The following is a 288,358-nucleotide window of genomic DNA, read 5'->3' as shown; positions in this document are numbered from 1 at the left end:
GAAATATAGTATAACTATTGAACCTCAACATCCATTATCAAAATGGTTACATTTTATTAATGGATGCATTATTTATTATTATGCAGTTGATAACTTTAGGTGCTAACACTTTAATAACGCCTTTGTTTTGAATAAAGCTGATTTTTCATGTTTTGTTTTGCATCAACGTCCACACGATGAACATGGCAGCAGTATCAGAGTTGATAGTAGATGTGTTAAAATCCATCAATATTAAAAATATATATATATATGTTTGTTGGTATTCATCAGAAAACGAAAATTACGAAACATTTCACAAATTTTTAGTTATTTCTATAATGCTAAATTTAAATCTCAAATAGCCTTTCTTTTGAAGAATAGTTTTCATTTAAAAAAAAATCCAAAATATCCATAGTTAAATGTTAATATTGCTCCTAGACTTTATCTTTCGCGTCTTTATAATCTGACTTAATAATCTTTATAAACTTCGCTTCTGAATAATATTCCAGAACGTTTTATTGTAAAATAAGATCCCAAGTCCAATCATGTATATCATATAATAATATCCAACAATGTATATTAAAAGTTTTTATTGAATATTAACTTTAAAAATAATTTATATTACAAATCTTGCAAAGCAAAGCATAAATAATAATCTTTAATACTAGTATTGATGAAAGTGTATGTATGTTTTTGCTATAGTAATATTGTGTGAAAGTGTGTGTCCATTTGACACAGAATTACCAAATTTGGCCCATATTTACTTTAAAGATATAAATTTGCACTTCAAAGATATTTTTTAAAAAAATTATTACAAACTTAATTAATTAAAAATTAAGCCAAATTTTAGCGTTTTTGAGAGATAATCTCTAAAAGTATTATAGCATTAAAATAAATTTTACGTTTCAAGCTTTAAAAATGATCTTTTTAATGATACCAAATTAATAGTCGTCGCGAATTTTCACAGAATTTTGGAATTATTTTAAAAATAGTTTTTGTTTAGTTTCTAGCAATAAATTATATTATTGCCCTAAAATTGAGAGTTTCCATTATTTTATCAGATATTAAATCCAGTTATTTTTTCCAATCTTAAAAGCTAAAAGAAAATGTCTATATTTACTACCTGTGTAGATTATCAGATGAATTAAATTGGAATTTAAAATATCGTGAAATTACGAAGATAGCTGTACCAGGTATTTATATTTGCAATACTGTTCTGATGTCATTTTAATTAGAAAGGTTAATATGCGTAACAAAAAGAACATATTTAAGAGACAGTTAAAACTGACACGGTTTTTATACCTGATAATTTAGTGGAATAATGGAGATGAAATTATATCTACACGGTTTAAAGAAAATTAAATGTAACCGAAATTCCCGGCGGGTCAGAAAATCGCCAAAAGCGACTTGTAATAATAATAATAATAACTCATAACATTTACTGTCTAATCTTTTCAAATGTAGGATTTTGCAAATATAAATACAATTAATTCAGCTAATCCAATTTGACATATTTGAATGATACATGTTTTATGTTCAAATTGTTTGTAATTTTTTCGATATTATGGCTCAGAATAGTAGTAAACTATTTGATTTGGAAACGAAATTTTTTCCTCGCCATCGGTTGATGAATTTGTAGATCTCGGTTACTGCTTCGAATTATTTTGTAGAATCATTAAATTTATCGTAGATTTTTAATGCATGATTTTTAGATTCTTTAGAGATTGTTATAATTACAATGCGTATTTTTAAATAAAAAATCATTAAAATTCATGAGAAATAGAAAAAAAACTTATAACTGCGGTTTACCGATTGTTATGCAATGATCTGATAATTTCTTTTTCATATCAGAAAAAATATGATGTAGAGAAATTATAAAATATGTCTTACAAAGATATCAAATCTTTTTTAACTCCTCTGACTTCAGTATAAAACTAAATTATTCATGTATAAATTTTTTTAAATATCTACATTTAAATGAAAATATTGCGTTAAGCTTTAAATATTCGTATCTTCTTGAATATTATTCAAAAAATGTATTTTTTTGAAATTATAGATACAATAAATTTTGCATCTTAAAATTGGATATTTTCTAATGTGTTTGCTCTATATCCAGTTGTAATTTGCTCTGAATTTGTGCACTAGTAATTTAACCGATTTTGAAACGAAATAGTTTTTGTGCCATTGGTTGAGAAATTTGTTACAGACAATTGTTGCTTCGAGTCATTATCTAAAACTTCTGAATGCATTTCAAATTCCTTTTTTGAAACATAGCTTATTTATACTCTTTAAAGATTGTGATCATTATAAAACCTCGAATTTAATCTTTTTAGGTTTTCAAAATTAATTGATAAACGATATCTGCCGTTTATCAAACATTATGCATTGCTCGGATAATTTCTTTTTATATATATATATTTGAAAAAAAGTGATGTAGAGAGATTATGAAATTTCTCTTACGAAAGATATCAAATCATTTTAACGCTGATTTCAGTTTAAACTTTATAAATTCATGCACAGTTTTTTTAGAAAAAGTAGTAACTTCGAAAACCCAGTGTCAAAAATATTCTTATCTTATCGTTTTCCAACCACAGAAGATGATTTAACGGAGTGCAAAATCCTGGAAAGTCGTTAAAATATTTTCCGAGTCATTAGATTTTGAGATTCGTATTTCGCGTTTGGCAACAGCAACTGCGGAAAACGATTTCTCAGTGAGCTGTTCCATCAGACCCCTAGGCAATTCATGTGTGTTCGAGCTAAGGGAGCAATAATTTAATCTTCGGTTCGTCCACAACCCAAATATTAAATACTGACTGCATTTTGCATTAAGTGATCCTTCGATTTGGTCTCTGATTACGTCAAATATAGAAGAGGAAAATATTTTATAAGGTTTCAGAGGTGAAAGTGGTTAAATTAAAATGGTTACGATGGCACAATGCATATCAATTATCGAATAAAGTGAATATGTTTAAATGATGAAGTTTGGGAATTTGTGCCTCCATGCATTTCTCTTACTCTATCACGGATTGTTATACGAGTATTTTAATAAATAAGTTTTTGAATATTATTATTGCACGTTAGCTTTATAGAAAAAATGAGTGAAGGACTTCCCGTTAAAATAGGAATTATATACATGGTGGGTAAAACTGATTCAATGAAATGCGTACAAAGTTACTATATAAATTAATTAACTTACGTTTAATATTTCAATAAAAGCCTATGGTTCAAAATTCATTTAGGAAATTAAAAATATTCCAGAATATTTCGAGAAAACCAATTGAGCCTTAGAGCAAAATTCCCAAGATAAAATTCAAATTGTATGAGGGAGGATTGAATATTTTTAGCATGAATAAACTATATAGTTCAAACTCTAAAATTCAAATTATTTTAAATCCAAGCATTTAAGAAATCTTTAAAAAATATCCCACATTTTTTTTGCTGCGCATTCAGACCATATGTTAACTAAAAGGTTTAAGTAGTATTAAATCCATACATATTTTTTTGAAAATATTACTACAATTTTTAAATTGATTACATCTGATGTATGAAGCTTTTACAAATGTTTTAAAATCCAATTACAATATTTTGTCTCACCATCAGACAACAGAAATGCTGAATACTGTATTTCTACCGACGACTTTTATTTTTCAACTCATGATCCATTATGTTAGAGTATCAATTATGAAAAGATACATCTCATATACTGTGATTATGAGCAAATGGTAGCGGCTTATTAGTTTTCTTAGGTATTCCTTATTAGTTTTCAAAGGTATTCCTGTATTAATTATCTAAATAAATAATATGTAACCAAGATTAAATTTATCAATTCTAATTGTTTCTTAAAAACTGGATTTTGCTATGCGTTTTTTTTTAATTTTATTTTCTAACGATTTTTTATATGCCTTATATAACAAATACAAAAATTTCGGAATCAACCCATTGGCTCACTAACTTTTAAAGAATACATACATTTTATGTGACTTATTTTATATATTTCTGAATTTAATGCATCGGAAGTTTTGAGCATTTGAATTACAACTGATGAACGTTTTATAAATGAGATTTATTTTATTTTATTTTTTAAAATTGTATATTTATATAGAGAGTTCGATTAAATAATTATGTGGCTATAGCTGGTATCCTTTAATAATTTATAGCTCGGCAAATTATTTAAATATTAATGATATATATATACTTTCATACTACGATGGCACGCCCTGATAAGTGAATGTTTGAAAAGTAATAAGTTTCAAAGATGATTGATTGGAAATCATTAAATAAGTAATCACTTTTCCTCTGTTGCGATCTATATTCATGATCAAGTATTTAATTACTCATATAAATGTCCTTAAATCCTTGAGAGAGTTAGTTTCCTTTGAGGTCTAATAAGTTAATCGGTGAAGAATCTGTGACGTGCTGTATTGTCTTTCAATTATAATAGAAATTTTTGCCATGTTGGGTTAAATAAATTTATTTAATTTTAAACTTTAAACATATTTCAAGAAGATTGATAAATTTCAATGGCTCTTACAGAGGAAAATATAATAGAAATTGATTGAAAAAAATATGAGAGAGTATCTCACATGTTCAAAATATTTTTCGTGCTTGAGCTATTATTTTTGACAACTAATTTCAAAGCAATTTAGCTGTCCCTGAGAGATTAAAGTACTTTTGAGGCTTAATAATTTAGGCTTTTGAGGCTTAAAAATCTGACATGTTGTATTAATAAATGCATTCAATTACAATGCATATTTTCCATGCATGGCCATATTTGGAAAGAAAATTCAAAATCTTTTTCAATAAAATTGATAAATTTCAATGGCTTTGCAGAGACGAATATAAAGGAAGTTTACTGGAAAATGTCTTTGAAAAGAAAAGAGACATAGAAGCACACATGTTCAAAATACTTTTCGTGTCTGGACTATTGTCTTTGACAGCAGAATGAGGAACAATTCTGTAAGTGAGTGAATTTCTTTCTTCTTTCTCATAAAATGTGTTGGTTTTCATGTCATGTTCTTTCTTCTGAAGGCTTCTCATATGTACCAAAGAAATAATTTTCTCATGCCTCACGTAAAAAGAAATATAAAACCTGTAAATCTAATTGTAGTAATAAAACATGTGTATTAAAAATTAGTTGAATGGAATTAATGAAAGGAGTGGAAGAAATCAAATGATAATAATAGAGTTTAAGTAGTGTGAGATCCTAAGAATTAAAATACTTAATTATAATTAGTAAAAATATAAAAAAATTAGTTTTTTAAAAAATAAAAATGAAAGCAAAAAATGCGAATCGGTAAATTACTCTAATCTGTAAAGAAAACAAAGTATAAAATGTAATTAGAGTTCTCAGTAATATTTTGGATTCTGAACTGGAAAAATAATTAAAATATTTCCATTAAATATCTTTTTATGACAAGTCACAGATTTATTGTGTATGAATTTAGTGCATTTAAGAGCAGCCTTATATTATTTATATGAACTTATTAAATGTATCTATGCATTTTAAATAATAATTTATTTTCTACAAATCCTAATGTAGGAAGATTGAATTAATATTTATTTAGAGTTTTATTCTTCACTAAAAGCTTTATTAAAATTAATATTAAAACCAGAGAAATAACAATAAAAACACGCCTTTTATTCTCAGCTAGATCATTACCCTCCATGTTTAACTTTCGTTTTCTCTTCACGTTTTCATCATTGCTATTTCTGCCATTTTCATTACTTTCTTATAAATATTTAACTTAATTCAATAATGGTTATCAAATATTAAAGGAAACAAAATTTTTTGATTAGTAATGATCATAAAATGTGCTTTATGAAGCAAAGTGTGCAAATGATAAAATATTATAAATAATTATAGTGAAACTTATTGAGTGAGATTCTTATAACTGAAATATGACATTAAACTAGGAATACTGAAAAATTTTCAGCTTAATTTTTTAACACAAAACAAAATTCTTTTTATTAATTAATTTATATAAAATAAGTTATTAATTTCATGAGATGCCTAAATTGATAATCAGTTCATAAAAAGTATTTGCAAAATTATTTTTCATTCTACCTCCATCATTCTTTTTTGTTTTTTCTCAACTCCATAATTAGAAACAGCGCATCTTGATTTTGAAAAAACGATAATTATATACAGAAACGCAGGCCATAGAAACAGACAGAGCAATGCAACCATAAATTAGCAAAACTTTCCAATTCCATTAAAGTATTATCTCTCCTACAATTCCATAATCTTCTGAAGATCAAGAAATGCAAAAGGGAAAAGATATTCTAAAATAAGCATTTTTCAGAAAGAAGTAAAAAATAAAGTCTTTGAAAACTCCTGTCAGAGTCTCTAGCACAATTGATATAACTCTTTAGAAAGACTGGCATTGATTTGTTGTAGGCAACACCCTCTCACAAGTCAACTGTCTTGTATATCTGGGGATAGGGGATAGAAAAGTCCCTCCCCCCAACTGGGTAGGGCAGAAAAGAGGCGCGGGAGAAAGCTAAAAGGGAGGATGAGAGGATAAGAGATTCATTTGAAGGGATAATGCACAAATTGATCTCACTTAGTTTATGACTTACTGGTCGGGCATTTTAGCTTGTTAACTTTAAGTAGGAACGCAGAGATGCGCTTAGGGATTAAATATGAGCATTTATTTTTCCAGAAGGAACTTTAGCCTTCAAATACATAGGATTTAATGTAAATCGAATTTGATCAAAAAGTTGAATTTATTTAAATTGCCTTTAAATAAGTACTTAGATGCTTATTTGATGTCAAGTAATCAAACTGCGTTTGAAATCGAAATTGATTATAGTCTTACAAAATATATCTCTATACTTTAAATAATAAAAGCAGGTGAAATAGTTCACGTTGCATTTTAGCTATTTTCAAATCAAAGATTGAAATAGTCTAGAAAAAATTATTTTCCCAAGTAAATGAAATGTTGTTGACTCGAATTTGACTATAATCTTGTATTTCCATGAATTTTCTGATATATATTATTAAATGAAAGCTGCCATAGTGATTTGTGTTTCAAACAAATATGACATCTGAAAAGGAAATAAATTTGTATATCTTTTTCTTTTTATTATAATTTAAGTAATAAATATATAGTTTGAATTCCGATTTTAAAGGATGATGATATTTTTGTAATTTATACTTCAGAATTCGATAAATGAGAATGCTTATCTTTCATAACATTTTAGAAAGATTTTATGAAACATAAATTTCTGAAATCTTAAATTTATTTATTCTTTAAAATTAATTCTTCGTTTTCAATTTTCTTGTTCATATCTAAATTTGAACTGAAAAAAAAAGAAACAAATTATCATCGAAATCATCTAATTCATTTTTAATATGATTTATTTCATAAATGCGGAAATTAAATTTTGAAATTCAAATGTTTTTAATCTGATTTTTCCAGACATTTCATATTTTATACATTTACATATTCTTAATGCTAATACACTATTTTAATATTTTCAGAATCTAATTATAAGTTCAACATTCAATTTAATTAAATTTTGCTTCTGTTTTTGTGTTTGATATAAAATTGCAAAAATAATTGATTCCAAGATTTTTCATAAAATTAACATAAATAAATTAAAAATTAACAAAGCGGAAAATAATTAAAATAGAAAATTTCTACTAGATTTCCTAACTGTTGCCTCACTATTAGCCTCTTTTGTAGTTTAAAACATTTAAATTTGAGTATAATTTCTATTTTTATCATAATAATGAATTCAATTATTTATTTATTTATTTAGTTTCAGAAAATATGCTTTTGATAGAGTAGAATCCGAAACTGGTCTATCCTGTTTTGACATGAAGGTTAGGTCTGTACGAATCGAGGGTGTGGTATAGAAAAGTCATCTTAATTCGAATGTGTGTAGTATATTTTATATCAATAAAAATATGGAATATATCACTATTTTTAAAAAATTTTGAAAACCCATAGAGACTAGAATATTTCACAAATTATTCTGCCAATATAAAAAGTAGTAACATTTATTACGATTGAATAATGTTCATTTTAATACATTTATCAATTTTATGAAATAAATGAATAAGAAAAGGGAATCATATCAGAATTGAATCAAATTATAAACCTTCACCGGGTAATTAACTGAAGATGAAAATTTGCGAATATGTGATAGATTGAAAAAGCTGGTGGTAATTTGGTAATTAGAAGAATTGGTATCTGTCTAAAATGGCACAATATTTAAACTGTGTTTAGCTCTAGCAGATGCGCGAAATGGTAGAAAAATACTAAATGCATTACTTAGCAGTTCGAAATGACATTAGCTTCTAAATAATAATTGAATTTTTCTAATGAAAAATTATAACCCTATTGTAACAATCTTTGTAACTGCAGTTATAAAAGGTTCATATTTAATATTGCATTATCTTGTAAACTGCATAGGCAAAATGCAGAATCTATTTTACTTGATTTTCAATAATGGAAGAAAATAGGGAAATTTTATAATTTATTAAATATAGAAATCGGCTTAAATTTTAATGCAACTATAAAATTTATTGAAAATTAGATAAAATAATACTAAATCAAAAATTCATGAATTTCAATTAAAAATTACTAGCTGAAAGTTATTACTAAAAGATAATTTTAAAAAAATTAACTGGTATAGAAATTAGTTCTGTGCAAGATTAGTTTATAAAAGTTTTACGGTAAATCAAAAAAATTAACAAATTTTTAACTGATTAAAAATAAAATTTGAATTTGAAAAATTATCCCAAATATATATGTGTCACATTTGATGGCAATAATTCCAAATTCTAGTATTTAGAGCCCAATAAGCAACAAAGATTATCTTTTATTTTCTATTAGTCGCTTTTAGCTACACACCTATTCGTCTGGAATAGGCTCATCACAGCCTACGAAATTATTTTTAAGAAACAAATTCTGAAAGAGATAAAAAAAAAACATTTTATTTTAAATGCCTTAAATCTGATCTGTGTGTGGCATGCACATGGGTCTTCCTAATAGATCTAAGTTCATAAAAAATTGAAATCTTGCACATTGATTTTTGCGAAAATGCAATTTTGCAGACATATTTTTTTCATATAAACTGAGAAGATAATAAGTAGAATCTTTCTTATTTAACATTAACCAATCTACGAAAATCAAGCGTTTAAATATTTCAAGAACCAATGAATTTTTAAATTTAAATTAAACTATAAAAATAGAAAGTATTAAAAATTAAAATTAAAATTTTAATAAAAATTAGTCAAATTACATGAAATCAATTTCCAGACAACTAAATATAGTACATTGAAAAGGAGATTATTTTGAAGATAATGTAAAGATAATTTTGAAGATAATGTGAAAAGGATTTTTGGCAGTTATTTTCAAATGTTATCAACAGCAATTCAAAATTTCCCATAATTTATAATGAATTAAAATTCTTATTTAAGAAAGTTTCGTTAAAATTTTTAGGATGCAGTGCTATATTTACGGAAATGCTTATAAATTTTCTGTATGATAAATAAAATTATTGTCAAAAGTTTTAAATCTTTATCAATTTTCTGTGAAACGGTGTGAACCAAAATCTTTTTCTTCATAAATTTCTGATCGAACCTTAAAATGACCCGTAAAAAATTTTCATTTCAAGTAAAATGTGAATTTAAGTACATTCAAGCAATAGCTCTTTTGTAAATTCAAATAAATATGTAAGGTTTAATTTCTTTAAATGGCCAAACATTTATAATACTAAACTTTGATATTTGCACTAAAACATATCTAAATACAATTTGATAATATTAATGAAAAAAGTCTGGGAAAGGGAGGAACAGAAAGAGAGATAGGAAATTTAAAAACACATAGTAAATGAGATTAGTTAAATGGAGCATATTTGCATGACTATTGTGTAATAGCCTAAAAGAGACGCGATGCAAACAATTCGAATCGAGGTCAAAATAAGGTCAAATAATGATATCTATTAGAGGATTTCGTTCTAAAGAGGAGTGTTTAAAAATGAAATCTATTAAGTAAGAATTAATTCTAATGAACGGGCATTTCAAAGCTAAAAGATAAATTTCTATTTCAATTTAATTATTATAAAATGTCCATGGTAATGGATGACTAGACAACTTATTGAAATCTTTTTTGTAATTTTTCCAAATCATATATATACTCACATTATCTTCTCTATTCCTTTCTATTAGATACATCATTTATCTTATATTTTCTAACATCATTCAAATACATATTCTTCATTGGAAGTATTCTTTAGGAAGGTGTGTGTATGCGTGTGCTTGTGCGCACGGATGTGTGAGTTGGCGTCCAACAAATCAAGCCGTTTGACCTAGAGCTACTAAACTTTGTACATACGTATTTCAGAGTATAGAATTGTATACCTTGGAGGAGTTTCCAAGGTATACAATTCTATGCTCTGCAGTTTTAAATACAATATTAATTAAACTCTGCAGTTTTAAGTACAATATTAATTAAAAATTAAATAATTTTTTGTGATTTACGCAATGATTACCAAAATTACATCAGTGCAAAAATGATTTTATATAATTTTAAAGTTTAAAACATTAATTTTCAATGTTATCTATTATTATATGATTCACAAATCAGTGCCATGTGTTTCGCGATGTCAGATTGGTCTAAATTAATGAAAATGTTGATTGCCTTAAAATAGTGGTATTCCTCCCTAAATTGATCTGATTTGGTCGAAATAGATTAAAGCATTTTTAATTTAAAAATTTATAATGTAAAAATTATTTTATTGAATATGGTACATAGGACCGATGGACTCTATAGAAATTAATCTTCATAACTTTTGTCAGACTTCAAATAATTTGTAACTTTATAAGGATTTATTTATTGGTTTAGACAAAATAAATTATTTTATTTACGTTCATTTAAATCTTCTTCAAAGTAAAACTAAAAATTAAACTGTACATTGAGTCAGATAAATTTATGACTCGTATGAATGAAAATCGTACACATTTGAAAAATTGCATAAATTTTAAATAATATTCTGTAGTATGCATAATATATTAGGGCTGAATGATTCTATCATCTACACTCAAACATGTTTAAAATACATATTTGGTTTCAATGAAAAAAAGACATTGTATTAGTTGTTTCAAGTTTAATTACTTCTGTTTAGATTTGAATTCACATTTTGGGCCATATGAGAGAAAAATAGGAAAATGCATGCTACATTAAACGAAATTGTCTAATGCAGAATGAGTTATATGACTATAAAAGTTTGAAGCTTACAAGCTTACTTTTGCTGAATAAGTCATAAATATCGTTGCATAAAATAATTAATTAAAACTTTTAGCGTCTATTAATCCCGTTGGGCAATCTGGTTACTATAGGGAGCTAGTTAGTAAACAATAAAATAGTTTATAATATTGGGAAAATAGTATTTTTTGAAATCGCTAAAATGGTTTGAGAATGAGTTGCATATCACCCAGATGTGACTAATCACTTGCTTTTATCATTTCCAGTATTTTTGACAAAGTGTAATTTGTATAGTTAGTTTATATATGTATGACTTAATGTCTATTTTCTATTGCTTTATTATTTAGTGAAGTTCCATTAGTAGAGTATATTGGCCAGCTCATTCTTCTATCTAAAGTAATGAGAATCATATCTGCAAAACGATGTTTTGCTTTCTGCAGCAAACGTGACTTGGAGTGGTTCCAATGGACCCGAATGCTTTGCAAATGATCTAAATATGTCAAAATGTTCACTTTGGAAACTAATCTTTAAGAATTAATCTTCCTATATGAGATAAGATAGGATATTCTTTGTTTCTGTATGAAAATGGAACTATTTGTGTAAAACAAACAAATCTGCAATATATTTATTTTATCTAGACAGGAAAAGTGTATTTTTCTTAAAGAATGAATACTTATACGCTGAAGAGATGAAATGTTTCCAGCGTTTAAATAATTTAACTACAGAAATTTGAATTGATAAATTAGTGCAAGAAAAATTAATATGAATTATCAATGTCTTTAATTTCACAAATTAAAAATATTATTAGCAAATTTATTTTTTAAATAAATCTTTTATTTTACACGAAATTCAGTGTAAAGTTCTAGACATCTAATAGAATTCCCTCTTTTATTTAGAGGTAGTCTGTTTTCTCTTAAGTTGAGAAAAATTTACAGATAAATCCAAAGATTTTAAATCATTGATTCGGCACAAACTAAGTGATATGACCATAATAATGCATTAATGCAATTATTTGAAATTTTGTCCATCAAATAACGACTTGATTATGCTTTAACTCGTATCTGATTTTTCAAATTAAGAAACTAATTATATTCTTCAAATCAAGAATCTATTTACAGTATCCAGAAAGTGTATTACAGGTTATAAAACCTGTAATATGTATATATGTATTTACAGGTTAAAGGGTTTTATTATAAAAACATATAAAAAAGAACTGAACACTGTGTGTTAATAATGCAGCATATGTCTTGAAAAATATTTAAATCTATATATCATCCATGTTCAGAAACTTATCACAACAAGGTATTTTTCTCCCTCATATTGAAGAGCGTCTAATTTGCTATGGTAACTAAATTGTTACATCTTTTTTACATCATTATTTTACGAGAAACACATTACAGAAAAAAAAATCTTAAAAAGTCAAAAAGATACCAAACTCAGTATGGAAGTAAGTCAGGCTATAAAGAAAATAGAACAATATCTGCCAGCTAAAGGTTCAGTTATTTCATTGCAGCTGCCATATAAACGTGCTTTATGTTAATAAAGTGAAATTACAAACATATATAAATAAACATTACCATAATGCTCTGAGAAAAATTTGCAATAATGTATTCTATAATACGGATTTGTTTTTCAATTTGTTTAAATTAATCAAAATGCATACGAATTCTTGCAACTACAGAGCATCTTAAGTAAAAATTTCTATTACGTTTTCAGTACAAATTTTTGGATAATCCGTGTGATATTTTTAATCTTTTTTCAGCAGTACTTTACCCTTATCAAAACTTTAAAAATTTGTTATTAGGTCCGAATTAAAAATTGGAAATTTTGAAAATGTATTGCAATTTCATTAATGAAAAGTATTAGTAAAAACTCCGTATGTTTCTGAATGTAGAATTGTTCTGGTCAAAATGTAAACAATATTCACTGATTGTACAGCCAGTTGTAAAATGACGCATGACATGGATTAATTTAATAAACAAACTCATCAACAGCTCAAAAACAAATTCTTCCAGAAACTTTAATTTCTTCTAGGGTTTATTAAAATTAATGTTCACTCTGGAGATAAATAAATTTAATGACATAAATTTATAAAACAAACTTTTATGAATTTATAAGAAATCTTTGATATTCTTTGCATTTAATTTATATTTCATTATTATAAATATTAGGGATTATTTCATTATTATAAATATTAGGGAACTCTCAAAATCACTCTTAGCTAATGCCATTTTTACAGAATAAGAATTTAATTTTACTTAATTATCTTGTCCGAAAACATAATTTAAATATCAAGAATGGATAAAATTTCAAACTTTAGTGGATCATGGGGCGAGTGAAGAATAATCAGGATGTGAATGAAAAAAAACCAGGATGTGAGGGAAATACGTTTTGAGATTATTAATCATAACAATTATGATAAAATCCAAGATAAATAATTAGCTTTGTAACATAATTCATGCCTTTACTTTAATTTTCCTTTCTAGCCTACAAATTTTTCTATTAGTCCACAATAATGGTTAAATCCCAACAATTAAAAATAATAACACGATCTAAATAATTATTTAAAATTTCCTCTTGTGAAACTTAAAATTGTTATTATATAGATAATTGAAACTGCATTAAGTTGTTGTTAATTTGCTCAGAACCTTATTTTAAATGACATGATAGATACTAACTGCTTTGCAGCATTCAAATCGTACTGTAATTTGCCATCTCTATAAATCATGTTATTTTACGTAATAAAAAGAGCTCAATCTTTTCAAGGAAAAAGGAATGCTAGAACCTTCTAGTAGCATGGCAAAAATTTCTATTAGAGCACATAATGATGATTTGGCATGTTTAAATCACTCGGGAAACATTTGTTTTCTCTCTCTGGAAATATTCCAGGTCATGTTTAATACAAGAAAGCAAAGCATAATTGTTCAGATATACTTATTTTCATTTCAGACAAAATGAACTCGTATACTTTACGAACACTAATTATAATTAATCTAGCGGGAATAAATTCCGAAACCATTTCGTATATACTCTTTAAAAAATATATTTGTGCATTATCAACCGCATATCCTAAAAGAATTATAGTTGCTAAAGAGCTTATCCGCATGTGATTTTTGCTTATTTATTTTTTCATAAAATGTTGGATAAGTAAATATGAGTTATTTTCTGAATAATTATCGATTTGTCTGGGGCATTTTTTGTATCAAACGATTTTTTTTAATTCTAAGAGAATCCTAAATATTTTAAAATATTATCATAATGGTTGAATTTAGACAATAATCAATTAATAAATTTTCCCATTGCTATGACAATTATTTTTAATAAAAAAACGTGAATAGTATAAGACATGTTATATAAGTTTATATCCTTGAGTAAGAAAACCTTAATTAAATATTCTTTATGTATTTCAAAACATTTTTAGGCAATTTTTGCATTAGGATTCCGAAAGATGACATTTTTTAAAGCTTTGTTCATTCCTTTTTCGAAATTAATTAAAGCGAATTTCGAAATAAAATATTAAAAGTCGATACTCTCATAATTTATCTAACAATTCTCATAAACAGTGCCTTATATGTTAAATTAAAATGTGAATTTATTTCAAACTCAACCTATTTAAACAAAATCCCCTTCTCCCCAAAATAGAGACTTCGACTATATATCGTTATTTTAGTCTCATTTTGATTGCTGTACGAATTCTTTCCAATGCCATTTACTTAAAATTACTGAATAAGTTTCATGTAAATATTCTATTAGCTCAAATAAACACAATTACTTCTTCGTATAAATATGTGGAAACTTGTTGATAAACCATTAGTCTCCTCTTTCAAGTCTTCGCTATTTCAAATTTTCTAGAACTGATCTTATCATGTCTTCACGCTCTTTGATATAAGCTACAAGCAAAATGATTTATGATAGGTAAAATATTTATGATCCAGCTATATTTAATCAACATATACTATTTTAAATATTTACCAAAAAGGTGAAAATATAATAATTTCTGAAAATAAGTGCAATTTAAATTGAGATTATCTGGGGCATAAAAATCACTTCAAATTAGGAGAAAATCCAATTTGTTATGTAATTAAATAAATTCCAAGGTTAGAGCTATAAAATCCATTTGTAGAAAGGAAATTTTCTGAAAGTATTTGTATATTAATTTATTAATCCTACTTTGCATTTTGATTAATGAAAAAGTATTAATTGATACGTTAAGTTAATTATTATTACTGGGAGAATCTTATTTATAACATTCCTCTACTTTTTAGTGAAATTGTCATTTCAATTCAAATGTCAAATCAAAACTTGATTTGACATTTTTCAAATGAAACTTGATGAAACTTCAATTGTCAAATCAATCTTGATTTGACATTTTTAAAAACCTTAAGCATAAACGTACAAATCAATTTAAGTCAAACTTTCATCTTTGAATTCTCCGAATATTCAACTTTTTTGTACATTTCAAACAACTTATCTTAATCAAATAGATGCTAAAGATAGCTGCTCGCATTCCATTCTTTGTCCACATTCGACGTATTTTATGGCAACCTCGTATTTCAGCAGGACCTTTCCAGTCCGGAGAAGGCCAGTAACAGCCAGCAATAAGGAAAACTGAACAGCTTTCTAGATTGGAACTCATTTATTTATACGCCATGTACAGACATCGTAAAACTGTCAAACCTTCCCGTAACGATCAGAGCTCCATGCCAGAACGATGTCGACCTGTCCGCTGGAAAAGAACTCGATTGTGATGTCCGCCTATAATTTCTTCTAGTGGTGCCCTTCCGGTCTCATCCACTCATTTTGGCAAAGAAAGGGATAAAGAAATATCTGAACACACAATATCTGTATTATATCAGAAAGCGTAAATCTGAGGTAAAATGCTAGAAACTTTTCTTATTGCACCATAAGATTTCTGTTACAAAGAAAAACATTACTTGAAATTAATTTTTACTTTGATTAATTTTTTTTCCTTCGATACTCTAATAATGGAAGATGAAAACTGTATATTTTGGCTATAAAAAAAATGATGATTTCCTAGATTTTGGCGAATCTCCACGTTTTAGACATCACTGAGTTCGAAAAACACATTTCTGGAAAATGTCCGTCAGTCTATCTATCTGTGACAAAGATAACTCAAAAACGCTTTGAGATAGATGGATGGAATTTGAAATACGGTTTTTATCCTAAGCTTGCTGTTTTCTGTCAAATTTTGAATAAAAATCTGTTCAGAGGAATATAAATTAATACAATAATTACAAAATGAAGAGAGCTAAATTCGACGCACGGATTTAATATCTTTAGTCTATACACCTGTCAAATTTTGTGCCAAATCATACTACGGATTGATTGTCTATTGATCTTTACTTTCAGGAATATGCAAACGCGATAATTCAAAAATGTAGTGACCTAAAGATATCAAATTTAGTATGGGATTTTGGGACTACAAGTGCAATTTTCTGTCATTTTTTTTCAATCGATTGGGTAAAACTCGTCCAAAACATAACTTTGATTTCTGGATACTATTAATAGCATGCCAAAGTTCAATCGCCAAATAACTCGCCAAGGATGACATGATAGAATCAATGAAAATGCCAAATTCCTGTCAGAAGTTAATATTTCTTAACTATTATATGCCAAAGTCATGTAAGGTGTTCTCTGGAATGATAAGTTTATTAGAAAGTATACGAGAACGTTTCGAAGAAACCACTCCAGCTGGTTCTTCATACATGTCTGACAAAATTACCAAAAAAGAAAATATATCAATTTTCATTTGCTACCGTTTTTTTCTTAAAGTACTACAAAAATGTTTCATTCTGTTTTACATTTTAATGATAAGAACATGCTAATGATGTTATTATGTCCTCTATTTGTCAAGTGTCATAATAATGTATCCTGTATTTTGTTTTCGAAATGTATGTATAAAAATAAAACAATGTATTGTCATTTGTCATGAATACATTTTCTTTAATTTGTCCCTTCTGACTTTAAGTGCTCTTTGATATCTTTCTAATACGTAATAGTTTTCCTAGTAGCAGGTATATAGAAAAATCCATAAAAAATACGAATATGGCTTCATAAGATTAATTTAAATGCATGTTATCTACAATGCTTTATTCTTTTTATGAAAATAAAAGGAAAGTATTTCAGAGCAAGCATTACTTACACAAATGGACAAAATATATTTTCCATTTACCTTTCAAAATTCTGATCCTGAATAAGCATAAAATGGAAACGATTCCTCGCATTCAACTCGCATAGATTGTTTCCCGAGATTCGACATACCATATACCGATTACATAATTCAGAAAGGAATTTTCGGTCTCAGGAAGATCTACAAATGCTAGCAAGAAGGAGAAGCTGAACTCTTTCTAGATTGGTAATCCTTTTGCTTTTATGCCATGTACAGACGTCGTAAAACTGTCAGCTCTGTCCCTAACGACTAGTACTCAATGCCGGAATTGATGTCGACCTGTCCACTAAGAAAAGGGTTGATTATGATGCCAGTACAGTTGCTTTTCATGCAGGTCTCTCAAATCTTGACCGCTTTTCCGGAAGGAATGGGATGGAAAGAAAAATTGGACAAAAGATATCTGTGATATATCAGAGATGCAATGCTAGCTTACAAGACGAAGGATGCAAAATTCTAGATATCATTCTTATTACGATAAAAGATTTCAGTAATTGTGGGAAAAGAGGATAGTGAATTTGTTCAACCTTTTAGTTCCCCAACAGCTGAAAGTAGAACATAGAATCCACTCATTCGGCTTGCGGAAAAATAATGACTATAAAATATAAGATGTTAATTGTTAGAGATACATTTAATCGAAACAGAAACATGACAGAAAAAACAGTCTTTAATTTTCGTTATATCTTCATTTTAATAGTTATCAGTATCCCATCAACATCAGTTTATTGAAATATTCCTAATATTAAAAATAAGGACTGAACATATGTGGTTAAGTTTCTTAAAAAATGTTAATAACTTTTATTTTCTAGAAATTAAATATTATATATATATATATATATATATATATATATATATATATATATATATATATATATATATATAATACTAATGTATTTATTAATTTTTTTGTTTCATTAACGGCTTTTCTATCTATTTGGGTCATGATTTCCAATTAATACATCCAAAAACCCACAAATTTGACTTTAGGAATAATGGGATATAATGGTGTGTTCATTAAGGCAGAAATCACTGGCATTCTCGATTTATCTCAAAACATTGGCCAACTATGTGCACCTCCATTGCAAGGCGGCCAATCTGTTCACGTCCTATCTTGACACAAAGCATGAAACAGCGGGGTGGTGAAGCGCACCGCCGAACAGAGAATAAATAAAACCAAAATAAGGAATGTTCCGCATCCCACGATCTCTAAACACCTTTGTTCCCTTGTTGAACTTTTCACTTACAAGAATCCTCATTTTATAGACAACAAACAAACAATTTTGTCCTGTGTAAAAACAATAGAATTTCAATTTAAGTAGCGTATTTATTTTTTTTATTTTTGTCCCTATTAATAGTGTAACTATTCCTCACGATATTGCCCTGTATGCAGAATAAATGTGTGTGTGTGTGTGTGTGTGTGTGTGTGTGTGTGTGTGTGTGTGTGTGTGTGTGTGTGTGTGTGTGTGTGTGTGTGTGTGTGTGTGTGTGTGTGTGTGTGTGTGTGTGTGTGTGTGTGTGTGTGTGTGTGTGTGTGTGTGTGTGTGTGTACGCTACATATCAGACCATTTGATCTACAGTTAACAAACTTGACACTTATATACTTGTTTGAGGAGAATGTAAACCTCTGGAGCAAATTAAATAAAAAAAATTAGTCGAAATGCTGGAATTTTCTCACACTAAATCCTTCCAAAAATATTTTTATTCCATCTTAAAATTTAGAAAATTATCTTTTCATTTAATGTTTTTTTTTCTTTTTAATTAATATTTAATCAATTTTTGAAAAAATGTGTGCAATATAGTACATTGTTGGAGTGAAACTGACATCATATTCAATGCTGAAAGAAGTATTCCATGCAGATGTTCTCTCCACTGTTGATCAAAAAGATAATCCCCATCCTACTTAAGCTTTCAAATTCACTGAATGATCACAATCAGACAATTAAATTCTAATTAAACTCTAGTTCCCACATCACCACATTTCTTCTAGTACTGACCACCCTTAAAGCTGGCAAATTCTGAAATGTTCAATTGGAATCAAAATATATTGAAAGTATTCAAAGAATCAGTTGACGAAAACCACAATTACATTTAGCAAGAGCAACTGTCACAGCAAAAATTCAAAACCATCTAATCTCTCTATTTCTTAGCTGACATAAATCTCCGACAATTAAGATATTCAAGATAAAGAAAGTGACCAATCCAAAGCGGATATGCGGACTATCAAGATAAATAAAAAGGCAATTACAAACCAAACAAACACCATATGGGCAAACGATGAACTCCAAAGCTAAAGAGGGAAGTTCAACAGTTTTGAGATCTCCCTCCACCCAAATTTGTCAAACCTAGGTCCTAATGAAACCAACAACATCTACTTGCAAAAGTTTACTTCAGTAATAAAATCTACTTTCACTCACCCTTGCTAAGATATTGCAATCCCACTGACCCTTTATTGGAAACAAGGATTTCAGAGTTCGGCTTAAAGTAATTTAATGAATTAAATTATATATAAAGAACGATCAAAATATGAAGAATATATTTTTTTTTGTAAGTTTCAGTACAATCTATGCAAGTTATAAATATGAATTTTTAATCTACTTACAAGTGAAGTCTAACTTCAGAATCAAGCAATGATGATAAACTTTTAATTTGCCTTCATCTTCAAATTTTGCTTCAATTATCTGTGGCGGAATTGGAGGTATAAAGATATAGATAGCAATTTAGGAAATGCGTAAGACAATGTACAGAAAAGTGTGAGACTTCTAAAATAATATTATATGTTTAATGACATTTGAAGTTTAAAAATATTTTTCTGGGAGGCTATATAGTTACACAAGATATTTAATTATAATTTTTAACTATCATAAATCCCAACGAATTAAAGGATTGCAAAAGGCGTCTAGTAGTCTATAAAAGCCTAACATATTAATATTGTTCCTTTCTTTTACTTTTGATGATGTATTCGTTCTGTATCTCCGGTACAAAATATTCTTTTGTATATGTAGACAGTCATCAATTTAACGAGAAATAAGAAGATAAAAATATAAAAATAATTGTTCATTTAGTAAACGCGATTAAAATTATACTAAATGCTTTATTAGGTTTTCATGAAGCTCGACATTAATATTTTTTCTTTAAATATTTACTAACAAAATAAAAGTAAATCAATGGCCGCATCATAACAGACAGCTGCTGTCTAAATGTATGCACTGCTAAATAATTCATTTATGAAAGGTAAATAATACACATATAATATATGGATGAATTACAACATTTTTATATATATACGTATAAAAATTCTAACCAGCAGGTTATATCTTTGATGCCGGATACTGGAAAAGGACATTTAAAAAAGGTTGAAAGTAATTAGCTCAAATGTACAGCTCAGCCGTATGGTAAAAAATATCTAGAATTAAATCCGGATGATCAAATAAGATGAAGCGATTTTTTCTTTTTGAAAAACGTTTTTGGTTGAATAAAAACAGTTCTTTTTTTATTTATTTATTCACTCTTTTCACGTAACGTCACATTAAATTCCTTTCCACCTTTTTTCCTTTTTTTTTCCACAAGAAAAATATGCTGTGTTTGCATAGTTTTATATGCAAAGTTTATAGTGTTTATTAATTGGTTAGATAAAATAATAAGCGGTTTTATGTTACGGTAGAAAAAACAATTTATATCCGTCATAAGGAATTTCAGAAAATGTTATTTTTATCTGCTAATAATAAAAACGAGTGTGAGTGTTATGTATTATTTTGTTTGTTTGCACTCGACAGATAAATCTTTTCTACCTAGAATTACCAAATTCGACAAAAATGTATTATGTGTTATGAAAACCTGAATTTCAAGCAATTTTTTTGAAATATTAATTAGCATATGAGTAATAAATAATAATCCTTAGACTTATTTACGCCAAGGCTCATTTCAAGAAAATATCGAAGAAAATCATCGTATCTAATCTTGATCTGATTCGTATGTAAATAGTTTCTCCATAAAAATCCGATTTAAAAAAAACTTTTGAGCGAAGCTCGGTCTTTCAGTTACTGATATTTAATTTAGAATTACGCATTACACCAAGTATAAAAATAATTTACATGAAATTTTACATTTCTAAGAACTATTTTCTTGAACATTTTTTAACAAGTTAATTATCTTTAATCATATAATAAGAATAAAATATTCAACATACATTTATTCTGCAATTTCTTTTAGTTTATTTTTTTTCTATTTGTTCTTTAATAGCAAAGTTTCAGATTACCAAATCTTAAATATATCCAATTAACTAATCTAAACTTGGTGGAATTTTCAAAACCGCTGATTAAATACCATGAGTGAATCTTTTATTTGCTAAAGTGTCTAGGTTATAATATACCAATTCCATCAATTCCACTCAAATTTTTATTATGGAAAACATGCTCCTATTAGTTTAAGATACTATGCAATATCTCTATGATGCCGTTCGATATTCTGAATACAGGGCAATATTGTGAGGAACAGTTACACTATTATTGGGTATTTTGCTTTAATAAGGACAAAAATAAGAAAAGTAAATACGCTACTTAAATTGAAATTCTATTATTTTTACACAGAACAAACAATGTTATAAAACTATTAGCGCAAACAGGAAAAACAATTGCGCTACTACTTAAATTGAAAACATGTTATTTTTACATATAGTAAACAATGTTATAAAACTTCTCAGCACAACTCGTATTGACCAGTACTCCATAATATAATTGAATTTTTGGCTGTCCTTTCTCTTCTTGGGAAAAATATTCGACTATGATCTCATGCAATTTTTGTTCCCTTATGGTCCGCACAATCTCGTTCTGTGTTTCTTTTATGTATATGTTTCTCCATAAAGATATTGACTAGATGTTTGCTATGCAATCGAAAGCTGCTTGCAAAACCTACAGAAAAAATTTTAGGATTCTAAAAGATATTGTTCAACTTCAAGAAAGTATGTTATTGGAAACAATATCGATATATTGTTCGAATAGTTTATTTAAAGAATTCGGAATGTTTTAGGCACAGCCAATGGAATGATGATATTTTTTAGACTGAAGCTGTGAAATGTTGTTTCTTCCTATTAAATTCTCCTCTTGAGCGCAATATATAATGCATTTTCCCCGACCGAAAATATAATGATTACAGAATGCGCTGGTAATGGATAATATTTATATTTCCCAAGCATCGAAACTCCTATGATTTATGAAAACAAACTTCTCATTCGAAGATTTAACTTTAAAAATCTGCCTAACAGTTCACCGATCTTACGGAGTTAAAGAAGGTATAAAAAAATAACATCAAAATCGTCTACCAAAGTTTATGAAAAGAAGTAAAAAATAGTTGCAAAGAAAAACACATAAGATCTTTAATTTTAGATATACATGCATTAAGAATATATATATTTGACGAAAATAAAATTTCCTGCTGTTGCCTTACAATAAAAAATATACTTGGCTTGAATTTCACTGATTGTATAAAATCAAATTATTTCATTTTTTGATATTTCTGAGATCCAATTTTTGTGTGTGTGTGCGTGCTTGCGTACATGCGTGCGTGTGTCTTATAATTGGTTCATTGATATAATCACAGACGGAAGCAAAATACCTGAAAACTCAAAAGAATATGGAAGCCACAAAAGTTCGTTGCCATAAGTGAAAAACAAAACAAACAAAACTTTTATATTTATATGAAGCAGATATTTTTGATCAATAAACTGTATCCAGAAAGAACCGGTCTGTGTCTTTGTTAAGTCTTAATTTTATGAAGGATCAGTTTAATTTGAATCAAGGTGTTCCCTTTTTATATTTCTTTAGAAATTATTCATGAAATTTGCTTAGTACTCCATAAACAAATATTTATTTTCTTATATTAAAAAATATTAATTCATTATAATTAATTAAATCCAATTGTATTTTCTATTATCCATAATCCTTTGACCTGAAATTTTTGGAATATTCCACATGTCTACCTTGCCATCGATTGATCCAATCCAAACAGAAGATGAAACCGCATTCCTGACATTCCATTCGCTCCGAAAGCTTTGCACAAACTCAACATATTTTATACCAACCCTGTAATTCAACACGAATTTTCAGCCTTTTGGAGATCGGCAATAAGGAAAGCAAAACTGCTTCCTAGATTGCAGTTCTTTTATTTATACACGATGTATAGATGTCGTAAAACTGTCAACTGGATGCCAGAATTGATGTCGTCCTGTCCGAAGGAAAAGGGGTCGATTGTATCTTCTGCAACTTGTTTTTCTTGCGGGCCCTTGAAATCTTTTCCTCTTATTTCTTCAGCTAAAAGGACGATAAAAACTGGAAGCAAAATATCTGATATATTAGACCTGGCTTAACTGCCCAAGTATCAGGGAAAGTCAAATACTTGAGGCCAATTCTTATTACACCTTATAGGAATTCTGTTCCTGAAAAAAAGAAGGAACTTATTTGAAGCCTGCTTCTTTCCGGAGCACCCCTCGAAATTTAATATGGCTGTCACATATCCAGTTTACGTCTAAAAAAGACGTAATTAATAATTCGAGTAATACGTCTGAAAAAGACGTAAAGACCTGTATTTACTGTAGATATTTTCTGTCCAATAAAAGGGGAACACAGAATAATAACTCTGATCTGATTTGCTTTAAGGAAAAGAATGAAGGTTTTGCTGCATCTGATTTAAAATTAATACATTTCATCAACATAATCTTAATTTTTAAATCACACTATATTTAATTCTACAATCTATTATTAAAGATTAAATTACAACGAACTTAAAAACTGAAGTTAAAATTAATCAGATTAATATGTCTTTTTCCTTGCTACAAAGCTTGAGTTTTCGCTCTTATCCTTATATACACAGACGCATTAAATTTCATGCTTATCTGGTGTATCTACCGCCCCGTTCTATGCGGACTATCAAACTTTTGACTAATCCATAATTCAAAGCTTAGTTTAATATCCGACTACTCTGCTCATTAAGCCTGCATTATATATAAAGGTTTTTATTCAATCACAGTTCAGTGGAATATTTTTAAACTACCAGAGATATATATGAAATAGAATAGGAAAAATACTTGAAATAAACTGAGGAATTATTTTTAATGATATTTCAGTGATTTAATCTGCAATTCAAAAATAGTGATAGCTAAAGTTTTTAGAATTCGCAAGTCCTATTAGTTATATTTTGAAAAATATTCTTGACACAATGGCATTTTGGGGCAACTTTACTTTAACCAAAACAGATTGAGTTATGAAATTTTGAACTTCGTTATTTTAGACTGTTTAAGTCTATATCCTCGCCTGCCTTGAGGAGAATCCATTAGTCAACGGATTCTGCTTCTTTCAGCTGGCAGTTGATTTGTATAAAATAAGAAACTTGACAGTTTCAAGACACTATTAGATTTGAAGGCAAAAGAATTATGTCCGCCATTTGCTTCAATATTAACTAAATTAAACTTTTTTCATTATCTTAGAGTATGATGATTATTTTATTTAACATAGATAATGGAACCACGGACATCATAAAGATCAAGATTTCCAACAAAATATAGTTTTATTCAAACAACATAAAATTGAGGTTTCATCTTATTTAAGTTACCTTTTCATCTTAAATTTTATGTTCACCTCTAAAGATTCAGAAATTAGTTATTGATTCTCAGTTGAAGGGCCTCTTTGTTTAAAAGAGGCATTAAAAAACTTCAGAATAAGGGAAAAATTAATTTCATTCAGAAGAGAATTGCAGTTTACATTTTAAAGGAAGGAAGCCCGATTATAAATTATTTCTTATATGCCACTAAGGCGTCAAATTAATATTTGAACTCCATAAACAAATTGCTCATATCACGTTATTTAAAAATTACTTTAACGGCAATTTTTATTTCTGGATTATGATAAGCAATTAGCGTTGTCGCCTATAATATGCATTTTAAGATGAAAACTCTCTGTACTACAACTCAATATATATCATGAATATAGAATCATTCTACAGATAATAAAGTATTAGAAAGATATTAAATTGCTAGCTTTTTAAAGAATCAGAACTTGTATGATAAGGCATATTGTAACCGATGAACATAAAATCAAGTGTATTTCAGAGTCTGGTGTGAATAAGTTAACAAATGACTTCCTCACGTTGTTTACTAAACTTATAATCATTTATAAAAAGAATATCCTAAATATTTGCATACATGTATAAATATACAGGGAATATATATATATTTATATACATGTACAAATATACAGGATGGTATATTTGTACATAATATAATTGTTTCCACGGTTATAAAATTTATTACAGTACAGTCATTGAATATAATACCATAAAATCTTCACAATTGAGAGTCTTTTTCATGATTTTTTTAAGTCACAACGTAATACAACTTAAGAAGAAATAATGATTTTACATTCAGTTGCTACCAAATGGCATGTAAGGGGGAAAATATCAACTTTTTCTTTAGTTTCATGAGTTTAAATCGATCATTCATCGTCAATTTTGGAGTTGCATAAAATATTTGCAACTTCAGTTGAAGATATTGATACTTTCACTCTAGACAAATTTCCAGTGTTTAGTATGAAAATGTTGACAATGCTTGATGAGAACTGAAATACTGTCTGGACATCCACCGAACTCACAGTGAATCCTCACAGTGAAATTTATTGATTTAAGTAGTTTTAACAAAAACTTTTTAAACTTCTTTACAATATGTTGAAAAAGCCATATGCCAAATATAAATATCTGTTTACATATTTTGTTTTCTATCAGGGAAAAACTTCGAGACTACCAACTATTATTTGAAGCATTTTGCAAATAAACATAATCATAACATCGTTTGCGTATTCCATCTTATTTTTACACCCGTTAACATCACATACATTTTTAATATATAATATATTTTATATCTTTCGGTTCATTGTTTGCAGAATCAACTTAAGCCGTTTTCAGTTAGTTGTTATCTATCAATTATAAGGGGATATTCAGCAGTGTTATACTGTATTTTTTATCTATGAACTTCGAAGATAAATATTTATAACACAATTCATGAATGTATCAATACGTGATTAATCTACGTGATCGCGAACATTACATCACTTTACAAGAAATAAAATTTGTTTACTTTTTAAGTATATGGAATGAAATTATATAGTATTTGTTCTAACTTTATTTAAGTAACTGAAAATGTATACTATAATCACACTGTTGTAAAGGGAAATTTGGCAAAAATTTCCAAAATCACAACTTATTGAGTATTTAGCACAAATATATGGTGGGGGTTGGGGGGAATTATGTAACTTGTCAGAAATTTGTATTGCTAGGAATCTGTAAAATTGACTCCCTGCATTAATCTATTATCACTGAAAAGAGATATTTACAGGTGTTTTTAATGAATGTAGGCCAGTGATGATATTGTTGCGAAAAAAAGGACTAAATAAAAAGAGCTAATTATGGATCCATTAGGAATCAAAATTAGAAGATCCATCTAGAAAATTTCATACTTTGTTGAAAGACTATAAAAAGTAAAACGTTCACACCAGGAGTCAATTCTACTTTTGAAATGTTGATCGCAAAGCGAGCTCTCTAATCATTTTTGGCTGAATTCTGTTACTATTTTTAGCTAGTAATTCCTCATATTACAGATCTAAAAACGATGTTCTTTACGTACCTCTTATCTATATATCTGGAACTATTGCTTAGAGTTTTCAGAAATATTCATATAATAAATCATTGTCTTCCAACATTGAGCAGATTGGACTTCTTTCCGGATCGACCGGATTTATAAAAGTATCAAACAAGTGTGGCAATAATTTTAAACATTACTATTAACAAATAATAATTAAATGGATTTATCTCCAAAACTATAAATCCTCAACACGAAATAAATCCCTACCTTAATTTTTTTTTTTTTTTACCTGTAGATAAAGGAAATTCCTACTGTATTCCATTCAATCTGAATCATTTTAAACTTTTCATTCGAAAGTGATAATTTAATTTTCGGTTTCAGAAAAGAAAAAAAAAGATCAAAAAGAAAGATCAGAAAAAGGAAAATCAGAAAGAATTACAATCTATTTATATAATTTTCAAATAATATAGAAAATACAATCAGTACATTTAAACTTATACTCAATATCCTTAAAACAGACGATAATATTTGTATAGGTTATAAAAAATAGCTAAATGAAAGTTTTTAAAAGAAAAGACAATTTACTTCAAAGATAAAAAGGAAGAAAGAAAGAAAACATTATGATACGAATCCTATTTCCAAACTTAGTATTTGCTTTTGAAAGCTGAGAACAACCGATAATGTTTCATTGATCGGCTGCATTTCCAGAAATAAGAAAGTTTTCGAACATTACTTCAAACAAGCAATATATAGGGAAGTCTAGTTAAGTACAGAATTGGCTGTTGATTCCGTTGAGTAGAAAAGAGAAAAATATCTCTATTTCCCTTCCTTAAACATCTTTTTAATCTATATTTATATAAAGCGATTGTTAATATCTTGTTTAAAATGTGTAGTACTTGCTGATTTTGTTTAAGCACACGCGTAATTTAATTTTTATTTTATTCATTTAAATGTTCTCTCGTTGAAATCAATAAAAATTTGTTATTTTTACTTTCTCGTAAATAATGTATGCAAAAAGAATGTTGTAAAATTTAAAAAAAAAAAATTAAAATTCTAGATTTAAACGTTTTATCTAATTTTTTTCTATTGAAATCCTTGTTTTAATAATCCCTAGATCAAAAGACACATTTTTTTAAAATTATATCTGTCTTCTGTGAATAATATAACGAATAAACATTTTCAGCTATACAGATAAAATTTGAACATTTTATTTATACATTTGTGAAAATGTCCATCAAGTGTTTATTCAAATGCATTCAGAAAAAGTTTGTCTGTCCATCTTTTCAATATAAATTAACGCGTTAGCTACGAAACGAAGAAAACTAGATAGATAAAAAATTTTACACAAATTTAGCATCGGGAGTGAACATTTACCCGAAATTTGGAACCGAATCTGTCACGGCATTTTTGTCTATCTATGCTAACACGAAAATTTAAACGCGAAAACACAAAAAGGAAAAAAAAAATTAAGTATAGGAAATTCGGTATATCGTTTCATGATTACATCTGTAGTCCCATGTGAAATTTAAGTTTTAATCTGTAGCAAAAATGTCTTCCAAAATACATATTCCGGTTTTTTTTTGGTATTTATGCATTTGCAGCATCCCAACGATTAATAGCCAAAAAATCGCACTCTTTGACTCTTTTGTAACATGCATATGGCATACATGCGGTTAATAATATATAACTACATTTATAGGAGATTATGTCAGAAATCACAGGGAGATCTATTCCGTTTATTCAGAATACATTATAATATTAAAACGCATTAAATGATAAAGAAATCCTTTGCTGTCTCAAAAAAAAATTAGTTAAAAAATTGAAAACTGGTCATATTTGTAAACAGATAAGGAATGCACAGAATAAACACTTCATTTGATTTTTTTTTCATTAAAAAGTAACTACAAAAAGAAACGAGTACATGCCATGAAAAAGAATGACCACACTTTGAATGCGCCAACTAGACTGTCATTTCAGTGTTTATGCACAATTAAATTGTTTAATTCAGTTTTCCCACTGGAAATATTATCTGGAGTTTCTGATAAATGTTAATGTCCTGTCTTTGAGAGAAAATGATATGTTCTCCAGGATAGCAACTCCCATTGCAAATTCAGTTAAATTTCTCTGATTGAGTCCTTTGCAAAAGACAGCATCATTAGAAATTCATTATAAAGTCTATAATGGTTTTCCAAATGGAACCATATTCCTATTGCCAAATATTTCAGAATTAGTTATGGAACACGATTAAAATGTAAACATTATGAAATATTTATAATAATGAATTTTGAATTAAATCTACAAAAATAAAGTATTTAAAACAAAAATAAAATTACTATTTATTCCATTAGTAAAAGTTTGATTTTGACAACTGAGTTTATCCATTTTATTTTGTAACACAAAAAATGAAAATGACTTAATGATTCACACAGTAATTTTGTTGGACATTCAAAGAAGCTAAAATTATTATTGGCGGGAAATATTAGCAATTCTTGTTCAAAACACTCATATCTTTTTTTAGATATATTTTATGATATGATTTCGTAAACAATAAAAATGATGCAAGTAATTACCCGAATTCACATAGAGAGCATGTGAGAGGAATTCATAAATAAGTCCATCCTATTTTTCGAGCACTGCAGCCAAATATTAGTCTTACAATAATAATCACAAATATCAAGTGTTATAAAATAATGTGTGTCACCTTTGGAATTACAAAGATTTTAATCATAAAAATGTTTATAAATTTAACGTACTGTATTTGAATTGCACGTGCTTGATTAAAAATTGTTTAAAAATATTTTACAAAGCAGAACGCTAAACCTAGAGTTGTTAGATCGTACGGATATTTATTTCATGATTGGTATATGTCTAATTGTTTTCTAAATTTTCATTAAAATTAATCGAAACTTCAAAGTTTTCCTGAATACTTTCAGAGAAATTAGTGAAAATAAATCATTATGAACGTCATTATAAAAATTCAAACTATTAAATTTTCAGTTTTAGAACTTTTTGTTTGCTAATTTTTCTAGAATTTCAATAAAATTCAAAAATTAGTTTTCAGATTATAGTTTAACAATAATTTAATTATTATAGCAATTTTATAATATTTTTACGTAATATATTTAGTTAAATGTACTTTTATTATTTAGTTTTATTCACGTGATTTTGCTAAAATATTAGTAATTGAACAACGAAATGGCATTTCTTACCATTAACCAATAAGCCTCATATCGTCCGAAACCTCTCGATTCGCCATTATATTGTTACGTATATTTCTTGGCGCATACTGTAGTTGCGATAATAAAGAGTAAGTTCTTAAAAATTATATAAAGTTAGAAAAAAAAATTATAAGTAATGTAACTGGTCTTAGAATTTCATTATGCTGCAATGTTTCCGACAGAAAATTCGAATCCCTTTTAAAAGGTTTCAATATCACTTTGAAATTGCTTTTCTTCTACATTCTACAATTTGTAAATTCTTGTACAAATATATATTCACTTTTTTATGATGTCTTGTCCCTTCAATTAATCATTATCAAATTCTAAAATATATTTTTTTTACAGTAAAACATAAAAGATTCGATTATGCTTCCGCTACCGGTATTCCATTTCCATAATTCAAAAAGAAAGAAGTCTTAAACATCGATAATGTATGTACTTCCTTAATGGAAAAAAAGAAGGCACCATACCTGATACTGGCCTTTTCTTGGCTTAGTTCCAATCTGACAGTAACAAGTATTTTTTTTCCATTTATATCTTCTCAGAAGCAAGTGAACGGATAGTGCGGGTACTGCAGAAATACTATTATAGAGCAGAAATATGATAGTTAAAAGAATTTTTTCATTTTCTTGGTATGAGTTTTTAATCTAAAATTTATTTTTTTTCTTGCAACATTACGAAGACGTAAAACGCGTTTTCTAATTTTACTTCCTTATATGCAAAGCATACAAAGAAAAATTATTGTAATTTTCAAAAAATTTGAACCAAGATATCAATTAAACTCTAAATTTCAGACTTCCTCCGAACTCAAAAACATTTTGATTTAGACGAATGAAATTTGGTATATGAGCTTCACAAAAATTTATTTTTGTAATTTAATAACACTGATTATCTTCAGTTACACCTGTTTTATACGTGACATAAAATTTTCGCTGCATATTATTTCTGAAGCAAAGAACAGAATCTGTATTAAAACAATGCTTCAGTTTTAAGAGGGTAGGTACGATTTTCATATCAGTTGTGTGTGTACGCGTTCTTTTTTAAAAAAGTAATTACCGCAAATGATAATTTCTTTTGAAGCTGTTTTACCCTGAAATCCTTTTACTGCAATTACTTATTCTTGAAAAATGAATATTCGGTGTATGGAACTCTGGCGGACGGTCCAAACAGCTGGTTAATTAAAAGCGTAACTCTAATGAAACATTTTTTTAAATTTTTTTTTCTAACATAATCGACGTTATTACCTGGGATCCTATTTCGGATAAAATGTAATTTCTACCACTTCCATAATGTTATTTTTTTTCGCATTATACAAAACAGTCTTTCTTGAAAATTAATTTTGTTTACTTTTTTCCAATATGTTATAAAATTAATTATATTTACTATACATAGGTAGTTTTTCCACAAATAGATTAAATATTGCGTAAAATGCTCAAAAGATATTACATAACACGTATAAATATATTTCCTTTCTATAAAATAGAAAAAAATACAATTTTCGAATTTTTTAAAATTTATTTCTATAGACGATAATAGCAAAAAAACAGCATTTTAATTTTATCAATAGCATTTTTGATTAATTTTAACTGCAATAATAAGTTCCTAAATTTCATGGTGACATTAGAGCAAAATTGTATTAACTATTTATTTTTAAAAACAGCAAGAAGCAAAAAGCTAATTTTTTAACCATAAGTTATAATAAAATTTGTGACAGTTATTTAAAATACATGTTTTTAAAAATCCGCATTTTTGAATATATTTGAAAATATTTGCATTTTAATTATTTTCCTCATTTTCTAATATTTATTTTTTCATTTATAAATCATCATTTCTAATAATAAGAGAAAGTGCATGTATGTGTTGTCATTCTATATTGTCTATTAGATCTAGTTAGACAGTAATACAAAAGAAATATCCTTTATGTAACTCTTTAAAAATTCAAAGAATTATCTGTTCAACAATATAAAATCAACAACTTTTTGTCAAATTAAAATAAATTTGTAAAAATATATTTTAACAAACATTGCAATAATATATTTCATTTCTTTAACGTTTATTGAAACTTAAGTCATTTTTCTTGTTATTAAAAATATTCATAGTAGATTTTTTTTTCTTCTATCATTGTTAACGGCGACATGAAGAAAATATTATTTCCCAAAGTTAGGCATGTTTAAATTTAGGTTTGCTTTAGTTAATTTTGTTAAATCTTCAAATAAAGTTCGATTACAGATGTAGATGTTCTGCTGTAAATTAAAATTAAAATTTTGAAACAGATGATAAAAATATCGTTACGAATCTGTGATGCTGCTTCCCAGCATAGCTGGTTCCATAGGAGGTCCCAAATCTTGGCGACCATTTGACGACTTGGCGACGAATTTGGCGACTTTGGCGCCAAAATATATTATACCCGAAAAATCAAGAATTTTCCCGATCCGTCTAGTAGGAACGGAGATACGCCTCGAACGTTCCTGATTGGTTGAGAGGCTTCTAGCCCCGCCTCCTGAGACATAGAAAAGGAAGCACCCGCAGCTGCCGGGCAGTGGTGAATCGAGTCGTGGACCAGTGGAGTCGAAGAGTAGTCCGAACCGACCTTCCAGAGATAAGCGGAGCAGCGACGGAGTGAAGCTAGTGCTGAACTAAGCTGTGTGCTACTGGCTGTAGTAGAGTCTGTTGTGTGCTGCACGTCTCGGCTGAGGATAATCGTCTTCTGTGCTGTATATAGTTGTCGTCTTTGTGCTGTCCTATGTGTCTTCGTGTAAATAAACGTCGTAGTTTTAGTTTCTACTGCCGCCTGGTGATTGAGCGTTCGTCACACCATATAACCCCCACTATCCAAACGAACCGCGGAAATTTCGTAGCAATATCTATATACATATATCAAATGCTGTGGAAAAGGACAATATTCACTATTGAATGATGTGAAATGAAAACAAACTATCGAAAGAATTTCTGATTGCATTAACATTTTTAAAGCGGCATTGAATTCAACCCTTCGAATAGAGCCTTAAAATATTATTAGGAACACTTTGTTGAAGATTCAATATAGCACAAAAAATTTATATTCAGTCAGAAGAAAGAGGGTATAAAAGAAGTCAAGAAACAGATTTCAAACAGAAAGCTTAATTGAAAACAAATATAGGTTTAGTCTTCACCAGATGGGTAATCGCTGCAACTTGCCTATGAATTTCTTCACAACTTTCAAAGCAAATATAAGTTTGGATTTTTTTTATTATTATTTTAAGACCCAAAAATTATCCTTACAATGACATCAATTCCATCTCCTAATGTTAGCAAGCTAACTGAAACAATTTTTTTAAATGTTATGATGGAATTCAAAATATTCCTTCCAGCGCTTTTGCTAATCATCGATATGCTAGTAGGAATGCCGGCATCCTGGCATAGGGATAGCGCGTCTTTGTTGTGATCTGGTCGTCCAAGGTTCCAACCCCGGTTCGGGCACTGTTGATTTTCATCTATGTTCTATTTATGAGGTGGGCGAATGTGCCGTCCTGTAAAAAGAGGCTGTGCAAGCGAATGTGTGAGTTTCAGCTTCATATGAGCTAGAAGTCAGACTTCTGTCCTCAGGTGCTTAGAAAACCATACCCTTAGAAGCTACTGCCTCCCTCCCCCCTTTCCGTGATAACGCGGACACGACGTCATCATCAACGTAGTAGGATTTTTATTTCATAATACATAATTTTTATTAAAAAAATTGTTTTAAACTTATTCTTTCGAACTCATATTTTTCAGTCGTATCAAATTAAAAGGTGATATTTTTTAATTGCATTCCACATTGGTGAGCAAACTGATTGCCAAAAGTGGCTACTCAAAAAATAGTCTTTTTCCCCTGATCAACCACAAGGAATAGAATAGCATAATGCTTCCTAAAATTGTGCGATTTCTATGTCTATCGAACTTAGGAATTTAAAAATATCTCGCTGAGGTAAGTGTTAGATCCAGGGTGCAAAAAATGTTTAAATAAATTTTTTCAACAAGTATTAGTATGGCGAGTAAGTGAGTCGACAAAGACGGCTATTTGTAGGCACGAAAGAATCTGGAATTCATTTTGTTTTAAAAGTCGTAAAAATTAAAATGGATTAACAATTTAATTAAATCGATCAGTTAAATTTCAGTTGTATTCTATAACATAAAAATAATGTACAAAACCTTAAAAATTCTGTGGAAATAACCCTAAAACGAACAAATGTACACAATTTTAACACGTCGGGAGGTAAAAATATATCGCTAGAAAACTTTCCTCTTTGGAAACACAAAGCTGTGAAGTAAAAAAATAATTAAGAAGTCGTATTAATTTTATAACATTGATATGGCTCTTTATTTCATTCTTGGAATGGAAATATTATTCTATAATATTCATTATTCTTGAATAAACATAATATAAAAGATAAAATTTAACCAGACGCTGCAGCCAGACGTCATGCTGGAATTAGTGGGTGGGAATGGTTTCCTCAAATCGTTCTCGAGTATTTTCTGATAAGATGTAATCCTTCTCTCTCCGTATCAAATTGAGGACCTGTGGTAAGGCCACCGCTAATAACTTGCATGGAATTGCCGAACAAAAGTTAATAAATATAGACCTTTGGCGAAAATCTAGCATTTTTACTTAATATAGCTTGTGGTGTTACGATTAATCTCCAGTATGTAGTTAATATACAAACACCCGAAAATCGAATATTATTTTGGATGCTACTTTTCAGTCCGAATGAAATCACAATTTCAAGTAGAATTATAGTTGTAGTCACAAGATCACATATGCAATTTCATTATTAAAATCATTGCATTTTGAGATATTGAATTCACATAATGATAAATTACAGACTCACAGATAGCCAACCCTTTGGGTTCAAAATTTGCTAAGAATCTACATTTTACACGGTAAACTCATTTGTCCAATTTTATCTTATATATATATATATATATATATATATATATATATATATATATATATATATATAATAAAAAAACACTTGGTAGATGAACTTAGATTTATGCTACTAATAAATTCTGGTTTTATAATAAAAAGATAAAAAGAATTACATTTCTAATTCTTGTCTGTAAAAGAAATATTTTTCTATACATTCGTTATTCATTTCAAGCCGGCGTCCTGGCATAGGGGTAGAGCATCTTCCCCGTGATCTGGGCGTCCCGGGTTCGAGTCCCGGTTTGGGCATGGTTGTTCTTCTGTTGTAAGTTGCCCTCCTGTAAAAAGGGGTTGTGCAAGGGAATGAATGATGCGTGAGTGGCAAAGTCGTACTCTTGGCCCTAGTTGGCGCTGCTATAAAAAAAAATAAGAGACGTTCCCCCTCAGGCTTAAATCGCTGTCTTCGTAACAGCGGGCTTGTCAGTGGCAAGTGCCATAAGAAACAAACAAACAAACAACATTCATTTCAAAGTGCTGAGATTTATATATATTTATATATATTGAAATCAATAACGAATGGAAATAATAATAATAATAAGTTATTGATTTCAAAAACTTTCAATGTATATATAAATCTCAGCACTTTGAAATCAATAACAAATGTATATAAAAAATATTTCTTTTACGGACAAGAATTAGGAATGGAATTCTTTTTATTATAAAACCAGAATTTATTAGTAGCATAAATCTAAGTTCATCTACTAAGTGTTTTTTTTCACTGCAAGTGGTATAATAATAGTCAGAATAATCACTTATAATTTTTCAGTGTATCATTTACTTTTCTTGAAACATAAAATTTGTACATTTTAAATATTATATATTCTACTATTACATTCACGTTCAAATGTAAGCTCCAGAAATATGCGGTATTTATTTATTTTCATTTATATTTCCAAAGATATTCTAAGCATCTTCAGACAGAGTTCCAATATCATGATGATAAAAATATTCCAAATAAATTTCTAGCAACAAAATTGTTAATCCAATTCTAACTTTTCCGATCACGCGGAAATGTCGATTTTTTTGAAATGATATTTCTGTCGAACTTTACTTGTTTACAAAAGATTAGATCCAAGAGTGTGATCTTTTGCCCTTTCCCATGTGTGTAACTGAAACTTGGAAGAAAAGAAATTCTCACGAAAAAGTCATCAAATTGACAACTACAAATCGATTTTCTTTTTACTTCAGGATGATGGAAAACTGGAATGATGGAATACCGTCAAGTAAAACTTAAAGAAAGACAGTTTCTTGATAATATCGATTGCAGACACAGTTTAATAATAACTTTGATCAATAGTTTGGATCATTTCTTTCACGCGCCATGCAGTTACTTAAAATGATTCAATACGAGAAAAATAAAAGTTGAGAAACGTTATATTATGAGTTTTTGATTATTTAAATCGTTATTAAATGCATACGACGCATTTAAGGTAATAAAATATGTAAGCTTTAGTTATTTTCTGCATGTAAATTCTACTTATCTACATAAGTAATATTTTTTTATAATGGCTACTGTAATAATTTTTGTAATGTCTTTTATAAAAATTTGAAACGAAAATAATCTTGATAAACTTTGGCTCACCTGCTAAATAAAACAAAGTGAAAGTCATCAACAATTTTTTAAAATCTGAAAGTTAATTAAAATGTATATTTTTTAAAAATAAAAAAATTTTGGTCTTTTCAACTAAATATTCGAAAAATATGATCTCAAAAAATATTTTTTTAATTATCTTAAAACTAACAAAAATGCTCTTTTTAGTGATTTTTATAGACATTTTCTGTAATGTTTATAAATTTTAAAATTTAATTTCATGCAAACTCAGATAGAATATTTTTATCGTTATGATGAAATTCATACTAATTTCATTGCTCCATCAAATTATTCAGTGATGTGCATTGATCAATTTTAACCCTTTACAGGGCCATTTTTTTCTAGTCATATTATGTTAAAATATTTTTAGGAATAAAATTAGAAATAAGAAAAGGGATTCATTTAGCTTATTAGATAAATTTAATTTAATTAATTTGTCTAATTAATAATTAAGTAACAAATCAAGACACATCATTTTGTGTGAGATAAAGAATTGAAGCATCTAAGCTTCTGTCTTTCTAAAAAAATTTGTCAGTACTTATGCCAACCTACATGATTTCATACAGAGATTGATAAATTTGGTGGGAAGCATACTACCCACGGCCACGGCCCTAGAAAGAGTTAAAATTAATATCAGGAAAGCATATTCGTAGAACATTAAAACCGAATTTTTTACTTCCTTTTTTATTTCGTAATGTATCCAATTTAATTAGTACCATCTGTTATAGTAATTCATAATTTTTAATGATGATAAATAATAATGTGAATTTTGATTAAATATATCTTCTATTAAGAATTTAACCAAGTGAGCCAACTTTCTGGATGCTTATGGAAAACTCAATTAGTAACACTATAAAATGAAAATTATTAAATGCATTATGTGAGACCTCAATTTTCTTCACAATTATTATGTATCTTGGACAGGCAAATTAAATTTAATTTTCTTTTTCCCATTACTAAAATTTGAAAATGCTGTTTAAATAATAGTATTATTTAACATTGAATAAAAAATTATCTGTCATCGTGATTTCGGATATTCATATTGTTTCGTCACAGCCAAAAATTATTGAGAAATTTATTCTGTGCGCATAAAATCAAATTACAAAGTTTCAATACAAAAATACTTAAAGATTAATCTCTGAAGACCTAGGTTTCTTCATAAATGTAATCGATAATAAAATGACATTTAAAATTGAATTTCCTTTCAGATATGTATTTGTTATATTATATCACTTCAAAAAATTTCATTCACTATTGATTTAGCGAACATTGAACTAATGTTAAGACACAAAGTCATTCATTTGATTTTATGACATATACGTTGCAATTTATTTCCACTAGTGATAAATCGAAGTAAATCAGGTTAAAATTCATTCTGTGTTTTTGAGTCTCATAATGAATGGAGCTTATATACATCCATATTTTAATAATTACTAATATTACATTACTCGCATATGCCAATCTGCAGTTCGAATTCGAACGATAAACATGTTTCGGGTTTCAGTTGAGTCATTTATACATATGAAAAATGTCTTTATCATCATGCTTTATTATTTCTGTTTATGAGAATATTTGTTTTTTCCTATTCTGGAAATTATACTTCATATTCTTTTATTTGTCTACTGCGGGCAGTTCAAAAAATTGCGCAAAAGTGTATACTTACTTGTAATTGTATATACATGGAATTTAAAAATAAACCAAAATATTTTTTATTACATGTAATTTTATTAGACGAAAATTATCAAATATTTTTCATTGATTTTTTCCCTCCTGTTGACTCATTAATATGATTTCAGTAGGTTGAAAAATGATTTGAGTAGGTAGATATCTATTTTTAGTAAAACATTTATTACCTCATAATATGAATTAAAATGAATAATCCTTGGCATTCAGCATAAAATAACAATTTTAAGGCAATTGATAAAACATAGCATTTTATAGACTAAAATGAATACGTTTCCATCATGAATTAAAGATTCCACTTTCAAGATTTTTTTTTAAATTCCATCATGAAAATACATATAATTTTTTCTTACGGACATTAATATGAAGACTGAATATTGCAGAGTTATAAGATTGAAGGAAAAAATCTATTTTTTCTTTCGAAAATATAACATATGAAAACAAGATTATTATTACTAATAAATTCGGGAAGATATTCCTTTTTTAGCTATAGTGAAAAGTACTAAAGAAATTCAGAGGTTTTCTAAAACAAAATAAAAATATATTAAATATCTCTTGAATGAAAAAAAAACTCATGTAGTTCCTTCTAAAGAAGTTCACGGTATACTTACTTATTATTTGTATGAGAGGTACAATACACTCCCGACTATCCGGTTCGCGATTATTCGGCCTAGTTTTCTTTTATCGTAATTAAATTAAGGAGGCAAGGCATTGCATTTCCAACATTGTCAAAGCATTGGAAGTGGTTGTCTGCTGCGATTTTCCTACCTGTCGTGTGCAAAGTTGTGATAGGAAAAGAGCAGCGTTCTGCTCGCTGTTCATTATACCGTCAGTGTGTAATGGACCTCAATTGTTGCCGAATTTCCTAATTATAACTACACAATATTCGTAAATTAACGTTGTATATGGCTTCAGATAAATGAAGGGTTTAGTACTCAATAAGAAGTGAGAAAATATGAATTATAACAGTGATTTTTGGTATAAAAAATTTGTCTTCAGGTATTGGTGAGCAAAGAAATGAATTTATAGAACTCCGGCTTACTCGGTTTTATTGTCATCCGACCTGCCCTTCCGCCACATTAAGCCGGATACTCGGGAGTGTGTTGTACATGAAATATGCTAGAATTTTATCTTTTCTTATATGCTAGTTATATAACTTACTTAAAAATCCTATTAAACAGCTTCCGTTCTTTCTCTTCCGGAGAGTATATATATTTCTGCTCTAATCATTTTAATTTTGTATGTATTAATCTAGCCATATAAGGGCTAGATTAATTATTAGTAATGAAAAATTTCATATGATTAAAGTAAACCACAGATATAAACTTCCATTATTTAAAAAAAAACAAAGTTCATTCCATTTTCTTTGAGAAAATCTCAGTTATAAAAAAAAATATTTGACTTTTATTCTTTTTCAAATTTGAATTCTAAAACATAAAAAAATATATTTTAAACTAAATTATCAAATCTATTAGTTTTTAAGTCATAAAAAATATCAAGATAAATATTCAATTCCCTGTTTCATTCAGAAATAAAACCACAATCTGCAGGAAAAAATGTGAGAAGTCAAAAGTATCAACTTATTTCCATAAAGGGAAAAAAATCATTTTTTCGTTTTTGTGCAAATTTGGCTACGAATTTAATGCTGAAAATATAGAATAAATTCACCTAAGTAAATTTGATCGATAAGTTAAGACAAAAGCAGATCCTTTTAAAAGAAGTAGAAGTATAAAATCAATTTATTTGAATTTCTCAAAAGAAATAGAAAATCTGAAGAAGATCATGGAAAATGAAAGAATATAAAACAGGAAAGTGGATTCTCTTATATCTTTATGTAGCAGCTCTGATACTGACAGAAATACGGTTTTTCTCTTATATTATTTTGAAATTTCCACTTTTTATTTCATTCATTTCTAGCCGAGCCCAACACAAAATTAAAACTAGAAGATGAAGAATCAATAAATTCTTCAAGTGATTCACATTTCTTCAGAAAAAAATATTTCTTCTTAGAAACTGGAGTACGCTAAAAAGGAATGCGATATTAAATATTTCTGTTTGTGATTTTTTTTTCCTCAATGAAACATTTCAGGAATATAATTCTAATGCAGTTCCTTCAACATATTCTTTTGTTAGTTTCATCAGTATCAGTTAAGATGATAGTAATAAAGTTTGGAAAAGAAATTCTTTATTTTTTTTCCTCTTTTTATTTTCTTCTGTTTCCAGTAATTACAAGGAAAAAAGATATTATTTCTGTAAGAAAAGACAGCGAAATTAAATTTCGTGCATTGGTACAATTTATAAGCATTGGACGTGAAAGAAAATGCACATTCCTATAGCATTTTTTTAGTTCATACTTTTATCAGTGCAATAAAAAATGAATTCCTTACTTCTAATTTTTCTAATTTAACCCATAACGGAAGACATAAATTTCCTCACGTAGTCAGAGACATGAAGACAAAATGACACCATTGCTAATTTTTATTTAATTCTTTTGTAAGCAGCCTTTGAATTTATTTTGGAAACACAGCACATTCTGGAAATCATGTAATTATCAAAAATATTAAAAATATTAATATTAAAAATGTTAAATATTGAAATATTAAATATTGGAAAGATTTTATAAGAAAAACCTAAACAATCTTTTAATCAGTATTTACTTTGTTTAGATATTACAGAATTACACTAATATTAATAACTATTGGAAATGAACAAACAAAAGGTAGAATATAATATTTTGAAATATCATTCTAAGAATATTTCTTTATTTTTAAATCATTTCAAATATTCGAAATAATTGCTTTATTTATAATATTATTTTAAAATATTTTTGTTCACCTATTTTGTTCACCTATTTGCATTATTCAAATGAAAAGCAGTTTCAGAGACATGGAATCAATGACTCCTTAAATAACAACAAAAATTTTGAAAAAGATTTACTCGGTTATACGCACGTGTTCATATTTACACTTCTGCCAACACACTGCTGAAAGAACAACTTAAGGTACTGAGGAGATAATTGTTTTCAAGGACAAAACACCATGTGATAATCAGAGCTAATGAAAAACGCAGAGTCATTTTGACTCCCGTCTACAGCTACGGGTTAAAATTCGTTAGTGCATTAAGAAGATGAATTCCTTACTTTTAATTTTTTCAAATTTAAAATACTTTAATATAAATATCATAGAATCTTGAAATAATTGTTTTACTAATTTACTAACGATTTTATCTCTCATATGGAATGAAATTTTGATTAAATCTAGCGATTCACTTTAATTATATTTCAAAAGTATTGAAATAGTGTGTTATCATTGAGGTCAAAATTTCAAATTCCTTGCACACCAGAATTCTAGAGAAAATCCCACTTCAAACATTTATCTTTACATTCATCAAAAAAAAAAGTGAAATGAAATTGTATTAAAAAATAAGAGTGATAATGTTTTAGAAGCTGTGATCTTACTTCTAATCATTGACTTTAAGATGCTTTCTCTAAGAAAACTTGAACCCTAAACTGCGAACATTTAGTTTTTCCTTTAAATAATTACTCACACAAATATTTAAGTTACAAAAGTATTCTTATCTTTTTGCTTTTTAATCAAATTTCAGAGAAAATAAAGTTCTTTAAACTTAAAATTAATGATAATTATTATGCGCATTCAAAATGTATTGATTGTAATCAATTAATCTTCGACAAATTTTAATATCTTATTTTCCTTTATTAATTCGAGCAGAATTAATTTAGAGTAATTAACCGCCTTTGACAACCAGTTTGTTCTCCCAGATTATTAACCACATTAAAAGCAGAAAGGAAAATCCAATTACGGTTTTAATTATTGGTAATAATACATGCTTGAATGTTTTATGGAGAATTTGAATACCGTAAAAACATTGTTTCTGATAGCATATAAAATTGAATTAAAAATATTATTAATGTTAAATGAGAAATTGTACAAAAATGAAATTTATGTCATTAAAAAAGGTAATTTTTAGGCTTAAAATAAAACAAAAAGCGTTATTTATAAGATAATTGTTTTAGAAAATATGGGTATCAATTTCCGAAGGCAAGTCATAGCGATCATGGCTAGACTTAAGTTTAATATACTGGCACCAAAATTGAAAAGTGTTTGAACTATTTCTAGCCAAATATAACCATGACAATTTTTGATTGCAGCTTTATAAGTTGTTTGTTAGCATTTCTAGTATAACCCAGGATTTCAGACTTTTAAAAAGTTTTTGAACGATTGGCACGATTTTGATGTTCTTGGCTATAAACCGTACATAAATCTTAAGTTTTACCACGATTACTTATGATAACGGTTAAACTAATATGCTTAAACGGTTAAACTACTAATATAAAACCTACTAATATGCTTTATTGAAGCCTATTTCTTAATTTCTTTTATATATTACTTCCTCTGATTGAATGCCCACTTTGGTGACATAGTAAACTATCTTCAGAACACGTCTAATAATTTTTTGCCGTTCCGATAATGAGTTAAGCGAAGCGTTCGATTCATTACAGCGGTAAAAATGTTCAATTAATAAAGCAGTCTGATATTCGTTTGATGTTTTGTTTATATTTAACTGTTGTGTTCGACAATTAATAAAAAGCTTGATTTCTGTGAACCGTATGTTAGCGTTTTATATAGAGAGAGATACTAGTTAAACTAACTTTTAAAATTTTTAAAACACGTCTGTTTATATTTACTAGATATTTATTTCTATACTGATGAAAGAAATTTCGCTGCGAATATGATATTATATTTGAAATACAGGGGATAAAATTTTCTGAAATTTTAAATAATTACTCATGTATCATAAAATCCGTTTAAATATTATTCAATATGTTCATAGCCTTAATACTGGCTATATGCAAATAGAATTTTATTCCATTACTTTAAAACATTGCCCAATTTCAAATATATCCTTATGAAACAAAGCCCATTTTTCAAATCCTACCAGAATTGATGCTTGAAACTAGACACCGTTACTTAAGCCTTAATTTGACTGGTATATTAATTCTTTTTACCGCCATCCACTTCAGGCAATTGAATAACTGTCATGTAAATATTCTCCTGGAACCATTTAGCTGATATACTGCGGCTGGTAAATATGCGAAGCCTCTTTAAAAGTCCCATCTGTCTCCCCTTTCAAGTCTCTATAGTCTCAAATTTCCTTTTTCTGAAAATTAATCAGATCGACTGCAGATATGTTTTGATGTGAATTATAATCAATAAACTTTATTTATTCAAAATGCTTGTATACTAGACGAAATTAAGTTCTTAAATACTCTCTTAAATTCATATGGAAGCTTATCTGCTACAAACGAATGTTATTTAATGTCTGAAAATAAATTAATTCGACTTAATTATTGATACTTAATTTTTTTAATACTAAGGAATGAAAATTTTGACCTGATTCAATATAGCATTAAGCCTTTAAATTCGATAAAGGCATCTTATATTGGCAGGGAAGTAATATTAAAGTGATTATGATGAACTTATTGGGCCACGTTACAGTGCCTCTAACGGCGACATAAGGAAGTTGCAATAACTAAAAGAATAACTAAAAGAATAAAGGATATCGGCCAAAAAATCCAAATAGGAAAATAAACATACAAAATAAAAATACCATAATAAAAACATAGAAAAATTATCATGAAGTTATCTGTAAAATTGGTAGAGATTTGCTATTAAAATAATGAGCTTTTCATAATTTCATAAAAGGACATTATAAGATATAAAAAATATATTCTCAGATTCCCCCTCTCTTCCCTTGAGTACATTTTTAATTTTTTTTAATATTATTAAGATGACTTACTTTCTTCGTTGCTTAAATTAAATTTAGTCCTTGCTCAAAATTATGCTATTCGGGAAAATTATATGAAAATATCAAAGAATGCCCTTTCTCAATTTTAGGATGAACCTTTTTTTCAAATCACAGAAAGTTGTTTATTTATTTCTGCCAGTTATACAGATAACTCTATGAAACTTTTTACTGTGTTTTATCATGGTATAATGTGCATTTTTCCCATTGAACTTTTGCAGAAAATCTTTATTTTTCATATATTTTATGCAACTCTCTTATTTCACCGTTAAGGATGTTATAAACCTGCCTCAATAAATCGTCAGTTTGCTAGAGGTATATGTTAGTTCCATGGCTATACGATATGCTGTTTCAAATTTAAAGAGTTTGATATTGTATTTTATAAATCACTGTATATTGTGCTTATTTTAATTCGACCACTTCACTGTTTTATTATCTTTACTGATATGGATTAATCGTTGTTCCAAGAATGTGTCTTCATTTTGATTTATCTATGAAGCCATAGTATTCTTGAAATGATTATGCATTTGTTTAAATCTTACATCGATTTATAAGATCTATGAATAATCTAACTTTTAATTATTAGTTTAAAAGTAAATTAACTTGATGCATTAAAAACATACACATAATTCATTTTTTTTTCCTTAAGGAGACGTCTATTTAGAAATCTATTTCAATTTTAATCCTCATAATGAGCCTATCTGCAATTTCCTTGCAATGTTTTAAATTTTATATGATGTATTTGTAGCAAATAAATTGTATTTTCCTGAAATGAAATGTGGATAACATAACTGTTGAGCATAAATATTCTTTTGAACAAATATTTATAGTAAATAATCTAATAATTTATTATGCCGAGGAAAAATTAATGCATAAATTACATAAGACTGCAAAAAAATCATTCTTGGAAATCATTTGAATTTTCATAATTTTCTTAACTGTAATTTTCAATGCTCATTCCAAAAATAATATCTGTTTTTTTCTATCTTGAAATATGATCTCACAAAATTATTTCATATTTCGTAGCATATAACTCATATTAATATAAATCGACATTTTTAATTCTTTTACTCTCTCATAAATGCATATTTTGCGCTCAAACAAAGGCATTTTTACAACTAGTGCCTTCACGATATAAAAACGTAAACTGTTATAATTCCTTCAAGTAGCAATCTTGCTTTTCCTGAAAATTATTTTTAATCTTTCGTCTAATGAACTTATTCGGAGTCATTCCGTTACTGCTTTCAGAAGCAATCAGCAATCATTAAATAATATTCTACCTTTCATGATATACTTTTACTTGGTGACATGACAAAAACTTTTGCCTTGCTGCTCACTCAGATGCATCTAAATTTTTAGAATATTTTTTCAGATCCCAATGTGAAAATAATACTTTTAAGCTCATATTACATCGTATTATTTTGACTCTTGCCAACATCATTCTTACATTGTATTTGTAGTTAAAGTATCGTTGATTTCGAAAAAGGCTGGATATTAAGTTAAAATAATTCTCAGTCATCTTTCTAGTTTCTTTTTGCTTAGAGTACAAAATTTTCATTCTTTATTTTTTTTTCTAACATCATATTTCACGGATACTCATTCCTTCAATCTTGATTTTGAAAACATTAGAAACAATTACAAAAGAATCTGAAACATGTTTATAATGTCTTAGCAATATTTTTATTAGGTCTAATTTTATTAAAAGTTGTGAAAGTAAATGTGATTAATCAAAATTCCCAAACTCGAAGAGCGTAATTTATGTATGGGCAGATATTTCTCTTGATCTCATACCAAAAATTACGAAGTGTGCTTTTTTTCCTTAGGATAATGAAAAATTCGATATTTTAATAGTCAGACATGTTTAATGGGAATATTTTAATAGTATGATAATGAAGGGATGAATTATTTTCCTAATATTCGTTTTTTAAAGAAATACAATTTATGAAATATTAGTAGTAATTTGCAGCGAAATTGATGTGATATTGCCTTATTTCCTATCCAATTAATGTTCAGTCACGAAAATGCGTATATTTTCCAACATATGGAGTTTATTTAGCTTTTAAAAATTAATAAATAGCGGGAAAAGTGAAGTTTCATATTCTGCATTTCCTTTGCAAATCCTTTATTCACTATCATTTCACCAACATTCTTCGAATATTCGGCATGTCTTACTTTCTACCAACAGAACTAAATCAAACAGAAAAACGAAAATGCATTCCTGGCATTCCACTTACTTCAACCTTTTCCATAAACTCAACAAATTTTACACAACCTCATAATTCAGCAAGAATTTTCCAGTTCGGAGACAACCAGAAAAGACAAGTAATGAGAAAAGAATATTTGCGTCCTAGATTGGAATTCTTTTATTTATAACTCGGGTACAGGAATCGTAAAAATGTCAATCCTTCCCGCAATGACCGGTACTAGATGCCAGAATTGATGTCTCCTTGTCCACTGGAAAAGAGGTTGATTGTGAAATTCGGAGACTAAATTTTCTTTTTCGGCCATTCAGATCTCCTCTATTTATTTCCATAAGGAAAGAAACAAAAAAGTATGGAAGTCGAATATCAATGACATTTCAAGCCAGGTATAGTTGTCCTAACCACTGACGGACTAGAATTACTGGAGGCCAACTCTTATTATGGCTAGTTCTCTTGCGAAAGCGTCCTGTTCGGAAAAAAAAACGAAACTATGAGTTCTGTTAGAACCTTTTATATTTCCTGAGCAAGGATAAAAATAGAAATGTGACATACTTTCTGATTACGTAAGCGAAAGAAAAGGAGTTGTCCCTTTGCACTTACCAAGATATTTATTTCCTGGCGCGATATGTACAAAGAAAATGGTTATGTTTTATATTAAGAAGATGAATAAACCCTTCTTCAGTTCTAATTATTAATTATAAATTTTTACCTTTATGAAATTTGATTTAATTTCATAATATAATATTAATATTTTAAAAAGAAATTTGTAAATGTAAATTATATTTTCTTATATATGCTGGCGTCCTGGCATGGGGGTAGCGCATCTTTCCCGTGATCTTGGCGTCTCGGGTTCGAGTCCCGGTTTGGGCATGGTTGTTATTCCTGTTCTATTTGTGAGATATGTGAATGTGCCCTCCTGTAAAAAGGGGTTGTGCAAGCGAATGAGTGATGCGTGAGTAGACAAGTCGTACTCTTGGCTCAAGTTGGCTCTACGAACGAAACGCTCTCCCTTAGGCTTAAATCGGCTGTCTTTGAACGGTGAGCTTCTCCGTAGCAAGTGCTATAAGAAACAACGATAATATTTTCTTATTCAGCCAATAAAAATGCTGAGACAGTTATAAAATTTTCTTGAATCAGACATCCACCTAGTGTTTATTGCCACTACTATATAGATATAAAATTTAAATTCATAATAATATTATGTTCAGATGTAATTTGGGGATAGCAATAAAGATAATAAACTTAATGAAGGTAATGAAAATGGCATTCTATCGTCATCGATATCTTTTTAAAACATTTTTGAAAAAAATATATAAAAATATATTTATATTACAATATGTTAATAAATTGTCATGAAATTTTATAACTATTGATATTATATATAATAATTACAACTTTTATTTCATAATTATTATATCCAATTATCAATCTATAATTGCGGTAATAAATTTTTATATTAAAGCAATTTTTTAAAAATTGTTTGTTAAATTAAAAACGACATTTTTTTTTCATTTATTAAAAATAATAAGTAAACGAATCACTATACCTCATTTCCTTTATATACATCTAAGCAATATTTAATTTAATTTTTTTTTGTAGAAGAAAAACCGATGCCTAAAAATGGAAATAAGTTCATAATACATTGAAAGAAAATAGAATAAAAATTTTATCACTTTTGCGCAAAATGATAATGAAATGTTAATTTGGAACAGCTGTAGTCACTTCCATATTGCAAAATTACCTTTTGTTCAAAACTGACGCCGACTATATTGAAAATAAAGAAACTTCCTACTTTACTTCATTATGAAAGCTACATTTTTAATTAAGTAGGTAGTTTTAACCGTGTGGCAGAGGTCCATAAACTGAATATTCATTATTCTAGAATGAGTAATTACAATAAAGGAATTTATATTAAAAGAGTAATCTATATTCCTTTTGCACGGCAGAAGCAACCATCTATGCAGCAATTAACTTTTTTTTGAGAAAAAAGTTTTAGTTACACCCACTTTTAAAACTCCAGGCAAACTCCCCTTACGTGAGAAGAAAATCATCTTTTATAATTTTCCTATATCAGGTATAACGTACTTGATGAATAATAGCTTCTGTTCTCCTAGGTAATAAATAACTTACAAATCACGATATTAAAAGAAACCTCTAATGATACCGTAATCCTAAAATTGTTCTGCACTTACATGTGTTAAGAATAAGAAAAAAAAAGGAATAAAAGATAAAACATTTTATTTTTTAAATAATCCTTGACCTTTGATTTGCAGATGATAAAGATAGAAAATTATCTTTTAACTTCCAAGTTGAGAAAAAGGATTTTGTTTATTGATTATTGCATTAATTCTCTAAAATATCTTTTTTTTTATAATGGAAAATTACTTTTCTACTATGACAAGATATTGAATAACATTGCCATGATTTTGTTTGATATTCTAAATGCCGCACAGTATCGTGAAGGTTTTGTTTCAATATATTAGAGCATTTGCTGTAATTAGATTTTTAATGTTATAGTCGAGATACAATCTATATCCTAGTAGCTGTGTTTCTAAAAAACAATCTCGTGTATCACACAACAGCACTGTTGTATTTCCAAATTGGCATTTAAGTAGATATTCTCAATTTCAAATGCTATGAGGCATTTATAACATTTAATGGATTAATAAAAAAATTTCTAATCATTTTCTGGAATGGAGGATTTTATTTCAGCCTCTTTTCTTTGACTACCAAGTACTGTCAAAACTGATAATAGCTCAATAGATTTTAAAGGAAATTGTAAAAATAAGAATATCCTGCAAAGGTATCATATTCACATTTCTTGGCAACAAAGAAACATCGTTAAAAAATCTTTTAAAATCTTTCTGTGTCCTTACATAATTTATTCTACTTGTTTGTCATTCTATTTGCATTCTTCTACTTGTTTGCCATTCTATATTTATTCTTCTATTTGTTTGACATTCTACCTGTTTTTCTTCAATTTGTTTGACATTCTACCAGTGTTTCTTCAATTTTTTTGATGTTTTATCTGTATTCTTCTATTTGTTTGGCTATTTCATTCATATGTGAAATCATTGTTAAAAACTTTTGATGTAATTTTATCATAACTTGTAACAGGTTGTATTTTTTACATTCTAGCATATTACAATTTTATTACATAAATTCTGGCTCTATATGACAATTCTTTGCAAAACAACTCACGGAGATCAACACACTTTCTCTTGAAGGAGGCTGCAAAGCATTTGCATCCTTACCCAAGATCCATAAGTGGGAATTGCAGCAGAACAATTTATTAAATTGACTTTCATTCTCTCTCTCTCTATATATATATAAGTGGAATAAGTTCTGCGGAAGAAGGGGAATAATCTATTTCTTAGAGTATATAAGAGAAAGTCTTAAGAAGACCACTCCAGTTGATCATTTTATAGCTAATAAAATGAAGCACATTCCACTAATTATAGAAATTTATGCTCTGAACAAGTTTCATAAAAGCTCATACACTAACTTCTATGAATATAATTAACCTGAAAAAAAGTATTGAAAAGATAGCAATTTTGCCTTTTTCTTAAAATAAGGATATTTAAAATAATTTATATGAATATATAAAAAAAATTAAGGGATTTTAACGATCTTGTTGCTGTATTTCCTACAGGATTCATGAATCTTATAGCAATAATATGTTTTTAAGAAACTATATTTTAAAGACGAATATCTTATATTTTTCGGAATTTCAAGTTGGATGGAATACAAATTAAAAATTATTTGAAATATATTGATATAAAAGCAAATACATGACCTATATTTAGATGTAATATTAATTTTAGGCCTATTTTACCTAAATATTAAATTAGCTGCTAAATCTGATTATTTGTGTCTTTATTTAATGTTTTTTGCATTACAATACATTTTTGATTTGTTATTTAAAAACAATTCTTTTTATATTATTTTGTAATGAAAAAAATCATTATTTTTATGTATGCCCTATTTTATGTAAAATATCATATTTGCTAATACCAAATATTAATCTATACTTATAATAAAGCTCAATGTGTGTGTGTGTGTGTTGGGGCTCTACAGGCCAGGTCATTTGACATACAGCTATCAAATTTGGTACATGTATACCTTAGAGGTCGGAAATGTGCACCTGGGGTCCCTTTTTTTAAAATGTTAATTATTAATTAAAAACTAACTTTCCCGTCAAAAAAATCTTCCATTCTCCCCACCGCCAAATTTTCCGCCAAAATAATCTTCCATTTTCCCCACCGCCAAATGAGTAAGGCTTCAGTTTTTGTTTTTTTTTTTTCTCCCAACAGTAATGAGGCTAGGGTTAATATTTTTCGGTGGATTATTTCAAACGATTATGTTTATTTTCTTAATGTTTTATGCATTTAAAATTAAACATTATTAATGAATCCATGTTTCAGATTCATTCTGAAGTACTTTTGAATTAAAATAACACAGAATAAAGGAAATTAAAAATGTATAATCTGCATAGCGTTACCCCAACTGGCGTAGAAAAATTCACGCATTTGCGTTACCTAACTGGCGAAGAAAGTTCACGCATGCGCATTGTTCTGATTGTTGACATGACAACGGATGATTTAAATTATTTTTAGGTTAGTCGCATGCTTTTGTAAGTAAATTGTATTTATGTTAGTTATATATTTTTGTATATGCTTATAGTTTTAAGTACACCGTTTTTTAAGTAGTTTTTTTTAACCTGTTATCAATGAATTAAATTATTTTTAGGTTAGTTGCATGCTTTTGTAATTAAATTGTATTTATGTTAGTTACATATTTTTTGTATATGCTTATAGTTTTAAGTACATCGTTTTTTAAGTAGTTTTTTTAAACCTGATTTACACCGATTATTTTAAACGATTCATTTTATTTTCTTAGTGTTTGATGCATTTAAAATTAAACATTATTAATTAATCGATCTGTTCATGATGAATCTGAGAAATTTATTTACAAATTCTTGAGATATTACATAAATTAAGAAAGATATTCTTTAGTGCCCATAAAGTTTAAACGCTCAGTGACTCTATTATCAGTAATCATATTATTAAAAAAATGCTTTGTTTCAGTAAAAAATATTATTATATTAATTGCAGATTAATCATTTACACTTTAATTTAAAGCATAAATTCTACGAGGGGTAACAGAAAATTAGAGAGATACATATCACGTTATGACTGAAGGCCTTTATAATATTATGAGTGAATTATATGACTATCAAAATTTGAAGTTTTAAAATATTGTGCTGAAGAATCTATTAAAGTTGGAATTGCATAAAATATTTAATTATTAAAATTTTAACGAACATTAAGATTGGTGAACCGGCTGGTCGCCAAAGGCGGCTAGTTATTAATAAAATTTGTACGATTTTCATTGGCTCTAGCTTCCTAAAAACCTTGTGAAAAGGTATTTGAAACTTTAATATCAAAATTGTCTATTATTGCGAGAATTTCCTATTTTTATAGAAGTAAATATTTGAAATTTTGGAAATAATATTCATAAAAAACTATCAATCGAATTCTATGCCCTATTTTAGAAGTTATAATACTGCAGACTGAAACTTTCAAAGGCACTGTCTGAGTAAAATGTTGAAATGAATCATTGAATTTGTGATAATTGCATTAAAATGAAAGAAACATGCAATAAGTATAATAGATCACTAATGCGTTTGATGTATCAATGAAATATTTATTAATCATTTATTTCAAGAGTAAGTTGTTTATCTGTTAATGATATACGACTGATTTTTCTTTTAATATATGTAAAAGAAATCATTTACTTTTCTAGTATGATGCTACCTTTTATAATTGTTGCAGGAATAATGCCCTTTTTGTTTTTTATTCCACCTAAAAGAATAAAGATTTAATAACATGGAAGATAAATTAAATTTGTAAAAATAATCTGACCTTATAGACATTGTCTTAAGATATCTAAATTAATTTCATCGTAGTTTAGTTAGGCAGAGACTTCTTTTAATTTCACTATAGAAACATCATAACTTCTTTACAATAAATTTTAGAAAAGTACTGCAAATATCTAGAATTCATTTTGTAACTGCAAAATGTGTTGCAATCAAGTAAAAATTGCATACCGAATTGCACTAGAAAACAATGTGAAAATTATTAGCAGTGAACGTGTGCTTTCCATTATCTATTTGCTTTAAGAAAGGAGAAAGAATGTTTGCATTCTTGCAATAGAAGACTTGACGCTGGGTAAACAGTTTTACAACGAAGTAACCGCCGCGTCCTGTCGAGTATGACAATTAAAAAATGAATTCCTTTATTTGAAAGTTTATTAATGATCTAGCAGCTGACACGTGTAAAAATCTCCCTTATCTTAATTATTTAAAGAACTTTTCCATAACTTATATTTGAAAGAGCAATATTTACAGTGTCACTCAAACAAAATTAGCTTACCAAATAAACAACTTTATATATAAATGAATATTTTCAGAAAACCTTAAAGGATATTTATAAAATAATATTCAGAAAATATTTTCTTTGAAGGTTATTGATCTATAAATTGTTACGATAACAATATTTAGTGATTAGCTAAGGTATATAATTTGATAAAATTCCACATTTTTTATAACTATCTTTTTTTTTTTTTTTTGTCAGAAAATCAAAATGTTTTATTGAATATAGGTTAGTATGAAATTATTACATTGTAAGAGAAAATGCTATGAATACGAACTATAAACATTATATTATTCTTTGTATTAAAAGTTAAACAAGTAAATTATCCAGATTATTGAGTAACAGAATTTTCTGGTTGTAGAAAACAAAACATATTTCTTTTTTTTTTAAAGAAACTCACAGAAAAGTGGAGATATAGAAGATAGCGTTATCTAATATATATCTAAATCCAGAAAAGTTGTTTGTTTCTTATGGCACTTGCCACTGACAAGCCCGCTGTTACGAAGACATCGATTTAAGCCTGAGGGGGACGTCTCTTATTTTTTATAGCAGCGCCAACTAGGGCCAAGAGTACGACTTTGCTACTCACGCATCACTCATTCGCTTGCACAACCCCTTTTTACAGGAGGGCACATTCACACATCTCACAGATAGAACAACAGAAGAACAACCATGCCCAAACCGGGACTCGAACCCGGGACGCCCAGATCACGGGGAAGACGCGCTACCCCTATGCCAGGACGCCGGCCCAGAAAAAGGATTTCATAGTGCTATCATACTTTGTGAACAGCCAAATATATATACATATATATATAGAATGAAAGTCAATTTAATAAATTGTTCTGCTGCAATTCTTCTACTTCAAAGAAAAATAAAGTAGATAAACTTTGATATTTAAGGGATTTATTTTTATAGAAAATAATGCGTTGGATTTTTAATAAATTTTTGGAGCTTTCAAAATGATAAAAGAATTTACAATTTTTCTTATTGAATTTAAGTATTTGATGTATTTTGAAAAACTTCAGGAATAATTTCAGTATAATAATATAATGTTTTAATTTAGTCGCATATTGTTAATTAAAGTGAATTTCTGAATTAAATGAAACTGGAAATTTAAAGCACTTTTTTTATTTGATAATACACAGAAAAGGGGACTGCTTTATGAAAAAGAATATTTGAAGAATGCTTTTGTATAATTATTTTCGAATAAAAGAATGAAGACGATAAGGGCATATCATGTCCCTTAATTCTTTAGACCATTGTAATCAAATACCACAACATCAAACTTTTTCTGGATCATCACATGTTGATACAATTTTGCTACCAATTGTTATTTTACTTTTTCTTTTCTAATATGGTTGGCAATAGTTGTCCACTTCTGCAGATGATTTTCAAAATTCTTTGAGATTTTCGCATAACAGACAAATATACTTATCTCTGAATAAATCGGTATATTTTACTTACATTAGTAGTTACATAAATTGACAAAAGATACGTACATTTGATTTATTAATTTAATTACAATAATAGATATGTTATTTTGCGAAAAATAATCTGGTATTAAAACTATACGATAGAACATTTATTTCAGTATGTATATTCGAGCAGGCAAATTTCAAAAAGACATTAATATTTAAATAGATAAACAGACAAATTAATATAAATAATTTATTAATATGTACTGTAAAACCTCAGAAGTTTTCTACATTTGTATGTTTCTGTTTACATATGCAAATTTGTAATGTCTGTTTATCGATTCTATATTTTTAGTGAAACTTTTGAAAACAATTTCTCATCCTTTACTCATTTTCATGCATGCCGTCCATTTTATTTTCCTTAAATTTCAATGCTATATCAGTAATATGTTCTCTATTTTATATTTATAGCTTGATATTCCTTAAAATACTTTAAAATGAGTGTTTACTGGATTTTAAAAACTACATAGCATTTTTTTTCCAAAAATGTATTATTGTGCATATTATTTTAGATGCTCTACATTGTTGTAAAAAGAGACAATGTCTTTCTAATGATGATAATGCTTGTATTTGGAATGAAATTCCATATGAGTAAAACAGCATGATGGATGATAGCGATGCTGATGATTCTGATTATGTTGAAGAGGTGCATGATATCACGGAGGCTAATGATAACGATGATGCGAATGGCGATAGATTATACATGAGAATCGAAAGCATGGCAGATTGTAACATTTTAAGACAATAAAGGTTCAAATGAGTTAATCCTTTTTTTGATTTCTTTTTATATTAGTTTGGCTAGTTTTGATATGTTTTACTAGAATTTGCTAGACCTGGTATCGATTCTTCTGTTTTACCTGAAAATGATGTGAGCAATGAACAGGAAAGAGATTGGAATGTGTTCGAATCATCTTAGATTATTTCCATTCCACCAAAATGGAATAAAAAGTATTCAAGAATCAATTACGATTAATTTACTAGACTTAAAGATCTAAATGAATGTATTACTAATATAAGGAGCCATTCTTGATATATTTCATCAGATGCGTAGATGGCTTAGTAAATTATATAATATTCCAAACTAATTTGTACACCAAACAAGCAGGGGCAAAATTTACCTCTACAATACCTAATGAAATACGTACCTATTTATGAATCAATTTATTGATGGGCATTGAAAAATCATCATGATACAGAATTATTAATTTAGTGTACCGAACTACACGACAGCTATATCGCATCCATAATGACTGTAAATCGGCTTGGTTGGTTCCCAAACCACATTAACCTAAATGATAATGATTTATTTCCAGAGAAAGGGCCTGATAACTATGATAAATTATATAAGGTGCGTCCAATGTTAAATACCTTATGCGCAATATTTCTATGATGTTTTATTTCTAGAAAGTTCATGGTAATTGATAAGTCTATGATGAAACATAAGGGACTTAGTAAATTAAACAATATATGAAGGATAAAACATATCAAATCCTGATACAAGATTTGAAAGTTTTGAGGGGATATAATTTGAGATTTATACTGGTAAGATAGATAAAATTGTTCAAAAGGATTTTGGAACTAATATAATCTTGAGATTATGTAAATTTAAAAAAAAAAATTAAAAAAAAACAATTGAACTTTTATAACTATTTCAATAATTATAAACTGATAACAATTATATAGCAAAAAAGTATATTTACTTGTGGTACAGTACACTCTAATATCAGGCATTTGCCAAAACCAGAACCTAATAAAGAATAAAAAAGAGACGAATTTGATTGGCAAGTTAGTGATTCTGTTGTAACCTGTATGGAAGGAAAGACAGTGGAGCTGAATTACTTATAAACTTCCATAATCCACTTGTAAAAGTTACAAAAAAAGGAAAAAGAAATTATCTATAAAGTGGAGAAATCCATGTTTCAAATGCACAAACTATAAGAGATTGCAACAATCGCATGAATAGTGTTGCTAATTTAACCAATTAAAACAGTTTTATGAAATTGACAGAAGAAGTAGAAAGTGGTGGCCAATTAATATTTTTCATTTTCTTGAATATTGAGTAGTAAATCATTCCATAATTTTAAATTCTTTTGAAAATATGGACAGGATGGATTCTGAAGATTTCCGAAGATATATATTGGAATCTTTTGCGTCACAAACTTTAGTTTCCTTGTCTACAGTTCGATTCCTTAAAACACAAATCCATATAAAAAAAAACACAAACACTTTGTTGCCAAAAAATGTGTACATTCAAACTTCAAAGCATCAGCAACAACAATCTTCAATTTGATGATAAACAAGTTTGATTAATGTGTATTTTGACTGTTTGCAGAATATCTCTGTGCTGAAGTAAATCTTAAACCTGCTTCCAAGAATTCAAAAGTAAAATTAACTTTATATCTGCAGAGTTAAAGACTAAAAAAAGTCAACCAATGTGAAAAATATGGAAATGATTATTTAAAACTATATATGCAATAATCGCACGGTTATAAAATATGTATAGCACCTCATCATTATAACAATCAATACAAAAAAAAAATTGTATTTTAAACAAAAATTTTATATTTGTAAATTTTTTTTTTAGTTTTAATGCGGTCAATCTTTAAACTCTAGCTGGTAGATAAAAATAATTATGTGTTTATGAGTGTAGCAAAATTTTGTGTATTAAGGACTTAAGGAAAGTGAAATTTAATTGAATAAACTTTTAATTAATTATATATCTAATTAATTATTATATCTAATTATACTAAAATATCAAGATATCAATATAATTAATTACTTTCAAGAATTATTAATTTACAAATTCAATTTACAAAATTAATTTGTAAATTAATAAATAAAATTAAAGATATAAATTTACAAGAATTATTAATTAAATAAATTTTTGCATACCAAAGAATGAAAAATTAATTATAATATTCACTCTACAAGTGAATATCAATGACAATTAAAATAAGTGACAAGTTAATTAAAGATGTGTTAAAGAGATGACAGATACAATAAAAACCACTTTCAAAATTTCAAAACTTCTTCCATTTCGCTTGCTTAATTCTCTACATTCAATTTTCCTAATTAGACAGATAAATGTTGTTGTCAGTGGTGATTCTTTTGGAGTATGTATTATTATAAAACTGAAATAACTTAAGAAGACAATTTTTTGCTTTCCTTTTTAGTAATATCCTGCATCTACTTAAATTTTTAACTAAAAAAATTAATTTTTATTAATTTATATCCACATGTCTTAAAATGCCGCACTTCTCGCTTATTGCAGTGCATAGCAATGACAAGGATTCATATCATAACTGTGCAAGTAAGAAAGAATTATATGATATTAAACAACTGATGCTCTTCATTACTTTCTCGTATATGAAATATGAAAGAAATATTCCAATCGTTAAAAATTCAAAATATAGAATTTTGTTGAATTTTTGTGTTTTTACTATCCTGAGTCCGAAAAATACATTTTTGGCATTACATTTGTCTATCTATGAACACTATAATTCAAAACTGTTTTGAACTAGAGGACTGAAATTTGGTACATGGAATTAGGAATAAATTTCTAAATTTTTAAGGAAATCCATTCAGAGGAGAATGTCTGTCTAGCTGCTCGAATACAAGTGAACTCGAAACACAAAGGAAAACACAACACTGCACGAACTACAAAACACAAAGTACAGGGTTAGTAAGAAATAAATTACCCACTTCAGAGGACTCTAAAATGCCCTCTGAATTAAAAACGCCTCTAAATTTATTAAACAAAAAGAATTAATACAAAAATTCACCGTTAGGTGGCGTTGTAATATACATAAAACCATTTAATATGGTTTATATTTGTTAAATAAAGTAAAATTAAAATTGCTCAATATGTCCTCCTTCATTTTGAGCAATATGCTCTAATCGGAAAACCATACTTTCTAGGACCGAAGTAAGTCTGCCGGAATATTAAGAATATGGCGCAGAATGTTGTCCTTCAAATCTGGTAGAGATGATGGCCTTTGACGGTAGATATTGTCCTTCAAATAACCCCACAACCAAAAGTTGCAGGGGGGGTGTCCGGCGAGCGAGGAGGCCATGCTATTTCGAAATGACGACTTATAGCTCGTGTTTCTTTGAAATGTTGTATTAACAATCGTTTTACACGACGATCAATATGAGGTGGTGCACCATCTTGCACGAAAATGATGTCTTGAATGCATCCACGCTGAAGAAGAGTTATTTCACTTAAATACTATCTCTTTTCCAGGATGCAAGGGTTGTTCCTGGATAACGTGAGGGTTTTCCTCTGCCCAAATTCGACAGTTATGGGGGTTAACTTGCCCATTCAGATAAAAGTGGACCACATCACTCCACAGAATATTCCATGGCCAAGTTGTATCAACCACCATTCGAGCAAGGAACTGAAGTGCGAAAGTTGTACAGACCTCTAAGTCCCCGTCCTGCAACAGGTGCACAGACCTGATTTTGTATGGATAAAAATGAAAAATCTGCCGTACGATTTTTCGTACAGTTCCGGCATATCCAGAATACGGGAAACAATTGATAAACTCACACTATTATGCGGCGACTGACTGCTGGCTTCCACGAGCGCGGTCGCTAGCTGGAAGAAGGACTTTTTTTCGTTCTCTACATGGAAGAATGCCAAGTTGCCCAGTTTTTTTTCAAATTTCTGCATCATCTTGCATAAAGCACCTGTAGACATTGGACCTCTTCGTATCTGCTTCATCGAAGAAATTCATTTAGAGCTGCAACGGAGTTTTGTTGGTTCTGGTAGAACAATTTCACCAATAGCGCTTTTCCTTGCAACGTAGGCATGACGAACAGAGAAGAAACTAATGCTCGTGAAGAATCCGCCTTCTTTTTATTAAAAAAAATGGTAATAGACATGCGCTGTAAGGCAAATTATGTTTCACATTTTCAATATATGCCAATAAATGCCATTTGTGTCACAGCGCCATCTATTGATGAATTTTTATACTAAATGTTTTTAATTAATAAATGTAAAGCGTATCATCTGAATAATCTGTACTTCAAATTTTATCTTATTTGGACCAATAGAACGGAGTTTAGAGCCCTCTAAAGTGGGTAAATTATTTCCTGCTAACCCTGTATATAAAATTTAATATACAATTTTAGCAGCTAAAATACTGATATTTGTAATCTAGATACAGAATAAAGAACAAATTTTGGACCCAATCCATGGAATGATTGACAGTGCTGATCAGCATACAAACGCAATGACTTTAACCTATGAAATTCGGTATTTTATCTTATGACAAAAATTGTTGGTTTGTATCAAATTTTGGTGTCAATCAGTTGGTCGAAAGGCGTCCAAAATACATATTCTCGTGACATATTCAAAACAAATACTAGATTCACACAAAAAATCTATATATCATAGCTATCGTTCACCAATGCTTTGCAAGTAGGGGCGGCCTCAGTCAAGGTTATAATTTTTTATGTGGTTAGGGAATGGGAGGGGACAAAAAATTTATTAGATAGTATGCGATGAAGTTTCGGGTAGGGGTATTACAAACTCTGATTTAGTATTTGATCGTTTATATCCTTCATATCTCCATTATTTCAACATTTACTGTTTAATTTTATGCTATAAAATTATTTTCTGTAAATTTAATTCATTGCTTACATTTGTAATATTGAATTATATCCTAACAATAAAATTTAAGCTTGCTGAATGTTATAAAATTCAAACATTTATGCGATCTATTTGTATCTAACAAAAGTTTTCAAATACAGTACACTCTCAAATATACGGTTTAATGTGGCGGAAGGGCAAGCGCATAACAAAAGAAAAAGCCAGATAAGACAAAGTTCTATGAACTCATTTCTTTGCCCACCAATACCAGAAGAAAAAGTTTTTATTCTAAAACTCACAGTTACGATATGCATTTTCTTACTTCTTGTTGAGTACTAAGCCCTCCAGCCATGCAGAATGTGAACGCATCCGCAGTCTGGGGAAACATAGAAGCAGTTGTCGGTAGCATGTCGAATTAAAATAGAAGGCTCTGTATTAGTAGTTTATATATGTTTATATACTGCGTTGCAAGAATTTATTATAGAAAAAGTAAGTTAAAGAATATTAACTTACTTATTTTATGTGAACAGATAAAGTAACTTAAACTGTTCACATTTTAACATGAATTCTGTACACTTCACTGTAGTAAACTTAAAAAAACATTAAGCATATACCAAGAACAATTTACGAATGTTGTACATACTGTGCAGTTATTATCAAGAACAGCGGCAGCAATTAATGTCCGTTATGCACTGATGAAACAATAGACAACGAGCAGAATGTTGCTCTTTTCCTGTCACAATTTGCATTTTGGATACCACACGTAGGAAGGTCGTAGCAGGCTCCCGATTTCACTGCCTTGCCTACCTCAATTAATTAAGATAAAGAAAACTAGGCTGGATAGTCCGGAAGCCTGATAGTCAGAAACCGAATACTCGGGAGCGTGCTGTAATTTCTTTTTCAATTAAATATTGCTCATCCAAAAAAAGCTTCCAAATATTTTTTTAAAACATATAATGCTCATCGAATATTTTTGTTGCGGTCTTAACATTTAGAAGAGTTTTAAAACCATAATTTGCATTTTTTTAAACAAAAAGTTGTTATTTATTAAAATAAAATGTTTAATGCTTTTTATTAACATATTCAGAAAATTCTCTTAAAGATTTCATTCGGATACATGATATGAATAAAATCGCGGAAGAATGAATTGAATTGGATCATATCATTAGAATATAACATCTATTGCCACATGTGAAGAAGTAAACCATTAGAAAATAAAATGGCAGCCATTTCTTATTTTGTGCTTTGACTGTGCATAAAGATTCTATACTAATATCTCAAGCTTTTAGCTAATAAGTAATGAAGCGGCATTTAATATTAGAAAAAATATTAAAGATATTCCACGCTCTCTTCTGCTATTATGTAGAATAATCACAAAAGAATATTTAAGTTTGAAAGAATGTATCTCGGAATGCAAAGGATTTAAAGAAGAATTGTCTAAATTACATTGTCATAAGAATATTCTGAACTTTTAGATTTTTGGTGAAATATGTCACTAGCAATAGGCTTTATAAGACAGAGACAGTTTTTTGCCCCTGTTGCCAAAAGTATATTATATATTCATATAATCTTTGAGACATTTTATAGTACCAATTTAACTGAAATAGTAATTAAGAAGAATAAGTTAAGTAACTGTAGACGTAAATAATCCTATATCATATATAAAAAAAATTTCAAATAATATGGAATCTGAAATATGTTTTGCCTTTTTGAGAACGTAATAAATTCACTAGTAACCCTAAATATTCTACCTTAGTAACTACTTCTCTTCAGTATAAAACTATTGCGATTTAAACCTTCCAGTTTGTAAAGATAAATAGTGTTATTTTATACTAAATATTCTTTGTTTTAAACTTTCTGAACTTGTTTAGTTTTTATAATTACATCCTGTTTTTAAGAAACACAAGAGTATCACTGGCCCCATCGAATACGCTATCACATGGTTTTGAACTTATATGCTTAATAAAGACAAAGATATTACATGCCAAAATTATTTATTTCATACGTTAAATTTTAACCATTAAAAATAAGTTCCGTATTACAAGCAGGAGTCTTTTTTTTTCCAATTTTAAGAGTATGGAAACTGCATAGTTAAAAGATAGATAGATAAAGATAGTTAGAGCTATAGTTAAAGATATTATAGAGCTATTAAAAATTGAAACTGTTGAAACAATTTAACGACTGTTTTCTTGTAAAAATAGAATTTTCTCCATTTACTTGAATATGGAGCTTCATATTCCCCAATTACTAGTTAATTTCCCTAGTTACTTCAGAATTTTTCCTAGCTACTAGTTAATGGAATACTAGAGTTTCATATTCTTTCTTCTTTTTTATTAATTTATTCAAACATTCTTTTAACATTTTAGTAACAGATTCTAGAATTAAATTCGATTATTCTTGTCTGAAAATAATGTACAATGAATTCAGCCTGTATTTTTTTTTCAGTTCACATCTGCTGAAACCGCAGATTTTGAAACTAATAATGTCTAAAAAAACCAACTTTACTGCTTATAAATGTTTAAAGATAAAATTTAACTAACTTAATATAAATCTCAAAAAAAGAAGATAAAGACTAAGTTTCTCGTGGAAATATAATAGAATAAATAATGTTTTATATATTTATAACTTAATCAAGTTATTTTTTAAATTATTATAAATAATAAATCTTTGAAAGTTACAGTTTTCTTATATAAATACATTTTTTTTAAATTTATATATGGTTCAAACAATTATGATCATTAAAGCTATGTTCATTAACATATGTATTCAAATGACTATATATGTTACTGAGTACAACTTTTTTTGTAGCAAGCAAAGCAAACATGATAAATTTTTTCTTGTTTAATTTCAATATTCAACTAAGTTGCTTGTAATGCATCAGAATATTTTAAACTTCTACTTTTTATTGAAAAATTAATAATCTTCAAAAATAGTAAATAGTTTTTAAAATATTTAGTACCTCTGAAATCGTATTCAGAAATTTAACAAACACTAGTCAATCTATGTAATCAAATAATCTAATAATAACATTCGTGCTTTTTCAGAATTGAATGAACTAATGAAAAAAATATTCAAAATCTAAAAAAAGTTATAAATTTCCACATATTTCTTATTGTCTTTAATAATTTTATTCGTTTCACTTTTAATAAATTGTGACATTTTGATACATCTAACATATGTTTAATATGTCTTAATATTTATATAATGCCGAAGTTCAGGATTTTAACACTGAAACTGGTGACATTTAATGTTTACGCTTTTTGTATTTTATATATTTTGTATTCTTAATCTGTTCAAAATGGCCAATTTATTTTTTATTCCTTTAGAAGTAGATAGTAATGATCCAAAACTTGTTTTTTTTTTAAATCTTACAATGTATTAATATTTTTATGCATTAGTCCGTATAGCTGACAGGGAACCCAGGAGTTTCCAAGTTTGTGGCAGTAATATTATATAAACAGCTCATATTATCGAACGAAATTAATAAAAAATGTGCCTCTTAATGTTTCCATGTAGTTCAATAGAATGTATTTTAAATCTTTGCTATATTTTTAGTCAAGGGAGAACGTTCTAAATAGAAAGCATCAGTATTGTTTTGCATTCTATATGGAGTTGTTGTATACCACCTTATAAGCACTTAAGTACTGTTTCAAGTAACGAACCCGAAATTCATAATTTCAAAACTATTTATAATTATTACTTTATATCTATCTTAGAAACCATCTAGGAGATTCGTTATTGCTTCCAAGTTAAGGATTTCTATCTTAAAAAAGAAAGCGTTATGGGAGGGTATTACGAATACATGGATGACAAAAATGTGGCATAAGATAGTAATTTCCTTCTTCCTTGGCGGGTATAATAATATTGTGGAGTCGAGTTACCATCAATTTAATGATTCGATTTACTCTTTCAGAGAAGTTGGGGTGAAACCGATTACAGCAATTAAGATTTAACAGCTATCCGCTTTCGTAACGATGATTTTCAATTAAAACGTATATGCTTAGGCAGAATTTGTATTACTCTTTTGATATTTCATTTATTTTGCTATAGTAGGAGTAATATCAAGATATTTGAAATCATTCAAGTGTAATTCAAATTTTTACTTTTCTTCGACCAATTGCATTTCAAAAGAAAGCTGATAATAGGCTAATTTAATTAATTTCCCCATGTCATAAGAAACAAAATATATCTATGAAAAAAAAGAATCTTCCACATAAATCTAATTTTGAAATGATAATATTTAAATAATCTCCTGTCTTATTATACGCAGGCGGTTACTGAAACAGTTGTTCCATGAAATTACTTCTTTAAAGTCTCCTTTATTTTCGAAGAAAGAAAGAGTTTTAATACTCCATGTTTCAGAATTTATAACTAATAGCTCCAGATCGTCGTAATTAGAATATCTATCTAGATTATATTGAAAATTAAAATGCATTGTCTTCTATGCAGGTCGATTTTTTTCTCATGGATGAAATATTAACAAATTTATCGTAAGAAATAACGCCTGATATATTTTTCTTTCCAGAAGTTATTTATCATTAGACTATTAAACATGAAATGTTCATTTATTAGTAATTTTAAATTGCATTTCGAAATTAAGCATGCAAGCTTTTCAACATTGCATGTTTGCAAATTTTAGGATCAATTTGCTGATGTGGTATTGCTGAATTGCTGATTAATGGACTTCCTGCATTACTGGAGATATTTCTTATGAGCTTTAAAATTAACCGCATTAATCTTTGCAAACGTATATGCAAATGCAAAATGTCCAAATGTCTCTCAAACAAATTTTCTTCCCATTATATAACATTACTACTAAAAATGAGATTAAAAAATAAATGGTACATAATTACTCATTAAAATACTTTAATACAGTTTGATTATATATATATAATTTTGAATTCTATATTTTGAATCTCATTATCCCTTTCACAGGTTCACGGGTTTTCAAATTTGCGGACAATCATTATTAGGTGAATTTGGTCTGAACCTCGATACATATATTTACAGTCAAACCCTAAATTCAGTCAAAACGCAAATTAACTAGGTAAAACGCATTTTACAATAACTACCAGTGCTAGTGAGACCCCGAATAAATTAGGGAAAACCCTAATGCTAACTGACAGCACTAGGGAGAATCGGTTTTCTCCAGTTATTTCTAGTTTTGTTTAGTTAAAACCATGTGAAAAAATAGATTTCTTGAACAATTACCGTTGTTATATAAAATATATTTAATGCTACAACATGTGATGAATACAATATTCTTTTGTCTAAGGATGAAACCGGAGTTTACAAAGGTTTGACATTCTTGAAATCAGTGGAGTAAAAAAGTTGATTTCTTCAAATTAACGAATAAAATATTATTTACCAGTTGAAGAAATTTTTGATGTTTTTGAAAGTGCACATGTGGTCATAGGACATGGATAGATATAAATAACAATAACACACATACGCGCGCGCGCGCGCGTGTGTGTGTGTGTCTGTGTGTGTGTGTGTGTGTGTGTCTGTGTGTGTGTGTGTGTATGTGTATGTGTGTGTGTGTGTGTGTATGTGTATGTGTATGTGTGTGTGTGTGTGTGTATGTGTGTGTGTGTGTGTGTGTGTGTGTGTGTGTGTGTGTGTGTGTGTGTGTGTGTGTGTGTGTGTGTGTGTGTGTGTGTGTGTTATATTTATATACAATTTCTCTCATAGGCAGGCATACTGTGATATTTCCTTCAACAGTTTCCTTTAAAAATTTGGAGGAAATCTGTCGCAGCCAGAAAATTACTAGTATATTATTTTAACTTATTCATAGAAAAAAAACCTAAAAATTCTAATGTATAAAAGTTGTGAAAAAAGGAATAAAGACAAAGCACATAAAGAAAAAATATGAACAGCCTCGAAGTTTTCATGAAGGGTCAGCTTCGGGCAGGGATTCAAGCCAAGCATTTTTTTATGAGGGGTCTGACAATCATCCAAATGTTAACCCCTCATGACTTAAAAGACGGTTTTCAAGCCTTCACAAAAAAAAAAATCATTGCGTTGAATCATTACTCGCAAGTCTTGATAAAATCCTTGTTTCTGGACCATTCTTTCATTAATTTTCTTTCTATTCTTTTTTTTTTTCGTTTTTCTTCCTACTTTTATGCATTACAATCTTCAGGTATTTTATCGTTTTTATTTCTACATTTGTATATTATAATATTCAAGCACTTTCTTCTAGGAATAAGTTCTGTATCACCTTTCGTTTGGCAGATGTTGAAATATTTATACCCACTAATTGCAATATGTTTTTCTAAAACATTTTTCTAATAATTAAGGTAATTTTAATAATTGTGTTCCTCATTAACTATTTCTTTTATTACGTTTTTTTTTCTTTTTTTTCCCCCTTCACATTCTATTATTTTTCCGAAAACGATTTTTCTTCTGAGTCAGGAACATTTAAAGCAACTAAATTCATAAAATTCGGATATTAATTTTTTTTTTAGGATTACATTAATTCTTCTGTCTATATTTTACATTTGAGAAAATAAAAATTTTCATAATTGTATGGAAGAATGTAGGTAAATCTTTCCCTCTTGTTTTAGCATAAAGTTACCAACGAAACACATATAAAGATTTCGTATCCAGTGACAGCTTTGACTTTGTTTCAGGCTCTTTAAGCACTTTGCTTGAGAAAATTTAAACAATATATTACGGAGTCTCATGACACAAAATCGAAAGAATTCTTACACTCAGAAACAGTGCAATACTCGAGTCTTGCGGAAAATAAATGAGTATGTCAAAGACACCTGAGTATTCAGAGGTAAACAATTTTGAATTTCCGTGCGAGCAGGCTGAGGTTCAGAAACCGTAAAATGATAAGTTTTAAATCTTTACTTTGGTAACTTTAAAATCAGATGTGCAGGCAAAACATTTGAATGTTGTGACAATCGAAAGTTTTAATATACATTCTCTATTATCTGCTTTGCTAATTTTTCGAAAACATAAAAGGTAAATATTTTAATTTAAATTTTGTTGCATTTACGTTTGCATTACGTTGATGTTTATAAAAATATGGACGCATTTGAGAAATTTCTGAGAAACTAAGGCATTCTTTTTTTTTTGTTTGTTTCATCAAGTTAAATACCCTACAACAGTTTCTATTTCATTTATTCATTTTTGTTTGAAACGCTTATCTTTTAATCTTACTTTTATATAGAATCTTCATTCTAAAAAGAGATCTCATGTTACAGGATCAATTTCTGATCGAATGGTGGTCTTTAATCGACTCAAGAGTAATAAATATTTTTTATCGTGATCAAGTACAATTCTTTACATTATTTTTTTTCAATAATAAGGTTAAATAATATGTTTCATTTTTAGTGAGATATTCTATTCAAAGATATTCCATTTAGATTTGCTGTATTATTGAAGTAGTCTCATACAGGATTTTAGTGTCATTCTTAACAGATAGGCATTTTTAAGAGTTTTTAAAATATGAATTACGTTTCTCCCTCCATATTGGAAAAAAGTACTTTTTTTACCAAGAAATAAAAAAATGTTTAATAACTTATGACTTATAAAAAAATGTTTAATAACTTATGACTTATAAAAAAAATTTTAATAACTTATGACTTATAAAAAATGTTTAATAACTTATGACTTTTCATGAAAGGGCGAAATATTAGTTCGCTTGTTTTCAAAATGCTTGTTCTTTTGATGTTTAAAAAGACATTCGTCATTTAAAACCAAATAATTGATATATAATTCTTGTTTATATTTTTGTGAATCACATTTTAATTGTATTTGATAAAAATAAATTACTATTGTCTCAAACATTTTTCGAATCTTATATTGAACTATCTGCTTTTGACGATCAACTTGTTCGCTAAGATAGTTAAATTTTTAAATGACTAATCGATTAATATGGAATGCATTTTTTTAAAAAAATTTCAGTTTATTTGATACAACTTAAAAATAGGATAATAGCTAACAAATTATTTAGGATAAAAGCTAACAAATTATTAAGGGCACAAGCTAAAAACTATATATTATGAAATATAAGCGGTAGTGAAAATCCTATTTCGAAATTCATAATAAAATAAAATGAAATATATTATCTCAAATTTCAAGTTACCATGTGAGAACATTATTATTTTTTAAGTCATCGTTTGTCTTAATTAACTTGTCATTTACCAGTTTGAAATAATCACAAAATATTTCTGTCGGCCTCTATCCCTCTCTCTCTGTATATGTATATATATATATATATATATAATGACCGTTGTTGTTTCTGATGGCACTTGTCATAGAAAAGCCCCTCTGATCAGTTAGTGAATTTAAGCAGAAATGTTTGTGTCTCTTGTTTCGCAGTAGCGCCATCTAGAGCCGAGAGTACGACTTAGCCACTCACGCGTCACAATTCTTTTTACGAAGCGGACTTCATTCATGCATTTCACTCATTCAATCACAGATCGCAAATTAGACCTGATCCAGAGAAAGATCACCTCCAATCCAGTATCCCCATAGATACTACTTTCGACATGGAAGACTTTGTGATCACGACAGATTTATACGCGCACCTGTCACCACCACACATGGAGAGTCTTCAGCTGGCGGGTTTGAGCTCACAACCCAAGGGATGCGAATCCAACGCCCTACCAACCAGGCCATCCCGGCCTCACGTATAATGATAATTTTTTTTAACTTCCATTTTTAATTTTTCTAGCTAGCAAACAAAGTTTTGAAACTCGACCGATTTTGAGATGAAATAACAGCTATGGTGTCATAGTTCTACGTCCACCTTTTAAAAAGGCATTCATAATAATAATTCAAAGAAGCATACATAATAATAATGCAATACTGTTAAAAGCAGGTAAAAAATATATGCGATTAAAAGATGATGATGAAATTGCCATTTATTCTTTATTTATTACCTACGCGATTTCGAGCTTCAAACCTCCTAACCAAAACAACATCATGTTCTCACATGATAAAAAAATAATTTTTTATCTTAATCTTAAGAATGGCAAAAACACGCGATTGAATATTTTGATGGATGAATCTGAATTTCATAACATTAAAAAAGCAATTGAAGTGATGATTACTCTTAAAAAGCTTTATTCAAACCAAACATAACATTAAAATCATCATAACACTGTAAATTAAACTTGAAGAATTTATTAAAAGTAAACAAAAAAAATTGTATAGAAATGAATTCGTTAACATTACAGAGATAATATTTTTAAAATTTTAAGATAATGTAAAAACCGTTTATGGAAATTAATAGTTATGGAAATCATCTTTTTCCAGTGAGTCATATCGAGTATCCATAGTAATGATTCAGCCTATTTTCATTGTCGATTATTACACTTTCCGATTAAAGTTTATTTCTTAATTTCTTTTACATCTTTTGACTGAATGAAGTGATTGACACAGCCAACGGCATTTATAATATAATAACTTTATTTAATTAGCAAAGTGCTGAAATAAATGCAGTTGTGAAAACGTTGAATAAAGCAGTCAGCTGAAACTTTCGTACATCAATATGTTATATTCTATTGATAAATAATTATATATATCTTTTCAAATATACAAATAACAATAAAAAATAACTTATATTTGTAGCGATAATAAGAGTGAGGGAAACTCACGGGAAAACCTATTTCAATTGATTACCAACGCATAAATAGAATAAACTGGTACTTCAATCTAAGGCAATCTAAGGTACTTCAATCTTCTTCTGGCAAATAAAAATTTCTACTTTCGCCTACAGACAAATTTCCTTCTCTTTATGCTTAAAACACTAACAGCAACCAGATTCATTCTATAGACACTCACTCTCAGCGTGAACATCAGATCATAATGATTTGACAGAATACTTAAAAATTTCTGATTTAAGGAAATAATTAAATTTTATGATATGCATGGGATGCTATTATTTTTATTAGAGGGGATAAAATAAATGGTTGAATATGCTAGACAAACTTCAATATTCTTCTCACAATTGTTTAAATTAAACATCCCATACAAAAGTGTCCCATGTATCATATACAAATGACCAACGATTTAAAAGCGCATGCATCGAGCATGCCTCATATATGTGAATAAAAAGGAAGTAAGAGAAATGGTCATAACATATTACAAAACTCTGAGATAAGCCTTCGTTAATAAACTTGGAAATGAGCAAATTACATGAGTTACATGAAAAAATTGGAAATTTCACTGTTCTTAAAAGAGAAACTGTATCCAAAGTGCATAAGCAGCGTGTGACTTCTGAAGATACAATGTCAAAAAACTATAGTACTATAGTTTAACTATAGTAATAATACTATAGTACTAAACTACAACACTATCAAAAAACGATAGTATCCTCATGGCCAGTTAATAATCAGTATTTGAAATGCACGAACTATCTCTAATTTTTTTTAAGTGTTAGATAGCTTTCAGCATGGAATTATTCGACCGTTTACTCATTCCCCTGGCATCACCATTCGGTCACTACAGATAAAATGTGGCAAGGCTCCATGCATATGAAATACTCGACTATACCTATATTTTCTAAAGAAGGGAGTATGATTTTACAGCATATTAATCTGGATCTAGCTATTTCATAGTGAATTCTATAACTGTAACCCATACTATGAAATTATTCACCCATGTTCCTTGCTGGTATCACCGACAGCCACATCTGAAAACTCACAAAACTCTGAGACTCCCAATACTTGGAATATAATTAGCAAGTGCGATACGCGACTAAGCCTATATTTTCTAAATAGGAAATAATTGATTTCATAGAATGTTAAAGCAGATCTATCTATTTCATAGTACAATCTATGTCGATAACTGAAAGCCGCCAGGAATTATTCAACTATATACATTACAGGTAACATCGATCACTATAGTCTAAAGGTAATACAAACTTTATAAACTGAACCATATTGATATTGATCTATAGATGAGTATCCTTGTCGGTTGCTTCATCTGAACACTTCCTAAAGTTCAATATTGAGAATGAATGTTCGATGACTCTGATCTGTATCCTGCAAACATACACGAGTCCGATTGTATGCGTGGACACTGAGACAAAATTATAGAGCAGATGGGATCAGGATTGATTCACGGAGTACGAGTTTTACGCTTTATAAGCATTTATGTCTGATTTTAATGCCAATTAGAAAATCTGGTATGATTTTGAAAGGAATCTGTATCCATCATTAGAGTAGTGTAACATATCACTGATGTATTTCAAAACCATATTAATGAAAAATGATGAAAGCCATTGCATATATTATCCAACAATATGCAGAAAAAAATACTGTGCAAGCTATGATCTGGGCAAATGTTATTTGACGGAGATAAGGTAAATTATTTTAATTATTATTTGTAAAATTCGAATCTGTGAAAGTTTAGCTGGAATAACTATATCCGCGTGCAATCTACTCTTTCAACAGAAAACTTTTTGAGCGGGCGATCAGTGACGTTTAAATTTCAAAATAAAAAAGGTGAACAGCAAATGTTATTTGACGGAGATAAGGTAAAATATTTTAATTATTATTTGTAAAATTCGAATCTGTGAAAGTTTAGCTGGAATAACTATATCCGCGTGCAATCTACTCTTTCAACAGAAAACTTTTTGAGCGAACGATCAGTGACGTTTAAATTTCAAAATAAAAAAGGTGAACCGCAAATGTTATTTGACGGAGATAGGGTAAAATATTTTAATTATTATTTGTAAAATTCGAATCTGTGAAAGTTTAGCTGGAATAACTATATCCGCGTGCAATCTACTCTTTCAACAGAAAACTTTTTGAGCGGACGATCAGTGACGTTTAAATTTCAAAATAAAAAAGGTGAACCGCAAATGTTATTTGACGGAGATAAGGTAAAATATTTTAATTATTTTTTGTAAAATTCGAATCTGTGAAAGTTTAGCTGGAATAACTATATCCGCGTGCAATCTACTCTTTCAACAGAAAACTTTTTGAGCGGACGATCAGTGACGTTTAAATTTCAAAATAAAAAAGGTGAACCGCAAATGTTATTTGACGGAGATAAGGTAAAATATTTTAATTATTATTTGTAAAATTCGAATCTGTGAAAGTTTAGCTGGAATAACTATATCCGCGTGCAATCTACTCTTTCAACAGAAAACTTTTTGAGCGGACGATCAGTGACATTTAAATTTCAAAATAAAAAAGATGAACCGCAAATTTTATTTGACGGAGATAAGGTAAAATGTTTTAATTGTTATTTGTAAAATTCGAATCTGTGAAAGTTTAGCTGGAATAACTATATCCGCGTGCAATCTACTCTTTCAACAGAAAACTTTTTGAGCGGACGATCAGTGACGTTTAAATTTCAAAATAAAAAAGGTGAACCGCAAATGTTATTTGACGGAGATAAGGTAAAATATTTTAATTATTATTTGTAAAATTCGAATCTGTGAAAGTTTAGCTGGAATAACTATATCCGCGTGCAATCTACTCTTTCAACAGAAAACTTTTTGAGCGGACGATCAGTGACGTTTAAATTTCAAAATAAAAAAGGTGAACCGCAAATGTTATTTGACGGAGATAAGGTAAAATATTTTAATTATTATTTGTAAAATTCGAATCTGTGAAAGTTTAGCTGGAATAACTATATCCGCGTGCAATCTACTCTTTCAACAGAAAACTTTTTGAGCGGACGATCAGTGACGTTTAAATTTCAAAATAAAAAAGGTGAACTGCAAATGTTATTTGACGGAGATAGGGTAAAATATTTTAATTATTATTTGTAAAATTCGAATCTGTGAAAGTTTAGCTGGAATAACTATATCCGCGTGCAATCTACTCTTTCAACAGAAAACTTTTTGAGCGGACGATCAGTGACGTTTAAATTTCAAAATAAAAAAGGTGAACCGCAAATGTTATTTGACGGAGATAAGGTAAAATATTTTAATTATTATTTGTAAAATTCGAATCTGTGAAAGTTTAGCTGGAATAACTATATCCGCGTGCAATCTACTCTTTCAACAGAAAACTTTTTGAGCGGACGATCAGTGACGTTTAAATTTCAAAATAAAAAAGGTGAACCGCAAATGTTATTTGACGGAGATAAGGTAAAATATTTTAATTATTATTTGTAAAATTCGAATCTGTGAAAGTTTAGCTGGAATAACTATATCCGCGTGCAATCTACTCTTTCAACAGAAAACTTTTTGAGCGGACGATCAGTGACGTTTAAATTTCAAAATAAAAAAGGTGAACCGCAAATGTTATTTGACGGAGATAAGGTAAAATATTTTAATTATTATTTGTAAAATTCGAATCTGTGAAAGTTTAGCTGGAATAACTATATCCGCGTGCAATCTACTCTTTCAACAGAAAACTTTTTGAGCGGACGATCAGTGACGTTTAAATTTCAAAATAAAAAAGGTGAACCGCAAATGTTATTTGACGGAGATAAGGTAAATTATTTTTATTATTATTTGTAATATTCAAATCTGTGATATTTTAGTTGGAATAACTATATCCGCGTGCAATCTACTATTCAAACATATAACGTTTTGAGCGGACGTTCAGTGACGTTTTCATTTCAAAAAAGGAGGTGAACAAGTAATTTGTTTTTCTATGTCTATTTTGTTTTCAAGATGGCGGCACTTAAGAAATATCTTTCAAGTGGAAGTTTGAGGAAAGAAAGTGAGGACATAAGTGTTTATTTTTTTTTCCTCATGCTTAATTTAATTTGTAATTTTATTACAAAAGTAATGCATTTTTCTGTAACTGATTTAATAGAAATTTTGGCTCCGAAAAAGTTATTATAAATTTATTACTTTTGAAAGTTATCCAATATGTTTTTCTAGGAAATTCAGATACACCTTTCAAACAGAAAAATACAGGTTCAAAAAATTTTTATTCTTCGGTCACTTTTTATATTAGTTTATTTTTGAGTAATTATAACAATTAATTTTAATTTATAAGTTACCATTTATTCATTGATATATTTTAGATATGTTTTAAAAGTTATCTATAGAATTTTTAAAACTAGCGTAAACAATACGGTAATTAATTTAATGAATAAATTAAATGGCCACCAAAATTTAAATAACTCCTGAAAGTAAGTAGTTATTTGGTTTATCATATCAATATTTTTGTTTCATGTATTATTAAAAATTGAAAAAATATCTTCTTATTAAATATAGAGTTTAAAAATTGCAATTTCATCTTATAGATGAAAAGTGTTATTGAGAAGCTATCTACGCAGAATGTTTACTGAAATCAAAAAAGAGTTAAAAGTTATAGAATAGGCTTTTATAAATTAAATCTTAACAAATATTCTTTCTACAAGGCGTCATTTAAAAATAATCACTTATACAACGTAATTGTCTTTAAAGGATTTCAGAGATTTATTTTCATCATAAATGAAAAACTTTTACTATGACTGATGGACCATCTGAGTAGTAAAATCCTTATAATGGTGATAATTGAGAATTTAAGATCAGATTTCATTTCAAGCAATTTATGAAATTCTAATATAATTTATACATTCGTATTATTTTTATTCCAATAAATCGAATAAACTAAAACATAAATATTAGGAACTATTTTTTAGCATTCATTTTAATTGTATCTTTAAGAAAAGAAATATGAGAAACTACAAATTATGTATGTATGAAAAAGAAGACAATGAAAAAAATTATAATATCTTAATTCATATTAAATAACCATTTAAACAAAAATGAAGAGTGCTAAACAAAAGCGGTAAGAAAGCGCAATTTCATGTAAAATGATACCTTTTTGAAAAAAATATGAATATTAAATACAAAGAAGCTACAAAAGTTGATTACTTAATTAAAACATCAAAAATTATAATTAAGTTTTAGGAAAAAAAATTTTTGAAAGCAAATCAAAAAAAGATTTTGATGTTAAATTAATTTTTTTTTACTTGTATATGAGATTAAATTTTAATTTTTTACTATAAAACTTATCTTAACTTTCTTTTAAATTAAAGGCTGGCCTTTTTTTGTAGAAATGGAATTTTCATAAGTGTCTTATTTTTTGGAACTTGACCGTTACACAATAGTTTAAGATTATTTATTTAAACATGCAGCAATTTCTACGGAACTATTTTGACTTATTGTAAAGATATTTTCTTTCTTTTTCAGGTTCAATTCATATATTTTCTGCTATTTTAGAACTTATAATGGATAAATATTTCAGATATAATAGCGTATGGTAAAAAGATTCAGTATTAATATAAAGCGAATTAGGCGAATGGTAATAAGAATGAAGCAATGCCATTTGGTAGCGTATAAATTCAAAATTTTAATTTCAAATATTGCATATAGGATTTCAGATATTCTTCATTTTTACCGATTTTATTAACAATCAGAGAGAGGATATTATTCTTTATATAAAATCATTAAGCCGTAATTATTTATTACGAAATAATGATTGATGTAAACTTTGAGTTCGAAGCTATAGTAAAATGCATCTCAAGAAAGATTATGACCATTCCTGAAAAAGCAATAATTACATTACACTTTTGAAGACAATAATTTATAATATAATTACTAAAAAGATATAAAGATAATACAATTAATAATATTTAATACAATTAATTGAATACAATTGCAAGTATATTTACTGGATCGTAGCTAATTATAATTTTAAATAAATGGAAATAGAAAGCTTGATAAAATAATCGTTGTCATTCTATAATAAAATTATATAACAACTTTTTCATTGTTAAAGGTACTCTCCTTTTCTTCTTGAGGAAAATTTCAAGGACAGAAGAAAATAATATATATTTTTATTCCAACTAAGCTATTTAATTAAAATGTTCAGTTTTTAAAACGTTATATTTTCTATTTTAATAAATAATTTTTAAAAAATTATTTTTTATGTCATTAAGTATATGTAATCCTTCTTAAGTTTACCATGTTTTAAAAATGTTATTAAGTAATAAAAGTGGGAACTTAGTTGAAAATCTAAGAAGTAAAATGGGTTTAATGAAGTTTCAGTTACAATACGAATTATAGTAATTTCGTTCTATCACTATGAAAATGTCATTACCATATTTGTGTGAAAAATACCGAAATTCTTAATAAAAATATGTTTCTGATCACATTGTAATATCATTCAAAACCTTTGAAAGGAAATTTATTCTTTGTTCCCAAATCGCTAAATTTTTCATTTAAATTCTTAATAACTTTCTATAACATATTATTATTGCAGAATAAACGAGCAAAGCAAACTTTTAAAGCAGTGAACTTTTAAAACAAAAGTGGTTAGGTGGAACCCTGTTTCGCTTTTATAATATCATAGCTTTGGCAATCACTCCAGCGTGTCACAAACTCGAAGGCGTGATCAGTATTTTTTTCTTTTATTTTATATATTTTTGTTAATTTCAAAACCCATTCACTGAACACAGCATCAAATTTGCACATAATAGCGTAAGTTTATAAGTATTGTATGCCTATTTTGTGCCTAAGTGCCTACTTTTGGAATAATTTTAAATTTCAGTCACTAAACCTATGAAAAGGAATATCATCTTCTGAGAACAGACAAACATTTATTTATATACTAATGATTATTTTTATTTTATTTATTTTTATTTAGAATTTTAGTGCTATTTACTGTTAATCATTTTTTTTTTAAATCTACTTGCATTCAGAAATAATTTATCCTTATATGGCTGGTAGTCCGTATTTTGAAATTTAAGTTTTAGTACTTTCCATTCACATTCGCATTCAGGAATATTTTTTTTTTACTTTCCCAAGAATATTTTCTATCTAATGGCCTTTATGAAAAAACTACAAGAAAATTAAGCCATATTTTCTTAAATTTCTAAGACTAAAATCGTTATCACTTCTGGCTCTCTTTTTTGTTAGATAATTGAATAATCCTGAACTTCAAACAGCCTAATTTAAATGTTAATAAGAGCAGAAGGCTTTTTAATTCTATTTTGTGGCTTTCAAAAGTGTTAATTAAAGTCATAAAAAGCGACTTCCTCTCTTTCTTGCCTGCACTCGTCAATTTAATTTAAATTAATACATCTTTTTTTTCCACATTTCCTTATTTCGGGTCCTTGCAATTTTAATTAAAGTAGGTAATGATGTTCCTTTTTTCATTCGAAACCGAAATGTCACAGGAAATGTCTTCGGTAATGAAAGAACATTTTTTATTGAATCAGCATAAAAAAATCATTTTATGCTTTATTAAATTCAAAAACATACTTCATAACTATTTAGCTTGAGATATGGTATTCACGTTTTTTTGGCAAAAATTATCTAATTTAAAAATGTTTTTTTATTTTTATATATCATTTGGGATATATTTAGTTTAATATATATTTAATAAAATTAATTTCAGGGTGAAGACATGATTGCTTTCAGAATTAGATTTAATATTTAATTTCAAAGCATATATGGACCTCACGTTTATATACAAGCTTAATACGCTAGTAAATATATTTATTGAAATACTTATCTCTTTTCCTTTTTCAGTACTTTAAAATCAATTTTTCAGTGTTAAAAGATTGAAACTAAAATTAATAATTAACCATTGTAATATAAGGAAGCTGAGAAGTTTGTACACCTTTTTTTTAAATTTTAGACTCATAGAATAAACGCCATTTTTACTGGTTAGGAAAATACATAAAAGATATACAAGATTCAGAAATAAAAGACCAGACATTAATTCATACAGAAAGTTAATATTCAACAGTATTCTTTATAAATGTTCTTATTACAAATGTTTCATAAGATGATAGAGTTTTTATTTGCATTTTTTTCGATGTCATTTTTTTTTTGTTATTTTTTTCAAACAATCTAAAATACTTTGTTATGCTGCTCTTTTAATATTTGATGTTAATTTTTTATTTCAAACCCTGAGATTTTTTCCTTTGTTTATTTTAAGTGTGCATATGTGGATGTTCAAATATTTCGAAAAACCAGCAACAAAGACACTTAAGTTTCAACAATACCGTTTTTTCATAAGCAAATATGGTATAAATAGAATTGAAATTTTTTGCTCAAGCCAGAACGAATTGATTGCAGCCTATCAACAAATATTTTGCAGAATTTGCATTTTTTTATACATAGATTGCTTAGTCTTTTTTTTTTATTTCCAAAGATTTTTTTTTTGTTTAGCCTTTGTTTAATTTCGTATTTTTTAATCGTAATCATGTTTTTTAATTGTTTTATTATTAAAAAATGTAGTACTCAAAGATCTTTTTCATTTTAGGATTATCTATTCTTTATTAAAATTATGTCAATCAAGTTCAAAATAATTCAAGATTTCCATTTTTTTTCTAATAATGTTGAAAAGCATAGATTAATTTCTCTTCTTTAGAAAATCAGAATGTAGAAACCGTTCATTTAAAAATCAGTCAATAAATTAATCATTCAATTTTATTTTTATTAAAATAATTTTTACAGTACTATAATTTTATTAAACAAAATCCAATTGTATTTCAAATTCTATCGTATAAAGGAAAAGTTTCAAATTATTTCGATTGCTCATAATTGTTCAATTTTTTTAAATAAAAATAAATTTACAAAATATTTAATCAAATACTATCACAATTTTCTGTACCTTCATCGTATGTACTGGTAGAAAAAAGGAAAACATTATTTATGCGTAAATCGAAAATGTTGTTAAAACTTATTTTCTTACATTTAAAATTTAAAAGCTTATTTTTAAGTATTTCAATTTATTTTTAAAACACTTGTATAAAAGAATGCATTGAAAACAAAGCCATATTTTTATACTACGAGAAGTATGCAAAGATCAGTTCCATTCAACAATCAATTTCCGTTAGACAAAGAAGACGATAATTACAAAAATTGTTTTAATACATAAAGAAGCACAAAGTTTAGGTTATTTTTCATTCAATTAGCTCCCGCTAATGTTGGAATATTTATCATAACATGAAGCCAGCTTCTAAAATAACATCGTCCTGGAAATATGCCGCTGCGATAATGAAAAAATTCATAGTATTTTATTTCTTAAGAAAGCCCAAGACATAAAATAAAAATCTTGATTTAGTTCTTTTAACTAAGAAAAATAAATTTTCTTCGAAACCATCTGAAATTTCTGCCACATTGTTTGTTTGTTTCTTATGGCACTTGCCACCGACAAGCCCGCTGTTACGAAGACAGCGATTTAAGCCTGAGGGGGAACGTCTCTTATTTTTTATAGCAGCGCCAACTAGGGCCAAGAGTACGACTTTGCTACTCACGCATCACTCATTCGCTTGCACAACCCCTTTTTACAGGAGGGCACATTCACACATAGAACAACAGAAGAACAACCATGCCCAAACCGGGACTCGAACCCGGGACGGCCAGATCACGGGGAAGACGCGCTACCCCTATGCCAGGACGCCGGCCTGCCACATTGTAAAATCAGAAACAAAGAAATTAAATTTTTGAAAAATTATGTGAATTTTGCTTTATTTCATCCTGGGAGGCATGATTTATGAACAAGTAGAAGCGACGAGCACAACACAGAACGACACAAAATGAAAATGAGGAAAAGCTACCAAAAAATTTATTCATGTGATTATATATGTGAGATTTTTGATAGGAATTTCCTGCACATGTTGACCACAGGCAAGGGAATCATAGGGATCTTTAAGAAGAATTTGTTTTCTTGGTTTGGATCTTTAATTTCTTCAATTTGTTTCTTTTGTTTGAATCTTTAAGAAAAAATAATATTTAATGTTTCTTCTAAAAATAAGAAGATAATTCTGTAATTATTATCATTCGTTCTTGTAAGTTATATTCATTTACATAAATTAAGTGAATATTATATTAACTCATGTAAAATTCGGTGACTAAATTATAATAAAATATCACGCATATTTTACGAGTCTATTTAAATATGTCACATTACATATTTTTTCGAAAGAATTTATCCAGGCTAAATTTTGAAAAAAAAAATGCATTCAATGACATGAAATAAAATATTCAACATCATATATAAGAGTGTTTCATTTTTTAAATCTTAACAATTTTATGTTGTAGTTTTTGACTTCTGATCAATGCAATCTTTTTTGGGATTTCTTATGCAAATATTTGCTGTTAAAATAAGAAAACCTCAACTGCTTGAAAATAGACTGGATGTGTTTTAATTTGAGAATATCTGTGACAAGCATGTATTTAGTTTTTTTTTTCTCGATATATAATAATATGGTTTTAGATAGCTAATTATGAAGCGTTTTAATTTCTTCTTTCACCCGACTCCTTTATTTAAAGAAAGCCCTACAAATTCACTTATGAAATATTCTATCAGATAATGGAGTGATACTGTTTTTTCAATAAATATGAATTGTCTATTAAGGAATTAAGATAATATATCTTGCCTCTGCAAAGACTTTATTTATAATATAAATATTTCTTATTTTCATATTTTACTTATTCTATTTTATTTAATATTTTTTTATTTATTTGTTTTACTTATTCAGTTTACTTATTTGTTTAAATTATTTATTTAAAAATAATTTGCTTATAATTTTTAACATATATTTCAAAACTTTGAGATATTTTATACTGAGTAAGATTCCCTATATCTGAACGTCAAAATAATTGTATTCAATTTATTTTTATTTTGGAAAGCCTTTAGAGTTATTATTTATTAACTTTGCGATTAATACCATCCTCGTATAAAAATACTTTATACAGGGATGAAATACTTCAATATTTGTATGGCAAAGGCAATTAGGATTTTTTAACTAAAAATTTCATTTAAGAGTTATCATTATAATTAGCGAATAAGTACTTTTTTAATAAAATTATTTTATCTATTTTGAATTAGTTAAAATAAACCGGCCTTTGTATCTTTGAGAAATTTATTAATAGAAAATAGTATCTCAAAAATTCTTGTTCATTTGAAAAATGTTTAGAAACGAGAAGTTTTGATTTTTCTACATTGCTTTATAACATTTATATTAGAGGTCTTCTTTTGACACATTTATTTATTAAAAACGAATTAAAATTATAAGAATCGTTTTCAACTTTACGTTTCCAATCTCCGTTGTATTCTTAAAACTTCACAATCATTAAACATTCTACATGTTCGGAATTTGTGAATTAGTAATATAACAGTGTAAAATAAATTTAAATATCAAGATATAAAATGGATCTGGTATTATTATACCACTGAAAAAGATCGCCATTTATTTATTTGAAAATAATTTTTAAAAACTTCGAGCTGGGATTTTTCATAATTTTCTGCTGTCGATAAAGATTATGTTTTCTTCACGCAAGAGTGCCATATGTTAAGAACTTATCGTGAATTCTAGTTCAATGATCTGGATACCCTGGCGTTAAATGCTCAAAACAGGTTAAAAATGCAAAGTTGTATCGTTATTCGCTGAATTTCTTTTCACATGAAGCGAGGAAAATAGTATTTATTATATTAGTCAGAATTTTGCTTTTTATTAATTATCCAGAAAATAATGTATTGTTATTATTTGAAAAACAAACCACATTCGTTTGTTATAATAAAAAATATATAAAAATAATTGCATTAACTCCTTTAAAAAAGAAACAAATCAATAGCAAATTTGACTATGTTGCTTAAGGAATGATGTTGACTAAAGCTGCCATATACAAATATATTATATATGGCAGCTTTATATCAACAGCAATTCGACATCTGCAAGTAGCATAAAAATGCATGCATCAAGGTATGAATGTGAGTTTCATTATCTAGAAGATTCGCAATAGAGGATATTCAAGAAATTAGTGGTGGGCTAATATAAACTTATGACAAAATGATAAGCAGAAACCCCTTCTGTTGTCTTTACACATTGAAAACAATTTTCAAACACAAATTCAAGATCTATTCTGACCATAAGAGAAGTGCTTCGCGTCCCAAAGTCCATTACTGCGTTCATGCTTACAAATGCATCAACTCTAGTCAAACAGGCCAGGATGTGCTGTGGGTATCGGAAAGATAGCGTCAATATCTATTGTCCACTGAAGGCTTCCTGATGTTGGTTGGAGCACAAAGCTGTCAGCCATGTGACTGCCACTTATCTTGGTTTACATGAAGGAGCACTTGAGATGAGCATGCCATCGTGACCACTGGACAATTGACTAATGGAAGTTCATTCTTTTCACTGATGAGTTAGCAAGCGAAGCAGCTATTGCCTAATTTAGGCTTGAATATATTAATTTAACATTCACTTAAATAATATTTGCTTTTGACATTGAAATGTACTTCTTCTAATAATATCAGATTTGTTATAGTTTTTAAATTTCATTGAAGATGTCAAATTAACACATCCACAGGACAAAACAGAGATGGAACAAGGACGTATTTTATACAGGGACGATTTTCATTGCATAATTAGTAAATAATAATCCAAAATATTGCATAATATTATTTTTAATTTTTGATTTATAATAATAATCCAAAATATTGCATAATATTATTTTTAATTTTTGGATTATAATAATAATCCAAAATGTTGCATACAATTATTTTTATGTACACATTTCAAATATAGCTAATCTTATTCAATGCAAAATATTTCAAAATTCGAAGGGGAAATGGAATAAATTCTCCTTAAATTGTTACAAAATCCTTTTATGATGGAAATGAGTATATAATAAAACAATCCGAATTAAAGCTTTAAAATAATTATTATTAAAAATAGTTTATTCTTGTAATCTTTTTTTTTTAAATTTTGGCAAAGCATGCCTTATTATATAAACATACTCTTTATTCTCTAGAGAGCAACACCAAATAATTCAGTTTCATTTAGCTTATGAAGTTTATAATTTTAGATATATTTACTTTTCGTTTTCAAGCATTACAAGACCTATCTTGGGAAGTGTCTTAAAATTTTGATCCAAAGTTAGATGATAAGAGAGACATCGCTCCAAGGGGGTTCACGTCGTAATTGAGGACGAGAAGATTCCGATATGGGAATGAGTTCTCACCACCCTTGTGGGTACATGAAAAAGTGGAAATCTGGCTCCTCCCATCCATGACAGGACGTATTTCCTTAGGGAAAGGTTGTACCGTGGCCGGTGACGGCCTTTAGGACTCAGCCACAGCTCCCGCTAGTGTTACTGTTGTTGACGGTATGGTTATTCAAATTTTTTCGTGTGCCTTCCACCGGGTCGGAGTACTCAGTTAATGATTGTGATAAAAAAAAAACATTTATCAGAAGCTTTAATAACAAATAATGTTTTATTTTAATTACATTTTTGTTTTCAAAACGAAAAGATCTTCTAACTTCATTCCAACAGTATTTAAATAATGAAAATCGGAAAATTTAGAACATCATTCTTCTTAATAGATTTATTTTTTATAGTGAACAACATAGATATGTTAAATATTGTATCCATTCTAAAATGAAATTTGAAAACTTAGAACATTATAATGCAAAACTATATCCTATCTTATACATTATTAATGTAACTGTATATTATCAATCACTCTATTCGGTGAATGATTTAGCAATAAGATAGTTACAACTTTAGATAAAATGCGTGCTCAAAATGAAATGAGCCATTACATTTAGGAAAGAAAATAATGTTGTTTTGCTTATTTGAAGTATCGATAATTTTCAGTGTTAAAATATAGTTTCCAAAAATAAACCGGTACTACACAGATGTTAGGATCAGTTTCTAGTGGAGGCTCTATTTCCCCTCCAGTGCTTCATCTCCGTTCCCAAAATGGTTTATTCCGCAAATCTACTCCCGAAACAACGCATGGATTCCAATTAATATATCCGAGAAGCGTTTATACACGACTGGATCACGAGGATGCGATAAAGTGCATTTGTAATGAAATATCTGTTCGTGGAAATTAAAATGTGATACTACATGAGTATCTACAGCCGTAACTGTAACAGAATTCAGCAGCTATGAAGCATTATCTTGATGAATTTTGTTGCAGTAGCATACAGGATATTGAAATAGAAATACATTCGTATTTAAGGATCTATCATCTATTTTGTTTTTTTGCAATGGTGATACGAGTTAATCGAGCTGGTTACATAGGCAAAATTATATCTTTTTTAGATAAAAATGAAAAGGGACATTACCTTTTCATGACTGATATTTCGTTTGGTGTATTTTTTCAAAAAATTAGCTTTTAAACTTATATATAAAAATTTGTATTTGAATTGATGATATATAAACAGTCAGAACGAAAACTTTTCTGTTATATAAAAAAACCCTTTGATCCCATATTTAAAAAAAATGAGAGTAAAATAGAAATTTTTTGCTTATTTTCACTATCTTTACTTTCTCCTATAAGAAATGTAAGAAAAGAAAGTTTTGTAAATATTATAAAATTCGAAGTCGAGATTTGACGAATCGCCATGTTTCACATCTTCCTGAAGCCGAAATTTCGGAATTACGTCTGTCTTGATTACAATAATTCAAAATTTATTTGAGATGTACATTTTACATCTAATATATGGACTTCACATAGTATGTGCAGATTTCTGTCAAACTTTGAACGAAATCCAAAGTTTAGTTATTAGGGGAAATTTTTGTTTGTTTGGTTGCCAAATGAACAAAATTGAAGATACACATGTACAAGATAATTATATAACTTAAAGAGCTAGATAGATAAAATTTGCATGTTTTAAGCGAATGATTACAGACATAAATTTAGATAAAAAATTTAGTGTACAGACGTAACTTTAAAAACTTAGAAAGATATCAAATTCGTAATCAAATCTATCAAGAAATTGACTGTCCGTCGATCTACAATTTCTCATGCATGTAACATAAGGTGTATGTACACACTTGAAACTTCGAAAATCGTTCAAAATATCGAATATATTTTTTATTGCTTAATAATGTTCTCTGATCCCTTAGATTTCAAACGATACTAAGATATTGTCAATATTCGAAATATTTCTCGAGTTATAATTATTTTTCTTGGGGTGCTTTCATTAAAAACTCTAGTTACGGTTCTTTTTTTAAACTCATTTTATGATGAATGATATTTTCCACTATGTTGCTTCATTCAAACAATCATAACTCAACAAAAAATTAATCAAATACAATTATTTATATATCAAAATAATCTGTATGAAATAGCGGATGTTTTGTCCCTCAATCAAAGTTATATTTATAAAAATAAATTTTTAATAGCTATTTAAAAGTTAAAATGACAGAAAAAAATCTCGCTTTTTCGATTCCTCGTTAGTGAAAAAATTGTTAAAAAAACTGTATATTTTTATAACTTGATTGAGGCTAATATTATACAAAAATTCCAACTAGAATTGTGTGTCTGTACAAATTAGAATTTACGATATCATGTTTCAAAAAATATGCTAATTAGCTCATTAAATATTATTTAATTTGTTAATAATTAGTGTAATATAGTTTTTTATCACTGAAATGAATTAAAACATATATTAATGACCTACTGTGAAAAAACTGGATTTTTAAAGTTAAAATTTAAAAAAAAATCTTCTAGTGTGTACGTACACCTTAAATATAGAATGATCTAAACAACTGAAATTTTGTATGTTGCATGTTTTGTATGTTAGTATTCTTATGGCTATACTTGCAGTTCTCTGCCAAATTTTGATTTCAATCAATCAGAAGAAAAAGCATCGAAAATAATTATTCGATTTTCTGTTACCTTTATCAGCGATTAATCGCCAATTAATTCAGTCAATCAGAAAAAAAAGCATCGAAAATACTTATTCGATTTTCTGGTACCTTTTATCAGCGATTAATCGCCAATTATCATACATTAGATACCGTGAAAACGCTAGAATCATGCCAAACATCGTTACTTTGTAATTGTTCGTCAATAGTTATACCCAACTGTTCCCGTATGTGCAGTTAATACCCAACTGCCAGTTTTCTTTATTATATTATGAAACACGTGAAAATAAAAATCATTGCATTCGTGACTCTCTCGAGCTTGCTTAAGATTTGCAATTTTATGCGGAAGGGAATAACAATTTTATTAAAGAGTATTCAAGAAAGTTCCGGGGAGATTGCTCCATCTGGTTGAAAAAATGATTTTATTTTCTTGAAGGTTACAAGATACTTCAATATAATTTTTTCTTCGTTTTGAGAACTGCGTTCATGCTTTCTTTGCCAACTATAGTTATGATCAATTATGTTTATTAATAATTACGAAAAGTACGTTTCTTCAAGATCCGTCAATTTAATGGAAAATTTTTACAACAAATACTTAAGACTCTCCGAATCAGAAAAGGTTGATGACTTATAATTCGATGTAAACTTTAGAAACCCTGATTATAGCTTCATCTATACTCTTCCATCCAATGCAGTACTTCAACAAACAAAAAAGAAAAGTCAAAGGATTGAGGAACTTTCCAACATCAATAACTGTAGAAAAGGCGTTGGGATATAAGCTATAGTTATCTCAACGCTTACCCTGCAACAAATTCATTCTGCTTCTGCGGAACATACTGCCAAGCTATTAATAAAGATGAACTCATCCTTTCGAACTGGGGGAGAGACCTCAACCAAGAGATTACTGAGGAGCTTTCACCTCCATCTCCTCTTCCCCATGAAACGTCGAGCGAACAAACGTGCAAAAGGAAAAGGTAGTAGAACGATCGAAACAATTAGACACAAATCCAAATAAAATCGGCAAGTAATCGAAATCGAAAGTACAAGAAAAAAATATTAAAAAATAATCGTAATGGTAATTTAAAAATACGTATATCAGTTTCCTGCAACAATGTATCAGTATTAAGTTATACATTCCATATGGTAGCAATCAACTTTAATTAACTTTTAATCAATCCACAAAGTTAATTATTTCTGTTTTCAAAAATTGCTAACCGATGTAAAAGTTTAATATAAAATGATAATTTCCCTATTAACCATTCTTTGATATAAATTAAAATATTATCTATTTTTTATGAAGTTGACAATCTACCAATCGAAGTTGAAACGATCAGTTTCATTCTTCCTGAAGGAAATGAATCTTGCATCATTATGCGATGCAGCATTTTCATATGCTTTAAAATTTATTTCCAGTTAGATTAGAAAAATTTAAGAATAATCAGCACTGCAGAATAAATAAAAAAAAACTATGAAACATTAACCCCAGAAAAAATATTGCCTCATTTAAGTTTTCAATTTTACAAATTTTTATTCAATTAAAAATTTTCTATCATTTATTGACACAAAGCATTTTTAAAGCTTTTTTTTTTCTCAACTTTTATCTACTTGATCTTATATTTTATTGACTTTTTTTTTTAATTTCTGACTACACAATATTTTTTACTACACATATTGCGATATTAATGTGTACGCTGATTTTGTGTTGCTAATTTGTTTGTGTATGTGTTTTTAATTTTGCCCCACGCTAATTGTCTTCATTTTTATTTATAAATGGTTTAGAACTTTGTAATTCCTTATTCTTTGACGCTCTTTTATTTTTGTATGTGTTTTAATTTGTTTTGTGGGTAGTATTCATGTGCGTTTTTAATTGATGCACTATGTAAAGGGAGGCAATCTCTATAGTGTGCTTATTTAAAAAAAAATTGTTGTTCAATTAACTCAATGAATCTTCTTCAAAATCAATTTTCTCAATTCAGCATTTCAAATCTAGCATTGCTTGAAAATACTAAGAAATCAGGTCATCTAAAATTTTAAAAGAAAAAATAAGATTTTATTCAATTTATGATTAAACATTTTAAAGAAAGTTAAAATTTTATGTTTAAATAAATAAAATATTGAATAAAAAACAATATCTTAATTTGTTATGTTAAAGAATTTCTCTTTTTACTTCAAATATTTCAATTATTGTAAGTGAAAAAAATTTTGTAATTACACTAGCAGTTTGGAGAAAATTGGAAACCAAATTATTTTAATTAATGAAGTAAAATTTGTCTAGAGATAAATCATAAAAAATAATGTCTTTAGATTGAATTTAGAATAAAACTTTTTGAAATAACTAAAAATATAATGTAAAAAATAATTCCAAGAATATCTCATTCGTATAAAATGTTGAAGATTTTACTTGCATTCATATTACACTATATTTCTTTCAAACCTCTTTATTTGCATCAAAACACTAAATTCTGTTAATCTTCATGAATAATTCTAAAAAAATATCAAGTAATTATTTAATAAAGCACCTTGAGTTACAGACTATATCTTAAGGTGTTTAGTTTTAAAAAATTTGAATATTAATGATATAAGATAAAAATATTTAATATTTATGCAAACTGTTTTTAAATGCATTTAAATATAGAAATTAATACATTAATATCTATAAACTGAACATAAAATCTGAGAAAGCATTGAGTTAAATTAACATTCTCGAGATACTTAATATTTAGGATAATAAGATAAGAAAATTACGCCACTCCTTTTTTTATAACAAACGCAGAGTTCATTAAAGTGGGCAATTTTTATGCCTCAGAAAAATTCTTTAAACACTTGTTAAAGAAAAAAAAAACTAATTAAATATGCAATCGTCCTATTAGGAATGTTCCGAAAAAAAATTTGCAAACGTTTTGTATTGTTTGAAAAAAGAATTTGCTTCTTAAAAAATATTACTTCGTGAATTGTTATTTTTTTAATTTTGCTTTATGCAACTAAGATTATTTTATAAAAAGATGCTTCTCTCTTTCCAAGAGAAAACTTTTAATTATTTACTAATTATTTTTTGAATTGGAATATTTTTGTCCAGCATAAAAATTCTTTTTGTACAATGTCCAGAGCAAAAAAACACTTTTTAGTAAATCTGAAACATTCCACCAAATATTCTACCAGAAAAATGAATACAAATAAAGAATTTTTAGGAACCGGAACATTTCATGCACAAATAAAGGAGAGGAATGATTCTTCAATGTCATGTGTTGTTCTGACAGATCATGAGTCGAATGTTACATGAAAAATGAATGTCAAGAAAAATATTCTTTGTAAATGATTTTTCGAATATCAGTTGACTATTGACAAAATCTGTTCCTAAAAATAGAAAGCAGCAATATTTCATGTATTTAAATTACGATCTTTGAAAACACAAATAGATAAAGAAGAGTTTCTGCATCATGTTGAAGAATATTATGAAATTATTCTATTATTTATATAAATAAGCAAATGTTTGAAAATATTTTTATTAACATATTATTCTTTAAATTTTTAAAGAATAATATATTATAATTAAATTTTTAAACATTATTCTTTAAATTTCTTGTTCTTATAAATTAGAAGAGAAATATGAGATACGAATTTTTTCTCAGAAGTGAAATATTTGGGAATTTACATTACTTACATTGATTAAAGATTGTTTTAAAATTGCTTAAAAATTTAAGAAAGTTATATAATTATACTTTGTACTCAAAATTAAATTTTAGTTATATTGATCATTTAATAGATTTATCTTTTAAAGTATCAAGGCTATTATATAAGTTAACTATTTGCATAAATGAAACATGACATAAAAATAATGATGAATATGGACATATTATAAATCCCAAAGAAACAATTCACAATTTTCGTCCATTAACTTTTGTAAAAAGTTCTCCATAGAGCCTTTGAGTTTATATAAATTATCCACGTATTTTTATTAATATATAATATTTACATAATATATAATTCCTTATATTTCGAAATGTTGATATTTAAGAGTTTTGGCTATATATACTTAATCTACCTTTAAAAAAATTAATGCAAATCCTGGATATTAACTTAACAGAAATAAAAGACTAAATTATTACTTTCTAGCCTCCTTTTTTGACCAGCCGTTTTGTCAGGAGTAAAGTTTTCCAAAATTTTCAATTAAATACCAATGTAATTGCTTGCGCTCATAATAACTTCTTCGGCAAAATTTATTAAAATTTCAAATTTCGATAGTCACGTAACTCATATCATTATAGAAGCTTTTATGAAAGTATTTTCATTGCACTATATATCTCTCTAATTTCCAATCAGCAGCTGTGGAATTATGTGGAAAATATCCCATTTTTTACTTATTTCATAATAGTATGCTTCCATTCAAACGCTTGCTGAATATCATCACACTTTCCTCGGTTTAGTTTGCAATAAGAGTTAATTTAATCTTCAGTCTGAGTTTTTGTCAAGGTGATGGCAACGCACTGGTACACACTTGACGTGCTCTTGTAGGTTAAAAATAAATTTTGTGCTGTAATATTTTCGGTAGTTATAGCGGAAAAGCGTCAAAATTTCGCTTAATTTTTAATTAATTAAAATTTTAATTAAAAATAGGGGGGGACGCTCTGAGGTGTACATTTCCGACTTCCAAGGTATATATATGCCGAATTTGGTGGCTCGGGGGAAACGGTCTGACCTGAGCGCCAACAAGCAAACACACACACACATTGAGCTTTCTTATAAACTAGCCGCCTTTGGCGACCAGCCGGTTCGCCAATCTTAATGTTTGTTTAAATTTTAATAATTAAATATTTTATGCAATTCCAACTTTAATAGATTCTTCATCAAAATATTTTAAAACTTCAAATTTTGATAGTCATATAATTCACTCGTAATATTATAAAGGCCTTCAGTCATAACGTAATATGTATCTCTCTAATTTTCTGTTACCTATCGTAGAATTTATGCTTTAAATTAAAGTGGAAAGAATTAATCTGGAATTAATATAGTAATATTTTTTACTGAAACAAAGCATTTTTTTTATAATATGATTACTGATAAAAGAGTCACTGAGCGTTTAAACTTTATGGGCACTAAAGAATATCTTTCTTAATTTATGTAATATCTCAACAATTTGTCAACAAAATTTTCTCAGATTCATCATGAACAGACCGATTAATTAATAATGTTTAATTTTAAATGCATCAAACATTAAGAAAATAAAATGAATCGTTTAAAATAATCGGTCGAAAACAGGTTTAAAAAAACTACTTCAAATACGATGTACTTAAAACTATAAGCATATACAAAAAATATATATAACTAACATAAATACAATTTAATTACAAAAGCATGCAACTAATCTAAAAATAATTTAAATAATTGAAAACAGGTTTAAAAAAACTACTTAAAAAACGATGTACTTAAAGCTATAAGCATATACAAAAAATATATAACTAACATAAATACAATTTAATTACAAAAGCATGCAACTAACCTAAAAATAATTTAAATCATCCTTTGATAATGGTTGTAATGTCAACAATCAGAACACAATGCGCATGCGTGAATATTCAACGCCAGTTAAGGTAACGCAAATGCGTGAATTTTTCTACGCCAGTTGGGGTAACTCTATGCAGATTAAACACTTTTAATTTCATTTATTCTGTGTTATTTTAATTCAAAAGTGCTTCAGAATGAATCTGAGAGATGGATTAATTAACAATGTTTAATTTTAAATGCATAAAACATTAAGAAAATAAGCAGAATCGTTTGAAATAATCCGCCGAAAAATGTTAACCCTAGCCTCGTTACTGTTGGGAGGAAAAAAACTGAAGCCTTACTCATTTGGCGGTGGGGAAAATGGAAGAATTTTTGGCGAGAAAGTTAGTTTTGGATTAATAATTAAAAGTCTAATTAAAAATTCGAAAAAAGGGACCCCAGGTGCACATTCCTCTAAGGTATACATCTACCACATTTGGTAGCTGTAGGTCAAATGACCTGGCCTGTAGAACACCAACACACACACACACACACATCGAGCTTTATTTATAAGTATAGATATAGATGTAGATAGATGAATAAAGCAGTGCATTTTTAGTCTTATATTAGAGCAGATGGAATCACAGAAATGACTGGTATGACGACAAATATAATATCCATCAATGTTCATCTTGCACGCCTTTGAAAAATTAATTTGGTTAGTTAAAATTTTGGGTGTAATAATGTTGTAAGGTCGAAAATAAGTAGTAGATATGATCATAATGAAGAAACAAAATCAGATCATTCTTAGACCGGAGATCCTTCTAATGTGATGTAAAATTCCGGAAGATTCGACGCTATTTTCAAAAAAATATTAATTTAATTAGAATATTTTTACAGAAGCAAGCACTGTAACCGTGAATAATGGTATATTGGTTTCTTTTTCCCTCAAATCAATTATTTTTAACTACTCACATAGAAAGTACACACAAAAAAGTATTGTAATCGTCAAAATATTTCATGATGAGTCACCACTCTTCAGATTTCTCTGAATCTAAAGAACACATTTTTACAATTAAATCTTTGACTACTTAAAACGTCACTGTATCTTGGAAATTTTGATATGTGCGCATCTCTCCCATTTGTAGATTTGTATCAATTGAATGAAATCCATTTTGAAAAAATCTATCTGTCCAATTACACCATTCTAAGTTAATGCGATATCTACAAAAGTAAAAGAGCTAAATGTATAAAATTTGGTACACAGATTTAACATCTAAAAGGGCCGGCGTCCTGGCATAGGGGTAGCGCAAATTCCCCGTGATCTGGACGTCCTGGGTTCGAGTCCCGGTTTGGGCATGGTTGTTCTTCCGTTGTTCTATCTGTGAGATGTGTGAATGCGCCCTCCTGTAAAAAGGGGTTGTGCAAGCGGATAAGTGATGCGTGAGTGGCAAAGTCGTACTCTTGGCCCTAGTTGGCGCTGCTATAAAAAACAAGAGGCGCCCCCCGCCGGCTTAAAATCGCTGTCTTCGTAACAGCGGGCTTGTCCATGGCAAGTGCCATAAGAAACAAACAAACAAACATCTAAAAGGAGGATATATATGAAGTTTTGAGACTTCTTTTAGTTGGTGCTTTTACAAACAGGCTAACGTGATGCTAAATTGACTTCAATGAAAGTAATTTTATGAGAAAAAAATGGATTGGCTTAAATACATAATTTTGTGTGGAATTCTGCGACAATAATTGCATTTCTATGTCAAATTCTTTCAAAAGATAGGCATCCAAATTACACATTCGAATTCTTAGTGCTTTTTTCAGTGATTAATCGCAAAAATCCGATACTAACAGATAATTATTATTAATTAATGGCATTCGGTAAATGATACACTTGAATTTTTATTAAAGAGAGTGCAAGAAAATTTTGGAGAGATTAGTCTTGCTAGTTATTACTGTTATGATTTCAGGTTTAAAAAGAAATTGTGAATTTCAGAGCAACTGGAAGAAAGGTCAGTTACGGAGGCGTCAGAGAGTATTAGACCCAGTAATAGACATAGGTAATAGACCAGGGTTCAGTCGGTTATTTGTTAAATGTATATAAATCCGCCATGAAGCATTCGGTCGATAACTGGGCTCTGTTTTAGTATTTTACTAACCAATGAAAAATGAATCAATGATAAATTTTTAAAAATTATGTTTTCATTATTTCATTCAGAAAGAGTGGAAGAAGTGTCTATGATATCTATGCTACATTGCAATGCTAAATCAACTTATGATGTCTTGCAATTTTTGAGCAGCAGCAATTTATGGTAGGCATCAAAGATACAAGTTTTAAAATCTTACACCTGTATGCCGTTGTGTGCAAGAACCCTTCTTATGAAATCGAGTTCCTTGACAATGTCAATCTGATTTAAATTCTATTTGTACTCCCTCCATATTTCTCGGTATCGCAACTTTTCTTTCTTATCTTCATGTAACTGCTTAAATCGCAAATAAATTATTCTTCCTCGACTTTTAATAAGTGACGAAAATTAAGCTGTTAAATATTTGATTAAACAAAGAAAACGAATTGAATTTTATTGTTACAATCATATATATATATATACATATATATAATATACACTCGGGTTTTTATATAATTCTAACTTACGGAAAAGAATTATTGATTTTTAAAAACCATCGACTAATTATTCCTTTTTTAGAGAAAGAAAATCCCAGCAGCAAATTTATTGAATTTCACTAATACTGTTAATAATTCGATTTTTTTTTCTATTAGACAGAGCTGACGGAAGAAGAAAAAGGAAAAGAATTGCAAAAATAAACAATACTGCATTTTCTTTATTATTCAAATAATAAAGGGAAGTGATTTTTCGAATCTTTCTCGCATACTCCCAAGTAAATGTACTATATCCCGCACAAAATGTGAATGTTTAAAAAGCAGAATTATTTGCCTTCATAGTATGTAAAAGCAAAGCGAATATATATTTCAAATTCCTTTTTTTTCACCCAATTCAAACGAATAAAGCAACGAACTAATATTCTAGTCTCAATATCATACTCCCAATTTAATTTATTTAAGTTACGTGTTTTTGAGTACTCGTGTTTACATACCTATAAAATTACAGACTTAATTAACCCTTTGATAGATTTGATTTATAATTCGGTAAGAATTCATACTTAACATGATAACATTGTGTAAAATGTTTCATAATCTAATTTAATTCTTTTCACTTATCAAAGTTATGGTTTTTTTTGTTTGTTTGTTTATTGAGTTTACACGCGAATGTAGAGTCAGACCCTTTAAGGATTTGTTTCAAAATTTCATACAGTTCTATATGGTATATAATAAATATGTTTATTCAATTTTATTAAACTAGATTTACTGCTTTGTCGCTAGCGTGCGCACTTCTCCTCCGTTAGGCCGGCCTTCAGACAACGTTTCTGTGCATTAATTTCGTTTCGCCTTTGATAGAAATCTAAAAATGTAGTGCACATTAACAAATTTCATCATTCTAATACAGAACTGTAATAGTCATTGTGTTAATAAACAGGCAGATAAATGGACATAGTCCTAAAAAGGATTTTTTTTTCTTTTTCGGATTTAGGAAGTTAAAATTTTAATTTCGAATTTTGTTATAATTAAAAATTCTTTTTTTACATGAGAAAATACGAAGTATTGACACTTTTACTATAGAACAGATTTTAGAGGTCAATACTTCAATGTTCAATATAAAATGGTAATAAAATATTTACCATTTTATACATAGTTAAAAACTTATTAATGAAAGCCTGATGCTTTCCGATTAGATAATTACTATCCATAAATTCATAAACGATTCTAATTAAATTTCATCAGCATCTTACAACTCTTATCCCACTTAATTGTTATCTAATGAGTTTGTCCATTGTGAGTCACTAAAACAAGATAAAAACTAACCGCCTCTCAAACATCTGTCTTGTTTTTATAAAATTATGTAGTTCCATGTTTAACATATTCTAACTTCGGAAAAAGTTGTTTGCGTTCGAAAAACGATCCTTCAAGAACTCTTTTTCTTGAGAAAATCCTGTCTAGCTCTTAATTGTCCTCCAATTTAGCTAATCACTATATATCACCCGAAGTTCCAACTAAGCAGGGGTCGAGAAGGAATGGAAAAGAAAAGTAATGTGTGCGGCGGGGGTATTGACAATCCCACTTGCGGCGGAGAACGCAGGCGCGGGATTATCCAGTCGCTGCCCAAACCGGCAGAGAGGGCCTCGCCGACGTCACAACGCAGCCATCCCTTCTACGACACCGGCGGATGCCCGGGATTCCACGCGCCCCGAACACCCGAAGAGGTACGTTCCTTTTTTTTATCGAACATTACCCCTTTGTTTCCTATCCTTCATCCCTCTCCAATTTATCACCCTTCCTCCCCTCCTTCGTCCGTAGATTAAGTCACGCTTGCTTTCGGTATCGTCTGTCAAAACAGTTTCAGACGTTAATTTCCGCATGTTGCCAGTGGTTGAAATGCTAATTCTTAACGCGGGAGAAAATGACGTTTGTCGAGAAAAGTCGAATGAGTGATTGCTGCTTGCGATGATTGGATAGACTTTTGGTCAGGTCGGAAAAAAAAAAAACGATTCAGAAAGATTTTATGAATTTGAATGAATGGCGACAGATGCATCTCGAATGGCATGTGTTTTTGTGTGATTTTTTTAGCCTTGTATCTTTTGTTTCCGGATGATATAAAACTGTTTGATGGAGTTTATTTTGATAGAAGAAACGGGAAGTTTAAAAGTTCTGATTTCGCAATAAGTAAGTTAAACTGTTCTCTTTTTGAATCAGCGCTTCGATATTGTTTTTAAAGGCATGTGTATTTATAAGAATTAATTGTCTATTTAATAATTGTAATCTTTATTTTGACTATCCATGAGATTTATAGAACTCAATTAATGAATTCTAAACTGAATAGTTTGTTAGTCATATAATTTATTTTCCATGTTTAAGTTTTACTGTGCCATAGAAGAAACCAAAATATAATAATAAATATGGAAAAATTATCATTAAAAAATGCAAAACATTTTGATGGAAAAATAAATATTTTTTCCTAATTCATAAAATGATGATTAATTTGTTTGAAATAAAATCTGATTTTTTAATAATTACATTCAAACCAAATGGACTGTTCTGAACGGAAAGAAAAAAATAGAATTGAAATTCATTATGCATTTGTCATAAAAATAATTTCTATTTATTTTCTTTTAATATTATTAATCTTTTTAATAAAAACTGCTTGTATCTTCTTTTTTTCTGCCCATCTGACTTTAAGGAGTTAGTTAATGGTAGAGTTTTTATTAAAATTAAGGATAAAGAATCGACTTTAGAACATTCTTTTTAGACATTTATTTCTTAGAATTCCGTTATGAGCATAAATAGGTGATTATGCCTTGATGTATTTATATAATGGGATATGCTGATCAACTTTAAAAGGGTACATCAAGAGAATTTCGATTTTTCAGTGTCTATCTGAAAGTAGATAGACGTTATCAAATTTGTAAATTTAATAATTTGTAATAATAATTTGTAAATTTTGAAATACTCTTAATGGCATTTTGGTGATGGAACCCAGAGAAATGAATTGTGATATACAAGTAACAAATGATTGCTTTTTAAAATTAAACTGTGATAAATAACTTGTAATATTTTAATAGTGATGATTCTTTTTTTTTAAATTGTTGAATGTAAGTGCATTTTTTAACCGGTTGGCTATGGCAATTGGTTTTTCTACGAAAAAACATGATTGGTTTATTTAGTATTTCTAAAATAATTATATTTTTCAATCTTTATTACTTTTGTACAAATTTATATCGAAAGCTAGAAGGTTACAAGTAATTTTTAATCAGTATTTTTTGCCGTCATTTATATTTACAAGTGATTAGGACACATATTATATGGTTATTCATATCATTTACAAATTAATTATCACCGGTTAGACCAAAACCCCATATCTAAAATAGTTACAAGAATCTCTTTTTTGTATTTTAATGTGTAAATGACTTATGTTTTTAAGAAGCATATCAACTTAGTAATCCCGGCTCTGATTTTGAAGGTAAATTCTTTCAAGCAAAAAAGTATATAAAATATTTAATATGGTCTACTGCAAAAACATTTCTATATATTTGGATGTATTTACATATATATATATATTTTCTTTTTTGTGTGTTTAGATTATCTTTAATATTCTTAGTCTAACATTTTTTTATACAACTTGAAGAACTGTCATAAAATATTGTTTGTTTGAATAGCATATATTTTTCCAACAAGGACCTCAATCTTGTAAATATCCATAACGTACATATCCATAAATAAATAACTCACACTGTAAAAAAAAGAAAAACGGATAAATAGATGATTCAGTAATTCAACTGAATGAAAACAAAATCATGCTCAGTCCTTTTAGAATTAATCGCAGCTAATATTGGAAAATATTAATTCATTGTTTAGATTTTCCAACTTTAGATATACAAAAAACATGTTTTTTATGAAAAGGTTGGAAATATTTTTCTTAAATTTTCTCTAAAAATGAATCAAAATTAAGTGAAATCTGTATTCACATATCACCATTCACAATTTATCTAAAACATGAAACGCAACATTAGAAGCAATAAAGATCTAAATTATATCATTAAATTGCATTTCATATATTCATATTTCAGTTCCAAACTCATACGGTCTTAGTTGTCTCATAGCTTTGAAAATGATGCCATTACCGAAAATTAAATCTTCATTTGAATATCTCCTTTTAGTCTCATAAATTATGCATTCTTTGAAAATTGTCTCATTCATATAAGGAGTAAGTGAGTTTTAAAACTGAGCGTAACCACTGTTTGATCAGCAAAAGTCTCTTTTTATTACTGCAGTCCTTGAGTTGACTAAACTCGGCCACTTGCATCTGTCAGCTGAGCGGCTGATTGATGATCATTTCATGCTATTTAAAACAATAAACAAAACTTCTCTGTTCCTATTTTTTTAATGAGTTTGCTTTCTAAAATGTAAAAGTAATTGTAAACATATTTATTTCGTTCTTTACTTCCTAACAAGTGGTTTTTATTTCCCACGCTCTTTTTAAAAAATAAAAAAGAATGCTTTAAATGCTTTTAATGTTTTAAAGAATGCTTTTAAAAGTTAAATCTAATTTAAACGGTGAATTAAAGTACTTATCTATAACTAATGATTAAATCTAAATTATTTTAATCAAAATGACTTTTACTAAGAATAACTTTGAAAATTAGTTACTGATTCTGATTGTATTACAAAGTAAAAATTTTTGATTAGTTACGATGTAATTTTACTGAGTTTTTCTGTTGTCTGAGAACACTAAAATAGCCAAATAACATGGCAGAAATTTTAAACATACTTTGCTTCTGGTAATGATACAAAAATAGAATGAGTTTCAATACTTTGCATAATACCAAAAAATAAGTTCAGCAAACAATCTGAATAAATATACATCAGCTCCTGATCTTAGGAAATAAGGTATATGAATAAGTCCGGGATGAATTTTTTGAAAACATTGCAAAATACTTGTATTTTTAAAAAATTATTTGCATAAAATAGATTTAAAAACTATCTTTGAACCCTAAATGTTCGTTAAAAGCCAAAGAAATTTAAACATATGGGAAAAAGGGAAGGGAGGGAAAGAAGAGGTATAAAACAAAAGTTCAAATACTTATCACATGATTTGCGCGAAAAACAAGTGGTATGCCAATCTTCAATTATTGTTCAACTGCTAAAAATATAAAGGGTTTTTTTCGCATTTTGAAGCATTAAGACAGCTAGTTACAGAACAATTTAAAATGAGCACATTGCTTATTTTCCAGTTCGGAAATTGCAGAATATATTGAGAAATTTTTTTAATAAGTTTGAAGAAAAAAAATGTGCATTAGTTTTTAATTTATTATTATTATTATTATTGTAAAAGAAACTTTATCGTAAATTAGCCTTTCTTTATTTGAAAATAATATTTAGCAGTGCATGCGGCGTCCTGGCATAGGGGTAGCGCGTCTTCCCCGTGACCTGGGCGTCCTGCGTTCGACTCCTGGTTCAAGCATGGTTGTTCTCTTCCTTGTGTTCTCTCTATGAGGTGCGTGACTAAGCCCACCTGTAAAAAGGAGTTGTGTAAGCGAGTGCGTCTGCTATCTTCATTTAAGCTAGAAGTCAGACTTCTGCCCTCAGACGCTACTGCTCGAAAATTTGGCTTTAAAAAAATTAAAGGTGCATACTAGTTCAACTATATTATACATCTATAAAAATCAATGTAATTTGCTAAAAATTAGCTATTAAACAAAATTCAAATATCTTTTTGAAGAACATTCCTCATAAATTATGAATATGGAATAAAAATATTTGATAGTTTGACCAAAAATCAAATTTTCAACGTATTTACTTACCTTAAACTAATTTCCATTTGTTATAATGAATAAGGATTGACTATAATGAATTCAATGATTCAGTTTACAAGCCTTTTGGTTGTATGTCAGAGTCTTATATAATTGTATTCGAAACGTTAAATCATCAAAATTCTTCTGTATATGCGGTATTTTTCACCGCATATACGAAATAAAGTTATCACACTAGAGGGTCACAAAAATCTGGTGTTCAGACTCAGATGCCTTCCACGCTATCTGACCAAGAATTGAAATTGCTTGGTCAATTCAAAATAATTATTACTTTGGTTCAAAAGGAGACGCTATCCTTCAAGCTTTAAAAAATTTTAAATCATCGCTTCGTTTCAACATTTGCAATGATCGCAAAACTATTGAAACAAAAGTTGCGATTTATTTGTTAAATAATAATCATGTGTTTTGATTAAATCTGTAATAATAAATAGAAAATATAATAGCTCGCGGCACCGTAACAGTATAGTCCAATTTCAAATCAACATAAATTAAAGGGTACCTGCAATGGAAGGTTTAACATTGGAAAATCCATCATTATCAAGATTTTTATGAACTGGAACAATACGCACATCCTATAAAGCAAAAGAAATTGTAGCCTTTAGTAAATATTAAAGAGTTATTTCAATAATATTAAATTTAATAAATGAATAATTGAAATTCAGATTTATTATTTTTCATGTTTTACCAGTATTTCCTATTCGTGTGTCAAAATTAGGTCAAACTGGTAAGCCGCAGTAGCAAAAACAAGTTACAAATGTTCGCAAGAAAAAATTATTCAAAAACACATAGCTTTTATCCTGAAAAAAAAGACTTTTAACTTCAGAACCATATATCATGTTTATTTCATTATTACAATAATCAAGTTAAGACAGCGAGGAAAAAAGAGAAGAAAAAATGATTTGTTAGTTCTCAATTGTGTTAAAATATTTATCTTCTGAATTCAACTGAAGCCAGATGAAGATAAACATTTCTCTTTTGTGTTCTGAGAAGCATCCCATTAATTGTTTTCGTTGGTAGTTTTTGTCACTAAATAATTGCACAAAGAACAGTAATGATTTGTTTTCAGGAAATGGCTTTTATTTAAGGAGTGGTAAAAATAATAACTGTCAGCAAAGTTACTAATGAAGCATTTATTAACTAAAATGTCCCCTGAAACAAAGATAAAGTTCTATAACAAAATCTCATCCTTAAAATTAATTGAATCTTTTTTTACAGGACCTAGAAACATTCCATAAGTAACTCGGTTGTATTTCTTTTCCAGATTGTTTTGTAAAATGACTGCTTAAATTTTCTTCATTCATAATGCATTTTTATATCATACGGATTTTTATAATTTTGAAAAAATGAAGCATTAATCAATGGTAATAAAAAATATATTAAACCGTTTCGTTTTTTCAATCTCAAAGTTTTTTAAGTCAAAAATTTTCTAAATAAATAAAAAAAGCATTTATTTATTTAGAAAATGAAAAATTCCAAAGAAAGGCATTTTTTCTGATTTTATTCGTTATTAGTACTCTTTAAATGCTCATTTTTATACTATACATATATATGTTAATACAGCAATAATTCGTAAAGTTTAACTGAAAAAAATTAGATTTCATTATTTTGCTAATACTAAATATGTGATAGATTTTAAGGTTCGAATCTGATGAAAGTTCTAATCTCATTTGGTTTAGGCCCTAGCAAGTAGCCTATATTGAAGAAGTCATTAGCTGTATATATTTATATATAGATCTAGATATATAGATATACAAAGTATTATATTATATAGTTTATCACGGAAATAATTTTTAATAAGAAGAATTTCTAATAGTTGAAAAAAGCAGGCCAGATATGGCGAATGTATAAGATGCGATCGACTTCCCAATCGAACAATAGTAGTTTTCGCTTAAACGTCGTGCAACAAGCGGTTTTGCACAGTCAAAACGATAAATAATTCAACCAGACTATGGTGGCTTTAAATTTTTCAAGCTAATTTGCTGTATTTAGCAGAATTGATAAACTTACATCGAGAAAAAATTCATCTTAAGTAATACCTTTCCACTTCTAACAAATAGACCAAAGTACTTTCTTCGGATGAAGTTGGACTTCGAGATTGCTGAAGATCTACTGCCTTTACATCAAGTGCGTTTTCTATACACATTTTAATATAAAATCGAAGTTTCAATTTCAGTGGCAAGCCTGTTTTAAAAAGTATCTCTATATTGACGCTAAAAAGACAAATCACATCTTAAGACAATTTCATAGAGCCGATCTTCATCCATAGGTGTGAAGTTCAAGCTTCATATTTACTGATATATTTCATCCTGATCAAGGGAATATGTATTGTTGTCTGCGGATGCTAGTGGCATCCGTTATGTCGCGAATAATATATTGCAGATGATTGTCGAACATGGTCTTGATAAGTTTCGTATGCGTCATCGTGGACGATCGTTATGGTATTCATTGTCAAACTTAACATCTCTAAATCTCAAACCAATTGCGGACGATCGTAACAATAATGGCACTATTCCCGCCTTTTTTTTAAACCCATGACGCATAACATTCCGCAAAAGTTTTCTTTGGTTATATCGTATTAAACGGCGTGGAAAAATTTTATGAAAGATTGTGTGTCAGCAATAAAACGATTTTAAAAGTATTCTAAAATATATGAAACTGATCCACAGACGCTCGATGGGCAGGAGAGCATTCTCTCATATACTTAGCATAATTAAGGTCATAAAAATGACTTAGTGAATATTTGAGTTAGAAAAGGGCTAGGTTTTAATACATGAAAACGATAACCTTCCTAAATTTCTTTGGGGCAGGATCAGAAATATATATATGTAATGATATTTTAAACTCTTGATTTAGACCATAGTAAAATATTCTCTTATTTCGTGATCAGAACTATGTTTAAAATGAAAGTGATACTTCGGCACCCTTGAAAAGGTGTCAGAGGTCACCACGTGTATTTAATTGGCGCATGGCCAGAAATCCTATCTTACATGAGACTAGAGACTATTCGTCCCTTTATTCCTTCTGCTTTTGTGCCGCACTGCAGAAATCATGCCTACCACTCGGAATAAAATAAAACGCAATTAAAACTCTAAAGTCCCTTCACTGCTTCGAACCTGCATTCTGCTTCAACCAAAATAATGTTACATATTATTTAGCCAACAGGATTCGAAAAATATTATATATATATATATATATATATATATATATATATATATATATATATATATATATATATATATATATATATATATATATATATATATATATATATATATATATATATATATATATATATATATATATATATATATATATATATATATATATATATATATATATATATATTCGGTATGAAATTCGAGTTGTATATTTTGGGCACTCCTACATTTCTTCGAATCTTTAAGGATATTGCAAAATCAACAATTTATAATTGATGCATTTATCGGCAAATGTTAAAAATATTTATAAGGATACCTCTAATCTACAGTCCAACTTACAATGCGTTTCAAGCAATATGGTCTAGCTTAGCACCTCCCAACCCTAATCAACAAATCAGCCATTCTTTCTCTTATCTTACGTTAAACCTCCACTGTGATCTATTAGTTACGTTTCTCTTCGGTTTAGAAATTTCTAGAGGATCTCTAGGGTTCAGTATGATCTTGAATCCACCGAAGAGACTCTATATGCATTAATCAGCCATGTAAATCCTATAAAATCGTTTTGATTGTGGATGGAAATATAAAAAATAATTTGCCATCTCATCCTGATAATACGAATAGGGAGTCAAACTCCATCCAAAATTATTCCCAGTTCAGGTCCAAATTACACTGAAGTCTTTCAAGTAAATCCACAGAATAATAACTGCGCAATTTTTATTCTGATCCTGAATATTGTCTGCTTATTCAAATTCATCGAAATCATTAGTAATTGGAGCTTTTGTCATTTTTCCTCATTAGCATTTTTAATCGCTTTGAGAAATTTCTTTATATCAGTGCTTTCATAAGATAGGTGATTAGTACTTTTAATAATTCCACTAATTCAGGAAGTTTATAGATCTTTCTTCTTTTAATTTGCTACTTTCGGTGACTCAAATCGTTGAAGCATTTATTTCTTCACCCAAAAACTAATAACTATCTCTTCATTTGTAAATTTTATCACATAGATTAAAAAGTTCCATCCAGCATTTATATATCTTCAAAGAAGACAGAATTTTTTTTTAATGTAATCGACTATTCTTGCATATATAAGAGTAAGAGAAATAATATTCTTCACTTTTAGCTTTTAATAAAGAATAAATTTTTCAGAAATTCAATTTCAAGATTTTTTTAATAACACAAAATTTTCACAACAGATTGCAATGAATGCAATGAAATATTCATAAATCAGTGACATATTCATTCATATTCAATATGTATATATATATATATATATATATATATATATATATATATATATATATATATATATATATATATATAGAGAGAGAGAGAGAGAGAGAGAGAGAGAGAGAGAGAGAGAGAGAAGTTCAATCTTTTCTTGCCGATAAAATTATCATATTAATAAAATTTCTTTTGAAAAAAAATATCAATTCCGAGGTTTCAGCTTATAATCGGAACTTTTATCTATTTATCGGAACTATTATAGGAACTATTTATTTATCGGAACTTTTTTAATTCAGAATCAGCTAGTATGTACTATCTCATTCATTCTCAAGTAATCTGACAGATTCTCTTACATAATTTAAAAAGTGAAACGGCATGAAATATTTGTTAATCAAAATGATAAACGTTAGTTAAATTTAAGGCAAGAATTTTCAGCTAATTAATTTTATCGAGACAAAATAAATCAAAGATCATCCAAGTTTAAAAAGCTAGCATATTTATCAAGAAAAAAAACAAAATAAACAAAATTTGAAAAGCTTCTTCTAAATTATCCAAATTGTGGTAGTAAATACAATAATTTTTATTAGAAATTACTATTGTCCAGAAAGATCCTTGTAAAAATACATAATGCTATTTCATTCGTCCAGAAGAGAAACTACACATACTAAATATAAAGCTAATATACTTTTTCTCAGCAATAATTGCTCTAACATCTTTAGAAAGGGAAAAAACACAGATTAATAAAAGAAAGAATTAAGATATAATTTTCAGATAATACCTTTAAATTAACAAAAACTTGATAAGTCAAATTTAAAAATCAAATGACTAAATCAAAAAAATTTCCTCAACGAATTATAGAACGATTAGGACAATAATTTGAATTTGAAATCCATTGCTTGCTTACTAATTCTGATCGGTGAGTTATGTCATATTCTGCGTAAAAATTTAAAAAAAAAATACTGCGTAAAAAAAAATTTCCACAGACTATGTAGAGTCAGAAAATTTTGTTAAATACAGACCATAACAATACTAAATCTCCCAGGTAAAAAACGAGCGCCATTTTTTTCCAAGCACTACGTTTTACAGAAAATTTATTAAATAAACCAAGATTGTATTTTTCATTTAATAAAACAAATACTTCAAAAATTTGAAAATAAATCGAAAGAGAAAAGTATCCCAACACTTCAATTATTTTACTTACATATTATTAACATAAATAATTTACATATAGATTATCGTTTTGAATTTTACTAACGTATAGAACTTTTTTCTTCTTAAAAAATTTTCATCTAAATCATCACTTTTCTAATTTCCACGCCGGTAGCAAAATAATTAGTTCCAAAATATTTAAAATTTACTGTTAATATCAGGAAGCCTGATTGAACAAATCCTTTCGTAGCAAAATGAACATCAGTTTTTATCTTAAACAAATGATGTTCAGAAATGGAATAGAATGTAACAACATTCAAATTCATCCATTCTCTATCCACGAATTTTCTTACATTTTTCTAATGGAATTTTTCTCGGTAACAACTGCCTAAAATTGCTAACGGATAAGAAAACGACGTTGTATTCCTCACGTCCTACGGGAAATATTTTTCCTGGGAAGAAAATAAAATGTTTTTCTTTTCCTACCCTGGAAAATACATTTCACTTTTTTTAACCGAAACTGTATCTCCGCTTTGGGGAACTTTAACGAAATCAAATATAAAAAAGAAGCGCCAGGATGAATGATGGACTGATGTTATTTCAAGTTCTTCCCCTGAAGTTCTTCGACAAGCGTTTGCATCAAAGAATTGTCTCAAAATTTCACGCGCACACACAGTGTTTCCTCTATCTGTCTTCCTATGCATTGTTGTTCATTTATCAATAGTTTTCAACAACTGCTTTTAAGCATTTTTCTAGAAGAGTAAAAATGCATTTTCCATTTTCATTCGTTTTGAGTTAAGATAAGGCGTAAGCATTTATTTTTTATTTTGTGATGATTCTACAGTCTCAGCTAGAAATTTCGAAAAAAATCGAATGCGCTTCTTTAGCTTGTAAAAAAAAATTTCTTGTCTATTTTTTTGTAATAATTAATAATTTTGGTTTAAAAATTACATTATAAATTAAAAAACATTTAAATTTATGAAATTTTTAAACTTTACTTATCATCTAAAGTACATTTTGAAATCTGCGCTAGTTTTTCTTTTAAAAAATTATTTTTGCTTTGTTTGGAATATAATTTTCAATAAAACTGTATTCCAATGATCCAGTACTTATTATTTTATCTATTTCAAAATGTGAAATAATTTCGAAATTTAAAATATAATTTTTTGTCATGTATAGAAAGAGAATCAGTATTTGCTTTTATTTTTTATATGATTAACTATTAATTCTCTATGACATTAAAAAAAGTACTAAAGATTAAAAATTGCATTCTTAAAAGAAATTGTATTTTTTAATGCTGATTACAAATTATTTTTTAGTTAATTAACATATTATGTAAGTAATATTTGTAAATGTTAAAATTAGTATTAATTTAAATTGTTTTATTATAACTAAATCTGTTTATTCTTGTTACTGTTATTTAACTTCTAAATAAAATTTAGTATAGTTTAGACTTGAATGTGATAAAATTATATTTTAACTTAAATTGAAATTTGTCATAATTTTTTTGAATATTTATATACAACTTTATGTACCTCTTTATCCTTTCTGAATGCATTTTTTACTACTCTTGAAAACAATTTTTTTTTTTTTTTTTTGAATTTGGCTTTTATAAATTTTTAATTACGGCTATCAAATGATTTGAAAAAGAAAAAGAAATTAGATAATAATAAATAATTTTTAAAATAAGATTATTCTTTTCGCTGAAACGGTTAAAATCATGCATTAAAATTTCGTGATTAAACAAGAGCGTTTTATATTCAAGGTTTCTTTTCGATTATGTTTAGTGTTTATAAGCAAAATATTATACTTATTATCATTGACATTATGTGAAACTTTCAGTTTATTTTCCTGCTTTCATTATGTATATATCAAAGCAAAAATATAACATTTAATGGAACGCTTTGATCATTTGTAATTATGTTGTTAAATAAGAATAGAGACTTTATTACTTACAATGAGTCTACATCCTGGCAACTACAGAGAAGTAATTGTTCTTTCTCCCCTCCCTTAAGTTTCTACTATCTTCTGAAATACGAACCGATTTCCACAAAACCACAATGATATCTTACAATCATCTTTTTTGAAAAGCATCCAAGAATTCATATACTTTCTTTGCAAGAAGAAAAATGCTCCGAATGAAAGCACTTAACAATCACAATATTAAACGCGGTCAGAGATGAGAGATCCTGCTCTTTGATTACGTAGATTGTCAAGTTCCACTTATGACTCGCACTGCAGTGTCAAATATCCATTGTCTATTTATCCATTTACCACATGTCAAAGTTGTTTGGGTTAAGGCTTGAAAGAAAAAATAGTAAAACGAAAGAAAGATGACAGAAATTTTATTTTTCACTTTCTTGTTTTTATAATCAGTCATTTTAAGTGTAAGCAGTACTGTGGCTTTTTTTATATCATCATTAAATTTTGTATTTTGTTTTAAGATTTTCTTTAAACGATATTTATCTATATAAAATAGTAAGTCAGAAAAGTATGTGGAAATGTAGGTATTACTGTATCATCCCTCTTTTACACATATCAAAGACCAGAGGAAAAGCAATTAAGTTGGGAAAAAACATAAATAACAGAAACCAATCAATAAATCACCACATATCTGAGGTAAACAAAAAAAATATTTGTAAAAAACGAGGAAGTGTTGAGATTGGAAAAGAAAAAAAAACGAGGTAATACTGTATAGATAAAAATAAGCTTTTCATTCTATCATTTTAATTATTCAATAGGTTTTTAAATATTTTAATGACTTTAATTTTTTACATATATTAAAAAAGCTCACCTATCAATTAAATAAAAAAGTGGATAAATAAATTAATTTGTTCATCATATATAAATTACTTTTGCTGTTGTCATTTCAGAAAAATTAACCTTCGAAACGTAAATGCGTGACCGGTAGGTCCATATAAATTACTTAATTTAATTCTTCAATAGGTTTTTAAATATTTTAATGACTTTAATTTTTTACGTATATTAAAAAAGCTCACCTATCAATTAAATTTTAAAAAATTTGGATAAATAAATGAATAATTTGTTCATCATATATAAATTACTTTTGTTGTTGTCATTTCAGTAAAATTAAACTTCGAAACGCAAATACGTGACCGGTAGGTCCATATAAATTACATTGTAAGAAATTTACGGCGGAAGTCATTGTGTTAATGAAAACTAGATGGTCAAATGTAAATGACTGACATAATTATATCGAAAACATTGTCCGTGGTTTCTAATAAATTTCAGACAATATTTACTTTTCTATCATAATTGTGCTTTGATTTTTACTTCAAATAATAATAGTTCATTCATTATAATCCTTTCAAATTAAACTAACCAACTTAAGTATGACACATGAGAGCGGCAATATTTTAAGTAGGTATCATAAAAAAGCATATCTAGATAAAATCCTTTGTCCTTAACACGTTTGACCAAAATTTAAGGGAGTTTAAAACTTTTACACTCCAAGTGTCGCTTTTGTTAAGGTAAAGGGATAATTTATTCGTCAAAAGCTCTTTTAAAACTGGGTTCCTTTAAGAAAGGAAAAGAATGGAGGCTCTACCTTTTATTATTCTCTTCAAGACGAAGATACTTTTTATCGATGCTTATTTAAACTTTCATCTTCTCTGCGTCCGATAAGATAATGGTGATACATGTTGGACGTAAAAGTATAAATCTCAAATATTCTTTAGGGTATGGCATAAAGTTTTGTAGAACATGTATCGCCTCAAGAGGAAAGATTAGAATTTTAGTTAGGATAGTGAAGCAAAACTTAAGCTAACTTTATCAATCTTGTTTTAAATGTAATATTATAATATTTTAAATGGAGTAGATATTGAATTTTCTGTCGATAACTTCAATGTCATAATGTAATATTGTGGTAATTATCGACTTATTAAGCAACGAAATCCAATAAAATGCTTACATCTTTTTATAAGCATTGTTTATGAAAACTTCAATTAATTACTCTAATAAAATTTATTAAACTGCAAATCAAAAACGATATTTTTATACGAGTGGTGAAATATATTTTGGTACTTTTTACATGCTTTTCTGATGGGAAAATCTTTTATGCTTCCATGTGTTGCAATTTGATGCTTTGCGAAGGATTCTTCATTTTTAAAAATGATTTTCAAAGTAAATAATAAAGCTAATTTTAAATCCAGAATTGAGTATTTTTTTATTGTTTGAATTATCATCACCATGCTTGTGCTCATTATTTTTTGATAAAATTAAGAATATTGATAATGAATAATAATAAAATTATTTTAAAAAATTTAATAATAAACGAAGATATAATTCGGAAAATGTGATGAATAATATAACTGGTTTAACTTAATGATATAAATAAATAAATTTAAAAATCAAAAATTTTGACGAAAATTGTAATTTAATTCTTGAATACTAATTATGAAACGCTGATTTGAGGAATATGGAGTTATATAAAACTTAATATGTTCATATAAATTAATTTGGAATCTATATCACCTAGTTGTTTCAATTTCAAAATCTTTGCATAAATTTATCTATTATCCCACCACTACTTTAGTGAAATAATAGAGAGTTGTACCTGATTTTTTAATACAATTAAACCTTTTTTTTTTTTTTTTGGATTTAGCTATTGCTATTTTATTATTAGTTACATCATTAAACTTCCTTACATATTAAATAAAAGTATGCTAACATTCATTTTGAGGTGTAGTATAGTACATTTTCACTTATAATAAAGTTTGCTGATAATGTATATATGTTTACTGTTGAGTTCTTTACAATTTTTCCAACTAAAAAAAACATTTAATGATACAATCATAAACAGAAACGATATGTGCTTGCAAAAATAATCCCTTCATTTTTTACAAGCAGTAATTCTGCATTTCGTGTAAGGTTTTCTAATATTATCGTCAAAATAAATATTACGTCATAAAAGTAAATTTCTGTCTAAATATTTCTAACCAAGCGCATGGTGGATACCCAACCAGGTAATCTAGGGGCACTTTAGACTGAGAGAGAGCTAGGTACTTTTTGGTTAGCCGGGCGAAAACCATAATTCGCCATATAATTTAAACCTGTGACCAGAAAAATATCGCCAAAAGAAAGTTGAAGCATTAGGTTAGTACGCAGTTCGGCACAGCTCTGGCGGCATTTCTTCGCATAGGTCTAAACTATTTGGCGCCCTTTCGTTTACGCCCGGCTAACCAAAAAGTACCAAGAGACGCAAGCAGGTTGATTAAAACACTTTTATTTTACTAATAACCAAATAAATAAGTTTGTAGAAAATGCAAACACTGTGAATGAAGAAATATTAGATAATATTAACACTTCATTAAATATAATTGGCCGGATTTCTATGTGCTCACAATGCTCATTTAGTTATTCGAATATATATTTATCCGATCATATGAGTCAATAATATTTTGTACAAATAGGGATCCAACCAATTTATAGTTATGGTAAATAAATAAAAACAAAAACATATTCACAGAATGAATAAAATTAAAATTTAACCTCATAAATGATTAACATATTCATAATTTGATAAATCAGAAAGTAAATTTATCAACTTATTAAAAGATGGAATTCATCATGTGAATTTCTTAGGCATTGAAGTACGCTAATGATGAAGCATTTAGTATAAGAATAGACTAAATAGTCTTTTTAAGGTCAATTTATTGTGCGTTATTTTATCAAAATTTATTTTTTGATTAAAATGAATATTACCTATTAAAACCCTATTGCTGACAAAAAACTAAAAAAGAATGCAATATTACAATGTAATTAATTCAATATTATTATTCCAAAAGAGCAACAAATGAAATTATTTATTTACACATATATAGGGTGATAGTAAGTTCAAGATAGTTAATGAAACATATTCCACACAAAAATTGTTTCAGTTGCATCTTTCAGATGACATCTATTTCTTAAAGCAGTGAAAAAGGTAACAGCTAGAAAAAAAATTACATGTTTTGCATCTTATAAGTTTTGGATTAGAATAATATAAGTTGTATTTCTAATAATTATACGAAATAACAAATTTGAATATATAAAACATAAAACATGTAATTTTTCTGCTTTTTTTTAGACTATGCAGAGTTCATTAAATTAACATTTTTTATTAACACTAGTACAGTCTCTATATACTCTACATACAGTCTCTATATATCTACTAATTAGTGCGACTATTTTTATTGTTACTGAAAAAGCGATTTTATAGTTAAATGCAAACTAAAATAACTAATAAAAAATATCTAAATAAGTAATTATAAGTTTAATTATGCTTTTTAAAGCATTTTGCTTAATTAGAGTAAATATTAATTTGAATGAAAAACAATAACTATTTTTTCTTTAACTCACTTATAGAAAACAAACAAAATAGAAATTGGAATAAAAACGATAGATGAACCATAAAGTGCTCATGAGAATGTTTCATTTTTTATTTAAGTAAATATGCATGGATCAGCAAGAGAAAAACGCACTTTTAATGGCTAATAAATCTGTTTTTCGGAGCTAACGACATTTTAATGCCTAAAATGAATCATAAAAGTAATCGAACGCTAATGATAAAAGAGATTCATATTTTCAAACCTGATACTGGTTGTCAGATTTAGAAATGAAACTACTTTATCTGTCTGAAAGGAAAAGCATTCTCCGTGATTTCATTTAATCCAATATTTCATCACTGTGATCTAATTCATTTCCGAGACGCATCACTCTTTAAATAGGATAAAGTAATGGAAATTCAATTTCGTCCAACAATTAATCATATCAAAGGACAGTCCGGGTAAAATTAATTATTTGTGGGTATTTTTCTAATGCTTCTAAGACCGAACAAAAGATTAGAGTGGTTTGTTGCTTCTAGAAATCATTAATAAAGCAATTTGTTTAATATATCATTTATAATGACATTAAAACATCAAATGGGTAACTTTTAATCTTGCACATTTGATGGGCATCGAATTAGTTTGAATGGAAAATTCTAAACATTAGAAAGTGATCATAAAATGATTATTTTTAAAAAGAGTCTGCAAAATAATTTTACTTTTTAGATATTAGTTAAGTACTTTTAAGATTTATCATTTTCGTCATAAATCTTATTTCTTCGCCCAAATTCTCAAAGCACATTAATAAATCTTAATGAAAAATCATGGAGTATTAATATTACGTGATATTGGTGGATGCAATTGAAATGGAACTTATGCTATCTAAAAACTATTTTGGCTAAAATTCATGTATAATATGTCACTTTCCCAATATTATGAATTAATTAATTATGTATTACTATAAATTAAATATGCATTACTATTAATTAATTAATTAAGTATACTTCATCTGGACTTAGGAAAGGCGTTGATGTCTTTAAACGAGTGCAATGATGATTGGACTGTTGGCAAATCCAAGCTTCTGTAGTATCCTGCACTTCTTTGCCATTTGTAAACAGTTGACATTTCAGTCTCTATTATGATATTATACGATAATTCTAAGATGAGGTTCGATATTCTGAATACAGTACTGTATTGTAAAGATATATTAACAATATTCTTGGATTTATTAAGTTGTTAGCGGTATTGGTTTTGAGGGACTAAAGATAAGGAAGTCACATCAAGAAATATTGGCACCGGATGGAGAATATATAATTCCCATTGATATTTTCCATCGAAAATTTAGATGATATTAAACCTTTGGCATACGTATCTAAAAAATCCTCCATTAATCATCGCAAACAACAAAAGAAATTTATATTGAATTAATACTTTTATAACAATTTTTTAAATAACTACACTTAATAATTCTTTTAAGCATGAACATTCCGCTTGAAATACTGGTAGTTAAATTTTTAAATAAATATAATTTTTTAACATAAAAGGAGCGTTAAGGTATCCGACTAGATTAAAAACATGAATTTCAAAGAAATTTTTTTTTTATTTATTTATTTTACAGCTTTTAAAAATAGATACGCTTCTATTTCTAGTGATATATTTATTTTGTCTCTACGTCAATTAGAAACCAAGTTATAACAAACCATTTATATGTAAGTGATTATCATTCATAACTTTTAAAAACTTTAAATGTTTTTTCTGAATAACGAGTTTTTTCATTATTCTATTCTATGAGTATCGTCATATCTCCAAAAAATAATAAAGATATCTTAGTGAAATTTGTACTCAGTGCTAGTTATGTTATGCTGAATGTAATAAAGTATGGATTTGATGTTGATTGCTCTAAAAGTGGATTTGTGATTGTTTAGTGTAAATATTGTTGAAAAAATTGCAAGATTTCATAGATAATTTCATATATTAAACATAAGAATTTTATTTTTTAATATAATTCTTAGATAATAGGAGTTACACTCTATGACATGTTATATATGTAAGGTTACAAAGAAAAATGAAAAACTGTAATATATATATATATATATATATATATATATATATATATATATATATATATTATCTAAAGCAATTCTAGATTTTAAATAAATGTTAAAACTTACATCAAAATATGCTTTTTCTTCAAACGCTACATACATATTACAATAATTTCACTTTTATTCATCATTTTATCCTTATATTAATAAAAAAAAATCATATATATATATATATATATATATATATTTGAAAACTTTCCTCTGGACCTAATCGGATACCTTAAGAATAAATAATAGAATATAAATCGATTAATCCCAATAAAATTAAGTAATTTAAATAAGTACTAGAGCATTTTATATTCAACTCATTTAAAAAAGAAACAAAAAATTTGTTATAAAATGGCATTAGAATAATATATATATATATATATATATAATATTGAGGGAGAAAATTTAGTAACAGATTTCGAATTCAATGTTCAATATTTTGAATATTTTAGACCATTGTATAAAACTCGCAAGTATTTTAACTGAAATAAGCACAAAATGTGCTGCTTTCGCTTTATTTTTACACTTCTTTTGTAAATCTTTACATTTTTCTTTATTTCTAGCACTGTATTCAGATTGCTTCGAAACTACGAAGCTTATATTTATTCAACTGAAATTCCCCACAAGTTCATTGCGAAGTTCTCAACGCATTTCCAAAATGTTTTCTCTGTTTTTCCACTTCAATTCAAAAACCCTATTGAAGTTAGCCCCAAACAAAGTAATCCTTCTAACAGAAGTTTCAAATGGGAAAGAGCTTCGAAGGCAAAAGAAAACCACAAAGATTCTACGCTCCTCAAATAAACACAACAAAAACCAATTTTAAGCGATACCTCTAACGTATAAATCACTTAAATAAACGAATTGGTATTGAACTTCTTTGTGCTTCGCTTTTAAATTCAGCTTTGGTCAGTGAAGCGTTATTCTTTCGCGCTTCGTTCCATGAGGAACTTTTTCAAAAGAAGTAGCTCAGCGTATAAATTACGAAAAGTAAAAGATCTGGGGAAAAAATCTGATCAGATTGTTCTCTCAAGCTGTGTTCTGAAGGGTTTGTGTCTTCCAGTAATCAAGTTTCGGTTCTTATTATATCATGCCTCTTTTTTTTTCCAGATTTCTTTCTCCCTTCTTTAGTTTATTCCATTATAAGATATGCCCATTTAAGTTTGAGTTCTTTATTTCCTACTTAGCGTCCTAAGATTTATTTTAAAAATGATTAAGTTGTACAATTTATAAAATAAAAACTGATCTAAGAATTTTTATTACTTAAGAATTAAATATATCTGCCTTTTACTGAAGACACATAAACAATGGAAAAAATATTTAGCAAGCAAACAACAACATTTAATTATCATTTTTAAGCATTTATTTAAAACAATTACAAATGTTACTTTGCTTTATGATAATCTATTGCATTAATGTTACCAACTGAAATATTTATGTTATAAAATTACAACAATTACTAAAAAAGGTAACATTTATGTTCTTATAATATTACAACAATTACTTAAAAAAAGGAAATCATTTATTAAAAGTGAACTTTTTAGAAAAAATGTAATATTTCAATGTAGATATGTTAATCATTACATGTTACAACTAAGATATTAATGACTATTTTTAAACTTTTAACATTTTAAAAATTTATAATGCTATTCATATTTTTATTTAATGATCTGTTCGTAAATTCTGCAAAAAACATGATTTTTTTTAAATAATTTTATTGAAAATATTTTTATTTTTTTTGCATCATATGTTAAATAGAAAGTCAATACATTTATTTTTTAAAGATGTGTAATTCAATATAAACTTATGGTCAAATTTATGAAATTCAACCAAATTAAGTGAAAATTATAGAAATAATTTGAATTACTTAGACATAAAACAAGAGTTAATTTATTGACTTTGCTTTATCATTTAAAAAGATTTTAAACATAAAATTATTTTTAAATGCGTTTGGCTTGCCAATGTCATATAACATATCTACTATTTGTATACATCCACTTGCCAAAGAACTATTCTTTTAAACCATGGAAAACAGCAAAAACAGAACGTAAAAGAATGATTTATGAAAATTAATTTTTCATTTTGAAATAAATGTGAAATATTTTACGAGTAAATTTTTTCTATTTAAAACGTACTGTCGTCGTTGTTGTTCAGACAAATTTAGAATTAAAAAAAATACAGGAAAAAAAGCTACTCACGGCATTCATAAATAGGATTCATAATAAAATTTCCTTATTTAATTTTGTTATTTTATTACCTAGCCTGTAAATATTTTGTTTTAAAAAGAAACTATATTCTACTTTATAAATATATTCAAGATTAAAAATTTGAAAGTTATATTTACTTTTCTGAAAAAAAAATTGGACAGTTTCCTAGCATATGTTACCTTTAATTACTAGTTTCATGAAAATACGATGTTAATTAATTGAAAGGGTGAAAATATTTTCTTTATGAATGCTAGGAAAGTGATAATTATATCCTCTAAGGAAACACATTTCTGTAAAAATATTTATAACAAACAAATTAAAATCATTTTTCCACAGTAATTCCGCACTATTGAATCCCCAGATGGCTTTTAAAATATCATTTAAATTAGGATGTGAAGTGCAAAGAGTCTTTTATTGAAAGAACTGCATATATTTAGAAAATGTATTTTAGTCATAAAAAAGATTGAAATGTTTTCCCCTTAGTAAATTTCTATTTATTTAATTAATTTATATTCACTAAAATGAATGTCCTTTGAGAAATATTATTATGCAAATAATAAATGAAAACCTATTAGCTTTCTTCCAATAAAATAGATTTTATAATGAATGTATTATGAATATGAAAAACTTAGAAATTAATTTTTAGGAGAAACCTATTTTTTGTTAATATAAATATACTGCGTTTGATAAAATTTTCAGTTAGTGCATTTCAAAATCTGTAGTGAATGTTTTTTCTCAACTTCTAATTTTTTATAGTTTTTTTTTTATTTCTTAATAGTACATTAGAAAAATTTATAGACTTTTTTAACAATTATTCCTGTTACAATGTTTGAAGAGAGAAAAACGATGTATATTTCTTTCAATATGTAATTTGTCTTATGAAAAGATTTGGATTTAAACAATTTTTTTAAAAAAATAATTTATCAGATTTTAAAACATCATTTGCAGTTTCATATTTTTCAGTAAATTCTCATACAATCCTAATAAAAAAAACATAAATAATTTTTTTTAATTTAATAATTATAAAATATTGATACATATATTCATGTTAATAGCGATTTCATTACTAAGATTAATTAAATTTGAGAATTCACAGATGAAATAGAAGAAATTTTACCCTTTATTACACATGTACTTTTCTAACAATGATAAGTTAAAATATATTTAGTTTTGAGATTGACTTTAGGAAAGAAATTTATTTGAATTATTAGATCATTTTATTAATTAATAGCTAATTTAAAAAAATCCCCGTTAATTAATTTTAAAAAATAACTCACTCACCCGTCTAAATATGCAGACAATAATTTAAAAATGCTTTTAGCAAGAAGAATAATATATTGTCTTTATTCCAAATTTGTAGATTTCTACAAATTTTGAATGATTTCCGTTCAGAGAAAGTTATCTATACAAATATAAGTTAGCGCAATAATTATAAAACAAAAAGAGCTGGATGGATAAAATTTTGTGTACATATTTATCATCTAAAGTATCAAATTTGAAAACAAATCTATCATGAGTTGAGTGTCTATTTATCTGCATTTTCACAAGCATGTAAACACAATAACTTAAATATATCTGATTTGGTTTTATGACTATAATTACAGTTTTGTATACAAATTTTGGTTTTAAGTCAGAAAGAAGGCATAATATAAATATTTGGTTTTCCGGTATTTTACTAATAACCGTATTTCAAAAATTAACCGCCAAAAATCATATGCTCAGAAGTTTCAAGTGGACATCTACCGCTGTGTGTGTGTGTGTGTGTGTGTGTGTGTGTGTGTGTGTGTGTGTGTGTGTGTGTGTGTGTGTGTGTGTGTGTGTGTGTGTGTGTGTGTGTGTGTGTGCGCGGGTGCGTGAGAGCGGGGGGGGGTGCGTGCTTTCTTATTATTATTATCAAAGAGAATCAAGATAACGTGCCATTAATATTTACTTGATAAATTATAATTAAATGCTTTTGCGAAAATAATCTTATTCAAAAGTCCTCAAATTATCTTGAGGTAAAAAAATGCTGGTTAATTCTTAACAAAAATGTAATTTTCCTGATACTCTAAAAAAAAGAAATGCAGCTACTATCGCTGGGTTTTTCATAAAGATTGGTGTCCTATATAATCATCACTTGGTCACTGAACTGGATATACATACTGAATGTGACATATCTAATTAAGTTCTATTTACATCATTTCAGAATTGAAATAAGAGCGGTTCTCTTATGTAATTCAAAACACTGTAAAAAGCTCAGAAAAAAAATGAAGACAAATTGCTTAAGTGCCGCCATCCGGCATTTACTAAAGTGGCCTTTTCTTTAATTTAGCAACTTCATTTCTTTAAGAAATGTTAGTACAATGTTCCTTTTAACATTTTAATTCTGAGGATATTAGATGCTTCTTCAGCGAAAACGAAATCAATTATTGACATGAACTAGCGCATTGCAGATATATTCCCAATCATTGAAGAACTCGTTTATAATTTGAGTACAAACACTTTCAAATTTTTCTAAGATTAAATGCAAAGTATGATCGATTATTTTTATGCATTATTTTTAATTAGAATGTGTTTATATTATATCTTGCTTATTCAGATCAATTTCTATATTGATGATGCCTCATAGGCCAGGATTAAGGAGCGTTTGATTGCTGACAATTGATCTTATTCAGATGAAATATTTAGTGACAAATCCTTTTTAGTCTGAACACTATAATGACTCCTAACTACTCTATATCGGAAATAATAAATATATATACGATGAAATAATAGTTTTAAATTCCATTCTAATGGCCCATATGGTCGGGGTTGGCAAGTAATCAAAACTAAGCTTAGTAATCGGAAGGTAATTTATTCAGAAACGTGATTCAATTGAAAATCATTTGCGCACTTAGAACTGACATATTATTGATGACAGCGAGTTTCAGACTTCTTCTCCTTGTTGTGATACGGAAGTTTGAAGATTGGACAAGGGAGGCCGAATTGCCGTCTTCATCATCTGACCATGATTAAAAGATACTAAATAAATCCAATTGTGTTTCTTCACAATTAAATAAGATTGCTATTATATAAATGAATTAAGCTATTAATTTATAATTTCAACTTTTATTTATGCCTTGAAAAGGAGAGTAAAAATATTCAAATATTAAATTTTAATTAAAACATGATGTAAATATCTAATGCAAATAAATCTCGTTTCAGTAAAGAGAAGTTATTGCATTTTAATAACCGATTATTTTTATTGAATAATTCATTATTTTTTATTGTTTTGTTTACATTTAAATTTTTTAAAAAGCTTATAAAAATTAGAATTTAATAGGAACTATTTATATTTCCAATAATTTTGTTATTTTATCCTTACATTCTTTTATTTAGTTTCAATTTTTTTATATTATAAAAGTTAAAACTAAAACATTAATCAATTATCTACTTTTCTGTTAATTTTTTAAATGTACATTCAATTAAAAACAACCATATTATAAAAAATCTTTGATAATACTAATTCCCAAAGGCACGTCATCTAGTTTTGACAGATATAATCTCTCACATCCAACATTTTAAAAAATCTAATTGTTACTCCAGAAAATATTTTTTATGAAGTCAGAAATAATTAACAACGAATGCAAATTTTTCTTAATTGCGTAAGGATTATTTTTTTCACGCACCTTGAACTTTTCCTTAAATAATCAAGCCACGTACAGAAATCTCTTAAAAGTTTTCTTCCGCTCGGATGAAACCATTCTCTCAGATAACTACTGAGAAATCATTAATTTTCTGTGGAATTATTGTTATTTTTTCCCCATTCTTTCGCTCTCACGTCCACTAATTGCCTATTTGAACCTTGATAAATGTGACACAAACTGTTCTGTCACCCAGCGACGTCATTCGTAAGGGACTTCTGAAGTGGAAAATACCTCCGAGGGCTCTGTTTGAGCTTGGCAAGTTTCCCTAATTAATCCATTATCTGGTTTGGAATGATAGTAGAAAAAAATGGTGACGGCTGAATAAAGGTTGATTCGTACGTCAAAAATTGTCTTAAAAATTCTTTTTCCAAATCGTATAAAGTATGTATAATGTTTATGTGTGCCTTCACGCTTCAGTGTTAGATTTAGTTTTTTTTTTTTTTTTTTTTTTTTTTTTTTTACTGCCAATGCATAATTAGCAAGTAAATGTAAAGAAAGCTGGAGTTTTTTTCTGTGTAAAATGGTTACATGTTTTTTTAATACTTGTGCTACAGATGTAATAAATTAATTTACACTAGAGTAATAAATTCTTTATTTTAGAATTTCCTCTTAAAGTTACAGATATATGATGCTTTTTTTATATAAAGATATTTCTTTTAAATAAAATAACATAATTCTACTCACTTCTGGATATCTTTTTTTTGTCTTGTATAGAATGGTTACATAATATTTTTTTTAATATTTGTGCTACAGATGTAATAAATTAATTTACACTTGTAAATAAACTCTTGATGTTAGAATTTCTTCTTGAAGTTACACATATACAATGCAGCTTTTCGTATAAAGACATTTTTTTTTGTTAACTTAGTAATAAAATAACATATTTCTACTTACTTCCGGATATTTTTTTTAATATCTGGCTATATATTTAATAAATTGATTTACACTAGCATAATAAATTCTTTACGTTAGAATTTCTTCTTGAAGTTACAGTTATACGATGCTTTTACGTATAATTTTTTTTTTGTTGACTTCGTAATAAAATAACATAATTCTTCTCACTTTATTATGAAATTTATTTTACTTACTTAGTAATATCTTCATCAATGTTTTTTTCTTACTATTATCCATATAGAATTAAAGTGCTTGAATTAATAACTATTCAAAAAGAGCATAATGATGAAATTTGATGATGAAAAATTTGCTCAAATATCATAATAAATAAATCCATTTTGTTATGACGCAATTTCTTCTTGAAGTTACAGATATATGATACATTTTTCGTATAAAGACATTTTTTTGTTAACTTTGTATAAAGTAAATAATTCTAATCACTTCTTTACCATATCTATCCTATTTGCTTAATTTGTCTTCATCTGTATTTCTTAGAAGAGCGTATAGAATTTGCATATATAATTAGTATATAGAATTAAATTGCTTGAATTAATAACTCTCCAAATAGCAAATAATATTGTGCATTATTGAAATTTTTTTAAATCTTATAACAAGATGTTTTCCATATTCAGACAATGCAAAAATTTCTCACAATATTGTAAAATAGTACAAAATTGTAAAAATAATTTTGTACAATATTATTTCTTATATTGTAAAATATTTCAGATCAATATTTTTATTTATATTAAAGCAATATAAAAGCAAAATTCATGCATATATTTGCGATTTATTATCTGAATAAAATTGATTAAGATCATATTTTTAAGCACAACATATTTATCTGTACAGAAAAATTCTGTTTAATAGATAGAACTGTAAAACGGTTTCTTTACATTTTTTTTCTATTTTATGATTTTATTTAAAGCAGTAAAGCCTTTTTAATTCGTCTTCTCATTATTCTTTTCTATTTAATATGTGATTCTAGGAAAAAAAATGAGTAAACCTTATTTCATTTTTGAATACATTTTTAACTTAATCTATTTTTATCAAGAAAGTAAAGTTGAAATTAATTTAAAATAAGATTTAATAATCCTTTATCACAAACCTATACATATTTTAAGAGTAGGCATTAGTCTAAATTATTTGTTTTACCTATGATTGTTAATATGATTTTGCTATTGTTGGTAGAATATTCAATAAGAAAGGAATGAAGTTAAAAATCATAGTTCTTTTTCTCATCTTCGGACAGACATACTGCGGATTCTAACAGATATACATAATGCGATTTATAAAAAAGGATCTTTCTTCAAAAAACTTTAATAAAAAAACGCTTTGGATGATGGTAACTTAACAAAATCATTGAGCAATTTTTAAATTCTACTTGATATGGATCTCTCTCGCATAATCACTTTCCTTCTTTGATTATTATTTCATATTTGATCGTCGATCGACACATATTTGTATGTTTTCTCTGCAAATTAGAATTAATCTAAGGAATGATACTGAATCTTTGTATTCATAAAGATAAATTTTGTTTTACTAGTTCTCTGAATTGCTGCCGGTAAAAATAAATTAAATGTATTTTAACATAAAATATTTTGCTCTTCCACATAGTTACAAACATTTTCAAAATATTTTGATCCAGGCGTAAAAAAGATTTTTTAAAGCTTTAAAAATAAAAAGTTATATGAATTTGCAGTCATTCATTTAAAAAAAATCATAACTTTTGTTGAATAAAAATGAAAGGAAAAATTTAAAAGTTTCATCAAAATAATATTTCATTCATTTTTACATATGATCAAGCAGAAATAACTAGTATGAATTTATTATGAGAAATAAATGAAATAATTTACGTTAATATCAATGTATGAACCAGTATTAAATTAAAATAAAAGAATCATTGAATATGATTCTATTCCATACATTGAAAAAACATTTATAAAATAAAATTCAAAAATGATAAAAATGTAACTTTTTCTATTCTTTTATTAAAAAGAATAAGAAAACGATTGATCAAAGCACTATTTAAATTAATTATAATATAATTTAAAAACTTAATTTGAACGAAAAAGGTAATTAAGAAATGTATAATGAAACAGCTTCTTAGTTTCATGTATTAAGTATATTTCATAAATCCTATACACATGATTCGACTTAATATTTCGATATCGACGAAAACAGTCATTTTCTCATCCCATATACTATGCAACATAAAAACATTTTTTTTTATTTTATAGTCTATCATTTCTTGTGCTTATAACCCTCTGAAATTGAAGAATTGTGAAAAGAATTCAATGAATACAAATCATGAAATCATTTGAATATTTATGTTATTCATCTTCGCAAACACAATTTTTTTCAAAGAACCAGCAAACTTCGATGAATTTTTATTAGTCTATCATAAGATGATTATTTGAAGCGGATCAGGTGACAGTAGATTTGTGACAAACAAAATATATACCAGAAATCCAATGAATTATTGATTTTATTATTTGTGATTATCTCTTAGGAATATACTTCGTATTTATTTCAAATTTTCAATTATTAATTTGTATAACTCTGTTCTTCTTATATTCCAAATTGTTCCTCGATTCATAATTTTTCTCTGCTTTAAATACAACAATATATATTATAGATTTATAGATAATATTGACAGATTAAAGTAAAAGATATTAAACATGACCATCCTCACAATATATTAAACAAGGGAGACTTGTCACAAAAAATATTAAGGTTGAATGTAACATGTAGATATCGTTATCAACGACATCCATCAAATTGCATTGAATTGTTCCACCAAAGCAGCTTGAGTACTCCAGTGGACATGAAATTTTATATACTCCCGCAATCAAAATTCTGCCGTGTCGAGTGTGATGATTGTGAGGGTCACTTAAACCTTCAGCCTCGTCTTACTATTCGAAGTCCAATGAAATTGTCCTACAGGAATGTCTTGATTTCGCAAGCAAAATTAGGCTCGACAACATTCTGCTTGAGGCTGATGTTAAATAACGGATGTCCTGTAATACAGGCTCAGTATAGTCACTCAAAAGCGGAATATAATCGTTCTGCAATAGCTCTGCAGGTTTTCCAAAGGAATAGACAACATTCTTTAAAACAGAATAAAATACTTGGTAAAACCACACCAACAGTAACATTGCAAAATGCAGTGACTTAGTCAGGGCGAGGGGTTTGACTTCGTCCAAATGTTACTGTTTTGCGTAATGTCTTCATTATTCAGTAAAAAGTGGGCTTTTTGTCCCTCCACATGATATTCAGCAACTGTTATACGTCACGTTCTCTTTGTACCAGCACCCATGTACCAAAGTTTAACTTTTCATCTGTAGCTACCAATAATAACTAATTGAGAACGGTATCGTACAGATAAAAATCCAAGATTCCACCCGGTTTACGCCGGAATTCCTGTTTTCCTTCCAGCTTTAAGACCACTGCTATTTCTCTTTGATGTCACTACTGCTAATTCTTCCATGGTTCTTTTTGAAATTGCACCGCTCTCATTGTCTACCGTTTTATAGACGATCCTCCAAGTACCCCGTTTCCATAAAATGCTGTATTAAATTTAAAATTCCATTCTATGAAACAGAATTTTTCTATGGCTTTATTCCTTTCTCCGGACGTAACTTTCGTAATGGAATAGTTAAGGAATCACCATTCGTATAGAAAAGTTTAATCATCAAAAACTCGATCTGTTAATGGAATCATTATTTTGTGATTTCGGATTTTGCCTTTCGGATTTTTTTTTTTTTTTGCTAGCTTAATTTACATAAAACATTTAAGAATGTTCCCATTCAGATACTTTTGGAATGAATTTTATATAGGGAAAAAATCCATTGCCCTCTTGATCTTAACAGATTGACAAATCAAAGTTTTTTTCCGAACATTACTTCTTTAGTGAGAATTTTTGAAGTATACCGGAATTCATTACGCATCAATTGTTAAAATACGACGCAAAAAAAAAACATTTTATTCTAAATCTTTGACGCACGAATTCATTGATAATGTTTCCGTCTTTTAAATATCCATCGACTTCTACTCGTACTGTGTACGTTTTATTTGTTTTTGAATAATTTTAACGATTTGTAGTCTAGAAATCGTTAAACGGTCATCATTTGACCATTTTCTGTAAATTCTTCTTCGCTTTGACTTGGATCTACAAGAAGAACTGCTTTCACTTCTTTATCTTCAAAATTTATCGACTGCCTTCGAGTTTTCTTATCTTTGGTATTAAAATAACTTTTTTTTTTGCTACTCCGAAATCAATATTAACATGAAGAAATTGATAGAATATATTTAACATGAGTTTCCGATGACACTCATTGAACTTTAACAATTTTTTTAATGGAAGCATAGCGTCTCGTAAACTACGGTTTATTGGCACAGAATTGGATAAATCTTATGCTAATAACAGGTTTTCTGCACTTAGGCAAAATAATAGTATCTACGAAATCTACATGATGGGAAATTTACGTACCCGAAATCTAAGTGATGGGATTTTGATATGAAGTTAGTTCAAATATGACCCTCCGCAATGTAATACTACCTACGTCATCACTTGAAAATTCCTTAATTCCTATGCACAATTTCATGTAAATACTTTTGCCCATTCCTAATCAAAGAAAAACAAAATATTTCTAATTCTTTTAAAAAAATTAAACATTTAGAAGTGAACATTACAAAAGTGAAATTTAGATGATTAATTAAACTTTCAATTAAAAGATAGTGTAAGTTTGATGATCCAGGGATAAAATTTCAAATTTGTATTATCTCACTTTAACTATACTGTATAAGTATACAAATATTACTTATCTTGAAACCAAAACCTGAAAAATAAGATAAATATTATAACAAAAAGCTGCAATGCCAATTATTGTCCCAAAAGTGGAAGAAATATTTTTAGGGCCTTTTCGGATTGCTTCCAAGTAGATTCATAAAGTCAACAAAAGAACTGCCGAAATTTCCTCAAAAGGCTTTCACGACATTCAGAAAATACAACAAAAAGGAATATTGTATCCTATAAACTGAGACCACCAATTCATCCACAATAAGTATGAAACCCGTTAAAGCTCCATTGCACAAGCAACTGAAGTTTCTTGAGACATCTTGTTTCAGCGTCATCCACACAACTTTTAGAAAAAAAAGTTGGAACCGGAAAAGTGAAGAAGGCAGTGCAATAAAAAAAATGGTAAAAAGAAAGAAATGTTCACTGGAGAGAAAGAAAATGGCGGGAAAAAAAGTTCCATGGAATAAAACTTTTTCGAGAGTTAGTAAGGACAATGAAGCAGTGAGAAAGCTCAAGACAAGGAGAGACCAAAAAAAATGGCGATCTTTTTTACGAATCTGCATATTTTAGAACCGTTCTTACCGCATCAGTGATTACTGAATTATAGAGTTTTTCGTGGCGCCGCCTTTGTACATTGTTAAAAATCTTGACGCCTAAGGCGTATGAAATAAGAAAAAATATAAATGTTCGGAAGGCTTTTGAAGATTAAAAATTTTAATGTGCTATAAGAATTTTAAGAATTAAAGTTAATGAGGGAGAAGTTACACTTAAACGGATTATTTCAGAGTCTTCTTCTGTTTTTTTAATCATTGGTAATTATAATTAGCATTTTATTATTATTTTGTTCGACATATTGCTTAGGAATTGCGTCTTAATATTTAGCATTAGCTATTTATGCTTCCAGTTATATCTGGGATATTAACATTGATACTTTTTTCTTAGGGGTGGTTTAACAATTTTTAACGTTTTTTTATTTATAATATATTTCCGGTATTTGGCAAAGTATGGAAATAATTATTATATTCATTAAAATCTAGGAATTTAATTAAATTGGAATATGACCATTTATATCAATAAATTTATTAGGAATAAAATTAAGGCATATGTATTGTAGAATAATAGAGAAATGTTGGTTAAATTATAGTTTCAGATAAATATAGAACTACATTACTTATTTCTAATGCAGATGTTTGAAATCTTAGATAAAATTAATAAAGCAAAATAAGGATATATTTGATTAAAATGACAAAGGTAATGGTTTGATAGATGATCTGTTGACCTACACCATCATCTAAGCCATCCATAAGACGAGAAATGCATTATTTTCATAATGTATAACTTTCATTCTGTAACGATTATGTATGACTTATGTATAACTATAATGTATAACTTTCATTCTGTAACGCTTATGTATGACTTATGTATAACTATAAGGTATAACTTTCATTCTGTAACGCTTGTGTATGACTTATGTATAACTATAATGTATAACTTTCATTCTGCAACGCTTATGTATGACTTATGTATAACTATAATGTATAACTTTCATTCTGTAATGCTTTGAACGATTTCTTCCTAAATCGTTCAAAGCGTTACAGAACAGATCGAATTTACAGCAACTAAATTTGGCCTGTAGTTATTTCTTGAGATAGGTAAAGAAATATTTCGTGTACTTCATACAAAGAAAAGGTTTCTTTGAATTTGAATTAGATATTTCATAGTAAACCCTTCAAATTTTTTAAAAGTCAGGTCATAAATTTACGAACAAGTAATTGTGCCAACACATTTATACATCACTTTAAAATTGAAAAATGAACTTTTTGTTTACATAAATTTTATTTTCTTAAACTTTCTTCTATTGTCTAAACTTTATTTTCTCTGAGATATTTCAAAATATTTTTTTAATTTATTTTGTAACAATGCTTTTCCTTATTTTCAGCTGCTGTATTTATACTTAAGCATATTGGTAATAAATACATTTTTGTACTTATAGCTTCAATATAATTAATTTATTTTAATTAGTAAATTTTATAAGCAAATGAAGGTAGAGGAATTAAACATAAAATATTTTTATGCGAAGAAGCTTTAAAATAGACACTCAAATTTCTAATATTATTTTTTATATCACTTCAGTGTGATTTTAAATATGAATTTTGACAAAATTATTTTAATTTTTTATTTGATCCATTTATGTACGTCACTTAATAAATTTGTTTTATTGAACTCGCACAAATAAGAATGTTTTGAGTATGTGTTGATCGCATTAAACCGTTATTAGTGTTTCTATTTTTAATAAAATTATTTGAAATTTTTAAGAACATAGTCTATTCTGTTTCTGGTCTAGAAAGATAAAATTACTGAAAACTTTTATTTTAGTTCATTTTTTTAATTTGTTAGAAAACTTTTTAATATAATTATATTTTTATACATAATTATCATCTCTAATTAATTAAAATTATTTTTAAACAAATATAAGGGTTAAAATAGCAATTCTGAAATAATCTTACTTTGATATTCGGCGAAAGTTTAAATCCTTAGCAGTACAATGAATATTCCCTAAACAGTCCTTAAATATGCATGAATTTTTTTCAGTTCTTTACTTTAAATGCTCCATTTATTTTACAATAAAAATGGCAACCATCCAAAAACTAATAAGCTCTCATTGAAGTTAAGGAATTAGTATTTCAAAGAGATTGAATATGTTCGGTTCATGCATACAATAATACATTTTGATTGTTTAAAAATTTCGCCATTGCTATTGCCAGAATTGAAGTAGTTTCTTAAAGATTTAAAATTTAGTATTAAAATAACCGAATTACATGTGATTTTTTGAAAAGCAGAAAAAAGAGCTATTAATAATAAATGTTATTCTTCCTTCTATACATTTTGATTACTTTAAAACTTTATCATTGAAAATGGAAGCAGTTTCTTCAAGATTTAAATTTCAATATTAAAACAACCGAATTATATGTGACTCTTTGAAAAGCAAAGACAAGATGTATTAGTAACAAATGTTATTCTTTCTCCTATACATTTTGATTACTTTAAAACTTTATCATAGATTCATTCAGAATTGAAGTAATTTTTAAAAAATATAAAATTCAGTATTAAAACAACCAAATTACATGTGGCTTTTTGCAAAAAAATGTTATTCTTTCTTTAAAAACGGAATACAATTTCTTTTTAAACATTAGACTTTTTGTCAGATTTCAGAGCTGAACTTCGTGGAAGGCATCTACGGAAATAATGATTGCAAAGAATGTAAAAAATACGAAAACAACAAATCTAATTAAATTGTTAAACCTCATCGATAACGTTACGCATCTGCCTTCGCGAAAATTCCAAAACAGGCGGAGAAAAAAAATTGATCACTGTTCAGAAAAAAGAGGTCGTCGAATCCGAGGCAGTTGGTCAAGAGGGAAAAGGAAACAAAATAAATAGGAAATAGAAAGAAGACCAAAGAGAAGAGAAGCAAAAATACTCCCTCCAGTGAGACAGAAAATGGATTGGATTATATTGGTTCAAAGAGCACACCTTTGATCACGACTCTTGGCTTTTTGTGGTCATTTGGAAGAAAGGTAGTCCGCTGATTGGCCTCGATTGCTAAAAAACAAGAATCCTCAAGACGGCTAGTTGATTAAGGACGCTGACTGGAGCAGCTGTTCTAATTGAGGACGTCCGCCGCATAAGACGTTCCAACTTGGTTGTTTTAAGCAACTTGTGATGTGCCTAATTGATGAGCCGCAGGAAAGGGATACTCATTAGTTCCACAAGCTGATAATGGTGTCGTAAAATGTAAATTGCGTTTAACTCATGAGTCGCATGGGACCCCGGATGATCTGATTTTGATGGTTTTTATTTCTATTTGATTTCTTAGAGTGATTTTCGAAATCGGAATGAAAATTAATTGTTTTAAAATAAAGTAATCATTTTTTCTGGCATTCTAAGTATACGAGTATTACAATTGTTAAAAAATTCAGTCTCCAGCTTTTGATGAATCCCACATTTCAGACTTCTCCCAGTTCGAAAAGCTCATTTCTGGAATTATATTTATCTGTCTGTCTGTCTTTTAGTCTGTCAATCGGTGAGAACGATAACTTCAAAATGCTTTGACCTAGAGTGTTAACATTTGGTGCGTTAAGTTTAAATCGAATTTGTAGATAACAGGAAAATTTTCATTGTAGTCCATCCAGAAGAAGCCCATATATCTATTTTTTTGTATTTAAATGAACTTGATATCTATAAAGCATAAAGAGCACAAAAGATAAAATTTAGTAGATAGCATCTAAAATTCGAATTCTTATCAGATTTTCAAACTAATCTATTGAAAGGTTAATCGCTGGTGATCTCTGTTTTTCCATGGATTTAAACACAAAAATGCAATGGCTTAGTTAATGAATTTCGGTATGTATTCTTGTGACTTCAACTGTTATTCAACTGTAATTCCATGTCAAATTTTTATTTTGTAAAAAGGCGCCAAAAATGCATATTCGTAGAATTCAGTCAGAATTCTAGATTCACAAAAAAGCTCTATATTTCTTAGTCATTGCTTAACAATGCAATGCAAGGTATTCATAGCCATACCCAATGCCCATTATATGTTAAAACCTTCACTGGGACGTATGCGAGAACATTTCTGGTGACCAGTCCCTTTGATTGTCATTTGATATACAATAATCGAAGTGATATGTCATTGACTAAAATAGAAATCTTTATTATCAACAATTAATGGTGATAATTTTTGAATACATCCAATTAAATCTCAGTGCTTTATTATAATTATTTTACTTTCAAAATAATTCTTCACGAAGATTATTTTTGCATACTTCAAATGAAAAGTTACTGCAAACTTAACTCGGAATCACTTTTTTAATTTAACTTGATTTCTTTCGTCTCATAAAAATTAAATTTTGTAATTACTTTTTCACTCTTTCATTGAGAGCTTAATTTTAAACTTTTTTACACTTACCTGATTCTAATGGCAATATGTTTTAATATTTTTAGAATTTGATTATAATTCAATTATTTTTTCTAGACTGTTCTGTACCTTCCTAGATTTAATTATGGTCTTCAAAATATAGACTTAAATCCAATAAAGCCAATTTTGCAACAAATACCAAATAGAATTTCATCTGAATACCGAAACAAAATTGAATGCTAACGCATAAACTGCCTCAAAGATTTATTTCAATAAATATTGTGATTATAATACGTATGCTATTTTTAACAAATATTAATTAGAGATTATTAATTACCAGGACATCGCATATTAAATAGACCAAATTAAAATAAAAATAAATATTAGAAATAACTATTAAGTTTAAAGCCAAAGAACCCGAAGAAAGATATAATGAATCCGGCCTGAAGACTTTCTCAAGCCCTCCCCCCCCCCTCCAGGCCGAGATTCAAACCAGAGATTTTTTCTGTGAGGACTCTGACTTTCGTCTAACAAATTGACTCCTCGTGAACAGAAAATCATAGGAAATTGAGGTTTTGGAGATAAAATTAGTATCTCAAAATTGAATTAACAAGCAAAATCGTTTCCAATTTTTTAAATCCAAATAAGATCACAGCAAAACCAAACAACACAAGACCATAAAACATAGAACCAAAGTCATTAAAATACGAAAGCAAAACACATACCAAATGAAACTAAGACAGCAACTCTAAAAGACAGTGTGAAGCAAGTAAACTTGTTAGTGCAATTGCACTTAGTTAAACTAAATTTAATTTTCTCGTATTTAAAACTATATATGCCTACCACATTTGGTCATAATGCAGCGTCATCATACGGAATAATTGAATTGCTATCTATTAAGTTAAAATCCAAAGTGAATACACTGGAGGAAGTTAGAATTTAGATAAACTTTCTCTTATCAATACTTCTATACTGCAAAAGTTTTTGGGAAATTCATTAGTATTAAAGTTTTTAATGAGATTCTTTGTTGCTTCAATATAAGAAATTTTATTATTACAATTTTTTTAATCTTGTTAATTTGTGAGAATATCAAATTTTTGAAAATTTAGAATTGTAATTACTAAGTTTAATTATTTTAAAGTTAAATTCGTCCTTTTTATCATAAATACCTATTAAAGTTTTAACATTAGAAATTTCTATATTTAAATCTAGATAGGTAGCTTTAAGTTGATTTTCGTTTGTTTTAGTTAAAACTAAATCTTTTGGGTAACAATTAATAACAACATTAGGATTATCCAAGTTTAACAAAAATAAGTCATCAGTATATCTTCAACCGTTTATGAAGTTGTGTTTAATTATTTTTTTCTCATAATAATGTAAGAAAATATTGGCTAAAGCACTTGAAAAAGCTGTTCCCATTGGAATTCCCTTTACTTGTTTATAAAATTAATTCCATTAAAAACGTAATTTTCTTTAATATTAAATTTACATAATTCTAGCCATTTACTTTTTTGTAATATATTTCTTTTAACAATTTTTCTAATCTTTTTGTAATTTGTGTGTTTTATTATATAGGTTCAGTAAATATTTTGTAGGTGAATTTCATATTGATTGTTTGTTTTTGGATTGATAGTTTCTGCATATTAAATAGATTCTGTTATGTGTTTAGTGAAATACTTTAGAAAATGGAAAACATTAAAGTAGTGAAAAATACATTTATCATTTTTATTTGAAAGGTTAAAGAGTACCAATATACTTCCTAGAAAGAGTTGTTATGTTAAGTTCAGGATATTTATTTCATATTCTTTATAGCTCTAGTTTCAAATAGAAATTATTTGAATAGTTTTAAATATTTTGTAAACATAGAAATGTGTTTCAACTCAATTAATTTCCATATATAAAACTTAAATTGATCGATTGGAAATTTTTTTGAAATATAATTTTAAGCATCATTGAAAAAAGAAATTTGGAATTGGAAAATTAAAATTAATAAAGTTTATTGAAATGGCATTTAAACTGTAAAGCCCTGTAATCATAAAAACAAAAAACATGAATTCGAAATTCGTGAATAAAACAAATTTTTTTTTGTTTTGTAATTACATTTTAAATTATAGAATACTTCAAACTTCTTTCAATATTTATTTTTAAATTTATAAAGAAATTTTGTAAATTAAATTGCAGGTCCGGTTATGTGTTTGCCTTTTAATGTCTCTAAAACTTTAGTTTTTAAGCGTTTCATGGGATTTCAGTGAAATTAAAGTTTCTTGCTTAGGAGAGTAATTAATTCAGTCCAGAATCTGGAAAAAATTCTTCTTTCTGAATAACAGAGATATTTGTTTTTGAAATAAAATTCACTTATTGGTCATTTTAGTTTCAAAAGATAATATAAGAATTAAAAATTTTAAAGAAATTTAAAAAGAAAATATGATTTAATAAAATATTCAACAATATATCTTCATGTTACATTAAACAAAAGAAACTGAATAATATTTCTTTTTAAAAATATTATCATGCCAAGAAAAATAACTACAAAATGCACTGATAAAAACAGAAAAAAGAAGGACAAATGGACTGAACAGATAGAAAAACGTTGGGCTCAAGCCAAAATGTGTGGTGGAATTCATCCAAACACTTTAACTGCTTTTTCCAACATTAAATATGTTTTTTAAACTGTTCTGTTGCATCCTGGTTTTATGAGCAAGGAATAAAATTTTACTGATAAACACTCTTTTCATCATTATCTATTTTTATTAGTTAGGTAAGGTTTATCAATTTATAATTCTTTATAGTTTAAAAATAATTTTGGATTTGGAAATCGATTTTTGAATTTGTTATATTCAATTTTGCTGTCAATGTCTTTGTTTCCTTTTATATGAGAATATAAAGAATTTCCATATTTATTTTTAAACTTTCTAGTTAATGACAGAATTGTCTTGCACTTTAAAATATCGTTTTTATATGCTTTCTTGAGTAAAGTGCATAGCAAACGAAATCTATAAAGAAGCTCGTAAGTTTTAATAATAAAAAAGCTACCCTAAAAAATTGTTATGAATCTGTAATATTGATTTTCCTACACAGTTAATTTCATCACTGATAAAAAAGATTGACATAGTCAATGATATTTTTTGATACCAAATCAGTCATCCCCCCCCTCCATCTTGAAAATAAACTTAATGACCATTTGAGGACTTTGCTAACAAAAATGAAAGTTCAGGAAAATTCAAGGTTTAACAGACATCTTTAATAACATTACTAAAAAATTCCATTTTATGTTTGGCGATAACATAAAGGTAAAGCGCTCACATTCTCTCTAGAATGTTAATCGCGTAGCAACTCTCAGAATTTGCATTCTGAGCTACATTATTGTTTCTAATTAGAGATTTGCTCTCTGCTTGCATTGTGAATTTCTGAAAATGTTAATCTTTGCACCTTATTTTGCTTTTTCTGTTTGTGAATTTTCCGCTGTGTTTTTTACTAGCTATATTTCGTCTTCCTTGAGTAATAGAGCAAGTAATTTTTTCATTATCTTACTTATTGTAATTATCTCCCTGTTTCCTTAACAATATTTATCTTCATGACATAAGAGCTCAAACTTCTTCCAAAAGTGGATTATCGGTTTCTGAAACGTAAGAAAAGTTGTTGAAAGTTTCTTCTAGGTAAAAACAATTTCGCAGCTTGCAATCGATGATCTTTTCTTTTTATGAATATATTCCCCTTTTTTTTATTTAATTTTTTGAATATTTTTGTTGATAATAAAACAATTAATTAAAAACTTTAAGCGTTGAAATTCTTTAAAAAATAAAATAATGAAACTAAATTTATATCAAATGAATTAATTAATACAATAAAAATATCCAATATATTACAACTTGTGCAGCTGTTTAAATAGCTTATATCAATAAATTTATTTAAAATATCTGTATTGATCACTTTTTTAAAAATTATTTTTTGTGCCTACAGTATTTGTTTATACACGTTTTACTGAACTGAATTTGTATATTTTCTAAAATTTTATCGATGTATTTTTATAATTTATTAAAGTATAGAAAATACATCCAATGTTTGTTTATGTTCAGCTACATTAACTGTATCGAATATACATTTACTGTCTTACATATTAAAATGGGGTGCACTGAACATATTGAAAGAATATATATTTTCACGGTTTATTAGATACCCATTCTTAGATGAATTGAACGCGGGCAAGTATTATTACGCTTCTCGCGTGCAAAAGGGCTAATAACCAAATCGCGTTTCGCAGCTTGATTGCCTAGGGCGTATTATTTCTAGATATCGTTTTTTGTTCCTCGTTTTATAATATTTCGAAAATGACTTTTTTGACTTAATGATGAATACTTGCCCATGCTTAAGGACTAAATCGTTTTCCAACTCTTATCAAAAAATATGTAGTAACGATCATTCTTTTATTTATTTATCAATTTTGGATTTCAACATAAAAACACAAAACAGAAACATAAAGCTGTTTTTCCAACTATGTATTTCTTTGTATTTCACCAAAAATATTACTGATGATATGATATTATGGCATTACACCATAATATCATTTTGATAAATTACCAGTCAAGTCTATTTTGCAGGGGTTTTTTTATAATAAAAAAATATAAATGACTTAATGTTATCACAAATATGCAACGAATAATTCAATATAATCTAGTATTAAAATAAATGTATTGGTTGGAAGAAACTCTAGTCATAAATGTTTGGACCAAAGAAAAGGCTTCATTTATTTATTGTTGCTCTTTAACTTCTTTTTTAATTTATAATCCGAAGAGGAGTTAGTTTCTTAGCTGGCAAACATTTCAGTCAAAAATAAGAGAAAGAAAGATCTAGAATTGCTGATAACATTAGCATCTGAACATATCATGAAGCTTTGAATTAAAATACTACTATCGCTAAAATTAATGCCAAATACAAACACATCAGCACTCTACATAGCTGATTCGTTTGTTGTTTGTATTTTTAATAAGTCGTTGGGAATATCTTATTTACTTTTAATGGCAATTAAAATGTGAAAAAGTTTTCAAATATTTTAAGGGGACTTTGATAGACTTAAATGTTTCAGATTAACCATTTCTTTTTTTTAAAGTTTTAATGTGTAGTTTATTTTCTGTTGTAAAATATTTGTCGAGTTTCCACGCTTTTGAGTAGTTACTTTCTAAACCATTTACTGGAAAAAAATTGCTATCATTCAGTATTTATGTAAGTTGTATTATTATTCTCTAAATGAAAAAATTGAAAACAAATTTACCGGATAAACGAACAAACTTCCGTTTATCCGAAACAAAACCGGATAAACGAAAGCAACACAAGGTTAACACAACGCGATTTCTTTGTTATTATTTTAAATTAATGAAGCAATTATTTTCGTGGAGAAATTTCTGTGCTGATCTGCAAAATTGTGAAAGAAAGGTTCTTTGTCTATGGAAAGGTAATTATGTAAGCAATCCAAAACACTCGGTTGCCAGATTAGACAAAGACATATTTGATCGCACAAAACAGATAACTTTGTTACGACACGAAATTAAAATAAAAAAGGGACACTCCAGGATATGTTTTTACTTGATTTCTTTTCTAAAAAAGTGGGGGGGGGGTCTTTTTTTAATCTTTTATGAGAATAAATTTCCTGCTAAATTTGTGGTCAATAATAACTAATTTTTGTTACACTGAATATAGATGAAAGCATAAGATAATAATTTACTATAACGATTTACAGAATCAGAAATATTTTTAAAAGAAAAAGTAAGTGAAGATAAAAAAAATAATAGATTGTTTCGATAGATTCAAAAACTATTGGGAAAATTGGTAAAAATACTTTCATTCAAAACATTTTATTAAACCTTCAAGATTGTAAAACTCGTAGAATTAAATGCATAAATAAATTCTTATTGCAAAGACTATGTATAAATCACAGTTAAATCATGAAATAAAAATTATTAATGATCGAGGGGAAAAGCTATAAGCATTGAATTTGAGCTCAAATTTTCATTTGAGTTAAAATATTATTTCAAAATAACTCTTCTACTATTTATCTTATTCATAAAAGCATTAATAATGAAACTTTATGTTAAACTCAATCAAATGCTTAAACGTTTGAATAACTGAGAAATAAATTATGGCAATATGTGATGAAACAGCATTGAATGAATAACCATAATTCCAAGCACTACAGTACCGGTGAATGCATGTTAAGTTACATAAATTCAAAGAGAATTTCATCTAATAAAATGAGTTTATATTAAATTATAGCAAATATATAAACAATGCTTTTAAATGATTGAAAGAGTAATGTTTGACAGAACTCTCCTCCCTATTTATGTACATCAATATATTAGACAAAATTATACAGCCTGAAATGATGTCCTATTCCTATCCACAATCATGTTACTATTATTATCGTACTGTTATCAAAAGTCTATTGCTATTGCATCTTTATAAGATTTCCATTGAAGTACTTCTGATAGTTTGAAGCATATTGCATACAACATTTGTGAAATGCATGACTAGTTTGATTTATTTATGAGTAAATCAGCGGCGTCATTATCAAAATGCTTCAAATTATGGGAAAAGTACTGCTCTTAAATTCTATTAATATCTTATTAGAATTCGCGTTTTCCTCTTACATTTTCATAACGTTCAAAATTCAATTAGAACATGAAGGATGCTTCTAAAGTGACGAGGTAACATAACATCATGAATAAGTCAGTCATAATTAGCACAAAAGAACATGAATTATATTTCAAATACGACTTTGATGCGGTTTTAAATATATTATAAAGCCACGTACGACTCGATGTTATCTCTTCTAATAACAATTATGAATATGTGTGTGTCTGCGCGTTTGTGCTCCTATGTTTCTGTTGGCACTTTACAGACCATACCATTTCGCCTATATATATATATATATATATATATATATATATATATATATATATATATATATATATATATATATATATATATATATATATATATATATATATATATATATATATATATATATATATATATATATATATATATATATATATATATATATATATATATATATATATATATATATATATATAATCAATTTTATTTAGTGAATTGTTAGTGATTAGAAATTATTTGTATTTTGGGGAATTATTTACTATATTGAGAAGTTCACAAAAAATTGCTTAGATTTTATGTGAATTAAGAAGTCATAATTATAATACAGCAGAAGTAAATTTTTTAAATCATAGAAATATTCTGCATTTTGTTGAATAAATACTTAACAATAACTTTATTTACGTATCTAATATTTTTTTTTGGAAACGTTTAATGGTGTTATACCGAATGATATCATTTTAATTATTAGCTAGACTATTTTATCATCTCTTGAAATAATACCTCATTTGCAAATACAACCATTTAAGGATACTGACAGCATACTTCTGTAAACCCCTCCCCCTCCCGCAAAAAAAAAACATTTATGTTTTCTAGCATGTGGTAACATTAGCAAAGTTTGAAAAGTCGACTAGGTTAACTCTTTCCATTCTTTAATTTAATTATGAAATATTTTTAAAAATACAACAAATATTGCAAACTTATTTCACTATCAAATAAACTTTTTTGTATCTTCCAATAAAAAGAATGTGATGAAAAACACATTTCAGGAATCGACATGGATAGATTTATTTTCGGATAGAAAAGTAATGTCTTGCATCGCGTGAGAGAACTAATTTTCCACTACCCGATCGGTGCGATAATACGATGCAACCGTCTTCCCTACTGATGCATTTTGAATAAATTTCTGCCGCACACAAGCCCACATCGTTGTTTAATCGGAAATTCAAATGGCTACTAATGACGGGAAAAGGGCTCAGGCGGCTCTCTTTTCATTTGCATACGCGACTATTTTTGACTATCCTTCTCTGCTTGGGTTCTTCTATCTGAGAAACAGGTTACCATGGATACGCTTTATTTGCATATTCATCGCCAACCCCTGTCACCATAGGAAACTGTCGACACAAAAGTCGGCCCATAGAATCGTCTGCCGAAGTGTTCCATTCCTTCCCTTCGACAACCCCACTGCCGTCTTCGCTTTTTCTGAAAGATGTCAAGCTGCCTTCAATCGTTTTTTTTCTTCTAAAGACGAAATTTTAAACTTTTGTAGGAATCTGATTTGAAGCGATAAGTCTTAGCAAGGGAAATAAAAATAAGGCTCTCCAAGTTCTGTCATGTTTATGTAAGGCATGCATATTTCCGTAAATATAATTTTTTTTAAAAAAGAAATATGCATTTTTTGAAAGAGGTGCATAACTTTGGAAGCAAATTGAATTTTTTTTTCCTTGCAAAATTACGTTTAGAAATGATAATTTTGATAAGACATGATTTCATTTTGAAAGCAAAAATAGAATGTTCTATAAATCTTTCAGCAATTCAAGTTCTTGGCTAATAACTACTAGAGACTATTTATTTTTGTTTTGTTACTGAAAGTCTGTACCGCTCTGAATTATTTATTAGAAAGGTGCAGTATTCAGATTTTTGATTGAAAGGTTGGCATTCAGTTCTAGTAGGAGTTAATTTCCTGAAAATTATGATACCTTTTTTTTTTAATTTTTTATGCTACAGCCTTTTTTCTTTCTGAACACAAAATGATAAGCATAAAACAGCTTTCAACAAAATAAATAGTAAGTTTAATCCATTTCTTGAGTTTTACTTTAATTAATTTATCAGTGAAAAATACTAAATTCATTTACATTAATAAATAGTTGATTAGAGATAAAATATGAATCTTAGAGAAAAATTGATGAAATATAATTGTATTAGTGAGAGAAGGAATTTTTTCCCAGATACAAGAATATTTTTAAATTCATTACATTACGTTCTTTCTTATTTGTTAATTCAAAAGTAGATAAATTACTCATATTTTGCCAGAAAGTCAATCATATTTATTTAAAAATGACAATAGAGTTATCTTTCTTGAAGCAATTACATCATCAAATAAGCAGTAATTAAAGTTTTTTTGGTAAATATGATCCAACTTCCTGACACTCATCAATAAATCCATTAAACTAAACTAGCAGTCTTTGGCAACAAACTATTTCGCTGGGCATGGTGGTTGTGTTGAATTCTATTAAAATGCCCAATGCACAAATTTAAAACAATTTCGTCAAAAGCAACATTTGTTGCTTTTATTGGTTTTGTATTCATAGTCATAGACCATGGTTTACCATTAAACCATGGTTTTGTAATTAGAGCCATAAACTTGCCGTATAGTACCAGATTAAAAGTTAAAATATTATTTATTTTATATCAAATATAATAAATCCCCCATATTCAAAGGCATTCAATATCGAAGGGTTGAAAAAAATCATGTTAAAAAAGTCTAATATTACGGGCAAAAGTTCTTGTATTTACCTCAGCCAGCATCAATAGATATATAAAAAGGCAGAAAATGAGAATTTTGGATTATGGCAGTTAATATAATTAGCATATATTAATCAGAAAGAAATGTAAGCATAGTCATCACTACTAATACTAAAGACCACAGAGGTCAGAATAGTTGACCTATAGCTACCAAATTTGGTACATATATACCTTGGAGGGTGGAAATTTGCACTTCAGAGATTTTTTGAAATTTTATTTATAACATTAATTAATTAAATTTTTAGGTGAATTTTGGGATTTTTTTTTCTCAATAACTTCTGAAAATGTTAGAACACAAAAATGATATTCCTACGGGTTCAAAATTTAAGAATATATGTCTTATTAATGGTGATAAGTTAATAATCATGCAAAGTTTTCCAGGGTTTATCCGAGCTTTTAACAGCATTTTTTTGTTCAATTTTTAACAATAGATTATATTGTTACACTGAAATACAAACCTTTTTCATAACTTCATCAAGTATTTAACCAAGTGATTTTCTTCCATTGTTGAAAGCTAAAGAAGAAAGATTCCATTTTAAATCTACATAATGTATAAGACCGATAAGAATGCTAGACGAACTGTTCATTTACGCCTTTAGCAGTGCAACGCCTTTAACATTGCAACTAGCCTCCATTAGAAAGAATCATATCCACAATGAATAGAAGATATGTAAGGCAATTATAATAATTTTAGTGTCCAACCATTCGATGGGATTGTGAATATGTAGTTATATTTAAAGAATTTAATTGGAATTAAATATAACATATATTCCCGGAGAACCAGCTGGTGGTCAATGTGGAATAGTTATAAAGAAAAGCAATTGAACGTTCTGTCAATTTTCAGTGATTTTGTGATAATTTTATGTAAAAAAACCGACATGACACTATTTAAATTTTGTCATTTAGATCACTTTTTGCTTTGTTAATAGCAGTAAACTCTAAACAACAAACCTAGATGTTTTATTAAAATAGTTTAGAACAATAAACTTCAGATATTTTATGTTTTATTCCAGAAGGCGCAACCATTTATAATAATTTGTAATGGCAAATAGCACATCAAAAATGAGAAACAGACAGAGAATTGCAATTTTAATGTATCAAACGGAAATCATATTTCCTGAATGTACTTTTTAAACAAGAAAGAAGATTTAAAAGGAGAAAGACATTAAAGGAGATTTAATTTGCTGTTTTCTGTTGTACTGATACATTAAACATCCAAAGTAATTTTGCAAATTACTTTTCTTGATGGTTCTTTTAAAGCCTTCAAAGAACTCATTAATGAAGAATTCAATAAAACGGAATCATACTTAAAATAGTTACTATGAGCCTCCAACCAAGACCGAATTCAGAATGTAATTCAAAGTCTCCAATGCATCTTTAAGACTCCTAAAGAACAGAACTTGCACAGAGCTAAAAGTGAACACGTAGGACGAGGAATTTAACCATGTCCATAAAAAGTAACAAGAAATGGTAATGTAGCTCAAAGCAAAACTGTTCTGGCCTACTGTTCAAAATGGGCAGTAAAAGCGGACGGCGTTTCTTTTGTATGCATTATCTCCATATAGAGACTCCAAAGTCACGTTCTCTGATGGAAAGTTCCCCGCATACCAAGTATGCTGAAAATCGATCAAAATGCGAGAATCTAAGAGAGGATGAGTTCAAAAAGAAACAGTTTTTCTTGTAGCCCGAAACCATAATAAAACATTTTCTGGTTGTTTGGAATTGCATAAATATTCTCAGAACACGTCCATGTAAAATAATCCTACATGCTATGAATTCGGTACGTAATCTGACATAAAATATTCAAATATTTTTTTTAATCGAGAAAAATAGGTCAATACTAGATATCCATATTCTTTTTTGAATTAGATTCAAAATTTTGTTTTAACAAAATAAAAAAAATGAAAGTGACATTTACTACCATTTTTTTAATGCACAAAATAATTTTTGAATAAAAACTTTGGAGGACAAAAAGTAAATAAAGAAGGAGTGAGGATTTACAAAAATACTTTAAATAAATCAGAATTTTTTTTTATTCAGTTCGTAATACAAACTATTCAAAACAAATGAACCAATTTCAATGACTTTATTTCTTTGTTAAGAAGGAAGAAAGAAAAAGTCCAAACAGACGAAAACTAAAGTTCAGTTTGCATACTTAATAATTGCCCTCAGTGATTTTGTTTGATTATATAGGCAACATCAATGTGGTAGACCATTTTGGATCGAACATTGGGACGTTTTATATTTGTCGCCAATGATAATTTAGAGAACTACAATCACACTGATGTCATTTGGTAACTAAGAGAAGTCACAATTAAAGAAAATTTTAACGCATGTTTTGCGTGGGAATATTTAAATCTTCTGAAATTATTTTCCAGATCTTCATTTCACAAGCATATATCTAAGGTACTGTCTTAATGTTTTCTTTGTGTGCAATAATAAACAGTGAATCTATTTTCTTCGAGTATGTGGACACATTGTCAATATCTAAGCTTAATATAATTCAATACAATACAAAGTTTCTATAGGTACTTCTTTTTTATGGATTCCTTCAATTCCTTCTCTTTTGTAAACGTAATTAATTTGTCTAAATTGTCTTAATTATAAAAATACAAACATTTTTCTTTAACACATAAATCATCATTTGGTCACCAGTAACAGAGATCCGATAATTTCATTTGAGCCGTAGAAGTCATAGATAGCTGACAAAGTAAACTGATCTTTCAGAGCTGAGGGTCATGCTCTCTGAATATTTCATTATACAAAATTACAGATGGGTCATTCTGCATATTTCTGCGATTTGTCCAGAGCATATCATCTGAAAGCCACAAAATATATATTCATCTGTAGCAAAATCATTCCATAGCACCATCATGAGCATCCACGACGTACATTAAAAAAACGTTAAATATTAAAAAATATACTATTGGAATAAAATTGTCATAAATGTTAATTAAATTTATATATCCTTACAGAATAAGCCTGAGATCCAATAGTAATTTTTTTTTATATAAAATGCAATGGTGATCAATGTGTTAAAGTTTTTTTTTTTTTAACTTAGCCAGCATATGTTCCTTTATACTTATTCGAATACGCATATCAGAATTAATAGGTTTGGAAAATATTTTTTTTCTTAGCACAAAGAGATGTTTTTTGCTACTAAAAACGTTATTTGAATGAAATCAATTTATATAAAATTCGAAACAATAATTTTCTCACAGGAATCAGAATGTTGCACATTTAAAAATAATAGAAATATGAATTTCTTAAAGTATCGTAAGGATTATTAAACTTTCAAAATTGAAAAATCCATGACTTAAATTGAAATTATTGTTTATTCTTAGTAAAAAATAAATTATATTTATTTAATCGAAATAAGACTTATTTGCTACTTTCTTTTAAAAAATCCAATATTGAAGCGAGTGCCTCGGGCTTCAGATGTCCGAACATATCTTTCCTGTGATAAGAAAATGAATAAAGTTCTCAAAATATTTGTGGTCAGCTTTCAGTGGCTGTTGAAAAACGAGACATTTTTCCACTTAAATTCGGAATTTCTGAGAAATATTTTTAAAGTCTCAGATTTTCACTCATACTTGCACATAATTTTTTTAAAGTTTTTTCTGAAATCAGTTAATGCTATTTTAAACGACATAATAAAAAAAATAATCCAATAAATTTTTTATGAAAAATATGCAGTCAAGAATCCAGTAAAATTAACTACTTTATTTACTTTAGCTACGCAAACATGCATGCTTACTTCACATTTTGTATGCGTTTATGTGCAACATTAACTGCTAGAAAAAAAGAATTTTCCCTCGCCAAATTACCAACCGTGCATTACTCGCATACTTGCTACAAATGACCAGTTTGGACATTATCCAATTATATACCACTTTGTCATTAACTTTAATAAACAAAAGGCAGCGAGGACGAAAGTCTTTAAATAGTTGCTAAAACTAAACACATCATTTCAGATTCATTCTGGCCTTCACTCATTTTTACACTTAATCGTTATATTTTCTAAAGCAAAACTTGGGCTCATTATTATACTTATGGTAAAATGCTCTTACTTTAATGGAATTTCCCTTTTTTACGAGCATTAGCCATTTAAATCTCCAAGGGCACTTTTATTGTTTTCTCTTAAAGCATCGTATATTATAAGTTAATGATCATGGACTTTAAAAGGATTAGGGAACGAAAAAAAATGTCTGACATGTTTTTAAGAAGAATAATACGTATGAATAAAAAGTAAATTTTATTTATATCAGCCTATTTAAACTTCTTATAGGAAAATTTAAATATTGCTATTTAAGTATGATGCTTGAAAATGTGGACAAATTGTATACGTTAAAACAATGCGAACTCTTTTAGTGCTGTAGAGGTATAAATTTACATACTCCTATAATAATCATAGATATACACGTTAACATGTCGTGTCAATTATTGCAGAATTTAACAAGAAATGTAACATTGTAATTTTTTAATTATATTTTGGTAATTTGGGTAATTTTTAGTAATTTTAGTAATTTGGCTCGATTTTGCATCAATCCAGCCTATTTTAAAATACTATATTTTCTGCAAGAAGAGAACAAGAGTGTGAAAGGGTAGTTAAAAATAAAATCAAAATATTAATGGCCTTTCCTTAGGTTAAACCACAGGCTGCTCTCAGATTTTGAATTATATTTCATAAAATTTATTTTTATTTCTGTAATTATGTATTCAGTTTTATTTATTTTATGCAACAAGCACTGTTTTTTTATATTATAAAGAATTTTTTTAAAATAAAATCCATTAATACGGCAGTTTTTTAATCTGATATTTACTGAATTTCTAAGATTCTACTGTAGAGTATATTCTAACCTGCGTAAATCGCGATTGAAGATAAAGGAGGAGAGGAGGTTCATATCCAATCCAATAATTTCCTATCTTTCTTAGTTCGAATTTTGTATTAATAAAATTACTGATACCGCAGGTGACTGTAATTGATATACTCAAAAGGCAATGATGAAATACACGATAGATGATTAAAATGCATAAAATGCATTTTAATAATCGAATTATTTTCAAGCTTATTCAAGTTATTACTCTTTAAGACTATGTTTTCAACTGTTTAACAAACGGCGAAAATAATACTTTGAATTTTCACCATACTGTCAATTTAAACTGTCATTAACTGCTTCCATGAATCTTGAATGATTATTTTAACAGTAAGGAAAGGCGTCTATATTTTTCTAATTGCTTAATTATGAAGGAATGGCCCTTGTAGTTTCTATGAGAAGAAAGTTTAAAACAGATATTATAGAAACTAATGAAAAATTCTCGCAATAGAATACTTAGTAAAAGAAGAGATTGCAAAATTAAGCATTGAATAGCTGCAACATCTTGAATCATCTACTGAACTCTCTCTTGACTTGAAATATATTCAGGATTCATTAAATTTTTAAAGTTTTTGGAAGTTTATAAACTATCCTCTAAATGGCAACATTTAGAAGATAATTCTTTGATATTTAGCTGTTTTCTGAATAGTTATCGGTAACATTGAATAACTATTTTTTATCTCATTATTTAACTATCACATAATTTTTTTTTCTGAATTTTGATAACCTTTTCATTTTTTTGGATAATTTGTAACAATTCATTTCATTGCTGCAATAAATTTAAAATCCTTTTTATTGTTTCATCAAATATTTAATCGCTTGGTTTTCATTTGCTGAGGGTCGAAAAGAATTTATATCTATTTTTTGCACAAGATGCATAAAGAGCAAGGAAAGAGATCAATATAACGTAAATTTGCACCATGAAAGGCAATTATAAAATAGTTAACAGCTCAATTATGTTTTTAAGGCTTTAATGACGTCATAGGATTTGATTATTTTAGGAATGTTTATGTGCTCAATAGACAGAACAGAAGTAATTTGTTAAATTTAAACATTTTAAACTTATCATGATTTGGCGCTTAAAAATATATTCTTGAGGGAACCATGAAAATGTTATGTCAAAAGACTGAATTGAAATCATGCTTTGCTAATATTACTGGTGCCCTTCATGCATGTTAAGGCAAGTCGAATGATTTAAATTTCATTTTGTATTCGCTTTTTACTTTCGAATGTACATTGTATACATACATAAAATACGAATTAATAAAATAAAATAATTCCATATGGGAATTTTAATGTATTTAGTCACCTCAACACTATTTAAATTCTTAAAAAAGCATTTTTAATATATTATTTATGTGTATAGTTCGCATTCATGCTTGTTTGATTGCTTTACTATGCGTATGTATTTGCCTTATATATATGAAAAATATCCATAAATGTAATAGATATCAAGCCTTTTTGTAATGAATTTTGTGAATTTTTAGGCACATTTTGGTAATTCCATAATAGAAATTTTCATAGAAATTTAGTCTACAAAAAAGTACTCTACCATTTTAGAGTTCTCTTTCCGTTATTTTAAATATCGCTTGTAGAGATTGAATAAGAAATTTTATAATATTGATCAAATATATTTTATACAAAGCCTTACCGATTGTTTTCAGCTTTATTTACAACAATAACGAAACTATTTTTTTAAAAAATGAGAAAAGATTACATTTTAATAAGATATTTGTTGAAGAAAAAAGATTAATCTGAAATTAATTGAATAACTTTCTTTTAAAGAAATGCCTTAGAATTTTTAATTTCCATTCTCGAATTCCTAAGATTGAATTTCATTCAATGAAAAAAAATTTGTTACAATATCGTAATTGAATTCTTCCAGCGCATTAGTAAGCAGCATTTTTTTTTAAAATTCCGAAGTGATAGCAACTGGAAATCAAACGGAATTTGTTTCCTTTATTCCCAAAACCATATATATATGCGTATGTATATGTGCTTTTTGTTCTCTCAGCACAACAATAGTCTAATTAGTATTTAATGACCTTTTCTCGTTTTTTAATTCTTTAGCTGATGAGATAGAAGCATTCAAGAGAATTTAATTGCAGTTGTGGAAAATTAATATTTGTTTTTATCCATACAAATGGTTTATTCTAGAATATTCTATATCAGAAAGAAACGGAACTTTCCGCGGGCTCCGAAATAAATTAGTTGTCTTCTTCAATATGAAACTTTTATAAGTCGGCGTGTTTGTTCTACGTCCAGATCAGGGTAGACAGAGTGCATCGAAAATGTTTTCTTGCATAATTTAATCATTCGATACGTCTGAAAGAAATTCCAAGCTTACTCGCGCGTGAAATATTCTTCCGGGGAAGTAAGTTAGGAATTCTAGATTCCGGAAACTTCCAACATGTCAGTTAATCATTTCGGGAAGTCAAGCTTTTCCCGTTATGATTAACGGCTTCAGACCAAACACGGATTTCCTTTCAGCACATTGAAGGGATTATTTTAGGGATTTTTACCATTTTTGTGACGTTATTATAAAAGTTTAAATGCACCAAGTAATTTTATTACTGCAATTATTTTAAGAAACATTTCTTCCTGAAAAATTATATTGGAACATAAAATTTTATTATAGTCTATTCTTTGATTCTACCTTCAATTAAAGGATTTGATTTTTCCCATTTAAATCATATTACTTTTTTTATATAAACGAGTTATTTGAATTTCTTTTCTACATTAATTTTACTCTATTATTATTATTACTATACTTTTACCTCTTCTACTATAATAATATTTTATTTTATTATACCTATAATTTAACAGTCATTTGATAATGAAAGAGAAATTGTACTCTGTAGTCGATAGCCAATTCAACATTGCATATTAGTTTGTGCTATATTTAATAATTAAAAACCCCTCCTTTAACAATAAATCTATATTAATAATAAAACTGAATGTGTGTCTGCGTATCATTTGGCACACTCTCACCAGAGTGTTTGGATTATAAATAATAAATTTGGCAAAAATATTTTCTTGTGATATTTACAAGCTGAAATCAGTAGATATTTATTAGATTGTTTTTGCTTAATTCTTTTTATTTATCTGTTAAGAAAGTTTATTTTCATACGCAGAATTTTGAATTTGTTTGATAAAATTACAGTAAAACACACTTTAGAGCAACGCTAGGACCATTTTGGGATGTTTATTAAATTAAACATGGATCAGATAAAGAGAGAATCTCTGAGTTGATGATTCTCTTCTCCAAACTTCCTTAGCACTGTAGCGAGCTGACATTTGACCCCGTGCACTAGGTCCAATAAGATGATGATATTTCGATGGAATGGCTCCTCAAACTTAGAAACTAATCCCGATGCCTAGTTTTTTTCTTGAACATTTTGAATTCGTGAATTTAGCATTTGAAAATATTGAAAATTTGAAATGAAATGCATAAAATGTATCACTAAGCGTGAATTCTTTTAAATATGTTAAAGGAATAAAAACAACTTGATAGGTACTTTTCACGGAACATTCAATATATGGATTTATATAGTAATTAATTGATTTTCTTTTAATTAAAACTATAGCTAACTTTATTTGAATAAGTTTAAAAATCATTTACGAATGCATTAATTATGGAAATACTATTGTTTATATTTAGAGAATTAATTTTAAATAGAATTTTCTTCCTCTTTTTAAGAAAAAAAAGGACGTTTCCTAAGGCATCAAGAAAATAAGAAGAATAACAATAACCCCAACCTTTCTATTAAATCAAAGATTTAAAAATATTTCGAAAGAATTCAAATATTCTTTTTCAACCTAACGCAAACTTTTTCTAGAATGAAATTGGAAATCTTTGATAGGAACGTTTCAAATACTATATTCTATACATTAAATTGCATTTTTAAATCCCTCAATCTCCGAAGCAAGGCTTTTTTTTTTCTTTTTTCAAAAAGCTACCTTTGATTCCTTTCTCTCAGATTTCAAATATGCTTAATCAAAGTCTTTGAGTTCCAAATCTGGGTACCTATTCCAGAAAAAGCACCTACTCATGATTTCCCTCGCAACGAACAAATCACGAAAACCTGAATAATCAATAATCCACTTTGTGTTGTTGGAAAAGTGCTCATCTAGCAAAAAAACGAGTGGCGTCGAGTTTCAAAGACATCGAGCTCAGATAATAGAAAATGAAAGGGTAAATCGAGGTAATGAGAGTTATAAAAAAGTTTTGGTTGTGCGTCGAAGCACCTGGAAAAGACCTCGAGAACAGAAAGAAAAGAAACCTTATTTCGCAAAAGGTGATTGGATTCAATTTATTATGATTCTTGATCCCCATGTGCTTTCCGAATAATTGAATTAATTAGTTTTAAATGCTACGCTTTTTAAAAGTAATTTTTTATATTTGTTAAGTGCAATCTAATTATCTTTTTACATTAGATGTATTATCTTTAAATGTAATACTTTGAACTTTTTTTATAATTAAATGTAATATTTTATCATTTTTCTTTGAATAATGTAAGTAAAAAAGAGGGGTTTTTTCCCCTAAAGAAAAGTGCTATATTATTTTTGAACTATTCGTTTTCTAATTATTAATAAATACCATCCATAAAACAATAACTAATATCTAATTCGTTAGAAATATGCAAATAATTTTAATTGGGAGAGAATTTTATTAAACGTAAAAAATTGTATTCTATGTTATTTCAGTCAACACATATACTACTTTAAAAACTATAAAACCTGAATTTTGAGACAACTACCTGATTCTACTAGTCATATTTAATAAAATATTAACTATTTAGTACTTTAAATGAGAAAAGTTCTTTTTTTTTTTTTGTGGCCAAAAGAGATCGAAATATAAACTTTTTTTTTTTTTTTTTTTTGCTTACAACCATATTTTAATAAACATGACAAGATGAGCAACTGAATTAAAATTTAGATTTAATACTTTTGTGACAGTGTATTTCAGTCAAATAACATTAAATATTTTTATATTACCTAAAATATTTTTTGCCAATTAAATTTCTCTCTCTCTCTCTCTCTCTCTCTCTCTGTGTGTGTGTGTGTGTGTGTGTGTGTGTGTGTGTGTGTGTGTGTGTGCCTGCGTAATGGTCCAGACATTGTAATTATACATCCAGAAAAGTTATGCTCATTTGTAAATAGGTATTGTTTATCGCAGCCTATAAACATCGAACCAATTTAAAGTGGAAGATAAAGTTGACAATACTCAATTACAATTATTTTAATAAAGTGTATTAATTATTTCGTTTTGTCTATGCGGTTTTAGTACCCATAAAATAATTCAATATGTTTTTTTATCAATTAAATTATTTTTGAAAGAGATTACAATTGCTCTATTAAGAAAGAAATTTTAGAAACTCTAATTCATACCTTCTTTCTTAAGTTTCTAGACTGTAAACTCTACTCTCTTTTTTCTAGAACTTGTAGTATTAATTTTCTGTTTCTTTTCTTCATTAATAATGAATCTATCCTCTAAAATAATAGAATCGTAAAACTATATGTTAGGATATTAAAAAAATTACTATTTATCGAAGGAACCATATGAAGTGAAATTTAGTGAAAAAAAAACAGAATAATGTAGAAATTTTTTTATTTTGTTCTAGAAATAATGGAATTTCAACCTCAATTCTCAATTGGAATGAAAATAATGTTTCAATGGACATTTCTGTTTAGAATAAACATAATTCTGAATTAGAATGAACATAAAATTATAATTTCTCAATGCACAAAATAATACAAACGATAATGAATTTGTTGAATGCCTTTGCATATTTTTTTAATTATTTTCTTGCCGACGCCTGTTGACATCTCGCTCTTAAATTTTAAAAGTTTGAAAAATTAAATAATTTTTATTGAACAATTTAATTTTATATACTAAGGAAAAGGTATTTTAAATTTTCCAAATTGAGAATTTTTTTTCTGAACTTTTAAATTTATTTAGTTTTTCAAATAAACATTAATTGTTCCTCTTGCATAAAACTTATAGAAACAAATATAAAAACAAATCAAGTCTTGTATAAAACAATTTTAAATAAAAGACAAAAAAAATAAAGAAAACAAAATAAAGGAAGATGATAAAAATAAATAAAATAAAAATATATACATACAATATACATGAAAATACACAAATATATAAACCTAAATAAACGAACACATTAACTGCTGCCAATTAAATTTCGCTAAAAATAAAAGACAAATTTTTAACGCATTACATAGACATAAACAGAAATATAAAGTAAAAATTCGTAAAACAAATGCACAAAAAATTAATAAAAATCATTCCCAAAATTAAAAAGAAGTTTTAAAAAAGGAATAAAAGACAAAGAGAAAAGAAAACAACAACAGAAAAAAAGTAATAATAATATTGAGTATAATTGTTTTACAATATTTTAAAAAATTCTAGACTGCAATTCATAAGTAACATTGCTTATATTTATAAAATCTGAGCAAATTCTGCAAAAGATAAAAAAAATAGGTCTTAGGTTTGAGAAAGGAAATAAGATTCAGCCACCGAAAAATAAAAGTTTCATGTCTTGAATTTAGCATAAAGGAAGTGTAGTATGTCATTTGTCTTTCGGTGGAAGCTTTTTAAGTATTCATCAAATCATTATAGTCATTAAGAAATTGAATTACTTAAAAAAAAGAACAGAAGGAGAATCACTTTTGTACATGCTTTTAAATTATCTTTTGGCGTTAGAAAACACAATTGAACATCAATGATTTTATGTAATAATTTTTATATAATGATTTAATAATAATTAGTTTTAATATAATTAATAAGTATTTTTTACTAAGTTTGGAGGCAATTTTTCCCAAGTCGAAAAATTGTATATACTTATACAGAAATAGAAAAAAAATCTCTAATTCCCTCTTATTTATAGCTGTAAACAGCCAGATATTGCATAATGCTTTCAAATTTTCCATGAACTCCTTTTTAATTTTTATTACATTCGCAGCTTTACAGAAATATTGAGGCTATATTCATTGAAATAACTTTCGGATGCTATGGAAACTGCCCTGAAAGAAACAGCCCTATGCAAAATACTTGGAATTTATGACACTTTTGGATAAATTCTTGAATAATAAATGAAGCCATAAAATGTAAGATCGAAATTAAATGTCTGTACCGCTTATGCGACAGCCCTCAGCGGTCGAATGTCTCGCTAATAAATTCTTGAGGCTATAAAATGGGGCGAAGTTCAAGTCGTTACCTTTTATGCTGCTTTTACCCCTATTGATCCTGAAGGAATATTTTTCAGACTGAATTACGACGCTGAAAGAACTGATAACTCTAATGAAAAGATTGAATATGAATTGGTAAATTATATGTTTCAAGTAAAACGCGGGTTGTTAAATAGATATGAAGAGTTTCATCACTGTTTCAGCTAAATAAGCAAATTAGTTAGCCAATTGGATTTTTTTTTTTTTTTTTTTTTTTAGAAATTTGATATCTATTCTTAAAGCAGATGAAGAAGAATATGTAATAAATTTGATTTCTATGTTTTAACAATATTTATAATTAAAAAGGCGAATATGTGTTAAGCAAACATACGTTTAAAATCCTATCAGAAAAATATCGAAATTTTGATACAAATTGTCAAATTGATTGGGTTAGTAATATTGATAAATGGTCATGAAATTAAGCAATAAAGCTGATATCTTTGAAGAAAAACGCAATATGATTCAATAAAATTATATCGTGCCTATATTGTAAATAACATTTAAATTTTCATAACCATTTATGATAATATTCAATTTAAAATAAATGGTTTCACTGAGCTTATGTTATCTTGGGCAATACATTTTAAGTTTTAATTTCATAATTTTTTTAAAAAGTTAAAAATATCTTTTAAGAACAAAAACTTTGCAAATATACACATGAAATACAGGAGAAGATTTTTACTTTGTTTTAAACATCATTTATTTAAATGCCAGACAGAAAAAATAAAACAAATCTTTAAAGAATGTATGTTGCTTTATCATTAAAATAGAGTTCAAAGAATAAGTGAAAAATACTCTTAAACTATCTATGTGGGTTTTAATTAAAATGACGAATCATAATCATTCGTTAATAAAAATTATAATCGGTTATTAATTAAGAATTACATTAATTAAATAAAACACGGCTTACTGGAAATTATAGTATTTATTATTAATTTTAATTGAAAAATGCGGAATTATATTATATGTTCTTTATTAAATCTAATGAAGTTCTTATTTGAATTATAAGTAATTACTTTAATTTTATTTTGTAAGATAAATCAAAAAGAATACAGACAAAGAAAAGATGAATAAACTCAAGAAAAATACAAAGAATCATTCCACATTTTATTATACTGCTAAGTGCAAATCTTAACTTGAAATTGAATTCAATTAGTGTTTTCGATGACACATATCAATTTCACCTTCGTAATTTAATTTCAAAATAAATTCTATTTCTCTTAAGGAAAGAGACATGACAGAACAGTGCAGTGCAGAAAAAGATAATAATAGCTTATCATCCGTAATTTTATGCCTTATTAATTATATTTTTCACATTTTAACCAATATATATATATATATATATATATATAGTAACCAATCTAAAGTAAGAAATAGTTTGAAAACGAAACTAAAATGAAAACAAAACAAAACGGTTTCGAAATCGCAACTAAAATTTATTACCTATTTAAACTAAAACCAAAAAAGAACTTCATAGTATTTAGAGAGCGCAATTGCAGCTACTTCTAAAATACAGATGAATTGATACAAAAGTATTAGAATCAAGTTAATAGGAAAATCAAAAAATCAAATAAAAATTAAACCAAGAAAATTATAAAAAATATAAAAAAAGAATCCGGCCTGAAGACTTTTTGAAGGGTCACCCTCAGGCAGGGATTCAAAGAAAGGAATTTTTTCTGTGAGGAAATACAGACATTTGTCTAATAATGATTCCTCGAGACCCGAAAATCCCCTGAAATTATGCTCAAGAGATATACCATTTTAACAGAAAGGAAATTCAAAACAACAAATTAGAAGAAAATAACCACTACAAAGTAAAATTACAATAACAAAAATAACAATAAAACAAAAAATAGCACTAAAATTAAAAACGAAAAGGCCAGAACATACCATCAACAGTCAAGGATTCTTTTTTTTATATTTTTTATAGTTTTTTTGGTTTAATTTTTATTTGATTTTTTGATTTTCCTATTAACTTGATTCTAATACTTTTGTGTGTATATATATAAATATATATATATATAATGTAAGCATAATTTTTTAAAGCAAATGGAGATTTGACAATAGAGAAGACACTTTGTATTTTTAAGTTCGTTTTATTTTCTTTAATCCATCCCGGGAAGGCATAACTTATTTACAAGATTAGACGCGGACAACCTACATCCACCACAGCGCGACACAAAAGCAGAAGTGAGGAAAAACTAAATAAACTATCCCTGGTCTCATATAACATGAAAATTCTGACACGTGTCGATTTGATTGGAATTTCTCACACGTGGCGACCTTGATAAGAGAAAGAGAGGGATCCTTTAGAGGAATCTGTTTACATCAGCGCTTCTCTACGCCTTCACTCGGCACGTGGGAACAACTGGAGCAATAACTTTTACAAAGCTTCATTTTAATTAATTAGAATTAAAATTAGAGTTTAAAATATCATTATATATATATATATATATATATATATATATATATATATATATATATATATATATATATATATATATATATATATATATAATTTAATCCAAATAATTTTTCCTAAATTTTTTGCCTAATTCGGTCCATGTCGGGTCATTTTAAAGAGTTCTCTTGTTTCCTGATCCCATTCCCCGTATGAAGCTGTGTAAAAATTACTGCGCAATCTGTTTTACGTATCAAGTGAAAATGATCCCTCCGTTGCCCTTGTCAAAGGTCAACACGTGTATTCAATTGCCACGTGGACGAAAATCCCATGTTATATATGACTAGCGATCATTTGTTTCACGCCCTCCTTTCCTTATTTCTGCTTTTGTGCCGCACTGTGGTGGACGTGCCTTGCCCGCGTCTCTGCTTGTAAATAATTATGCTTTCCCGGAATGGATATTAAAAGTAACTTAAAAATGTGAAATGTCTCTTCAATGTCTTCGAACCTGCATTCTGCTTCAACCAAAATAAGCATACATATATTGGCTTTGCTGGTAAAGCAATATATATATATTGCGTTACCAGGAAAAAAATTCTTATACTTTGCAAATATGTACGCCTTTAAAGCGATGTATTCTGTGAATTAGAAAGTCAAATTTCCCTAAACTCAAAAGAAAGATGAAACAGATGTTGAAAATTTCCTTTTGCATATTTGTTTTCAAAATTACGATAAGCACCAGCAGTTTAGATCAGATAAAAAAAAAATGTTTTGTTTTGTTATACGCTATCTGGTTTCTTATTTTCAAACTTTTTTTTTCTTAGAATAGAAAAACAATTCTTTGTCTGATTAAAGAAGAATTAAGTTACGATTTTTTATACTTAAAGAAAAGGACAAATACTCTTGTTACAATTTAACAAGAAGGACTTTACAATTAAATTAAAGAATTCTTTTGAACAATACTTAATCTAATATAAATAGCATCATCTTTAATCTCAAAAATAAAAAGACAAAACAAAAAAAAATTAAATTCGAATGAAAATGCACAGTTAAACTGTAGTAACAATTCCAAAACAATTTTGGCAGATAAGAATTATTTAAAATCCTTTTTATATATAGTTTACTTCATATTTATTATTTTTTTCTAATGTGGAATAGCAATATTTAAAATTTAAATAATATGATGGCATGTAAAATATTGTTTGAAATGAATAATCAATCACAAACATACAGTTCTTAACAGAAATATAATTTTATAGAAAAATGAAAAATTTTCAAAAAAGAACCAAAAACAATTAATTTGATTATTTTAAATAATGTTATTCGATAAGATAGCACGAAAGATAATGAAAATTTTCTATTTACTAAGCATATTTTGCAATTAATTTTATTTATTTTGAGACATTATTATAGCATTTTTGCAAGTGATTATCATTCTGTTTGCTATTTAATGTTCTTTTCTTTATTATTTTAAATCTTTTGAAAAAATAATCAAAAATAATGTTTCCCTTTTATCATTATTCTTTTCTATTTAAAAAAAAAATTAATCAGTTTAATTTCTTATAAATAAAACTGCAAAGAACAAATTTAAGATGATATAATCAATTTACTTATTATGACGTTAAAGTAGAATTAAAAATTCTTTTTTTTTTTTTCATAATTTTTTAAATGATTTCACGATTTAGAATATTGCGTCGCTCCATTAATAAAAATTTATGTTTTCACATTTTCTTCAAGATATTTTTTTTATCATCTATATTTTTATAAAACATGCAGCTCATTAAACTGCTCTTTAATTATCAGTTTATATAGATAAACTTCGCCATATTTTAATTTAAAAAATGCAAATGAATTAAAATATATTCTTTAAATTATCTTTAAAAAATAAGTCTTGCCCTATTTATAGTTGTTGTTTTTTTCTTTTTGTTTAATAATTTTTTAACAGAAGTTGAATCAAATTTATTTTACTTTTGAATCGAACTTAATTTAAATTAATAAACTCACAAATGTCCGATTTTCCGTGCAATTTAAATTCAAGGAAAAATGAGAAAAATTATGATTATAGAAAATTCAAGATAATAGAAAAATTATTATGTATAGAAAAGACATCCAATTCTTTTGATATATTACATATAGTCTTTATTATATCAAAATAATTATAAGATGAATCATTTTGTTTTAAATTTTCGTTTCGGAAATTAATATGTTTTTTTACACAAAATAATATTCACTTATTTTGCCCGAACTTCATTACAACTTAGTAGTTGCATTGACTGAAAATAGTTGTATCAGATGCAAGTGTATTAATATAAAAATTTCAAGAAAAATAAAAGCTGCCTCAATTGAATCAGTATAAAGATTGCCCGTAGTTTTAAGATATAATTAAAATGATTAATTTCAGCTCCTGGTATCAATAAACAATCATATATAAAAAAAAATTAGCATATCTATAAGGAAAATAAATTTAATAATGAAATGAACTACAGAATTTAAAGAATATAAAATAAGATACAAGAAATATAACCATTAAAAAATTAATGTAATTCAAAGATTCCAAAACAATAGCCATAGTATCTTCACATTCTAGAGCATTTATATAATATTATCGTTTTTTTTTTTTACATCTAGCTTCACAATAAAATAAAAAGAATCAAATATCTATTTTTATCATATATCAATCAATATAAAAACCTTATTTCACAATCCTTTCTGAGTTCATAATTGTTATAAAAGTTTCGATAAATCATCTTCTGAAATGTACAGTGCTTTTCTTTGTATTTTTTATATTTTTCAAATAGGAGGAAGTAAATTCAGTTCCCTCAATACTGAGTCCTAACAACATCTATGACTTTCACATTATCTAATTTACATACTATATATAAATAGATAGATTTACTACCAAACAGACAATCAACTAGACGTCAGATAATTTTTTGATTTACTACAGATTTATAAATCGGATAACGAAACGATATGCGAATTTTCATCGATATAACTCTTGGCGTTATTAAATTATCTTATTAATAATGACATTATCAAGTTTATGTGCTACATATGAATAGACAGATTTATCAACAGACAGAACAGTCATCTAAACGACAGATATTTTTAAAATTTGGTACAGATTTACAAGTCTTTTAATGAAATCATTTGTGAAGTTTTATCCTTATAACTCGTTGCGTTTTTAAGTAATTTTATTAACTACACATCAGACTTGTTTCAGTTTTTCAAATTTCTTTCAAGCAATTTATTCACAAATTTTAGCTAAGATCAATTACCTAAGCTCATTTCATATCTGAAATATTCATAGGCCAATTCAAAAAAAGTTTTCCTGGGATTCAAGATCATCCAAAGCATACATATTTTGCAAAATTAATTATTCTAAGCTTTGTTGATAGATTTATTTATTTTTTTTCAACCCGAAAAGGTTCAGAGTTAGCATTAAAAATGGCATTGAAAGTGAAATAACGTATCTCAAAGGATTCCAGATCGTTTATTAAAAGAATAATGCCCTCTATCCACATTGATTCTAGTTTTTACTAATTTAATTCAACGCTCCATTGAACTAAATTCTATCCACATATTCCCCTTGTCCATTTACATGCAAAATAGTGTTCGCATCACTGGTTCCTAATAGAAACTATTGCGGCTTGTGAACCATTATGCGAACGTCTCTTAATTGACATGACTATTGTAGTTAAGAGCAGAGGATAGTAGTCTGGCGAGAAAGAGAGTATTAGGATTGTCCTTCTGGTTGACCTGAAGAACACTGAAGTGGTTCCTGCGTTCGACGCATTTGTCCATTTCCTACAGCATGCATTCGACTGCAAATAATAATCACGCCCTCGAGTCCCTCGTCCACAATTAGATCTTTAAATCAGGAAGTGGACCAAATTATGAAACCTCAGGGTTTATTGGAACTTAATTTGCGTATAGCGGAAAAGAGAATTAGAAACTGCATTAGAAGTCTATCTTAGAAGTCTGCATTAGAAGTCTATCTTAGTAGATTTGGAACACTGAAGAAATAATATTGCTCTTCAAATAGATTATTACGAGGGCATAAATATTTAAATATAATATTTAATAAAATATTTAAACAATACTTTTAATATTTTATTTGTTTTATGTTTTGCATCTCCTTTAATTAGATTTTGGATACTCAATTTAAACTCTGCAGAAAATATGACTTATATTAATCACTATCTAAATGCTCTGACTCGCCTTAAGGCACACAGATAAAACTGAATGGCCGGACAACCGTCACAGAAACACTAAGGGGAACTGTGATTGAGTCCTAAGGATCTTCACCTACCACGACCCAATCTTTCCCTAAGGAAGCACGTCCCGTCATTGATGGGAGGTAGCTAATTCCCACCTCTTTCTGTACTTACCAGGGCGGCGAGAACCAATCATAATACTGGAACCTCCTCATCCTCATTTTTGAGGGGGATCCCAGTGGGATTATAACCTATAATAAGCCTAATGACTATTACTGCGCCTATTTCTATAACTTTCGCATGTATGGTCTTATCCACATTTGATGACTCTTTTCTAAAGAGAACAAAGCGATTTACTAACATTTCAGATTCTTATTTCATTTCATATTAGCTAGCGACAGACAATACTTTTTCTTGTGGATAAGCAATGATTTCGTATTAAACAGCTGCAACATTCCAAGCGACAAACCTGGAAACCTTGCTGCAGTTGTATTGATATGTAGTGTCTGCGAAACAAATCAATTCAGCGGAAGGACTAATAAAGAAGTGTATTTAGACACTCTGCATTTCAAAAGAATATTTAATGTTTGTTTTTTTTAATTTATAATCTTTTTTTCATCTTCAAATATTTAATAATACACATGATTAATTAATTTACAAAAATATATTTAAAAAATTGATGAAATGATTTATTTTATGCTAATAGCTTGCAATCAATGGATCACTTCTACTTTCAGAAAAACAGAAACAATATACCGAAGTTATTTTCATCTCACTATTCTGAGGAGAATCATGAATGCGTTTTTATATTCTTATTGGGCTCAAGATTTCATATGAAATTTTGGACAGCAAATTTATAAATATTTATATAGAGATATATTATATACTATCCAGATATATTAAACTTCATTTTTCTAGTCTTTTGCAATTTTGCTTAATTGTGTTTTCATTTGTATAAATTATACAGATCTGTAAATTCTCAAGTCTTTCAAGAATTTGGTCCATGTCTGTAATTCTAACAAGAAAACTTTTTGACCAAATTTTATCTATCCACCTTGATGAGTTTTTTGTTGTTGTTGTTGTTGTTATCGTAATAATAAATAATAATAAAGACTCTGATAAACGAATTTTCTTTTAATGAAATTTTATTTAAACTCTGACAGAAATCTTAAGTTTCAATTACAGATTAAGAAAATTTCATCTTTCTAAATCGTAGCATTTTTCTGTTATTATGTTCACCTACAGATAAGCATAATTCCAAAATACTTTTTTCAAACTCAGGGAAATCAAAAATCAAACAGTTCACCAAAGTGAACTGTTTGATTTTCAAGTTCAAGAGTTTAACAATCGTAATACTTAATTTTTGCTTTCTTCGCTTACAAGAAATTCAATTTGATTATAATTATATCTGTCAAATAGTTCAAAAACAATTTTTTAAATGGAGAAAATATTTAAATGAGATTGTTTTTGCATAATTTTAATAAACTTGTAATTGAAAAGTGTGTCTTTTTTTATTTAAAATACAAAAAAAGAGAGAAAAAAGTAAATGTAAAAAAAGTTGTAGCATTTGAAAAGCTAAAGAACTGAGAAAAGAGATAGAACTTAGCTGAAAACACATGCATCAATTATGCATTCGTGTATTTTTAGCAAGTTATTAGATATGTCTTTTAATTCTGTTACAAATTCATTGTAAGAACAAAAAAAAATGGTTGTCTATTTCCACATTTTTTGGAAAATATTTCAAAAGAATAATTTGACAACGATTTTATTCTGAATCAAATTACTTTAACAAATTTTGGAGTGAATAGACCTTTCCTTTCCTTTTAAGATTTCTCCATTTTATGACTTACAAAGCAACAGGTCATTTACGAGAAAAGGCAGTTTCAACTTAAAGAAGTTGAAACTGCCTTTCACTGTGTGAATAACAGTAATAACAAAATGCCTTAAATAAAAATAATATAATAAAACTTTCTTTCAATTAAATGTTACATTATGTTTTCATTATAATTATTGTGTTTAAATTTATATTTACAGCGAATACGAAACAAAAATTGATTATTATTACAAAAGAGAGATAAGCAAAGCTTTTTACTTTATTTTAAGAGATATTAATTTGAATCCAATACTAAATCAATGTTAAATCCAACAGTTATAATAAATTTTTCAACTATATGAAGTTAGAATTATCAATAGAATAAAAACAATTATAAAAAAACTAACAGAATATTTAACTAGTATTAGGAAGATTATGAAATGAATACAGTAGTTGCAAAATAAACATACTTAAAATCTTCACTAAGCGTGACAATGCTTTTGTAAAATATTATTATAACTATTATTTTTTGTAATTCTTTTAGAACAGTAATGGAAAATATTTATTGTTTCTTTTAACTGAATGAGGCCAATATTTGAAATTGATTTATAGTTTTGATATAGTGTTTTCGAAGTTTAATTAATCTAGTTCCGCTGTCATGCTCGCATGCGCATAATTTAATTTTCTTTTTTAATTTAAGAATCTTTCGACATTTATCAAGCTCTCGTAGTTCAACTTTACTTTATTGTAGCTATACGACTACGTATATTTTCTACATTGGATAATTATAATAGGGTGATTGTTTCTGAATTCAATGTAAATGAATCAATTTGTTCTTATTTTCACTTAAGTTATAAACATCTGTGTCAAAATAATCAAATGATTCTTTATTTAATTTTTGCTATCTTAGTGTATTACAGGTGGAAAGTTTCATCAATTTTAGGTTGTTCAAATAAAGCTGATCTGAAATAAATCATTCCATTAATACTAAATTTCTAGGAAGTCTTGAAATTATCTTCCACCCTTTTAAGTATATATTTTACATTAGTTTTCTTCTCTTTATATTTCCTTATCTAAGATACGTAATTGATTAGTTTCTAGTAAAAGTGTAGGAATTCAAGGATTTTTATAACCTTCCAACAATAATAAAAAGATGCACAGATATTAGTGGGGTAATCCAAGATATAGTCAGTGGCTCATTATGTTATTTAACATTTTTATGTTATTTTTTTTAATTTCATCCGCAGTATTCATTATTTACAAAGTTCACTAAAGTTACTCGTATTATTATGAGTCTAAAAACAGTTAAAGATTTGTGTTTATCCTTTTCTCTACTACAATTATTTTGCTGGAACGTAAATTAAAAGTTGCATGAATCTACTACATATCCTTTTTTTTATCCTATTGTATATTCGTCCTTTATTCTAAGTTAAAATAGACGAAAATTACACAAACCTTTGAAAATAATTCAATCTTTTTAAGAATAACGACGTTTTAAAATAACAATGAAAGAAATCACATTTTCTTTCCAAATTTGCTTCAAGGGTTTTTAAAGATTCTTATCTTTAAAAAATGATTCCTATGATTTATCGGTATCTGATAACATTCATTGCATTTTACATCATGTTAAAGAACATTCAGATAAAATATTTACAGTTGGCTTTCATTGCTTTAGGTAAATAAATTTCTGGAAAAAACCATAGTCAAGGCGAACCTTTATCTGGAGGTTGTTTTCTCGATTTCCTAGTTCGAAGATTTCTTTCTATTTTTTCGTTCGAAGAACAGGTCATTACTTTATTCATGAATGAAAGGAAAAGGATATAAAATGAAAACATCCAAACGCTTTTTATTTTTCCTTTCTAAAAATTGTTTTCCTTTTTCCGTCAAGACGGCTCTTTCTCTTTATTGGACATGTGTCACCCATTTGCACAACGTCCCTTTTCCGTTTTTTATGCATCCCATGGCACATCACGGCGTCTCTAAAGTAAAAGAAAAACCGAAGCTTTGGCTATCTAAAAGAAGGAAGGAAAAAAGAAAAAGAGCGTAACTTAAGAGACGAAAAAGCTCCATTTCTCACCAAAACGAGTTCTTGGACATTCAACAAGGAGGAACTGTCCAAAAGAATGGGAGGGGGAAATACCCATTCCACCACTTAATCCTTCGTTTAAAGACTTTAAGGGGATTGGGGGACTGTCGGTGAAACAAAGCCGTCACTTCGGATCAATATCTCCATCCCACCCTAGTCACGACCACCTCTAGCGGGTCAGAGAGAGCAATATCTTCCTGAAGGGCTGTTCAAGAATTCTGCGCAGACCGCAAAAGCCTTGCTTTCAATTCCTGTATTGGGTTTAAAACCGAAATAGAGACTAAGAAGGGCCGCCATCAAAAACGTGCTGAGTTACCAGGTCGGGGTTTTGGATGGAATTGCAACAAGCTCAGAGGTTTGTAAGTGTAGCTGGTGAAAACACTCAGCAGATTCTGAAAGAGTAATACCGTATTAAAAAAAGTTGTGTCTGGTGAATAAGAGTTTTGGGATCAAAGTATAGATATCACGCAAACACATACACACTATATATATATATTCCTGATTATTTTTATTTTCCTAATTTTTATCTCAATTTAACCCATATTAACTTCATTCTAAAATGGTGTCTTATTTCCTGATCCAATTCCACCTTTTTTATTTAATTAATATTACATGCTCTTTATAAAAATGCTTAGTTTTGCATTTTTTCATGCCCGAGTGAAGAGATAAAAATTCTTAATAGCACATTCTTTTAAGGATACCTACATTTCTCTATCCTAAATCAACACGTGTCAAATAAATCTCTATCAAAATATCATTGTAAAAACCACCGAAGGGAGAATTTCCCTCTCCTTTGCTCTTGTGTCACGATGTAGACTGACTTATTTCTTACCACTTATTCTTTGTACATAATATGCCTCTCCAGATGAGGTAAGTCGAAATTTGAAAAATTCAAAAGTATCTTCTCCTCGACAACGCAATGCTGAAGATATTATATAAATAATATAGGGATTGTTTCCAAAATTTCTAAATATGCATAGAATGAAATGTGAATTTCAGTGACTCAAAGCAACTATTTTACAAGCAATCCATCAATACCACTTTCTAACATAAACTATAAATTAATTAATAATTAAGTACTTTAGATTTAATATTAATTCATTTCAGTCAATCGTAATTTAAGAAAAAAAATTTCCCCAAGCGAACATTTAGTTATATAGTATTAGAAAACAGTAAAGTCAATTTGGGAACATCTGTCATTAATGTGGTAGTAATTCACACCTCACTGTAGTTTTGAAAAACGTTTCCCACACAAACATTTAGTTATGTAACATATTACAAAATAGTAAAGTCATTTTGGAGACATCTGTCATTAATGTGGCAGTAAGTCATACTTTACTAATCTAAAAACCACAACTGTATTTATTATAAATTGTTAATTTAATTAGTAGCTATAATTTAATAGATTTGTTTTAAAAATCAGATATCTCTTATAACTATTGTCAATATAAAATGTACTTCTAATGTATATTTTCCTTGAAACTGCCATATTAAAAATCAGTTATATTATAAAGGCAATATTGATTTAATGCATTAATAAATTAAAAAGAATGTTACATTTTCAAAGTAATACCATGATACAATAAATATTTTTGAAAAAGAATTTTTTTTAGCTTGAATAATAGAATTTTCACACTTTTCTCCAAAAAAATGTGCTTAGATACGCTTTCTGCTTTTCTTCTAGAAGCATATCTCTAAAATTCTAAAACTTTCATAAAAATTTTCAAAATCTTAAAGTTGAAAAAACATGCTTCATTACACTTTTTGTTTTCGTCTTTATTTTAAAGCTCATAAACCTTTTACAGGGATCATCTGATAAATACCGCTAGAGATCTAAAACCCATTTTCCGAACTAAATTGGTACATAAGTACGAACCTTTTACATAAAAGCCTCTCATCCATTTACATTTTATTCCAAATGGCATGCAGTTATGCTAAATTTGTTGAGCAGTCTCATTTCCATATGGATTCAACATTTTCCAAACGGAAACATTTAATTTATACTATCCATTGAATGTTTCTTTTTCCATGTGAAAGTAGTTTAGATTTTGCTTGGAAGTTTAAAGGATATCACTTTTCTAAAACATTAGTTGCATAATTTGAGAATGTAATAAAATTCTTAATGCATGAATACCTTCGTTTCTTGCACTTCAATAACTGATAAAGCTCAAGTTAAGCGATGTAAAATTTGAATTACGAAATGTTATGTGCTAAAACTTCCATTTTTCTTATAAACAGGCTCTAATAGATTTTGACTGGTATTTTAGTTTGCTGTTTTTCAATATCATTAGCGTCAGTTAAATAAAGAATAAATAATCCGGAATGAACTTTTGTATTTTTTTTTCCGCTTTTATACTTTTTTTGTTGTTGTTGTTTTTACTTTCTTATTTTAAATTAAATAATATACCATATATTGTTATTGGCGTTCCTTTGACTTTAAAGTATGACATTTAAAAGTAAAATTTATTTATGTTGTGGGATTATCTTATGGGTGGGATGGCGTCTCAAATACAGGAATGAGAAGTTTTCATATAAATAAGTAGGTTCCTACTTCATTCGTGGATATAACAATGATACAGAGCTAAACTATTTTCATACCATGTCCAATCGTATTTCCTCCTGGGCAGTGGGGTATATAATATAATCATATTTTGGGGGCCATCGCAATGGAGACATTTAGCATTTACGGTAGTGTCTGACTGTGCTGTCAGGGTAATCCTATTTTCATATTTCCTCGGATGCTCAGCAATGGTCGGTTTGCCATTTTATGTGGTTACATATGGGGAGGTGATCTAAATATAACCATAATTCATAATTTCTTTAACTTTTTTATTCTGAAATTTCTAGAAATAGGAAATATGCTCTGTAATCTTTTTCGGATATCATATCAGAACAACTGTACCATTAAAAGATTAATTATATAGATTATGTTATAAGAAAAAATATAAAATACCCTTGAATTTTGATAGTGGCTGAAGTATCCTTTGCTGAAAGTATAATTTCTCGGCAGGGTGCACCATTAACATAACAGGATGTACATGATCTGCGACAACACTTAAATACTCTTGAGCATTCAGACGTTGCTGCACAGTAATCAAAGGACCCATGCAATGCCAAGAAAACATCCCCCAAACCATAATATTGCCTCCACCAGCTTGAAGTGCTGTGGCAGTGCAGTTGGGGTCCATGCTTTCGTGTTGTTTTCGTTATATCCAAACCCTGCCATCTGCATGGTGTAGTTGAAAACGCGTTTCATCAGACCACATGACCCTTTTCCAGTCATCTACTCTCCAATCCTTGTGAGTATTTGCAAACTGGAGACGTCGGCTCTTGTTCAAGGCTGACAGCATAGGCTTTCGAACAGGCTTAGGCATTTTCGGTCGTCGGCTCCCATAGCCTATACGGTGTAATGCGCGCCGCACAGTTTGTTCAGAGACGTTCGCAGTTGCTCCTTCATTAATATCCTCCGCTATTTGACGTACTGTTGCTCTTCTGTTGGAGTGGACAACTCTGGCAAGTCTCCTTCCAGCTCGAGCATTCAGTAGCCTGTGATGACCACAAGCCTGACGTTGGGACCCGGTTTTTTTATTTTAAATGTCTTTTGAATCCTTAAATTCCACAAATCAATGCAATTAAAAAATGAAAAATTGCTTTAAAGTTTTTTTTATATATTTCCTCAATTATTAAAGTTTGTATACGGTTGGAAATATTTTTCGTATAAGTGATTCATTAGCAAAAGCACAAAACATAATGTTTTTATATTCTTTTCAATATATATATATATATATATATATATATATATATATATATATATATGCAAAAAATAAATGAAAAATTCCTTGGCTTCTGTTTCTGAAGGCTTATTGCAACAGTTACGGTTATGGAAGAGCAGTATATCAGTTCGGAATTTTTAATAAAACTCATTTTAAACAAGCTTATAACCCATTTTGAATTTTTGTTAACTAAGAATTGTCCTATTCCACTTTGCAGTCTTCGAAATAGCAAAATTTATTCGCTGTTCCAACAACTCTATCTGTAGGAATTCTTGGGCCATTATTGAATAGTTTGTGATATTTGCTTGCTAAATTAATACCTTTCGGAAAAAAATCAGCATTTTATGAAAATTTTAATTCTACGTTATTTTATGAGGCATTTGATAATTTAAATGAGTAATTTCTAATTCACTGGTCCATAGTTAAACATAGCAACCTTTATGTGAAACGAGAATCTGAACTAAATTACGGAAAACGAATCTACATCCACCTCAGAGCATTTACCTTCATATTAGTGACCAGACTTGCAGCTAGACATAATCTGCAATAAATCTTACGAATTCATCGACTTGGAAAAAGATGTTTGAAATTAGTTTCTGAAACAGATAATATTTCCAGGAGATGCATGCTTTAGCGTCTGTCAATGGATGGGTGGGGTTTGAAAACAAAAGGGCGAAACTACATCAAAGACTCGATAAACATGCAGCAAAGAGATGAAAATATTAATGATTGAATGAACTGCTAGCAATTCTCGGGAATTATTCCAAATATTCAATATTATTTGAAATGATTTAAAAGCTTAGTGAAATAAATACCGCTTTACGGATTTATATGCATTGCTTCTTCAATTACAATATTGAGAATTGTATCATTAAAGTATTTAGTAAAGGTTTTCATAAATAAATATGTCTCGACTTTTTTTCAGATTGGTTCAGCTTTTTTAAAGTTTTCACAGATAGACAAATAGACATACGGACAGAAATTTCAGATAATTTCAAAAATGTGTTTGTGGATTCAAGGAAGTCAAACATTCGTCAAAATCTCGAATTCACATCTTTTGGCAGTTACAATTATTTTGTATTCTAGAGAGTAAATTAATGCTCATTTCAATTCTATTGTTTCAAATTATAAAGCGAATAAGTGTATTATTTGTTCTGAAAGTATTTTCAAAACATTCAAATTAGTCTAATTGGATTATTAAATTTTATTTTCTAATCAGTTTTAAAATTTTAAAATAAATTCATGCTATTTACATATAAACCCTCAACTATCAGCTACCAAATGGAGTTTTTTAATAGGTTTGCCAACATCTTACAACACGAATGGTCACAAATTCAAATCTCGCATTAATTTTGGGACACCTTTTATTTAGTTTTTATCCATAAAAATCGGTTGGAAAACATTCTTTATAGTACAAAGGTAATAAATAAAACTAAATTAAGTTTGACATTTTTATAAAACTTCTGAAAATCTATTAATTATTTGCTTTAATTATATTTTTATATTTCCATCAAAAAAACACAAATGAACTCTGCATACAATTATTCATAATAAAACATACTTCTAACTATGTATGAGGAGAACAACCGACCTTATCATCTATGCAATCGCTACTATGTTCAGAGACACGAGGAAATATCAGAGCAATAATCTGATATGATGAAATTTAGTTATCGCTCCTCCGTTAGCTGATTAGCTGATTTGATTCAACAACAGATGAAATGAGTTTATATGTGACAGGCATGACTAAATTATGCAAATATGTGATTCATAATTCTACGATGTTTCGAGGTTTCAATAACTGTTCCATGGTACATTTTGATGACAACAATGCACTTAAAAGATATGAAAATGAAAAGCTTTATTATGAATTCCTTGGCATTTAGTTAATTCGAAAGGAGGGGATTATTTTTCAACCTTTTTTTCTTTTCAATACTAAAAATACATATATCCTATCTTAAGTAAAACTTGCTTTATTAGTCGCACAGTGTCTAAATAATTTATATCATTTTTAAAATGTATTATGAAACTGTGAAATTCTTCCTTGCAGCATTAAGAATCTTGACATCTTATGTGAGGATTTATCGAGTTATAAATGTTATAATTTTCTGGCATAAATGAAAACTGATAATTTAACTCAAAATAAATTGTTAAATAAAAAGTGACATAGATTATTTTTGTACCTAATTTTGATCATTATGTCATCTATACTTATAATAAAGCTCAATGTGGGTGTGTGTGAGTGTTTTGGCGTTCTATAGGCCAGACCGTTCAACTACAGCTACCAAATTTGACACGTATATACCTTGGAGGCAGGGATTGTGCATCTCGGAGCGTTTTTTAAAATTCTTAATTAGAATTTTAATTAATTAAAAATTAAGCAAAATTTCGGCGTTTTTCCGCTATAACTTCCGAAAATATTACAGCACAAAATTGATTTTTACACCAAATTGAAGATAAAAAATAATCTTTTCAATGGTACTAACAGCTTTACCAACAAATTAAATTTCTATTTTTAATGATTTTTTAAAAATAATTTAATTATATTTTTCAACAATTTATTTCAGTCAAAATAAAAATAAAATTTAAGCTGCACGAGCATGTTGCACGTTAATGGGTAAAAAATTAGCTTTAATCAGCGTGTTGTCATCAATTAACAAAATATCAAATAAAAAATAAGTTAATTATTATTGCAATTTAAGCATATAAAAGTACAATAGTCAGCACGTGTCTGTATGAAAGGAAGTAAATATAAAATATATTGCAAAAAAGTTAATGCAAGGAAAAAGTTTCTGCGATCTTTAAGATCCATATTATTGATTCAATAAATCAGTTTTGTTTAATGCATACATAGTTTGATATGCACAGGATATTCACTCTAATTAGATTCCGTCAGCTAACAAGTAAACCTTATGCATCTGCTAACAAAATTGCTTAAATTTCTAACATGAATCAACAAATTCTTTGATAAATTACGAATTACGAAATTTAAATTTTTACATTTATTCTCAGTTCCGTAAATTATATTTAACAAAATATTCTTGCAACACTAATGTTTTGAATAAAAAGATGTGCCAAATCTTTTTATTTAAAATAAATCCGATAAACTAAATCAATCACAAAAAGTGAATGATTTATGTAAATTTGAGTATCGTTCCTTTATACATTTAAGCAATCCATCTAAGAGTCACTGATTTCTTTGGCCATTTAAACAATCTATTTGAGAGTCACTACTTCATTTTTCCGTTTAAGCAATCCATCTGAAAATCAATGCTTCCTTTGTGCATTCAAGCGAATTTTTCGTTCCTCCAAGAAAAGAAAATATCTGCTTTTATCGGAAACAAAACGCTTAATTAGAATACATTTTTGATCAAGTAGGAAGATTTATCATCTGTTACTTAAAACATGCTGCCAATAATCTATCTTGATTAAATCTGATGTTAAAAATTTTATTTATTTTTTAAATAATTCTATTGTTTTATAATAAATATTGTATCATATAGCAAAAATTTTCTTTCTTAAGGAACTTTAAATTACAATCATTTCTCATTTTTAATGAAATATCAAAACCGAATTTAAACAATAAAATATTCTCAAGCCATAAAACCTTCTAGAAAACGAAATTCTTTTTGCTAAAATAATTGCTATTTCCAAACCTTTTACAACTGAGATAATTTTTAACCAAGTTTTCATTAAAATATTTTTATATTTCTAAAAGAAATTAAGTTTATTTTATTTCCTTTGCCAAAAATCTTTCATGGCTATGCAACCATTTCACAAAATGACATTATTCTTTATTAAACTTCCATCAATATGTTCTGCCAAAACATAACCAAGACGGAGTATCGTCTGATTCGAATATTTCCCTAGAACCACCCCCTTCCCAGTGGAATAAATGCTCCTCCCCTCTGTAACGGCTCATTTCTCTATCTGAAGCATTTTTCTATACCTCGTTATTATGGGGAAACCGACATCCATGCGTATACTTTTTTCCCCAACGTTCTTTTCTGCATGCATGCTTTTTTTTTTTTCTCATTGTCAGATAAAATAAATTTTCCTCCCCCAAAGTGTCGCTTTAAATCTTTTTCCACGTCTTACTTCCTTTCTGTTTCGGAGCCTGTAACGTTTCAATTTCCCCCTTTTTTTCATCCCTTCACAATTGTGAGTTTAAACGTGTTACACCAGTGGATGGAAACGAGATAAAAATGGCATTGTTATTCTTGGATTTGGACGATTTTGTCGAGAAATATATTGATCGTGGGGCGCCCCATATTTTGAATATCAACGACATCTTTTTAGATGTCGAGCATTTCTGTACCAAATGTTTTATCAAGGACAAAACTTAATATGCAGAAATGAAAATGCAGCAATAAATAATTTAATACTCTTGACACAAAGAAGTAATTATTAAATGGAATATTTTTAGCAGTTTTATTTAAACGTATGATATTATAATAAAACCAGAAAGAAAAAAATTGCTACAAAAAAAGGACAATAAATATACAATAAAGCAAGATGTTGTCACCAAAAAATAATAAATATCAAATGATAATTAATAGTTTAATTATAATTTAATAAACAATATTAATCAAAAGCTATGCAGAAAGGTTCAATATACGGAATGACAGAACAAAACCTTTAGAGTAATATGGAATATTGCCATAAAAAGAGCGTTAAAAGTTTAAGGATAAAAAATTGAAAGGCTTTAAATCCATCTTAATGCTACATACCGAGTTCACCAAAATATCAGATCAATTAATTATACAAATTATGTTATTATAAAACATTTAGATAAAACGACAGTTTAATGGACATTTTCGAAAGCTTTGATATTTACTTTGATATTAGTTCCTTTTTTCGCATAATAAAATATAGATTTTGGCATATAGCTCTATATTGTGACATGGTACTGAAGAATTGTTTAAACACTTGACCAGGAAGATTGCTAGATGAAGAGCCATCAAATTTGGCATGTAATATTTCTTAGCTTCAAAAATACAAGATTTTTTTCCAATCCGAATTTTTAATTAAAAGCTAGTTAATATTTTAAGGGTTTTTTTTTCATTTATAACTTCTTTGCATATTATAATAATAAGAAAATTACACCAGATTGCAATTCAAAAATTTATCTTTGCAATAATCCAAATTTATGTAAATACATTTTATTTCTAAATTTAACAAACATTAACAAATACTTTTAAATATGTTTTACAAAAATAATTTTCAATATTTCAGTCCAATCATGTTTTGAGAATATTAAATGCATTTTTGTGTGTATGCCATCGTTGTTATAAAATAATAAAACAATTGAAGACAGATTTATAAAGTCAAAAGTTTCATCATGTTACAATGTTTAGCTGAAAAGTAATATTTTCCTATCAGTTTTTTCAAATATTGCGTAACTGCCAAGTACCTTCTTTTAAATATATTAAATTCTTCTTTGGCATAAATCCTTTCAAAAATTCTAATTTAAAAATTGCAAAAGTTGAATGATTAAAAATAATAAAAATTCCTCAATTATTAATGTTGGAATACCTTCTGAATTTCTAGGGGGGGGGGGTTCTGAGTTAGTACCACTGATGATATTTTTTTAATAATGTAACTAACATTTGAGGATTAAATTTCTTAACAAAGATTAAATTTCTTTAAAATACATAAATATTACTTTTTTTTCAAAAAACAGAGCATTTATTCAGAAATTATGTGCCACTTCCCTCTAGCTAATTTTTATTAAGTAAGATCCATCCTAAAACAGAAACCATATTTTCACTTTTTCATGAACTTTAAAATTAAAACTGAACAAAGGTCTTACCAAAAATATTTTGATTGGCTTGCACCGTTACTTTCAAATGGTCAAACAAAAATGAATACTTTTATTCCATGAAAATTTTAGCTATAAGTAGACATGTTTTATATCACAGATTGCATTTGAATGAAATGGATAAAATGTCATCGATTTTGAGTAGGATTACCTCTTAAATTAGAGAGAGAGAGAGAGGTGTGATGCTTTATATATGATTTCTTGTACTAAATATATTCAGGTTAAAAAATAAAAGAATGAATTGTGATAAAAGCTGACTCTTATCATTTAAAACCTGAATTGATCAATCATGGGAATCAATCAACTGTAGAACGTTCTTTCTATTTTAATCATGTTAATCAAGCATCGTAGCCAAATATAGTCAGTAAGCCATTAAGAAAATTAACCAAAAAAATTGAATATTTAATGCAACCAATGCGTCAGTTAATTCCTAAAATAATTTGCACTTTCTCGTATATAAAGTAAGAAGAAATTCGAACTGGTGTTTTTGATGAATATCCACGTTTCATATCTTCCTGAGTTCAAAAAACATTTTTGACGTCCTGTCTGTCTTATTGCCTGTCTGCCTATCAATATACAAAAGCATTAAGTTACAGAGATGAAATGTGGTATTTGGACCCGCAACTAAATTTGTAGATTTCTTTCAGATTTGGGAAGAAATCCATGCACAAGGTTGCAAATAAACTATAATTAAAAAACGCAAAGAGCAGGACATATAAAATTTGGTACACAGATTCAGCAACTAAAATATAAATTCTTATCAACTTTTAACTCATCTCTGTCAAAGGGTTGACCTTCTGTCTTTCTGTACCTTTGCATGCATGTAAGCGCTATAACACATTCATAAAGAGAATGACTTAAATGAATGAAATATCTTGTGACTACAACTGTAGTTCTGCGTGAAATTTTAGTTTCATTCGGTCAGCAAAAAGGCGTTCCAAATACATAATCTCACGATAAAATTATCAAAAATATTAGATTTATCTCAATGATCTATATTTCGTAATAATTATTCGTTAATGCTATGCAAGGCATTTGCAGCCTTACCCAAGATTCATAATTTTATATGGGGTATAGGTACAAAATCTTAATTAGAAAGCATGAGGAAGAGTTCCAGAGAGACCACTCCATCAGAGTTTTAATTGAAGTCATTATGAATAATATATACATTCTCAAGCGCAACACAGCAGACGAATAACTAGTTGAACGATTGCCAGCACCGTGCTCTATCAAGTATGACAGGGTTCTGAGAATGGCTACAATATTCCCCCTTTCGTGATTTCTTTCGGCAAGGTACTCCATCAAGAAATCGCGTGCTCACATCATCGTATGTGAGAACATCCATTTGTCCACACGAGCGGATAGCAATGGCAATCGCAGAAATTAACCTTGAAGCTATAGAAAATTAGGATTGAAACTCATTAAGGGCGTCTAGATTTGAGTTAAATGTACTTTACGCTGCAAATTAAGAATATTGAAATATTAATGGGTCTTCCCATGTGTAGTAGATACATTTTCGAGCTTTGAATGGAAATTGAGAGCTTAATTAGTTTGGTGTTGGACGAAATGATTCTACAATGAGTCAACTTCGGACTAATTGCGTGAGTCCCCGCTTTGCTACTGTAAATATTACATTGCTTTTTTTTAATTTTTAATAATTAATTTATATAAAATTGTCGTGAAGTATATTGATTCATGTTTGTTTTGAAAATGAATTTATAGTCTTAGTAGGGAACTCGAAAATCAGAATATGATAGCTGGTTTCCGATTACATAATTGTGCCTATTTATCAAATTAGTGTTGTATCTAATTTGTTAAAAAGTGAATGTGTGAATTTAATAAACAGCCTAGAACAGACCAAAATGGGAGTGAAGTTACAATTTATTTTTTTCATACATCAATAAAAATACTTTAATCATAAAACAAAGAGCAATCTGTACGATTTAAGCCTGCCAGAATTTTTTTGAAGTCTTTTTTGAAATTATGGTTAGCTTTTAGTGAACGCCATAACTAAAAAAGTAAGAAAAAAGATGAATGAAAATTTCTACTGTACACCATAATTATAAATTATCATACAACATAATAATAAATTATCATCAAAATTTGGCTCAAATTTATACTTATTGAGTATTTGGAAAATATGGCTTTTTCGGACATGTGATAATCCGATTCTTGTAGAATTACAAAAATATTGAAGTCAAAATTTTTGACAATCACAATTTTTCGCTTCATTTATAGATGCACTTTTGTGTCAAGAATTCGCTCCCACAATGTACCCGATGTCGCTCCCACAATTTTAGAATGTACTGTGAATACTGCAGAAAAGATAAAAACACCATGTTGTTAAATGACTTAAGTCCTAACGCATTTTTAAAAATGTTGCATAAATACCACAATCATAGTTAGCTCGAATTTTCATTACAACAATGTATGTCTGACGGATTGTTTTTTCTTTACTCTGTTGATGGCAAGAGGCCATGGTGGTCTAATGGTAAGATCTCAGTTTTGGACCAGAATAATGGAGGTTCGAAACAAGATTCCAATAAAAATGTATGGGAATCTGGTAGTTCCAGCCCCGAAATGTGGATATGATGCACGTGTAATGCGTCTTTCATCCGTTTGTGAGGTGTTTAACTTTAATGATGCCACACCAAATTCTTAATTGCACGTTTGGAGTTAAGATTTGCAAATTATGCAATGCAAGCTCGCTTTTCGGAACAATAATTTAATTCTTTTTGGTAGGTTTGGTTAAAAAAATCCATATCGTTCTACATATTTGATATTAAAACAATATTATTTATCTATCTGTCAGTATATTTTGATTACCTGCTTATGCATCGACAGTTAATCACTTCACCAATGGCATAAAAAATGAAAAAAATCACGTAGCTGAAACAATTCAATCGGGAAAATTGCGAATAATTAATTAAATCAATGTTCTAATTAAGATACGCAAAAAAAATTATTCTAATAATTGAATCAATTTTCTCAGGCAAAGCTCTAATTCAAAGTTATCTCAAAACCGGTAATTAATGTGCGCTCTAACACTGAAATAGTAATTGCTGCTGGATTTTAGCTTAAAGTGGAACACAATTGTGGAACAATCCTCCTTCTCTGAAACTTTTCATATAAAGAACATACTTGAGATAATGCCTTTCTTCTATCTAACGCAAAACCTAAGAGCTCTCAGGTTGGTGTAACTGATTAAAATAATCTCATTTTTTTCTTTTTTTTCCATTAATCAAGAGCTTGGCTAATTTTTCTTGACTAAGTGGGGTTAGTCACCAGATATTAGTCATTTTTTTTACGAATATGGATCAAATTTGAAACAGATTTATGATCTCGGTTAAAGACAACCTATTAAATGACATAAAATCCATTTGCCTTGGTTTATCTTCTTTTGAATCATCGTCTTAATTCAAAGATAGTCATGCATAGTTTCAAATTTAATTTTCCGAAATCTGGCAGTCTATAAGGTGAAGATACAGAATTATACCAATATTTTTTATCTGCATATCTTCACAGACGGAAAAGTAAAAGCAACATTATTCCATTTCAAAATACATTTTCCGTTTTTCATATATTCAAATATTATTATAACCCTGCCAAAAAAACATTTCGTGAACACAAATGTAAATATAATGAATGTTTAAGGACAATTTTACATGCATAATAAATCTTGTTTATTCCTAAGTGCCAGAATGCGGCTAAGCACAGATTATTTTTCCTTCCTCCGCTTCACATTTGTCTTGGGCTAATAAATTATGCATGAATAACATAATAATTGTGTGAGATACCATGGATTTTTTTCTGTGAAAATTAAATTCCCCATGCATTCCCTCTCATATTAAATAACTGAAAAGAATATTTTTCAGAAAATAAAACCCTAAACACCTTCCCGTTTCTCTTGTTTTATTTTAAAGTCACAGATATGGCATCTCCTCGCTAAAAAGATATAATATTCGCACTTGCATATTTTAACATACAGTGTAATTCCGTATTCTGTGCTCTTTTCCGTCTGTATATATTACATTTATCTCGAGAAGACATGAAATCCAAAATGAAGGTATACATATTGGATACTTTTTTACCTGTATTCTAAAAAGATTTTGAGTAAAATATTTAAAAGAGAGATGCTTATTGAATATAACATTCTTAAAATCCGATCTCTAAAAAAGACTTATTTTCAAAAAATACAGTCATGTTTTGTTTCGTTTTTTTTTTTTTTTTTTTTTTAAAGAATTTTGTAAGCAGAAAACCGAACCAATAGAAAGTGTTCAGAATTCAACAAATAATCGGAACTTATTTTAAAATAAAATGATCTTCGTTTATATTAGGTAAAACTTCAAACCTGTTTGCTAAAGATATAACTGTACGTGATTTTTGAAAAATTTGTTATACAAGTCTCCGGTGAGACTTTTTTTATATTCTTCTTCTTTTTACACTTACACGAAAAACAAGTATAAACTATGAATGTTCAATTTGATCAGTTGTGTCTTATATATGAGTATAATAATTCTGTATAAAGAACGAGCATAAACATATTCTTTTGTGAGTATTCCACAAACACGTAAATAAATCACTGAAAGATGAATTCAAGCCAAACATCTATATTTCACCACCAATGTTATGCAAGACACTAGTGACCTTACCTAAGATCCACTGCTTATGGAATTCGATTTTGCTTATGGAATGCACCGCGAATAAATAGTAAAAAAAGAAAGAATAAACCTTCCTGTTCCTAACATATTCTATGTGGATAATAAATTACCACAAGTTATTTTCCTTCTAATGACAGTACGCATCTCCTGTGACAGGAATAATTGTATTCGGTTATAACACTTTGGAATTGGCCTTAGTTCTTGCTTCCATTCTGTCACCACAAGTATCATTCAATGATTCAGAATGTTTCTAAAGAGTAGGATTAGCACCAGTATGATTTCTTACACTTTCTTTCGCCACAGAATATCCCCGAACTTGGAATCTCTAGGATTCCCTGTCGGTTGAAAGGATATACATGGGAGTTGATTTCTTACACTGTGAATACATACCTGGTGATATTCTATGAAAAAAATGAAAAAGAAATGACAACATCTGCAATCATTGCAATAACTGTCACTATGGAACCCATTTTCATAGAATTGAAAAAAAGTTTTGTTCAAAAAACAAGAAGAAAAAAGCCCATGGAAATTTAGTTTGAAAATTGCTTGATATAAAATCTTTTAAATTAAACTTTTCATTGTAAAAGCACAATTCAATTATAATATATCTTTATCATTTCTTATTTAAACTTTGAGCAGAATTTAGTTAGTTTTTGCAATGTTTCAATGAAATGTAATTTTACTTTACTTATTTTCTGTTAATAATGAGTCCTTCTCCACCTTTCTAATGTGCTAGAGTTCACAATATTTTACACTTGATTACTTTTAATGAAAATTTAACAGTTTATCCATTTAAATTAATGGATAAACTGTTAATGATATATAGTCAAACTGATAATAATATGTAGTCAAAATTGTAGTAAATTATAAAAGTTTAACTACATATTAATGCCACTTGACAGTGAAATTAAGAAAAAGTGACGACTTCCTGATATTTACGATAAAGAATTACAAATTTAAAATTAAAATTAGAAAATAATTAAAATGTAAAATTAATTATTACACTAATATTTAACTTGATATTGGTGAATCAGATTTTATTAAACTTATTTTTACCCTGATTTTTTTCAAATGAGTTTACAAAAATGTTCCTATTTCTAGTAACTTAGAAATTATATTTGGGAGAATTTTTGATTAGAGTTTTTTGTTCATGACTTCCCTTTATTGATATTTATTGAATACCTTTTTATATTCTTCCAGGAGAAGATCGTCAATTGAACAGCTATTGAAGGCATTTCATCCGAAGCCAACACATGCTACAGTTAAGGACATCCATCCGTTCCTTGCATAACTGGACTCTGCTCCATCTTATATTTCTTGGAACTTACCGTGGAAGGGCACCATCTGGCTTTGAACGATGACGACAGAAGTCACCTCCTTCAGAGGCGGTGGGAACCGACTGCCGGCCTCCCATCTAATAGGTATCGCTAGCATAATCCTCTTTTTTCTTGGCCTTGGACAGACCAGAAAGGCAATTCTCGAAGGCGATGTGATGCTCGGCGGCTTGTTCCCGGTCCACCAGAAAGGCCTCAAGACCAAATGCGGAGCCATCTTCAAGGACCGAGGTATACAACGATTGGAAGCCATGCTGTTCGCTGTAGAAAAAATCAACAGTGACCCTACACTCTTAGAGAAGATCAAGTTGGGTGCAATCATTCTGGACACATGCTCTAGCGACAGCTATGCCTTGAACCAATCGTTGGAATTCATACGTGCCTCTATAAATACTGTTGATGCCACAACTTTCGAATGTGCAGATGGATCCGCTCCAACCATGAAGTTTACAACTAAAGCCATTACTGGAGTCGTTGGTGGTTCCTACAGCGAGGTGTCTTTGCAAGTGGCGAACCTCTTGCGACTGTTTAAAATACCCCAAATTTCACCTGCTTCCACTGGAACATCATTAAGTGATAAAACCAGGTAAAACCAACTTTCAAAGATTTGATTAATTTAAACTTAGATTAATTTCAAGTTACATATTTGATAATAAGCAATTAATCCGAGTATTTATTAAAGTTTTGGATTGCTAATTGAAATTTCTAGAGCTATTTTACAGTTTATTCAGGAAAAGGAGCATTTAACAGCTTCATAATAGATTTCATAGTTGATTCGTTTTATTTAACAATAAAAGAAATTTCTAAAATCCTTTTAACCATACTTTTTTTTTTGAAAATTGAGATGCTTTGCCAAAATTTGAATTATTAAAAATCGAATGCATAAATTATTCAAAATTAAAAATGAAAAAGATCAAAAAGATAATTGAATGTTCTATTTCCAGTAACAAATGTCATTCGTTTTTCTTGATTATGAGATTCAATGCTATAAACTCATAAAGTTTAACAAATTTCAACAATTTCAGGCATTTTCTTTTCTTTCATATCAAAACTTTCTATGCGTTTTTTTATCTTATAACAGATTCCAGTTTGTTTTCTTAAATTTTCCCATCATTAAAATTATTTCATTAGATTGTTTTATTAAATTTCCACTACTATAGGCGTAAAATTTGCTGTAAATATAAAATTATTTCCGAAAAATTGCGAAAATTTAAAATCTATTGAAAATCTATTACTACTTTTTTATTAAGAGCATGTTTAGATGACATACTGGAAATTATTTTTTCTGTTGAGATATCGTCTGTAAAAAGATCAAAACTCCATTCATTCACAATTGTGTGGCTATATTTAGATATACTAATCCTTAATATACCTTCTATTCTTATATCAATTATACACTATGTAATCATTCAGATTACTTGTAAATTAGAGAATGGAGGGAAATACTATCAACTACCTATAATGAGCAAAGATTCATTATAGGTAGTTGAAAAAAATAATGTGTATTTTTCTCCAAATCATTTTAAAAAGTTGAATAGGTAGTTTTCGCATTTCCCATCAAATCTTTCATTCTTCTCTTTCATCTTATTCTTCTTAGTTATGCAATGGAATTTTCTCCTTCATTAAATATATTCGTCAACTAATGTTTTCATCTCACCTAGATACGACTTCTTCGCTCGCACCGTACCTCCAGACACTTTCCAAGCCATCGCACTTGTTGATCTTGTCCAGAGCTTCAATTGGTCGTACGTCTCCCTGGTGTCATCTGAAGGACAGTATGGTGACTCTGGGATGACAGCCTTTCAGAAAGAGGCTCGAAGTAGAAACATCTGCATCGCTGTCAACGAGAAGGTTCCCCACTCCGCCACCGAAGAGGTCTTCGATTCTATCTACCAGAACCTGTTGCAGAAGATCAGCGCCCGGGGCGTGGTTCTCTTCACCAGGGCAGAGGACGCCGCTGGGGTGCTCAGGGCTGCCATGAGGTCCAGGAAGCATGTATTCACCTGGGTGGCTAGTGACGGCTGGGGAAAGCAGGAAAAGCTGGTGGAAGGCCTGGAGAGGGCGGCAGAAGGAGCCATCACTGTGGAACTGGCCTCAACCGAGATCGCAGAGTTCAATGACTACATGAAAAACTTGACTCCAACTACCAACATAAGAAATCCATGGTTCGAAGAGTATTGGGAAAGCGTGTTTTCCTGCACTTTGCCACAGAATGTGAAACCTAACTCGAACTCCAGTGTCGTTGTTTGCTCACCGAACCTTAGACTGGACGAAAGTGTGGGCTACAACCAGGAGTCGAAGGTTCAGTTCGTAGTGGACGCTGTGTATGCCTTTGCTCATGCGCTGGACAAAGTGTGGCGTGATCTATGTGAGCCTAAAGGCGAAGCACATTGTCATGAAATGCGGACGCTAGATGGCGCTACCCTCTACCTCGACTACATACTTAATGTTTCTTTTACAGGTAAGTGTAAATCTGTTTATTTCATTTCATTCGTTTTACAGCATAGATTCGATTTAACTAAAATTTTGAAATTTTTAACCGATGCATTGAAAAGAAAGGGAATCATTAAAAATATTTCGTAAATGGATTTAAAAGCAATTTACACTCTTTACTATCATGCATAAAGATCAACAGTCAATTCATTTTCTGAAGTAAGAATAATAGGAAAATAATATTCAAAGCATTCAAATGATTCTCTCTAAATAATTTTAGTTTCATTACATTTGAAAAAAAATAAAATGATAACATTATTTTATTAAAAAAGTTATATGAATCTATCTTAAAAAATGCAAGAAACTGTAAAAAAAGGAAATAAGGTGCAAATTTTGGAATATTAAAACAAACGCAAATTAACCGCTGAAAAAAATTTCTAACGAAAACCTATTGGAAAAAATATTAATTATTATGATTTTACAATTTATTGTTGATTTTGTTTTTTAATGATTAACATTTCTATGGGGGGAAACTTATATTTTTCTCAATAAAAAAACACCATATAAAAAATTGCTATTTCATAATGCATTTTACATTAAAAAAATAGATAGTGTATATAAATTGTTAATTATTAGAATATACTCAACAATATTATGAAAGATAATTTACAATACTTTTAATATTTCTATCATTTTATAATCGTCTTTCTTTTTGTATTTATAAATTGGTATGCGTAATATATGAAAAACTTTTGCAATTTTCTAAAAATGTAAATTGTTTCTGTCTTTACTTGTCAATCGACCACATTCGCCTGAACAAATAACATATAATTTCTAGACCCATTAGGTTATGCCTAGAATAATTTGTATAAATTATTTAATTCATAACTGACAATTCTAAATTTTTAATATTAGTAATTTCATATCAAACTAAAATATTGCATAATAAAATGAGCAATAAATAAAGAAATAATTAATTAAAATGATTAGCATATTTTATTTTTAAAATTATAAAATTTTAAAATAGAATAGGGCTGTAATATAGACTAAATATTTTTATTCGATTTCCACTGAAATGTTATAATATATTTCATTCGAGATGGTGAATGTTTTATCGCATGGAGAAAAAAAAAAGAAAGAAAGAAAGGAACTGACTTTAAGAAAAGCAATTCCTAAACATGATTCAAACACTTCTTTCACTCCAAGCGTCCATAACCAAAAATACCAATTTTTGTTACTTTTGGTTTATTGAATACTTCACCCTTGTTTTCACTGCAAATGTCAGACTACTTCAATCCAATGGACCAAACAAAGGAAATAAGAACACACACCAGTTGTGACCTTGGATAAAAATAGAAACAGGGTTTGTGAGGGGAAGAATTCAGGGAAATCCTTGCATTTCCTTCCCTCTTGAGAACAAAGGTTCCTTTAAAAAAAAGTTGTAGCTATCGATTCCTAAAAACTTCCCACTAACAGCAACAGTACTAGAAGGGCGTTGGAAGGAACAACAGCCAGCGCACACTCACTCTGTCTGTCTGTTCAACTTGCCCACAGGATTTTCCATCCTATTGAGATTTGATTTGCATAATCTGCCTGATCCTTCTTTCTGGTTGGCTGCTCTCTTCCCTCGCCAACCATGTATGAGAAATGAGGTGGATTGGAAGACATTGATTCTTAGGAAACAAACCCAAATGTTTTTCCAGATCTTCTTCGATGGGAAGAGACATGAAGGAAAAAAAAAGATTGTATTCCAAAGACGAGTCGGAATTATTCTGACGATATCGAAATAAAGTGAATTTCTAAGAAGAATTTTCTAAATTATATACTCAGAACCATTTCTTAAAAAATAAAAACATCGCACAAATGAATTGAAGCTCAAAAAATCCAATATTCAATCTTCCGTAGCTCGGATAATGACAGATTTGTTTTTGCGCGGAAATCAAGCGGAAAATTGGGGCTCTCCCTCCCCCTCCCTTCTTTAATCTTTTCATATTTGATTAATTCCCAATTCGAGATTGCTCGGAAGAGAATTTGCTCCGAGATATCATAAAATGAAAAGAGAAATATTTGAATTCTTCTTAGTTTTTCCAATTGATGACGATATAAGAATTTCTTGTTTTTAAAAAGCGATGAGGTATTTGATAGAATGAATTTTCTGTGAAATAAAGTATATATTTAAACTTTTCATTTCCATTTATAAAAATAAATTGGAACTCATCGAAAAATCAAATATGTATACGGCAATTATTTCATGGTTTTAGGGTACATGGTTTTAGGGTTTTCTCAAATAAAAGAGGAGAAACTGCATTAAAGCAAGAAAATGGACTTTAGTAAAGCTATTATTGTTTCCAGTTGTCGGAAATAAAAAGAAGCTGTGTGTGTTTTATTTCTAAAATATATCTTTCTTGCTTGTTTATGTATTTCTTCACATTGTAGTTAATGTAAATTCTAATTCCATTTGATTGTGAGATCAAAATAAAAATCTCAGATACTACCAAGTTTCACAAGGTCGCTTTCACTATCAGAATATGTCATAATTTAATTCTATTATCAATTCTTGACTAAAAGACTCTTAGACATTCTAAACAAAGTAAGATTAGAACAGATTCATGCTCCTTGCCATGATATATAATTAAGAAGTTATGAAGTGGAAGAAGATAATCTTGATTTTTATACCTTAAGCGCACATTAACAGAATTATTCAAAAATTGGTAAACTGATATATATCTTCACAACAAAACGTTCACAATCAGGTTAGGTGCTGGAGGTTTCCCTCCAAGCAAAATCCAAATGTGGATCAGTTCCCCATGAAAGTTTTATAGGTAGGTGTTATTTTCATACATGTCAAATATGTCATATTTTTTCCTCAGGATCGAATAAGATGCTTCAATCGACTTTAAACACCAGATATTATTACACTCTCTCTTTAACACTGACTGTTGACTCTTAGATTTCTTTACATATATTATAGCATAAAATAAAAGGTATTTAATCCTTTCTTATGATAATTTTAATTCTATATTTAAAATATAATTTAAATTAACTGCGCTTAATAAAATTCAGAAGAATGGAAGGAATTGATTAGTTAGCTTAATTAACATGCTAATGCAACTTAATTCAGAACAACGTGAGATATTGAATCTTAGACCGTTGACACGAGTTTCAAAAATACTGTAATAAATGAAGTAAATAATTTACAAAACTATGAATTTACTTAGTTAATAAGAAATAACATTCAACATTGCCTAATTGGTATTTTTCATTAATTGAATTAAGCTTTAATTGTGTTTTCATAATTTTCCATCAAAAATAAAACATTTCTATTGATATAATTCAAAACCCAGAAAAATTGATGAAATTTAATCGTTAAGGTCAATGTTAAACCTATTATTCATATAAAATAGAGGATTATTGTTTTTCATAATATATTTAAAGCATTTAAAATTATAACTAGTCGTTTCTCCATTCATTCCTTATCTTCTGAATTGTTTATAAAATTCCTGCATTCCTTTGAAAATAGCAAATGTAGGGAGCCTTACAGTATCAGCAAATGAATCACTTTTAAAATAAATTCCTTAAGAAATATTTGTCTAGGAAATTCTGGAACAATCTAGAAAACAGTTTGAGACGTGAAACCATCTTCGCAATGTTAGTCTGGATCTAAAATTACAGGGGAAAACTAGTACTAAGCTGTTATTTTATTTACTGTTAGTTTCGCAGTTCGGTGGGATTTCAGTTATTTTCTCAGTTATTTGGCTCAACGTAGAGGAATTTATAATGAAAATCCTCCATTTTTGAAATAATGTACGCCTTGCTATTTTTATAAGTAAGTAAATGTGATTAGGTTATTGCTGTAGAATTCAATGTTTTTGATGTAATACCTACGATCCATATAAAGTATATTGTGGAAGTCAGTTTGTGTTTGAAATGAAAAAAAAAATAATGAAATGGCAAATATAAAAATTATTAACGAATTCTGTAAAATGGAATGTAAAACAAACCACGTCATAATGATAGAATTTTTTTTTTAATCCTGCAATTTTGAATATTAGAGTAAATAATAAAATCCAGTATTGATAATTAAAACATAAATTAGTTTTGGTATTTGTTGCGAATTTATTATATTGCTTCCCTGTGCTCTTAGTATCGTTGTAAAGAAGACAGTTTTACAAATAGCTCTAAAGGAAGCTGAATTAATGTTGGATTAATGGCCCGTAGCTTTGGTGACAAACCTGGAGATCATTGGGCCATTAAAACAAAGAGTCCCGATATTGCTATATATTTACCGATATCTCTACTAGAATTTCAGTTTAGCGGTTGTTGTTGTTGTTGTTTTCCCTAGAAATTTTGAAGGTTTTCCTCGGGAACTGTAAAGAGAGACAGCAGACAGACAAAAAGGGGTTACTTTCGGTGTCGTGTCGAGTCAAGATTTCTTAAGTCTCTCTAAAACCTTGATTTCCAACGAGTTCCCTTTGAAAGCTTTATGCTGTTGCGATTATTTGATATGTTTTGTTGATCTCTGAGCAGACAGATATTTTTAGTAACAACATTTATAATAAATAATAATTTTTCATTATACTAATAAATAAATCGGTATAAAGGAACAATAATAACAATCACAGGATAAACGCTTCTCATGAACCAAAATAGAATCGCAAAATGCGATTTCAGAAATTTTGCTAAATTTTTGACATCATGTTCTTTTATCGAGGTTCAATAAGAATAAAGTTTTTTAGAAACTTATTTTTTAATCAATTAGCTAAAAATCTTTAAATAAATATAATATAATGGTTATTATAGTTTTAATATCTCCAGGAATTCAACATTTCTTAAGTTTCTTAATATTGTAAATACTGTGTATTGAGTGCATCGTTACTGATGCAATTGTGAGATTACAAAACTTATCAGCCGATCATGGATGCCATTGCCCAAATGCAATTGCCCCATGATGAACCAAATTAGGACTTTTGTAGAAATCACTTCATCAACAAAATAACACTCTAGAATTTTTTTAAACTTTTGTAAAATTTCTTTTATCACTTGAATCATTGAATATTTTGCTCATGAGCTTGCACAAATTATTTTTCATATTCCTCATTTTTTTCATTTAATGAATGGTAAAAACATGCTAAAACTCCTATGGTTCAAATTTTACATCATTTGAACTTTCTGAACATACTGGAAAACTTTGGAATACTGGAATTTTCTTAATGTACAAATTTTAATTTGAGCAGTTTTGTACTTTTACAAATATTGTCACTTTTCATTTCTAAGATGAATCAAATGTAAAAATTTTGAAATATTTTCCCTAAAAATTAATGTTATAACTGATATAAAGCTTCGAAAATACAAAAGTAATTTATTGCTTTGAATTATAACCTTATTCCTCGCGTTTAAATAAGATGGAAAATATGCTTCAACTACTATTATTAACCAGGAAAGCTATTTGCAATAAAGTAAAGATTTAAATTTCGCCCTAATGTCACTTCGTTCCCCAAAACTTATACCATAAAAAACAAACTTCTTATCATCTTATTCCTATAATTTATAGATCAGTTTTCTAAACTTCTTCAAAACCTCATCAGGAAGATGCATGATCAGATCCCCAGAAGAGGGAAAAAATCAGTGATGAAGTTCATTTTTCTTCACACGTGGGAAGATTTGGTCGATTCCTCCATTAATGCTCCCTTGTAGAGTAATTGTCCTTGGATGAAAAAATAACCGGTAGAACATTTGCAGTCATTTTTCAACCCTGTATTTATTGATCACAGGTTGGTTTTCCCTATTACTTCAGAGGATCTTCCAGCAGGTAGTCCTTTCGTTTGAATCGATTGTCTCGATATTGGGAGTAATAAATGTAATTTATTACTCTGTTATTAATCTTCAATTTCCCCTTTTGCTTCACAAGTATGGATAAAGAGTTTTGTTTCGAATAAAACTTTGCACTTAAAAGCATCTTTTTAAATGATTATGAAAAATTAAAAATTCTAAAAAATATAATTTATGGAACTTGAATTAGGTTAATCTGATGAAATTATAATGAAAATTTGTTTCATGAAAACTTTAATTCAAATAAGTGAAAAATTTGGATTTAAAAAATATTCTTTTTAAGACATGATTTTAGTAAGCTTTTTGGTTACTTTCAACATTAATTTCAATTGTTTTGTTTTTTTTTTTTTGTTTTTTTTTACAGAAACAATCAGTAACGAATTTATTGTTCTTTTATATTTCCTCTTTCTTGTAGCATAATTGTGAGTGAGTTACCGTTAAAGTGCAGAAATCACTTAATCTGCAGATTAACTAGCTAATCTACACATTAACTAGGGTGATCCGCTAAAGTACAAAAAAAAATTTCATTTCTCAAATTACCCAGATAATCTGCAAATACCTACTAGATACTCGTTAATCTGCGCAATACCTCATTAATTGAAAATAAGATCTTTGCTGGAACAACAACAGCGTTTCTATATGCTTAAATTAAATGCTGTTCATTTCTCTTTTTATATCTAAAAAATCAAGTTAATATAATCGAACAACCAACACATCAGTTGATAGAATCAACCATCAATTAATTGAAAAACTGTAATACAAAGAATCAAACAGTTTAGCATATTATTACAATCAAGGAAGCGAATTTGCGAAACATATGATAAAATTATGCTTACTTAATAGCTTAGTCTAAAGATGGTAGCACTTTGAGTTGTGCAGCAATTAGTTTTTGTGACAAGAACACCTATTTGCAGTGCATTCAGATATGAAGTCACATTTTTTGAAACCCATCACGGTAGCAAGGGATAATTTTATTTCTGTTTGACCTATCAATATTTCTACAGCGAGGAAATCTTCTTTCTTTAAAAATCTCTCTTTGCAAACACCGAACTCAGGTTTCAAAGAAGCCTCAGAAGCCGTTAATGTGAAAATTACCTAGTTAAAATGCGAAAAACTCTTGATTCCGCACTTTAATGGAGAAAATCAGTTAATCTGCATATATATATATAGAGAGAGAGAGGGGGGGGGGGAGATTGCTTTTTCATTCTTTTTTAATAAGACTTAATCTTGAAACAAATATTCTTTAAGACATTGCATAGAATATTAATCATAAAATTTAGATACAAGATTATTCTTCGTTTTTTTTGTTTTTACACTTTTTTAACATTTTGTTCTACAAGCGAAATAGCTGAAACTTAAATAATTTCTTATTCTACGTCAAAGCACAAATATCAAATGGGATAACAGAGAATTCGAAAGGCACATAACATAATGAGAAAAATAGGTGTAAAGGAAATTAATTTCTGTTTCAAAATTTGTGGGAAATATTAAGACTAAACTAAGATTTACAGATTTTTTTAACCAATAATCGTATCTGGTTACCAAAGATGGATATTATTCTAGTAGGTAAAAATTAGATACAAAATCAGACAAAAACAGATATATGGTTTTTAACAGAGGATATTATTCTAAATGTTGAAACTCAGACGTTAATCAAGCTTAATTAATGTATAACGCCTGCTTAATAAGGATGAAAAAATGTGTGAATATAAAAAGCAACACAGTGTCTCTCAATAGTGTAGTTCACATTCAGCAAGAGTTCACACATCATCTGGTAAAGAAGAAGTGAACAAGTCTGATTTCTATTAATTTAAGGAACATTTAAAGATTGAAATATCATATTTTTCATTTAAAATCTTTCGAAGTTATATGAAACAAGGCGAACAGAATGCGAAGTTTCACTTACACTTCCTTAAACTTCTGGCAAAAAGAAAAAGAAAAGCGAAACAAAATAAGGATCTCTTCAAATATTTTATTCCAAAACGGTTCACACTTCTTTTGTTCTTGATTACCGAGTCAAGTCAGAAGAAGAGAGACAAAGCACTTTTTCTTATTTCAAGTCCCTTAAACAACATTTGAAACAGAAAGTCTTTGAGATAAACAAGTAAAAGATTTCGCTCCAGAGATAACAGAAAAGATGCGGAGCTTTATCGAGTTTTTTTCTTCTTCTCATTTATTTACTTTTTACTTTCATTTTGAAGTTGTTCTTTATAGAGAAAGGAAAAAGGGAAAAAAATCGATTTTTCTTTTTTTTCCTTTCGCTAAGACACGCAACTCATTTTTCTTATGCTCAAAATAATGAGTCGTTGTTGTAAAATTGATCTTTCGCAGCAGTTTTTTTTTTTAATTTTAGGACTTATCCAGTTTTTGTTTAAAAGAAAGAAATAGTTGAAAAGGAGATTCAGTAAAAAAGTATCTAAAAATTCGTTAAGCTTTCCCTTTTATTTTTTATTGCAAGTGTTGTTATTCTTAAAATTTGAAGAAAAGAATAATTTTTAGTCGTTGAAATAGTTGGAGAAAAATCTTAATATCATTAATTCTTATTCATATTGAGAGAAATTAATGAATTAATGTTGGGGAAGACATTAAAAAGAAAAATGCTGCAAAATACTCTAAAGCAGATATCAAATTTATTTGTCAATAAAGAATACATTTGAAGGTCAATTAATGTTTTGTTAGATGCAATTGTTAACACAACTGACATTATATATTTTTCAGATGATATATTTTTATTTATAATAGCTTAATCTTTAATTTTTAGAATTAAATGCTTAAAGAGTATTTCGTAAATATTATTTTATTTTATAATATTGTAAAATTAATTAATCTACAGATGTTTTGAAAACTGTCAAAAGTTATCATAAAGACTGCTGATCTTATAGTTCACCTTGAAACTAAGAATAAAAAAAGTTACTTTGGGCTACGTTAATTAAAAATGTCATTCTGAATTTTCTAATGAAAGTTTATATTTAAAATACATTTTGAATTAAATAATTAAAATATCACACAGTTAAAAAAATATATATAAAAATTGTAAAATAAAAAAAATGTGTAATGAATTGAGAAGAATAAAAATTCTGTGCTTTAGAGTGTTTGTTAGAGTGACAAAGTTTTTTCATTGCCATTTTTCTAGAGTGTCTGAAAAAAAAAGTTCCCCTTCTAACAGAAAATTAATATGAAATGAAGAGACGAAATTAATTTTTTTATGTAAATTTTGTAGTTTCAATATAAAATAGCGAAATTTTCCGATTTTGTATAAATAGTATAAGGCGAAAGCAAATGAAAGCAACATTGTCTTTCTTGTGATTTTATTTCGTGTAGTAGGTCATTTAATTTTTTTGTTGCTGTTGTTGCAGCTGATTGTTTATGTCAGAAAATTTTGGTATAAAGTTGTTAGACATGTCGTTTAGTGAAACTGAAGCAGATTACATCGACAGTAACGTCATGCCACAGATTCCTCTTTAAATGCAATAATTTTAGTTTTGATGATGGAAATTGTTAGGAGAGCTGTTAGAATTCAATGTGTATAAAACTGTGTGAATGCTACTATCGCCATTTTCTGATTTTACAATGATTTTAATCATGAACATTTAGGCTTTGCTAGATGCTATGATTAGGTGAAGCACATTGAATATTCAGTGCTTAAACATTAAGCTATTGGTAAACAATTCAAATGGCAGCTACTAATCTCATATACTTTCGATTGCAAAGGTATATTCCTTAGCATCTTTTCCATTAAAAGAGTATTGTATATGTCCATATACATTTATGGCACAACGTATCACATTCTGCTGTATTGTTAAGAAATCTACCATCTTTATCTCATATACCCCATCTCCCGGAGGAGGGGGGGTGACATCGTAATTGAGGATGAGAAGATTCCAGTATGGTGGTTGATTCTCGCCACCCTTGTGTGTACACGAAAAAGTGGTAGCCTGATCTTCAGTCTTCCATCGATAACGGAACGTTATTCCTTAGGGAAGGATTGTACCGTGGCCGGTGAAGGCCCTCAAGGCTCAACCATAGTTCCCGCCAGTGATGCTATTGCGGCGGTCCGGTCATTCCAGTTGTTCCGTGTGCCTTTCGGCTGGTCGGAGTAGTCAGTTTGTGATAATCTCGTATACCTCCCCCCCCCCCCACACACACACACAAACCGGAGGTCACCTCAGAAATAAGGGTGAGAAGATTCTAGTATGGTTGGTGGCTTGTTCTCGCCCCTCTGGTGTGTACAGAAATAGTTGGGGTTGGCTTCCTCCTATCAATGACTTGGCGTACTTCCAACGGGAACCGTGGTACACGGGTTGTACCGTGGCGGGTGGTTTCCCTTAGGATTCAACTATAGTTCCCGCCAAGGGTTGCTATCCCGCGGTCCGATCATTCAGTTTTTTCAGTGGGCCTCAGGGAGGGTCGGAGGTGCCAATTTATGATTTCTCCTGTCATAGAACATGCAGCCATTTCTACCAATCTGTCGCGTGGCTTTTCATGTTACTGTTTTGCTCAAACATCCATCATCAATTATCGTTTTACACCAGATTTGCCCTAATATACACAACCAGTAATCTGTCAGAAAAATGTCTAAATTCAACCAAGTGGAATATCGTTGCTATTTTTCATCCCGTTATTATTTAGACACACTTTATATCATATATCAATAAAATATACTATTTCATCAATATTTTGTTTTATAAATTTTAATTCGAAGAGATTAACTTCGATATTAATTTAGTTTCTACTTATTCCTACGTTTATTTCATTTTATTCCAAAGTTCATTTTCTTCTGCTTTCATTAACACTGTAGCTTATCAACCAAATCCTTCGATAACTCACATTTACAGCGAGAAAAAAAACTTATAATGTCTCCATATTGAATTAAATATATTTTAAATCTTTGAACATTTAGAGCACAAATAAATTAGAGAATAACAAATATTTATTCATGTTCCATTATATGTGACACCGTATATATTTATAAAAAAATATATGTTTCCTGGCAAAAACTTATTACCTTAAATAAAGAATTTATTCTTACACAGTTATATATTTTCAAACATTTGATTAATATTTATTTTAACAAACATTTAGAGATGAATGCAACATTTGAAGATGAAAAAATTATAATGACTTTCGCCTTCATGGAAAATGGTTTCTTTCTTGGAACTTATGGTAATCATTTGCGAACATTCAAAAATTAGAAACAATTCATCATTTCAAAATGTACCATCATAACTAGCGTTTAATACATTGTATAAATAATGATCATTTTTACAAAAAAAACTGCAAAACAATAGAGTTTATTCCAACTAACTTTCCCTACAGAAATATCTTTCTTCTGTTTTCTATTTCATTCTACATCTTTTTTCAATTTGCTTAACACTTCGCATTATAATTAATATTCTTCTCTTCATAAAAAAAGAACTACCATGAATCTTCAACAAAAGGAAGGTATTACACATTCCTTTGCCGCAAAATATTCAAGCCTTCAGTCCAGCAAATAATTTTAATTCTGCAATAAAAGAACTCGTTTTTGCGGCATTATGTGCCCGTAGTCCAGCAGCAGAACTCTTTGTGGATAATGAGAAAGCAGAGAGTACTTTCATTAAAGCCAAGTTCCTGTTAATAACCGCCAAGGCTAGCTGGACGAACTCGCTTTTGTTTTCTGTGAATGCACAAATCAATCTCCGACAGCGCAAAGAAAGCAGTGCATTCATTCTTGCCACCGAAGAATGAGAACGGGAAGAAAAAATACTTTTGTATTCAGGAATTTGAGTTTGTAGGTCTCCTATTCAGCTGTGTCTGATTATTTATATCCCAAATGCAAAAAAAAAAAAAAAAAAAAAGAAGAGAAGAGAATTCTTACTTCCTGTTTTTTCTTTAATATTTTCTTAGTTTCATTTCAGAACATTTTCCCCCTTTCTGTTTTTCGGCTCAAAATGTTTTCAGAAAAGTAATACACTTAAAACTATACGATATAATGATGTTCATACAATTTGAATCATAAGATGTGCTACTTGAAAATGTCTATGGCTATAATATAAATTAAATTTCATTTGAATAAAAGCAATTTATTAAGTTACAAAGTTTTAGCCTTTACTCAAAACTGTTTTCAAATAGATATTCTTCCTGTTTTCATTTCTTTCATAAAATTCAATGAGTATTCATTTGAAAAATTGAATAGCACATCAGCAGTCGTGTTCTTTGGAATGGTAGAAAATTAACCTATGGAAAACCATTCTTATCTTGAACGTACATCTACCAACAATATGCATTAGCAATAATAAATGCAAATTCATTTTCATTATTTTATTAATATGCATAAACTGCCGCAAATGAATTGTTAGTGAATATTGTCGAACAATTCAGTTTCGTGACTTGAAAATGATGAAGGCATCTTGCTAAATTCATTAACTAATGATAAAGTGTCTCCAAGGCAATTTAGGTAAGTAAAAAGGAAAAGAAGATTTGAGATTTTCAAAGATTATCGATTTTCATAAATTCATTTTAACCAATCGGCACTTCTAATCAATGCATTTGGTAAGTTAAATTGTTTTAAATTTTTCTTTGGGTTCACTTTTAAAAAGAATTTAGCCAAAATTCCTCACTCATTATATATTAATGTTTTTATATAACAAAAGGAAAAGTCAAAAATTGCATGAGGCACTGACTGGCACACAAAATGCTCTTTTTGGTTGTATAACAACTCAGAAGGAGAGTTTGGAATCTAGAAATCAACAGTTGTTTTTTACAAGGCTACTGAAGAGTGAAGGATTGCATTAATCATTTATTTTATTTGAGGTGCAGAAATGGCTGTACTATTCGCATGAATTTTTTGTCCGTTCAATGACTGCTGATAGTTGCTTTGTGGCTGTTAGCATTATTATAGAATAATGCCTATAATAATGTGAATATAGGCATTATTCTGTATATACATTTCACTCTTTGTCTTTATTCTATGTTAATTTATCTAATTTTTTTTAATAATTTTAAAGCCTTTTGCGGATTTTATTTTTAGAGTCTTTGTAAAATTTATAATCTCATTCAAAAACCTAAATCCTTTGAATTCAAATTAAATCATGAAATCTTTGAAAGAACAGTTATGTCTAATAAATAAATTAGAAACAAATTAAATCATAAAATCTTTGAAAGAACAGTTATGACTAATAAATAAATTAGGTTAATAATGACAAATAATATGTTATATAAACAGTGAAAGTTCCTCAAATTTATTGATTAATTTCAAGAAGAACACTGAATAATCACATAGAATTTTGTAGGATAAAATTTTACAAACAATGAAAAAAAAATTAATAAAAGCTGGTGCGTCATAAAATCTGTTCAACACTCATTTTGAAAATATAATAATAATATATACAATATAATACTTAATAATCTACTAACAATATAATATTTAATAATCTAATAATAATATATACAATAATATACTTAATAATAGAGAGAGAGAAAGAGAGAGATCCAAATCTTTGAAAAAATATGAAAATTTAAAGAATTTTATTTTTTCAAAATTAATTGAAGATTTAAAAAATGTAATAGAACTATAATCTTAATTTTTTTAACTCATTTACCTATGAGTAATAAAAAAAATCTTACTTCTGCTTGTAAAATAAGATTTATAACTTCTCAGATGAGTTCGCCCATTTCAAAAGCTCTCCAAATTCAAAAGAAAGATAAAAAAAATAATAATAAATATCGCCAGCCAAACAAAAATTCATGTAAGTTAAGTCGGTGTTTTTGATTCAGAGAAGAAAAAAAAGAATTCGATAAGCTTTGGCAGCAAAGAAAAAGAAAAAAAAATTCCTTCGGTCCCCAGAGGGGGGTCTAAAAGGGCGGTGACTCGAGGCGAACACAATAAAGAAAATCCGACTCTCAGTAAGTGATAAATTGGGTCAAGTATATCCGAGAAGCAATCGCCCGATGACATGTAACTCCGGAGATCAATTTGTTTTTCTCGATATCTCGAGACGAAGCAGAGGAGCAAAAATATTGTTACCTTCTTGCAAAGAGAAATGTTGCCTTCAATCAAGAGTTTTAATCTATTTTGACGAAAGATGTTATAAGTTGTACGGTTAGTTGAGTCTTCATGACATTCTTAGACTTTGATATTATATCATTATATGGTATTAATGCACTACATTTTAGGTTAATATTTTGCCAGGATTTATCAAAAGGCAGGTAATTTATCATGTAAAATTTAAAAAATGGGAAAATTTTTATACATGCCATTTTTTTAAAAAAAGGATTTCTCAAAACCTACAGTTGTTATAGCATATTGATCATTCATTGCTGATGTAAAAGATTAGGGAGAGGGTACAGAAAAAAACTGGTTGTGCTGTTTTTATAGGTATTAAGATAGATTTCCCCTGGCGATTATGTCTCATGTTCATTTTGTATTATGATTGTATTAGAATGCATATTTAAATATTAAAACCTGATAGATCTTCTTATTACGTGCTATCTAGATAGCAAAATGATTACTTAAATTTGGAAATTCTCATTTGTATTAATAGTCGATTATAAATTTAGGATACTCTTCAAAAATTCGCCAAAACATAAGAAATGATAACAAAAATGTAAAAGACAGGAACATAAAAAATATAAGGACAATTAAGATATAAGAACAAAACCTGATGGATCTTCTTACTACTGTTCCTTAGGTTGTAAAAATGTTGATTGCTTAAATTTGGAAATTCTCATTTGTATGAATAGTTGTTTATATGTTTAGGATAATTTTTTTTTAAAAAAAGCCATAACATAAGAAATGATAACAAAAACAATAATAAAGCATAAGGATAAAAACATGAAAAACATAAGGCCAATTAAGAATTAAAATTAACTCCTTACGTATTGTTCCGAAATTTCCGGGGTTCGTTTGGATAGTGGAAGTGATATGGTGTGGAGAACACTCAATCACCAGTAGAAAATAAAACAACGACGTTTCCGTACACAAAGATACACAGGACAGCACAAAGACGACAACTATATACAGCACAGAAGACGATTATCTTCAGCCGAGACGTGCAGCATACAACAGACTCTACTGCAGACAGTAGAACACAGCTTAGTTCAGCACTAGCTTCATTCCGTCGCTGCTCCGCTTATCTCTGGAAGGCCAGTTCTTACCTTCGGTTCCGACTACGACGACTCTACTCTCTGTCGATCCCGACGACTCTACTCGGTCGCTTCCGACTACTCTACCACTACTGGGTCACGACTACCCGGCAGCGGCAGGACTGCTTTCTTTTATAGGCATCAGGAAGCTGCGCTAGAACCCTCTCAACCAATCAGGAACGTTCGAGGCGTAACTCGGTTCCTACTGAAGGGATCGGGAAAATTCTCGATGTTTCGGGTATAATCTATTTTGGCGCCAAAGTCGCCAAATTCGTCGCCAAGTCGCCAAATAGTCGCCAAGCTCTGGGACCTCCCATGGAACTAACTATGCTGAAAAGCCGCATCACAGATTCGTAACAGTATATTAATATTACTATCTTAGAAGCACGCGGCAAGAGATAAAAAATAATTTTTAGATTGGAATGATTTTCAAATTCATTACTGAAACTCATTTTGGTTTCTTTATTCTAACCTACCGTCCTGAAAAAGATATTATTTTGAAATAGACCACGTAATTTTCATCTGTGATCAAATAATGACAATATCTTAGTTGGCAACCCCATTCTATATTTTTTTTCATAATTGGATATGCAAATGTTCTACGTGAATAGTAAGCATCAAACCCTATTAGCATGATAAATCCTCCAAAGAATCTAGTCTTGAATCTATGATCCTCTGCTATCGAAGCCTAAATTTAACCACAAGATCACCCTGGATTCTGGAACTAAAGATATAATCGAAATATGCAGTACAGTTTGGGTTCAAAATAGTTTAAAATTGTTTCAATATTCAAAATTCTTCACGTTGCTGTTTTACACAAGTATGGAGCTTTTACTCTATTCTATTGTATGCCATCTTTCTGCTTCCGTTTATTCAATGTTTTTCTGTTGAAAATGCAAGAGGAAATCGAAGGCCATACCAATATTTGGAAGGATGTAAATTTAATACCTAAAATATGATTTGATTCAAAATTAGATTTAGTTCCATAAACGTACTCCGCAAATCTCTACTTATTCTTACGTTTAACTTGTAAAAAATTAAGTAGTAGGCAGTCATATGATTATCCCGATACAATCGCATCTTGTATCCAGTGCGATGAATTAAAACTGCATTGATACATTTCTGAAACTCCTTCAGCATAGGGAGTATTGAAGGTATATAAATCAGGATCTTTACCAATCCACGAAAGAAATACCAAAAGCAATAAGATCCGTCTTTTTTTTCACATGCCCCACAGCGACATCTGAGATAGAAAGTCTATATCGCAGATGATCCCCTGTCTCAACAATTTTTTTTATTCCACTTCAAAACAGATTTGTTATTGGTAGACCAACATCACATTTACTTTTAAATGCATACTGAACTTTCACATTAATATTTGTTTTATCAGGCTGTATCACACACTATTAGGATACGGAGTGAATACCATTTTCTAGGTCAATGTCTTCAATATGCCAAAGTCACAACTACTGATATAGCAAAAAAAAAGATATTTAGATAATTGAGTTGATTAAGATATGGGTATATTTTTTTTACCAAAATGATGATAACACCTTATATATGACATATTATGACATCTTGCAATCAAGGATTGCTTTAGCCATAATTATTCATATATTTTTCATACAAGAAAAAGAGGAGTACTAGAGTACTAACCTTGCTGTTAAAATCAACAAGAATCGGAGATTTGCAATACATTTCACTTAAATTCAAGATGGAACACTTATTTAATAATCAGTTTCAACTTATAAGCAAATTAATAGGTTTACAAAACTTGGTACCTTAGTTTCGATTTCTTAATATAGAAAATAGGGATTATATTATTATATGAAATGGTATTAAGGTCATATATGTGATATTTAAGATCAAAAACTTTAGACTAAAAATTCTGCATTAAATGGCGAGATATTTAATGGAGATATTAAATATTCTGCATTAAATGGAGAGAGAGAAATGGAGAATTTTGAAAAATATGCACATTTTCAAGTACATTTCAAATTTAAGCTAAGCAATATTCCAAAAAAAAAAAAGAAAGAGATTTATTGACTTTCAGATGCACTTTTTTTTTTTTATTTCACTACTTTCTAAAACTCAAAAGTTTATCAGAAGAACAGAAAAATATCAGACAAATAAATTCGATAAGCTTTAGCTGAAAAGAAAAAAAAAGAAAATTTTTTCTTCGAGCCCCAAAGGGAGTCTTAAAAGGCGGTGACTTAGGCGATAGCTGTAAAGAAAATCCGGCTCTCAGTAAGTGATAAATTGGGTCAAGTATATTCGAGAAGCAATCGCCCGATGACACGTAACTACAGGGATCATTTTTTTTATATCTTATGATGAAGCTAAGGAGAAGAAATGTTGTTATCCTCGGGCAACAATAAAAAATTATGTCTTCAATAAACATTACTTATTCTAGTTCGTCAGAAATTGTGATTAGATGCGAGATCCTAACTATCTTTTACTTTATCATTTCGAATATTGATACTCTTCACTATTACATTGCAATAGTCTGTCAGTAATAAGGTAGATATCGGTCTCGTGGAATGCTGAAAAAGGTCTTTAAAAAAACATTTTGTTGCAAATTTCATCTTTGTTTTTATCATACAATATATAATATTTCATAACTAAGACAAAGTCTGTAAGGATGAATAAAGTTGGATACGACTTTTCAGCGACTTTATTGGTACATATTTAATTTGCGTTCAAACAGACTTGATTTGTTAGAAATTTAATATAAAACAAGCAGAAATGCTATCCCCAAAGCTCTCTAATAAACGTGATGTATGTCAAAACCCTTGCATGTCATTGGCCTACTATAGTTAAGAAATATTAACTTTTTCGCTTGAATTAACCATTTTTATTGAATTTATTGTGTCATCCTTGGCGAGTTATTTGGCGATTAATCCCTGGCATGCTTTAGTAGTATCCCAAAATCTAATTGGTGCTTAAGACACGTTTTTCTCAACCGACTGAGACAAAGATTAGACTCAAAACTGCACCTGTAATCACAAAATCCCGTACCAATCTCATAAGTCATTGCGTTTTTAAATTATCGCGTTCACATATTTAAGAAAGTAGATACCGACAGACAATCAATCCTTTGTAGGATTTGGCTGAAAATTTGACAGGTGTTTACACTATACATGTTAAATCTGTATATCGAATCGTATCTATCTAGCTCTCTTCATTTAGTAATTATCGTTTTAGCTTATACTTTGACAGCCGGAAAAACGAAATTTCTCTGAATAGATTTTGATCAAAATATGATAGACATCTGTGAATTTGGTATAAAGTCCGTATAACATATTTCAATTGTCTAGCTCAAAGCGGATTTGAGTAATCTTTGTCATAAACAGACAGACAGATGTTTCCAAGAATATATTTTTGCGAACTCAGGGAGGTCTAAAACACGAAGGTTCATCAAAATCTCGAGTTCGAATTTTTTTGACGACTACTTTACTTTCTCTATACTGCGTATACAAGAAAGTAAAAATCGACACTTCGGAGACATTTTGATGAACTTCCAATCTAGCTATAAACGAGTCTGAGGTTCCACCAGACATGCTTTTATTAGCACATTTGGAGGAAATTGGTTCTCCATTATATGTTGAACTATTGAAGATTATATCTATTATCAGATGAAAGTTCTATTTGTTTTTGGTTTGCTAGAACATGTAGATTAGGGTATTAATCCAAGCGTTATCATCAATGTAAGGCTCAAAACAAGTATGAGAATCTCCAATGTTTGTCGAGGTCGTGGTGACCTGGTAATAATATCTAATTATAGGGATTAATAAATTCCCGTTCGAAGCCCCCTTGGACTAAAAAATCTCCAATTTATTAGGTCAGGTGCAAGTGGAAGTTGTTGGAACAAACTTCTTCTCGAAGTTTCCTTCGTTCAAGTGTCATTTTCTTCATATGATTACTTAAAATTGAGTTAACTAACTAATAAACTAATTAAATTAAAACATTGTTAATCTTCTTAAACAACTAGTATGACAAATTAAATAAATTACATAATAAATGTTACAAAGGAATTATCGATGAGCCTGAGGAACATGAATCAAGTAAAAAGTAATAGATTCTATCCTCTGCCTGTGTTCTTGACGAAAATTATTAACAAATTAGTCGTTATAGTTTCTTTTAGAAGCCTTTTTTGCAATCGAAATACAAATGTTAGTCAGTTTCCCCTGAATGTCCTCTAAGATGGTGATTTTGTGTTTATATCTAAGTTCTATTATTGTTGAACCAAAAACAAATGCAGCAACTTCCGTTTCTCATAAATGCTTGAGTCATGGTCTTAGCAAAATATGTCGGGTTTAGGGTGATTAAAGCCATTGTGATATTTAAAATGTACAATACGTAGATTTTAAGCGCCGATTATTCCTTATAAAATCTTGGCTTTTATCCCAAACATTTCTTTTTTTCTTCATAAATTTGCAAATGTTTTTTTGCATTTTGCAAAAGTTATCTTCTATTTTCATCAATCAAATGATAAGCAAATAAAAATTAATCTAACAACTTATTTGACAAGATCTTTTTTAATGATTTCCTTTTGTGAATTTGAATATTTTTCAGCTTTCTACTTCTTAAAAAAAAAGAAAAAAAAATTGTCAAAAGATTTGTAAATTATTGTTACTGTAATAAAGGTTTTACAAAAATTGAATAAATTAAATTCAAACTCATTAAATATATGCTCATTAAATATCAAGCTCATTAAATATATGCTATACATTCTTAGAAGTGGAAATAACAGAATAATAGGAAGTTTAATTCAACACATTATGCTATAAAACTCCAAGATTTGTTAAAATTTTCTACAAATTTCACCCTTTTGTTAGTTGATTCAAGTGTCTGAGTACTCGAGCGTTATGAGTACTCAAGTAACCTTGTGAAGAGTTATGAGTACTAAATATTCACACCATTTTCTCATCATTTCAGCTTAACACAATTAAGCTGTCCATTTCCGCCAAGCTAGATTCCCTCAGCACTTCTTTTAACATTCGTTCCATTTTGCACTCCACGTTAACACCAAATTTCAATCTAGTCTTTGAAGTGGTTTGTGAAAGCACGGCCTTACTGGGATTAGTTCTTTCCGGGGAACAAAGAACTTCTTTCCGAATAAAGTGGCTAAAACACTAGAGAATTCCACAGACCGAGTTCCTCTGTGATTAAAAGAGACGATTGTTTGAGTTTGTGCTTTCAGAAAGGGTTGATTTCATCGACCACTGGGCGTCGCTGGCGATGAACACAGCCTTTGAGCTTGTTGCCAGAAATAGCACCCCTCTAAATTCGTTAATTGATGGTTTGGGTTGCACGTTTTCGCTCTGCCAGGCAGGCCTTGGCGGAGGCAGGTGTCTACCCTTCAGCCACCCCCTTTTCTAAGCCATGGATGCTTGGAACATGGAATGATTTAGTTTCCATCCCGCCGTTGCTGAAGCGGAAAGAAAAGTGCCGCTGCTTTTGTTTCTGGTAACTCGAGGCTGCTCTGCAATTTCCCGCCAAAAACGAGGGTTAAGAAGGCTGGTAAATGAGCCGTTCCGTTTCAGCAGCAATGACATCAATCTTGTTGCTTAAGAGGAGTAATGAGACAAAGAAATTAATTGAGATATAATGTTTTTCCTTCGATATATATGGGCAAGCCAGCAAGCCAACCTTAACAGCTATATTTTTTTCATTCCTAAGATTTTTACTTAAGCTCTTCGGGGCTGAAACTTTTAAAGAAGAAAAAAATATATCATACTATTCATTTGGACGTCTTAATTTCTTTTATACACTCAATGATTCTTTCAGTTAAATAAGGTTGAATTCAGTCAACTGAATTATCACTCAAAAGGTTTCAATGCTTTATTGAATTGGAACATTTTTTATTTTAAAATGTATCGACATATATGAATTATTCTTCTTCTAAATATAAAATCGGGAAATAAAATTTATCAGATTAATAGTTTGACTTTCCTAAGATCTGATAGTTAATCTGAAATTTAGAATTTTTCAAAGTAACAATAAAATATTTGGCTCCTCTGAATAAAGAAAAGTAAAAATTATAAAAATACGGACTTTATACTTAAAAGAAATATTTTGCAAAATGAAAAAATTTGCTCTCTGAAATATATTTTTTTCTCCTTACCAGAACAAAATCTATCTCCCCTTACCAGGACCAGAAAAAAATTTCTTGTGCGGAATTTTTTTCAAAAAAAATTGCTATTTTTTACTAATTTTCTTTTTTAATTTTTTTTTTTCATTTACTTTGCATACATTGGTAGTTAGGACCTGCATACTGACAGACATAAAAGCCCATACTATTTCATCAAATAATTTCATGTCTTCCTCGGCATTTGCATGCTTATTTTAAAAATTAGCTAAAATCAAATCGAAGCTTAGCTGGATATTAAAATAATTAGGTGAAAGTTCATATTAAGAAAAAATATTTTGCTTCTAAAGACGAAATATTGAAAATAAAGTTTCTAAACCTCTCGCATGGCTCTTGGTAGATCTTTGAAACATTAGATAAATAATATTTCTTACAATTTTTGAGTGGAATTGATGAAATATATATAGGTGATAAATTCTAAGACGCATGAGTGATTAATTTAAAAGGTAAAATTCTGTAGATTATATTATAAATACATTCTAATGAAAGAGAAAAAGAATATTCTAGCATAGAAGAAGGATAATTGCCAATTGATAATCTACGCATCCATAAATAAAAAATAATTTATGTAATTAACATTAAATTAACCAATCAATATGCAAACATTTTTTTGTTTTGTCTTTAGATCTTTAATGTACTGTAGATCTTTAATGTACGATAGATCTTTAATGTATGATAGATCTTTAATATATTGAAAAATTACACGTCACACATTGTTTCATTAAAAAATTATTCTTTTCATTTAATGTTTATATCAACTGACAACTGATGCAAATCGAAGATTTATACTATACTTAATCGAATTAAACAACTTTGTTTTAAATTTGATTATAATTACTGATGTACTGCTCAGTGAATTCAATCACTAGTGTTCTTTTAAACATTCCTTTTTGACAAAATTCATATCAGAAAAGGATCTTCCTTCATATTTGCTTCCCATTCCATCAATTCCATTACTCAACAGTGTTTTTGTATGAAATGAATCTAGTTAGTTTTATAACATGGCATAAGAATATATTAAACTGAAAATTTTCAATAAAATTTTTCAGTTTAATATATCTAACTTCATACACATATTATAAAGAAATATTATAAAGAAAGAAATATCATAAAGAACATATTATAAAGAAATTTGTTTCATCTTCTACATTTTATATTATGATTGTTTAACATTTACTTGAAATAACTTAAGCTATCCGAATTGGAACAATGTTAAACAATATCTAGAAGATCGATTTCATTTGTATCTCAAAATGTTATTTATAATTTAAAATTTGAGATCGATAAATTTACTTCTTTTTCTATATATGAGAGCTAGTATATTGTTACATAGGAATTATTTCTCGTTACTCTTCTCACAAAAACGATTCTTAAAAAAATAATTTCGTTTGTTTGGAATACTTGAATTTCAAAAAACCTTTTTTTAATACAATTTTATATATTTGTAAAAATTCAAAAGAAAACTCCGGCATTTCTTTATCTAATAATGATAAATAATACAATGTTCAATTTGGTTTAAAAAGAAAGAAGCTATTAAAATTAAAATGGATGATAAGCTTTTTATATTTATTCTACTGAAAGTGACGGATTAAATGGAGTTTTTCTCCCAATAACTATGAAAGTTATATGAGTTATAAATCACTAAAAATAATCCCATTTTCAAATACTTAATCAAGTTTCTCTCGTGCATTTTTACAAACAGCAGATAAAACCATTTGTTGCGAAACTCATTTATTAGAGATAAAATAAATGGTTCTGCTTTTTAATTAGCTTATCATCACTCGTTGCAACCAATTATCTTCTTTTCTGTCAACAGCTTTTTCTTAACTAATAAATATGTAAACCTTTTGTTGAAGAAATTTCCAGCTTCGTTTCGAAAAATTTTAATTTTATCTCTATTTTGTACTCTCTATTTTCATCATATAATTCCTATTTGCATCTAAATTTTAGAAAACTACCTTTGGTGTTTTTATATGCAATTTAGAACATATTTTTTAACTAGCCCATTTGATTACCATGATGATAAATATATTTCCCTTTATTAAAATGTTATTTGAAATATACAGACTAGAATTAATTGTCAAAGTTAAATTCATTGGTTATAGAATTAGATGAATTATGCATTTTTAAGATTAAATTCTTTTGATACAGTGATTCAGTTTGATAAAATGTTTTGTGTGTGTGTGTGTGTGTGTGTGTGTGTGTGTGTGTGTGTGTGTGTGTGTGTGTGTGTGTGTGTGTGTGTGTGTGTGTGTGCGTGTGTGTGCGTGTGTGTGTGTGTGTGTGTGTGTGTGTGTGTGTGTGTGCGTGCGTGTGTGTGTGTGTGTGTGTGCTTCTCTAGTTTTTATATTCTCAACAGCGAAAAAAAACAGAATATACTAATAATTCAGTTTTTAGAATTAATCGTTTAATCTTTAGAATTAATCGTTTAATCTTTAGAATTAATCGTTTAATCTTTAGAATTAATCGTTTATTTAGAATTAATCTTCTTTAATTTCTCATCAAAACTTACTTGTATTTGTAGCCAAATACCGATGAAGTGTGTTAAACTAAATATACTTTCTTTCACAGACCAATTTAGTATATGTCGACATTCAATAGAGAATACTGACATTCTCTAATTTCGATGTTTCATATTAACCTGTGAAAACCCTGAACTCGTCCAGAAATTTTTTTGCATTGTTAAAGGAAATACTGTGTAATGAAAATATTGATTCTGATTAGAAGAAATACAAAACTTCAATGAATTGCAAATACATATCAAATTAGCAGAGCATTTCACATCTCTAAATGACTTCTTTAAGAATGTTAATAATTACACATTATATTCATGTCTATGTAAATATAAATTCCTTAAGTATTTCGGTGTGCAGTTTATTTCATGCAAACTGTATCCGATGGTCGTAATAACTATTCTTAAAAATTTTAATATAGTTTAGGATTAAGGTTGTTAGAAATTCCCGTTTAAATAAGAGAGTAGAAGAAATACTATACTACTCTTTATGAATAGTTATTCCAAATAATCATAGAATAATAAGAGTAATAAGAAATAAGTAATAGTAATTAGAAATTAATTTTATAGTATTAGCTGTGAAATTTATTTTACTTCGAAATTGTCCCACGCCCTTCTCACAATTACAAAAAAAATTTTGGTAAATTGTCACTAACACCTGAACTATAATGTAATATCTCTTTATTCTTTATTCAATCATTTAATTCTCCGAGTATAGTTAAATACTTCATTGAAAATAAATGTTAAGCTTAACAACGAAATTAAAATCTTTTAACTAAGCCTTCAGCATTTTCAATTAATAATGCTAATTAGATGAAAATTATACACATATATTTATAGAGAATTTCTAAAGTGTTAGTTAAATAATTATCTTACACAATATTTTATACGCACATGCGTTGAAAGCATTCTATACATAAACATTTTCTATATGAATGCATAAACATTAAAACACGAAATGAAACTTTAAATCCTGAAATGAAATTAAATAGTACTATAAATAACAAAAACGAATTATATATTATTGCATCCATACTTACTTTATATTTTATATTTATACTTCATATTTGCTTTAAAGCATAGAGCATATTATAAGAAGAGAACAGAAATTTTAAAAAAATATTTCAGAAACTCGTTGTAACCGGTATGCTAATATATGAATAACATATTTATTAGAAAGAACCAAAAACTTTAGAATGCATACAACTCTACAATTAGCACGTAATATATGAATAACATAGAATATTTATTATCAAGAATGTATTTCTATACAAGCAGCAAACGACTATTAGAAAGAAAGAAATAGAACATATAATTGAACAATATTTTTTGCGTTCTTCAAACCACAATGTATGACTTCTACACACACATCTAGACGTCTAGAATTGATGATCTAATTGACTGCTGCAAGGGCGGGCGACGTATAAATGTTAGATTTCGAGATAAAACGTTACTCCCATTAAAGCCGAAGTCACGATGAGCCGTTAGCACAACTAAGCACTTTACTAACCCTAACAGTTTCTTGATAATGCAATTAGAGCATCCCCGTGTCAGTGCGAATCCTATTTTTGGGTGGAATCCCCCCAAAAACGATAAAAATAAAAGTCCCTTGTGTTCTAATTCGAAAGCGAATGCGGTTTAATTCGATTTTCTCTTGAAGTCTGCTTGAATTCGAATTACCTCGTGAGCAATCGAATGTCTGCTGTGTTGAGAGTAACACTGACATGTATCGCATCTGTTTGTCGAATTTAATAATGTCTACACAAAAGCCATCTTATCGATTCGCTTATGGATATTTCTTTGCACTTATTCTTCCTCTTTGGGTTAATAGGATGGAAGTATCCTTGAAGAAAGGTCGTTAGAAACTATGCTGTAATTTGTGGATTCATTACACAAATTGTGTTTCTGTAAAGAAAGTTAGTTTAGTAATTTCATCGATCAATTTTCCTTTGATGGAACTGATAGATTTGTCTGAAATTCAAACTAAATATCTTTTATATTATAAGTCACACAATTGATTGGAGTAAGTCTAAAGAGTTTTTTGCTCTGTCGATAATATGATGCGTTTGGCCGTACTCACAATTTAACAGAGAAGTTTTCAATAGCTAAATTAGAAATATTTATTATTTATCCATATGAACTAAGCAAGAATCTCTCTCAAATTTTTCAGAGCAACTTCCATTAAGATCTTCGGATTTTTTTTATTTCATATTTATTGTCTTTACCTTATGTTATCTTATATCTGGCGCTTTTTAAGGTATCAAAATTTCATTTTAAATTACTGTTAATCTTAAGAATAACTTCACATTTAAATTCTTAGGACAAACTTTAAAATTGTTAAGAAGATTTAACAACATTTAAAATTGTTCTTCTCTATTAGATATTTATTGTATTTATTTCTATTGCTTGTAATAGTTAAGATATTAAGATTTGTATGATTTTATAATTAACATGTATGTCCCACAAATAATCTTTATTGTCTGTTTTATATTTTATTTAAATGACAATGGAAATGTATACACTAATAAATAATTTCTTTAAAAGACTTTTTTGATAGTAAAAATCTTTGTTTTGCTGCATTAACGATAATGATGCAGTGTTATATAATATTCCTTACAAGGTTTCTTTCACTTTTCTAAACCAGTTAAAATATTTTCATTGCAAATTTGTTTCAATAGTTTTATTCAATTCAATTTGTTGCAATAATTTTATTCATAATTCATTTTTATTTGTTATTCAATGTTACAATTCATTCATATGATATGAATCAAAAGGACAGCATCACTTCAATTTTGAACTTTTTTGCGCACTTCTAGAAGTTCAACTATGCGAAACGACTCGCAGTAATATAATACAACATGGAGTCACATATTAGAACATATATTTTACGTTACGTTACTTTTTTGTTTGGCCAAGACATCACATAAGAATTAAGATTTCAGGTCAGGAAATGAAATTTGGTTTTAATTTTTAAAAGAAATATTTGTTCCGTTTTTTTTAACTTTCTCTTTGATGAATTATAGAGAAAATTTTGCAGTAGTCGAAAACTAACTCGAGATTTTGACGAATCTGCGCATTCCTCCATCAGTTCGAAAAACACATTTTCGGCCTTATGACTGTCTGTCGTTCCGACAATAAACACGATGACTCGAAAGTCGTTAGAGCCAGATGGATGAAATTTTGCTAACAATTTTTAAAGAAATTAACATGAAATTTTATTTTATTTTTATTTATTTATTTATTTCATTTTGAGACAAAACCCTTCAGTGGAAGACACTCCTGCCAACTGTCCGAATATATGTTAACACGATAGTTACAAAACAAAGACGGAGAGTTGCATAAATTTTCGCACTTATATTTAAGTGTAGATACTTGTCATATTTGGAACCAAATACGTCAAGGTATAAATCGTCTATTTTTCTGTTCTTTTCATGAGTATGTCACAGCGTTAACACAAAAATACAACGGCTCAAATATATAAAATTTTGACAAATCTTCATGTTCCAAACGTTTCCAACTCCTAAAAACACATTTCTGACTGTTTATCTCTATGTGAATTAGACACCTCAAAAATATGTTGAGGTATACGGATAAAATTTTGTACATGGACTTTGTACCAAATTTGTGGATATCTTTTTCAATGAAATCCATTCTGAGGAAATCTGTGGTGAAGCTTTATAAGCCAGATAACAGCTATGAGACATGAGTAATTACTTTTGTCTTTTGATCATGTTACTCGGCTACGAACTCAAATGTTGCGAGTTCGGTTCTCGCTATAAACAATCGCTACATTGGTGACCTGGACGTGATTTGTTCTTCTGTTCTAATACAAGTGAATTCGATAACTACAAAGCGAAGAAATCTAGATGGTTAAAATTCGGTATATTCACTTAGCATCTAAAATGAACCAAATCTGTTTTAAAAGTTTGACTGTTTGTTGATTTATGCTTTCTCATGCATGTAAATATTATTTCTTAAATAAATAAAATTGGATATGTGATCCTACGATTATAAATGTAGCTCTGCTTCAAATTTTGGTTTCAATTAGTTTAACAAGAATCATCTAAAATTCGATTTTCAAGTAGTATTAACCATATTTCAAAGATTAATCGCCAAAAAATCGCCAAGGCTCACATGACGGATTCAGTAAAAATGTTGAATCCATGCCAAAGATTAATATTTCGTAACTATTAGTCACCAATTCTATTCAAAGCAATTGTTAGTCTTACTCAATTCCTCAATTTTAAACTGAGGTAAAGGGATGACACATTTGTTAGAGAGTATGCTATAAAGTTTCGGGGAAACCAATCTATTCGCTCTCTTATACGACTCGCTATTAAAAGGATAGTTTTTAAAAGATGTATGTTATCAAGAAATTGTGCCATACATGATACAAAAACACTGTAAAGGAAATCAGTTGACCTTGAATATCTGAATTTGGCAAGTAGTTACTTCTTGGGGAATATATGTTCACTGAGAAAGTTTTTTAAAACTTTAATTCAAAATTATTTGAAATTTAAAATTTTTCTGTAATCTTTTCTAAGTGTTTTCCTGCCATTCTTACACCACTTTAAAACTCAAAAAATTTGGATTTTCAGTCATAATAATTTGATTTCTGAGCAATTATTTTCTATTTTTAATAATTTTTAAGATTATCTTGAAATGCATTTTACAATAATATCTCTTATTATTTAAATTGTTGTGTTTAATCATGTGTGATCTTAAATACATTTTTGGGTTACGTAATCATTGCTGTATTTAAAAGTAAGTCCTAAAAAATAACACAAACAGATAGAAATGAAACCCACCTATAACAACATTATCGTGCTACGATGTTTTAAAGAGAGGTAAAGATTCAAGTCTCCTTTATTCCAAAGTATTTTTCACAATAATGGTTAAATTCCCTACATTTAAATAAAATGTCCCCAAACAAAAAAAAAAGCTAGAATGATCTCCTGAAACTTACTTATAAACGTGTTATCTCTCCGTACAACCCTTCATAAAATTGTGAACATTGGGCAAGGCTGTGAACAACATAAGTACTCAGATTTTTATTTTCTGAGTATCAGGCTTCATAATATATCAAAATACTGGACTATTAACCACGTGTCATAGACGAACAACATTTAGGAAAGAGCCTACTTGTGTGTGAATTTTGCAATTCATCGTTCAACTACAGAAATTACATATCTGAAAACGGAATATGTATTTTGAATGTCTTTTCTCTGGAGAAAAATCCAAATTTCACTCAAAAATACAATGTGATCACAAAATACCATTATAAATCTCATTTTTTAAAGAAATTCCGTTTCTTAGTTATTGCGTTTGCATGCTTTTGAAAATAGACCAAAAGAAATTCAACCTCTACTTATATTTAGTTCCAAATTTGATATTTATTTGCATAAACTACCTCTGAACGAATTTTGATCAAAATTTGATCGAAATTTATGATTCTCACTCAAATATCATATACCAAATTTAATCCGTCTAATTCAAATCGTTTATGAGATATAGTATTCACAAACGGACAGACATGTGTTTTTTGGGGGGGTTTTCCGGACCCATGGAAGTCTGAAATGGAAATTTCTTCAAAATCTGAAAGTTGAATTTTTTGACGATTATAATACTTTCTTTTTATATACTTCGTATACCGAGAGATCAGAAGCTGCTCCCATCCATGGACGTATTTCAAATGCACTGTTGATCCCTTCAGACCAACCATAAAAGCTAGGAATATCGCCATATAATTCTGCTCACGATCCAAACAATGATGAGTTGATCTCGAGGATGCTGATCTACAAACAATGTTATAGCTGATGGAGCTTTCAGCGATAACTCATAAATAATCGATAAAAGGTCCCCCGCTTTCTCAGAAGACAGGAAACCGCATTCGCTATATCTATGGAGTTGCCAACGGGGAACCGAATGAGATTCGATTCTTTACAAGCTCAGAGCTAGCAGCTGAATTTGAATAGAAGCTCTATAATCCAAATGGAGTGTTCAATGAGAGACGATTGATGAAAGGATCGGGGATGCAGATGCATGAACTGTTCAGGTGTCAGTGGCATATGCAAGTAATGTATCAGAAGCCTTTCAATGATGATGTTATCTACATATCAGGTTATTATTGAAGGACAAAAATAACCTTTTCTTATACGCATACAAATGTTCTAAAAATATAAATAAGTTTTAAATATATAATGCATTTTATATAATATAATTCTGCAAAGGTAAATCAAATTCCTAAATATATATCTTCGGAAATAACTATTTTCGAGAAATATTAACAGGACAAAAAAAAAACTTTTGCAGAATTTTTCCAAAATTTGTTTTTAGAAGTGAAATAGTCTGTTTCACAGGTTTAAGTTCTCTAACTCTGAAAAAAAAACTTTAATAACAATCGTACAGTTTGGAAAGTTAAACTGGGAATTCATAAAACGATGGATTGTTTTTGATGATATAGCAGTACCCAATTAGCTGCAATTTTCAGAGAATAATTGATGTTAATAAATAGGTTTTTTACAAAAGCAAAAATATGCAAAAATCAGTATAAATTCTATCGCTAGTTCGTTGGTTAGCAATTACAATAAAAAACCACTTTTTAAAGTCATCAGAATGTTTCCCCTGTTAACAAACAATATTTTGTAATTTTATATTCTTTCCATAATTTTTAGGGTCATGTTTTTTAATTGTATTTGTTGTAATGCATTATTTTTACAAAGAATTTTCTTATTGACAGTTATTAAATGAAATTAATCATGAAATTATATTTAATAATTTAAATTATGTTTTAAATTTATCCTAATTTCACATTTATTGTTTTACAAATAGCAGCACAATGGCAGAATAAATATAAAGATATGTAATATATTAGTGTTGCGATTGCATAAATGCGCACATACAAACTAAAATAAAATATTTGTTTTTAACCAGTTACTTCTTAATCATAATGATATGTGTATTAATAATTACTATACTCGATGCGAGATCGTTAAATCCGAATATATTATTCAAAAGAGAGAGCTTCGCTTTGAATGTTTAATTTAACCCTTTAAAGGGCCATTTTTTTCTAGTCATATTATGTTAAAATATTTTTAGTCTTGAAATTAGAAAAAGAAAAGGGATCCATTTAGTTTATTAGATAAATTTAATTTGATTAATTAATTAATTTGGTTAATTAATAATTAAGTGACAAACCAAGACACTTTGAGTGAGATAAAGAACTGAAGCATCTAAGTTTCTGTCTTTCTAAAAAAATTTGTCAGAACGGATGCCAACCTACATAATTTCATACAATGATTGAAAGAAGTATGCTTCCCCCAAAGATTTGGTGGGAAGCATACTTCCCACGGCCTTAGAAAAGGTTAAAGAGCATTTTCTGCAAGACCATTTGAAATTCTACAGACTCTCGTACAGTATGAACCCAAGAATACAACTCCCACCTAAATTGCCCCAGTATTTTCAGAAATTCTTGAAACTATCCGACACTCTAAAAACGCGCGTCAAAGGGAAAAAAATCAATTTTTGTCGCTAATCTGTCAGGACCCATGTTCAAACATCAGCATGTTTGAAGCGATAAACTAAAAATATTTTTTCCACCAATTAAAAACCACAGCATCATTCTGTTGATATAGTTGATCAATGGAAGATTTTTAAGTTAGCTTGGAAAATTATACTTTGCATTAACTCCTTTTTGTGGTGTGTGACAAAATAAAACCAATTCATACATGCGAATTGTATCAGGCAAATCATTAATACCACAAATTGTTGAAGAAGTAATTAACTCCGTAATGTGTACTAATATCACTTGGATGTGCACATATGTCTTCTATATTCTATTCTAATTTCTCTCCGCCGTTTGAGGAACATACTTAACAAACGTACTAGTGACTTATTCGAAACTTTTCGGTCATGGGAACGTTGTTTAATATCGTTAATCGCAAATCACACATGCGCACCAAGCCAAAGTGAACCTCTGAGAACAATTTTGATTAATAAAAATGTTTGACTATGGGTTAAATAAAATACTCCAGATTAATCTCTAATTTGAATGATAATTCTTCTTCAAATGCACAAAGGAATTTGAAAATAATCTTCCTACATTATGAGGAATCGCAAATAAAAAAAAAAATTTTAACTGCATTTATTATAAGGATATAGAAATTTATAGTAAAATTTAAATAAATACTGGCACACAAAAATAAAAAATTATTGTCTAAAATTTCAAACATAATTTATTCCCTAACATCACAATTTTTTTTTCTTCAATGAACATTATTTTGAAGGCATATTTTAACCATAATTATACATCTATTTCTTTGCCACTAAGTCTAAACTCAAATTTATTTCCCATGATATTAAAATTTGTAATAGTTAGAAGCAAATTTTTTTCTAACCTATCACAATTTCACATACTCTAGAAACTTTTATGATATTCAGTAAATATCTATATAAGCTTTTCAAATACTTTGAAATAATTTCTGAAGAACGACTGAAACTAGCCATTGAAATAATATGTTAGAAATAAAAGAATATTTACTTATAAGAAATATCAAAACAATTTTTTTGCAAAACTTTCATGAAACAAAAAGTTATAACTAGCACATAAACCATGCTTTATTATTAATATAATAGTAAGCGCATCGCTGTTTCGATTATAGTTAATGCACTATCTACCGCGATATATAGACCACAATCGAATTCCGATCGAGTGTAAATGATAGCATTCTAGCTTCCGAGCGATTCTACGGGCATCTCGGATTACAGCTGCAAATTCTCTAGGGAGTGTACTAGCCTCCAAGCATATGCGAATTCTGAAATATTCGCTGTGGAAGGCCTCTATGTGATACGGAATGAAGAGTCAACATGTGGGCTCACCCTTCATTATAGACCCGAGGCAATTGTTAAATTGCATTGTGAAATATAATTGTAACTTAACGTTATCCAATTCAATAAATCTTCATTTAATTATCATTATTGTTGGACATTGTACGGTTTATTACATAAATTCAAAGTTTTTTTTTTTATCTCTAAACTATTTTTAAAAATATTTTTTAATAATTGAGTTTTGTAATTTTATTGTATTGGTAAATTGCATTTTCTATCAAATGGCATACAACGTCTTTTAATTGTATAACGTATTGTCTTATAGATTCTTACTACTTTTAAAAGAATTTCTTTAATATTATTTTTTATTGTTTGTACTATTTAATTAATTTATGATAATAATTAATATTTTTCCTCTTCCCATCATTTAAATAGCTCTAGAGTTGCTGTAAATTGGAAAGTTAATATAGCTAAACTGAACTAAACCAAACCAAACCAAAACGAACTATCTTACAATCATTCCAATAATAATTCGTAAATAATTATTGTTTAGAGTAACTTCGATTATTAGAGCTGATTACTACTTGAATCACTTCGGATAATCGAAAATTCGGTTAATAAAGATTAAATTTTAAACATGGATTATTCTCTTTGAACAAAATTTCTTTACAAGTGTTCATTTGAAATTATAAAAAAATATGTCTACTTGTACTCCACGTATTGATATTTAATCAATCATTTATTATAAAAGTTCTTATAAAAGATTTCCAAAAATTATTGATGTCCGATGTTTACTTGGGTTTTTCGAAATTATTCTTAAACTCTTTAGCAACAGAACTGCTTTCCTCGCTATTGAATTGCAACTATCTGATAGCTCAAATTATTATTATGAAGCTTAAAAGTGTTCTTAGAAGAACATTCTTCCTGCTTTCTTCCCTGTTCAACAAGACCCTCGGGGGGGGGGCACCTCGAAATGAGGATGAGATGCTTCCGGCATGGTGGTTGGATTTCGCCACCCTAGAGGGTACACTAATAGGTGGGGGATCTGGCTCCTCCCATCGATGACGGGACGTACTTCCTTCGGGGAGGGTTGTACCGTGGCCGGTGACGGCCCTTAGGACTCAACCACAGTTCCCGCCAATTTCTGTTGCGGCGGTCCGGTCATTCAGTTTTATGGTTTAAATCCGTGTGCCTTAGGGCGGGTCGGAGAGTTAGAAGGTTGACTTCCCTGTTCAACAATGAGAAACTTTTCGACAGCTTTTCTTGCTAGGTAGTTAATGGAATTAGTTCATTACACAAATTCTCTGGAACAGTATTCTGTTATCTCTCTTACAGATTCTTTAAGAAACATATTTCTTCAAGTTAGAATGAATGGTATGCATATCCTTAAACTGGGCTTTTTCCAAATCTTGATTATACGATGTTCTTTAAAATTTCTGCATTTTATTTTAGCTTTAGATGAAATCTTATTATTCCTTTTTTCACTTACAACATCTTATTTGCAACAATAAAATGCAAATATTGTGCCATTTTGTTTTTTTATTCAGCATATCTATAAAAATAAAAAAAGTCCTTTGCAAGAATTGATTAAGAAGCAGATAACTTTTGTGCATAGTAACTTTCTCTGGGAATAATCTAAAAATATATTTCGGATAAATTTACATGAAGACATTTCATTCTAGTTCTTTACTTCAGATATAGGAAGATGTTGATATTTTCTAAATGGAATAATAAAAAGAATTGTAAAATTCAATCCAATATGAATTAAGCCCAAATTTTTGGATTCCATTCTCAATCAAACTAGAAGCTATAATTTTTTGAATGTCAAACCTAATTTTATGATCATATGGCTGTTCAAAACACTTAAATATTTATTAATCATTCAGAGTTAATACCAAAGCATTACCTTAACCTTAACCGGCTACTCAGACCCGCCCGAAGGCACATGGAGAAATCTGAAAGATCGGACAGCCTCGACAACAACACAGGCTGGAACTATGGTTGAGTCCCAAGGGTCGTTACCGGCCACGGTACAACTCTTCCCGTGGGAAGTACGTCCCGTCATCGTTCGGAAGTAGCCAACTCTAACTATTTCTATACTCATTAGGGTAACGAGAACCAACAACTATACCAGAAGCTTCTTATCCTCATTTCTGAGGTGCTGCCCGTTTAGAGAAGTTAAAACCAAAAATCGAATTTTATGACGCAGCTAAAACCCATTTCAATAACTCATAATAAAAAAAACCATTTCAATAACATGAAAATGGGGTTTTTTTCGGCAGGTAAGGTGTACATCATACCCATGATGACAGCTATTGCTGCTATGATTAACATGATGTAGTGAAAATTATGTTTCGTAAATGATTTAATCGCAAAAAAGTTTAATTTATTAAACTTACGCCCCATTTTAAAGTTACACTTTCAAATTTTTAAGGACCTCGTAATTTTTGACTTTGATTCCATCACAAAGACAACACTTTAACCAGCATCTCATTTCCAAATTTATATGCCACATCGGCAAAATATTGTTTGTTCCTTCCAAGTTCAATACTTATCAGACACATCGATATGGCAGATATTTTTGGTATAATTTTGTCTAGTATTCTAGTATCCCAAATTCTAAGCACGGATTCTTCGAATATATCACCGTAGCTTTAACAGATAAGAAATACATAAAAGAATCGAACACAATTAAAAAATCGCACTCGCCTTTTTCTTAGATCTCAAATAATAAGTCCTATAGACTGTTAATTTACATTCCAAAAATTTCACAATTACAGTGCCCATGACCTTTTCCAGTTTATGCTATTCATCCCTGTGCATTTTAATTTTTGAAAGATTTGAATGACGTTTATAACATTCAATTCATACCCATTATTATAATGAATAGCAATGATGGAATCTAGTCGCAATTACTACTCCGCTCCAGACTTTAAATGTCATATTGTTCTCCATTTTAAATTAATATAATAGGAAATAATAGATTCCACGTTCGGACTGCTTTTCCTCTGCCAAATGAATCGAGAACACAGAGTGTTTATTCCCAGTAATTATTGCATAAATGTGCGTTTCTGACTGGAATTAATTGTAACAGAGAGAAATTTATGGTAATTCCATGGTCATAAATGATTGAAATCTGGATTTAACGAACTCGCATACTTGAAATTTATTTATTGTTCCTCTTTATATTTCTTTTAAATTTTAAACGGAGTTTTCTACATATATATATATATATATAACATATACATATAACGCATACATATAACTACATACATATAACGCATAGTTTACAATTTACGCACTATACTATAAAAATAAATAGTAAATAAAATAATAGAGCGCATAAAAATTATATATAGTACAAAAAATTATTCATAATATATAAAAATTTACATAGTATATAAAAATAAAATCTAATATATAAAAATGATTCTTTTTGTTTGTTCGTATTTTATGCGCTGCCGTAACGTTCACCCGATTGCGATAAAATTTTGAAAACTTATTTCTTGCACTTACGCGAAGATTATAGGCATAGTATAATTATTATATCTAAAGTTTAAAAAAATAGAATAAATATTATTTATACTTCTACTTTATATATCATTCAATTTCAATGAATTATCCATTGTCGGCAAGAAAATAAATATGGTTCTTTCTATTATTCCTAAATAAACAAGACAGTTATTTCAAATTTGAAACGATATTTCCAAAATTATTTCTTCAGCAGCAAAAACGCGCTGGGTTCCAGCTAGTATTATATAACAAAAAGTTTTCAAAAAAATATAAAATTGGTTTTTAAAATAAACATTCGATATTTTCAAAATAAGATTTTAAAAATGAGAAATTAACATTAACAAAAATTACAATGAGAAACAGAAATTTCAAGTAATTTACTTGTTGTTAACTTATTATGATAATTAAACTTGATATAGATTTACAAACCAGCTCCTTTTACACGAATCTTGGTGATAATATATTTAAGGGGAATTTCAATTGCCTTTAGGTGAATTTCCTGTGTTTATCCGAAATTCAGTACTCTGGAAATAGCAAAATATGCGCATAAATGCATTTAAAGTTTGCGTGATAACGCATCATACTGCAACATTGTATTATTAAGTTTGCAATAAAAATATAATCTTTAGAATTTTTCGCTAAATTTTTTGTACCGTATCATTATTATACTGTATGCGTGATGTAACATTAGTTTAATGATGTAGCCAGAAAGATTTCCCTTGTCATTTTCTCGACTGTTCAACAGCTTTTTTCAGTTGTTTGAGCTTATTGAATTTTAAATTACATGCTACTGACTGTTTTCTACATTTCTTATATTGTAGGAAATACACCTTATGTTTATTCGGTTGCTTTCCAACCCTTTCTTTATCTTTCTTCAACACATTTTTAGAGAATGTTTTTTAATTGTTTTTTTCTGTCAAATTTAAACTTGAAGCGGGAATTATTTTAAAGCTTCTAATTTTAAAAACTATATTCTTATTAAACATTTTTGGAAGTAGAGGAAAATTTATGATACATTTTTTTAATACAGATAGTATAGACAAAATACTAAATTATTTTCTACAAAAATTATGCATATTTCTCTCTCATAGTATTAACAAGAAAAATTAAAAATTTTGTCCTATTTTTCGCTTAAATACAAAACATCATTGAAATCAATTATGGTCAACTTTCAATCGAGTTAACAATTCAGGTGGGAATGCAATATGTATTATTGCAATCAGTTGAATAATTAGCATTGTGAATAATTAGCATTGTTAAAAATGTATGGAGATGTATTACGCATAGTAGGTTAGTTAACTTCATTTACGATTCTTGCCACAGATATACTTTGGAAGGGGGAAAGGGACATCGGAGTGATATTTTTTAACTTTAATTTATTGATATTAAGCGATATTTTAGTGTTTTCTCGTGATTACTCTCAAAAATATTATATCACAAAACAGACTTCCATGGAACTTTAAAAAATATCTTTTTAATAATACTGATTTAGTTATTTCGAAAAAAATTTCCAGAATTTAAAAAAAAATTGAAACTGAAATTTTCCAAAATATTTTTGTACGATTTTCATATCATATATTTCATTGTTTTAACATAAATTCAAATCATTTTCAATGTCCCATCAAATATTTATTAGCATAACTTTCTTCCATTGTTGAAAGCCAAAAAAGAAAAATTATGCTGTCATCTACAAAGCCAATATGACGAATTCGGAAGTGAAATTACATTACCGCCACAGATGGCGTGCGATATGAAAGATCAGCCCGACGCTTTAATTTTTAATGAATGCATAACATCATAGAATTCGACTCCATTTGGAAGTTTCATGTACCCAATAAATAAAACAGTACAAGTCTTTTAAAATCGCGTGGCTTTAATGCCTGTCATAATTTAATACTAAATAACATTTTGTTAAGGAATTCATGAGTATTAAATCATGCATAAGATATTTTATTTAAATAAACACAATAAATATTCCAAGTGAACCAAATGATTGCCAAAAGTGGTTACAGAACTTATGTAATAAATTATGTATTTGGAAAAAAAATATGTTTATGACTATTATCAAATATTTTGTGCAATGAAATTTTTTATTAAAGACAAATGTTGTTTGATTTTAGAAGAAAGAAAAAAGGAAAATACTATGAGTGAGATATATGTCATTAATGACTCGATAGTCATAACTATCCCTTTCTCAAAGTTTTTTTTCTATATGATACAGCACTGATAACTAAAAATTCTAGATTAATGAAAAATAAATATTTCTTGCATTTTAATTATTTGAATTTTCTAAATTTTTTGATAGACTTTCTATTTTGGCATGTCCTTGTTTAGACGAACATTGAAAAATGTGAAACCTTTAGTTTATATCACATGTTGTTATTTAAATCTGTAAACCAGAAACTTACCTCATAGTTGGAAGGTTGTATAAGATTTTAAATAGTTTATTTTGTAATGAAAATTCATATCAATTATTTATAGAAATAAAAAATACGGCGTCCCAGCTTTTTTTATTTTGTTCTATCTTTATAATGATTTTGAATTCATAACTTAGATACAGTTAACCTAATGAACCCTAAAACAGTTACCCAATCCTGGAGTTAGTTTTAAAATTCATATTTTCATGCTTTATAATTGTTTCCCTAAATAATTTTAGAGCGAATTCTAATGCTGCATTTTTCGCAAACTTGATCGTTGCAAATTGTCTGTAGTTTGTAAAATCAAAGTTATTTCAATTTTGAAAATAAAAACATTTACGTTTTCGTACAACTATCAGCAAAGTACCAAAATACTTAAGATAATGATGGATAAATGATGGTACTGAGTACAATATTGAGTACAGTTTTACTACTGAGTATTACTGAGTACAGTTTTGTAACTACAAAACCCATAAAAATTTTGCAAAAATATCATCATTAATCAACTCATTTTCATTAAATGTCCGAGAATAATCTTAATATTTTTAATGGGGATTTCTAATTCCACTTGTTCTAGCATATTTATGTAAATCAATGTGTCAAAGACTTATGACCAAAGGGTAGTTTGTTCTTTTTTTTTCAAAATGTCTTTGGAGCAGTTAGGTAACATTCTATCTGAGTTTCAATATGCAGAAAGGGATTTCTTTCATGGAGAATTTTAGAAAAATTTCTCTAATATTTGTGTTGCTCTAAGATGAAAAACCAATAATTATCTCATCGGTTTGCCCTACATCAGATATGAACTCTAGTTTAAGCCCTCATTCGTCTACCAGTTTTTAAATAATAATGCTAAATGCATATTCAAAAAATATAACCCAAATTTCTTTGAATTCATGTTTACTTGTTCCACACCTTAAACCATTTTTAGATATCAATTAAAGTTCAACATAGTTGGTACTGATAACTTAATATATATCCTTTTATAGTTGAAAAAAATAAGAATTAAATTTATTTTTAATGAATAATGAAAACCATGCAGTGATAGGAAAAATTAAGAAATTTAGACAAGAAATCATATTTGTCAATTGAAATCAAAGATAATTGGAAAATAATTTAGAAAAGAAAATAAAATTTTAGAGCTAACCTTAATAAATTTCAAACAAATTCATGATAAAAAAAAGTTTCAAAAGCAAATTTTCAGAATAAAGCAACTTTTAAAATAAAACTTATACATTTTACAATAAGCCCTTCAAAATCTGGGAAGGATGAATTATTTTTCAAAAGGGGCAAAGATTAAATCATGTACGAAGTATGACAGAGATATCTTTTCCCCCATCAAAAAAGATTAATCATCTAAATAGTGATGGATTACCTATCAAATAACTTGACGTAAATAGTCTGAAAAACATAAAGAAAAATTCTGAATTAGCTATGCTTTTCCGAATTTTCTGAAGCCATATATGTTTTGTTCCTTTTTCACATTTGATGCTTTTCGGTATCTTGAAATGAAAGAGTTTTTTTATGAAATTTTAAACATAACTGAATTAAAATTGTTGTCTGTTTTTAAAATTTTCTAATTTTTCAGTTAGGACAATGATGAGTCATAACAAAGCTTCTATTAATATAAAACCATCATTTTTATCGCTAAATCTGTAAAAGTTAGTCAGAAGTTAAAACTCTTGTTCGCAGGAATTTTTGCCATGTCAAATTGTTTTACAAATTCATAATTATTTCTTAATTATTATGGATTTTTGTTTTATGTTCAAAAACGGGCCTTGCTGCTATTGATTCAAAATTATCATTTTATATGATTCGCAATTTATTTGAAATATGCAAAAAAGATAAGATTTTTACTTAAATGTTTAGTTTACAACATAAAATATTCTTCTAATCTCCTAGACAAAACCTATTTAATTTTATTTTTCGAATGTACCTTTAACTACTTTTCTGACTGCTAACATCAAATGCGTCGTAAAATCTAAACTGTTATAGCTCTGTCTTTTAGTGCTTTCATTTAAACTTTTAAAACCAAACAAGGGCACTTTCAATTAAACCCCTTAGGAAAAAACATCGCAAACCTCAACTTATTACACTTTTAAGTCATCCAACACGAAATAAAAATTTCTTTAAAAAAAAAATCTTCCCCGGCAACGTGCGATGTTGTGAAATTTAATGACTTCACAGTGCAATGAAAGAAAATTGCTGTAGGATTCGTCGGATTTTTCTGTTTTGAACCAGTTAACGCACTTGTGGGAGGAAGAACTGCGGATATCAACAAAAAAAGATGGTAAAAAGAACGCTAAATGAAAGAATTAAAGTAGTTTCTCAGCCAGTGGTCGTCTGAAGAATCACGATTCGCCTGAAGGTGGCGCTAGTGTCTCCATTTATCGACGGAATCTACAGAAAGATGGGAGAAATGTGGTTCTAAAAGGTCAAAGGTAATCGGATAGGAGGGGAAGTTTGTTCTTAAGTGCACCCAGCCTTAAAAGTTTCAGCCCAAATCCAGATTTAACTCTTTAAAAAAGGGAATTGATTGAGAACAGTTCCGATGACGCGAAATTGGAATGATTTCTTTTTTGTGAGGCTCCTGTTTTGGTGTTAAGAGATAGGAAAGGAACGTGTGAGGAAAGTTGATGAACTTTCGGCCGGGACAAAGGGATTTTGTTTGAAACCCTGACGGGGCAATGGCCTGAAGGTATTAGATGGTATTCTTTGAATTGTGAAAAGCATTTCGGACAGTCATCAAAAATTGTTCTGGGGGTATTTTTTTCTATGATTTGCTATTTCTCATGGTATTAAGTTTTAAGATACACCAATATTCTGCTGATTAATTAAGCTGACGTCTGGAAAAGAATAAATTTTGTTCAAGGAAAACAATAAAATAGGAATTTATTTCCATTAACTTGAATTATACTAGTATAAAAGAAAATACCGATTTGTGGTTGTTAGTCACATTATTATTGCAAATGAATTTGAAAACTATTTTTGGTTCGGAAAACTATATACCGGTTGTCATAAAACATGATTTAATATTTTATAGAAGGTAGAATCTTTCCAATTATAAATTAATGATTTAAATAATTCTTTTTTTTCTTCGATGTTTTCATGACCTATTTCCATCTTCATAAGCTTATAAGTGTACATATAACTGCATTTTAAACATTTCAACGTTTGGGTCAAATAGTGTCTAGTTCAGAGGGTTAGGTGTGTTTAGATCTTATGAAGACAGCAAAGTCGTGCTTCAGGTCTATCTTTAAGACAAAATAAAACAAATGAGACGAAGAAGAAACTTTGCTTTGTGTGCCACTAATCCTTGCTTGCTGTATCACATGCCAAGGCCTAATAAAAAAAACAAAAAAGTAGAGAAACTTTACTTGAAAAAGAAGTAAAAATCCATTTTAACGTGAAGAAATAAACTGCGCGAAACTTTATATTATAGACACGCATGATCAGTCACATAATGAAAATAATATCAAGAACGAGATACCTTTATAATGGTATAGTGTATTTTTGATGTTTCGGAAATTTGCTCAATATTCCATGCATTTATTTTTCAAACACATGTTTCATTGAATCATGCATGTACTCAAACATACACGAACTTTCGTGAATTTTTGTAATCATACGAATTCCTAATTAAGTTCCATAACCTAATTAAGTAACCATACTAATTCCTAATTTTTGTAACCATACTAATTCATTGTATTTTTAAAATTCCGTTTAATTGTGATAAAGAAAACGTGTAGTAGGATGCCGTTCATCAAACATGCATTATATATACATAATGCAAATAATGCACGTTTTTACGTACATATATGTTTTTACGTATATATAATGCATATTTTTACATACATACAATGCATATAAATATACATATAATGCGTGATTTTTTTTATCTGACCATATATCAGAATAATATTTCTTAATATATTAATATTTCTGATCGGACAGGAACATTAGTACGAATACATCAAATTTCAAAATCATACTTTCATGGTCCTTCATATTATAACATAAATTGTTTCTAAATGAATTCTAATTTAGAAATAACTCAGACATAATATATTATTTCTAACACATATAAAAAAGACTTTCTTCCAATTATGAATATATTCTTCCGTCACTAAGCCTTCGTGACAATGTCACATTGTATTTATCTACTTGCCAAATAATTTGTTGGATGTCAGAAGATATATTTGTTAAGATTATTTTCAAACCTGAATTCTTTTCTTGGAGCATGAATCATTTCTAGGATGAGGTGTTTAACGAGTCATAACGACCATGTAATAACTTGACACCTCATTAAGTGATTTTCTTGTCAACAGGTTTATACATAGCTTAGCCATTAAAACAGAGGAACCTAGCTTTTACCTTTCTGAAACTAGGCCACAAAATTAATATTGATACAAATGGCAAGAATCAAGGTATTTTTAATATGCAGAATAATCATAAACGTTCACTATTTTTAACATCTTAAAAAAGCACACACTTTGACAGGAACTTGTACCAATGAACTTAAACTTAAAAACCATTTTTTTTTATGCAACATCCATGGCCAATCTGAAAATTATTTTTCATCCAATATCTAAAGCAGTTATTTGTCTATGTATAACTACTAATGGATATGTCATTGTGATGGTTCTTATTTCGTTTGGACAAAAATACCTAGAACAAATCTTTGAGACTACATAATTTAGCAAAGATATAATATATCTTGCAACAACTTTTTTGAGGTAGAATCCGGTACAGTGAAGAAAATAAAAAAAAACTACTTTATCTGTGGTCAAAGAAAAGACATCTAAGATGGCTGTTTCACATATTGTCTCTTTCGATGTCTTCAAGCTCTCAACTGCTAGGAGCTCTCACCAATGAATTTCATAAAACACCGAAATTCATTGGTGAGAAAAAATTTTTTAATATTTAGGGAAATCAGTGATGATAATCCAGAACTCTCTTTTTTAATGGGACTGCACCCAATGGATTTTACAATGTATTAAGACAATTCTAAATATCAGCTGAATAAGTTTTAATAGTAATGTTATCCATAACAATAATGCCCTCCAGATCAGCATGAAAAGAATCAAATACAGGGACATATTGCATAGTGTTGATTAATAAATAATACATAAATTTTAATAAATCAAGATTAAATTACCCATCGTTTTACCGATAAAAGACTTAAAGTTCATAAAGTATTGAATTAAAGCATACCATAAATTATAATCCAGATCTTTGGAAAAGCTAACTATATGCGCATTCAATAAAAATAAAAAATGATAATAAAATAACATGTTTTGCTATTATTCTTGTAATTTTTACTCCTTTCTTTCAATATTGCTTTTAAAAAAAAGGTTTAAATACTTTTTCTGAAATATTATCTTTATCCACACCAACAACTTCTCCAAATAATACAAATCCAGCAAAGGCATTGAATCTTTAATTATTTCGCACATTTTTCAGCCCAGAGGGCTTATGTTTATTGAATAGCTTAAAGTTATCAATTCTTATCAAGATTAAATTTCCCATCGTTTTACCGATAAAAGATTTAAAGTTCATAAAGTATTGAATTAAAGCATACCATAAATTATAATCCAGATCTTTGAAAAAGCTAACTATATGCGCATTCAATAAAAATAAAAAATGATAATAAAATAACATGTTTTGCTATTATTCTTGTAATTTTTAATCCTTTCTTTCAATATTTCTTTTAAAAAAAAAGGTTTAAATACTTTTTCTGAAATATTATCTTTATCCACACCAACAACTTCTCCAAATAATACAAATCCAGCAAAGGCATTGAATCTTTAATTATTTCGCACATTTTTCAGCCCAGAGGGCTTATGTTTATTGAATAGCTTAAAGTTATCAATTCTTATCAAGATTAAATTTCCCATCATTTTACCGATAAAAGATTTAAAGTTCATAAAGTATTGAATTAAAGCATACCATAAATTATAATCCAGATCTTTGGAAAAGCTAACTATATGCGCATTCAATAAAAATAAAAAATGATAATAAAATAACATGTTTTGCTATTATTCTTGTAATTTTTACTCCTTTCTTTCAATATTGCTTTTAAAAAAAAGGTTTAAATACTTTTTCTGAAATATTATCTTTATCCACACCAACAACTTCTCCAAATAATACAAATCCAGCAAAGGCATTGAATCTTTAATTATTTCGCACATTTTTCAGTCCAGAGGGCTTATGTTTATTGAATAGCTTAAAGTTATCAATTCTTATCGCAGGTGGCTTAGAGGAAGAAAGGAAAACTCAATGAAGGAGTAAACAAGCCATCATCCCTGGGGACGAGATGATAAGACATGACTTAAGACTTTCAATTAAACCTTTCTCAAGATTCAAAACATTTTTCCTCGCGGGAGTTCGCTCCGGTTTAAGAGTAAAATTCCTCTCTTCTTGGGAAAAACACACAACTATAAATAAATATTTTCGCTGGAATTTCGAAACGTCTTAATACTCGCGTGATATCAAAGTGGATTCAAGAATTCTGTTATGACCAAAGAATTCAAATTTGAATGAATATGAAATGCAGCGTATTGTGGATTCGGGTTTGAAGCTTAATTTCAAGTTGGAGAAATGGTTCTTGTTCCAAACTGAAATACTTTTGCTTAAACAAAAAGTAAATAGCATTTTAAGTAAATAGCATTTAAAAGGATAATATTAATAAATAAATAAATAAAAATCAAAGCAATGGAATTCGAGGTTGTGAGATGAAAGGCTAGATGTTAATCACAGATGATGGTGCTTCTGGTCAGGCCTCAGTCTCTTAAAAAAATGTATTTGGTATTATAAGATAGAGTTAGTGAGAATACGGGACTTCTAAATATACCCTTTGAATTTTTTTTCTAATTTGAATAAAGTGAAATTTCAATCCTCGTACTAGCAACACTGTATAAGTTAAGCCTAGGAGACAACAGTAAGATTATTAGTTGAAGGAAGAGGATGTTCAATATAGTAAAAACTTTTACACTTAGAATACTACTTTATTCAAGGAGAATGGGATTTTATCCTTATAATGACAATTTTAAGGATTATTACTAAAAGGTTTAAATTTATGTTCTCTTAAAAAAATTGATTTAGTATAAAAAAAATCATAATGACTATCCAGTTACCTCCAATACACTACTGAATAGCAGAAACTGATTATTAGAACTTGGATAGTTATGTACTAATGAATCAATGATGATAAAAATAAAGATATCCATAACCCTGCATCAAAATTAAAGTGGATGTCATTATATATTAAAATATTTGTAAATATTGTTACAAAATTTTTTTCTACTACAAATACCGCCAATCAATCGTAATGACGCAGCGCATTTAATCTCTAGTTCAGCACCTTGCTTGCTTGCTGTCTAATCCTCTCCAATCTTGTTACTTCTCGGCGACTCCGATTACTCTCACACACGACTTCCGACGATAGACACGACTTCTCCGCAGCTTCAGAGTGCCTGTCTTTTATAGTTCCGGGAGGCGGGGCTAGAATCTTCCAGACCAATCAGGGCGTATCTGAGTGTATCTTGGTTCCTACTGGATGGATCGTGAAACTTCTCGAACTTTCCAGTATGATCCATTTAGTCGCCAAACTAGCCAAATGGTCGTCAAGCTCAGCACGCGCAGGTCAGATCTTACAACGGTTTTACAGGTTTTTTCCCACGATGACACTATTCGTGACGGGTAGCAAAATTACAGATTTTTAACAATATTTTAATATTCTAAACTCCTTCGGCATTAATCATACTAAAATTTTTGAGGTTCATATAAGTCCCATTTCACCAACTTTAATTTATAACATAATAGACAATTAAGTCAGTTAAATTCCTTTTTTGTGTATCCTATATATATATATATATAGCAATTTTTTTGTGTACACACAGATGTAAGAATGGATTGGAACAAATTTCAAGCAAAATTAAAATAAAGAAAAGCAAGAAAAAATAAGTAAAAGGTCTGAGAAAAAGATGAATAAAATATTTAATTCAGTAATAACTACAATGATAATTAGCAGTTTTAAACCAATCGAAAATCATGAAAGGGAAAATAATAATAAAAGTCGTCTGTAATCAAATAGGCGTAACACTATCAGTTAAAATATATACAAGCAAAGTGATTTAGTATTATATGTAGGCACCTAGGAAAGTGAACACAGAATAATTAAATGACATTTTCGTTTAATTAAAATAAGTCTCGTTATGTATGTACAGCTCCATCAATCTTCTGCTAAGAAGAAAAGTTCAGTGCATCCCTCATTTGCAATTACAATAAAAATATTATTATTATTATTATTATTATTTTACCCAAATTCGACGTATACGAGTTCCGTAATAGGACATGGTAACATCCTAGATATTAAAATGAAATTTTTTTCAGTACACCACATTTTAAGATGAGTCACATGACCTTATAAGGTGAGGGACCGGATATCAGTGACTACATATTTAGTGATTAAATTTTACATTCAAACATGTAAATAGTTTTAAAAGTTACAAACTGGTTTAAAGAGGATAGTCTACTGTACACTTTGTTATATTACACTAGTGCAAAAATGGGAAATTTTAACTCACAAAATCGATCATTCTCAGAATAAATTTGTAGTATCTCTATTCTTCCTCATGTTAATTAGAGTATGGAAAAAAGTTACATTAAAAATTGAAATATTCTTTCTTTGCTAGGGAAATATTAATTTATGATACAATTATTTGGAATATCAAATAAAAACAAACTTCATTAATTTTATGAAGTGATTAAAGCCTATTAATTTGAATTTGAATTGCGATAAATTGCAAACTATTTATAAAATACTTTTGAGCATTATAAACTTCATTATGTAATTTAGAAAATTTATAACACTCTTTGATCAATATCCTCTATACTTGTCAAAAAATAATTTCATAGAATAATTAAAAGATTGGCTGAATTCAATTTCCTCTTCCAACATAAACTTGATGTCAAGTTTTTTTATTCAATAATAACCTGCAAGCTGCTACCTACTACAGAAAGCTGGTAATTAATTAATGGTATTAGGTTCCACTTTAATAAAATATAACTCTCTTAATTATGGTCCATTGCCTCTTTAAAAGAATGACTACAAAATGAAAAAAAAATTTATCTTACCAAAGCGCAGATGTCGTTATCCATTAACGTTAATTATTTTAAAAATGCTTGTATCCATTAAGTATTCACTGGGGATAAGAGTCATCATATCTCAATAGTTAAAGATTAAAAGTTTTAAAAAATAATTTGCTCTGTTTCTGTGCTCGTTTATAACTGAAAAGTTAATTTAAATTAAAATTATTTACTTTTATAGAAAAGGAAAATAATAGAAATTGAAAATGCAAAGTATTTAAATTAGAGTTCGATTCCTAAGCAAACAAGCTAAAAAAATCCTAAAATAATGTAAATTGATCCTAATAATTGTTATTTTAACTTAATTTTTTGATGAATATGGCGTTTCAAAATTTTTAAAAGGGTTAATCTTATGTTGTTATGTTAACTGTAACAACAATTAATTATTGCTTTTTACAACTTTATTAATAATTATAACTTTAATTAATTACTTTATACGTCATATATAATGATATGACGATAATCAAAGATTATTAAAGATGCAGTGGTGACCATCATACATTTAATTAACAAGTATATAACGCTCATTTATCAAATCACAGATTTCATACAAAGCATAAAAAAAATTTTAATAGATAAATATAGAAATTAAAGGGGTTACTCTTTCTTCAACTTTTTCGTAGATAAATGCATTATAGCAGGGTATATATTTAACTTTATAACTCTGTAAAGCAAGATTCACCAGTCACTGGTAATTCATAAATCTTACCAATTTATATCAAGGAGGTATAATATATATATATATATATATATATATATATATATATATATATATATATATATATATATATATATATATATATATATCAAGGAGATAATATATGTAACAAATGAAGGCTAACACATACAAAATGAATCTTATTAAATTTTAAGCCAAACAATGACTGATAGTGGTAATTCTGATTCTGATCAAATTTTAAACCAAATCTGTCAAAGGGTTGACCATCAGTCTATCTGTATTTTCATATTTCTGTAAACGTAATAATTCATAAACGTAGGGACTAACATCAATGAAATTCCATACATATTCTTTTGAATATATTTATAGTTAGTTGCCGAATTTAGGCTTCAGTAAGTCAGGAAAATGTCTCTAAAATACATATACCATGTGTGGTACTGGGCGTCAGATAGTCACGATAGATTCTAACTTAAATTATTAAAACAATAAAAGCGTTACCATGAATTATTTCCTACGTAACCTTTTAATTCCCAGCATCACCTATCAACTTTTATTACTGACTCATAATCTTCGTCAAAGTCACAACTGACTCACGTTTCACCAGTCAATTGTAATTCATAAATCTTACCAAATTTATATCAAAGATAGACTAAATCTATGCGACAAATAAAGCTAGCACTTTCAAAATGAATCCCTAATCCTAATGAAAAGTATCAGTGCTGTAGAAGCGTATTTGAATGATTAGTTATTGTTATTTTGTCTCTAAATTAGGAAAATTTCCTTAATAGATAACACTCTGCTTTTCTTCGTAACTGCGGAACAGTTACCTTGGTAATGAGAGTAATCCATAAAGAACTTTAATCTAATTGAAAATACCTTTGTCTTCTCGAAGTAAGCACGAACCACAGCCATTACCTGCAGAGAATTCATGACCCATTTGCTCCGAAGATGCGAACTTCGATATAGATTTCTCCTTCAAGCTTAATCGATACCAGAGAATGGTCTATTTTAGGCACTAAAAGAACAAATAGGCCATTAAGAATTTTTATAGCTGAAGCATCTTAATAGCTAAGCCATAAAGAGAGTTGATTCGAATAGTGATCTTTAAATTGCTATTGTATCATTTGCAAGAATTCGTTGAATTCAACATTTCGAAGAGAACATAAAATTTTGACAATTCTGACCATTTGGACTATTTAAATCTCTATATTGGTATTAAGAAAGATGAATCAATGCTGATAATAAATTAAATAAAATGCATTTTATTAGCATTTTCGAAGAAAACAGTTCATGATATGCTAAATCATGATTGCATGAGATAAAGCAATAGATAATTTAAAGACATTAGTATTTAAATATATACAGGGTGGCTATCAAATAACTGTCCCTGTTAGGAGGCTTCTGTAACTAAAACGAATAAACGAAATAAAACCAAATTTCATATACAGACTGTGGAAGGCATGAAAAGATAAAATCCACAAAAGAAAAAAAATTAGTACTAAAAGTTGCCAATAGCGGAAATATTGACTCTGCTATCACATACGAACGAGAAAATTTGCATATCGAAATAGACTATGCAAAATTCCTAGCAGTGTCATGCATTCCTTGTAAAAGGGGACGAGCAAACGATCTGCTAGCAACTCGTTCTTGACTATTGAGGTATTCTTGACTTGTTCGGGATTGACTGTTGATGTGTGCTTAATACAGGCCTTACCTTACCTCAGCAAGGTTTACTGGCAAAACTGTTCTACACTTGCTAGTATAATGCAGTGGCTGCTTTTAAGCAAACCTGCATGTTTTGAAACAGAACATAAGACAGGCTGTCATGAACATCGAAACTGACAGTTTACACTCAGCAGTAGAGAACGTCATACACCGTATGCAATATATTGTATGCAGGAAAGGTCAGAATATTGAAAATGTTGCACGGCGTCCAGGGGACCCTAATATTGGTGAATAAAAAAATTATTTTCTGTGAGTTTCATGAATTTATTCATAACTGTACTCCCACAGTACCAGTGTTTCCTCTACCAACAACTTCTGGTGCCAATTTTTTTTTTTTTTTGGAATTTATTTTTCCATGCTTTCTAAAGTCTGTATATGAAATGTGGTTTCATCTCGCTCATTCATTTTAACTGCAGATGGAAAATTATTTTATGGCCACCCTGCATAATAAGTGGTAATAAATAATAGATGGTAAAATCACATTATTTCGTTTGTTTAAAATTTCTGTCTTTATCAAAATTATAACACTGTCCATCTTTCATTTGCTGACTGTCGCTAACGAAAGATATTGATTTGCGTCTGTCGGCAAACATGCAGAAATTTGCAAAAAGATTAAATCTAAATTAGGTTTTAAGATCTATACTATAGTATGTAAACAATTTTTAACTGTTTCGAACTCTTCAGAAAATGCGTATCTAAATTGTGTCGCAAAAATTTAGCGATGACGAGTATACTCGTCTCGCTATACGATGACGAGTATACTCGTTTCACTATACGATGACGGATATACTCGTCAAACACAGAGTATATATAATATAAAATTATGTTGTAATGAAATTACTTTTATTTTTTTTTATTTCAATAATCAAATTTATTTATTTACTTTAACTAACATATATTTTTCATATGAACGAAAAGAAACATAAAAAAATTAAATTATGATTTTAATTTTCTGTTAGAGCATGATACAACGCATAATAATCTTTTATCTGTTTCTTTGATTTCGACTTTACCTCAAAATGCTTTAAATATCTTGTAATTTACGAAGATATTTGAGTTTTTATTAAAATTGTAGTTCAAGCGGCAAATTGTTACTACTTATTACTCCTGACGAATAAACTCGTCATAACGCAAAATGTTGTTCTTTTTTTTATGACGAGTATACTCGTCAAAAACAGTTAAATGGTTAAATACATTTACTTCCATAAAAATTGTTAATATAATATTTTTAATTTAATCCATTTTAATCCATTTTCTAAATTCATTAATATTTTTAAATCCTTTGCTTTCTAAATTCTCTTTTATTATACTTAAATTCTCTTTTATATTTTCTTGATACTGTTGAAATGATGAAAACTGGTAATTTCGAAAACCTACGCCATATTTGTTGAAATTTTATTGTCTCAAAAAATTTACCTTTAATTTTACCTTTAACTCAGCTTTAAGTCAACAACCCGCACATTTGCCAGGAACTGGTCTAAAGTCTTCGTCATAAATGCATAGAGATGCAAAAATGAATATAAAATAAATAAGAAATTTTAATACACGTCTCTGTTCAAACATTGATAGATTGTGGCTTATAACTTGGACATTAAATAGTAGTTACTACTACATGTGACTTTTCTTATGCAAACTCTCCACTAGCTGTTCTTGAATTGTCTCATTGGATTGAATCATCATTTTAATGTTTTTACTGGCATTCATCTCAGAATAATGATAGTCTAATAATATTATGATTGTTTGTTTTATGACTGTAAAAAAATATGTGAAGAGCACAAAAAATATGTAAAAGCACATAAAAAATATGATGTTATGAGTAATAAAAATTAAAGGAATAAAAATAAGCCAAAGAAAAATTCATAATCAACGGTAACAATGCCTTCTTTTAAATTTGAACTAAATCATTTAACGGGCAACAATAAATCAATTATAAAGAGAGATACAATAAGAATATGAATATTCGAGATAGTGAATGAAAAACATTATCTTATACACAGTCTACTAAATTGTAATAATGACACATTTATATAATTTATATAATTTAATGCTTATTTATTTCATTATCTTATCCAGATTTTTTGTCTATCTTCAAACAAGTATCCTTTCTTCTATGTAATTAATATATGATGATTAGCAGATAATTATGCAATGAAAAGAGGATGATACTATAGAACCTTAAATGAGTTAGAATCTTTTAATGTAGTAGTAAGATATTTATTATATTCAGAAATCTCACTGAATCTTTTGAATTTTAAATAATTTTCTTTTCATTACTCTTTCTAACATTATCATTCGCACTTTTAGTCTAATCATAAATTTTATCTTCATTTTAATGGTTTAATTTTTTTAATAATATTTTTCCTTCACTTTTACCAGGAGTTTTAAATAATTCTGTTTTATCAATATTAAACCATACCAACCATTCTTTTTGTACTCAAAAAGGCAAAACTTCAATTCTAAAGTTTCGCGGAGAATACGAGGGATTTTACAAACGGCTCGCTTGGGATGTAAACAAACATTGTAACAACCCCCTTTTGGAAAATAGCTTCGCCTTTTTTTATACATACAAAAAATGCATTATTGTATCTTGCCCATCAAGCACAACTTGGAGTCATTACAAAAAATACAAATATAAATTCAAAAAGTGTTACTCGAATTGTGCAATGCCAACATCATTTATACGGTAAGCTTAATACAAATAAACAAAATGTAAAAAATTAATATGTTACCAACAAAAATTGCATTCCCTTTTACTTAAATGTCTTAACAGTTTTTATGTTATAAAACAAATTTTTTTTATGTATCATTTTGTCAATCTTTAACTCTTTTCAACCTACAATCTCAATGAATTGCATTTCTTTATAAGAACAAATTCTTTTTATTATTATTCATTTTATTTGTATTGAAACTATGAATTCTAATCCTGCGTAACCATTTACTTGAAAATATAATGAATGCAAAAGAAATGTTTGTAAAATAAACTAACAAACAAATTTAATTCAAGGAGAAGCGATGTCTATCCCACCTATATTAATCCATCAGTTATTATTATCAAACGATTATTTTAGTGAAATGTATTTATAATAAAGTGAGTAATTTTTGGTGTAATAAAAACACAAAGATGAATTAAGCATAGAATTGATTACTAATTGAAAAAAATTATCATATTAAAATTTCTTTGAATTTTTTTTCTGGTAAATTCACTAATTTTGATCATTTTATTATAATATTTGTATCACAATCTTAAAATTATAATATTTTCTTTTGTTCCTTATGAACAATTTCCTTTAACTTTTAGGAGTCAAATATAAATAATATATTTTAAATATCATATTGAATAGAGAATAAACGATAAACCAGTCTTACTGGATATTTCACATAGAAAGAATTTTAATTATTGGTTTGAAAATATTCTACGGCTGAAAAATTCATTTCTGTTTCTATCTGATTGTATATTACATTTGAATCAAATTTCAATTTTTGCATTATTTTTTATATATTTTTTTTATTCTTTTTACTTTTTTATCACTTGTAAAACAATCATAATAAAATGGCTTGACGTTATCGAAAATAGTTAATATATAAGAACAAGTTTAATTATGCGCAGTACATTTTTTTTCAGGGAAATTAATTGGTAGACGAATTAACTCTTTATTTTAAAGAGTTATTTTCATTTCCTTTCTGGATAGTCTATAAGTAAAATGAGTAAAAATATAGAATGAAAGAGTTAATACTAAACAAAGAATAGCACACAGGGCAAAGTATACTTTATCATTAGTCATTTATTTATTTATTTTTGTCATCTGCTTGTCTCGTTTCGTATTTCCAGTAAATATTCGGCTTTGAGTTTTAATAAATTTTATTAGCCGAAATGATAATTACTATAAGAAAATGATTGCTTACAGACATCACAAAATGAAATAGACAATATAGAATTGAGTATTTTACTCATTTTACATCCTTATTATAGATTTTATGCCTCTAATATTTTCAAATATTATTGAAATGAATATTATTTTTGATTACTTTGATTGCAGTAATTGGTCATTTAGAGAACACGCATATTAAACTTTGTGCTTAAGTCAAACTTGGTTACAGGAATCTATGAAAAATATGCATTGAATATGGTTTAAAATTATAAACGTATGTATAATTAAGTTTAGTTACATTTACATTTCCTTTCTGAAACTATACTGGGATTGTTTCGGGGAGAATCTCTTAATTTAAACCGATGTCAATTCACAAGGGTAACACTTGATCTATCTCCCCCAAACCAACTATTTTTGCGCTATACCAGCAATGACTACAATTTGTTAACGACTGGTGTGACGTGCACTAGACCTTCTTGCATGGTTGTTCTTCGGTAGAATCGGGTATCAAACCTAGAACCCTCCAGTCCCGAAGGCACAGTAAAATAAATAGAAAAAATTAAGATAACATTTATATGTAAAATCATTCTAGGTAAAGTTTTACTGCATCATCAATTTCGCAACACTGAGTAATATTACCTATATCTTTTGTTTTTAGAACAATCCTTTCTCTTTAAATGCAATTTTTAACTCATGAACGTTTGTACTTGTTTTTAAATTTTCATAAGAAACATTTATTCAGATTTCAAAAATATATAAATCATGCACAGAGTAGATCCTACACATCAAAAAGAAACTTCATAAATTTCATGAAAACTGAAAAGAAAGCATAAATCTAATCATATCAATACGCAGCAGATCGACGCAGAACAGAAAAAAGATTAAAAGACCATGCAAGACCAATATCTAATTTTAATATTAAATTCTTTTGCTTTTGGAATGTTTCATCAAATATGTACTTTTCTCGGTTGCATTTCATAAAAAAAAATATTAAAAAAATTGTTCATATCTACATGTTTACTTCTAATAAAATGAGAATCTCTTCCAGGAACTTATTTTAAACGAAAAGTGGAACCATCCGATAGTTTTTTTTTCTTTTTGTTACTGTTTACTTTAAGACATGTTATGCATTTAAAATTTCTCTCTTCATAAAGTTTTGAAGAAATAAAGAAAGACAGATTGCAAGCGAAATATGTTTCTAAACTTCTTTCGTCGTAAAGATAACGATGTTTGAGGAAGCCTTAACAAACACTTTTATTGCTTTATTGTGCGGAAAAAAAACAAATATTTATTCAAGAAGTTTGTCTCAGATACACATATGCAGTAGCTGAATATTTTCTTTTATCATCAAAGTAAATTTTTTATTGTTATTATTTCTTTATATCTCTATCTTTTTTATTTTATAAATAGAAGATAAAACTCGAATTATAAAATCTTAAATTTTTCGGAATTCATTCGTTTTCTTGAGGATCGTAAATTTTCATGCGAGCAAAGGAATTTTTTTTTCTCTCAAAAAGGCCTTAACATGTTCTCTTTTACTATTCCTAATTTTCGTATCTCTTAAACGAGTAAAATTTATTCTCAAAAAATGATCATTCCAGGAATTAGTATTTTAAAAAATTAAATGATTTGTACATACATGCTCAAATAATGACTAATATCAAAACTCTTGCTCGTGATTAATTAATTCTTTGTTATACTAGTTACATTATCTATCAGCTCGCATACTGGGGAAAAAAATATTTCTTGCGTTGAATAACATCTCTAATTTAAAACTTGATGTTCAATATTATTTCAAAAGAGTATTTAAAAATATTTTTTTTAAAATTGAAATTTTGATGTATATTAAAGACATTATTTTAATGTAACTAGTTATGTCATTAATGCTCATTTAATTGAGTACACGAATTCTCCTAATGCCGTCAAGTTCATACGTCATAATATGCCAATATACATCATGATGCCATTAGAAATGAAACTGACGAACAACCTATATTCTAAATGAAAACAATTCTTCGCATAAAATTACATTCTAAAGTGCGTGGAAAATAAACAAAATCGATTTTTTGTGGATTTCATTACTATAAAAATATCATACTATTAAACATCTAATGAAAAATTAAAATTGTTTGAATTTTATTTTAACGATAAAAAATATTTTTAAAAATATCAAAATTTAGGAAGGGCATTATTAAAATACCACTTTTAGAATTCTAAAATGATATAAAAATCAATTTGTGCAGTAATATTTTCGGGAATTATTGTAGAAATCATCAAAGTTTCGCTTAATTTTTAATTAGAATTTCAAACTAATCGCTCCAAAGTGAGCATCCTTACCCTACAAGTAAATCTGTGCCATATGAAATGTCTCTAAATCAAAGTAAATTGTTCTCTAAGAATTTGGTTTTCTATAAGCCTAAACCATTTGATTATATCAAACAAATTTTCAAACAAATCATCAAACAAGCTTAATTATAATTAAATATAACTAATATTTCCGGAAAACTAGCCAAATATATATTGCAAAATTTTCGAATTACAAAAATATAATTGTTTTAAAACATTGAAAGTCACTTTAACCTTTTCTGCCTATTAACTAGCAAAGTATTTGAGAAAAGTCAGCCAAACTTCAATAAATAAACACTACTTTCAAAACGAATACTGAATAAGGATGTTTCCATTGCAAATCTCCTTAAACAAACAAACGTTATTCTACTAATCCGAGTGTCAGAAACGTAAGATTCGGCAACAGCGTGCCAGATACCTAACCCCTTGTCGGAGCCTTTCATCAAACAGAAATGCAGCAAACATTTAAGTTAAGGGTTAAAAGCTGCCGCTGATTACATATTATGTTAATGATCTGTGACGGCACTGCTTGATCTGCAAATCCTTGCTTGACCGAAGTCCATTCTCGCGAAGATGACCGTTGCCATTAGAAACGCATTTCGGAGTGTACCTTCTGGTCAAATAAGGGCGTAGTAGAAGATATCTTGCATTTTCTATTGATGACAAAATCGGAAATTCTGCAACTCTACGTCAAGAATTGGTGAAATTCTCTAGCGTCATGATTGCTGTTGAACCCTTTAAAGAGATATACATTTGCAGTAATGATATATAAAGATGTATTGAGAATTAGAGAACTTTAAGAAAATTTATTTATAATGTAATAAAAAATTAATATGCTTATTTAATCATTAGTTAAAAAAAAATCTTGGCATTCATTCATGTTTGGAGATATGAAACGGAAGATCGGAAAATATGTGAAGATATTTTATGTGGTTTCTGAAGTTATTAAAAACTCTAATTAGTGACTTTAATGAGATATGTTAAAAAAAGCTTAACTTGGATTCTAAATATTGCTGAATTGGATGGTAAGTATATTTTGGATGATCTTAGAAGGAATTAATTAATCTTGTGAATACTAACTTAAAATAGAATTTTTCTAGTTCGTTTAGAAAATTTTATTGAAAGAGAATTTTTACCGAGTCAAAAAATAAGATCAAGTTATTCAAACACTGATAAATCCTCTGGGTATCGTGCATTTTAAATATTAAATAATAAACATTTTGAAAAAACAGATATGAAACAGACACAATAATCTGTTATTTAATAGCAATAATTATTGGTTAATAATAATTGTATGAAAGTGTATCATTTTGTGATAGTTTTATACTAATTTAACAAACGTGAGACCTTTATTTGGGGGGGGGGGATTTCGAGATTTAAGGAACTTCAAGAAATAGTTAAAGAACAAACTATAAGCATAAAGAATCATTTAATTTATTACATTTATCGAAATCGCATGTCTTTCTTAAAAGTTTTTGAAAAATATTTTTTTAATCTACTTTGTCACGTAAATTGAAAATATGATTCTATTTCTATCAAAAAAAGCAAATGGAATATGTTTGTTACTGTATCAACTATAAATATAATTTTCTATATGTCGTCGCTGACATTGCAAAAAAAAATCATATGAAGTCATATCAAAAGTACAGTTGTCCGAATATATGTTAACATGATAACGATAATGCGACAAAAGCTAAGCGGATGAAATTGGACATTCCGATATAATATCTGTTAGATTTCAATCAAATGTGAAAACAGATTAGTCAAAAGTTGAATGCTTATAAGCCTGTTCTTTCGCATGCACGTAAACGCAATAACTAATAAACGGAATGACTCAAATCTATAAAATTCGGTGCGTTATCTTGTGACTACAAGTTGCAGATTTGTGACAAATTTTGGTGTCAGATAGAATAATGAGGCAAAATGGCGCTGAAAGTACATATTCTCGAGATAGACTCAGGAAAAGTACTAGATTCACGCCAAAGATCTAAATTTCGTGACTGTCGTTCACCAATGCAATGTAAAATATTCTCGGCCTTACCCAAGATCCATTTTATGCGAAGGAGGGGAGGGGGGGGTACCTTTATTAGATAGTATGCAAGAAAGTTTCGGGAAGATCATTTCCAGCAATTAATATAATAATTCGACAGAAATGCATATTATTTCAGTCACTGAATTTCATTCAGTAATTACATTAATTCATAATTAATTCATCAGAAATTACATTTAGTTGATGATTAATTCAATCTAAAAACAATGTTATTTATGAAACGTTAGTTCTTTTTCTATCTTTTGCATTCTTTATTATTTATATAAAAAACCGGGTACTCTTTTATTATTTTTATAAAAGACTCAAAGCACATTTACCTCGGTGAGAATAATTCAGTAACATAACTGTTGTTTCCCATTTTTGACAGAAATGATATTACTTCATGAGAGAATCATCTTTTCTAAATTTTCAAACGCATTCGAAAAGCAACTTTAGTTCCCTGATAAGCACTCTCTCTGAGTGGACAGCGGCAAGTATCGTAAATCAATGAATTGATTTTGGAAAGAGCGTGAGAAAGCTACATTTTAAGAGTGAGAAAAGTAATATAAATCTGAAACGCGATCGTAACAAATGTATTAAAAAGCGGAAAATCAAACCTGATTTCATTTCGCCATTTTCTCTTTTCTTGAAAAGAATAACTCTCAATTCCACAAAGCGAAAATTTGTTTTAGCTGATTGTTTCGATTTCATTAAAAATCCTCTTATTTTTATTTTCTAATGACAATGAAACAGAAAATTATAAGCTATTTTAAGGAAATTCAGTATGTGACTTGGTTCATCTTATATGGTACAAGAAACAGTAGCAAGAGATGAAACAATTTGATGTCTTTAGAATAGGAAGGTATGGGGGCTCTTTATGTAGTATGGGAATATCTGTCATTAACTTCGTGAAAATGAGAAAAAAACTGAAGAAAATTGATTTAAGAATAATTTCATTCTCTTTTAGCTAACTAATTTCTATTCATTCCATTAATGGTCTAAATGATTTTGTTTTCACACCTAAAAAATGTATCGGCGTCCATCTGAATAATTAAGAATTAATTCTTAGCATATTTTTAAATTAGCTCCAAAGCTAATCTAAAGTTATGTTTTCTATCTAATATTAAACAAGGAAATGCCATACCAAACATCATTTCAACTTTGTACACTGCTATTTTAGATAACATATTTTATCAATGTTTTCTTTAAAAGTATCTAGTTAAATATTTTCTTAAAAACGGGATTAATTCTGTTGCATTAAAAAAATGAACACCATCTTAAATATTTTTCATCACAAGTTAGGAAGTTTCCACATTATTTAAAATGTTTTTAATTATGCCCAAGGACATATGCAACATTAAATCGATGCACCCTAGGAGAACGTTGAAAGGTTGGAATTCGGTTAATGAGTCTTACAAACCTAAAATTAGAAGACTAAGAAGGAACTTTATTTTTATTCTAGTGTCTAACGACTACGCCCAGTCGTTTCCTCCACAATTAAATGAAACTGTCTCCAAAGGAAGTTCTTGGACTAAATAGCTCCTTTTTTTGTGTGTGATCTGTGCAACATCGTTTCAAGGACATAGTATGTCTATTGAAATAGGAATACGCACGATAAAATTTAAGGAAACATTTAATCACATGTTTGTTGGGGATTTCGGAAAAAAAAAATTCCTTCGGTACCTACAAGTAAAATACAAGGCTTGCAGAAATAAAGAATTATTGGTAAATTGTGTAGGGTGTTTCAAGTGAAAAAGTACAGGCACATTTGAAAGCTTTATAAAAATATATAAAACAAATGTACCTACAAACACATTAAGTAAATGAATTTATATGCTATATTATGTAATGAGAAGGTATTATAAAACAAAAGCTCCATAACTCAGATCATAGCATATACTAAAAAAAATACATAAAAGCAAACTAATTTTATTCAAGTAACAGACCAAAGGGTCGAATTTCGAATATGAGTGCGTGAGTGTGGGTTTAGAAGAGAAAAGATATAAAAAAACAAATAAGCATGAAATATAAAAGTATAAAATATATTTTAGACATAAAAAAAACAAATACCAAATGTTAATAAAGGGAAAAGAAAAGTATAAGCAATAAGTATACAACAAACGCAAAATTTGAAGTCTAAATAACACGCACAAAAAAAAGAGATTCGCTCCTCTAGCCCAAAATGTCGTAGAATGATAATATTTTATGTCTTGTCTTCGTTTTTCTTGATAGTATCAGGAAAAATTGTGCATCGGCTTTTACGTCTCGTAATTTTCCCAATAAATACGTCTGATAACATCATTCAAAATATTGGTAACTCAAAGCGTTAGTTAATGACAAACTGAAAAATCTAATATTTATTTTTTCTGATCTCAAGAAAGTTGCAATTATATTCATATTGGGTATTAAAAATCATGAAATTTTGATGATTTAGATTTATAGAAAAGAAAAAAGTTGTTAAAAAGTATGTTTAAAATCATTTTGAAAAAATTATTAAAACTAAAGAAATATGAGATTGTAGTAAAATCTTTCATAAGCCATATTTCTTCATTAATAAAAAGGGAGCATAAAAAGGGTTTATATAAAATGATATATTGTATTATTGAGTAAAAACGATAAAATACTGCATTAAATTTTAATAATTAAACTTAAAAAAAACTTTTAGTTGCAGCCCAAGAGGAAACGACGTCCAAATTTGGCATTTATAAATTAATTGCAATATAAAATAGTATGTATAAGAAGGAACTGTTGTAGTTCTAAAAATTCACAAAATAGTAGGACTAAAATTTAACAAATAATTTTTAAAAAATGAAAAATCTATTTTTATTACATTAATGAAAATTTATTTTAAAAAATTACTATCATCAAATATATTTGGGTAATTATCTTTGACTTGAACCATTATAGAGAGTTGTTTTAATAATTCAGCAGTTTATAAACTAGCACATAAATATAACACAAGGAAATAAATTGTAAGAATTTTTTCGAGTTTTTACTGTAAATGCATCAAAGCATTAATGTCGCAAAGATTTTTATAAAGATTATTACTTTTATTCAAAAAGTGAAAATTAATTATGCGATGCTTTCATCACACATGCGTTTATTTACAATGCCATCATGCCAGATTTCTTTTCCACTAAAAGAGAAATCATCACTTTACACAATGCCACATCAAAAAAAAGATCTTTAAATAATTGCTATCTTTGCTTCATAACATAGATTAGCTGAGAAGTTAATAATGAATTTCTCTGACAAAAAAAGGGTATTTTTTTAATAAAAACTAAGTATTAATGAGTGAAATATTCCTTTTCTTTTCATTAACGGTATGAAGCAAAATAATGGTTTTCCGATTACAGGAATTTTTGTGAACGATATATCATATTGAATAATGAAGTTAAAATTAGCTTTTTGTGATCATTAATAATTATCCAAATGGAAAAAGATCATAAAATGGGGAAGTAAATAGTTTTATTTTTGATATTTTGTGTGAGAATTTGGTGATATTTTAACGGAAAAAGCTTTTTTATCTTCCATTCCATTTCCAAGTTTGATGGTGAGAATATATGAATGAATCAGAGGATTAAAAGAATAGTTCTTTTTGCTTTTTATGTGTAAAACATAAGATATTTTTTAAGGAATTTCATTTAAAATTAAATGCGACAAGAAGTTTTTATTTAAATATTTATCAAATAAACAGAATGTAATGGTTATTAAAAATTCAAAACTAATTTTCTACTGAAGATAAGAAATTCGAAAATCCCCACATTTCTTCATTTTTTTTTTTTTAATAAAATCTTGGTAAGCGCTTGACAGCAAGAAAAAAACAATTTCAAGGATATGACTGATTAAACAAGTTTAAACGAATGTAATATTTCATAAGATATTACAAAGAATTTGCATTAAGAATAATGAAAGATACTTTCTTGTTATCATTTTTGTTGCTGTTGTTGTTGATGATGATGATATTTTTATTCCATGATCGAATATTATTATTTTCAAAAAATAATTCGTTAAATATCATTAACTTCAAATGTGTTTTGAGTTTATTTCCTCCCATTATCTTGCATTTAAGGTCATAAAAGTAACATTTAGTTAATTCTTTTTATTAATATTAATTATGCTTAAAATATATTAGTTAAAAATGGAGTAACATTTTTCTCGTGAAGTTCATTTAAATTTATAATCTCTAAATGATTTTTTCTGACTATTCTTCCAAATTTTTAATTCTTTCGAAAGTATTTTCATTGTTAAGATAATTACATTGGATAAATAGAAAATCCTTTTCATCAGATATTGTAATTTTTCTGTACTTTACTAAATGACTTTTTTTTTCATGTTCTTAAAATTAACATTTGCTATCTAAATTAGATTTTTCTTAGAGATATAGATCTTTAAGAAAATTATTTTCAACTATTATTAATATCTTTTCATTAATTAAGTATATTTTAATTTAAAAATGAAGAATAATTTTCATTACATTTAGCTCTTTGTAAAATAGTGATTAGAATTTTTCTATTATGCAACCTATTCTTTTTTGCCTTCAAAAATAGTTTTCAATAATAAATACATACATTTATGTATCAGTTAAGAAACTGGTGTTTAATTTATTGTTAAAACTTGAAATTCGAATACTTTTACATACAATATTTATCTAATGTTATGTTTGTAAAACTAGATTTCTTAATATTTAATATCCGTTCCAGATTGTAATGTAACATTTTGATAATTTCATCAGCTATCCCTTAACTTGAATAAAATTCTATAGTTAGGAGCATCACCTGGTGATAAAATTTGAGAAATAATAACAAGGATCGATAAATTTTATAATAATAAACTTTAAATCACAGAAAAGGGCCAAAACTAATCAAATTCAAAAAAATTTTGAAAACGTGATTTTATTTGGATCTTAATAGACAGAATATTATCTTTTTGATCAAAACATTCTTATTGAAACCAAACCTAATGCTTTGAAAACAATATGACAAGAAATTAAATTATAAGGAATATCATAAGAAAAATATTTTCAAAATTTATTAAAAATTAAAATGTATTCTTATTGTAATTAAAATTTCAATTTTCCTTTAATATTTTTATCAGTGCTTGGTGCTTTTATGCGTCTCTTTCGATTACCAGATTTTTGATAAGAATAAATAATCGAATTTTAACATAATAACGATAGCGTGTTTTTATCTAATTTTAATTCGTTTGTTTTTCTAAAAACCTTATTCTGATCTGAAATCAACATTATCTCTTACAGCAAGACACATTTTTCATATTATTTTCTTAGTATTTGCGGATCCATGTAGTGATGTGAAGAGTTGTTTTCAAACAAGAATTGATCTAATTATAAATTTAAGAGTGAAGTATCTAATGCTAACTTAGAACTTGCCTTAAATTGAAAAAGACTAGTAATAAACTAAATATTCAAAAACATAATATAATAGAATATTATGAGAAATATGAATGAATTGTTCAAATTGTTTTGAACAGATTATAGTAATTTTTAAGCCAAATATTCAAATTATGATGCCCTCAATGTTATTTCTCACTATATTAACTATAAACATTTCTTGATATAAAAAGGCATTGATAGCTTTAAACTCATTATAAATTACAGGAAATGCCTAATTATCCTTTGAAAAGAAAGAAATTTTGGAAATGAGCGATAAAGAACAAAAATAAGCGTATAAAGGCTTTTGAACAATTTTTAATATTTAATTGTTAATTGTTAATATAATACATTGTTAATAAACAATAGATTTTTGAACTTATAAATTAGTCAGTTTACTCTTCTTTAAAAAGTAACTAAAAGTCATGTACTGTATTTGGAGAATAACTTGATTTTTTTCCCAACTCTAAAGTTCAACAATACCTCATTTAACTTATAGTTTAATCCATGTTAAAGAGGAATAAAACTGTATATAGTCATTAGCAAAAAATTAAATATAATAAAATTGCCAATATCAAGCAATACTGAGGTTACTTTTTCAACTTTATTCGTTTACAAAATTATCTATGCATGCTTTAACAAATCAAAATATCTGTATATAATTTTAGAGATAGATTTAGCTATTACAAAAATCTGAATTCAAATATCGAAAAAATAGTGACGGTTAGTTTAAAAATGACAGAAGGAAGTTGAAACTGAATTATGAAATTTCTAATAATAAGGAAATATTTCGATTCAAAGATCATTTAGATATTTTTTTACCAGTGTTAAGGAATGAACAAAAAATAAGAATATATAATATATTAAAAAATTTGTGTAAGTCATAAGTGGGACTTAATATTTCAGTATTGTTGACATTTGCTTTTTCGTACTGAAATTATTTAAAAATTACTTTAAATTACTGATCTTTACATACAATTACAAAGATGATGTCTTAATATCTGAATCAGAGATGAAAAAAATTCTTCACTAGCAATGCATTAAAGTTACAAAACAAAACAAAAAAATTCAAAAATAGCTTATAAGTTAGCTCCTATCGTATTTGTTAAAAGAATAACGTAATTTGTGTCACATATAAACAAAAAATGTATCCATTTTTTGATATATTTTTACTTGCTCATATGCAATATTTGTATATGAGCAGATCGATTTTCTATGCCAGCATTACAACTACTCATTTATATTACAAGTTTCTCCACTTAAATATCATTTCTTCTATTACAATCTAATCACTAAGTAAACAACAATGTATATCTCTTGAATAATATATCAAATACCGATGTAAGAATCTGATATAAAGCGAATAAAAATGTTATCATATTTTCATTGCTGCAAGGAAGGTTAATTCTTCATAACAGGTTTTGTTCTATGGAGTTATTTTATAACGAAAAGTAAAAATACTATTCTATATATAGCGAATTCATAATTACAAATTATCTATGCTTGTGTAGAGGCAAGTCCAATTATAAATTGCAAGAATATAAATTGTACTCACTGAGTTCATTAAATGGAATAAAAAATATTCTTGATGAATTTTTAAAATCGGATACAAATATAAATGAATCAAGAAAAGCTGAAGAACAGGTTTAATGATACTTCTAATTAATAGATTTAAATGATTCAGAAAAGATAATTTTTTAATGAGATATCTAATAAATCAAGCAATATGATGGAATGAATACATTTTTATGTTCAGATCACTAATTAGCTATATTTTTCATGGAGCAAGAATTTAGAAGAAAAAAAAACTTCTATTCTAACCAAAAATTACCAGCTAAAAAAGTCAAGCAAATAATTCTTTTAAATATATAAGCTTGTAATAAAATTCATTTATTTAACTGAATTATTTATTTTATATATTTCTATTATCGCCTCTATGTGAAACTAATCAAAGTCATTTTTTTCTAGATCTTGCTGGCAATCAGGTGAAATTCGACCGACAAGGTGATGGCCTCGGTCGATATACGATTTACAACTACCAAAGGGACGATAACTCTAGTGCTTACCATTACAAAGTAGTTGGTAAGTGGTTCGATGGCTTGCACATGGATCTGAACGACGTCAAGTGGCCTTCAGGCAGGTTGACTTCATCCATCTGCTCCGAACCTTGCGGAATAGGCGAGGTGAAGATAACCCAATCTGGTGACGTCTGTTGTTGGATCTGTCACAAGTGTCATCCCTGGGAGTACGTTGTCGACGAGTTCACATGCATGGACTGCGGTCATGGTAGGTGGCCTTACCCGCACAAGCAGAGCTGCTACGACCTTGACCAGCAGCATATGAGATGGGACTCGTTATTCGCCATCGTGCCAATGGCCATCGCCACATTCGGCATCTTGCTTACCTTCTGGGTGATGGTGGTATTCTTCCGCAACAATGACACACCCATTGTCAAAGCGGCCGGTCGTGAGCTCAGTTATCTTCTGCTGACGGGAATCACGTTATGCTATATAATGACTTTCGTGATGCTCGCCAAACCGACGCGCATCATCTGTGGCCTGCAAAGGTTTGGCATCGGGTTCTCGTTCGCCATCATCTACTCATCCTTGCTCACCAAGACCAATCGCATTTCGAGGATCTTCGAAAGCGCTCGACGATCGGCACGTCGACCCAGCTTCATCAGTCCCAAATCACAACTGGCCATCGCCTCGGTGCTGATATCCGTCCAGGTGATAGGAACGGCAGTCTGGTTCTTGCTGGAACCTCCCGGTACCCGGCAGTACTATCCGGACGGGAAGAGGAACCAGGTCATTCTCAAGTGCAGTATCCGGGACTCCTCTTTCCTGCTGTCGCTCATCTACAACATGCTCCTGATCACCATCTGCACTGTCTACGCTGTCAAGACTAGGAAGATACCGGAAAATTTTAATGAATCAAAGTTTATAGGATTCACCATGTATACCACGTGTATTATATGGTTAGCTTTTGTACCAATTTATTTTGGAACAGGGAACTCTTTTGAGGTAAGAAAATGCTTGTTTTACTGAATAATATATATATAAGAAGGCTTTATGCATATATTTTGTATTTCATTCTTTACTTTTAACTATGATTCTTACGAATATTTGAAAAATTCATCATTACAAGAAACTAATTCTAAATTCTTCAAAATTTTAAATATTCATTCTTTATTTTAAAAATTAAAAAATCTAATTCTTTAATGTCTAATCTACAATAAATAACCAATTTTCTAATTCTAAATCTACAATAAATAACCAATTTTCTAATTCTAAATCTACAATAAATAACCAATTTTCTAATTCTAAATCTACAATAAATAACCAATTTCTATAATGTGTGTGTGTGTGTGTGTGTGTGTGTGTGTGTGTGTGTGTGTGTGTGTGTGTGTGTGTGTGTGTGTGTGTGTGTGTGTGTGTGTGTGTGTGTGTGTGTGTGTGTGTGTGTGTGTGTGTGTGTGTTTTAATTATATAAATATTTCATTTTAATATTCCATTTTTCATAAAAATGCATTCATCTTCATTGCAAATTTTCATATAATCCATTTTCTTAGTATATTATAAATATTTCACTTGAAGATTCCTTTTGTTCATTAAATTCAGATTTCTTTTCCTTGCTTCAGTCCCATGAACAAAGTCCATAGAATATGACACTTTTATAATACGACTTCTGTAAAATATAATTTCAAAAATAAGGATAATTTTGTATTTAGTATTAAATACTTCAAATAATACAGAACAATATAATAGTTTCAGCAAAAATAAATAAACTACTTAATAAGATGGAAAAGAAACTACCGAATTAGTTCTTTAAATCCTTTAATAAAAGATAAAGTAAAAAGTAAACTTACCAGCTCATTTAGAATTGTTTTTTCAATAAAAAGTTTCAACTGAAGTTAAGAAGATAGTTTAAAAGAAAATTTAGCAAGAATTTATCACTATATAACAAAATTTAAGTATATCTCTCAGGTGAAAGCAAACAATCTGAAAAAGAAAATTCTTCATAATCAAATCAGAATAGATTGAAAGAAATTACGGAAAAAGAATGAAAGGATGAAAACTTCTTATCATAAAAAATTGCTTGATTTTAAAAGTATTCAGTAAGAAAAGGAAACATTATTGAACACTTATTAATATATCATACACTTGGTAAGTAGGTTTTTTTATTAGAATAATTTTTGATAATATTTGATACTTAAAGCCGGATTTACTTTTGACGCTTGCGTTTTGATGTTTTATGTAACAAGAAATTTATTTGGAATTTGACAACTATGTGATACGGAGACAAACTGAATTTCAAAATAAAAGCATCCGGAATTATTTTTTTCTGACCTTTAATATTAGCAATTAATTATTTGTTTTTCTAATGAATCATTAATCCTAAGAATTTCAGTTTTCCTCTGATATTTTTAAAACCTTACCCTTAGATTTCTTTTACAAATCATTGGATTTTTGCATTCCACTTAGTTTTTCTTTTATTTGTTTCATAATTTTTTTGTGTTTCATTTGTTCGACTTTTTGCATTTTTCACATTTTCTAAAATAATTTCTAAAAATTCTGATTTTAATACATTTGTTTGCTTCCAAAATTCGACTTTTATAAATTTTTAAGAATTTCCTGATTTTTGTATGGATTGGATTTTTCCTACAATTCATTTGACGTAACATGAAAAAAAATTTAGTTTTTCTGCTAAAAAACAAAATACTGTAACTTCAAATTTCCCTAGAACATTCAGAATTTTACAACCTTATTGCAAAGAAAAAATTCTTAAAGGAAATTTAAATACATCACATTTTATAGGAAGAGTCCTAAAAAATTTCCTTTTTTTATATCCTTGTTTAAATTCAATTAACTTGAAGTATCTGAGAAGTGTGAATCAAGTTCGCGTGTATTTTTGCTTTCAATAAAGAATACCTCCCCCTCTCATTGTTTCGAGTAAAAAAATATATATACCATTTTATTGAAAATATTTCATGCACCATTTAGAATCGTAGAACCTCTTGGTTGAGGAACTATAGGGTTTGAGATGAAAATTCAGAGTTCATCACAAATATCTGAAAATGTATGTTATCTAATGCCAAGGGTCAAAACTCTCCTGGAACCAAAAACTGGGAAATGGGCATCGGCTCATCACAGATCTGGTTTATAATTCAGCTAAAGATACTTTCCACTTTTAGAGTTACATTCATCACTGTCATTCATTTTACTGTCCTTTGCGCGCAGCTTAATTGTATTTGATTTTATTATTATATTAGGTATATCGTGCAAGTTGTTGCCTAGATGGCATAGATAGAATATACAAGTTGCTGTGACAAAAAGAAAAAAGAAAGTAGCAAAGAATGTTAATTATATTTTGGAAATAACGTTAAAAGAAGAATGTTAGGTTTATTACTCCAAAAATATATTAAAAAAAGGCAATAAATCGTGAACCAAGTATGATACTATATTTACTTTATATTAATCTTTTCTATAATATTTTAGATATTTCCTTTGCTATTTCTAGCAAACATAGTTAGTAGACATTTTAGTTTTGATGTCACTTGGTCATTTGATTCGTCACCTAATCACGGTTCAAAATTATAATAATCTTCCACAGTGTTGATGAAAAAAATTAATGTAGATAATATATCATTTCCGATTAATAAAAAACATATATTAACTTTTTCTGCACGAAGCATAGCAAGTACTTTAATGCAGAATATCTCTGAAGCAAAGCCAAACTTTACTCCATTCTCTTTCCTTAAAATGAAAGGTTACCTCAGGAGATCGCTTTTATCCTCTCTGTCCTTCGGGTATTTCCTCCAGATAATCTTACACAAAAACATACGGATAAATCCATTACAGCAGATTTCTGACAACCCATTCATGGGCATTCGGGTCCATTTCGTGGCCCAAAAATAGAAAACCTGGAATAAAACTCCACGTGGTTATTAGTCATCAGTGATAATGCTGTCAAGAACATTGACAAATTCTTGGCTTGCCCTTCATCTACCATTACGCGGTCCTTTCAAAAGGTGTCGAGGACTGAATAAATCACTCGCTGACTTCTAAAGAAAACTTTTATGCAATCTTCACTGCTTTTAAGGGCCATCACAATAATTGATATATATGCCGGGTTAAAAGGAAAAAGAGGTCCTCTGTTCGAATTCTTTACATAGGTAAAGTGAAAAAGAATCTATAAAGAAATTGAAATATGAGAAAGAGAAATGACTTAATCTCTGTCTTGGAATTTTATTTCGCAGCTGAATGTTTACAAAAGAAATGGTTCATATTTTAACGTATTTGGTGCAAGGTGGATGGTGTAAAGCAGAAAGGAATTTTACATGTTAAAGGTAATGGAAGTGCACGCATTGGAAAAGATTTATTTTTATTTAAACTAGTGTTTTGAATCTGAGATTAACATTGAAATTCGCCTCCATGATGCTTACAATGTCATTTAAGTTTATTTTCCTTAAAAGAGGTTAATAAAGACAAGGATTTAATGATTGCATTCCAATTTTAAAAACTGTGTTAAAAATTTTTGGGAGACAGGAGGATTTTCTGAGACTTGAGAAATTTTCCAGCCTACATTTACTTAATAGTCATCCACTGAACGGGTTATTCTTTTTAAAGTCAATCCCTAAAGAACACGAGCTTGTCATTTTAAGTTTCTGAGGACAGAGATGGAAATTTTCAAAAAAAACCTCGAACGTTCTAGTATTCCAAAGTACCTGAGCTCGAATGATCTTAATAAGCCATGAAACTGTTGGTCGTAATAGGTTATTACATGATTTATGACAAATTCTTTCAAAGGCATTTTTTAGTCCTCACTTAAGGTATCAGAAAGTATCCAAGAGATTGGCCTTTACAGTAATATTTTCGAAAAGTGTTAATTATCAGTAAAAAGGAAAGATAAGAAATCTTTCCAATTTTTCTGCACTAAGTTTGTTTCGTAATGTATCATTCAAGTATACGATGTATTCATCTTAGCCAAAAGGAAATGCTGCGGTCAAATTCTAGAATTGACTTCAATAGTAAATGTTGTAAATATATTATATTTTTAAATATGTTTAAAGTAAATACATTGTAAAATCTTGTTTTCTAGTGTGAATTTAGTGCAGTTTTTGAAAGATTTATGTTTTCTAATTCACTTTATTTTTTATGCTTACGATTCTTCAAAAAAATAAAAATATGCCATTTTAAAGTAATAAACAATTATATATACCTTCCTAAAGACTGCAAAGATCTGTACTACTCGTTATAAGCACTTATGAATATTACTAATGATTTATGTACTTTAATCTCTGATAACACTTTAAAACTTTACCTTTAGAACACAGACTAAATTAATAAAATGCTGTTTATTAATTTAGACAAATTCATGTTTAAATCTGAAAGAAAAGAGAAAAAAAAACCTTCGATGAAAGAAGCCGCTAGCAAGTATATATCTATTTTAGAAACTGGACTACCACAAAGTCCTTCCTTTGCAATTTCGTTCCATTCTTTATTTCTTCTTTTAGACCGTTATTAAGATATTCCCCCTCTTCCATTTACGCTCGAGAAAGGATGAGTAAAAGAAAAAAACCGTACCAGATATCGCAAAAGGGTCATCGAAGTGTATGAGCTGATCAATATGGCTCTTCCGTCCCTTAGCTAAAAAGGATACGCGACAGCTTCCAACACTTTTTTCCTTCTCTTCCTCATATCTTCTGGTGCCGCTTTTTTTTTTTTTTTTTTTTTTTCCCATCCTTCTTTTCTTCTCTGGTGAGAATGATGCGAGCTTTAGTCAAAGGATGCACTGGTCCGTTCCATGCAGGCTGACAGGATGGCCATCGATCCGGATGGGTCTTTAAAAAGTGGGGGTTCTCCCTCCCTCCCCCCTATAAAATACCTCTGAACCGCTTGACTGTGGGGAATAGAAGAGATACTGTTTGAACTTGAGGTGAGCCGACAGGTCAGTTAGGGATCGGAAATTTATTTGGAAACTTTTCCTGAAATAACAAGGACTTTTCTTTTGAAGAAGTATATTTAAGGTGAAGCCATTGAAATGGCAGTTTTTTTGCCCTTCTATATAGCTAGTCTTTACTTTTAAATGTGTTATTTTATGGCCGGAAAACAGTCATTATAGTTAGAATAGAGTGAAATAATAAATGTTGATGTTTAGTTTAGTTATCTTAATGTCCCGTTTTAAAGCAACACTAGGGCTATTTCGGGTCGGACCACATAATTTCGAACCGCGTCAAATGACGAGGACAACACCTCAGTTAGCACCCTCCTCTTTGCATCACACCAGCGGGAAGACGTTTGGCCCAGACGGATTTAACGTGCACCAGATCCACTTACACGACGGTTCTTCGGTGGAATCGAGTATCTAACCTGAAAACCTCCGGTTCCGAAGCCAAGACCTTACCACCAGGCCACCACGGCCTCTATTAAACAATGAAAAATAATTATTATAGTTATTACTATTATCTTTACGAGTAAAATGAAAGTTTTTGAATTCATTTCAAGCAAAATAATTATATTATTTTCTTTTGAAAATTACATACATAAACAATAAATAATGAACTTCGAATTTTTAGTGAACTTAGAAGCTATTAGTCGTCAGTTGTAGAAAATTATATCTATGACTATCTGTGCAATATATTTCATTATAAATTTTTTATCATCTGTAGAATAAAACATAATTGCTGAAAATGCATGTTTCAAAAGTGCTTGGTTTTTTTTAACTATATGTGACAAATCATGTCAGTACTCTTTTATTTTTATGGTATCTCTGATGACTCCCAACCCCCCAAAAAATGGCAAACCATCGCCAACATATGAAAACAAAGGAAACGCTGCAACTACATTTCGAGAATTTCGTCGACTTGAGAATTTACGCAAAGGACCAGGAGGTACAAAAACATGCTCGAAAAATTTTGTTATACCCTAAATGCAACAGCACCAATGTCATTTATGTAAGATAAAGCGCCTCCACACATTGGACTCTGTGTACAGAGTTTCTTCGGCAACATTTTACCAATGTAGTAATTAATCTGTGTTTCCGGCAATCTAACCATTTCGTTCTACACATCATAACCCCTGTGATTTTTGGGTTTGGGAATACTTGAAAAAATTTTGTTTATCGAGGACGTCTGGTAACCTTCGCAGATTTGAAAGACAGTATCATTCTGCTTGTGAGAAGCATCTCAATCGACCAGTTACGATATTCAGATGAACAAGCTGCCCAAAGAAAGCAGATTTTACATCTGGAAAAAGGAAACCATATTGAGCAGTTTCCCGTGTATCGATAAGGTCCTTGTGATTGAATGTTTGATATGTTCGAATAAAATGTGTTACTTATGTATATTTTGAGTCTTATCGGCATATTTTTTGTTGTACAGCGCTATCTATTGGTATTTATAGAACTAATTTTTTTTTCCGTAATCAGTCTCTTCAGGTCTTGAATAATATGTTCACCAATTTTGGAGTTTCTACATTGAATAGTTCGTGGTATAGAGAGCTCAGAATATGGGTGTTTTAACTTTGACACCTTGCAGATGCATCAAAAAATGAAATAGAGTTACTATAATACAATAATAAAATAATAATTATTTTTTTTTCTTTTTATGAATAGTTCAAATATGTTTAGAAATAATTTAATTTATTTAAACATTTGTATATTGCAATATTGCAGAGGCACAAAATAATTCCCATCTTCTCAATAGCCTCTAAGCTAAGATCCAAATTTAAAGAATAAGAAAAACCTAACTCGATAGCCTATAATCAGACCAATTAAATGCTTAAAAAGTGTACTGTAACAAACACAAAATCGTACAGGGAAAATCTGGATATACTCACTCTCGACTTGAAAAAGAAAATCCGCCAGATAACTTTAATGTTTAACAAACTATTCTCCTTTTACCTATCTTGTTATTAGTAACCCAATTTTCTTAAGCGCGGTTTGCTTCATTCTTTAATAAACTTCACAAGAAGCCTCATCTATCTTTAATTTGATATAATTTTGGTACGCATCATCGCCGCCGTTAAGCTTAATATAATTGTCTTAAACGCCAGCGACGGCAAGTAATTTCCAGCCTCAAAAAAGAAATTGCGCTCACTGATTCAGGCATCCCAAAACCAATTACCTGACACCAGCGGTAATTGTTTGCCTTCCTGATTGTATGTGAACTCTCGACAAAGGAACCATCAAACAATTTATCCGTTGTACATGGTAATCAGCGAATACGGCTTTCGCATCTGTTCTTTTCCCACCGCTGAGTGGAATAAAATTTTCTGCCGTGTCCTTTCACATTCTCATGGGCCATCGTTAAATAAATTTACTTACCGCCACTCTTCAGTTACCTGGTTCCTAGTTAATTGCTAAACTGTGCGCTTTTGATCGATTTATGGTTGAAAAGTGGCATCGGATTAAAGTAAATTGATCAATGTGCATCCTCGGTATAATTTACTGATGCTTGTGACAATTAACGAACGCATTTTTTTAAAAAAAATTGCATTGATCTGCTATGTTGCAAACATAACAATTTTACTAAAAAACATAACAAATTCTTTTTTATATTATTTTTTTTTTAATTTTTATGTATATTTAGTGGAAGTTTTCTTTAACTGAACAAATAGATATAATTATACAAATATCGTCATATGCAACTAAAAATGAATAAGAAAAAAGATGAAAAATGATATATGTATTTATTGTTGTTAAAATGTTGCAATTCTACACGAAACCCTTTCTCGTTTCATTATTTTTTTCTATATCTATGCATACTTTCCTACTTTATTCCAATCATTAGTCAAAATTATACAAATGCTGTCGATGAACAACTAAAAGTAAACAAGTAAAAAGAAAGGGAGAAATGAGATAATGTGTTCTTGTTTCAAAATGCCATCTCTACATAAATAAAAAAAACACATGCCAATACGTGTGTAGCATGTATTTTATATTGATGATACACTGACATATGTGATTTTTCCCATTACAAAAATTACATTTTATAACAATAAATATGCATATGCAACATATATATTCGTTTTATCTTTCCTTTTTTTTGGGGGGGGGCATTTAGCTATTTATATTGGAAATACATTCTCCAGGCAATTTTCTGAAAATAATTCCGAAATTTTTCGAAAACGATTTTTAAAAATGATAAAATAAAATATACTTGATAAAAATTTCACTGAAAGCTATCATCACTTAGAGCAAATATTGAAATTTCAAAATATAGTGAACTAACTTCAAAATAAAATTTAGGAATTCTTTAGCTTAGTTTAATACATAATTTGTAACACATCCATATATAGAAATTAGTTATTCATTAACTTAATCTGATACATACCCAATTTGTAGTACATTCAAGCTGCAATTCTTAATTTATTTGTAAATAAAGTGTAGTAGGGGAAAAAACGCGAAGTAAATTTAAGATATGCTGGCTTATTTTTTATTCTACTGGGAAATAAAATAAATGTTAATTTTCATCTGGATAATCAAAATTCAAATGTAAAAAAATGTAATTAAATTGATTTTAATAAAACAAAAATTAATAATTAAATTGACTGTTTCTTATGCTTTCAAATTTTAAAAACTTCCTAGTCTTACTTATTATTTAAAATAAATATAACTTTAAAAATATTTCAGAGTATTGGTCTTGCATGTTTTTCAATGAAAATTGAAACAATCCCTTTAGCTGTAATTGTTCCTTAATTAATATCAGAATAATTTTCTTTTTTGTTTCAATGCTTCAACATTCTCTTATTTAATAATAAAAGAAGTTTCCTATGTGATCAAATTAGTGACAAAAAAAATAATGAAATCATGATATAAGATTCGAATTCATAGAAATTTACTTCTCTACTGTGAATAAATGCATGAGTTTGAAGCAAGTTATTCAGTGCGAAAGATAATGAAATATTCATTAGAGATAAATCATTTGATAGTGAGATTTTATCTCATTTTACTGAGATCCTGCACTGGAGAAACATTTTTGAGAAGTTAAGATTAAGTACGTAAACAGCTTCTCGCTTCACTGAGTACAATAATGGTGTGGGGTTGAATTACCTCCTCTCCAATGTACCAACTGCGAATGGAGTTGGATCATAGCCAGTAATGGCTATTAAAATTATATTTTTCGTATTCATATTAATATCTTGGCAACGATTTTTCATTTCACTCCTGCCCCTTAGACAAGGGCTGAAAGTCCTTTGATAGCTAGCTAACCACAATGATCAACCTACTCTCCTTCCACACTCAATGCCTTAGAATTTGGAGGGTTCTAAATGGTTATATCGTCAGGAATATTAAAATTTGCATTCCGTTTAACGTAGTATTAGCTCCACTATGTTGCGCCTCATGCTTGCATTCCTCATATAGAGATATGGCCTCATATAGAGATAATCGAAATGAGGGTAACTTGTTCCACACCATTGTACTGACAAGGAAAGCAAAAACTTCTCGTCATTAAAAAAGTTCTCATTCTCATTTTTGACGTAACCCCCCCCCCCCAGTGAAACTTATGATTACGTGAATGTAATACAAGTGAAATTTTCCAATAAGTGAAAACGTGTTAAAACACTATATAGTTGCTTATACTTTTTCACTTTACAAAACCTAATTTTCTTTATGTGTTTAATGTTCAAAGAGGAAATATGCTCATCTGTGCTTTCAGATTATATCTTTTACATTCAAGAATATAATAGTGTTATCCCCGCTGTGTAATTCACTTACTTGTCAAATCTTTGTAAATTTTAAATGCCTTCAAATGCAAAACAAACAAAGCTATGTTTTCACTTTAAATGCAAGGGCTGAAAAGTTCTCTGAAAATTTGAATAAGAGTAACCGAAGAGAAAATTGGAAAGAAAATGTAGAAATTGAATTACTTTCTCTTAATATCCAAATGGCAAAAAAAGAAATTGTTTTACAATTGTCATTCATAAAGTCAGTATTTACACACAATATATTTGTGGAAAAGACATCGCTTAAATTAAATTCAAAAACCATAATAAATATTTTGAAAACATTTTTAGATTTTTTTTTCAACTGAACAAAAACTTAGCATCTCTTTGAAATTAAATTTGAGAGTAAAGAAAATTGATTTCATATTCAAATAAGTGTTTGTTTATTATTATTGGCTGAAAATTTGAAGGAACCTGAAAAAAAGTTACTTAAAATTCAGGCAGTAAAACAGTAACCAATGCATTATAAATTCATTCTTATTTTAAAACTAATTCAAAGCTTTCTTTAAACTTCGATAGCGTGAGAAAAATACAAAAATAAAAAGCTTCATAATATTTTCATTGATGAATATTTTGCCATAAATTAGAACATTTTTTTTTCAAATGTCGTCTCGAGAAATTAATTTTATCATCTGTAGCCAAAACTGTGTCACAAATTTTCAATTTTTTTTATCAGAAGCTGAAATTATTTTATAATTTTCTAAAGTGCTCCTTTCAGAAAAAAAAAAATTGTTAACATTTAAATCATTTAAGCTTAATTTTTCCTTTAATTGAAAAGAAAAACGAAAAGGAGGCTCAGAATTTCATTTTAAATTAAGGCTTAGTTGTTATAAAAAGTCTACAGCAAAACTAATTTATATCGTATAATAAATTTAAAGGGATTGTATAATTAAGTAATCTTACTCGGATTTATTGTTCTTTAAAACAACTTTCTTAAATAAATTTTCTTTAAACATTATTATAAAATTAAATAAACTCTTTATAAAAATTGTCCATAATAATTTAATTTCAAATTATCCGATAGTTCTACTTGAAAAGAAAGTTTTATAATACAATCTATGTTATACATAAATAAGAGTTTAGAAATGCTTTGGGTAGTTATAAATATGTCCAAACCAACTGTTGCCATATAAATATTAAAATAAAACAATTCACTATAACATTCAAATTTTAGCAGAATTCCAACTTTTTAAAAATTTGCTATTGGTTTTAATTTTTAAAAAAATACTATGCGTTATATGTATAATCAATCAAAATTCGTTTATTTAACTTTATAAGATAAAAAACATTCCTTAGACTTTTAAGTCTTATATATCTTATTTACATTAGAATTCCGTAAATTGCTATATATTGTAGAAATCAATTAGTTTATTGGTGTCGAAATGGTAAATTAAATCTTTAGGCATATGAATAGTGTAAAAATATATTTCATAAAAAGGAATTTAAATAAATTGGAAATAAATAAGTTTTTAAATCATTCTTAATTTTTTAATTGTCATCAAAAGCTTGGAAACAATGTTAAACAAGTTCACTACTAGATGGTGTACTTAGTAGGAAATCAAAATTTAATTAAATGCATCTATTAATTGACTGAAGTTCTAATCTAAATTTCTGAAAATATCAAAGCACTATATTATTGTAAAGAATAAATAAATATACCAAATTTTAAAAATCTAGTATATTCTAGTATAATATAAAAATTATTTTAGTGTAATTTTGATAAAATTTTTATCTTCAAATATGAGACAAATTAAATTAAATTAATGTGAACTATAATAAAATTGAGTCTTAAACCAATGTAATATTCAATATAAGATAATTACTTTCAGAAATATATATATAACTTGCGAATCGATATTTATAGCCTCAACAATCTAAATAAATGTTATCAAATGGAACACAATTATATAAATAAATGAAATATATTATTTTCAATGTAATCTTCAGTATAAATTAATCTTATAGCAACAGTATAATTCATTTATATAGATATATGAATAAATGAAATAGTCTGAAATGGCATTATTAACTATCAAAATATATTTTATAAATTATGAATTATTAATAATTTTGTGTGTAATGTGCCACCAAGAATCAATTCAAATGAACTTCTTGCCTTCTGCAACAAAATATCAGCCAATGCATCAACACGAAAAATTACTCTTCATTTTAATGGAAACCCTTCAAAACGAAAAAAGCTCAAAATTCGCCAAAAAGTTAATTTCACCGGTAATTAAGCTTCAAACAGCTTCCGTGAGTTTCCAGATTGGCAGCGTCGTGACCTGTTCACATTATTAAAATGAGATCCGCCATTCAACGTCACGGCAACTATTGGAAACTGTTGGCAGAAATTTAATAACGTCATAACTTACCCTCTGACGCCTCTGAACAAAGGAATTCCAATTGCTTAATTCTGTAAACGGTTCGAGATCCATTCCCTCAACGCTCTAGAGATGAACGCGTTCAAAGTCTCTTCGGAAGTCAAACTGATCTCGCTCAATTATGAATACGGAGAGAAGGTTAATTAACGCTGAAGAGCTAGGGGGGATATTAAATATAAGCAACATGGGGAGATGTCTCAGATCTGGCACTAGATATGCAAATGAAATATGAAGGGGAAGACAATGAAGGATTACTTATCTTAGCTTCTTGGTTAACAAGAATTACAACAAATTGAAGCTATTTGTAAGCAAACTTTTGATATCTTTATATATATTTACGATTAAGAACATTGACATATAAATTATGTAAGCAACGAGAAATCTTGTAATGAAATGTAATGTAAGCTTTTAAAATGTAATGTTAATCTTGTAATGTAAGCTTTTAAAAATCGATCTAAACTTTTGCACTTTGAATATTTTCAAAATTAACTGAAGTCGTTAATCGTGTTTAATTTCATCTTATTCTTATGTATCCACATTCGGTGACTAGATTCCTCAACAGCATTGCCGACTAAAACTATTTGTCTTTAATATGTCAGATAAATACGAGATGTAAATAAATGGTCTCTATAATCCGACACGCTTCGCTGATCTGGTCACTCAGTGGTTCGGCTTTTTTAGAAGAAGTAATGGGGAATGTAGATAGGAAAACAAGCAGTTACATCGCAATGTCAGTTACTTTGTACATCATAAATAATAAAATTTTGAATCCTGTTTTCCAGTAATGGAAAGAAGTATTTTATGCATTATTTTGTATACTCTGTATAATAAACATAGGTTTAGCTATTAAAATACATTTTTTAATGAATCTGCATTAACATGGTACTTTCGTTACTTTGGCAGTCTATCCGATTATAGAAAACTTATAAATCATTTCAATTTGAATTTTATCACTAAACTAATCGCTAACAGCCAATCGAATTTTAAAAAAATATATTACCATAACATGCAAATAAACATTAACAATATCCACATTTGATTTTATATATATATATATATATATATATATATATATATATATATATATATATATATATATATATATATATATATATATATATATATATATATATATATATATATATATATATATATATATATATATAAACTCTTAATTAAATCAAAATTAATTTCCAAAACTTTATCTTAATTTATAGCCCATCGTAACTTCATTCTAAAATATTCTCTTATTTCTTGATCCAATTCCACTTTCGGTTTAATTAATCCCTTTGTAAAAATAATGCTCCATCAGTACTACGTATCAAATGAAAGTGATATCTTCTGTACCCTTCAAAAGGTGTCAAAGGTCACACTTGTATTGAATTGGCGCCTGGCCAGAAATCCTATGTTATATAAGACTAGTGGTCATTTGTTCGTCCCTTTTTGCCTTCTGCTTTCTGTGCCGCGCTGCGCCTTCTTGTTAAAATCATGTTTGCCTCCCGAGAGAGAATAAAACGAAATTAAAAATAGCAAGTCTCTTCACTGCTTCGAACCTGCATTCTACTTAAACCAATAATATGTTATGCACACACACACACACACACACACACACATATATATATATATATATATTCTGAATTATAAATATAGCAGTATTCTGTTGCATGTAAAATTTCACATTATGTATCTTTTAATATAATTTGAAGTACTATTAAGATTCTCCACCAATGGTCAAAGCATTTGATGTACCTTTTCATTATGCAGGAAATATGATTTTAAACTATATTCATATTAAAAATAAACTAACTTAAACTTTTTATAGCGTAAAGGGTCTATGTTATTCAAGAGATTAAATTATTTTCGCTCATTCTTTGTTTAAAACAACTAAGCAAGATTGTTGTTTCAAGGTATAAAATTAATCAACTCTAAAATGCATATTATTTTTTCCCTCTAAGGTACTATATATCAACAACTTGCTAATAATAATAGCACAGGGTCTTAATTAAATTACAATCTATTTCAAAAATATAGAATGATTACTCAATTAAACCAATTACAATATTTGCTTAACAAAACAAATTACGATCGAAAACTTGATGTGAGGTGAAAAGATTTGAAGTGGATTTTTGAATCTGACGGTAAATATTTTGCTTAAGAATTATGCAATTTGTCTTTCCATAATTATATTAGTAAATTTATTCATATATTCTACTTAATATATGAGAATCAATAGATGATATTTGTTTAAATAAAAGATTTATATATCTTTCTAAAGTTTTGTTCAACATTTTTATTCTCCGTAAAACGCTGTAATCATTACAGAAAATAGTATTTCATATCATAGTGGCAAATATAACACTTTAAGGGATCTGATAATTAGTAAATATAAAAGGAACGCTTTAAAATATATATATTGTAAGGGTTTTCAAGGTGAAAGGAAAATTGCAACTAATTTATGAAATTAGTTGCAATACATGTTATTTAAATAAAGCATTACTTTCGAGTTGCTTTTTTTTTCTTTTATGCTGGATAATTAAGCTAAATGAATTTGTTTATTATTACTTTCCAATTTTTATTTTAAAATGAATTCAGATAAATGTTGAGAAAAATTATATTTCAAGTATTCATAGCTTCAGATTAAATCAATTAAATAGCTAGAAGTATCAGGATTGTTTAGAAAATAATCAATTATAATTCACTCTTCACTATACGACTTTCCATTTAAATAAAAGAGAAATTTTATTTTCATAGAAATAGTGTACATTTTCTGCGTTAGCGAGAAATATTTCACACTTCAAAGGACTCTAGAATGCGCTATGTTGATCCAAATGAGATAAAATTTTAGCAAGAAATACATCAAACGATGCTCTTCATATTTATTTAATAAAATATTTTAGAACCAAAATTCACCAACAGATGGTTATTTAAAACAAATGGTATTTATTCACGCATATTGAAAATATAGAACAACATTTGCGTTGCAGAGCAGGTCTATTAACATTATTCTTTAAATGAAAAGAACGAAAAATGAAAAAAGAAATGAAAAGAAAGCTGATTCTGCACAAGCATTAGTTACTTCTTCACACATCATACCTACGTTCCAAGAAAAAGAGCTATTGCAAGAAAAGAGCTAAAAATTGTTCTATTAGAATCAACAGAACTCCCTTCCAACTTTAAAAGAATTCCGTCACATGAAGCGGATATGAAAAGGTACCATGTTGCCATGAGCTCTACATAAGATGATACAAAAATTCGAAACAACTGGCAATTTGGTGTTCTTCCAAATACAGGATATCGCGTCAAAAATGTGATTATCGCGATCGTTGAATCCAGCAATCGGTTGTCACACATTAGTATGAGTATATCAGTTGTTCCTCGTGCATTAGATATAAGGAATTCCAATGCGCGAAAAATCTTACGGCTTATATTGCATTTTTATCCCTACAAAATCAAGTGTGTGTACCTTTAGCAGGACGGGGGACCAGAGTCTTGTAAAACTTTTGCACTTCAATTCTTTGCTAGACTGGTTGTTGACATCATCTGCCCATGGAGCCTTCTCTGTAGAGACAAAATCCGCTTTTACCTCAATCGGCAGGTTAGCACTACCAACTGTCAACTTTGGACAGCGAAAATCTCTTATACTTTACACGAATGACCTTTTCATCCTCAAAAAGTGACAGTATGGTGTAGTTCTAAACCACGCCGCTTGCAATAACGGTAGACATTTTTTTTTTTTTTGAAATATAACAGTAAATGGAATTCAAACTCGTTCATTAGCTTGGATGCCTTCAAGACATCATTTTCGTGACAGATAACGCACTTCCTTACATTCGTAGTCGTGCAATGCAATTGAAAAGACATCATTTCACATCACTTATAATACATCATACACCATATTCACATCATATTAAAGATATCATTTCACATTTGCGACTCTTGAAAGTGAGGTTTATTGAAAGTCAATATCTACCGTAAAAACCAGTATATTATGTCAGATCTGAAGAATAGCATTCGGTGCCATCTTCTATGCAGACTTCCGGCAGACTTACATAGGTCAGCTGAGGAAAATATAATCCGGCGAGAGCACGTTGTTGAACATGAAGGTGGATATACTGAAAAGTTTTAAAATTCTTTTTAATTTTATTTAACATTTATAAAGCATCTTACATGTTTTATGCGTATTACAAAGCCCATTGTTGGCAGATTTTTCTGCTGAAATCTTTCATTTTACAAAATGTCGTCTACACGTCTGATTCTAGTTCTTTTGTTTGGTGGCGGTAGGACTTCTGTTGCTGGCGATTTTGCGAGGTTTTCGGAAGATCATAATTTTCATTTTCATTAAATAAATAATTAACTTAGTAAAATATTAATAACTTTTTATAATATAAATAATAGTTAGTTAGTAGAAAATAATTAAAATAAAATAATTTAAAATTATAAAATAAATAAAATTTGCGTAATACCAATGTGGGACATCGTCATTTGCCCGATATTTTTCGCATGACACTAACATGATATCACCGGGTGGCACAATGTTAATATATATCAAGAGCAAAATTTGAATCATCTGTTATTCAATTTTTATCTCATATGGACCAACAAAATGCATTCCAGGCCCTCTAAAGTGAAAAACTTACTTTCTGCTAATACTACATATAAAAGAAACTATGAAAAATAATTGAAAAATTAATTTTTAATTTAAATCTTAAATTAAAAATTAAGATTTAAATGGAAATCAAAAACGATAATTGCATTAACATTTCTTTACAAACCTTCTCACTGTAAATCAAAAATATAGCAAAAAAATAACTAATTTTTTTAAAAGCATAAAGCTATATTTTTGTGTTTTAATAATAAACAAAAAAATCTTTCGTATTTCTGTCACTCTATTTAACAAAAAATTAAGTTCAAAATAATTGCTATGTATGCTGATATTTTTTTCTGATGATGAATAAATTATACTGAACTTTCTTAATAAGTCGAGTCAAAAAATATCTGATATTTTAAAGAATTATTCATTGATGATTTAGTGGGGAATTTTTAATAATTATTTGTGAAAAATACGTCCATTTCTTATTATCGCTTTATTGACTGACTTTTTTGAGGAAAAAATCGCTTTTACTGAGAAACAGTATTTTAATATGCATTAATGATAAAAAACCAAATTAAACAAACAATTAAAAAATAAAGCTGGAAACTGTAGTTTGAAAGCATAGTTTGTCGTCCTCTAGAGTACCTTAAAGAAGTCATATGCTTTCCAGCTCACTGGGCCAATTATTATTTGTTTCCAAACGCCTTTCCTGGCCCTATAGCAATTCTTATTAAAATCTTGTTCTGCAACATCAGCTGCGCCATTTGTAATCGAATATTGTTAACCCATTATCTAATTTTTAAATTTCTGTTTAGTGAAAATATCAGCATTTCTCTTCTTAATAATTTATTACCATTTCTATTTATACAAACAGATCATTTTTAAAGAGTGATTAATCATAGCACATTAAATGAATAAAAGCTTAATATTAATACCTACATATTAGTTGTAGAAGTACAAGAAGTGTTCAAATGAAAAGGTACGAAACGTCGTAGCAACGTAAACGTTAACATATTTACCTATGCCGCTATGGGAGAACATAGCAAGACATGTAGGGATGCGATTGGAATCTCCGGTGCAGAACAGAGCATGCTCGGACGCCCACAAGCGCTGGAGAGCGCATAGGCTCTTATAAAGAGCGCCGTCTAATTGACGTGGCAATGCATGTGAAGACAGGATGGCGTTCACATTGCAAAATTGGATGATTGAGGAGACAATCCGAAGACTATGCAAGTCCATGAAGAACAAAAGACCGGAGCTACTCACGAAGGGTTTGGTTCTGCTCCATGATAACACGCTTCCAAATCTCTCCAGGGTCACACACGTGGAACTGGCCAAGTTCAAGTGGGAGCAGCTCGACCATCCGCCCTACAGCCTGGACATGTCACCATGATATTTTCATGTCTTTGGTCCCCTGAAAAAACATCTGAAAGGGAAGCGCTTCAACTCGAACGGCGAACTCAAGGACGCTGTGGACTGGGTCTCGTCACGGCCACAGGAATTCTGGGAACAAGGAATCCTTCGGCTCGTTAATCAATGGGATCGTTGTGCTCAGGCATATGGTATCTACTTTGAATAAAGTTCTTTATTTATACCCACAGTGTCGTTTCGTACCTTTTCCTTTGAACACCCCTTGAATTTACAAACCTTATTTAGAACTTCAGATAATTAGGATTTTAGCTAAATATAGATATACATAGAGACAACGACTGTATATTACTAATAAAAGTTTACTGATTGCAAAATTTTATATAATTGTAATGTTAGTTAAATAAAGATACGTATAAAGATCAGCTTACATATTCGTAGCAAGTGTTTGCGAACATTTTTTTTAAATTAAAAAAAACCCACAGAGATAGGAACAAAAGCAAGAAATTTACGATTCACTTGGCTTGATTCCATGAAGTATAAATAGAAAAATAAATAGTAACTAGAGCTCAGTAATAAAGAAAAATAAATATTACTTTTCTGAATTAATATTAAAATTTTACTAATATATTTATTCTTTCAATACTGTAATTAATTTTTATATATTATAATTAAATCTACGAAAACAATCTTGCCTTGGGATATTTCCTTATTAGCAAAAATAAAACGTAATTTTTCTCTAATCACAGCATTCATCATTGATCATCCCCCCGCAAAAAAAATAAATAAATAAAATAATGATAATATCTTTTCTAGACTAGAACGCTTGTTTCAAACTCTTAAGTCTCTCAATTACATAATAATAATAAATCTTAAAATGATGAGTTCGAAACCACATTTTTCGGCAATCTTAGATAGAGAATTAGAAATCTATGCCCCAACTACAGCACGAAATTATTTCTCTACAGTCAGAATGGTAGATCTGAATGCCATATTACAGAGATAGCATATATTTGTCTCCTATATGAAGCATATATGGATGACTGGTTCTGAGAAGTCTCTAAATAAAACATATCCCTCTTTTGATAATCAGAACAAGCGCCGAATGCTTATCAAGTCACTTCCACCTGCTATAGTGCCAGAAGTTTCAATTTGTGAACATCCCCAATTCAATTTTGCATTATATGCTTATGCACACTTTTCATTTTGTTATTATATCATCGCATATTCTTCGTGGAAAACATATAGATCATTTCCTAGCGTTCAGTGAGTTTCGTAACAAAAAATTTGCAGTATCCGGCATGTGAAACTTGTTTCACCCTGAGCGGAAGTAAGAATATTTATTTTATTTTGAAAAGATATTTTCTATTTCAGAAAAGTTAAATTTATATGTGTCCTTTGTAAACTGGAAACGTACGAATTCTTTATTATTATCTGGGTTGGGATGGGGGTGAGGGAATTAGCGTTTGATCTGGACGTGACTTCTCTGATACAAAGGTAATCCAATTATAATTTTAGATAATAGTAAATTCAATATATTGTAAACTTTACATAAACATGATAAATTTTTAATTTACAGCCATTAAATGAATATTTACAATGTAAAACAATGAATATATGATTAACGATCAAACCATCTCATTTGCTAACCCAAATTCCTATTAAGGATGATGATGATGTGTATCAAAATGTACGTACGCATGTTCGTTTTTTCATCTCTACTACTAAATGTGGTATGTTTTTATTTCTTTGGGTTTATATTAACCACTTACATGTACTTCAAAATCATTAAAGGTAACCACGTATCTTTCTCTTTTCATAGGTGCAGATCACGACACTGTGCGTGTCGACCTCTCTGAGTGCGTACGTGGCCCTCTTCTGTCTCTTCTCTCCCAAAGTCTACATCATCATCTTCCACCCCGACAAGAACGTTCGGAAACTAACCATGAACAGCGCCACCTACAAAAGAGCACCAACTAGCAGCACCTGCGGGACCTCCGTCAATCAAGGCAATGGAAAAGGTGAGAGCTTTTCTTACGTAGTTAGGGCACACAAGGGAGGGCTAATTCAGTTTGGACTCGGTCCATAATGAAGCGGTCCCCCCTCTCGGTCCAGTAAGCCCCGCGCAAGAAAAGAAAGGAATTGTTTCCACTGGATGGAGCAGAACTAATCCCGCTAGATAAAGAAAGGGAGGGAAATGATCCCAAGTTACGGCTGAGCTGCGTTCTCTCTCATCACTTTGTAAAAGTCAGGAGCATGTCCGATGTGACGTCTCCATCTGGAGAGATGATGCCATGGTGGCGACATCGGTATTGATCTGTTACAATCCTGTCGATGAAATTGATTCCTTTTTCACTTTTAGATCTGATTAGACAACAAATGAAATTGCCCCAAGACAAATATATTCGAGACTTCTGAACCTAGAAACTCAAAATCAAATATGAAACTCAAAACCAGTCTTAAAGATCTTACCATTATGCCTCTCAAATCTTTAAGAAGGAGCTTTTCCTAATGTTTATTCTAAATTTAACTATATTAAACGGTTCTCTCCGTATAAATTTTATAAGACTTTTAAGATCTCTGAGAACTTGACATTCATCATACGACTACAAGCGTTTTTAAAAGTGACTTATTTTCAACTTTTATCTACTTGACCTTATTTCATTTTTATTTATATTATTTTTTTTAATTCTTGACTACACATTATTTTTAACTATACATATTGTAATATTTATGTGTACTCATTGTTTTGCCTTTGCATTGTTCTTGCGTATGCTTTACTTTTTGACCCTTGCTTGTTGTTTGCATTTTTTTTATTTATAGATGGTTTGAAGCTTTGCAATTCTTTATTCTTTACTGTTCCTTTTTCTAATAGTGTTTTAATTTACTTCATTCCTTATTGTTTTTAATTAATGCCCTCTGTAAATAGAGTCAGTCACTGTAGTGTGTTTATTTCAAATAAATAAAAAAAAAATAACTAAAAACAAATCATTGCTATAAAATTATTTCTTTTCAGCGAAAAAAAATGATCTTCTAAACAAGAGAATTTTTCTTACTCATCATTCAAGATGCAAGAAGTAAGTAAAAGTGTAAAATATCAAATGATGATGAAAGGGGAAAGGCAATGAAGATTTAGTACATTTTAATACTAACAGCTTTCACAAATTCAAATTTTTATTTATCTTGTAGAACATGAAATTATTTTGGACTTAAATATGTTGTAATCAATTTTCTTTTCTAACTAAAAATTAGTTAACAGCCGTATATAAAGCATAAAATTTCCTCTATAAAAAGCAGTTTCATAATTTTGAAAATCCATTAAACTAGAATTTCTAAACTTTTTTTAATTTTTCACTTTTTTAATTAAAAAACAATTTTAAGATATTTACGTTTTTAAATGTAAACAATGTGAATTAATATGAAAAGCATTTACTAAGGACCAAAAAAAATTATGTAAATAACGCAAAATAACATTTTCCTAGCAAAAAGGTGGATGATTATATTCCATATTTATTCGCAATTTGGCATTTATACTATTTCAGTTTTTATTAAATTTATTTGTCTATTTAGAGGGAAATGCGTCAAATCCAATTAAACGTCGCTTCAAAATTATTAAATATATTGTAAGTATTATTTTTAAATTCATATTGGAGTTTCAAATTATATTTTCAGTTTTTTCAACTACATTTAAAATATGCTAGGAATTTACCAAAGCAATTCAATCCAAAAGTAAGCTTTGGCAAACCTATAAAAAAGGATTCCTTAATGATTAATTTATATAGAGTTACTTAGTGATTTTGAAAAAACATTCTCATACTCCTCTAACGCACAAATTAGTTTTCCCATTAATAAAAAAAATTATTGAAGAAACATTTATGCAGTTAATCTCCATTTTCATGGTAAAATTAAGTAGTCCCCTGGAGCTTTCTACTACTACGGCTTTTTCTCTTTAATCATATTAAATTCCTCGTTAAATTTATACAAATCGCTGATACTAAATTTATTGGTTGCCCAAAATATTTTACATTAGAACTTTGGATAATGAAAGAAATCTATAAGTAAGTAATTTTAAAACTCAACTTTATTTTTTAGAATAAAACACGACTGCATTTGAAATTTCAAGAAGTTAAGAGAACTGGAACAGAGATATTTCTGCCTCACAGAGGAAAAGTACCAAAAGATATTCTTAAAAAAACATTTCATATATCATTTAAAAATTTTATTATTTTAAAGGGAAAAAATCTTTGGTTTCATTAATATAACAAATTTAATGCAAATATGTTTTGGAAGCACATTTTTATTTGTGTATTAAGAAGAAGTTTTTTTTTTTATTTTAATTATGTTCGCAATTTTATTTCTTTTTTAAAAAATCATTATCATAAATATTAAGAATTCGTGAAATAACTTTACCAAATGCGCTACAGACGTCGCAACGAGTATGAAATTAAATTTTGGTTAAATAAACCGATAACTGATAATTAATTTCTAAAATTATAAAATGACGTCTTTTCATCTTAAATACATTAAAATTCATTAATATGAGTAGTTTCGAAACTTAAGAATATCAGAAAGTAAAAAATGGAATAATATTTCATTCTTTACAAGCATAACGCAAAACAAATTAAGTTAAAATAATTAATGAATGTATATATGAAATATAGTCGCATTTCTACCAAGGTAAGCATTTTGATTTAATTTTGCTTGCAAATTGAATAAATAAAAAATTTTCGTTAAAGAAACAATCTTTTATTTAATTTAAGATAGAGTTTCATTTTTGCCATAAGTTGAAGGGAATTTCACTTAGTTTTTTCTTCTAAATACTAACTGCTATATTAGAAGCTTTAAACACCTGCCAATAAATAGTAGTTTTCAATAAATTAAAATGACAATTTTTGTTAATTCAATGGTATAAAAATGGCAAAACTAAGTACAACTACAACGTATATATGAAGCTGAGACAGCAAACATTTTTGTAAGAAGTTCAGCTTTTCAGCTTTTTTTAAATATATATAGTTCCATCTTTTTTTTTTTTCAAGAAAAATAAGAAAACCATGAATAAATCTAATAGTTCCACTAAAGCACTCCAAAGTGGAGTTTATTTTTTGAATTTTATTCTTTTTTATGGTTTTGAAAACTGCAGTATGGCTGAGAAATCCAATAGAATCTATGAACTGAGAAACATTCATGTTTTATCGTTAAAGGATAATATATTGTGCAAGAAAAGAACAGATAAAAAAAATGCAAACATATTTTTTTTTCCAGTTGAAAAATGTTCTTCAAGTAAATTTCCAATACTTTGTATTCCGTGAACCTTACGGGCCTAAAAAAAGAATTTAAACGCCAATTCTTTTCAATATAATTCTGAACCGTTAAACTTCGCTTTTGGAAATGTTTGGATTTCAGAAATTCAATAATGCTGAAAAAGAAAGTACTGAAGAAAAAAAAACAATTCAAATTGAGAAATGATTTATCCTTTCAACGGAAGATGAGAGAAGTCATTTTGTTCCTTATATATTCATTTCAATGTCCATATGCAAGAGAATTTGACTGTCGAAGCAAATGTCGAAGCCATTGATCCAAAGTTTCTAATAAGAATAAACTGGATAGAAACAAGAAAACTAATACAAATTATGATTGAGTAATTGCTTAAATCATCACAAAAAGAAGCGATAATTTTTTAACTAAAAATTTTAGAAAAAATTAACATTTTAAATTATAAAATATAGTTAGAAATAATATTTAAAAAATATATAATATAAATAGAATAAAATAATCATAAATTATTAAAAATAATTTTAACGATAATTTTGAACAAATTAAAAAATAGTTTAAATAAATAATTAGTTTAAGTGAATGAATAATATATAGCAGCACATTTTTTCTTAAATTTTTATATGCTCATAATTTATCTGATTGATCAAAATAAGTAATTATATGTTAGTAATAAATAAAATTTTGTAAAATATGAAGAAAATTATTTGTATAAAAGTTATTCTAATCTATAACAAATGAGACATTTTTAGGATGATAATTAATAAATATAATTCTATGATAATTGCTTACGTAATTCATTAATGGAATTTTTTTCAAAAAATTATAGCTTATTTAAAAAAATTTACTTCGAGTTGCTTAATAATTGAAATCCTTAAATAGTTATAAATCTTTCTCCAATTCTTATTCTCATGATATGAAACAAATATTTTCTAATAAATAAAAACAGGCAAAATTTTCTTTGTTTATTTTATTATATATTTCTTGTTTACTTACGTACTTTCAGTGAAATATCCTTTGTATATCTCAGTTTCTAATAATAATAAAGAATCCAATGAAATTGAATGCAAACAATATTCCCGCAGTACCTAATGGTTGCCAAAAAAATTTCAGCAAATTAAAAAAATAGCTCGTAATAAATAATTCATAGTTTTAAAACGATAAATTAGAAAAATCAATAAAATATCATCAGATGCCTTCATCAAATCAAATCATCATCAAATATCTCATAATTTCATCAAAATCTTACTTCATACCAAAAGATAAAATACTGATGATAAGATTAATTAAAATTCTGACATAAATAAATCTTAGATATGTGTGACGAATTATTATTTTAGAACTTAGTAAAGAAATATAATTTAGATAACCACATGAAAATAAATTGTCCGTTTTAAAAGATTTACATTCTATTTCTGTATAAATATTTTATAGGAAATGTTCTTACATTGAAATTTTGGAAAATCTTATTAAATTGAAAAAAAAACTAATTTATCAAGGATAAAAACTCAAAGACATTTATTTTCCAGTAAATTTACTTCAATTTTCCAATCGTTAGGTTTTTAAATAATGGAAACGACTAATTAATAAGACATCTTTTTTCAATTCAAGTCATTATTATGTACCAATACATTTACATTAATTTTCTGTAAATAGCTAACTTCTAACACACAGACTTCAATTTCGAAAAAAAGATTTGAAAATATTTTTCAAATGCTAAAAAAAGCCATAGTCCCCTTAACATTCTTGCATATTCACCAATAAAGATAAGATCTGAATCCCACTCTCACATAAAATTATGAACCTTGAATAAGAGGCCGTGAAAACCTTGCATAGTATGGCGAACAATCGCTACGGATTATAGGCCTGCAATGTGAATCTAGCAGTTTTACTGAATCTATTGTGAGAATATATAGTTTGGATATCTTTTTACAGACCGACTGAAAACACAATTTGACAGAACTACAGTTGTTATCGTAAAATCACATATCGAATTTCATTGATTTAATAATTGCATTTAATTGCATGCGAAAGTACAGACAGACAGACGGTTATCTCTTTGACAAAAATAGTTCAAGATATAACAAGAATCTGCATTTTAGAGTCCAAGCCTGTTGATTGATGTATATGGTGCCAGAACTTTCATCAAATAAATCTAAAAGTAATCGCGCCATTCTAATTCTATTATGTGGTTTTAATTATTTAGGATCTACATCTAAAATATATGTCTAGCTTTCAATGATTCTCTATCATAAAACATAGAATAACATTTATTGACGAACACGAACACAAAGATACATCATTCTACGTTCCATCTCTAATTGGACATCACAAATTCTGTAATAGCTGAGTATATAAAAAAGAAACGTATCAAAGTTCAACAGAAACTGCGCATGCGCTGGATTCCTCGTGACTACAGCTGGAATAGGAGAAAGGCGTCTCTGAGACGGAACACCTGTGTAGCAAATTTTATCTATGTAGCTCTTATTGTATTTATCGAGTTCATTTGTACTCGAAAGATCAAACAGGTAGACTTTCTCTCAATGGATTGCTTTCCAAATTTGGCAGAAATTTGCTCTGAAGTCCATATACTAAATTTCATCAGTCTAGCTCGAAGCAGGCTTTTGGAGTTATCGTCCTCATCCGACAGACAAACATAATGCTAAAAATATGACTTTTGAACTCAATGAGGTTTGAGGCGTGGAGATTTATCAAGATATCAAATTCAAATTTTTTGGAAATTATAATGCGTTCAATATTCTTCATTAATAAAAAAATAAAAGGCTCTAATCAAACGAGAATCTAGACCGAATAGACGCTAAAAGTTAGTGAACTATTTTTCATATCGCTCTGCACTTTAATAAATTAGGAAAACAGGATTCTGACATAATTTTTAAAAACCATATCCTGTGGGCAAGAAATTAAATAGAATTTTTCGATAAAGTATTTTCACCACAGTTTTATATCGATGGAAGAAAAAAAAAATTTTTCGGAATAAAACTCGTTGGCATTTGCTAAAATTCGCCTCACTCTGAAAAAGAATAATAAGTGAATATATTACATATGGTAATCATGGCAGCGTCAAAGAACATTTCCGTTAAACAGAGACTGCAAACCAATAACTAAGGAAACTTCTTTTATTTGTTTTTGTTCCTTTCTGTCTCATTTCCATCGCATTCTGCAATCTTTGGAGCGAGAAGGAAAGTGTTGGGAAACGCCTAAGATTTATTTGAAAACGTTTTAAACGAGATAAAAGCCATGTTTATTTTCTTCAAACGTTGCCATTAAGTCTAACGTTCGCAAACCCGAAGCTTTTAATGAGCAAATACTTTTTCTTCTCATCTTAAATTTTAGTTTTTTTTTCTTTGCTTTTTGTGTTTTTTTATCTCTTTTTTTTTATCAGTCGTAATTGAGAATTTAATTACAAAGATTCTAATTGAAGAGACAATTCTGGTACTAACAATAAACCAACAATAATAATTTTCACATTGATTTCGATTCCTATTGCTATTCTTACTATATATTTTTATTTAAATCGAAATGTTTTATAGTTTTATAGATCGAAATTTTGTAATCATTTTTTTTACTTCTTTCTAAATGTTCTAAAGTATTTTTGTTAGCAATACACAACTTTAACACTTTCAAAATGTAACTACAATTTAATTATATTTTTGACTAAATTTTTATTCCAAAGTGGTGGTATTATTTTATGGTAACTAGGGAAGAAATTGATTCAAAGTTTTCAATATATGTCTTTAGTCACCAGTTGGATCCCACTAATATTGTTTGTGTTTAATTTCAATCAAAACTTCAATGCAAAACTTTTATTTTGTTCATAATTCCAATAAGAAAATGTACTTTTAAGCATAAAATTGTTATAGATATAGGATCTTCTTATTTTAATAGTCTTATACTTGTTCTTTTTATTATAAAAATGCGTCTTCTTAATTAAGCCAAATTCTATAATGCCATTAAACTGATAATCTGCCTTCTAATTGTAACTCGTCTTTTGAAATACAGTAACTTCACTTTCTAATACATATTACTTGTAAAAATAAGAAGCAGGATCTTTCTTAAGATTTCAACCAGTGAAGAAAATATTATTTAAAATCTGTTGAAACAATAAAACTATTTGAATCTCACTTCAAGGATAACCTCTTTTGTAGAAAATTAAGTAAAACTTAAAAAATGGCCAAAATTCATTAAAAAAAACTAGCCAGAAAATTATTAAAATAATTATTAATAATTATTAGAATTGATATCAATAAAAAAGCATTTTTTGAATTTTAAATTGCAGTAATTTTGAGAAAATAAATGCTTTCAGGAATTATCGCAGAATTATATAATTAAAATTTAAAAAATATCTCTCCAAAATAAAAATTCAAATTCTTTCAAAGTATATTTGTATCAAAATTGATAAGTTTAGGCCAAACGGTAACTCTATTTTGTCGAAGATTTATCCTCAATGGCAGATATTAATATACGCACACACCCATATATCCTCCTTTATTATTAGCAGTAGCGATTTCGAATATTTCTGAGATAAATAAATGATCTTTGTATTCCAATGGTATTCTGTCCTGCTTTTCAGTCATTCAAATTGATTGATGGTAATTATTGGTTCTAATTATGACAATCTTCTGTTTAGTGTCTCCAATTAATATTGACGCTCTAGCATTTCATTTTTAGCGGTATGTGTGATGCGCTAGGATAGAACCTGGTACCTTATGGTTCGCAATCCAGTAACATAACCAGTATAAAAAAGCATATGATCGTGTAGTGTGGTTGTTAACTGGCATATATACTATTCACCACACATCGATGATGCCCAGTCAACTGTTACAATAATTTCCATAGATATGATAAGATCTTTATTAATACGTGAATAAACTTACTGTGCTCTACATATTCTTAAATTTCTTTGATGATAAAAGGATTTGTAATTGTTCTTCACGTTCCTTGAAATATGAATATGGGCATAAAACATATTCTTCTTCTTAGTTTTCAGTTGCAGGCTGCAATAAATGATGCAACTTACTTCAATGTAACTCGTACATAAACACGCATATTCTCTTTTATCATTAGTAGAGATAGAGATAAAGAATAAAGAACTAAAAACGACCTTTCTTTTCTCTCTTTACAGGAACAACTGTGGAACAAGTGAAACTAAGTGTTCACATGACTCCTTCTAGGGAACAGACTACCGAAACTGACAAAGACAGCCTCGCGTCTCTGTGATGATCTAACTGTCAGACGACTACCATTTCTTTCATTTTTTTGATACATTAACTTACTTACCCAAAAGAACTTTCAAGGCTTTGATAGCACAAGCAAAGGACTCGAAACTAATCACCGGACTCGAGGAACTGTTGGCTTGTTGACACAAACCAAGCAAGTGCTGGAGCAAGCGATCAAAAGACTTAGAGGAATAAGTTAGCAATGCTTTATGAAATGCTGAACTCAACTAAAATGATTAATATATAACTGTAATATAATGTGTAAGAAAAAAAAACCAAACATATTTGCTATGTAGGCTTTGACTTGTACATAGAATTTTTACAAAAGTGATGAGCACCATGAGCAGTTCGTCGATGTACATAGCAAAATGTGGGGTTTCTGAGCATGGTATTTTGAAATTTTAAAAAAACAGACTTCCTGATGACATTATTTTACTATTTTTTTGGGGAACTATGAATCGGAAAGTCGACACTAATCATATCATTTAGATTGCAATTATGGCTGCCAACGGACTATACAAGTTGTACAAAGTATGAGCAACTGCTGAACAAAGCTGAGGATAAGTATCGCTAAAAAAATATATTGTAGCGTGTGTTCGCACTTTTTTCCATAATACTCGGGCTTCCCTTAAACCAAAGACCGTCATTGTTGTGTTTCGTGTGTTGTCACTGTTATTAAAAAAAAGTAGCTTAGTTTCCAAGTTCGAACAATACGAGTACCGTATACATAATATATAACAAAGTTCTGTGTTACGTATCAATAGGGAAATATGCCACTTGTAGAAACACAGTTCGTTTCGCAAGATGGTGTTTAGTTTTCCCAAAATCAAGCCCAACTGTCGTAGATTTGTGTCGTTTAGGTACGTATATGTATAAACTGACGCGTGGTATATCAACTGAAAGTAGAATAGAAATATACTAATGCATGTATAGCTATACGTTTGTGTTTCTAAGGCAATAATATCTTGATCGCGAATTTGGAAGTATTTAGATGTGCACAAATTGTTTACATATATATAGGAGATTGTCACACAAATGCTTAAAATAGCACGATGTTCCTAAGCTGTTAATAACAAATTATGATGCAATTAAAAGTTTAAGCACGTTTTGAAAGTGAGTAGCTCATAACGTCCAAATATGTGATAAGGGAAATACACGAATGTAATGATGTCTTTACTCAAATGGTTTCAGTTTCAGTTTCAGTTTTCATGTAATTCACTTCTTAGCAAATGTAATGTTTATAACAGATATACTTTATCTAATGGAGAGCTACTTACAACGTAAGTTTTTGGCCACGATTACAAAGATTCTTATAATATTTTTTTCACATATTCTAAAATTTTAATCAATACATCAAAAGCGAGTCATATACATGGACATTAACATTCATACAAAGCACGTTTACATTCATAAAGTAGCTATAAGATTTTGAAATTATACATTATATTTTTCCAAACATTCTAAAACTTGAAACAAAATGTGTAAATACGTGTCATTCACAAAAACATTAATAGTAAAACACGTGTACCTCCAAATATAACCGAACGAATTGAAATATATAGTTTCATATTGGAATTTATCCTCGACTGCAATTCTATATTATTTCTTTTAATAGACGATATTTGTATTACATAACATTTTTATTATAAATTTGAAATTATCAATGGCTTATCATATTTCTTATAATATAACTACTCAACATATAAACAAAAATCTATTACAAAATCGAATTGACACTTTCTTAAATTGCTAAAATTCTTTTAAAATTTGAAGAATTCGATATATTCTTTAATTCATTTTTAATCCTATATTTAGATTAATTAAACACTTTATGTGGTTTTAAAGAAATGACCGAATTATAAATAATAATGATCTTATTTTTTAAAAATGTATGGATTATAGAATTTTAAAAGCTAAAATTATTTCATTGAAAACATTGTAAGAGTTCTGAAATCCGCTTTTTTATATCTCATGAGAATGAAAAAGTGTTTAAAAGCTTGCGGGAAATATTACTGCCTAAATCTAGATTGACTCGTGTAATTCCAACTGATATTGCATGTAAATGTATCGAATTATCTTTACATCAAGCATAGCATCAATTTTTAAAAAAATAAATTATACACTTAATTTTTCCATTTTTTTTGCATTTGAATATCATTTCAAGAAAACTCATTAAAGAACTGGCATTTTTAAAACTTTAAATTAATAGAAAATCATCCGAAAAATAAAAGCATTTTTCTATCATAAGATTATTTAAAGAATAACTAACTTCAAATCTTTTTATTGGGTCACCAATTTTTAAAAAATATTTAATAATAACCTATTCAGCAAATATAGTTTTAGGTATAAATTTAGAGCTGTTAAATATCTATGCTTACTTTAGTAAATGGTAGTTTTATAGTGTGATAGCATGTTTTTGTACAAACTGATCCCAATGGGTAATTTTGTGCACATCTCTATACTATATCGTTTGCAATGCATGTGAGCGTAGATTGACTAGTACATATATACACTTACAAGCGGCTTTATTTATTTATATACATTTTATTTCATTCATTTGACAAGCTTATTTATTCGTCGCGATTCCAAATGAGTTCATAGAATATCATCTGCTTCTATTTACGGTTTTTAGATGACACGGGTATCTCTTCGAAATGGCCATTTGTAAATAAAAAAGGGGCTCATTTACTCATGGTCCCTGAGGAGAGATCCCAAAGTTTATATTATTTCAGTACGTGCTTTATACAACAGATGGCGCCATTAGCACAGTGCCGTTCACGGTAAAGCGATTCACGGATCTTCCAAGCTTTATGTAGATCGCGATAAGTTAGATTTAGAAATCTATGTTACAAATATGTTAGTAGAGTGCAATATAAACGTCCTGTGTGCTAGAATGCCACTAGTATTGATTGTAAATAGTGTTCTGTTATTTAAGCAATGTGTAAATGTTTTGTACAGGTTTTCCTGCTGTTTTGATTTTATTAAGCACTGAGCGATGCTGCAATTAAAAAAAATCACTGAATTGTGCACTATTAATACCACACCTTTTAATATTTTAAGTAATTTCTTTCATGTGTAACTATTATTTTACCAACAGTGGAAATGTTTCAATTGTAATAAGAGTTTTAAATGCAAAATTCATGCTTTGTTCCATTATCAAAACTCAAATGTGTATTTCCTGATTGGCAATGTTAATAAATAGATAAGAAGCATTTTTTTATTTACTTTGTATTTTCTTACATATAACAGTTTTTATGAATAAAATACATACAACACTACAAAAGATAATTTTTTTTACAATAAAATTCAGATAGTAAAGTAAATTATCTTTAAAATGATCTTTCAAATTATGCTGTAAGCACAAATCATAAAAACTAAATGGAAACTTTGTTCGAAATTTGTGGATTTACGAGATGTTATCATTGGTCTCATTTATATGAAATAATTTTTAACGTTACAGAATTCTAGCAATACTTTTAAGTTCCTATAAGAAAAGAATTTAGAAACTGATTACAATGTTTATAGAGTTTCACTTTAATGGATATCAAGTTAGTGACATATGTATATGTCGAAAAGCTAATTGTCACTTACATTACAACCTCATTTTTCAAACTCATTCCCTATTTATCGATTTGTGAAATTTCCTTGGACATTAATTTTCAAAAGTCGAATGATAAATATTACTATAAAAATTTCTAAAATAAGCGTAATGCTACTACGTTCAAATTAGGGTTTATACAAAAACTGACTTTTTGAAAAACCCGTTTTCGAATTCAATATTTCCAGAAAAAAAAACTGTTTTAGACGGTTTTAGAATTTTTGTAAAAAAAAAAAAAATAGAATAGGGAAAAATATTTTATTTAATTTATATAAAATAACAAAAAGCAAAATCAATATCAAAATCAAAATATAAAAAAAAATTAAGGATTACATATACATATTACTTACTCAAAATAACGAAAACTGAAATAAAAATTTCAAAATAATATTTATATTATTTTCATTAATTTTAATTTCTCCTAAGAAAATAGGATTTTAAAAAACATAAAATATTCACTGAACAGTGGCTTAATCTTGTTCTTATTTTGGACATAATATTGCCTGAAATTGAAAATACTTGTTTACTAGATATTGAGCTTGATTTTATAGTTTTCAGGGCATAAAATAATAAATCTAAATTTTTTGTTCTTTTATTCGTTGCCCCAAATAATGAAAATTCAGCTTTCAGTGCCTTTGGATTTGTAAGTTTTTCTTCGGGATTCTTCAAGAAACTTATGAAATTATTTTTCTATGGCTTCTTTTAAAAAAGCATTACTCTGATGTAGTTTCTTCGGTTTGCTCTTCATCAGAATCTTTCCACATAAGAATTTGGAAATATTCAAGACAATATATTTCCAGCTTCTGGTTGCACATCTTCAGAACTTGCAAATCGTTGCTCCTCAAGCGAATTCTTCATCCAAAGAAGAATTCCTATGTACCAAGAACAGATTGTAAAGTAATGAAATGACATGTTTTGACAAGTAATTTGGGACCACATATGGAGTTTAATTATCGAAATGGATCGCCTAAGACAAAGTTTCCAAAAACATAACATTTCAGTTTCATTTAATTTCACTAACATTAACTAGTCACTGTACGACGATAAAGAAAAATTTCTTTTTGTACAAACTACCTTTCAAATGAAAAAAAAAATCAGCATCTTTTTATTTTTCACAGTATAATTTGACTTCGTTTGATCTCGAATTACTTAACTGTGCCGCACATATTTGAGCCAGATGAACTAGAAATCACATGATACTTTTTGCTTATTCTTTTAAAAATAGTGTCAATCATCTGCAGTTGAAAAAATGCTATAAAACTTTCGGAACTTTTGAACGTAGTAGTATTTATTTTTCGTGAGAATATATTGTCTGTTGATAAATTCTGTTGGCAATAATATAAAAACTGACTAGAGGACGGATAGTTGTCGAGTATGGGCATTACTAGACTAATCCTTGTTTAAAACTTAAAAAATAATTTATGAAACCAAAATATAGATTAAATTTTAAAATTGACGGCGAATGATTCAGTTGATAAGAGTTTAAGTGTTTATCTATCCTCAGCAATATCATTAATCGTAAAATAGGTAGGAGAAAGAAACATTCAGAGAAGGCAGAACGATTATAAAACTGCTTCTTAATATTTTGAAAGCATTCTTTCATAGAGATATGAACTTAAAGTTTAAAATTTTTACATCGTTATGAAACAACTATAACTATTGTTTTGCCTTGACACTAATAATAAAACTACTTTTTCATAAGAAAAAAGAATTGATGAATATATTATTTCACGCATCAAAATTTTATCATTAGATGAACCATAGTACAGATGAATCATTATCACCCAAAATTAGTCAATTGCTTGGGTAAAAAGAAATGGTAAGTTCGCAATATAAATTAAGGTCAAATCAGCAAAGTTTTAGCATATTCAAAAAAGATTTTAATATAAGCGTATGATGCAATAAAAAAAGTATCTCATATAACTGTGTAATTAAAACTAAAAGACAATAAAGAGAACCCAGTATATAGAAATGCAGATGGAAATACCAAATATGACTGTTATAGAGCATTATTTGGTTTTAAGTGAAATAGTTAATTACTGAAATTTTTATTCGAGGCAAAAGCATAATGAAAATAAGATTTTTAAGATAGTAATAATGAGGCAATGTTTTAAGTGTGTGATTTAGTGAATTATAGCAATCATTACTCGAAGAAAAGCGTAATGAGAATAAGATTTCTAACATGTACAGTAATATCAAGTTGGCAAACATATATTTAGTACACAGGGTCTTTTAATACTTTTGAGAAGTTAGGTTTAGATTTCTAAGCATGCTCTTCTCTGAATCGACTATGTTTTTGCACTAAATATTCCGTGAAACTGAATCGCTCCCTGTCAACATCCAGAGCCACCTCCAGTGATCTAACGAAATTCAAAATAATTTTGTTTCAATTATTGCTGTATATCACGGAAATATATATCTTTAGACTGGAATGACGATTAAAATTTTCTATGAAATCATATATTCTGATAAAATTTTCAAACTATAGTAAGAGTTAAAAGATGATCCACTAATATTAACAAAAATCAGCTATAAATTCCAAACACATACATCTTTGCAAAATCGAATCTACTATTTTCTTCGTTTCTTAACTTTTTTAAATATACCTCAATTTCCTGCGTATTATCCGCATCGGTGTGTAATCTGAAGGTACTCCTTTTAACAATGACGAAAAAAAAAAATCAGCAGATAATCCGCGGCGGCAAATTATTGATGATTACAGTGACGATTTTTATGTTCTTTTAGCAGATAATCTGTGGATTATACGCAGGAAATTACGGTAATTGCACAGAAATGTTTTCCCAATCTATGTGTACAAAATATATTTCAGGATTATATTTACGATACTACAGACACGATTTTTAATAAGATACAGACGAAAAGTGACAAACTGGAAAAAAATAATTACGGAAATCCTGAGTGACCTTTAACGGAATCATAATGAATCATGGAAGCCGCATTCAGGAACATATACTTGCGCAAAACTTTTGATCGAATGTTGTATAGGAATTTTTTTTTTTCTTTCTTTCTTTTTCTAAAAGCATAATTTTGTTAGCATTTTTTTATGATCATATCAGTTTCTTATCTTGTAATATTGTTGATTTAGTTGTTTTAGTTTCAAGCTGTTTGCCACGAATTTTATAAGTAAACTGGTTTTTTTTTTTTTTATTTCCAATAAATATAAAATTTGCTTATTTTTTATTTCCGTTTTATAGTACACCAAAATTAGCACGAAAATACAAATTATTGAATTTCTGTCACACATCTGCGAATGAATCACCTTTATTAAATTTTACGAGACTGAATTTTAGGTATTCTTGTTTAGCAAAATGCGTAATAAAACATTTCAATAAAAATAACCAAATCGAAAACTGAAGAAAATATATAATTTTTTATTTCTGTTAAAATAATAAATCTCTGTAACGAGAAAAATTCAGTTATATCAGTGTTCTATCATATATAGTATGTAAACATATTTTAGCAGTTGCATGGCCGAATGGCCCCTTTTAAAACTTTAGAAGAAACTTTTGAAATTTTTACTCCAATTTATTTCATAACAACAGGCATATTATGTACAAGGAAGAAGCGATGAGATCCATCAGTCTATACCGCTATTCAAGAGCAGAATAGAGCAAAACTTTTCCCTTTACTGATCTTACTCTGAGATTTGATAGGCATTTCTTTGACACGTGCTGACTTAGGAAAGGAAAATTTAGATATCTTTAAACGAATGTTGAAGGCATTAGGTATTTTTATCCATTTGCTCTCACAACGTGAGAACCTACTAAATTCATTCATTTTCTAGAGCCCGTGTTAAAATTAATTAAACAAAAAGTAGAATAGAAATAAGAGAACACTTTAGAATGAAGTTAATATAGGTTAAATTAAGATAAAAATTAAGATATTAATTAAGATTTAAATTAGATTAAGAGATATTTTATATATATATATATATATATATATATATATATATATATATATATATATATATATAATTACGTAAAACTTTTTTTCATTATTTTCATGAAAATCTATTCTAATTGTAAAAGCCTGAAAACACAAATATTCCAATAAACGTGTATGGAAAATAAATTAACATGTATGAAAATTACACAATGTAAGAGAAAAATTATTTCAAAGTTTATAGAAACACTTCGTAAAAGCTAATTTCCAACTGGTTTTCTCTCTTTCTCTCTTTTAAGATTTCATCAAGGCTTATCCTTTGAACATGAATGAGAACTTTTTTTAGCGTTCCATCTCATTATTTAAGCATTCCTCAACTCCTCGTTTATTCTTTTTCGAGGGAAATTAGCATAATTCTCAACTTCATTACGTTATGCTGACACTGATTTCGACAGAAAAGAATAAAGACTGCAAGGAATTCGAAAAAAAAAATGTCCTCAAAATCAACACTAATTAAAAGCCCAGGGGATGATGTTTCGTCTTTTTCTCTTTAATGTTGTTTTTGTAATCTTATCTCACCCAATTTGCCTGATAAGGATTGATCATTTAAGGATACGACATTTAAGGATAACTTTACTTTTTTTCCCGCCTTCATTATATCGGGTAGAGAATGGACTGCAAAAGCAAAACGCTTTATTGTAAGGTACTGCTCAAAGAATTCGCTTTAAATTTATATTTTGATTCAAAAAAGAGAAATATGAAAATCTAGGAAAAATAAATAAAAAGATATAATATGTAAGACTAGCTCTTTTTGACGACAAGTTGGTTTGCTCAGAATATTTCTCTCTAAGCAGTTAAATTATTGCTATGAAATGCATAGCTATTTTTTGAAACCGCATCTTTGTGTTAGACAAGACTGAAAATTTTGAATTTAATGGAAACAAAATATGATGGGAAAATAAATAACTTTATGGCATTCAAAATAAGCCATAGAGCATCCGAAATAAGTCAAAAACATAAGCTATAAATCATAAAGAATTCGGGAAACACATTTACATATTATATCTAACATTAGGGTTACTTCCCAAATGCCAATTGCCAAATTTGGTGAGCTGTAAATCATATTCAAATTTGGCAACAATACCGTAATCAAATCAATACCGTGTCTAATCAAAGAACCATTTAAAAAGAATTCACTGCCATAATATTAAAAATTATAAATTCGATCAAGAATAGAATTTATTTTCCTTTTTTTATCAAAATATCTGAAAAACTAAAATTACAATAATTTTAAAGTTATATTAAAACTAGAAATTATTAGAATTTCATCTCTGAAATCCGAAACTAATTTCATCAAGACTAGAAAAGAAATTAAAAGTTTGTATAAGAGTCATATATATTCATACCCAAAAATACTTCTTTTACACTTAGAAAATTCTAAATGTGCTTTTAAATTTATATTTTTATTAATTTTAATATCTTAATATTTTCATTACCTTGAACTGCTCTAGATATATGATTAAAAGCTCACAGATTTTAAAAAGGAATATTTTTTTTATATGATTATAAAAGTAGCAAATTAAAATTACATTTAAATATTCCCTTATTACAATTAAAAAATAGTTTTCATTTAGCATTTTAAACCTCAATGACATATTAAAATGATGTAAACACATATTTGGAATGGGGTTTTTTTCAAGTTTTTTAAAATACTTATCGTCGAAAGTAAAAGCATTTGGCAACTCAAGAATTATATAACGTAAAATATTTTTAAAATAAAAATCGTCTGTTATCAGCAAACTTATTCTAACACTAATTATATATATATATATTCATTTATTTTTCTGAAGAAAAATATTCGAAAATTAGATATTAAAAATACTATGTTCCAACGTAAAGCATGTTATAGTTTGAAGAAGTAAACGATAAAGATTCAAACCTGACAAAAAAAATCACTAGGTTTAACTTTACGATGTGCCAGAAGTTTATTTGCTTGGAGCATTCTAAGCATATTTGCTTTATTACAACGATGCAATGAAATGAATATAAAGCTGATTTCTTGCTTTAAAAAAAAATTACATTTTTTTTATTTCAGTATTGTTTCTGTAGTTGTGTGTGTGTGTGTGTGTGTGTGTGTGTGTGTGTTTGTGTGTGTGTGTGTGTGTGTGTGTGTGTGTGTGTGTGTTTGTGTGTGTGTGTGTGTGTGTGTGTGTGTGTGTGTGTGTGTGTGTGTGTGTGTGTGTGTGTGTGTGTGTGAAATAAAAATAATTAAGCTTTATCCTACCTAATTTGAATAATTTAAGTCTTAAAAATTTATATTTTATTATAATGTACCTAGGAAATACGCCCGACCTTTCATGCTAGTATAGATGTCGAGCTCATTGGAAGGTTAAAAAAGTTCTCTTTAAAAAGGATATAATTAAACATCGTTCAAATCCTAAAAATGCTTTCATCAAAATAAATATTGATATCTGGAATTTCTTATGTGAATTTTATAATCTCTTAGAAAGTTTATCATTGATTTTGCAATAAATTATTTTTCTTATAGATAATGGTTTATTCAATCTACAATTTTTTAACAATCTGTTAGCGAAAAATTGTTACATAAAACCCATGGCACTACACATGTTATAGACAATCAATAATCAACAAATCAAAAATAATCCGCAATTTGCTACACATCTATATTTCTAATAATAAAATCATATCCCAAATTTCATGTATTTAGATAATATTATTCATTTGTTACAAGAGAATAAATCGACAGTCTTTCCGCAGATAGAATTTTATCAAAATAGGAACAGAAATAAGAGTTTTGTACAAAAACTATAGATGGAACTTCATTCGTCGAACTCGTTGCATTTTTCAATTATTAATTAGAAATAATTTTTTAACTTAGAAATATTCTAAACCATGGTGATTCATAAAAACATTGAGTCGAGTTTTTTATGATTATTATACTACTTCGTTGTTTGACAAATATACGAAATAGCAAAAGAGATGAATGCAGCCCCAACATTTGTAAAAAAATAATTTGTTTTCAAAAAAATTAGTTAACACATCCAAATTACTATCACGAATTACTTCAGTTCTCAATTCTATTTTGGGATCTCAAATAATCACTTACTTTATGGTCTGTTTGCAAAATTGTTGAAAATATCTCAATATCATTGAAAGTACGAAATAAGGTTTTATGAGTTTATGTTATAATCATATTCCATTAATTTTAACCGTGTTATTTGTAAAGTTATATTAAAGATCAAATAATAGCAATTCATTAAACAGTTGTAAGAGGGAAAAAAAACGTTGATTATTTTTTATTTTTCCTGCACAAAAATATTGATTTAGAGTATTAATTCAATACAATGTTGACTTCAGTAAGTATCACAGTTTTTTTATTTTATTAAATAAGTGTTTATTGAAAAAAATTCAAACCAGTGGGAGCGGTCTCCTTAAAACTTTCTCGCATACTCCCTAATAAACGTGAAATGACAGAGTGCAGAGCACTAACGCATAATAGTTACGAAATATTAACTTTTGACATGAATTTAGTATTTTTACTGAATCCATCACGTCATCCTTGGCGAGTTATTAGGCGATTAATTCCTGGCAAACGTTAATAGTATCCAAAAATCGAATTTGCGTTTTAGATAAGTATTTCTCAATCAATTGAAACAAAAATTTGACACAAAATTGCACTGTAGTCATAAAATCCCATAGGCAATATATTTAAGTCACTGCAATTTGCATTATCAGGGTTACTTGTTTCTGAAAATACAGACCGACAAACAGCCAATCCGTCATTGGATTTGGCTCAGAATTTCACAGGTTTCTACACTATAAATGTTAAATCTATATATTGAATTTTATCAATCTAGCTCTCTTCGTTTCATACTTATCTTCGAACAGTCGTATAGATAGACTTCCTCAGAGCATATTTTACTTAAAATTTGATAGAAATCTGCAAATTCGGTATAAAGTCCGTATTCCAAATTTCAACCGTCTAGTTCAAAGCGTTTTTGAATTTTCTTTGTCACAGACAGAAAGATGGACTGACATTTTCCAAAAATGTGTTATCCGAGCTCAGGTGGACAAAACCGTGGAGTTTCGTCAAAATCACAATTTTGAATTCTTTGAAGATTACTATACTTTCTCTATACTAAGTATACAAGAAAGTAAAAATAACTGAACCAGTATGATATTATAATAATAAAATAAAATTAGCACAATGGGAATTTTATTATCTTTGAAACGGCATTTAATAATTCCTAAGAAATCACTTTTGTGTAAAAACAATCAAGTGTTCCATTATTTATCTCGATTCCGAAAAAAAAATAAAACTAAACATTTATTTTCTAAATATTTCAAACTCTCATTATAAAGAAAAGTTGTCCAAAATAGCTTATCTCTTTTTTCCCGAAAGAAATATACCTCAAGTTAATGGATAGATTTTTGAAAGAACAAACTTAATGATACCATCTGTTCTTTCTACGCAAAAAAAGTTACAATTTATGTGAATAGTTATCGAAAATTACTTGCGCACAGGAAAGTTTCATGGTAAAATACTTGTTTAGCTTTAGAGAACGCCACGGATAAGAAAAAAGAATCATGATAAGAAAAGAATCGTACTCAAATGCATGAATGAAGAGCAATAAAGCAACAGCTGCATGTCATAAATTAATACGGCAGAAAATAAACCATCAAGTTACTTAGTAAATAATGTCTTTCTAATATCTTTTGGCAATAGCTTTAGCACAAACTACTCGTTAATCTATATTTATTATCACTAACCTTTCTTCAGAAAAAGAATTTAAAGAAATCCAATAAAAAAATAAGGTTTGAAGTTGTGAAATTATTTCAACAATCGAGCCATAAAGAAACAAATATTTGAAAGACAAAATTTAATGTTTGCTGCAATATATCTTATTTTTAATTAAATTACGAATAAGCAGCTCGGGGCTAGTTATGATAGGGTTAAGTTGTAACACGCACGTTATTCAGTGGTTTTTAAATTTTTAATCAGAATTTTTGTTAAACATAATTTGCATGAAGGGATATATTATGTCAGCACAATCAGTGTCCAACCAAAACTATTAGTGACAAAATCTGAATACGTACTCCATCTTAGCTGAAAAGTTTAGATAAAAAAAAGCATTCGTTTAAATTTTGATTTAAGATAGATTAGTTGATCATTTAAAGATTGTTTTTACTTATTCACATTGTCTATATATTAATGTTTTAAAAAGCCGCTTTAATTTTTTAACTAATTACGATATATATTTTTATTAATCAATAAATATGTCCGAAACTGTGCGATGAGATAAGCTTTAACATATTATAGTTTGAAAGATTTATCTAGATCTATATATGATTCATGTCATTTGGTTTTCTGTTTTAAATACTAAAATAACCATCATAGATCAGATCTCTCTATAAAGGTCCAACATTGAAACAGTCTAAAAGAGGCTCGATTAATAAAAACAATAAAAGTTTTAATAATAAAATTTAAAAAGAAAAATTTAATTAACTTGATAAAAGAAAGAATAGGGGAAAATATGGCCACATAATTGAAAAAAAAATAATTTGATAATAACAAGTTATGTTAGTACAAAATCCTTATTTTGTACTAACATGCTGGTTATGAAAAAAGAACGGCTTCGCTTAGTTTCTGAACATGTATACAACAAATCTGATGACCTATTGTAGTAATCATTCTGCTATGAAGCAAGATTAAGGCTACTTTGGTACAGGCTACGTAAATTTGGGCACCTATCAGATGACCAGGATAAAGCCTGAGTTATCTC

At 28.4% G+C, this 288,358-nt stretch overlaps 1 protein-coding gene across 2 annotated transcripts; it reads left to right on the top strand.

Annotated features, from left to right (window-relative positions):
- Positions 1-95,237: 95,237 nt before the first annotated feature.
- On the top strand, positions 95,238-278,254 carry LOC129963673 (metabotropic glutamate receptor-like). Of its 2 annotated transcripts, none has more exons than XM_056078170.1 (6): positions 95,238-95,317; positions 177,356-178,075; positions 179,151-179,950; positions 245,446-246,500; positions 266,368-266,566; positions 274,960-278,254. In XM_056078170.1, exons 2-6 carry the CDS (start codon positions 177,513-177,515, stop codon positions 275,052-275,054), a joined length of 2,712 nt encoding a protein of 903 aa, XP_055934145.1. In that variant the 5' UTR covers positions 95,238-95,317; positions 177,356-177,512; the 3' UTR covers positions 275,055-278,254. The 2 variants fall into 2 exon arrangements, with proteins under 2 accessions (XP_055934145.1, XP_055934144.1); XM_056078169.1 differs by lacking the exon at positions 95,238-95,317 and adding an exon at positions 95,636-95,777.
- The last annotated feature ends 10,104 nt before the right edge of the window (positions 278,255-288,358 follow it).

Source organism: Argiope bruennichi, chromosome 3, assembly GCF_947563725.1.
Source record: "Argiope bruennichi chromosome 3, qqArgBrue1.1, whole genome shotgun sequence".
Taxonomy (NCBI): Eukaryota; Metazoa; Arthropoda; class Arachnida; order Araneae; family Araneidae; genus Argiope; species Argiope bruennichi.
This window is presented reverse-complemented; position numbering and strand designations above follow the sequence as displayed.

Coding starts and splice junctions, on each gene's coding strand:
- LOC129963673 (XM_056078170.1), top strand. CDS start 177,513: ATGACGACAGAAGTCACCTCCTTCAGAGGCGGTGGGAACCGACTGCCG. Junction 178,076..179,150: donor TCATTAAGTGATAAAACCAG/GTAAAACCAACT, acceptor CATCTCACCTAG/ATACGACTTCTTCGCTCGCA. Junction 246,501..266,367: donor GAACAGGGAACTCTTTTGAG/GTAAGAAAATGC, acceptor CTCTTTTCATAG/GTGCAGATCACGACACTGTG.